This window comes from Pelophylax lessonae (genome assembly GCF_965119305.1).
Source record: "Pelophylax lessonae genome assembly, chromosome: 4".
Lineage (NCBI taxonomy): Eukaryota > Metazoa > Chordata > Amphibia > Anura > Ranidae > Pelophylax > Pelophylax lessonae.
Window position 1 is genome coordinate 485,056,941 of NC_138771.1, and position 237,180 is coordinate 485,294,120.

A 237,180-nucleotide genomic window follows, 5' to 3' on the forward strand; every position below is an offset into this window, starting at 1 on the left:
ATTGAACTTTTCAACCTTTTGCCACATTTCAGGCTTCAAACATAAAGATTTAAAACTGTAATTTTTTGTGAAGAATCAACAACATGTGGGACACAATCACGAAGTGGAACGAAATTTATTGGAAATTTATTGGATATTTCAAACTTTTTTAACAAATAAAAAACTGAAAAATTGGGCGTGCAAAATTATTCAGCCCCCTTAAGTTAATACTTTGTAGCTCCACCTTTTGCTGCTTTTACAGCTGTAAGTCGCTTGGGGTATGTCTCTATCAGTTTTGCACATCAAGAGAATTTTTGCCCATTCCTCCTTGCAAAACAGCTCGAGCTCTGTGAGGTTGGATGGAGAGCGTTTGTGAACAGCAGTTTTCAGTTCTTTCCACAGATTCTCGATTGGATTCAGGTCTGGACTTTGACTCTTGAACCATTCCATTGTAGATTTTGCTTTACGTTTTGGACCATTGTCTTGTTGGAAGACAAATCTCCGTCCCAGTCTCAGGTCTTTTGCAGACTCCTTTAGGTTTTCTTCCAGAATGGTCCTGAATTTGGCTCCATCTAACTTCCCATCAATTTTAACCATCTTTCCTGTCCCTGCTGAAGAAAAGCAGGCCCAAACCATGATGCTGCCACCACCATGTTTGACAGAGGATGGTGTGTTCAGAGGGATGAGCTGTGTTGCTTTTACGCCAAAAATAACGTTTTGCATTGTTGCCAAAAAGTTTGGTTTTGGTTTCATCTGACCAGAGCACCTTCTTCCACATGTTTGGTGTGTCTCCCAGGTGGCTTGTGGCAAACTTTAAACAACACTTTTTATGGATATCTTTAAGAAATGGCTTTCTTCTTGCCACTCTTCCATAAAGGCCAGATTTGTGCAGTATACGACTGATTGTTGTCCTATGGACAGAGTCTCCCACCTCAGCTGTAGATCTCTGCAGTTCATCCAGAGTGATCATGGGCCTCTTGGCTGCATCTCTGATCAGTCTTCTCCTTGTATGAGCTGAAAGTTTAGAGGGACGGCCAGGTCTTCGTAGATTTGCAGTGGTCTGATACTCCTTCCATTTCAATATTATCGCTTGCACAGTGCTCCTTGGGATGTTTAAAGCTTGGGAAATCTTTTTGTATCCCTATCCGGCTTCAAACTTCTCCACAACAGTATCTCGGACCTGCCTGGTGTTATCCTTGTTCTTCATGATGCTCTCTGCGCTTTAAAGGGACCTCTGAGACTATCACAGTGCAGGTGCATTTATACGGAGACTTGATTACACACAGGTGGATTCTATTTATCATCATTAGGCATTTAGGTCAACATTGGATCATTCAGAGATCCTCACTGAACTTCTGGAGAGAGTTTGCTGCACTGAAAGTAAAGGGGCTGAATAATTTTGCACGCCCAATTTTTCAGTTTTTTATTTGTTAACAAAGTTTGAAATATCCAATAAATTTCGTTCCACTTTATGATTGTGTCCCACTTGTTGTTGATTCTTCACAAAAAATTAGTTTTATATCTTTATGTTTGAAGCCTGAAATGTGGCAAAAGGTCGCAAAGTTCAAGGGGGCCAAATACTTTCGCAAGGCACTGTATCAGTGCATTACTGTACATTTACCGCAGTACATATCAGTGCATTACTGCACATATACAGCAGTATAAATCAGTGTGATACTGCACGTTTAACGCAGTATATATCAGTGCGTTACTGTACATTTAACGCTGTACATATCAGTGCGTTACTGCACATTTAATTCAGTATATATCAGTGTGATACTGCATGTTTAACGCAGTATATATCAGTGTGTTACTGCACATTTAACATAGTATATTTGAGTGTGTTACTGAAAGTTTAATTCAGTACATTTGAGTGCATTACTGCAGGTTTAACGCAGTACATATCAGTGCATTACTGTACGTTAAATGCAGTATATTTGAGTGCATTACTGTTCGTTTAACCCAGTATATATTAGTTAGTTACTGTGCATTAAATGCAGTATATATCAGTGCGTTACTGTATGTTTAACGCAGTATATATATATATCAGTGTGTTACTGCATGTTTAGCACAGTATATAACGATGCATTACTGTACGTTTAACCCAGTATATTTGAGTGCAATACTGCACATTTAAAGCAGTATGTTTCAGTGCGTTATTGCACATTTACCACAGTTAATTGTAGTGTGTCAGTGCAATTTAACTGCAGTATATTGTAGTGTGTCTGTGTAGTGAGTACTCAAGTTAAAGTGTACAAAACACCACTTTCCATTGATAAAAGTGCATCCACGTACACATTTTTCACATCTTTATTACATTTGGTTAATAGGCCAAAAAAGGAGAGGCAGATGTTTCCATGGCACTGTGGCACAGCAGCTAATGTGTCCACAGGCAAAGGTGGACTTGGTTGGTCCTCAGGCAGGGGATCATTTCCTCTGTTTAGTGATGCTGCCGTGCCATCCAGTCACAGCATGCAGAGGAGGTGGTGGACTGGCTTACTAAATTATCATTATCCTCCTCATCCTCCGTCACCCAAGCAGAGACTAGTGCATAGTCCACTGCAGCTGCCAGAGTAGCCTATTCTGCCTCCTTGTCCACAGCTATTCCTGCCATAGCCCCAGCATCAAAATGACAGTCCTGTTTCCCCAGCAACAGCGTATTGCCAAGTTGTCTCCAGTGATAATGAGGATGGAGGGGATGATGATGAGGTCACTGACGCAACTTAGGAGCAGAGGAGGAAAGTGAGGGTGAGGCAGAACCCCAAAGAGTCAGCCATCATGGAAGTGTAGGGAGCAGCCACCCTATTCCACCAGATTGTGGAGCTGTTATCTCCCAGCCCGCTTCCCACAGCTCAGCTGTTTAGGCCTTTTTTAGCACATGCGCAGCCGATCGCACTGTTGCAATTTGCAAACTTTGCCTCAAACACATCAAGCGTGGCAAAAACACCAGCCATTTGGGTATTACATGCTTGACAACGCATTTATCTTCCCACCACCCGTTGGCAAGAGCACCTGAAAGCCACACAAAAGGGACGTAATTCTGCTCTTCCTCACTCCTCACCTTTCAGGTCTACCCCCTCTATAGCTAACGACCTCTCAGCAGCCTCCACTGACAGGGATGATGGTATAACGCAGAGTGTCCCAGGTCCTTGCAGCATGTCTGCCAGTAGCACACCACCAGCTTTAGACTAGAGCAAGCAAATTTCTCTGCCCCATCTCCTGCAACAGAAAAAAAATACACCCACATGCCCAGCAACTAAATTCAAGCTTGTCAAAGCTGCTGGCTTTACAACTTTTTCCTGTTCACCTGGTGGATTCTGCCCCCTTCTGTGAATTTGCAGAATGTGCTGTACCACAATGGCAGGTTCCCAGTCACAATTTATTTTCATTTAAGACTATTCCAGCTCTCTACATCACGTGAAAGGCAATGTTATGGCATTGTTGGGCAAGGCAATCAGCTGCAAGGTCCACGTTACTGCTGACCCCTGGTCCAGCAAGCATGGTCAGGGACGATAAATTTGTTCACAGCACACTGGGTAACTTGGAGGGATGTAAGACTGTCAGCCTCACCCCCTCCTCCTTCTCCTCCTCCATGCCCTCCTCTGCTGAATTGTCCCATAAACCACAAGTACCCCCTAAACATTCAAGCAGCTATTAAAAGAGTCAGGCTAAAAGGTGTCATGCAGTGCTTCAGCTGGTCTGTCTAGGATACAGGAGCCACACTAGAGCAGAGATTCTGTCAGCTCTGCAACGGCAGGCCCAGAGGTGGTTCACGGCATGCCAGCTGGAGCATGGATTGGAGATATGCGAAAATGGCACAAACCTCCTGTCCACCCTTGGACAGGGAAAGTTGACACATGTGCCATTCCTGGCACATGTACTCAATTTGGTTGTGCAGCATTTTTTAAGTAGGTACCCAGGGTTGGAAGATCTGCTGAAGCAGGCAAGAAGAGTCTGTAGCCATTTCAGGCAGTCATACACAGCCATTGCTCAGTTAGCTGAAATTCAGCGGGAATTCCACCTGCCCGTAACCCTGCCTGATTTGTGACATGCCCACCAGGTGGAACTTAACTTTGCCAATGCTGCAGCAGCTGCACATGCATTAGAGGGCCGTCAACAAAGTACCTGTGTGATTATGGCACAATGACAGGCTCAGACCGGCTCAGCTTTTTTTCCCACTCCAATGGCTGCCGATAAAGGATGCATGCATCACTGACATAATCCCTGTTGTGTTCCTTCTGGAGAAGACTCTGCATGGCATTAGGGACAGGGCACTTGAGGCAGAGCAGGGAGAGGAAAGGGAGGGCTTTCTTTCCTATTAAGGCCCACTTTATGCAGAAACCATTTTTCCTATGCCACAGAACACACATGAGGAGAGGGAGGAGGAAGATTCTGGCAGTTTTGGAGGCATTAAAGCAGAGCAAGACATACGTCAACAGATGGTTTTCCATCCCCAGTACCTTTTGGAGTAGTACGTGGCTACGAGGAGGCAGTTCCAGATACTATAATCCTCAGTGACCTCTAGGAGTCTGCATCTCATGCCTCTGCAAATTTGCGGTGCATAGGCTCCCTCATTCTTCAAAGCCTGCCAAAGGACCTGAGAATACATGGCATCAAGGAGAAGGATCACTATTGGTTGGCAATCCTCCTTGACCACCGGAGGGAGAGTCTCAGAACTCATCCCGTCCCCACAGAGGGAGCAGAAGATGAAATCTCTTGAGGATACCCTAAGTAGAGGTTTATGTAACACCTTTCCCGACTCTGGCAGGTTACAGTCTGATCAAAAACGTAGTTTTGAGGCTTCTGTTGGTCAAGAGAGGAGTGATAGAGAAAGTGGCTGCCTCAGTGATGCCTTTCAAATTTGTTTTAGTTCTTAGCCCCCAGGTCTGTCAGCTTCCACATCTCGTCAGCAGCATCTTCATCATATGGTGGGAGATTATCTAGGAGCAAAAACAGATATGGATAGCTTTCCAGTTGACGATTCCCTGGTTTACTGGGTCATGCTGCACTTAACTAGAAGAATCTAATGACAGGTCAACTTTAATGCTAATTCATTCTTGCGTTAACTTAACATCGGGGGGGGAGGGGAGTAATCTCCATGGACTAAATATTGCTGAATTTGTTTTACAACTCAACAATTAAAAGCCTAAATCAGATTAATCTCAGATTTCCTCATCCAAATCGTATCAACTGACATAAGTCCTATATAACAAAACTTGTCAGATAACATTCCAGACACAACGGGGACCCATATTGGAGAACAACCCACACGGCCGAAGATGATAGGACCATCACTGTGTAAGGCTGTGTCTTCATTACTATAGGGGGGAATATAAATATTAATTAACATCTGTTCATGATTTCTATTTGTAACGTCATTTGAATTTAATTTCTTCTATAAAGGAGATGCTAATACCTGATGTCATGAATTCTCAGGGGAGTCATGATGTTAAAGTACAGTATGTAAAGCGCCGAGTAGTTCCCCTTTGGGTGGGACTTTTTAGGCACTATTATATCAAAGATTACACATGGGTATAGATAAAAAAGATATAACTTTATTGAAAATAATTACACAAAATGGTAAAAACAAGGGCAAGCAAATTCATACGTCACATTACACAGTTGAACATCCACCATAAAGCCCCCAGATATACACCCGATGCGTTTCGGAGTAAAGATACACTCCTTCTTCAGGGGTGCCCTGGGAGGGTGGTCTGTAAGTAATTGGTATATATACAAATGTTATAGATAATGAATGTCAAATCTAGTTGAGATATTTGAACAAAAAAATAAATCGAAAAAAACACACTTACATGGTTCACTGTAATGGTTGAGGAAAGAATGCCTGCCTGCTAGGCTAAAAACAGGACATCAACAATGCCGATGTAGACCTATGGGGTGCCGTCTGGAAGTTGTAGATTTTACTTTTCACAAGGTAAGTAGAGATTTATAGAGTTGAATTTGGTCGAGATTGCTTGCTCACCAGGCTCATACAAGAGGCTGGGTGGGAGTAGCTGAAACCCCGGGTGTGGCAATCCTGCTGGGCAAAAGCCAGAAAAAGGGGGTTCATGATATATGTCATATGTAGAGGTAGGAGGACAAAGAGAGGTGAAGGGGTTTTCCCTATAGAGGATCCCCAGCAATGGGCAGTGATGGGTTCTCCAGGGTGAAAAAGATGATCCTGATGGCTCAGGTGTTCTCACAATTGATAGAGAATAAAGAAAAAGGGAAAAAGAAAGAGAAAAACCCCTCTATGCACAATGTCTCTAATTGTAATACAATGTGAAGTCAAGCTCCAATGAGTGACTGTCAAAATAGGTGATGTAAATGAGCATAAAAAACTTGGCAATGGGTAGGTAAATGTAGGCCAAACTCGCCCCCAGCCGGACATGATCCGGCGGAAGTGATGTTGAGTCACTTCCGCCGGAAATGATCCGGCGGAACCGACGTTGGCCTATGCGTCCCACCGACACGGTCTAGACTTCCGCCAGCGTAGGATGCTGGGTGGAGTCTGCTGGGCATGCGCCGAGGGGCTCAACCAGTGAGCCAGATGGTATGGGCTGCTGCCACATGTTGCGGGCGCCACTAGGTGGTGTCCGCTTGCCGTGCCGGGCTATTCTCAGAGCGAAAACAGAGAATTGTCTTTCTCTGTAAAGCAAGCTCGACATGAATACAAAACTATATGGAAAAGTGATCTCTTTGTTGTGTGGCTGGGAACCAGAGGTTGTATATCTTGAAAAAACAAATGTAATTTGGAAAAAAGGAATTAAAGCATAAATTGATTGATTCAAGACAAATCTCTGTATTTGGAGCCTGGCCACAAACCATTAAAACGGACATTGAGACCCATAGTTATGCTAAAAAGGCAGGTTGATGTTCCTGTGTACAAAAGCAAGGCACAAAATTAGTACAATGGTATAATCACATATATATACGGGGGGAGAACTGAAAAAGGGAAGAAAAAGAGGAAGGATAAAGGACAAATGAAGTATAAAAAATAAAAAATAAAAAGATGGGTAAAAATTGGAGTTGGAGAAGGGGAAAGGAAATGGAAGAAATGACAGACACATATGCATCAAATATGTATTATAAATATTGTATGCTTAGAACGAAACAGGAAAGCCCCCCCACAATATAAAGGGGACCAATATGTAACCAACAGGGGGCATGAAAGGGATTGGCTATCTCTCCATGCCTCCTGAAGTGAATCCCTCAAGAAATGGCTTGAACGATATCATATCGTTCAAGCCTGGTGGTTCTGTTGCCTTAAGGCGGTAAATCCACCACAGCTCAAGTTGGAGGAGGGTCTTATTCCAATCCCCTCCTCTTGAGCTGGGGTGGACTCTGTCTAAAATCAAAAATTTGATTTTTGGAAAAATGCCTGCGTGAACTAGACTAGTATGTCGGCCCAACGGGAGATCCGGATCGCAGGTTCTCATGCTTTTAATGTGCCTGCAGGCCCATTTAGTGAAGTCTAGCTTGGTTTTGCCAACGTAAAAACAGCCGCACTCACAGAGGAGTAAATATACCACCCCGTGAGTGCGGCAGTTGGCGAAATGCTGGGGTTTAAAGATTTGCCCATTCGGTAGCATGGGTTTTTTTTTGGTGTGCATGAACCTGCAATATTTGCAGGCCCCACACATGAAGGTGCCTTTGGCCTTGCAGGGGTCTCTACCATTTTGGGCTGTGAATTCACTGCGTACCAATTGATCTTTTAAGGCAGGAACTTTTTTGAATGTAATTTGAGGAAAAGTGGGAACATGCTTGCCCACAATGGGGTCGAGGGAAAGCATGTGCCAGTATTTACTCACAATCCTTTTTATGTCGACATTGTGAGGGATTAGCTCGGTGGTAGGCGTGGATGACCCCTTGGGGGGGTGCATTTACACATTAAGATAGCCGAGAAGTGGTTGCAAAAACAGTGTATGAGGTTTATTCTTGCAATTTTTCTTCATACCAGTGCAAGCATCAAAACAGCCAAAATAAAATAAATCCTTGCCACGGTGGGCGGCTACCTTCACACACTGGAACCTACCTAAGAGTCTGTCTCCAACCTACTGTTGGGCAGACTTTCTTGTCCTACAGCGGACACTCAATAGTCCATTTATAATCTCTTCACACAGCACAAATGTCCATTGAACATGTCGCTTAACTCATCACAATGAGAATGTCTCTTGGCTTGTCTCTCCACATGGCAAACATTTCTTTATTTCTTTCACATAGAAATAGTTCGTTTTCTCACCTTTGAGACGTCTTCACACTTGGTTACCCTCCTTAGCACACATCACTTCAGGGGGTCTTCTCCCATGGCCACACAGCTTGTCGGGAGGCACTCAGCTGACTGTCCTCCTTCTCCTAGCCCACACGGCGACAGGAGGCAGCAATCCATTAGACTTCCTTTGGACAAATTATAGAGGCCTTAATTTCCTCATTCTGAACAGCTGAAGGCCTTTCAACTTCCTTAGACAGTTCTGACTACCTCTGCAGCCGACACCCTATAGTAATTGGTGATTTGTCTAACCCAGGTGGAAGTGTAACTCCTGTCTGTGACTACATTCACAGATTTACCTGACTTCCTGTCACAACATGTATTATATATAAATGACACAGTGACATCACTACTTTTCTTATATGAATTATATATTATACAGTAATATATAACACAAAGGTGTTGTCTCCAGATACTATTACTTATCCCTGGCCACATGGTCAGCTTTCTATACACTGGGAGTGATAACATGACCTAAAAAAAATGGAGTTTATGGGAAAAAGTAAGTGATGATTTATGATATGTATTGAGTGGAATATAAGACAACCTGAAACCGTCAAGTGCTCTGTAACGTTTTGTCCTGTATCTACATATATATGACCGTTTTTTTTATTAAGTTGTATTAACCATTTTCAGACCGGAAGATTTGGCTGCTCAAAGACCAGGCCCCTTTTTTCAACTTGGCACTGTGTGATTTTAACTGACATTTGCGCGGTCATGCAATGCTGTACCCAAACGAAATTTACCTCCTTTTTTCCCACAAACAGAGCTTTCTTTTGGTGGTATTTGATCACCTCTGCATTTTTTATTTTTTGCGATATTAATAAAAAAAGAGCGAACATTTTGAGAAAAAAATACATTTTCAACTTTGTCTTTTAAAAAATATCCAATATACTCAATTTATGTCATATATTTTGGCAAAAATGTATTTAGCTACATGTCTTTGACAAAAAAAACCTCAATGAGCGTATTTTTATTGGTTTGAGCAAAAGTTATAGCGTCTACAAACTATGGTGTAAATACTGGAATTTATGCAGCTTTTACTTTCTGACTGCCTATCTCATTTCATGAAGTGCTAAAATGGCAGGGAAGTACAGCCCCCCCCCCCAAATTACCACTTTTTGGAAAGTAGACATCCCAAGGAATGTCCTGAGAGGCATGTTGAGCTCATTTAATTTTTTTTTTTTTGTTACAGGTGTTTGAAAAATTACTAAAAAAAAAAATCTTTTTTTTTTTTACACAAAGTTGTCATTGAAATGATATATTGCTCATGCATGCCATGGGTATATGTGTAATTACACCCCAAAATATATTCTGCTGCTTCTCCTGAGTACAGGGATACCACATGTGTGAGACTTTTTGGGAGCCTAGCTGTGTACGGGACCCCGAAAACCAATCACCACCTGCAGCTGTAGTGGGAAACACCAAAAAGAAAATGCAAAGGAGGAGCCGCGCTAAATTGAGGTGTTGATGGTAAATCAAACTTATATAAAACAATACCAGTGAATTGTAATTAAAATCAACCAATAACGTGTAAACATTGAATAATCAGTGATGAATGTTCCAATAGGATAACACAAATTTGTATTAGATATATTAAATGAATAAATAAGTAATGTCCAAAAAGAACAGCAAAAGTCCAATGTAGGGTGCTGAGTGCAGGAAAAAGAATCCACCACCAATTACTGTGACTTCATCCACGGTTAGTGCTGCATGCTACAAGCACACTAAATGCTTACCAGATCCCAGATGTATATAGGCATCCAGCAAAAGATAAGAGCACCAATGGAATCCTGCGGGTGACGTGGTACCTCTCTCTGGGTGATCTATACAATCAGCAAGGAGCCACGATACACACCAATCACCATACTAAATGGTCCAAAGCCCAGTCAGGGATCTTGCCTTCCTGTTGGCAGCCATTTGGGGGTTTTTTTGTGCTATCTTGGCATTTCATGGCCTTCAAAACTGTGATAGGTAGTAAGGAGTGAAATCAACAATTTACGCCCTTAGAAAGCCTGAAGGTGGTGATTGGTTTTTGGGGTCCTGTACGCGGCTAGACTGCCAAAAAGTCTCACACATGGGGTGTTCCTGTACTCAGGAGAAGCAGCAGAGTGTATTTTGGGGTGTCATTTTTACATATACCCATGGCATGTGTGAGCAATATATAATTTACTGACAACTTTGTGTAAAAAAACAAAAATAATAATTTTCCCGAAACATGTGGCAAAATATTTAAAATATTCCATGGACTCACCATGCCTCTCAGCAAATAGCTTGGAGTGTCTACTTTACAAAATGGGGTCATTTGGGGGGTCCGGGTTGTGCTATCTTGAAATTTCAGTGCCTCCGAAACTGTGACAGGTAGTGCGGAGGTGAAATGCACAATTTACGTCATTAGAAAATCTGAAGGTGGTGATTCGCTTTCGGGGTCCCGTACACAGCTAGGCTCCCAAAAAGTCTCACACATGTGGTATCCCTGTACTCAGGAGAAGCAGCAGAATGTATTTTGGGGTGTCATTTCATATATACCCATGGACTCAATATGCCTCTCAGCAAATAGCAAATATTTTCCAAACGCAATTTCTGTGAAAAAAATACATTTTTTTTAAATTTAATGCAAAATTCCACGTATACCCAATGGCATTTTAACTGCAGTGGTGAAATCACCTACCACAGCGCTGCCATCAGAGGTATCCATATATGCTGAGCGCAAATGCTGTTTGTGTCAGAATATATAAAATCAGTGGCAGCCGATGACTGTACCTGCAAGGCAAATTGGTTAACAGTACAATGAAAAAAGTACAGTAAAAGTACAGTAAGAAGAGTAGAAGAACAGAAAAATAACTCAAACGACAACTGTTTTTTATTTTATATATTTTTTTAAATTTTTTTTGTAACTTTTTATATTTTTTTGTAACTTTTTAAAAAAAATTGTATTTTTTGTTTTTTTACACTTTTTTTTCTTCAACTTGAACTTTCCAGGTTAGGGTCTCTCAAAATGTCGATAGCCACCAAACATCTTTCGAGACCCTGTGTTAGTGTGCCCTACACTGTGTCGTGCTGTACCCTACACTAAAACTCACTAGTGTGTGGTAGCGACGGAAACAGTCCCCGATGCAGAGACCAGGTTGGTAAGGACATTCGGGACAATAAAAACGGGTGTCATGCCTAAATCCCCGCCTACTACAGACACGGCATCTTCTTTGGGGGTTTCTTCTGGTAGGGGTACGTGGGAGGAGCAGCCGGCTCACTGCATCTGAAAGGGGAAGTTGGGCAGGAGCACCTCCTGGATACAGGTAGGCTCCGATGATCTCTTCCTGGAAGTCTTGGAAGGATCCAGTTCGTCCTGATGCTCTGTATAGTACAAAGGTGTTCAGCATAGCCAATTGGAATAAATAAACAGACACCCCAGCGTCTGGCTTTACGGGCAACTAAGTAAGGCGCCAAAAGCTGGTCGTTGAGGCCCACCCCTCCCATATTAAGGTTATATTTGTGGACACAGAGGGGTTTCTCCATAACGCCAGTTGCCGTAGTAATTAGGACTGTCGTGTCTGCGTGAAGGGAGGACAGAACGAAAACATTCAATGTATCCCTCCACTTCACTGCAAGCAATTTGTCCATTTTCAAGCAGGCTCTCTCCCCCCGACTAAGACGGGAATCTACAAGCCATTGGGGGAACCCCCGGCGATTAGGTCGCACGGTGTCACATGCGCCAATTTGAAATTCGAGCAGGTGACTAAATAGTGGCACGCTTGAATAAAAATTGTCCACGTACAAATGGTACCCCTTTCCGAATAAGGGTGACAGCAAGTCCCAAACTATCTTGCCGCTGCTCCCTATGTGGTCTGGGCAGTTGGGGGGCTCCACAGTGCTATCCTTTCCCTCTCGTAGACCCGGAAACTAACTGTATAGCCTGTGGCCCTGTCACACAGCTTATACAGCTTGACCCGTATCTGGCACGCTTGCTGGGGAGATACTGTTTCATAGCAAGGCGGCCAGTAAACTTAATCAGGGACTCATCAACGCAGACGACTTGTTGGGGGGTAAACAAGGCTTCAAACCGCAGATTGAAGTGGTCTATGAGGGGCCAAATTTTGTGGAGCCGGTCATATTCAGGGTCTACCCGAGGATGACAGATTTCATTGTTGTTAAAGTGCATGAACCGCAGAATTTGCTCGTATCTCACCCTAAACATGGAAGCAGAGTACACGCGCATAAGGTGAATTGGGCTAGTGGACCAATATAACCGCAATTCACTCTTTTTGTTTATACCCATGTTGAGGGAAAGGCCCAGAAAAGTCTTAAACTCGGAAACCGTTATAGGTTTCCAGCCAAATTGTCTGGCAAGGGGCGAATTTGGGTTGGCGGCGATGAATTGACCAGCATATAAATTTGATTGGTCCACAATACATCTGAAAATATCTTCTGTGAAAAACAGCTCATAAAAATTCAGGGGAGTAAAATTGGCAGTTTCCACGTGGATTCCAGGTTGGGCAGTGAATGGGGGAAGTACGGCCCCGCTGTAGTATCAGTGGGTAGCCAATTAGGATTTGCCAGCGCATCAGGGAGGACACTATGGGCTCTACAGGCCTGTCTTCGAATATGTGGTGGCTGCGGGCCACTACTTGTGCTAGCCACCGCATCAGCTTCAACTGCACTTATGGGACTCGCCACGTCACCAAGTGTTACTGCAGTGCTGGTTGTTTCTAAGTCCAGGGTGTACTAGGCTGCTGGTGCTCGCCAGATCACCAGAAGGCTGAGCGGTACTATTACTGGCGCTCTGCTCCATACGAGCACCCTGCGATTCCTGCACCTCAGCAACTCCAGAATGGGGTCGGGTATGCCTGGTTCTAACAGGGACTTACCTGTCGTCAGAGCTGTCTGTCAGGGAGCCACTGCTCTCTTGAGGTTTGTATACTGACCCTGATTCTGCCAGTGAGGCTTACCCATTGCTCTCATCTGTCATGGTCAGTATACTGTAGGCCTCTTCACTAGTGTACAAACGTTTGGTCATTTTAGCAACTAAATTTAGAAGTACACTAGTGTGACTCACAGGTAAAAAAGCACCTGGTTGTCAAGGACTATTTGGTCGCTACAAAAAACTACTAATGCTAGCAGGGATCAGGCCTGACTCGGCTAACACATCGGTTTTGTGTGTTTTTGGAAGTGACAGTAATCTATTGATTATTGCACTTGCCTGGGTGGGGTGGGCTGGGCGGAGGGGCTAAACGCAGGTGCTGGCAGGAATCAGTGCTGATCGTGCAAACACAGCGTTTTGAGAACCCTAAACTATTGGGGACGCTAGTATGGTTCTGATCAGATCAGATATTGATCTGTTCAAACACTATACTAGTAATGGAAGTGTATGTGTGTGTATGTGTGTGTATGTGGTTATCAAGGGGTTGACTAATATTTCTAACTATGCGCTGGGGATCTGCGCTGTCCTAGACTGACGCAAACACTAACTAATGTCACCTGTGACACTAATAATACTGATCAGAAAAAAAACTGTAAAAGTGACACTGTGACAGGTCAATGAAGGGGTTAACTGGTGGTCATCAGGGGGGGATCAGGGGGTTAAATCTATATTGGGGGGGTGTCGGGGATCCTAAACCTACTTGGGACAGAAATGTATTTGCTAGCGCTAACTGCAGTCACAATCACACTATAAAAGATATACAGAAAAACACGATATTACCTGTGTATAGTGTGCAATGGGACAGGGGGGAAGGGGTTAACTGGGGGTGATCAGGGGGGATCAGGGGGTTAAATCTTTATTGGGGGGGTGGCAGGTATCCTAACCCTAAAAGGAACGGCCGCAAGCGCTAACCCAGGTCACAAGTCACACTAATACAGGTATATAGGAAACTGCTATATACTGTATACAGTGTGTTTTGTGACAGGGGTGTAGGGGTTAACTGGGGGTGATCAGGGGGTTAAATCTTTATTGGGGGGGGTAGCAGGGACCCTAAACCTACTTGGGACAGAAAATAATTTGTTAGTCCTAACTCAAGTCACAATTACACTAATACAAAAATACAGTAAACCACTATATTACCTGTATACAGTGGGGATCGAAAGTTTGGGCACCCCAGGTAAAGATTTGTATTAATGTGCATAAAGAAGCCAAGGAAAGATGGAAAAATCTCCAAAAGGCATCAAATTACAGATTAGACATTCCTATAATATATCAACAAAAGTTAGATTTTATTTCCATCATTTACACTTTCAAAATGACAGAAAACAAAAAAATGGCACCTGCAAAAGTTTGGGCACCCTGCAGAGTTAATATCTTGTACTGCCCCCTTTGGCAAGTATCACAGCTTGTAAACGCTTTTTGTAGCCAGCCAAGAGGCTTTCAATTCTTGTTTGAGTTATCTTTGCCCATTCTTCCTTACAAAAGTCTTCCAGTTCTTTGAGATTTCTGGGCTGTCTGTCACGCACTGCTCTTTTAAGGTCTATCCATAGATTTTCAATTATGTTGAGGTCAGGAGATTGTAAAGGCCATGGCAAAACCTTCAGTTTACGCCTCTTGATGTAATCCCCCGTGGATTTCGAGGTGTGTTTAGGATCATTATCCATTTGTAGAAGCCATCCTCTCTTTAACTTCAGCTTTTTCACAGATGGCATCAAGTTACCATCCAAAATTTGCTGAAATTTTATTGAATCCATTTTTCCTTCTACTCAGAATTTCACCTGCTGACTTTTCCAGTGCCCTGCCTGTGCTTTTTCAGTTCTTTGTGCCTGGAAAATTGACCATGGCATCCAAAAAGCGTTCTTTTTGTGTAAAAGCGCTTTTAGACGAACTGGAAAACAGCGACAGCAAAACTGAGTTACTTGAGGTACTAAGCGATAGCAATTCGTGGGAAAATTCATCATCAGGTACGGAAAGTTACGACGACAGCGTCAATTTTGCGACTGAGCTCAGCGATGTGCGGACTTGGTGCTCTATTGACTCTGGTACAGATCAGGCAGCACCCCCAAGATTCCCATTTACAGGAGCATCTGGTATAAAAGTTGATTTTGACCATGACAACCCCTTGGCGTACCTCCAATTTTTTTGACCGATGAGGTTATTGACAAAATTGTTACCGAGACCAACCGGTACAATGCGCTACGCACTGGAGGTTTGGAAGATGCAGAAAGTGGGAACCAGTGACCAAAGATGACCTTTGGAAATTTCTGGGCCTAATAATTCTTCAGGAAGTGGTGGTAAAACCCCTGCAGAAGTGGTATTGGGCAACCAATTCATTATTCGCCATTCTTTGGCACGGTCTTGACAGAATACCGATTTTCCCTCATAATGAAATATCTGCACTTTGAAAATAACGAAGAATTTGATGAAACTACTCATCCTGCACCAAAATAAAAAAAAAAATTGGGAAGTATATCAAATGATTATTCAAAAATTTCCAACAGAGCTATGTGCCAGAAAGAGACATTAGCATAGCATGAGAGTCCAATGGCCTACAAGGGAAGGCTCAGCTGGGTGCAATACATTGTATCAAAGAGGGCATGATTTGGAGTGAAATCCTACATGATCAACTGGCTACATTTGGAATTCAGGAATATACACTGGAAAAAGAACAGAACTTGATGAGAAATACAGTAATTATGGAGTGGCAACATCTTTTTTTCTTTCACTAATTGAGCCATTGCTAAATCAGGGCTATTGTGTAACAATGGGCAACGTTTATACATCTCCTGAATTTTATGAGGTTCTACTGCACAACAAAACTGATGCCTATGGAACAGTAAGGGCTAACCGGCGTGATATGCCGCCAATGTTTGGCAAAAAGAAGCTGAACAAAGGAGAAATGGTTGGCTGGCAGAAAGGCAAAATGATGGCACTGCGATGGAAGGACAAGAAAGATGTGTGCCTAATGAGTACAGTGCGTAACACCTCCACTGTTATGGTACGCATGAAAGGTGGGAAAGAAGTCATGAAGCCACAAGTAGTGACCAAGCAATGACATTCTACCCAGCTATGAGGAAACAGCAAAAAAAAATACTATAAAAAGATATTCAGACATCTTCTTGTGCAATGCTTGTCGAATGCATACATTCTGTTAAAAAAAAAGAGTGACAGGCCCTTGATTCATGCGGACTTTATTTGGAAAGTTGCCGAGAAAATCTTTCAGAGTCACCAAACACCATTAACCACTTTACCACCGGAGGATTTTGCTGTCTTCCGTCCAGGCCACTTTTTGTGATTCGGCGCTGTGCGACTTTAACTGACAATTGCGCGGTCGTGCGACGCCGTACCAAAACTAAATTTACGTCCTTTTTTTCCCACAAACAGAGCTTTCTTTTGGTGGTATTTGATCACCTGTGCGATTTTTACTTTTTGCGCTATAAACAAAAAAAGAGCGTTTATTTTGAAAAAATAACAATATTTTTAACATTTTTCTATATGAAATTCCCCCCCCAAAAAATGTAAAAATCAATTTTTTTTTTAATTTTTGGCCAATTTGTTTTCTGCTACCTATGTTTGGTAAAAAAAATCGCAATAAGCGTATTTTGATTGGTTTGCGCAAAAGGTATTGCGTTTACTAACTAAGGGAAAGATTTCTGTCATTTTTGGTGTTTTTTTTTAACGCGTAATGGCGGTGATCTGCGATTTTTTTTGCAGGACTGCGACATTGCGGCAGACAGATCGGACCCTTGACTGACATTTTTGACACTTTTGGGGGTACCAGTGACATTTCTACAGTAATCAGTGCTATACATATGCACTGTTACTGTAAAAATGACACTGGCAGTGAAGGGGTTAATTTTATTGGAGAGGGAGGGGTTAATGTATGCCTGGTGCTTACTGACGTGTGGGGGGGGAGGTGACTTTGTGAGACAGGGACAGATCGGATGTGAATCTATGCTGAACAGTCCGATCTGTCACTCCCTGTCACTATGGAGATCCGCCCGCTCTGTTTACACAGGCGGGCGGATCTCCTCACTCGATTCCCCGACGATCGGGGCAGAGCAGCGGCGATCGCCGCTGCTCCTCCCCTGGCTCGACTCCCGCTGTGAATGAAAACAGCGGGAGCGCGCCTCCGGCGGCGCGCGAGCGCCGCCTACAGGGGGAGGAGTCCAGCGACGTAGGTCTACGTCGCTGGACGGGATCGTGCCACTTTGCCGCAGTACGCTCCATGTGAGCGGTGGGCAAGTGGTTAATGGCTGTGAACAGATCTGGACGTCATGCTGTTGGCATTGTCAACCCGGAACGCCTGACTGGTCGTCACTTTATGGACTACATCCCTCCAACTGAGAAAAAGTCGACACCTACAAGGATGTGCGTGGTTTGTTGCTCGAAAAGAGATGACAGTGGACGGGAAATCAGAAAAGAAACCAGATACTATTGTCCCGATTGTGACGTCGGACTTTTGTGCAGTCCCATGTTTCAAAATATTTCATACCTGAGATGTTTACTGAACCTTTATTACAGTGACTTGTAATATCGCACCCCTTGTTTGTACATGTTTTTGGTTTGATTATATTATTGAATAAAATGTATTATTATTATTATATTATAATTTAGGATTTCGTGTTTCAAACTTTATCATAACCGGGATGTCTACTAGACTCTTGTTTGGACAGATTTAAGTGGGTTATTCCTAAGAATTACAGGCCTAAAATATAAAACAACATATTTCCATGCAAAACAATGTACCGCTTTTAGCAAAAAAATTCTGACATAATCAGACCGCCAGGGAGGTTAATAGGCTATTTTTTCATTTTTGATTGGAGTCATTCTTTAATTGGAATTCTAGCCAAGTGCACTTTTTACATTTTTAATAAAGTAGAAAAAGAAAAGATATAAAGCCAATAAACCAATGCGCTACTAAATGAAATAGAGGTAAGGCATATAATAGAAAAATGAAAAATATAAATAATAATCACTATATCTGGAATATAGCAGCCAATCCCAGTAGTGTCACCACATACAATATGAATAATATCAAAGCAATATGGAGCGGCCCTATAACAGTGAAAAAAGCAATAACAAATGCATATATGATACAGTATAAAAATATAAAGTGCAATAGAGCTTCAACAAATATAAGTGCATGTGCAAATGATCATAATACAACTAATAAACAATAATAAAGTGAATGTGCAAAAAATGCATGAATAATAGTGCACACCATCCAACAAGTGAAATGATAAATCAAGGTCCCAAGAAATTAGGTACTGAAACCAAAAACTGTAAACGAATGTCCAAAATGTAATGTGCAATTGTGATGAAAGAAGTAAGTTTACTCTGTGAATACAGTGATCCAAAATTATAATGACAACAGTGCAAGTCTCCCAACAATTGGTATCCAACTGGTTGGAAAGAACCTTTTTCCAACAATTATAGAGAGATTATCTTTTACTTCCTGTGTGGTCAGCAGAAAAGGAATTGTGGGGAGATATACAGAACATTATGGTGACACCGGAATAAAAACATGAACAAATTTCAAAATCTAAAAAAAAACAAAAAAAAAAACAAAGGGCAAATTGTGCGAAGTTCCACTTTTTTGAATGCAGTTAATGTTTCTAAAGGCAGTTCACCATTTTTTGCTTCTTTTCTGTATTCCAAATGTATTCAGATAGAGCTTTGGAGGTATTTTGGTTTTCTGGGCTACGTGGGGTTAAAAGTGACCCAAATCTCCCATTAATCTTCCGAATGTTGCCCATTAATTCCCCAGTCACGTGTTCCCAACACGATAGCGAGCAGTGAGGTTACGTCACACTATTGTGTCACATGTGCCCGGAATGGAGTTGTACTCAAGTTTTTAGAGAATGCTCTCGGAGGGGAGTCGCACGTCAGAGCGGAATGTCAGAAATGTTCCCTTTTCATTGGGAGAGAAAGCTGCATTATTCTGGGATCAACAGCTTCGGCCACACCGATATAAAGCGTGAGCTCCTCGTCTGACCCTACAATACTTATCCCTGGTGCTGCCAGAACTCCGCCATCCCTCACTTGGCACAGGTAAGCGCAGAAAGATCTCTGAGTAGCTCTGAAATCTGCAATGACACAAAAATGTGTACTTTGATAATCTGATGGCGCCTAAAAGTAGTATTTCATTTACATGATTCTGCTGGATATTTATTTTTCTTAGGGATTTCAGTAGTGAAATTTCCCCACCATAGTTCCTGACTCTGTTCCCCACAAGCTTAGAATTGTGGGTGATCCTTCCTACTTTGGGGAGTTCCAATCAACCTTACTGTCCCCATTAAGTTACATTTCCCTCAATATAAAACCCATTGTAGGGATGGTGAGAATCCCTCATAATGGGCACAGCAGGTGTGCAGAGATGGGAACTCAGCACAGGGGTGGTGGGAACCCCTCATATTGGGCACAGCAGGTGTGCAGAGCTGGGAACTTTGCATGGGAATGGTGGTAACCCCTCATAATGGGCGCAGAAGGTGTTCAAAGCTGGGAATTTAGCGAGAGGGTGGTGGGAACCATTCCTAATTGGCACATATTCAACCTTTGTTGAATAGATTGTTAAACTCAAATTCCCAGTGTGGCAATGGTTGGGGAAAAACCACACTGTATAAAAAGAAAAAGACATTGGGCACTCCTCTAGTGCATTAAACATTATCATTATTTATTGGGTATAAAACTCAATTGCACTAGGGTTGTGCCCCATGTCCTTTTCTTTTTGTTGGTTTTTATATAACAGATGAGCAGACCAAAAAAAAAAGTGCAGGGATGGTGGGCACCCAGCATAATGGGCACAGCAGGCATACAGTCTGGGAAACCCAGCAAAGGGATGGTGGGAACCCCTCATAATGGGCACAGCAGGTGTGCAGACCCAAAGACACAGCACAGGGTTGATGTGAGCCCCTCATAATAGGCACAACAGGTGTACAGAGCTGGAAACACCTCATAATGGACACAGCATATGTGCAGAGCCAGAAATTAGCACAGGGATAGTGGGAGCCGTGGTAAGGGGTAAAGCAGCTGTGCAGGTCTGGTAAATGTATACAAGGTTGGTGGGAACCCCTCAGAATGGGCACTCTAGGTGTGCAGACCCGGGAACTCAGCACAGGGATGATTGGAACTTCTCATATTGGGCACAGCAGGTGTTCAAAGCTGGGAATTTAGTGCGGGGATGCTGGGAACCCCTCATAGTCGGCACGTATCAAACTTTGTTGAATAGACTGTTAAGCTCAAATTCCCAGTGTGGCTAGAACAAATGTCACAGCGAACCAAGATATGTGTGTGAGCTGTTCAGACTGTATGGCAATGAAGTCCTGTGCCCACCGCTGTGAGTGCTGGCCGGGAAGAGAGCTCATCTGTGCTCCAGGCAATGTTAGAGTGTGATGGGTGTCCTGGGAGCGGTGCATCAAGTCAAAGCCTGCTGTGTGATAGTAAACAGCAGTCTCAGCCTGGGGATCCCCATGAGTAAGCTCCAGTGAGTGGAGTAAACCACGTTGGGGGTGTTGGCTGGCGGGAGTCCAGGCTGAGACTGCCATTTACTATCACACAGCAGGCTTTGACATGATATGTGGCTCCCAGGGAACCGCATCACTCTCTACCAAGAACAAATGTCACAAATGGTCAGTGGCGGCTGGTGCTCCATGGGCCAGGGGGGGGTGGCAGACGGACCGCACCATACACCCCCCAACCCCCGGACCACATCAGGCCGCACACCCCCGGACCAAAGCAGGACTGGACAGGACCCCCAGGACAGGACAGGATCACTCACCCTGCCTGGACATCTGCAACAGCGGCGGCAGTGGTGTCTTCTTACCCCTGTCTTCTGCATCTCAGAGCCCGCTTCCTGATTGGCCAGGAGGAGGATCCGTGTGACAATAGCAAATTTTTATTCGCTATTGTCACACAACTGGGTGGGCTCGGGGCCCTGAGCCCACCCTTTTTTTCAGCCTGTGAGAGCCTCTGGCTCTAATCACATGGTTAAAAATAAAGCCCCATTGAACTCCATGCATCCAGCGCCCCGCATGTAGATTAGGGGGCCGGATGCATGGATGGGGGGCGGCGCCCCTGCGCCCCATATTCACCAGCCGCCACTGCAAATGGTTGGAAAAAAACACACTGTATAAAAAAGGAAAAGGAGACTAAAAACCAGTGCATGGATGGTGGGCACCTAGCATAATGGGCACATCAGGCGTACAGTCTGGGAAACTCCATGTAGGGATGCTGGGAACCCCTCATAATGGGAACAGCAGTTGAGGAGAGCCAGGAACTCAGTACATTGATGATGGAAACCTCACATAATCGGCACAGAAAGTAAGTCCCTGAGAGTTAGAAGAGACCTTCAGGTTGACTGGTGGAGTGAAGGGACTCGGCTACGGGTGTGTAACACTAAATATATAAAGGGGGATAATAGCATTACAGATATGCTCCTTATTCAACCAAGGAGTAATGTATGGACAAATGTTGATAATTTAGAAACAAAATTTGCTTGGGGATCGAAGGAATTGGAACCCCCTTCAGACTCTCTAACAAGATCCGTTAGGCTTATGGTTATTGTAGATAAAAGTGGATAACTGTCACTTTCTTGGGGAGGCAGCTCATCAGTGGAATCCTCTAGACTTGACAATTGTGGGTCAGAAGGGAGGAGGGAGTCATTCCACATTGGGGCATCACAATGTCTGAAATCATTACGCTGGGCACAACACCGTCAGGGAGAAGAGTTTTTACTTTGATAGTACAACGAGCTATGAGCAGCATTCAGATACAAAATAGTATGTCTTGGCTTTATAGAATAACCTGGAGACCAACTAAGAGCTAAATGGACACTTTCTTCAGCACTCATGTTGTGTTTGGAAATGCTAACTTCAACCTAGTCCTCAGAACCTGTTGTTCCATATAACCTATGGCCACTTCAGTGGGAAGAACCTTCCTCACACCAGGCAAGGTACCATTATAAATGAATTAGCTTAAAAATTAACATTTTATTTTGTCTGGAACTTGTTCTGAACAACTTGTTCTGTTACTGGATTTCCATGGTGTACCTCCCCCCACCAACAGGACAAAACATCCTGGGGCCAAATGGTAAAGTTCATGTCTGTTTTTCACCCAGTTTAAAGTTTATAGCAAATCTCTGCATGAAATATTCTTTCTTGTTGATTTTATAGATTTTTATGTACTGCCTGCTTAGGGATAGAAATTTTTAAAACAAAACAGTGTCCTTTCGTGTACCAAGCTATGTATTCATAACTCCCAGAGAGATGGTTGCATTATATTACTAGTGCCTGTATGCTTGGTTGTAAATGCTGCTTATCTGTATGAGTATCCTTTGTGCAGCTGCACCCTCAAGCTTTCTGTATTTGCAATGGATGGTTTACAGAGAAAAAGGCAGTCGATCTGATTGCATGCAGATTAATGTCAGTGTGTGTGGAAGCCATCATATCTGCAATAAACACAGAAAGATCTCAGTGCCAGTGTGTGTGTATGGTTGTCTAGCAGTAGACTGTTAGTCAGCTGACAAGCTGCAGGTGGTGGCATCAACTTTGATATTAGTGTGAATATTAGTGTGAATGCTGATTATGGTTGTTTCCTGTGTCCAGACTTGGGTATTTTTTCTTCTCATGATAATTTGCCAATGCATGCTGGTCAATTTCCAAGGTCATATGATGCCTTGATATTTACTGGTGGCGGTGGTGGGGGAGGTGATGCAAGGATATTAGCTCACAGGATTGCCTATATATTCTATCACCTAGCTGCTACACAAACATTAGAGTGCATCAGATTGCATGCAAAATTTGTATTTGCCTGTGTGTACAATCAGATAGATTTTAGTAGAGTGTTCCTCTCCTGGGAGCTGGTGGTATTAAAGCCTTTGTAAATTGTTTCACAGCCTTGTTTTACCTTTCCAGAGTAGCTGTTTCCGTATCCTCCCCCACAAACTGGGATCTCTACCCAGTTAGCAAGTTGCTGCGTGAGTGATCTCTTGACAAATTGAGAGCTTTAGGTCCCTGGTTCAAAGTTCTATAATCTAGAACACATATGTCAAACACAAGGCCTGCGGACTAAATCCGGTCCTCCAGGCCTTGTCATATGGCCCTTGCACCCAGTTTTGCAGCTGGAATGTACAGGAACTCCTTTCCGCCACCTCCAGCTCTCACCTTCTGCTCCCACTCCCTGCAAGGTGAGACAGAGCCGCCTGCACAGGGAGGTTATGGAGCCAGGCAAGGTAGGAGAGAGAGATGCGGGGAGGCTTCGGGGGGGGGGGGGGGGGTTGGGGCTGCACACTGTGTATAGCTTACCCCTAAACCCTGCACTCTGCACACAGCACACACCTGAACTCTATACATAAAACACTGACATAAAACCCTGTAGTTTATGCATAGCACATTCCTGAACCTTGCACTCTGTACACACTGCAGTTCTGAACTCTGCACCCTGTACGTATCATATGTCTGAGCTCTGCACGTTATTCACTCCTAAACCCTGCACTCTATACGTAGCATAATCCTGAGCTCTGCACGGAATGCACTCCTAAACCCTGGACTCTGTATGTAGCATAATCCTGAGCTCTGCAATGTATAGCACTCCTGAACCCTTCACTCTTTAAATAGTGCACCCAAGACACAACTGGGCATTTGAGGGCAACCATACTGTTGATGCAGCTCCCCTGGTCTAGAAGAAGGTACAAAATGGGATTTTAAAGTCCCACATCATACAATAATTAAAAAAATGATCACAGAAAATGATTTAGAGTAAAATCACAAATTACTATTTTTATTCAGAATAGATTATTAATTAACAATTTTCTGGCTAGTGTAACAGCTTGATCACCTTAAAACCAACATATATTAATGCACAATGTTGTACACTTACTGTTTGCTTCATGAAAGCTGAACCGTGATTATTGCACACAGAATTACCTGACGCATCTTAGAGATGGGATCTTTCTTCGGGGGTGTATATCATTAGAACATATTCACTTATGTCATTGAGGGTGAATGTATTTGTACAGTATGTAAAAAAAAATTCCTCAGTCTTACGCCTATACTGTGAATTAGTCTCCGCGCTCCAGGAAGCACCAGCACACCGGCTGGTAAAAGTTAAAACCAATGTAGCAGCTACTTAAACAAATAAGCAATATATTTGGTGATAAATAAACAAAGAATAATAGTAGCGCTTGAAACAGTGTTAAAAAAGACTCTAAAATAAACCATAAAGAGTCCCCCTAGATGTCACTCTGGTAAGTGTTGAACTCCTCCCAGCATATGGAGAATAGTCCTATAAAGTTATTCACTGTTGGTGTATCAAAACATCCATCCCCTGAGAATCCGAAACTCCAACAATTCACAAGCCGCAAATCATTCGTGTAGTTCAACAGGGTCACCAGTATTCCACCACCAAGTGCAGGGGGGCAATAAGAAATGGCCACTCACCAGATCACGTTGCTCACTTACTCTCATAAGTGAGCACACCTCGCATATAATCAATGCCCACGAGTAGAGATCAGCAAGGGTTAAATCCAAGATTGGTTCAGTGGTTCTCTTCCTCTCATGCTGTGTTTGGTAGACACAGCCAGTTACAGATTGCACACCTCAGGGGGCAGGTACAAGGTGCAGTTCAGGGAGGATTGTACCGGGTATGGCCTCCTGGAACAATAGAGCACCCGGCCGGCCCTTTATTTACATTGCCTGGGAGGGAATCAGGTAAAGGAAAGAAAGCCTGCCAAAGGATTGGTTTCTCCAGTCCTAAGATTTACACATCCCTGCCACATGGAACAGCCTTGTCGGGCAGGGTCCAATGAAAAAAGGGCATCCAAGAGGCGCTGGGACTTTGATACGAGTTTAAACAAAGAGCTGAGAGGGCAAAAAACATTTGAAGAGCCTACTGGCTCCGGTTAGACTTCCCACAACGGACAAGGCTACCATCTAATGGGTACTCCAGCAGGTTACCAGAAAAAGAGTCCAAAATAATTTATTGACATTTTGCGAAAAGACAGCCAACACTTTTCGGGGTCAAAAAGGAACTCCCCCTTCATCAGGGCAGATCATACTGACTCCTTGTGAACGTCAAGAAAGTCAAAATGTGCCTCTTTAAGCCAAATGTTTCACAAACTGGATCATGATGTGCTCAGTCTTTCCTGTAAACACCAAAACCGGATCCGTCATCACACCAGGAATTATTCCACTGTTTCTTTAAATCCTCCTAAACCACCATGCAATATCCAGTATACCTGATTACAATATCACATTGTTGACTCATCAAAAGGTTGACATTCTTCACTTCTCAAAAGTTGATCGGGGGAAACTTCACCCTTTGTACAGTAGCCAACATTAATTAAAAACAAGCAGTGACATCCATCATAGCAGCAGTGGACAACAAAACCGGAATGCTCCATATAGGGAGATCAAAACAAGGACCGCTAGGGATCACACCACAGGTAGCCATAAAGCAAACCCAGCAGTCAACAAAAGATTAACCTAGCATGGGCACAGAGTACAGGGGCTGAAGCGGCCTCCCTTGTGTGTATCCTAGATGGATCGTTTATGCCCCCGATCATGTCACATTTGACGAAATGTGTTGGGCCGAGCTAACGGACGTGACGTCACCACACCTACTTGGTCTGGTAACTTTTGTGAAGCATTGTTTGGAACGTCTATCATGCCTGTTGGGATTTTTATGCATTCAAAGCGCGTATTGTTTTTATTCATGTGACTAGTATTCATACTTTGAAGTGCAATAAAACTTTTTAGACAGTTTTACACTATGTGGATTCTTCCGTTTTAATTTTATGTAGCATTTCATGCATTTATGGTTGCTATTGATGTTACCATTGATTGGATTCATGAGATATACTGCTGAACTGCAGCCAAACAATATGATCTGAATCTCTGTTTGATGGGATTGTCATATTTATGCTGATTTAACTCTGTAGTGGAGTCTTCATGTTCTGGTAAGAGTCCATTGTTTGTGGTTGTTAACCCCTTCCGTACCGCGTCATGTAGAAAGACGTCGGCACAAATCCTTTCTCCATCCGGGCGGACGTCATATGACGGCGCCCGGATCTCCCCGCTACTGCGCGCCCCCGGGGGCGCGCAGCGCGGCGATCGGGGGTGAGGCTCGTCCCTCGGACTGAGCCCAACCCCGATCAAGGTAAACAGCCAATGGCTGTTTACCACGTGATCGGCTGTGTCAATCACAGCCGATCACATGAGCGGCTCCAGCGCGAGCCGCTCGATCTTTCCTTAATACGCGCCCCCCGGGGGCGCGCAGCGCGGCGATCGGGGACGAGGCTCGTCCCTCGGACAGAGCCCATCCCCGATCTAGGTAAAGAGCCAATTAAATTGGCTCTTTACCACGTGACCGGCTGTGTCCAATCACAGCCGATCACAAATGTCATCAGAGAACACGGTAACTAGCTGTCACCGTGTTCTCCTCCTCACACACTGATCCTGTGTGAGGAAGAGAGTGCGGTAACAGCTAGTTACCAAGTACAGTGCACCCCAACCACACTGATTGCCCCCCCCCCCCAATAAAGAGCACCTGTCACTAGCCCATCAAAGTACCCGAGTACCTGTCACCAGCCCATCAGGTACTCTGATGACAGGTACTCGGGTACTCTGATGGGCTGATGACAGGTACTCTGATGGGCTGGTGACAGGTACTCGGGTACTCTGATGACAGGTACTCGGGTACTCTGATGGGCTGATGACAGGTACTCGGGTACTCTGGTGACAGGTACTCGGGTACTCTGATGACAGGTACTCGGGTACTCTGATGACAGGTACTCGGGTACTCTGATGACAGGTACTCAGGTACTTTGATGACAGGTACTCGGGTACGCTGATGACGGGTACTCGGGTACTCTGATGACGGGTACTCGGGTACTCTGATGACGGGTACTCGGGTACTCTGATGACAGGTACTCGGGTACTCTGATGACAGGTACTCGGGTACTCTGATGACAGGTACTCTGGTACTTTGAGTACCCGTCACCGGAGTACCCGAGTACCCGTCATCGGAGTACCCGAGTACCTGTCACCTACCCATCAGAGTACCCAAGTACCTGTCACCTACCCAACAGAGTACCCGAGTACCTTCCACCTGCTCATCAGAGTACCTGACACCTGAAGTACCCGAGTACTTGCCACCTGCTCATCAGTACCCATCACTACTCATCAATACTCATCAGTACCCATCAGTACCTATCACCTATTAGTATCAGTACTGATCATCCGTACCCATCAGTACAGTATCAGTATCACCTATCAGTATCAGTACTACTCATCAGTACCTATCACCTGCCTGTCACCTGCCCATAAGAGTACCTGAGTACCTGTCACCTGCCTATCGGAGTACTCGAGTACCTGCCACTTGCTCATCAGTACCAGAGTACCTGTCACCTGCCCAGCAAAGTACCCGAGTACCTGTCACCCTTCATACAGCCACCATGTCTAAGTCCAAAAAGGTTTATATACGTCCTCCGTTTAAACCTAAATACCGGTGTTATGGCAGCAGATAGCTGCCATAACCCTGGTATTTTTTTAAACGGTGGACGGTTGGCTTTCCGATAAGGGTGGTCCCAGTGGCGGATTCGCCACGGGATCACCCTTCCGGGGTGGCGGAAGAGGTGCCCCCCCCTCCCGCCGCATTCTGGTCCTTTTCCCCGCTTACCGGACCCGCCGGCAGCGGGGAAAACGATCCGGTCCCAGATCCTCACAGACAGGATGTTGAGTGAGGGCAAGCTTGCCCTCACTCGACTCTATGGTCTTGGAGGACCGGAGCTACGGCAAAAGTCGTTGCCTAGCAAAGAGTTTAACCACTTAAGCCCCGGAAGATTTTACCCCCATTCCGACCAGGGGGTATTTTGCGATTCGGCACTGCGTGACTTTAACGGAGAATTGCGCGGTCGTGCGACGCTGTACCTAAACGAATTTGGCGTCCTTTTTTTCCCACAAACAGAGCTTTCTTTTGGCGGTATTTGATCACCTGTGCGATTTTTTGATCACGCGCTATAAACAAAAAAAGAGAGTCCATTTTGCAAAAATAGCAATATTTTTCCCTTTTTTTTATATGAAATTCCCCCAAAAAAAATGTAAAAATCAAAATTTTTTAAAATTTTCGGCCAATTTGTTTTATGCTACCTATGTTTGGTAAAAAAAATCGCAAAAAGCGTATTTTGATTGGTTTGCGCAAAAGTTATTGTGTTTACTAACTAAGGGAAAGATTTTTGTCATTTTTGTTGTTTTTTTTTTTAACGCGTAATGGCGGCGATCTGCGATTTTTTTTGCGGTACTGCGACATTGCGGCGGACAGATCGGACCCTTGACTGACATTTTTGACACTTTTGGGGTTACCAGTGACATTTCTACAGTAATCAGTGCTATATATATGCACTGTTACTGTAAAAATACACTGGTAGTGAAGGGGTTAACTTTATTTGAGAGGGAGGGGCTGTGTGTGTCCCTAGGGGCGTGATTCTAACTGTGATTGGCTGGGGCTTCAGCTGTATGCAGACTGATCAACGGATCTACATAGTAGATCCAGATGATCAGCTCTCATACAGCGAGGAGAATGACAGGCAGCTTGTTTACACAAGCTGCCTGACATTCTCCCTCTCCCCCGCCGATCGCAGAGTGGCCGGCGGACATCGGGTCCGCCGGTCACACGCGCGGGGGGGTCCGTGACCACTCGGGAGCGGGAGCGCGCCTCCGGGGGCGCGCGCTCGCTCCCTAGACCCTCACAAGCTAGTGACGTAGCCCTACGTCACTTTGCCTGTGAGGGGCTGACCGCCGACGTAGATAGTCGTGCGGCGGTCGGCAAGTGGTTAAAGGTCCCTTTTTTTTTTTCATTTTATTTAATTTTTTTTTTATTTTTTTTTTTATTTTTTCTATCTTTTAGTGTACTTGTGAGATCTGAGGACTTTTTGACCCCAGATTTTACAAAAAAGAGGTCCTGTCATGCCTTTTTCTATTACAAGTAATGTTTACATTTCTTGTAATAGAAATAAAAATGATCAATTTTTTTTTTAAAAAAAACAGTGTAAAAATAATAAATAAAATAAATAGTAAAAAAAAAAAAAAAAAATTAAAGCGCCCTGTCCCCGCGAGCTTGCGCGCAGAAGCGAACGCATACGGAAACCCCACCCACATATGTAAACAGTGTTCAAACTACACATGTGAGGTATTGTCGTGATCGTTAGAGCAAGAGCAATAATTTGAGCCCTAGACCTCCTCTGTAACTCTAAGATAGCAACCTGTAGAAATTTTTAAAATGTTGCCTATGGGGATTTTTAAGTACCAAAGTTTGTCACCATTCTGTGAGCGTGCGCAATTTTGAAGCATGACATGTTGGGTATCTATTTACTCGGCGTAACATTATCTTTCACATTATGGAAAACAATTGGGCTAACTTTACTGGTTTCTTATTTTTTAACCACTTCCATACAGAGCAGTTAGACCCCCTTCCTTCCCAGACCAATTTTCAGCTTTCAGCACTCTCACACTTTGAATGACAATTGCTCAGTCATGCTACACTGTAACCAAACAAAATTTTTATCATTTTTTTCACACAAATAGAGCTTTCTTTTGGTGGTATTTGATCACAACTGGGTTTTTTTTTCTTCGTGATATAAGCAAAAAAAGAGCAAAAATTTTGAAAAAAAAACACTTTTTTTTAGTTTCTATTATACAATTTTGCAAAAAATTAATTTTTCTTCATACATTTGGGCCAAAATTTATACTGCTACATATCTCTGGTAAAATTAACCCAAATTAGTGTATATTATTTAGTCTGTGTGAAAGTTATTGAGTCTAGAAGCGATGGTACCAATTACTGAAAATTGATCACACCAGATGTACTGACGGCCTATCTCCTTTCTTGAGGCCCTGAAATGTCAGGACAGTACAAATACCCCCCAAATGACCCCTTTTTGTAAAGTAGACAGTCCAAGGTATTTAGTAAGAGGCATGGTGAGTTTTTTGAAGTTATAATTTTTTCCCACAATTCTTGGGAAAATTAAGAAAAAAAATTTTTTTTCTTTTTTTTCCCAAAACGTTGTCAATTTATAAGCTATTTCTAACACATAGCATGTACACAGCAAAAATGACACCCCAAAATTCATTCTGTTACTCCTTCTGAGTATGGTGATACCACATGTGTGAGCCTTTTACACAGCCTGGCCACAAAAAGAGACTCCACGTCCAAGTAGCACCATAAGGCGTTTTAGGAGCATAAATACACATAAAACTTTCTTACTACCTATCACACTTTTCAAGGCCCTAGAGCACCAATACAATGGAAAAGTCCACAAAATGACCCCATTTTGGAAAGCAAACACTCCAACGTATATTCTATGAGGCATTATGGGTCCTTTGAACATGTCATTTTTTTCCACAAGTTTTTGGAAAATGTGGGAAAAAAATAAAAACTTTTTTTTTTTACACAAAGTTGTCAATTTATAGGATATTCCTAACACATAGCATGTACACAGCAAAAATTACACCCCAAAATACATTCTGCCACTCCTCCTGAGTATGGCAATACCACACGTGTGAGACTTTTTCACAGCCTAGCCATATAGAGGGGCCTAACATCCAAGGCGCATCATCATGCATCCTAGCCACTTGCCTAGGCCTATTTTTGACATTTGGTGTTTACAAGCTAAAATCAGTTGTTTTGCTAGAAAACTGCTTAGAACCCCCAAACATTATATATTTTTTTTTAGCAGAGACCCTAGAGATTAAAGTGGAGATTATTGCAATATTTTTTATCACACCGTATTTGCGCAGCGGTCTTCCAAACGCAATTTTTTTGGAAAAAATTCACTTTTTTTAATTAAAAAATTAGAAACCAGTAAAGTTAGCCCAATTTTTTTCCATAATGTGAAAGATAATGTTACGCCGAGTAAATAGATACCCAACATGTCATGTTTCAAAATTGCGCACGCTCACGGAATGGCGACAAACTTTGGTACTTAAAAATCCCCATAGGCGACAATTTAAAAATTTCTACAGGTTGCCATCTTTGAGTTACAGAGGAGGTCTAGGGCTCAAATTATTCCCCTTGCTCTAACGATCGCGGCAATACCTCACATGTGTGGTTTGAACACCGTTTACATATGTGGGCGGGGTTTCCATATGCGTCGCTTCTGCGCACGAGCTAACGGGGACAGGGCGTTTTAATTTTTTTTTTTTTTTTTTTTACTATTTATTTTATTTATTATTTTTTATTTTTACACCGTGTAACAAAAAAAAAAAGTTGATCATTTTTTATTTCTATTACAAGAAATGTAAACATTACTTGTAATAGAAAAAGGCACGACAGGACCTCTTTTTTGTGAGATCTGGGGTCAAAAAGTCCTCAGATCTCACAAGTACACTAAAAGATAGAAAAAAAAAAAATTATTATATAAAATGAAAAAAAAAAAAAAAAAGGACATTTAAACCGGTTGCTAGGCAACAACATTTTCCGTAGCTCCGGTCCTCCAAGACCATAGAGTCAAGTGAGGGCAAGCTTGCCCTCACTCGACATCCTGTCTGTGAGGATCCGGGACCGGATCGTTTTCCCCGCTGTCGGCGGGTCCGGTAAGCGGGGAAAAGGACCGGACGCGGCGGGAGGGGGGGGGGGCACCTCTTCCGCCATCCCGGAAGGGTGAACCCACGGCGAATCCGCCGCTGGGACCACCCTTATCGGAAAGCCAACCGTCCACCGTTTAAAAAAATACCAGGGTTATGGCAGCTATCTGCTGCCATAACACCGGTATTTAGGTTTAAACGGAGGACGTATATAAACCTTTTTGGACTTGGACATGGTGGCTGTATGAAGGGTGACAGGTACTCGGGTACTTTGTTGGGCAGGTGACAGGTACTCTGGTACTGATGAGCAGGTGGCAGGTACTCGGGTACTCCGATAGGCAGGTGACAGGTACTCGGGTACTCTGATGGGCAGGTGACAGGCAGGTGATAGGTACTGATGAGTAGTACTGATACTGATAGGTGATACTGTACTGATGGGTACTGATGATCAGTACTGATACGTGATAGGTACTGATGAGTACTGATGAGTAGTGATGGGTACTGATGAGCAGGCGGCAAGTACTCGGGTACTTCAGGCGTCAGGTACTCTGATGAGCAGGTGGAAGGTACTCGGGTACTCTGATGGGTAGGTGACAGGTACTCAGGTACTCTGATGACGGGTACTCCGTTGACAGGTAATCAAAGTATCCGAGTACCTGTCATCAGAGTACCCGAGTATCCGTCATCAGAGTACCCGAGTACCTGTCATCAGAGTACCCGAGTACCTGTCATCAGAGTACCCAAGTACCCGTCATCAGAGTACCCGAGTACCTGTCATCAGAGTACCCGAGTACCTGTCATCAGAGTACCCGAATACCTGTCATCAGAGTACCCGAGTACCTGTCACCAGCCCATCAGAGTACCCGAGTACCCGTCATCAGAGTACCCGAGTACCCGTCATCAGAGTACCCGAGTACCTGTCATCAGAGTACCCGAGTACCTGTCACCAGCCCATCAGAGTACCCGAGTACCTGTCATCAGAGTACCTGATGGGCTGGTGACAGGTACTCGGGTACTTTGATGGGCTAGTGACAGGTACTCTTTATTGGGGGGGGGGCAATCAGTGTGTTTGGGGTGCACTGTAGTTGGTAACTAGCTGTTACCACACTCTCTTCCTCACACAGGATCAGTGTGTGAGGAGGAGAACACGGTGACAGCTAGTTACCGTGTTCTCTGTTGACATTTGTGACCGGCTGTGATTGGACACAGCCGGTCACGTGGTAAAGAGCCAATTTCATTGGCTCTTTACCTAGATCGGGGATCGACTCTGTCCGAGGGACGAGCCTCGTCCCCGATCGCTGCTCTGCACGCCCCCGGGGGCGCGCATTGCAGAGAGAACGAGCGGCTCGTGCTGGAGCCGCTCATGTGATCGGCTGTGACTGACACAGCCGATCACATGGTAAACAGCCAATTTCTATTGGCTGTTTACCTTGATCAGGGATGGGCTATGTCCGAGGGACGAGCCTCACCCCCGATCGCCGCGCTGCGCGCCCCCGGGGGCGCGCAGTAGCAGCTAGAGCGGGCGGACGTCATATGACGGCCGCCCGGAACGGTAAAGCCATCCTGCCGGCGTCATATTATTATGCGCCGGTATGGATGTGGTTAATTAAAAAAAGTGAATTTTTTCCCAAAAAATTGCGTTTGGGAGACCGCTGCGCAAATACGGTGTGATAAAAAATATTGCAATAATCTCCCTTTTATTCTCTAGGGTCTCTGCTAAAAAAAAATATATAATGTTTTGGGGTTCTAAGTAGTTTTCTAGCAAAAACAACTGATTTTAGCTTGTAAACACCAAATGTCAAAAATAGGCCTAGGCAAGTGGCTAGGATGCATGATGATGCTCCTTGGATGTTGGGCCCCTCTATATGGCTAGGCTGTGAAAAAGTCTCACACATGTGGTATTGCCATACTCAGGAGGAGTGGCAGAATGTATTTTGGGGTTTCATTTTTGCTATGTACATGCTATGTGTTAGGAATATCCTATAAATTGACAACTTTGTGTAAAAAAAAAAAGTTTTTATTTTTTTCCCACATTTTCCAAAAACTTGTGGAAAAAAATGACATGCTCAAAGGACCCATAATGCCTCATAGAATATACGTTGGAGTGTTTGCTTTCCAAAATGGGGTCATTTTGTGGACTTTTCCATTGTATTGGTGCTCTAGGGCCTTGAAAAATGTGATAGGTAGTAAGAAAGTTTTATGTGTATTTATGCTCCTAAAACGCCTTATGGTGCTACTTGGACGTGGAGTCTCTTTTTGTGGCCAGGCTGTGTAAAAGTCTCACACATGTGGTATCACCATACTCAGAAGGAGTAGCAGAATGAATTTTGGGGTGTCATTTTTGCTGTGTACATGCTATGTGTTAGAAATAGCTTATAAATTGACAACGTTTTGGGAAAAAAAAAGAAAAAAAAACGTTTTCTTCATTTTCCCAAGAATTGTGGGAAAAAATTATAACTTCAAAAAACACACCATGCCTCTTACTAAATACCTTGGACTGTCTACTTTACAAAAAGGGGTCATTTGGGGGGTATTTGTACTGTCCTGACATTTCAGGGCCTCAAGAAAGGAGATAGGCCATCAGTACATCTGGTGTGATCAATTTTCAGTAATTGGTACCATAGCTTCTAGACTCAATAACTTTCACACAGACTAAATAATATACACTAATTTGGGTTAATTTTACCAGAGATATGTAGCAGTATAAATTTTGGCCCAAATGTATGAAGAAAAATTAATTTTTTGCAAAATGTTATAATAGAAATTTTTGAACACTCCCTTTATGTAAAGTGTCACTGTGGAGTTTTGGAAGCCCTAATCTGGACTTTTTTTCACTTACTGTATATATATGCACATGTGTTTGTTCTATAATAGCCTATAGACTATTTAGTCAACAGGGAAATAATATGTACAGAGTATGAAGAAACTTGTGCGAGTGGCTGAAAGAATGGGTGTCCTGCCAAGCAAATCTCCAGCTGCAGTATGAAGTGAAACATTTAGCAACAGTAGTGGTACAATGTTAATTGCGAAAGCTTCCTCCTGGCTATTAGGGAGCCAGCACAACCATTCATCCATCAGTTAACAACAATTCACCTCTCAGTTAGGGATTCCCAATGGTACATTTTAACAAATAGTGTGGATAGTGGGGAAAAAAAGGCCTGGGACTCCCCAAAATGCAAACCAGGTGCTTTAGGGTCTGGTACGTTTTTTAAAGGGGACCTTGCAAAAAAATGAAAAAACAAAATGGTGCAAGGTCCCCCCCCCCCCCCCCCAATTCTATACCAACCTCTTTGAGTCTGGTATGGATTTAAAGGGAAAACTCTGTGCATAAAGAAGCAAGAAAAATGTGTGGCCCTTTTCAAAACCCATACCGGACCCAAAAGATATTGCCCTCTGCAATGTCAATGTATAGTACCCCTACTCATTCACAAAAGATGATATCATACAGCAATGCTATTTTGCCCTTAGAATCAAATGTTAGGGAATGTTAGATGTGCCCGGCAAAAAGCAACAAAGAAACTATAACAGGTATTATTTGTTATGCTTGCACAAATTTGGAGACATTTGCAAAGGAATTTTTTTTTTATATTAGACCCCTTAGTGAAGGAGTTTTAGTAATAATGATAATATTTAACTCAGGGCTATATTTAGCATAATGCCACCTGTGGGCCAGTGCCTGGGGCCTTTTTAGTTGTACCTAGGACAGCATGGTGTCTAAATACGGTTCTGATCATAACATTATTAATGATAATAATAATATTAGTAATAGGAAAAATATTCTGTCATTGAAGCAGGCATTGGACTTCGGGCCTGCCATGGACCCCTCACACAGGGAGAGTGCGCAGTTGTGTTCAGGCTCCTCCTATGGACGGCCGTCCTCTGCGTGTCAGTGTCCAAGGCTACCAGAGAAGAAGAAGTGTTGCGCAGGACTCAAGGTGGGTCTGTCACTGTCCACCATCTCTACAGTGGATAAGAATGTATTAAAAATAACATTATGTGCACAAAAGCTTCTGGAAAGCTTGATGTGGCTGCTGGAGAAATGTAGAAGAATTTGTAAAAAAAACATTTTGATTGATTTGTTGCATTGATGTGACGTAGTAATTGCACACATGTTGTCCCTGCAGCTTGCACTCACTGGCATCCATCTCCGCAGATATTCCTGGCCGCCATGTGCTTTGTCTACTTTGCCAAGGCCTTGTCTGGCAGTTACCTAAAGAGTACCATTACCCAGATCGAGAAACGCTTTGAAATCCCCTCCTCCCTGGTTGGCATTATTGACGGGAGCTTCGAGATCGGTATGTATGGTGAATAGCACTGACCGTCTGCTGAGGGCATGCATACACAGGATGGTCACCTAGTTTACTCAACAACAGTTTTCCATCTTTTTGCGACTACTTGCTTCAAATAATTTGTATCTACCTTCCATTAGTTTATTATGCAGATGGCCTGGCTCAGCCTGCACTTCTCCTCCCCAAACTTTTTTTTTATTTTTTTAAAGTGTCACACATGATAAAAAAAAACTATCAATAAAAGGTGTAATACATGCTGTTCATACTGACTCACTATGAGATTTGTTTTCTGCATTCTGCAAAAAAACTGGTTGATCCTGCTGCTCTTTATCTCCACCTTCTGTCCATGTCCCAAATTCAGCTAGGGTTTTTGCAGCTGTGGTGGCAACTCTGCACATGCTCAGTTTTCAATGGGTTTCTATGCTGAGCATTTCCTCCCTATCACATCAGAGCAGCCCATGTTTCTATAGAGTCACACATGTGGGCGTATACACAGTGGTAAATGACAGACCACTCCCTCCCTCCTCCTCCATGATCACTAACCAGCTAAATTCAATTGGGGCAGGATATTACATGTAGATTGATGGAGGCTTCATCTCCCTCCTATTTTAAGACACAGGCTGGAGGGGTGTGACACAGCCTGTGACTGGCAGAAATCCACCCATACCATGTTATTTCTACAAAATAATAAAGATTTAATTTCAAATATATATTTATATGACAATTTAAAAGAGTTTATTGATATCATCTATTTATTTTTACTCTGTATTCCATAGGACACAACGCATCACTTATCGGGGTAAAGAGGCAATGACATCATCTATTTGCAGCCGATCACGATGTAAACACACTTGCCGGTTATCACTATTCCTTTCCCCCATGTTGTCACAGTGTAGGGAGAGAGCCAGTAACCGGCTAGTGTGAAAGGGGACATCTGCATTCATAATCAGGGCACTGATCATCAGTGTCCTGATAATCAGTGCAGCCCAACGGTGCCTATCAGTGCTGCCTATGAATGCCATCCTGTGCCCACCAGTGCTGCCAATCAGTGCCCATCAGTACTGCCAATCAGTGCCCATCAGTGCTGTCAACCAGTGCCAATCAATGCTACCAGTCAGTTGCCATCTGTGCTGCCAATCAGTGCATCCTTATCAGTGCCGGCTGTGCTCTGTACAGCTTTTGAGACATATGAAATAATCACATTATGCTGGAGGTTAGATGGACATGGCTGAGAAGCACAGAAAAAATCTAGGAAGAAGAAGCACTGCCTTTTGTAGACATATCCTGATTGCTGAGTCCTGTGCTTAGTGGCAGACTGTAGGGCCTGTTCATACAGATGATTTATTTGTCTCTTTGTAGCAATGGAATGTTACATTTTTCCTGCTCCCCTGCGGTCTCTGATTGTGGATTTCTTCCATCCCTACCAGGAAACCTTCTGGTCATAATGCTGGTGAGCTACTTTGGAGCAAAACTTCACCGGCCAAAGCTGATTGGGAGTGGCTGTCTGCTCATGTCACTGGGAACATTTCTAATTGCAGTGCCACACTTTATTATGGGTCGGTAAGTCTGGCTGGGAAGGTCACACCACAGGACATTGTAGAATTCAGAGTGGAGAGAACAAGGGAGCTACAGGTTTGGATTCCATATACTTCACCACCTGCATGCTTGTTCTATGGGTGACCACCGTGTTTCACCAAAAAAAAAAGACTGGGTCTTATATTCATTTTTTGGCTACAAAAAACACACTAGGGGCTTATTTTCAGGGGATGTCTTATTTATTTACGGTATGTACAATAATCTACATTTATTTATATACAGTTTTATCATCATAACGATCTTAAAGTGGTTGTAACCTAAAAAAAAACAAAAATATCCGGATCCTTTAAACCATGATAGACAGCACAGTGCTTGTGCTGTGTTATTTAACTCTCTCTATGTTTCAAAAAAAACCTGGAATAAAACAATAAAATGTTTTAAAAAAAAGTTCATGTGTCCCCTTCTCTCCCCCTGTCAGCTCAGGAGTCAGCATAATGATATTCTGTAATCCCAAAAATAAACCGTGATTAACGCATTGTAAAATTATTTAATCCGTTTTGTAAAAAAAGATTATATAATGTCCCATGTGTCTCCTTTTGTAACTTTATAGTGGAAAATACCTTATTTACATCACCGCTGGGCACTCACATGACCCGCTGGTGCTCTTCTTCCTCACTCCAAGCACTGCAGAGGGATGGGCTGCTGACGTCAGCCGGGAGGGGGGGTAAAAGATCACCTGCAGGTCAAGTGAGCACCCAGCGGTGCTGTAAATAAGGTATTTTCCACAATAAAGTTGCAAAAGGAGACACACTGCATATTATATAATCATTTTACAAAACGGATTACATGTTTTTACAACGACTTTAACTAGGGCTTTTTTTTGGGGTAGGGCTTACATTGCAGCCATCCCCAAAAATAACGCTAGGTCTTATTTTAGGGGTAGGGCTTATTTTCAGGGAAACAGGGTATGTACTAACATGAGGATGACAGTCACTGCTGGAACTTCACCTTTGGGAATAGAAGACTGGGTATAGTGGTGTGACGGGTGTATGTAATATGTGACTGATGATATTTCTCTATATTATACAGCTATACATATGAGGGGACTCCAGTTCATCCCTCCAATTCTACTATTGCTGTATCTCCATGTCTGCAAGATTTTAAGAACCAAAAATTATATTCAGAAATTGAAAAATCACGCATGAATGCAGACCATGGTAAGAAACTTGCAGCAATTATATAGGGGGGGGGGGGGGGTCAGAACAATTACATACTGACATATGGATGGTACCAGACACTTTGGGGTCCCAGGGCAATGGAACACTAGTACTTGGGGATGGGGTGGGGATAACATGCCACTTGGAAGGTCCCAAATTACTGACACTTGGGGGGGGGGGGTCCCAAAACAATGACATACTGATACATGGGGGAGCCAGAAAACTGACACACTTTCGCTTGGGGGGTCCCAGAACAAGGACATATTGATATGTGGGGGGATTACATGCTGACACTTGGAAGGTCCCAATGTGCTGACACTTGGGGGGTCCCCGAACAAGGACTTATTGATACTTGGGGTGGGGGGGATTACATGCTGACACTTGGAAGGTCCCAAAGTACTGACACTTGGGGGTCTCAAAACAATGACACACTGATACTTTGGGGTCATAGAGCAATGACGTATTGGCAAATGGGAGACCCAAAATGTTGGCACTATGACACGGAGGTTCCAGAACAATGACACACTGGTACTTGGGGTCCCAGAACATTGACACACTTATATTTGGGGTCCCGAAACATTGACATCATGACACTTGGGGTACACAAAACAATTACACACTGACATTTGGGTGCTGGTTAAGCCAGACTGGGTACTGTGCCAGGTGTTTTCCCAAAAACCTAAGATTGAAACAGGGCAGATTTTATGCTAGAGTATCCCACAGACTGGCTGATCACAGGAAGGTCAGGAAGGTATGTGATCCCCCATCTTTAAGCTACAGGGCAAGAGGGGGGCATGCAACCAAGCACATAGTACCAATACTTTAAACCAGAATAATATTACACTGATAAACAAACTGTTATATACAGAACACTACAACTTTCCCTATCTTTGTCTGTCTCATATCATATCTTTGGTGAAATGTTTCTTGTGTTTGCCCTCAGGCTGTGATAGCGACCTTGCAAGCACCATGTGGCTGTGGGTATTGTTGGGGAACCTGTTACGTGGAGTGGGAGAGGCGCCAATCCAACCCCTGGGGATCTCTTACATTGATGACTATGCCAGAGAGGATAACGCGGCTTTCTATATTGGTAAGTCAAAATAGGCTCAGTTCACAAAGTTTTAACTCAAGGAGAATGTTCTCTAAATTAGTCAAGCGATCATAATTGTCAAATCACATCAATCTCAGCTGAAGATAACTCACTTTTTTTTTAAATAAGTGTAGCACCCTACAGGTAGGTGCTAGGTAAAAGTATAGTGGGCCTTGGCTGCCTAACAGCAGGGTTATAATTTCAGCTGGACTGTCATGTCTCCCAGGTGTGGTTACTGAGAGGGGAGTCTCCCCACTGGCTCTGTGAGAGGATTCTCATTGGGCAGTGGAGGAAACCCAATCAGTAGCCCATTCAGGCTTGTATCTACCCCAGAAGGCAGATTCTGCCACAGAGGCTAGCTGTAAAGTGGGTGCCTATTCAGAGGACCCTGAAGTGTTCAGAGGACCCTGAAGTGTTAGAGGGGGTGCCTAGTCAGAGGACCCTGAAGTGTTAGAGGGGTACCTAGTCAGAGGACCCTGAAGTGTTAAAGGAAGCGCCAACAGTTGGGCCCTGAAGAGTCAGTGTACAGTGTGAAGTGTACAGTAGTTAAGAGTTGCAGCAGCACAAGTATTTACAAGGAGCTACCTCAGTCAATGAAGGGCTGAAGGTAGCTGCTCAGTGACTTTTGAGCTAAAGCAGTGTCAGGAGTCAAGAGGTCTACAGTCCTGGATCTTCTGAGTTAACAGGCAAGTTAAAGTCGAGGGTTCAGCACAAGTTCAGTATCACAGCATCTGTAAGTGCCAGGAAGCGCTGGCCGGCATTCAGCTGGCATCAAGACAGCGCCAACGGGCATTTTTCTGCATAGTGTCCCAGACAAACCTAGTTGAGCCAGAGAAGTATCCCACTCATTCCCTTCTCCCATCCCCAAAATACAATAAACAAACTAACCAAAGATGCCGGAATAGTCATTGTCTCAGTTCTCACACTTGAGTTCACAACTCAAATGTGTTGGAAGTGTCACCGGTAACAATGGCAGACAAATATTGCTAAATAAGGATTCTTTACTAGTGTGTTAGCATTGTGAATTGAGCCTAATGTCTCTGTGGTTTCACTGTGTTACTGCTTACCCAACTCCTGAGTGTTTTCATGTTTAACCCCCTGCAGCTGCAGGCATCATCCCGATACAGATTTTTAGAGCCAGCGGTCAGCTCTCTTGAAAAAGAAATTCTAGCAACTAACCAGCCACTGGACTGCTTTTACAAGCAGCGGGATGTCCCTCCCCTCCTGCCGCCTTCTGCGGTTCGCTCGGGCTCTTCTGTCCCACTGGGAGACCTGTGCGACCAGCCCCCTCATCCGCCACCTGGACGGACAACCGATCAAAACCGGCTTTGATCCGCTCTCCACTATGGTAACCTAGAAGTGATGACCTGACACCACTTCCAGGTTTTCCCAGATGTCAATGGTGTAATTTTAAAAAAATCTACAGCTTTCAAAAACACCAGTCTTGCAGTTTTCAAGTCTTTTAAGGGCACATGAGGGATTTGGGGTCATATAGATCCCAGATCTTTCCATAAAGAGTACCTGTCACATGCCTTTTTCTGTCACAAGAATGTTTACATTCCTTGTGACAGCAATAAAACTGATAAAAAAAAATGAAAGCAACAGTGTAAAAAATAAAAAAAATAATTATAATTTTTTTTTTATAGTGCCCCTGTCTCCCCATGCTCACACACTAAGGCAAATGTGCGCGGCGGTCCTGCACGTACGCTAACAGCGATCGCCTCACACATGTGTGGTATCACTGCATATGTCAGATCATGGGCAGTAATTCTAGCACTAGACTTCCTCTGTAAATCTAATTGCCTATCAATAGTAAAATTTTTGCCTTTGCATGGGCGTGCGCAATTTTAAAGCTTGACATGTTTGGTATATATTTACTCAGCGTAACACCATCTTTTATATTTTACAAAAAAATTGGTTTATGTATTTTATTTTACATTACAATTAAAAAGGGGTATTTTTTCTCTAAAAAAATCTTGTTTAAAAAAAATCGCTGCACAAGTAACGTGTGACATAAAAAAATTGCTCTTTATTCTCTAGGGCATCTGCTATAAAAACTATATAATGTCTGGGTTCTAACTAATTTTCTAGAAAAAATTACATATTTTTTACCTGTAAAGTTTCACAAAAAGGCCTGGAGATCAAATGGTCAGTGAATAAAAGTCACAATGATGTGAACAAGCCCCAGTGCAGCACATAGGGGATTTTTGTACAGAATTACTAGAATACTCACAAGAAAATGTGCTTTGAAAAACATTTTGCTATGTAAAATCCAGGTTATACACAGCATCTGCTAGTTGACCAGTTTGTAAAGTGTCATTTTTAGTATAATTTTGAGGAAATCCATGGTATTAAATTGAGTGAGGCATGTGGGATTTATGCTGTGATCTCTAAATTCTTGCCTGGCTATCTTGTGTAGTTGTTGATTTTTATTTTTTGTCAAATAATATAATTATTAGTGTATTATAATATATTGCACAATCTGATCTTCAGGCTGCATCCAGACAGCGGCTGTGATTGGACCAATATTTGGGTTCCTTCTTGGATCGCTCTGTGCATCTCTATTTGTAGACATTGGATTTGTGGATTTAAGTAAGTTTACATATTTTTTATACTCAATGTATGTATATAACACCAGAAAACACTTTTTTTTTTTAAATGTTTTGCTTTCTAAAAAACGTTATGATAGAGCCCTTCAACCTGAACACAAATACAATTTCTGAATGACACAGAAAGAACCATGAAAAATATGAAATTCATTTTTAGTGACTATAATAAATTTATTTGCATATTGTTTTTGACCTGCATGAGTTCAATGGGGCTAACAGTGTTTTGCTGCTGATTTTCATCTGTACTCAGTGTCTGGTACATTTCACTGCAGTGCTCAACAATAGTCAGCAAGCATTGATGGATTTCAGTGGCCCTGATACTGTTTTTTCATTGTGCCATTGTTCTGGTGAAACCTTTCACCATGTTCGTCACTGACTGTGCCTAGATTTTCGAGAAAGAGTGAATTCACAAAACTAATCTTCAGTGACGTGTTGTACTTCAAGGTCTCATATGCTGTAAGGAGTTTGTCAACCAGTTGAATGTAAGTTGGTGCTCTGTAGTTGTCAACAAGATTCTCAATGACATTCTTGAATGTTTTCCAGGCGATTTTCTCTAGTCCTAATTGTGCCTTCCTTAATCTTGGCATCAGGTGTTCTACATCTGAAATAAGGAAAACTTTCTCCTTTCTTGTTCATTGCTTTCACAATTTTTCATTTTTCATCAGAGTTTTATGTGAAACAGAGGCCAACATATCTTTGTTGGGCCACCAATTGGTTCATGTGCCACATTTTACTTTCCGGGAAACAAATTTTTTCGGAGTGGCCATTTCTTTTTAAAGTGATATGATCCGCACTTGTGCGGCTGCCCCATTTCCATATGTAACAGCAGTACTTGGTATATCCGAGCTGCATTCCAAGCAGGGCCACTACCTTTAGATTTCCACTGATATTCCAGTTGAGCTTGGTGTACCTGATGTGCTTCAACAAGAGTTCCATATTTTTGTACATTTCTTTCATGTGTGCTGAGTAGCCAAGAGGTAATGCAAATTGCAAATTGCAAATTGCACAGACAGAAGATTGTTATAAAATAGTACATAAGAGGTTAAATTACAGGTTATGTTTGAGATTAGCAGTCAAAATTCTAAAAGATAACCAAAGAGTGTTCAAGAAGCAAAATCTTTGTTGTCCAGTGTAATGTGGAAGCTTCAGAAGATTTAAATTTGATAGTTTTATTGGAATTTTTCTTAAAAAGGGTTACATTACAAAAAGGCAAGATGATGTGTAATGATATCACCCAGGAAGAAAAGGAGGAAATATGAAAATTCTTAGCAAATTGAATTGTAACCTGGGGTACTAGAATAATAGAAACCCAAGCTATGAGAAGTATTGATGGCTGATCTGATCCTTATTGTTAAGCTCTCCCAAGCCCTGCTCTGTATACTGTAGTATACACTGTTCCAGCATCATAGGTGTGCACAGCCTATTGCATTTGGGTGTGCACCCCAAAGCTGCGGTGAATGGTGGATGTGGCCAAATTGTGTTTACAGTGGAAGGGGCTCAAAGGGGCATGGTTATAGTGAAATAAAACAAAAGCCCTCCTGTACCCAAAAAATATGCTTTTTGGTCTGCCCTTCCCCTAGTAGGGTGCATTCACAATGATGCCGAATGGTTTATATGGTTACAGCGCATTGTACCTGCAGTTTCCGTATGGGTTAGTTGCACTTTGCCATAGACTTCTAGTACATATTTGGTGCACTTTCTAAAAAGAAAAACTGAAAGGGTGGTTTTGGTGCACTTTCAGAAAGTACATGAAAACCGTGGGACATAATAGAAGCTAATGGCAAAGTGCAGCTAACCCACATGAAAACCACGGGAACACTGCATTGCACACACAGTGTGGGAACACTGCACTAGCAAACCAGCAAACTGCAACAGCATTAGTCTGAAAGCCAGACTGATTGTTTATTATTACTGATCTCTGAATTCTGCCTCACTACTGACTCCTTAAATCTGCCTCACTTACTACTGACCTCTGAACTCTGCCACACGTACTACTGACCCCTGAACTCTGCCTTACTACTGACCCCTGAACTCTGCCTCACATACTACTGACCCCTGAACTCTGCCTCACTTACTACTGAACCCTGAACTCTGCCTTACCTGCTACAGACCCCTAAACTCTGCCTTACCTGCTACTGACCCTGAAACTCCACCGCACTTACTTCTGACCCCTGAACTCTGCCTCACTTACTACTGACCCCTGAAATCTGCCTCACCTACTACTGACCCCTGAAATCTGCCTCACCTACTACTGACCCCTGAAATCTGCCTCACCTACTACTGACCCCTGAAATCTGCCTCACCTACTACTGACCCCTGAAATCTGCCTCACCTACTACTGACCCCTGAACATCTCTCTTACCTACTGCTGACCCCTGAACCCTGCCTCACTTACTACTGACCCCTGAACTCCGCCTCACTTACTACTGACCCCTGAACTCTGCCTTACTTACTACTGAACCCTGAACTCCACCTCACTTACTACTGACCTCTGAACTCTGCCTCACTTACTACTGACCCCTGAAGTCTGCTTTACTTACTACTAAACTCTGAACTTCGCCTAACTCACTACTTGAATCCTGAACTGCACCCCCCTTACTGCTGACCTCTGAACTCTACTTCACTTACTAATGACCTCTGATTCACTTCTGAACTCTGTGTCACTTACTACAGAGTACAGAGGTCAATAGTGGCACAGAGAACAGAGTGCGGTAGTAGGTGACCCTCTCTCTCTCATTTCTGCAGTACTCACCTGTGTTCTCCTTCTCCCTGGACTCTTTCTAGTACTCAGGGATCTGCAGCTCTGGCTCTACTCCTCCTTCTCCTATTCGCGGGTCCTGTAGGCGGTGCTAAATTACAGCTATGCCTAGGCCCACCTACTGGACCTGGGAATAGGAGAAGGGGGGGGGGGGTAGGAGAGCTGGACTTTCAGTATCCTAAATAATGTGGAAGTCCACAGAGCAGAATAAAAGTCAGTCCTCTTTCGGTGTCCCCCCTATAGCTGCACTTATCACAAGCAGCTATATGGGAAACGCTGTTTGTTTATGTTGGGGAGGGGCGGGTACTAAAGGACAGCATGGAGAGTAGGTGGCGGGGCTATGATTGACTGTGATTGACTTATAGACCTGCCTCCACTGCACTGCCTTAGCAACCACCCCATCCCTATATAAAGCCAATCACAATTATAGCCCCGCCTCCTTACTGCTTGTGCCGACCTCATGTACACACCCCGTCCCTTAAGCAAACAACATTTCCTCTGTAGCTGCCTATGAGGAGCACAGCTGCAGGGGAGACACAGTGTTTCACCATGGAGCATGTCCCGCCCCTGGGAGGTGGCAGTTGATTAGGGTATGCCCAGGCACCCCTGTCACACTCCATGCACACGCCTATGTCAAGCATGTATATGGAGTGGGAATACATTTTGTCTTCCACAGTTGGCTCTTGTGTATATAGAATTAGAGTCCTGCATGCAGTGAGATGATTCAGCTCACCTAAAACCTGTAATACAAAACAGGTGACAGAAATGAGCCCCAGGCTGAGGAAAATCCCCGGAGGTTTAGCTAGTAAAGTTCATTCAAATCTCAAATTCGATTTTTCTGCAAATAACAGTGTTACTGGTGATGCGGCAGTAAACACAGAGAGTCCAGTGGCAGTAACAGAACTGTATTGGAGTTGAAGTTCAATAAAGCACAACTACCTGGCGGAAAGAAAACCCGACCGGGCGCACTCACAGGATATTGCAGCAAAGAGTACAACAGTACGTTTCTGGTACACTGACAGCATCCGACTTAAGGGGCAGAATGCAACCTGGCCGGTTCAATCCCAAACGGGGAGGCTTCCAGGAAGAATGACGTGTCCCTGTTCTTTCCCTACTCCTCTAGAACCTCTCCCTGCCACTAATTACTGTCCATGACAGATGGGTGACCTGTTTTTACTACCCACACATGAAATGCGGCAAGCCCAAGAGCCAGGGCTTAAATACACCAACCCAAGATGGTCACCAGAGTCACATGGGGCAGCAGTATCCCATCGAATAGCTGTCCTAGTGACCCAGGAAACCATAGAGGAACCATGTTCCTCCTAACTTCCTCCCCCTCTGCAATGCCACCTGTCATAGAGAAATTAGACTGCACTTGCCTACATATATGCTATTAAATGTATATAGGTTTATTGAAAATAAGTCATCCATGCACTGGGACACGTTGACCCCTGAGGATATGCTTGTGCAGATTTGTATTGCAAAAATCTGTATAAAAAATCCAATCATTCTCCAACTTTGACTAACACTTTTTTATTTGCTTCCTAAATAATCCAGAAAATAGTCTTAAACCGTTCAGAAAATGTGATTTGTAAGCTGGTAATTAGAGATGGCCTTGCGGTTCGCCTGGCGGTCGGTTCGTGGCTCGTTCGCTGTCCGCCGATCATGTGAACATATGGCGATGTTTGCGGCCGCCATATTCTTTTACATTGTGAAGAACTTTGACCCATGACACATTCATCAGGTGGTACAGGACAGCCAATTGAGACATTTCAGCACATGGACATACCCCCTACCTTATAAATAGACCTGATCTGGCTGCCATTTTACATTCTGCCTTTTGTCAGTGTAGGGAGAGGTTTGCTGTGTGGAGCAGGGACAGATAGTCAGTGACACAAATCGCTCGGTAATAGGTCCACAAAAGTCCTTTTAAGGACTGGTGTAGGTGTACTGTCTATATTCTGTCTTTTGTCAGTGTAGGTAGAGGTTGCTGTGGGGAGCAGGGACAGACTGTCAGTGACAGATCGCTCGGTAATAGGTCCACAAAAGTCCTTTTAAGGATTGGTACAGTATAGGTGTACTGTCTATATTCTGTCTTTTGTCAGTGTAGGGAGAGGTTTGCTGTGGGGAGCAGGGACAGACTGTCAGTGCCGGTTCACACTGATGCGATACGGGAACACTGTGAATATATCTGCGTGTTCCCGCATCGCATCCGCAGCACAGGCAGTTCACACTGCCATATGCGATACACTGGGGGGTGTCAATTAAAAGTTAATGACACCCCCAGATCAGATCACATATCGCAGTGCGATCTGACAGTTCGCACAGAATCGGATCGCACTGGTGTGAACCACCATGCAATCTGATTCTGCTGCGGACCAAAAAAAAGGGTCCTGTGCGTGTTCACTGCGATTGCAGTGCGAATTCAGCCATACAAACTGTATGTCTGAATTTGCACCGCACAGACATCGCATGTCATTTTAGGAGCAGTGCGCTCTAAATTACATGCGATCTCTGTGATCACATCAGTGTGAACCAACACTTATCACAAGACATTTACGATGCACAGCCATTCTTGGCATCGGATCAGGAAGAGGAGGTAGCAACAGCCGCCACTCAGCACTCTGACGACAGTACCCAGATCAGCCAAAGGAGGTTGGTCCCCGCTGTTGCTGCCTACTCTGAGATCTCTAATGTTAGTGGTGGGGAAGGTGACGTCGATGATGCAGAGGCAACATTTCTGCAGTACCCAAATACACTATTATGAAAGTATATTGTTATATAACAACCCGCTTCAATCTGTTGTTTTGGGGGGCCACTGGTCTATCACACCAGTTATAATACTTTTTTCTAATTGCGTTTGTCACTCTTTGTAGTTGTAGTATCGCTGCAGAACCGCTCACCAGTCACAATGCTGCATAATACAAATCCACTATAATATAATATTTCTATATTCATCCAGCAATGCGACTTCCTCATCTTCCTGCTCCTGCTCCTCGACGGCTTGATCAATGACACAACGCAATGCACGCTCCAGAAAGAATGCATAAGGTACGATGTCACTGATGGCACCCTGGCTGCGACTGACCAGTTTGGTGATCTCATCAAATGGCCGCAGAAGTCTGCATGCGTCGCGCATGAGCAGCCACTGGCGCGGTGAAAAAAACTGAAGCTCCCCATAACCTGTCCTGCCGCAGAGTTTGTATAGGTAGTCGTTAACTGCACGTTTCTGCTGGAGCAGCCTATCAAGCATATACAAGACGTTTGAATGTCAGCAAGGCGAGCTGTGGCTGTGTAAGATTTTCTGAAATGGGCCGAGATTTTCCTGGCCTGCCGCAAGACGTCCTGGACACCAGGGTATTTGACAATGAATCGCCGCACGACCAAGTTCAGGACGTGTGCCATGCATGGCATGTGTGTAATTTTGCCCTGTTTCAGCGCGCTCAGCAGATTGGCACCGTTGTCGCACACCACTTTACCAACTATCAAATTGAGCGGTGTTAGCCACTGATCTGCTTGTGAACGCAAAGCTGAAAGGAGTGCAGGACCAGTGTGGCTCTTGGCTTCCAGGCACAACAGACGCAGCACAGCATGGCAAAGTCTCACCTGGCATGCCGAATAGGTTCTGGGGATCTTGGGCGGTGCAGCGGAAGAGACCGTAGCAGCAGAAAAGGAGGAGTCAGTCGAGGAGGAGAGGGAGGATGGAGTAGGAGGAGGAGAAGAAGTGGCAGGCCTGCATGCAATCCGTGGTGGTAAAACCAGGGCCGCCATCAGGGGGGTACAGGCAGTACACCTGTAAGGGGCCCCAAGCTTCCAAAGGGGCCCGGCCCACACCCCCTACAGAATTTGAAAATGTCAGCACTGACCCGCTGTTATTCATTTCACCAGCAGCATGCCTCCCCGGCGCGTGAGCAGGGGGGGGAGATGGTTTGCTGGCAAAAATAGAGATGACCCGTCACCCCCCATTATTCCTTTCACTAGATCGCACACCAACCCCCCCGCCAGCTCGCTCCACTTCATCTGCTGCTGCAAAGATAGTTACTATCATCTAATTGGGCAGCACTCGGGCAGGGGGTGTGGTCAGCTGGCCAATGGGAGAAGTGGCACCGAGCCCTCTCAGCATGTTCACCGACCCCATATCACGGAGCTTATCCCGGGAGCCAAAGGAGGAGGTGGGGAGTGGTGTCCTGGGGAGGGATCAGAGGTGATTGGCAGCAAGAGTTCTACCTGACACGCCCCTCCAGACAGTCATCAACATGCACTTACAGAGCTCCCTTCTGCCTCTTTTCTGCATGGATGTCCTGGCTCCTCCCCCCTGCAGTTGCTGGTGAGTGGCTATGACTGTAGGCACATGTACTAAGTGGAAGTTTATGTTACAGGTAGTGGCTGGATTACTTTGATATCTCTCAATTAATGTCTCCCCCACCCCCCCAAGTAATTTTACATGTGGGTCTGCTAATTATAAAATCTGTCCAGTCATTGCTTTTGTTTGTGGTCTTCATGCTCCCATCTACTGTAATCTCCATTCACTATGCTTGCTGCTATGCTTATAATCTATGTAAGCATTTTTCAGTCTTTTGGTCACTACAGAGTGCTGCACAAATATTCAATCAAGGATACAGAATCCCTAATATCAAGTCTGGATGATATCACTGTGATTGCCTCCTGTCTAGTGGAGGGACTGTGACTCTTAGAATTACATAGAAAATTGGTAAAATGCAGCAATCTATGTCACTCTGGATATCAGCTTTTGCTACTATAACTTTCTGATAATTTATCACTTCTAACTACTGACACCGTTCACTGCTCTACGACATGGGATGGAGGAGGTCATGGGGTGAAGGGGGAGGAGAACATGGGATGGAGGAAGAGGGGAACATGGGATGGAGGAGGAGGAGGACACGGAATAGGAAGATGGGACTGATGGAGGAGATGAGACTGGAGGAGGATGAGGACGTGGGATAGAGAAGGAGGAGGACATGGGATGGGGGAGATGGGACTGAAGTAGGAGGACATGTGAAGGAGGAGGACATCGGATGCAGGAGATGGGACTGGAGGAGGATGAGGACATGGGATGGAGGAGGAGTAGGATATGGGATGGAAGAGATGGGACTGGAGGAGGACGGGGACATAGGATGGAGGAAGAGGGGGACATGGGATGCAGGAGATGGGACTGGAGGAGGACGAGGACATGGGATGGAGGAGGAGTAGGATATGGGATGGAAGAGATGGGACTGGAGGAGGACGGGGACATAGGATGGAGGAGGAGGGGGACATGGGATGCAGGAGATGGGACTGGAGGAGGACAAGGACATGGGATGCAGGAGGAGTAGTAAATGGGATGGAGGAGGAGGAAGAGGACATAAGATGGGACTGAAGAGTAAGGAGTATATGGGATGGAGGAGATGGGACTGGAGGGGGAAGAGGACATGGGATAGAGAAGGTGGGGGACATGGGATGCAGGAGATGGGACTGGAGGAGGACGAGGACATGGAATGGAGGAGGACATGGGATGGAGGAGGAGTAGTAAATGGCACGGAGGAGGAGGACATAAGATGGGGAGATGGGACTGAAGGGGAAGGAGTATATGGGATGGAGGAGATGGGACTGGAGGGGGAAGAGGACATGGGATAGAGAAGGAGAGGGACATGGGATGGGGGAGATGGGACTGGAGGAGGAGGAGGACATGGGATGGAGGAGGAGGCAAACATGGGATGTCGTACATGAGAATGCAAGAGGAGCACATGCGATGGGAAGATGGGACTGAATGAATCCCATATACTCCTTCCCCTTCATGGAAAGGAGGAGGGGGGACTCATTGGGATGGTCATTGAGCAGATTCGGGGGAACAGTCTGTGGGCAGGCCCTAGAGAATGTTGGTTGTCTGGCCCGGGGGGGGGGGGGGTAGGGGGGCCCTGGCCTAAAGCTGTGTAAGGGGCCCCAAAATTTCTGATGGCTGCCCTGGGTAAAACCAAATCTACACGGGTTACATGCTTGACGGCCATCAGAAGGTTGACCCAGTGGGCAGTAAAAGTTATATACCTTCCCTGCCCGTGTTTGCTAGACCACGTGTCTGTGGTCAGATGTATCTTGGCACCGACACTGTTGCCAGAGATACATTCACTTGCCACTGAACATGGCCATATAGCTCTGGGATGCTCTTCTGCGAGAAATATTTCCTTCCTGGGACCTTCCATAGTGGTGTTCCAATGGCCACAAATCTTTGAAAGGCCTCCAGTTTATATGGCAGTAGTTGGCTGGCTATCAGTTCCGACAAGCCAGCGGTCAACCGTTGTGCAAGAGGGTTATCCGGCGTCATCATTTTTTTACGCTCGAACATTAGGGCCACGGAAGCCTGCCTTTTTCTAGAAAAAGGGTGAGGACAGCATGATGGAAGGTGGAGTGGAGGACAATTGTGAGGAGAGAGGAGAAGGAGAAGAGGCTGGACGGTGAGAGCCTGGAGTGAGGCTTTGTGGGTTCTGACAGCATTGCTCCCACTGGGCTCGGTGATGGGAGTCCAGGTGCCTTCTTAGGCCCCTTTCACACAGGCAGACCATTCAGATCCGCCTGTCTGTTTTTTTTTGGCGGATCTGAACGGTCATGTCTATGGGGCATCGTATGTCAGCGGAGACATGTCCGCTGACATCCGATCCGTCAAATCTGGACGGATGGAAAAACTATTTTCCATCTGTCCAGCGGATCATCCCTAGGTGAGCGTTGGGCTTACCGCGACTTATGCGTTGACTACAAAGGCTCTAGCATCAGGGAACACATAAACCAACAGGTGTCCGTCTACATCGGGTTAACGGCTGATGTGGACGCTCTAAGAAGTGATGAACCCCTGGACTACTGGGTGGGCAGGCAATTTGCAATGGAACTGTTGGCTTGCCCTTCGTCCAGTGTCCTGTCCGAAAGGACGTTTAGCGCAGCAGGGGGGATCGTGACCGATAAGCTCACTCGCCTAGCTCACGACAGTGTTGACTACCTCACATTTCTAAAAATGAATGAGGCATGGATCTCGGAGGAATTCAACACATGTGACCAGTAGACCAAGTTTGATTCAAATTCCTCATGACAGGCCACAAATATCCGCCACCACCCATACAATTCATGGTCCCTGTCTTAGGTAAATACATCGGCATAAAAGGCCTTTTATGTCCGTTGAATGCCTAATTGCTACAGTCTGTCCCAGCTTCACACAGTAACCTCTCCCTACACTGACAAAAGACTTTTGAGGACCTATTAGCTAGCGACTTGTGTCACTATACAGTGTGTCCCTGCTCCACACAGCAACCTCCAGCACAGAATACAAAGTTCTTTGCTGTCAGGTGAACGCCTGTGGGCTAATTTTTGGGGCCTGTACTGGCGGATACTTACTTCTTTATCCTAATTTTTCAGACTGGCATTGAAAATCAATGGGTCTGTAAATATTCCGCTAAATTGTGGAACGGATGCGGACCCATTTTACAGACATGTGAATGGACCCTATATGTATTTGACATGTATTTACCGGCTGCTGTCAGTTCTGGCTGATTTAGAAAAAAAAATAAAATTATTTTTGGGCTGAAAAAAAAAATACATTTTTCATGGCCAACTTTTCCAATAGCAATACTTTTGGTATGTCAGTGTCCATGTTGTGGGACTATGTGTGCACAGCTAGTAAGTATTTTGTGGCTGCAAATATGACCTTAATGTTCGCATGCCATTAAAGTGAATAGAGTCCGTCGCGAACTTGCGGTTCGCGAACATTTGGGAAAGTTCGCGGATCGTGTTCACGAACCGCCCCATCCAATGTTCGTCCATCACTACTGGTAATGATCTGAATTTAGGAAGGAACTGGCAGATTATAGTTGTAATTTAAATGGGTGTTACATAAAGCTCACTTATCCATCGTGTGTTTTGTCCAGACCAGGTGGCAATCACTCCTCAGGATTCCCGCTGGGTTGGCGCCTGGTGGCTTGGATACTTAGTAGCCGGTACCATTAGTCTGTTTGCCACTATACCATTTTGGTTTTTACCAAAAGAGCAACCACTGCCTGACCTTCGCAAGAATTCCAGTACACCCTCTGAACAGTCCAAATTCATTCTAGAAGATCTGAAAGACCCCAAAAATGAGGGTCCTCTCCTAAGAATGAGCAAAGGTAAGAGAAGATAAAGAAAGTCCTACTGAGTATGCCAGAATAATTACACTGAGACACCATGGGATTCCAGAACAATGACACACTTGCAGGGCTGGAACAATGACACAGGGGGTCCCAGAACAATGACACACTGACACTTAAGAGTTCCATTTCAGTGACACACTGACACCTAGGGATCTCAAAACAAAACACACTGACACTGTTGATTTACTAAAACTAGAGAGTGCAAAATCTGGTGCATCTCTGCATGGAAGCCAACCAGCTACCAGGTTTTTTTTTTTTTTTTGTCAAAGCTTAACCACTTGCCGACCAGTCACGTTGACTGTACTGCGGCAAAGTGGCTCGATTCCGTCCAGCGACGTAGACCTACGTCGCTGGACTCCTCCCCTTGTGGGCGGCGCTCGCGCGCCGCCGGAGGCTCGCTCACGCTGTTTTCAGTCACAGCGGGAGTCGGGCCAGGGGAGGAGCAGCGGCGATCACCGCTCCTCTTCCCCGATCGTCGGGGAATCGAGTTTGGAGATCCGCCCGCTTGTGTAAACAAAGCGGGCGGATCTCCTAAGTGACAAACAGTGACAGATTGCAGGGTTTAGCATAGCTGAACATGCGATCTGTCCCTGTGTCACTCAGTCACCTCCCCCCACACACGTTAGTAAGCACCAGGCATACATTGACCCCTCCCTCCCCAATAAAATTAACCCCTTCCCTGCCAGTGTCATTTTTACAGTAACAGTGCATATTTATAGCACTGATTACTGTAGTAATGTCACTGGTACCCCCAAAAGTGTCAAAAATGTCAGTTAAGGGTCCGATCTGTCCGCCGCAATGTCGCAGTCCCGCAAAAAAAATCTCAGATTGCCGCCATTACTCGTTAAAAAAAAAAAAACACCAAAAATGACAGAAATCTTTCCCTTAGTTAGTAAACGCAATAACTTTTGCGCAAACGCATCAAAATACACTTATTGTGATTTGTTTTACCAAACATAGGTAGCAGAAAACAAATTGGCCAAAAATGTAAAAAAATTTTGATTTTTACATTTTTTTGGGGGGAATTTCATATAAAAAAATTTGAAAAATATTGTTATTTTTTCAAAATTTACGCTCTTTTTTTGTTTATAACGCAAAAAGTAAAAATCGAACAGGTGATTAAAAACCACCAAAAGTTTGGGTATGGCGTCGCACGACTGCGCAATTGTCAGTTAAATTCGCACAGTGCCGAATCACAAAAAGTGGCCCAGACGTAAGACAGCAAAATCCTCCGGTGGTAAAGTGGTTAACTAAACAAGCTGAGGTTAGAAGCTGATTGGCTACCATCCATAGCTGCCCCAGATTTTGCACTCTCCAGTTTTGGTAAATCAACCCAGAACAAGGGAACACTGACACTTGTGGGTTCCAGTACAGTGACACACTGACACTTGGGGGTCCCAGTACAAGGACACATTAAAATGTGAATAAATACTATATGTATCTTAAATAGGTATAAATATATAACAGGAAACAACATTGCTTAGCTCCCAGTCCTTGGTACATTATTTCCCCCTGGAGCACAATTTCACTTCAGGGCTGTGATAAAACAATTAGGATAAGACCTCCTTGATCTATACTTGGATTCGTTTAATTAGATCTGTAGAGAACATATCAAAGACATATACATATCCACCTGTACCTTTCCATTACCCTCAGAGGGTTGTCTGAGAATTATGCCAGAAAGTGACACTTGGCTGCTATGTTATCTCTGAAAGAGATTAAGATGGTACCTGCTGCACAACTACACAGAAAACTCTGAAAGGGAAAATACTTTTTTAAAATTGTTTTAGATATCAAAAATGTGTTTAATAAAAAATTAAGTTCCCCATGTTTAATAATGACCCAATAGCACATGGAGACTTCTCTGTACAATTTCCTTGTTTTTTTTCCACCTCTTTCAGATTTCTTGCCATCCCTGAAGGACCTTCTGGGTAATCCTGTGTTCCTCCTTTACCTGTGTGGCAGTGTCTTCCAGTTCAACTCCCTGGTTGGGATGGTGACTTACAAACCAAAATACATTGAGCTGCAGTATGGGCAGACCTCCATCCAGACAAACTTTATCATCGGTCAGTCTATCACTGTACCAAACGTACACTAAAACCACACTCTTAACTGCAACCCTCGGCTTGTATTTAACCCTTGGAGGGACACTGTTCCTGTAATTGACACCAATGAAGAGGCGCTATTCCTCCCAATGACACAATTGATTGGGCATTATTCTTCCCACTGACACCATTGGTGGGGCACTTTTTCCTCGCCGCCCCAATAAAAGCAGTGATGGGGCACTATTTCTCCCACTGACACTAATGATAGGGCACTATTCCTCCCACTGACATTAAGGAAGAGGCACTTTTCATTCTACTGAGCCCAACGATTGGGTGACTGTTCTTCCCACTGGCATCAAAGATGGAGCACTATTCTTCCCACTGACACTAATAATGGGGCACTATTCCTCTCACTGACACCAATAATGGAGCACTGATCTTCCCATTGACACCAATGATGGGCAGTATTCCTTCCTTCGACATCATGATGGTGAACTATTCTTCCCACTGACGCCATTAATGGGGCATTATTCATCCTACTGACACCCTTGACTGGGCACTATTCCTTCCTCTGACACCAATGATGGAACACTATTCCTCACACTATTCCTCCCACTGACACCAATAATGGGGAACTATTCTTCCCACTGACACTAATAATGGGGCACTATTACTCCCATTGGCACGAATAATGGAGAACTATTCTTTCCACTGACACCAATAAGGGGGCATAAATACTTCCACTATCACCAATGATGGGGTATTATCTCTCACACTCACATGGATACCATTGATGGGGTACTATTTCTCACACTAACACTATTAATGGGGCACAATTCTTCCCACTGACACAAATGATGGGGCACTATTGCTTCAACTGACACCAAGGATGGGGCATTTTTACACCCTCATCTGACTATAGGTGCTAGATATTTATTTACCATTGACCATGAATGTAGGGGAATTCGTACTGCCACAGGCCTGCCTCCCTCAAAGTCTGAAGGGCATTGTTTCATTGCTTAGAAAATTTGATGAGCCAGCACTAAATCCATCTGCTCTCCTCTACAGTCCAACATAATTTAATATTTTGATTTATATATAATTGTCCTTCTGTCAACCTTTTCATAGCATACACGTCATAAAGCCCCAGCTCTCCCTACTCATTCTTGTCTGTCACATTCTAATCTAAATTGACAACAATAATTACAGGGAATTAAAAAAATGAAAGATCCATTGCTATGGTATGTTCACATTGCAGACTCTGGCGAGTGTGCAGATATATACATACATAGCAGATACAACCTCTGATCTGTTAGTTGATATACGGTTGGGTGCTGCAGCTTACAATTCATAGCAAGCCAACCTTCAGTTCTGCTTTTTTACATGGTAGACTATGTTCTCATGTCCAAGTGTAGCACATGCACATAGTAAATCCAATGAGGACATGATTTAGTTGTCTGCACATAATCAGGAAACTGGTGAACTCCTTTATGTTTTAGTAAATCTGTCCTCCTGTGTAATTATACATGTAGTATATGCTATAATTTGAAGACGAGATGACAGCACCCAAACCATTCTACTTTTTATATACAATGCAGCAATCAAAAGACAATAGACCTACAGTGGAAGTCAGAAAAAAAGGTATGTAAGGGTAATATAAAAAAATACATATTTATTGAATAAATCGTTTAAAATATCAAAAAAATTGAGACATGGTAGCAAAACAACACAAAAAAAAAAGAACAATCTGGTTATTGACATGGCAAAGTTATGGTACAAATACACAATCCATGTATAGAATACAGTGGCTCACAAATGGATAAATGTAAGACAAGGCGAAGAAAAACCCAACGAGTTTCGGAATGAATGATATTCCTTCTTCAGGGGTAGCATACGTCTTGTAATCACCTAATTATTGCAATTCAAACAAATGATAAATATATGTTATTAAAGGCTTAAATAAATGAAACAAAAAACTGCGCTTGGGTCTATTAAATAAAAAACAGCTGCTGCACATATGCTGGATAAAACATAAAAACAGTATAAAATTGAAAAGCAGCGCTATATAAAAAGTCCAGGTATAGGTAGAGTCCAGCTGATTGGTCTCCTTGAAGTGCCACCACCACCAGAGAGAGAGAGCAACCCCAATCACACTGCCGCTTACCGTCCCACTAATAAAAGAAGGCTCAAAGGTTCCACCAAACTGCTCCTCCAGAAATCCTCAGCGATTTCAGGATCAAGCCAATTAGGTGCGACTCCATACAGATGGTACAAGGCAGACTGATCACTCATATATACCAGAAAAAAGCAAAAAAGAAAACCATAGTGCAACACCTAATGAACCACCATTTAATTTCCTTATGCCAAATAAATGCTTACAGGTAATAAGAGTAAAAAGAGCTTATCTGCCAGAAATGTTTGACCGCCAACAAGATGAACCGCTGCTTCACTCCGTAGTGATGTCCCACATCACCTGTGCAGGGTGATGTCGGACTGTCATTGCAGGGATTTTGACAAACGTTATTGCGGATTCCTCCCTTTTGTTATTCTGAAGAATTCCCTGTGTGTTTGTCTGTGCCCATGTCCTGAGTGAGTCTAATGGGAGTGGTTTCATAATTATCAATCAGTTGCTTCACCTGCTAGGCTCTAATGAGGGAAATTGCAAGGTCTGCATCCCTTTAGGTGTGATATCCTTTTAAAGTATCTCACCAAAAATGATTTTTGCAGAGGATGCCTGAAATCTGACTTGTGTCTTAGTGTAGACTTCTGGTAAAATCTGTGAGACAATCACACAAGCCGGAAATTACATATCTGGGGGGGGGGGGGCGTTCTGTACACATTCTGCGTACAGAACACCTCCAGGTAGCCATATTGCATTGCATTTTACATGCATTGTCATTTTTAACCACTTGCCGACCGCCGCAAGTACATATGCTGTGGCGGTCTGCCCCGTGCAGGCAAAGTGACGTATGGGTACGTCTAAAATATAAAACTGTGTTGCGCAGAATAAAAATCTATTAAATATGATAAATATCTTCAATAAATAAACTGGTGCATATAAAATTCAAATGGATGAATCCCTAATACTCCTCATAAATAAAAATATCTGGTATATATAAATAATGATCAATATAAAATGTGCAAAGTGACCAGTGAATGATTCAGTAAAATGGTATAATAAAATCGAATATACTCTCAATATATCTAGTAAAATCCTCATGTAAGTGCGTAGTGCAAATGCTGTGCAAAGTACATCAATATACAAACCAAAGTGCTAAACAAGTCCTAATATAGTACAACATGAATTATTCAATATTCAAGTGCAAAGTAAATAGATAAAAAATAAATTGATATATAATTAGTGTCCAAAAATAGAAAATTCAAGTCCTTGTGAATCAGTGCAAATAACAATTCCTTGCAGTGCTCAAAACCACCTAAGGGTGGCAGGTGCTCCCCGAGATAGTGAGTGACCAGAGTGTCACGGATCCTTGAGTACGTCACTCGCCTGCGAGCCAATAGGGGGCGAGCGTGCGCCGCCGGAGGCAAGCTCCCGCCCCCGCTCATTCACTGTGATCCCCGCGCGTGTGACCGGTGGACCCAAATCAAAATACGCTTATTGCGATTTTTTTTTACCGAACATATGTAGCAGAAAACAAATTGGCCTAAAATGTTAAAAAATTTGGATTTTTAAATTTTTTGGGGGGGAATTTCATATAAAAAAATGTGAAAAATATTGTTATTTTTGCAAAATTGTTTTTTTTGTTTTGTTTATAGCGCATGATCAAAAAATCGCACAGGTGATCAAATACCAGCAAAAGAAAGCTCTGTTTGTGGGAAAAAAGGACGTCAAATTTGTTTAGGTACAGCGTCGCACGACCGCGCAATTGTCCGTTAAAGTCACACAGTGCCGAATCGCAAAATAGGGCCTGGTTAGGAGGGGGTAAAATCTTCCGGGGCTTAAGTGGTTAATAACATTCAATTAAAATATGATTTGTGTCTCAATTGTATACGCTATATTATTTTTATTTATTTGCTATTTTTTTTCCATGAGAGTTAAGTTACCCTTTAATTACTATGAGACACAAGCTGGGATATTGCACAATGGCAGAGATCCCAGGATGCAGCTTTTTTCTATTATATCACTGCAGCTGATCATGTGATTGTAGCAGGCTATCTCCCCCCTCCCCCCCCTTTCCCCTTCCCCCCTTTCCCCTTCCCCACCAGGTAGCAGTCAATTTGAGTAGGTTAATATCATAACCTCAGTATTGGCAGGCCAGATAATGGATAAGAAACTGCAATTAAGTTTGCCAAATTTTTTTTTAACATTGGAATTTCACTCAATTTTATGTAGCACTTGCGGTGTCATAACACAGCCACTAGAAGGCAGCACTGTGTCATGAAATAATTTGTGTTCAGTCCTGATACTGGCATTTACTGTTATGAAAGGGATCTGTCAAAGGGTTGTGCAGATATGCCCCTGAGGGTTATCCTTTATTAAGGCGGAACTCCAGGAAAACTGCCAAACTCTTAGGTGACATTGACATACATACATACATGATTACCGTTTTACCTGCCTGATGATTTGTTATTATGGCTGGCCAGTCCTGTGACACACAACTCTGACAGTCATCCTTCTGCTCTTTCATAGTTTGGCTGTCTGCTCATTGGACGTAGGTGTGCACAGCCTATTGCATTAGGGTGTGCACCCCAAAACTCAAACACACGTTTGTGAATGTGTATACAGTTGTGCTCATAAGTTTACATACCCTGGCAGAATTTATCGTTTCTTGGCCATTTTTCAGAGAATATGAATGATAACACAAAAACTTTTCTTTCACTCATGGTTAGTGTTTGGCTGAAGCCATTTATTATCAATCAACTGTGTTTACTCTTTTTAAATCATAATGACAACAGAAACTATCCAAATGACCCTGATCAAAAGTTTACATACTCCAGTTCTTAATACCGTGTATTGCCCCCTTTACCATCAATGACAGCTTGAAGTCTTTTGTGGTATTTGTGGATGAGGCACTTTATTTTCTCAGATGGTAAAGCTGCCCATTCTTCCTGGCAAAAAGCCTCCAGTTCCTGTAAATTATTGGGCTGTCTTGCATGAATTGCACATTTGAGATCTCCCCAGAGTGGCTCAATGATATTGAGGTCAGGAGACTGAGATGGCCACTCCAGAACCTTCACTTTATTCTGCTGTAGCCAATGACAGGTGGACTTGGCCTTGTGTTTAGGATCATTGTCATGTTGGAATGTCCAACAACGTCCCATGCGCAGCTTCCAGGCTGATAAATGCAAATTTTCCTTCAGTATTTTTTGATAACATACTGCATTCATCTTGCCATCAGTTCTAACCAAATTTCCTGTGCCTTTGTAGCTCACACATCCCCCAAAACATCAGCGATCCACCTCCATGTTTCACAGTAGAAATGGTGAACCTTTCATCATAGGCCTTGTTGACTCCTCTCCAAATGTAGCATTTATGGTTGAGTGAGTGAAAGAAAAGTTTTTGTGTTATCATTCATATTCTTGGAAAAATGGCCAAGAAATCATAAATTCTGCCAGGGTATATAAACTTAATAGAACAACTGTATATACTGACGGTGTCATTAGGGCAATGATTGGTGTCAGTAGGGCAGTGGACGGCGTCAACAGTTTTTATTTTATTTTTACATTCTTTTAAGGCCCCTTTCACACATACGGTCATTCAGTTCATCAGTTCAGTCACGTCAAAATGTATCAGTTTTTGCATCCGTGTTTCACCCGTTTTCATCCGTTTTTCATCTGTTTTTGCATCCATTTTTCATCCGTTTTCTCATTCGTTTTTTCACCGGCGTTTTTCATCCGTTTTTTTTACATCCACTACCAATGCAAAAACGGATGAAAAACGGACCGTTTGTCTGTTTACATCTGTTTTTCATCCAATCCGTTTTTTTTTGACAGATGAAAAATAGGGCATTCAACCATTCCAAAAAACGGACATTGAAAGAAGTGGATGAAAACGGATGTTAACTGATGATCATTCGATGTCATCCACAGAGATGTATAGTAACTAAGTAGAACTACTTCACTACTGTACTTAAGTACCGAAAGGCGGTATCTGTACTTTCCTAGACTAGAATATTTTTCTCCTACTTCCACTTTTACTTCTCTACATTTTTTCGATGATTTCAATACTTCTACTCCGATATTTTTTTTTTGTGCTGCATAGTTACTCGTTACAATTATAAAAATTACCACTGCCAGAACAGTAGATGGCAGATTTCATGAAGCTCAAAACATGCGTATTATCAGCGCATACGAAAATAAATGCTACTGTATGTATAAACAAAAGCTGCATTTGAAAAAATAAAAACCAATATGATGTTCAAACTTTTGACTTCTTTCTTTAATAACTACATAACACAGTACTTGTACTTTTACTTTCAGTACTTGAGTAGCAATTTTTTTTTCAAAACTACTGGTACTTTTACTTTCAGTACTTGAGTAGCAAAATTTTTTAAAAAACTACTTGCAATACTTAAGTACAAAAAATGTTGAATACTTTAGTACTTCTACTCAAGTCACTTTTTGATTGAGCACTTCCACTTCTACTCAAGTCACTTTTTGATCGAGCACTTGTACTTTTACTCAAGTATGGGTTTCGAGTACTTTATACAACTCTGGTCATCCATTTCTACATAGAGATACATTGATGTCCGTTTTTCATCTGTCAACGGATAGATGAAAAACGGACAAACGGACCGTATGTGTGAAAGGGGTCTTAGGAGCCTCAAAACAGGGGGAATACGCACCACACAGCATGATTAGGGTGGGCCAAGGCACACCTGGCACATCGTGTGCGCACACCTATGTCATTGGACAATAGGAAGGCGGAGCAGTTAAAATGAAAAATGAATTGCTAAAGGATGACTGAAGGATGATGTGGTCATTAGTACCTTCCCTGCTAACCGAAAACTCAGCAAGAGGATTTGTATGAAAAATAAAGACTACGCCATGAGCAGTGTACCTCGTCTCTCTCTGCTGAAAATGATGTGTTACAGCCGCTTTAGAATACAGTCAATTATCAGCAACATTTTAGAAAGTCTTTATAAATTGGTGTGATTTTTCTGCAGATCGATTTTTTTTTTTCCAGTTATTTTCACTTTGGTTGGAATTTCCAGACCAGTCTTTCTCAATCTTTTTAACACTGGGGGATCTTTGAAATAATTTAAGGTCTCGCGGAAACGCTGCTAATACTTACTTTATTAACAGCTCATGATACATTGACATGATTACTAAACTGGAGCTTACAAAATCTGGTGCAGCTCTGCACAGAAACCAATCAGCTTCCAGGTTTTATTGTCACAGCTTAACTGCTTGCCGACCGCCACAAGTAGATTTACTGCGGCGGTCAGCCCCTGCCAGGCAGAGTGACGTTAATTAACGTCACTAGCCTGGGAGGGTCTGGGGAGCGAGCGCGCGCCCGCGGAGGCGCGCTCCCGCGCGGTCACGCACCCCCCCGCGCGTGTGACCAGCGGACCCGATGTCCGCCGGCCACTCGGTGATCGTCGGGGGAAGAGGGAGAATGTCAGGCAGCTTGTGTAAACAAGCTGCCTGTCATTCTCCTCGCTGTAAAGACACTGATTACACGGATCTAGTATGTAGATCCGTTGATCAGTGTCCTTACAGCTAGAGCCACAGCCAATCACAGTAAGAATCACGCCCCTAGGGACACACACAGCCCCTCCCTCCCAAATAAAGTTAACCCCTTCACTACCAGTGTATTTTTACAGTAACAGTGCATATGTATAGCACTGATTACTGTAGAAATGTCACTGGTAACCCCAAAAGTGTCAAAAATGTCAGTCAAGGGTCCGATCTGTCCGCCGCAATGTCGCAGTACCGCAAAAAAAATCGCAGTTCGCCGCCATTACGCGTTAAAAAAAAAAACAACAAAAATGACAAAAATCTTTCCCTTTGTTAGTAAACGCGATAACTTTTGCGCAAACCAATCAAAATACGCTTTTTGCGATTTTTTTTACCAAACATAGGTAGCATAAAACAAATTGGCCGAAAATGTTAAAAAATTTTGATTTTTACATTTTTTTTGGGGAATTTCATATAAAAAAATGTGAAAAATATTGCTATTTTTGCAAAATTGTCGCTCTTTTTTTGTTTATAGCGCATGATCAAAAAATCGCACAGGCGATCAAATACCACCAAAAGAAAGCTCTGTTTGTGGGAAAAAAAGGACGTCAAATTCGTTTAGGTACAGCGTCGCACGACCGCACAATTGTCCGTTAAACTCACGCAGTGCCGAATCGCAAAATACCCCCTGGTCTTTTAGCAGGAAAATCCTCCGGGGCTTAAGTGGTTAATTAACCACTTCTGGACCCTTAATGACCAGGCCATATTTTGCGATTCGGCACTGCGTTATTTTAATGGACAATTGCGCGGTCGTGCGACGCTGTACCCAAATAAAATTGACATCCTTTTTACCCCCACAAATAGAGCTTCCTTTTGGTGGTATTTGATCACCTCTGCGATTTTTTATTTTTTGCACTATAAACATAAAATTCTGAACAATTCTGAAAAAAAAAAAAAAAAAACAATATTTTTCACATTCTTCTATATAACATTCGCAAAAAAAAAAAAATAAAAAATCAAAATTTAACATTTTAGGCCAATTTGTTTTCTGCTACATATTTTTGGTAAAAAAAAAAAAAATCGCAATAAGCTCATTTTGATTGGTTTGTGCAAAAATTATCGTGTCTACTAAATATGGGAAAGATTTATGTCATTTTTATTGTTTTATTTTTTTACTAGTAATGGCGGCAATCTGCGATTTTTTTGCGTGATTGCGGCAGACAGATCGGACCCCTAACTGACATTTTTGACACTTTTGGGGGGACCAGTGACATTACTACAGTAATCAGTGCGAAAAATATGCACTGTTACTGTAATAATGACACTGGCAGGGAAGAGGTTAACATTGTGGGTGATCAAGGGGTTAAATGTGAGCCTAGGGGAGTGATTCTAACTGTGGGGGGCGTGGCTTGTCAAATGACCATAGAGACCTGCGATCCTATATAGCAGGATCACAAGGGCTCTATGATCATTCCAGGGAGAAGAACGGTCAGCTGTGTTTACAACAGCCGACCGCCCTTCTCTCTCAGCGGGGAACGATCGCGGGTGTCAGGCGGCAATTGGAGCCTCCTTCCCCGTGCATCGGCTTCCCCGCTGACGAGCGGGGGTTGGGAGCATGCCCCCAGCGGCGCGCGCTCGCCCCCTAGCTACCTGCGCGTGACCAATGTATACCTACGGCGGTTTGCGCAGGAGCGGCTGCCTGCCGCAGTACAACTGCGGCGGGTGGTCGTAAAGTGGTTAAACAGACCGAAGTTAGAAGCTGATTGGTTATCCTGCACAGCTGTATTAGAGTCTGACTGTTCCACTTGTAATAAATCTCCCCCTAAGTTACAACATTGCTACATAAGAAAAATAAAAGAATAGGAAATGTGGTATGTTCAGCATATTTGAAATCCAGGGCTGCTCTATACAACAAAATTATTATTAGTAATATTCATGGAACAGAATAAATAATTATCATTGCCAGAAAATAAACTCACTAAAATTGTAGTGTTCCCTTTAATTGGTGATCAGTGGGAGGAGTATCCCCCTAATGTTGGTGGGAAGGGTCCTCCTTACATTATTGGTCAATGGGAAGAATGCTTCTTATATTTGTGGTCAATGGTCAGTGGTAAAAAATGCTTCTTACATTGGTGGTTGGTGGAAAGAAGACTCCTTAAGGGCCAGTTCACACCACATGCAGTCCAGTGCGTTTTTTTTTTTTGTTCATCAAAAACGCATGGAACGTAGGTTATATGGTTTCTAATGGCATAGTTCATACCAGTGCTTGCAGTTCCAGTGTGTTCCAGTTCCAGAAAAAAAAGTTAAACCTGCTGCATTTCTTCTGCACTGGACGCTGTAAAACGCATCAGAAACACACTGGAACGCACCTAAATGCACCAAAAAATGCACTGGAACACACATGTCCTTATTTAAGTTATGAAAAAAGGGACAAATGCACTGGCCTGCATCAAAAATGCACCAAAGATGCAAAAAAACACACTGGAACACATCAGAAACATGTAAAAAACGCACTGGAATGCACCAAAAACACGTAAAAAACGCACATGTAGAAAAGCATCTGGAACGCATTAACAAGATCCCTAAAGGCCGGTTCACACCATAGAAACGCAGTCTGGATGTGTTCCGAATGCTTTTCTGCATGCATGTTTTTGATGTGTTCCAGTGTGTTTTTGGTGCGTTTTTTGGGTGTTTAGGTGCGTTCTGGTGCATTTTTGGTGCGTTTTACCACATTACAGTACAGTCCAGTGCAGCATGTTCTACTTTTTTTCTGGAACTGGAATGCACTGGAACTGACCTGTGTGCACTGTGCCATTGAAAAACCATATACAGTGGTGATCGAAAGTTTGGGCACCCCAGGTAAAAATTTGTATTAATGTGCATAAAGAAGCCAAGGAAAGATGGAAAAATCTCCAAAAGGCATCAAATTACAGATTAGACATTCTTATAATATGTCCACAAAAGTTAGATTTTATTTCCATCATTTATACTTTCAAAATAACAGAAAACAAAAAAATGGTGTCTGCAAAAGTTTGGGCACCCTGCAGAGTTAATATCTTGCCCTTTGGCAAGTATCACAGCTTGTAAACGCTTTTTGTAGCCAGCCAAGAGTCTTTCAATTCTCGTTTGAGGTATCTTTGCCCATTCTTCCTTACAAAAATCTTCCAGTTCTTTGAGATTTCTGGGCTGTCTGTCACGCACTGCTCTTTTAAGGTCTATCATTAGATTTTCAATTATGGTGAGGTCAGGAGACTGTGAAGGCCATGGCAAAACCTTCGGTTTACGCCTCTTGATGTAATCCCCTGTGGATTTCGAGGTGTGTTTAGGATCATTATCCATTTGTAGAAGCCATCCTCTCTTTAACTTCAGCTTTTTCACAGATGGCATCAAGTTACCATCCAGAATTTGCTGAAATTTTATTGAATCCATTTTTCCTTCTACTCGTGAGATGTTCCCTGTGCCACTGGCTGCAATACAACCCCAAAGCATGATTGATCCACCCCCATGCTTAACAGTTGGACAGAGGTTCTTTTCATTAAATTCTGTGCCCCTTCTTCTTCAAACGTACCTTTGCTTATTTCGGCCAAAAAGTTAAATTTTAACCTCATTGGTCCACAGAACTTGTTTCCAAAATGCATCAGGCTTGTACATATGTTCATTTGCAAAGTTCAAACGCTGATTTTTGTGGTGATGACTCTTCCATGAAGACCATATTTGTACAAGTATCTCTTTATAGTGGAATAGTGTACCACAACTCCAGTGTCTGCCAGATCTTTCTGAAGGGATCGTGCAGTCAAACATGGGTTTTGAATTGTTTTTCTCACAATCCTGCGAGCTGTTCTGTCTGATATTTTTCTTGGTCTTCCAGATCTTGCTTTAACTTCCACTGTTCCTGATGACTGCCATTTCTTAATTACATTCCGAACAGAGGATATTGACATCTGAAAACACTTTGCTATCTTCTTATAGCCTTCTCCAGCTTTGTGAGCGTCAACTATTTTCAGTTTCAGTTTTCTAGACAACTTCTTAGAAGTTCCCATGGTGCTGATTGTTGGGGCAAGGTCAGATGAGTCTGGGCATTTAAAACCTTTGAGATTGACATCACCTGGTCTTCCCAGACGATGATTGAGAACAATCCATGACACTGGCAGGTCTCAGCCTTGCAAAGGGGGCAGTGCATGCTATAAATTCTGCAGGGTGCCCAAACTTTTGCAGACGCCATTTTTTTGCTTTCTGTAATTTTGAAAGTGTCAATGATGGAAATAAAATCTGACTTTTGTTGCCATATTATAAGAATGTCTAATCTGTAATTTGATGCCTTTTGGAGATTTTTCCATCTTTCCTTGGCTTCTTTATGCACATTAATACAAATTTTTACCTGGGGTGCCCAAACTTTCGATCACCACTGTAACCTACTAACCATGTGTTTTTGATACAGAAAAAAAAAACCACACTGGACGTAATGTGGTGTGAACTGGCCCTAAATCTTTGGCCAGTGGAAAGAATGTCCTTTAGGCCAGGGATTCCCCAACCAGAGGTCCGCGGGCCTGTTGATGACCAGGCCGCACAGGGCTTTCACAGTCTGCGGTCGCCGTTCACCTCCTGCTGTGCGGCAATGCCTGTGTGTCCTCTCCCGGCTCCTCTGTCTGTCGGGCCGACAATGTTCTCCTATCAGTAGGGTAGGGGGTGGGAGAAGATGCAGATAGGAATGAAGAGCTCCTCCCGTCCCCTGTCCTGCTGATAGAGAGGACACACGGACTGATCACAGCCTCTGTCCTGCCAAAGGTAGGAGTCCTGCGCAGGGAAGGCAGAGATTAGTAATGTGTGATGTTGGAGAGGAAAAGGGAGGAGGGGGGCAGACTGCAGGGGCACTGTGATGGAGGAGGCTGTGATTGCTAGGGGCACTGTAATATGAAGGGGGTTGCACTGTAAAGGGGCAGTGTCTTTTTGATCACAGTGTCCCCTTTAAAGTGCAATCCCCTTTAAGTCACAGCCCGGCTTTACATTACAGTGCCCCCTTTACAGTGCAGTCCCTTTTACATCACAGTGCCCCCTTTACATTACAGCACCCCTTTTACATTGCAGTGCCCCCTTTACAGTACAGTGCAGTCCCTTTTACATTACAGTGCCCCCTTTACAGTGCAATCCCTTTTATATTACAGTGCCCCTTTACAGTGCAGTCCCTTTTACATAACAGTACCCCCTTTACAGTGCAGTCCCTTTTACATTACAGTGCCCCTTTTACATTACAGTGCCCCCTTTACATTACAGTGCCCCTTTTACAGTGAAGTCCCTTTTACATTACAGTGCCCCCTTTACATCACAGCACCCCTTTTACATTACAGTGCTCCCTTTACAGTGCAGTCCCTTTTACATTACAGTCCCCCCTTTACATTACAGTGCTCCTTTACAGTGCAGTCCCTTTTACATCACAGTGCCCCCTTTACAGAGCAGATCCGTTACATTGATGTAACGGGGCACTGTAATGTAAAGGGGGGTTGTGATGTGAGGAGTAACTAAGGACTCTGATATAAAGGGGGGGCTGTGCTGTAAAGGGGGGCTGGGGACAGACTCCATGACTATCCCATCCCCCTGGTCCCTGGGAAAATTGGCTTCCATAAAACCAGTCCCTGGTTACAAAAAGATTAAGGACCACTGCCTTAGGCTCCATGCACACCAGTGTTGCCAACCTACCAGATTGAAATTTACCAAAAGTTACAAAATTACAGTTTTTACAGAGGAAGTAAAGCTCCCTCTGTAACTTGTACTTATAGGTAAGCCTATAATAAGGCTTACCTATAGTACTGCAAATATCTTCTAAACATGTACCATGGAAGTGATATTTACATTGTATTCAGCCAGTGACAGCACTGGTGCATTCACTCTGAAGGAACAGCCGTCTGTGCCATTCCTTCAGAGCCCTGTCCTATGTCTCCCGCGTTAGCGGTGTACAGGCGCCGCTGCAGGGGCTTCGTGTCTGGTATGGATTTTGAGGGGAAATTACATTTTTTTTAAAGAAAATGTTAAAAACAAAATGGCATAGGGTCCCCCCCCAAAATTTATATCAAACCCTTATCTGAGCATGCAGCCCAGCAGGTCAGGAAAGGGGGACAGGGACGGGCAAACCATACCAGGTCACATGCCCTCAACATGGGGGAGGGGGTGTTTTGGGGCGGGGGGGGGGGGGGGGTCGGTGGTTTTAGGGGTCTGCGAAGCTTATTGGAAATCTAGGAGCGCCCTTTTTTAAGGGGGCCCCTAGAACCCGCCCCCCCATATGAATGAGCATGGGGTACTAAGTATTGCTATTCGTTCAACAAAAAAAAGGCACAATCAAAACAAATCTGAAATTCACTGCAACACTTCACCTTTCTTGTTCCTTCATTCATGAAGGATCAAAAAAGGTTAAGCCCTCGTTAACATCAGGCCGATTTGACATGCGATTTGACATGTCAAATCGGAGCCTATTGCCGGCAACGGCGCGGTCCGAATTGTTGCGATGCCGACTTTACTGTGCTGCACTGATTCCCAAAAGAAGTTCCTGCACTACTTTTGGCAACTTCGGAGGGGATTTCAATAGATATCTGTGCATGAACCCACACAGATGTCTGTCAAATCGCCACCCCGAAGTCGGACTTAAGTGGGGGTTTGAAATCGTGCAAGTTCAGCTTAACTCGCACGATTTCAAACACACCCTTTTGATTGTGTATCTGCAGACGAGCTGTGCTAGCACCTTCGCCTAAACTCTGGATATGCTGTTGATAGATGAATAATGTGCTCACCTGGAGAAGCTTTTGCTTCAGCTGTCCAAAACACAGGAGGCAGATTTTGACAAGTTCTTTATTTAAAAAGCAAAAAGGTAAACTGTACTGTACTGCAGAACAACCTTCAGGGCCCTTCCTGGCACCCCCTTTGTTCCTATTCTTCAGGGTCAACTACACGGCACCCCCTTTACTGATACACTTCTTGTGTGAGCTGGCTCTTTGTTCCCCCTGACTTCTCTAGAGTGGTCCCCTCTCCTAGGCAGACCCTGTGGCAAATCCCCGAGTACTCACGACACTGTGTTTCCTGAGAGACTCTGCCACCAACTCCACTGTCAGCACTCTGAATCCTATGCAGCTCAGCTCCCTACCCGGTTCACTAGGCCGACTGCCTGAACTACTTTCCTCACACCTGCAGGAGGAGAGACAGCCGTCCACCTCCTCCTGGGACTCTGCTTCCTGCCAAAGACCCCCTGTCACATTTCCCCTCCATATTTATGGTCAATCCCAGGATGCATTGCAGGAATGCCCTCCCACTGGGACTGCCATGAAACACGATGTGCCACTGGCTGGGTTTCCTCCACTGTCCAACAAGCTCCCTCATTGCATACAGTGGGGACACTCCCTCAGACCCAGTGAATCACACCTGGAAACATGTGAACGGCAAACGAATAGATCAGGCTCCTCTGATAAGCAGCAGGAGCAACAGATGCTTTTACCTAGCACCTACCTAACTAGGAGGGTGCTACATAAGTGATCACATTCCTTCTGTTCTCAGCTGCATAAGAGCTGGGAGAGGAGCAGCAACAGCACACTGAGCTTCCCAGTGAAAGGCTGTACAGGGGGGAGGTGTCAGGACAAGTCTGATCATTGGAGGAAAGCAGGCTGAGTTTCCAGCATAACTAGAGAACTTACCACGCTGTGTTCTCCTGCTTAGTGTGGTCAGTTTTTAATAGGAAAGCAGAGGGACTGGCAGGAACACCAGGGATTTCACACAAACAAACCAGCACAAAGAGATTAGGATCCCTTTTCCTACAAGTACGTGGTCCAGCAGGCACATATCAGGAATATGAAATGTTGGAGTAACAAACACTTTAAATTGGTAAACACTGGGCAAAATATCCCTTACATTGATGGTCGGTGGGAAGAATACTCCTTACTTTGCTGGCCATTGGGAAGAATGTTCCCTACTTTAGGGGTAAGTGGGAAGAATGATTCATATATTGGTGGTTGTTCTGTTATACAGGTACCCTTGTCCCTCTGGCAGACTCTAATGTGATTTTCTCTCCTCCCCTAGGTCTCATTAATATTCCGGCTGTGGCTCTTGGGATCTTCTCTGGGGGGCTCATCATGAAGAAATTCCGCATTAATATTTTGGGAGCAGCAAAACTGTTACTAATATCTGCTGTGATTGGATACTTGATGTTAATGACTTTGTTTGCGCTGGGCTGTGAGAGATCCACAGTGGCTGGTCTGACTTTCTCCTATCAGGGGTAAGATCACTTTGATTGGGTGGTAAGAAGAAGTTCCACCATAGGGAGGGGTAAGCACACAATGTGGGTAGATTTATGCAATCTGAATCAATGCAATGTCTGTTTAGATCTACACAGATCTCCTCTCAGGAAAGCCCCAACTCACAATGTAATCTTCAGTGTTTGTGTCCGAAGAATCACTGGGATCCGGTCTGCGGAGACGATGGGGTCACCTATTACTCTGCGTGCTATGCGGGGTGCCGAATGTCCAATGGGACTGGCAACACTGCAGTAAGTGACCCATTAATATACAGGACTGTTTGCTGAAAGGTACCAATGTAATACTAGTGAAAATTAAAATTGGAAAATGCAGAGACCTAAAATGTACAGTCGTAATTCGCCTCTCACTGGAATGTCAACAGTAAGCTGAAATTTAATTGAATGATCCAGGCATCACTGTGCATTCTATCTTACAGGTGTACTATAACTGCAGTTGTGTGATGCAGCCATTATTGGGTTCAAGTGGTGGCTCTGCCACAGCTGGTCCATGCTCAAAAGGAAGACATTGTTCTAGAATGTTCCTGTATTTTATGGCGATATCTGTGGTCACATCTTTCACGCTATCTCTTGGAGGGACTCCTGGATACATCCTGCTATTGAGGTGACCCCCACCCCCTGTGCTCACCCCTCTGGAGGTCTATCACAATGCTTAGTACCCAGAGTTGTATAAAGTACTCGAAACCCATACTTCAGTAAAAGTACAAATGCTCGATCAAAAAGTGACTTGAGTAGAAGTGGAAGTGCTCCATCAAAAAGAGACTTGAGTAGAAGTGCTAAAGTATTCAACATTTTTTGTACTTAAGTATTGCAAGTAGTTTTTTTTTTTTATTTTGCTACTCAAGTACTGAAAGTAAAAGTACCAGTAGTTTTGAAAAAAAAATTGCTACTTAAGTACTGAAAGTAAAAGTACAAGTACTGTGTTATGTAGTTATTAAAGAAAGAAGTCAAAAGTTTGAACATCATATTGGTTTTTAATATTTCAAATGCAGCTTTTATTTATACATACAGTAGCATTTATTTTCGTATGCGGTGATAATACACATGTTTTTAGCTTCATGAAACCTGCCATCTACTGTTCTGGCAGTGGTAATTTTTATAATTGTAACGAGTAACTATGCAGCACAAAAAAAATATCGGAGTAGAAGTATTGAAATCATTGGAAAAATGTAGTGAAGTAAAAGTGGAAGTAGGAGAAAAAAATTCTACTCTAGGAAAGTACAGATACCGCCTTTCGGTACTTAAGTACAGTAGTGAAGTAGTTCTACTTAGTTACTATACATCTCTGTTAGTACCATACAGTAGCTCATGGAAAACTCTAGGAACAATTTTTGGGCTTAAAGAGCCCTTGTTTCTACTATGGGTTAGGATAGGAGACAATGTAATATCATGGGATACAGGAAAAGCCAAAATTATATGGACTGATGAGTTTAGGTGTTTCCAGTGAAGGCTACAATTAAAATTACAGCATACAAAGACATTTTTGGAAATGTTGTACTTCCAACCTTCTGAAGTTTGGGGAAGGCTCTTTTCTGTTCTAGTTTTTGGTACTGCTGTGTATAAAGGCAGCTCCATAAAGACATGATGTGACCAGTCTAGTGTTGACAATCTTGAGTAACCTGCACAGAGCCCTGACCTGAACCCTACTGAATGGCTTTGGGATGCATTGGAACTCTTATGAGCCAGATCTTCTCATCCAAAATCAGTACCTAACCTTACAATTGGGTACAGCAGACACACATCAAAACCTTCCCAGAATAGCCTGTCCATTGTTTTGGCGATAAAAGCATAACAAACTCTGTATACAATGACAACAAAAAAAAGAAGAAGAAGACCGCCTCTAAGTGCAGACTGCTGGGTAGATTTATTTAAAAAAGCCAAACAATTGGTGACTCACATTTGGTTATTAAAGGAAAGGCTTGTGTCACATGCTCCGAAATGCGTCGCTTTCTGGTATCCCAGTGAGATCATTACGCACATGTTGTGGACTACACCATCTTGGGCACTGTTGGCTTCCTGGTTCCCTCTTCCAAGTGGCAGCAGACCCTGGCGGCCCCCCTCCTGATGTTTTATGCTGAGCCTTTCCTTGATCAACCAAATGTGTGTGGCCAATTGTTTGGCTTTTTTAATAAATCTACCCAGCAGTCTGCACTTAGAGATGCTCTTCTTTTTTTTTATGTCAATGACTTTTGGTGGTAGCTCAAATAGGTGTGATGGTCAGAGATTCACAAACATTAAGCCATAAAGGGCAAAGTGTTTGTTACTTTCAGTGTTTGGTTCTTGTAACCAGTAATACCAGTTCAGAAGATCACTAGATAGGAACTGAGTTGTTTGATACAATTATTTTTTTTATTCTGGTTGGATGAGTAGATATGATGCTTCCTCTAGTTCCATAGCAAAAGGTCTGTACAGTGGTACACACTGCAAGAGCCTATGAATTGCACCCACAATGCACTGATCACAGGTGCAATTCTCTGCAGGCTTCAGTGTAGTATATGTAGTAAAAAAGTAAATGCAAGGTCGGTGTTGCTGCATTTACTATTTTTTGCAAAAGGCTGCTTAAGTCCCCGTTCACACTAAGGCGACCTGTGAGGCGACCTGGTCGCCTCACAGGTCGCCGTAGGTCGCCTCCCATAGGGAAGCTGCGGACCCGTTCTAATAGGAGCAACACAAGTCGCTCCGACTTAGAAAAAGGGTCCGGAGCTTCTTTGGGGCGACCAGGAGGCGACCGCCATAGACTTCAATGTTATGAAGTCCGTGGCGGTGCGAAGTAGCGTCGCCCCTATGTGAACGGGGCCTAAAAGAAATACTTTAGAATAAGCATTATATACATTTTACATATAACCTCCTCCAGCACAGTTCACTGATTAGGCTCTGATCACATCTAGGCGTTTTTGGGCGTTTTTCTGCTCTAAGCCTCAGCTCTAAAAACGCCCAACAAGACAAATATCATTCATTTTTTTTGGAAGATTACACGCGTTTTACTGCTTTTCATTGGTCACTTGTCAAACCAAAATACCTGTACAAAAATGATGCAATAACGCCCCAAGAAAAAAAATGTCTGTAAAAATAGCAACGCCTAGATGTGAACGGTACTTTATTAAAGTATGTTTATGTTGGTGGTCAGATTAATGTTACAATGTAATACTAACTTAATTAAGAGCAACTGCAGTCTAATGTATCAAGCTACTGAGCCTCTAATTGATGCGTATTTCTACTTTTCAAGTTAGTGGTTTAAAAGATCGATACATATTACACAGAGGGCACTAAGGCTTTGTTTTTCCAGTGCTTGTCACTCAATATTGGCTGTAGAGATATAGATTAGACATGAATTCTACATTGCATTGGTCTACTCTGCAATGCTGCAATCTTGTCTTAAAAATGATGGGAAAGTTGTAGGGTATTGTGTTGTCTAATTATCCATATCAGGAGTCAGGACATATGGCAATTACTCCATTGTCTGATGACTCTGTGATGCCACTTTATGCCCCATACACACGTGCAGATTATCTGCAGACTTTTGTCTGCAGACTTACCTTTTCTATGTAGTGCAAGGGCCTGCCGGATTGCATACAAATTGAAAGTGTTTAGGTTTGACCTCATATTATATGGTTTTGGTAAGCCTGCAGACAAAAGTCTGCAGATAATCTGCACGTGTGTATGGGGCTTTAGTCAGTATGAATGTTGGGATGGGCTATGGACCCACAATGCAGTATTACATAGATTCATTTTTGATACGTACTGAGCCCACACAGACAAACTGACAAATATTTGTCCTTTCAGATGTATTAAACCTGAGCTGAAGTCTCTGGCTTTAGGGATCTACACAATGGCCATCAGGGTTCTCGGTAAGAACAAATTAGACACTGTGATTATATATTCATTATATAAAGATCCTGTATCAGTCCACTGCCATGTCCCTGGAGCCTCATGGGAAATTTCCATTTAAATAAGATACATGTGCCCTGTGTTTATGATCCTATATTAAGAATGAGAGCAAATAGGAGTTTTTAAGCAACAATGTTTCAGAGATGATCAGATTTTGCCCAAATTTTACTATTTTAGTGAAATATATTGGCGCTAAAGGGAAGAAATAATTTAGGGTAGTTTTTAGCGATTTTACGAATATAGTGGCTTTTTAGGGATCGACCAATATCGGTTTTTCGTTGCCGATACCGATATTTTGGCTATTGCATATCGGTATCGGCCGATATTTTGTACATTAAAAGTTTTGAAGAATAAAGACAATGTGGGGTAGGTCTTTTAGCTGTAATGTGCAGTCTTCCCTGCCTGCCAGGATTCCCGTGTGTACCTAGTTTAATGTCATTAAAATCCTAGAATCCACTTTATTAGTGTTTTATATAATGTCCAGTGTGTGTTTTAAGGGCCAAGTGGCGATGTAATGAAGGTATTTCACACTTTTTGATTACAAAAGCACACACTGGACTTTATATAAAACACTAATAAATTGGATGCTAGAATTCTACATACACTAATATTACATACAGTAATATCGGCAATATCGGTAACCTCCGGGGCCGATACAGATATATCGGAGAAAGTGCATATCGGCCCTTGATATATCAGCCTTGCCGATAATCGGTCGATCCCTAGTGGCTTTTAAATGTCTCCTGAGGGTTACAGAAAATCTTTTTGTCCTATCCCGGACCTGTTCTTGTCTCAAAAATGGCCCCTTGACGTTCAATACAGAGGAATCCAGGAAATCTAAACCCTTCAACAAAGTAGTGTGATCATCAGCACTGAAACTATCATCACATGGCTTTGTTTATAAACAAATAGTTATGATTACGGTAGAGGGTTGCCTTACTCCCGGTTCAATCTACCGCAACTTGTCAGGCGACTTGGCCGCCTGACAAGTCGCGGTTCATTCAGTGCTATGGGAACCGTTCTAATAGGAGCGACTCAAGTCACTCCGACTTAGAAAATAGTTCCTGCACTACTTTTGACCGAAGTCGGAGCGACTTGCATTGACTTCCATTATGTGAAGTCCGTGCAAGTCGCGCCAAAGTCGCGGTGCACGGCGACTTCACTAGTCGCCCCCGAAGTCGGATCGCCATAGTGTGAACCGACACTTAGAGTTCGGGCTAACTTTAGTGTTCATTTTAGCTTCATCAACAAACCATTTATAATCAGGTGGCTAATGGTGGTGGGTAATTCTGGTAATTTGGCTGTCGGAAAACAAACCTCCCTTTTTGTGAGCATTCCATATGGTGGAATTTGAGGCCAATATCGCAATGAAACCATTTCAGTAAAATCACTTCTCTCATTCCTATTTTCTAACTTTATCTACAGTCATTCAGACTTCATAGCTTGGCAGGTTAGAAAACAAAGAATGATCTAATAGATGTAGAGGGATCTGCCACCTTCTAGAGGAATTAATATCTGTTTGTTTATCCTCTCCAGCGGGGGTCCCAGCTCCTGTGTACCTTGGGGCTCTCATTGACAGCACCTGCCTAAAGTGGGGGAGCCGGAGCTGCAATAGGAGAGGTTTCTGCCGCCTCTACAACACTGACCGCTTCCGGTAGGATTTAAAAGTTAAACATTTTCTGCCAGATAAATAAACCACCCCACACCCATTATTTCACATATATTTGCTGAACAATTATGAACTGAAGGGAAGGGACATCCAGGAAGCAGATTTGTGACACAGAGAAAGTCACACCAAGCTCTTCAGTCCTAATCATGTAATTTCATGTTAGAGGTTCCTAATCTTGTGATCATATTAGCTATAACATCAACTTTATCAGTGGTTCTCAACCTTAAGGACCGTCCACACGGGCCGAAAGTCAGGTGGCATCGGAAGGTTAAATATAAACCGGCTGACATTAAGCCTGTGTGTATTGTGGCCAGTGCGCCAATACACTGACTGGTGTGTTCTGGCGGGGGGGGGGGGGGGGAGGCATCCTGCTTTTAGAACACAATAGCTCAGTGGGGGAGATCGCTGTACTAACATCAGATAGCTAGTACATGCTCTTCGGTGTTTTTTCATTCAGCCCACTCTGGTGAACGAAAAAAGAAAAACTGTTAGTGTTTACCGGGCTTTAGTTAGAGCAGAAGAAAAATAATAGAAGAAAAATAATAAAAGAGAGCTGAGAATTATATTAGGTACCAAAATGTATTGACTGGTTACTTACCCACTCAGAAAAATATAATTAAAGTGGGGCTCTATGGCCAAATAGAAACCATATGAAAAAACAACAGAGCCACAAGACTTCACGGTCAAGGACCATAATAAAGAGTCTCTGGGGGTTTTAGTAAACCAGCACAAAAATTTAATAATACACAAAATAAGAAAATGCAAAAGCTTTTATTAATCTCAAAAATGGGCACAACAATAACACAAACAGAAACCACCCTTCATTCCAATAAAAAAGATAACTAAAAAAACCTCTAAAAAGTCTAAAAAACCTAGTCTAAAAAAGAAATTACCACGTCACCACACTTACATCCTAACAATCATACTTTACATATTTCGTACACAAAGTACAGTATAAATTACTGTAAATTAATATTTTTTTTTTTTTAGAGCAGGACCTTGCAAATTCTTTCAAGACCTTCCATGCCCATTTAAAAAAAAAAAAGTTTACATTCATACAACTGCAATTATATTAGTTAGTAAGAGTCTAAAGCGGAACTAAACTCTCTCAATCAATACTAACAATTTATAATCCGTATGCTGTAAGCATATGTAAGTAGATAGGAATGTACAAACCCGATTCTAAAAAAGTTGGGACATTGTACAAATTGTGAGTAAAAAAAGGAATGGACTAATTTACAAATCTCATAATCTTATATTTTATTCACAATATAATATAGATAACATATCAAATGTTGAAAGTAAGACATTTTGAAATTTCATGCCAAATATTGGCTCATTTTGGATTTCATGAGAGCTACACATTCCCAAAAAGTTGGGACAGGTAGCAATAAGAGGCCGGAAAAGTTAAATGTACATATAAGGAACAGCTGGAGGACCAATTTGCAACTTATTAGGTCAATTGGCAACATTATTGGGTATAAAAAGAGCCTCTCAGAGTGGCAGTGTCTCTTAGAAGTAAAGATGGGCAGAGGATCACCAATTTCCCCAATGCTGCGGCGAAAAATAGTGGAGCAATATCAGAAAGGAGTTTCTCAGAGAAAAATTGCAAAGAGTTTGAAGTTATTATCATCTACAGTGCATAATATCATCCAAAGATTCAGAGAATCTGGAACAATCTCTGTGCGTAAGGGTCAAGGCCGGAAAACTATACTGGATGGCGGTGATCTACGGGCCCTTAGACGGCACTGCATCACATACAGGAATGCTGCTGTAATGGAAATCACAACATGGGCTCAGGAATACTTCCAGAAAACATTGTGAGTGAACACAATCCACCGTGCTATTCGCCGTTGCCGGCTAAAACTCTATAGGCCAAAAAAGAAGCCATATCTAAACATGATCCAGAAGCACAGACGTTTTCTCTGGGCAAAGGCTCACTTAAAATGGACTGTGGCAAAGTGGTAAACTGTTCTGTGGTCAGACAAATAAAAATTTAAAGTGCTTTATGGAAAACTGTGACGCCATGTCATCCGGACTAAAGAGGACAAGGACAACCAAAGTTGTTATCAGCTCTCAGTTCAGAAGCCTGCATCTCTGATGGTATGGGGTTGCATTAATGTGTGTGGCATGGGGAGCTTACACATCTGGAATGGCACCATCAATGCTGAAAGGTATATCCAAGTTCTAGAACATCATATGCTCCCATTCAGATGTCGTCTCTTTCCAACATGGCATGGCCAGATCACATACTGCATCAATTACAACATCATGGCTGCGTAGAAGAAGGATCTGGGTACTGAAATGGCCAGCCTGCAATCCAGATCTTCCACCCATAGAAAACATTTGGCGCATCATAAAGAGGAAGATGTGACAAAGAAGACCTAAGACAGTTGAGCAACTAGAAGCCTGTATTAGACAAGAATGGGACAACATTCCTATTCCTAAACTTGAGCAAGTTGTCTCCTCAGTCCACAGACGTTTGCAGACTGTTATAAAAAGAAGAGGGGATGCCACACAGTGGTAAACATGGCCTTGTCCCAACTTTTTTTTAATGTGTTGATGCCATGAAATTTAAAATCAACGTATTTTTCCCTTAAAATTATACATTTTCTTACTTTAAGACCGCATTCACACTGAAGTGGCAAGTCGCGGTAGTGTGAATGGAGACTAAACATTTAATATGTCATCTATGTTGTATTCTGAATAAAATATTGAAGTTTGAAACTTCCACATCATTGGATTCTGTTTTTATTCACAATTTGTTTGTGTTCCAACTTTTTTGGAATCAGGTTTGTATATTATAGTTACTTGTTTTACAATTTTTGGGTTGTTTTACATTTCTTGCCTAGGCCAAAATGATCTCATACATCTCAGGGGGCTTTACAGGCTTTTTTTTTTTTTTTTTTCATCTGGAGCAGGCTTTCTCAGCTTAGCACACCCTAATGCCTGCGTGCCTGAGCCAAGGGCAGATGATTTCCAGGAAGTAAATGCTACATGAATCATCTGTGCTTACTTTAAATGGCCACAGCTAGAAATGCTAGGGGGTGTTTTTCAAAGTGATTTCTCAGGTATTTTTCAACAAAATAAAGCATGGAGACATGAATGGATAGATGTGTAGCACGCTACAGGTAGGTGCTTGCTAGGTAAAGTATAGTGGGCCTTGGCTGCTTAAAAGCAGGGCCATGATTTCAGCTGGACTGTTATGTCTCCCAGGTGAGGTTACTGAGAGGGGAGTCTCCCCACTGGCTCTGTGATAGGATTCTCATAGGGCAGTGGAGGAAACCTAATCAGTGGCTCAGTCAGGCTTGTATCTACCCCAGAAGGCAGATTCTGCCGCAGAGGATTCTGGGAGTGGGTGTAAGTTTGAAGGAAATGCATGACGCAGTGTCTTTGGTGGGAAGCAGAGTCCCAGGAGGGAGAGTACGGCTGTCTCTCCTCCTGTCAGAGGAAGCGGGTGTCCCGGGTGGGGGCCTGGGAATCCAGAGAGTGTGAAGCTGAGCTGCAGAGGGGATGTGGTGTGCCGAGAACCAGCGGAGAGAGAGAGGGGTCCAGTTTAAGGAAAGCCTACAAAGGCCGTGAGTACTGTGGACTGCCCCTTGGGGTCTGCCCAGAGTCAGAGGGGACCACTCCGGAGAAGGTTCTAGGGATCCAGGAGTCAGCTAGCTGTTAAAGGGGGTGCCTGGTCAGAGGACCCTGAAGTATTAGAGGGGGTACCTAGGTAGAGGACCCTAAAGTGTTAAAGGGGGCGCCTGCAGTTTGGGCCCTGAAGAGTCAGTGTACAGTGGGAAGTGTACAAGGTTAAGAGATGCAGCAGCACAAGTATCTACTCAGAGCTACTTAAGCCAGTGCAGGGCTGGAGGGAGTTGTTCAGTGACTTTTGAGCTAAAACAGTGTCAGGAGTCAAGTGTTTTACAGTCCTGGATCTTCTGAGTTAAAGTCGAGGTTCCAGCACAGTTTCAGTACTACAGTATCTTTAGGCGTCAGGAAGCGCTGGTCGGCATTCAGCTGGCGTCAAGACAGCGCCAACAGGCATTTTTATTCAAGTGTCCCAAAGTGTACCTAATTGAGCCAGAGGAAAATCCCACTCATTCCCTTCTCCCATCCCCAAATACAATAAAACAAAACAAACCAAAGATGCCGGAATGGTCAATGTCTCAGTTCTCACACCTGGGTTCACAACTCAAAAGTGTTGGAGATGTCACCGGTAACAATGGCAGACCCACATCAGGCATAAGGCCTGAAAAAACTGCTACAGGTAAATTTGCTTTAAATATTAAAAATTAAATACAAAACATTTACAGTTTGTGGTGCTCAGATACAGTTTAGTTACACCCTAAAAAACTGCAACAACATAATTAACAATGTTGCCATGGCTGTGGTAAATCATGATAATATGGACAATGGACACATTAGTGCAAAGATAAAACGTGGCCCGCACAGTGGTGAAAAAAGGACAAAGTGCTGTATAGTTTGCATTGCCTAAAGAGATGTGGTTAAAAAGGTGCTGCTCTGTACTACCCTTTAGCTGGGTCCCCTGCTAGAAAGCACCATCCCTGAGTCAGCAACTAAACACCCAAGACTCATCTCAGTGTCTGGGGAGCCCCTCCTCCTGTGCACACCTCCTTCCAGGCGCGATTCCTTACCCAGTACCAAGGCTCACTGCACTATGCTGTATGGACACCTTCAGTTTGCCATACACTGGGCACCCCCTTCTAATAGGGCCGAGTAACATTAGCAAGCAGCAGTGTATACAAACATGTATGCTGCTTCTGTAACATACAGCAGTGCAAGCAGACAACCTGCACTAACACCACTTTCTGCTTCTGTAAGGAATAGCATCTTGTCAAAAGGGAGTTCACAGCCTGGCTCTGGGTCTTGGCTCTGTGGTTGAGAATTACTGATGTAAATCACATGCGAGAAAAATTATGTGAAAACAATGGTTTCTACTTTGAGAGGCCACTGATGGCCTTTAGGTGGCATTAAGTCTCTGTTTAATACTGTCATTGTTTGACACAATTACAATAAGTAAGAAAAAAATCAACCACTTGACGACCGCCCACCGCAGATTTACTGCGGCAGGTGTCCGCTCCTGGGCAAACCAACGTAGTACTACGTCGCTCGCTCAGGAGACTCTAGAGGTGAGCACGTGCAGCCGGCAGCGCGCTCCCACCCCCGCTCGTCAGCCGGGGAGCCAGTGCGTGTGACAGGCAGCTCCGATGGCCGCCAGCAACTTGCAATCTCCCCCCGCTGACAGAGAAGGACGGACGGCTGATGTAAACACAGCCGTCTGTCATTCTCCCTGAAGTGATCACATAGGATCACATGTCTCTGTGATGATCTCACAAGCCCAACCCCCCCACAGTTAGAATCACTCCATTAGGCTTGCAATTAACTCCTTGATCACTAATAGTATTAACCCCTTCCCTGCCAAAGGCATTATTACAATAACAGTGCATATTTTTAGCACTGATTACTGTAGTAATGTTACTGGTACCTGATCTGTCCTCCGCAATGTCGCAGTCCCAAAAAAAATCGCAGATCGCCGCCATTACTAGTAAAAAAAAAAAAAAACAATAAAAATGACATAAATATTTTTAGTAGTTAGTAGACACAGTAACTTTTGCGCAAACCAATCAAAATATGCTTATTGCGATTTCTTTTTAACCAAACATATGTAGCAGAAAACAAATTGGCCTAAAATGTTAAAAAATTTTGATTTTTCAATTTTTTTTGGGAATGTTATAGAGCAGAATGTAAAAAATATATATATTTTTTTCAAAATTGTCGCTCTTTTATTGTTTAAAACGCAAAAAATAAAAATCGCACAGGTGATTAAATACCCCCAAAAGAAAGCTCTATTTGTGGGAAAAAAAGGACATCAATTTTATTTGGGTACAGTGTCGCAGACCGCACAATTGTCCGTTAAACTAATGCAGTGCCGAATCGCAAAATAGGGCCTGGTCATTAAGCAGCAAAATCCTCCGGGGCTAACATGGTTAATTAATGAAAAGGTGTTACTTTTTTTTCTTTTTAGCTTTTTTGCCCATTTGCCAGCCTATAATGAATAAACCCAAAAAACAGAGCACATTTTTTAATTAAAACACAATTAAATCATTGTATGTCCTTAAAAAATTCAAGATTATTTAGATGGGCAAATTGGTCATGGTTATAGCCCAGTTAACATACTGATGCTACTAAATGTGGCCTGGATATGCAGCCTTTAAATTACCCCATAGGTATACAAGGGTTAAAGGTGCATTCCAAAAAGATATATTTGGCTCACTTCACAAATTTCTCCTGCTGAGATGATGATCATTATATTAAACAAATGTGAACATTTTTTGCAGCTCGGTCCAATGCAATTTACTGTCACATAGTAAAAATATAGAATCCTTATGATTGTGTAGCAAGGTTTCCAGGCCTGTGGCCTGATGTGGGTCTGCCATTGGTACCGGAATCCTCTCCAGCCCATGTGAGCTGTGACCCTGGGTGTGACAACTGAAGCAGCGACAACTCCGGCATCTTTGTTTGTAGTTTTTTTTGGAATAAAGGGGATGGGAGAGGGGAATGAGTGGGATACTCCTTGAGGCTTAAACTAATTACAATTGAGACTTTTCTCCTAAAATGCCCGTTGGCGCTTTTTTGACACCATCCGGCACCTGCCAATGCTCACTGACTCTGAGAACACTGTATAACAGAAAAAGTGTTGAATCCCCGACTTATAGTACAGTAGATCCAAGACTGAGAACTGTAAAACTCCTGACACTGTTGTACTGTGAAAGTCACTGAATACTTTCCCCCGCCTGGCACAGCTTGAGGTAGTATATTGTAGAACTCTGTATAACTGTCACTGTAACTGGCACGCTCTGTACAATTCAGGGCCCAGACTGCAGGTGCCCCCTTTAACCTTGAACTCTTCAAAGTCCACTGACTATGTACCCCCTTTGCAACTTCAGGGTCCTCAACCTAGGTACCCCCTTTTACAGCTAGCTGACACTGGATCCCAGAACCTCTCCCCGAGTGGTCCCCTCTGACTCTAGGTAGACCCCCATGGGCAATCCGCAGTGCTCACGACCTGTGTAGGCTTTCCTGGGACTGGACCTCTCTCTCTCCGCAGGCTCTTGGCACGCCGGATCCCGTCAGCTCAACTCAGCACTCTCTGGACACTCAGGCAACGCCCTCCGACATCTGCCTTCCCCAGGCAGGAGGAGAGACAGCCGCACTCTCCCTCCTGGGACTCTGCTCCTGCAAAAGACACCGTGCCACGCACTTCCCCCCAAACTTATACCCACTCCCAGAATCCTTTGCAGCCTAATCTGCATTCTGGGGTAGTTACAAGCTGGGATGTGTCCCCTGATTGGGCTTCCCAAAATGCCCTATGAGACGCCTCTCACAGGAGCCAGTGGGGATACTTCTCCCCTCAGCAGGCACATCTGGAAGCCCTGACACCCAATCTAACAAATCACAGCCCTGCTGTTAGGCAGACAAGGCCCACTATACATTTACCTAGCACCTACCTGTAGGTGCTACAATTGTGTTAAAGCTTTATGAACTGAGCCTTTAGGGGTATTTGAAGGATGAATCTCTTTGTGGATTTGACAATGATAACTAACACTTTTGCCTTTTCCAGGTTCATCTATCTGGGGATGACAGTGGCGCTGGGTGCTGCCTTCATCTTCTTCTGTTCTGCCATACTCTTTATGCTGCGGAAACGATGCCTGTCAGAGGAAAGCCAAGCCCCCTGTGCAGGGTGTAAGAGCTTGGCCACACCCACTAATCTTGGCGGTAATGGTCACCTTATACAGAGTTCCTGTTGGGCACAGAAGGAGACTCGCCTGTAATTCAGGCATGACAAAACCAAAACTGTGTACATAAGAAATCTGTAGAATAGTTGAAGCGGCTTGCCAAAGTCCAACTGATGAGGAAATACAAACTTTATACTAAGGTATGCTGGAAAACAAAAAATCCCAAACCCTTTTTAAATTGTTACAGCTGATGATACTCTTTATGCACGGAAGGCGGCCGTGACAGCAGCGCTGTATCTGAAGGATGAAGGATGAAGGATGAAGAAATTCATTATTGTGGGACGAAATCAGAAAGATATGGAAATATGCAGAACTTGACACATCAACATAATAGGCCACACCTCCATGGAACCCTAGCCAAAGATGACAAATATTATTGAGGTTATTTTCTATAAAATAAGCATGAAAAATCCCATAAAAAAAAATAGATTTATTTTGTACACGTGTAGGGAATGAGCTGTTTATAATGTAACCTGTGTGCAACCTCTACATGCAGTGTCCCAGGACATGGCCCAGGACACAGCATTGATTGGCGGGACAGAGGCAATTGGGAACAGTGTGCATCTATGACATAGTCTGGATGGGTTGTTCGGTAGCCAGCAGAGGAGAACTGAGAACCACATAATAACAGTCAGCACAGGCTGAAAAATTATCAGCTTACAAGATTCCTGGCCGGATAAATAGATATTTTTTGCTCCTAATGAACAGATGTAACAAGATCCTTTCAATAGGCCAAAAGCAAGAACATAAATCAGGCCATAGATTGCTATACCTGCTAGCAATATTCACTGCGTTCTCCCAGCAGGAACAGTACCCCCCCCCCCCCTAGGAGAGCACAATAGCTCCACAGGAGGGTTTCCCGCATCAACACTGACTGTGGAATGAAAGAAAACAAACTGTATCATCTATGGCCTTCTTAAGAGGAGTTTACCTTTAGAATACACATACACTCTAACCCACAATGATAGCTAACAATGGCAGATATTCAACGATCTGAATTAATCTAAAGATCTGTGGAATGCATTAGCAGCTCTCATGCATATAGCACCCTGACCATGATAAGAATATGAAACACTGTGCTAACAACAAATGGTCAAACTGTACGGAAAGCTATGTTTTTTTTTTTTTTTGGGTGGGGGTTGGGAAGGGTCAAATCCCCCTATCATTTTTTTTTGTCTGTGTCTTTTTGGGGAGTTGTCACCAGGACACTACCAGACTAGGTGCCCCCATTAGAAGATTTCCCCTCTATTCCTGTTCCAGTGAGTGTAATGTTGGATTTTCCATTATTCTCTTTTCTGGTGACACCAGGACGAATGGAGAGGGTGAATCGCCCCAGCGGGAATACCAACAGCAATAAACACCTGATAGCGGGGCTAACCCGGTGCTCAACCTGAGGCCCTTTGTCACTTATTGCGCAACCCTCAGGGCTCGTAAACATAGTATTCTAGTAGTTAAATTGTTTGGTTAATTTCTTTTACACTATCCTACTTTTTATGTGCTGTCCATCTCTTTTTTAGTTAATCAGATCATCATTACATGCAGAGGTATAGAAAGTTATTAGTGGCATTTCTGCACAATGTGTTACACACACACTCAAAAGATATAACAGATCACTTATCAGGTTACAGAGGGCATAATCAGCAAGTTGTCACCGGAACACCACTAGAACAGGTGTCCCCAGCAAAATTTTCCCCTTTATACCTGTTCTGGAAAGAGTCACATAGATATGCTTTGGAATATTTCCCTTTTTTTTAAAAAAAAAAAAAAAGATTGAAGAGGGGGCAAAAGTTGCCTAACAATTCTACTGCACCTGTTCAAAGAAACTCAAAAAAAGTTTCACCTTTATTCTTGTGCCAGGACTACATGTGACAAAGTTAAAAAGACAAAAAAGCAAAATGCTTCCTTCCAGGTACAGGATGGGATAAGATAGGACACAAGTGGTCCCCATGGCTGCCCTCTATACCTGAAAGTAATCACATAGACCATGACTGTGCAAAATGCCTGCATTCCCATCCCCCCAACAACAACACTAAATGACCAGCACTTTTAAACTTTCGAACAGTTTGCTGATTTCATCACTTTGTTTTGTTTGCTCACTTTGAAGTAGATTGACATATTTCAACTTTCCCTTGGAGTGATGTTTGTCTTCTGCTTGTTTTCTGATCAGCCAAGTCCTGGCACAACCAATGCTGTAAAAAAAGCCCAAAAGCCTTTTTTATATAACACACAAGATGATACTATCTGAACGATGAAAAAGTATTCATTATTGTGGAACAAAACCAGAAGGATATGGAAACATACAGTACAGGGCACATAATAGGCCACTCCATAAAACCCAAGTAAAAAATAACTGATATTTTACAGGAGGCTATTTTCTATTAAAAAAAAAACCTGAAAAATTCCACCATAAAAATAGATTTGTTTTGTACATGTATAGTGAACGAGATGTTTATAATGTATGCTGTGTTTTGTCATTATAATCAGTTCAATGAGATTCGCATATGTAAAAATCTGATTGTACAATCTCCTTTACATCTACCAACAGCTATGTAGTGCAACTCCCGCCAGATTTGATGCAAATTGATTGTATAGCCTAGGTAGGTCTTCAAATTACCTAGTTTTGGATGTGAATAGGGGCAAAAATTGCCTACATTTACCAATTCTACTGTACCTGTCCAAAAAATCATAATTTTGCCTATGTATTGTACTTGTGCCATGACCACATGTGAAAATGATAAATAGACAAAATCGCAAAATGCTTCCTTTCAGGTACAGGTTGGCATATAATGGGAAACATGTTGTCCCCATGGCCGTCCCCTATACCTGAAAGCAATCATATAAACCAAGGGTCTTCAAACTATGACCCTCCAGTTGTTCAGGAACTACAATTCCTATCATGCCTAGTCATGTCTGTGAATGTCAGAGTTTTACAAAGCCTCATGGGATGTATAATTTCGCAACAGCTGGAGGGCCTTGGTTTGGGGATCCCTGATATAGACAATGACTCTGCAAAATACCTGCATTTCCATCCCCCCAACAACAACACAAAATGACCAACATTTTTAAACTTTCAAAGAGATTTTTTTCAGAGAGCTGATTTCATCAATTTGTTTTGTTTGCTTACTTTGCTACAGATTGACATTTCCCCCAGGAGTAATGTTTGTCTTCTGTTTGTTTTCTGATAAATCAGTTCCTAGTACAACCAATGCTGTAAAAAAAAGCCCAAAAGCCTTTTTTTTTTTGTTTAAAAACCTCTACAAGATTATACCAGATAAGTTGGATGCATGTTCAGGGTCTAATGATAGAATTGTATGAAATCAGGTACATTCCTTTAGTAGAAAGAATCATCATCTCAGAGCAAAGCTCTGCAGTGCTTTTCATATTTATATATTTCATGTTTTTTATTCTATTTTATAGAAGGCTCAATTCAGAGAGCTAACACTACAAGGTAAAGATTCTTATTATCAAAAAAGTGACATTTGTTATCAGCTCCATGAGTCCAAGAAGATTTGACAGTCACATGGCTGCAATAAAGATCCCTTAGCTTTGTGAATTAAGCCTTCTGCGTAATATTGTCCTAAAGAGACCCTGTTACCAGACCATCCATATTAACAAAAATCTTTCCATAAAATTATATAAACATTTAAAATATGATGGGCATATTATTTTCCTGTAAAAAAAAAAAAAAAAACATCCAAAAGGCCTTCTGGGACTGCTGCTGGATGTTGTCATCTTGCAGTAGACTTAAAGCTATCATTCAAGTGACACGCTATTGTTTCCCCTTTTAATCCTCCCCTAGCAGCTACATAACAGGTAGAAAGGTGAGGGGAGTGGCTGAGGAGTTGGGCCAGCACAGATAGTAATTAGACACTCCCAGAATAGGAGAGGGCCATGATGGGCAAGGAGAGAGGGGCTGTGCTAGGGAATTGATTCTTTTTGAAGTTGTCAAATCTTCTAGCAACTTCAGAAGCACTTTTCAAGTGAATAAAAAATGTATTGAAAAAATAAAAACTTCCCCAATAATCTCTATGTTCTAAGAAACTGGACGGGATGAGGATGTTGGCACTTCCGGTTTTGCTCATTTGTAAACAAGCCGTTACTGGCTTGTAAAAGCATCTGGTCAAACTGATCTTGGTTCAATCAGATGCTTTTAAGGAAGAGGAGAGATCTGGGGTCTAAAAGACCCCAGATGTCTCACTGCCCATACTATCACAAAGGATGTTCTTCCTTTGTGATAGCAATAAAAGTGATAAAAAAAGAGAGAGTAAAAATAAAAAAATATAAAATAAAAAAATGTAATAACATTTTTTTTTTTTACGTGCCCTCACCCCCCTGTGCTCAAGTGCAAAGGTGAACATCATTTATGTAGGTTTTGCACGCATATGTAAACGGTATTCACACCACACATGTGAAGTATTGTCGCAAACGTTATAGATAGAGTAGAAATTATAGCACCAGGCCTCCTATGTAACTCTAAACTGTAAACCTGTAAAAGCTTTTAAAGCATCGCCTATGGAGTTTTTGGATCACTATAGTTTGTTGCCATTCCAAAGACATACACAATTTTTAAAGTGTGCAAGGTTATGAATCTATTTACTTGGCATAACATGTTCTTTTATAAATGTACCAATTTGGTATTCTATTGTGTTTTTGTGCAATAAAATTCATGAAAGTGTATTTTGTCCAAAAAAATTCCATTAAAAAAAAAAAAAAAGCTGCGCAAATAACGTGTGATATAAAAAAATTGCAATACTCAAAATTTTATTCTCTAGGGCCTCTGCTTAAACATTGATAAGGTTTGGGGGTTCTAAGTAATTTTCTAGCAAAAAAAAAATACAGATTTTTACATGGAGAAGAGGAATGTCAGAATTGGCCCAATGGGCAAGTGGTTAAAATACTTACATTTTCCCTGCTTTAAAGGTAGGATAGGGTCTCTTTAATTTAAAAATTATTATCGCAATGTGATAATATTTTATAAATGTTATTTTCTTACAATTTAATAGCCACAATGATGCTGCGGAGCAGACCACGCAATGCTGCTTAGTGACTGTTCTCTACAATCTGTAAGACCCCGTTCAGACAGGGGCGACGCGACTTGCGGGGGGCGACCTGTGAAGCTCAGCGCGACATGCACGGACTTCATATCATTGAAGTCAATGCAAGTCGCCTCCAGGTTGCCCCAAAGTAGTACAGGACCCTTTTTCTAAGTCGGAGCGACTTGTGTCGCTCCTATTAGAAGGGGTCCTGTACTATTCAATGACGAGCGACCCACCGCGACTTGTCAGGCGACCAAGTCGCCTGACAGGTCGCGCTAGTGTGAATGGGGTCTTAAGGAAATCCTACCAATGTCTGTATGAAAAATAACTGTGGAAATAAAAAGTAGGCACAGCAGCAAAATACTCTAAGACTGACTCTAAAACTTTAAGACTGGCTCCACAGTCCTATGCTTTGGGCATTACCATATACATTAATCTGCATTTTAAGGTTACTCGTATTCATTTCTAATGGGCCCCCCAAAGCAATCTGGCACAGTAAGCAATGCATGGGAAGCTTCAAGACACCACAATGCATTCAAATCAAGAGACATATGTACTGTGTTGGGGTGATTTGACTTAAAGGGCACCAGGTATGTTTGGTGGTGTTGTTAAGCTTATAGCTTATTGAGGGATCATAGGAAATAAATAGGCAACATAGCTCACGTCTAAAGGCCCGTACACACGTACCGATCGTCGGCATACAAACGTCGGCGGACGAAAGATCTGCCGATTGTACGCTTGTTAGTATGGTGCCTCCGACAGCTGTCTGCGCACATTCTGCGGACAAGAGTCTTTCTTGCAAGCATTTAAATTTTTGTATGCCGACACCAGAACGGACGATTGTTCGCCAGTCAGTACAGAATTCTGCCGACAGACCGCAGATTTGCAAGACTGGGCATGCTCAGAAAAGAAAAAACACAGGGAAAGTTAACCATTACATGACATCACTTCTGCAGTCGGCTGTAGTCGACGGACAAAATTCTTGGGCAGTCTTTGCACTTTTCAACAGACACCGACATCCCGGGGAGAAAAGACGAACGTTTGTATGCCGACGATCGGTACGTGTGTTAGTGCATAAATGTGTGTCAAGTTCCCATCAACAATGTTAAGGTGCATTAACACAGGCCTGTTAACATGCTTTTTTTAAAATCTATTTTGACAATAAGTAGTCAATGCACATCAGTGCAATATAAAATGTACCTTCACTGTTCTTGGCAATGCAGTGCGCTGCACAGCGTATTCATATCTATGGCACAGATATGTTTTTTGGACTTTATATTTGTCATTCAGCATTATAAGCTGAACACTCTAACGTACCAATATACATGTAATAATGCGCATTGCAGTAATGTACAATAAATGTGCATTTCACCATACATTATTTCAATCCAATCATGTACTAAAATAACACACCCACAGGAGTATATGGGCTCCAAAGGAATTCTGTGATGATAGGAACATTGACGCCACCATTTGTGATCCCTTCTAGTAGCCTGGTTGGTAATTTGATCCTCTGGCCTATATCATTTTAATCAGTGACCCAGAACCTTGATGTGGGTCAGTGAACTATAGAGTACTGAAACCAAAGGATCAGCATGAAAGGCAGTAAGCAGTGTTGGGGACCCGTATTTTACTAAAGGGTGATTTTCACATAATTTTTAACTCGGAACACTGAGAAGGAAGGATGGTTTTTACTTAACAGCCAGACTTTACACTTCTCACTCCAGCTTCATTCTGGCAATACAATCCCAAGAAAGGAATTATGGGCAAAAATAAAAAAAATGGCACAATAACCTGCTTAAACCTCCTTCCAAACCAGGTCACCCCAGACCCCATGCAAAGTGACAGGAAACTGTTTTAGCCGACTAGCATACAACCCCAGAAAAGAGTTATGGCCAAACATAAATAAATTGTCCCAGGCACAATAACCTGCTTGACCTCCCTCCAAACAAGGTCACCCCAGACCCCATTAAAAATTACAGGAAACTCTCTTAGCAGACTAGCATACAATCCCAAAAAAGGTAATTATTGCCAAAAATAAAAAAAATTGCCAAAGGCACAATAACCTGCTTGACCTCCCTTCAAACAAGGTCACCCCAGACCCCATTCAAAATTACGGGAAACCGTTTTAGCAGACTAGGGAGTCTTTGCCATTGCAGACTTTGGAGTCCTGTGCTTGTTCAGTGACGTCTTCTTTTTTTTAATTGCATAATCGCCTACAAATAAAGTCAGAATATTTGTAATGATTTTCAAATCATTGAAGAAAAAAGGGAAAGCCAGTGCAGAGAATTTAGTCAGAGACTTAAAATGAATCTATATTGAGATATATTAGCAAATCTTTCTGGTTCATCAATGGTTTATTTAGGCTTGGTGGTGTTTGACCTCCTTTTAACTTGTAGCAAACAGGTTATTACCTGCCAGACTGATAATAATTTTGCTGAACGCTTTCGATCAGGTGTGTTATCTCGCATGGGGTAGTGTAGAGTGTAAACTGACCAAAGGGAGGGGGGTATAGGGGAAGAATAGCAGCTAATTTTGGACAACAACTGGATAAGGAAGAGGTGGTCATAAAGGCTGCGTTGAGGCTGCTCATGGCAGAAAGTGGAAGGGTTCAATTGAGCTATTCTTCTGATTTAGCATAAAGATTGTAACTGGACCCCCATAATATCTACTTGGCCCCTAGGCTCCTGTATAGGTTTCCTTGTGTTTTCTTTAGGTCTGGGAGGAAGTAACATTTCATATATACTGTATATCGATCTAAACTCATGCGTTGCTACCACTAAATTATATTATATAGCAAAGTGAACCTACAAAGTGTATTCAATCACTCTAATATCAAAAATTGAGTATGAAAATAAGGGTATGCTGTTCCTTTAAATATAGATGTGAAATTGTTTTTGATTTTTTGTGAAGTACACAAACATTTTAGGCATAGAATTTGTTCTTAATATTTAGATGTGACCATGTTTGAGCATCTTTGTTAAGTGGTTTATGTATACAGTATGTATTTACCAATATAATGTAATTTATGTTAGTGATGGGTTCTACTTGCTCAAGCATACATTAAAACATATGTCTTTTTGATTTGTTTAGTTCACATCTATATTTAAAGAAACAGTGCACCATTATTTTCATACACAACATTTCATACCTGGAAATTTGCCTAATTTATTGCAAAGGACAGAGTTCAGAGACAACATACTGCAGAAGGAACAGCATTAAAGAGAATGGAAAATGACAGAGACACTGAAACATGAAAGCAGTGACAAAGCAGAAACACAGGGCTCAGAGTCAAGAAAAAAAAAAAAAGCTCAGGAGACTGGAGAATGGGCTGCTCTAAATACAGCAATTATGGAAGTTTACAGTGGAGAGCGGCATGAACAGGTGACAGGTGCACACATAATTTGGCTGTAGTGTGAACAATGTAAAGGGGGAGGAAAAGAAGGGGTGGGGGGGCTACAGTGCATAACGAGGGGAGAGCTGTTAAAGAATGCAGTATGGGCAGTATTGGAGAGAGCTGCAGGAAAATGTAGCATGGAAGTTGTTAGGGAGAGCTAGAGTGGATGGTGGAGTAGAGAGCTGTCACATGATGTTATGTGAATAGAGGGGGGAGAGCTGCCAGAGAATGTAGTGTGGATGGTGGGGGGGAGAGTAGACTGGGAATTTAATGTGGATGGTCAGGGCCGGCTGGACTGGGAATAAAATTCAGCCCTAGAAATATTTTCATACCAGCCCCACAGCATAACGTCATTATTTTCTTGTTCATAAAAGGGAAAACCATTCATTTTAAAGTACATCTGAAGAGCGTATTATATATAGATAAGACAGATATGAACGTATATAGGGCTTTATATATATAAGAGCAAATTCCGGTTAAAAATGGTAAAAGTGCGGACATGGTACAGGAGGTGGTCATAGGTGTAGTATGGTAAGCAACGGGTTAAGTTGCTGTCTGCAAAATGTTACAATTATGTATATGTCTGGGAGCTGGGTGTGGCTGAAGTTAGTTGCATGCTGATGTGCAGTGAATAAAGAAGCAACCTGTACAGCTTGTCTGGGTTAATACACAACATTTTGGCGACGAGGATGGCTAGCTTTCTGGATTTACCGGCTATCGGACCGTTTGATGTGTCTGGAGACCACACTAGTCTCTCACAGCGCTGGGACAAGTGGAAGAAGGGATTTCAGCTCTATGTTATAGCCACAGGAGTGACTGCACCTGCTCAGAAGAGAGCCATGCTGCTGCATCTAGCTGGACCTCAAGTTCAGGACATTTTTGAAACCCTGGGAGCAACAGGGGAAGATTCAGACTATGAGACAGCCATGAATAGACTGAGTGAGTACTTTGAGCCAAAGAAAAATATTCCCTATGAAAGATATAAGTTTAGACAGGCTGTGCAAGAACTGGGAGAAACCACAGACAGTTATGTGACTAGGCTGAAATATCTGGCAAAGTCTTGTGATTTTGGGACTGTAACTGAGGAGATAATCAGAGATCAGGTCATAGAGAAATGCACATCTGTGCACCTCAGGAGGAGATTATTGAGAGAACCTAGTCTCACACTTACTAGTCTGCAGGAGATTGCAAGAGCCATTGAACTGTCTGAGCTCCAGGCTCTGCATATTGAAACCAAGAACACTGCATCTGTCAATACAGTCTCCAAACCTACCTATAATAATAGGAATATCTGGAGTAGGAAAGAGAGTTTTCCAAAGAGGACTTTACATATCACCTGCAATAAATGTGGCAGGGCGGGACACACAAGTCAGGACTGCACTGTGGTACAGAATAAAATGTGCTATGCTTGTGGAAAGACAGGTCATTTTGCAGCTGTGTGTAGAAGTACAACCAGAGATAACAAAACCAAAGGACAATCTGCACAAGTAAATGTTATAGCTGAGGATAAAGAGAGTGCTCCTGACTGTGAATTTATATTCTCCCTGTGTTCTCTGAAAGCTGGGACATTAACCATTAAGATTGGAAATACAGATGTGTCAGTGTTGATTGACTCTGGAGCTACATGCAATGTTATGGACTTGGCTTCTTGGCACAGTCTTAATGGCAGAGAAAATCACCTTAAATTGTGTAACACCACTAAACAGATTTATACTTATGGCTCCAGTACACCACTGCAACTTAAAGGCAAATTTTATACCTCTGTTCAAACACATGAGACTGGTCCTCCATTGCAGACCGAATTCTATGTTGTAGATGGCACAGGGTCGCCTCTGCTTGGTCGTCAAACCGCAATGGCACTAGGGGTGTTACAGATTGGCCGTGATGTAGGCAGCGCAAGAGTGAATATGGTGTCTCCTGCTATTTCTGCATTGAAAGAGGAATTTAAAGATTGCTTCTCTGGGTTTGGAAAATTAAAGGATTTTCAGTTGGAGCTTCACATTGATCCACATGTAAAGCCTATTGCACAGCCAGTACGCAGACTTCCTTATAGCCTGAGATTACCTGTTGAGCACAAACTGGCAGAGCTGCTAGACCTTGACATTATTGAACCTGTGGAAGGGCCCACTCCGTGGGTATCGCCGTTAGTTGTTGTACCAAAGGGCACAGATATTCGGATTTGTGTGGACATGAGATGTGCTAACCAAGCTGTGCAGAGAGAGAGACATCCAATTCCCACTATTGAAGATGTTCTGCATGCAATGAATGGGGCAAGTGTCTTCAGTAAACTGGATTTGAAATGGGGTTATCATCAGATTGAATTGACCCCAGCATCTAGAGTCATCACTACATTTGCAAGCCATAAAGGTCTTTTTAGATACAAGAGGTTGATGTTTGGCGTATCGTCCGCACCGGAGGCCTATCAACATGTGATTCAGCAAGTGCTACATGGTTGTGAAGGCACGCATAACATTTCTGATGATATAATTGTGTGGGGAACAAACACACAGGAGCACGACGAACGTCTCCGTGCAGTGCTAAATCGCTTGAAGGAGAAAGGGTTAACATTAAATGAGAAGAAATGCACATTTCAAATGAATAAAATGACTTTTATGGGCCATGTCCTGTCTGACAGGGGCATTGGTCCGGAGGACTGTAAAATTAAAGCTGTGTCTGATGCCAGAAATCCTGAAAACCCTGCAGAAGTATGCAGTTTTCTTGGGCTAGTGAATTACTGTGCCAAGTTTATTCCAGATATGGCGACTGTCAGTGAACCTTTGAGAGTGTTGACTCGCAAAGCAGTCCCGTGGAAGAGGGGCTTTTTGGAACAAGGTGCATTTGATGAACTTAAGAGACGGCTGACTTGCGCCACAACTTTGGCTTATTTCAATCCTACTGCACACACCCAAGTTATTGTCGATGCTAGCCCTGTGGGGTTAGGCGCCATCTTGGTTCAGAGACAATGCACAGGCGATTACAGGCCTATTCAGTATGCAAGCAGATCCCTCACTGATGTAGAGAGACGTTATTCTCAGACCGAGAAAGAAGCTTTGGCTGTTGTTTGGGGATGTGAAAGGTTTCACACCTATCTCTACGGCCTTGATTTTGAAATCATCACAGACCACAAGCCTCTGGAAGTGATATATTCGCCACGCTCAAAACCATCCGCCAGAATTGAGAGATGGGTTCTCAGATTGCTACCATATCGCTTTACAGTGCGGTACAGACCTGGACCGACTAATGCGGCAGATGCACTTTCCAGATTGCCTCAGTCTTCTGCACCTGTTCATAACCTGGCAGAAGAGTACATTCGTTTTGTGGCTACTAACGCCATGCCTCAGGCATTGACACCGCGGGAGGTTGAAGAATTGTCATCTGTGGATCCGGAAATTGCTCGGTTGAGAAAATGTGTAAGACAAGGGGTTTGGGTGGATTGTGACCCAAGCTATCACAGAATCAAACAAGAGCTGAGTATTGCAGGACAACTAGTTCTACGTGGCAATCGTATTGTGATGCCTAAAGATTTACGGAAACGTACATTACATTTAGCCCATGAGGGCCATCAAGGCATTGTACGCACCAAACAAAGATTACGTGAGAAAGTCTGGTGGCCAGGAATTGACAAGGATGTGGAACGTTTGGTTTCTTCATGTCGAGCATGTCAGTTGGTGGGCAGCAAACCTAAACCAGAACCAGTAACTCCCACTGTTCTACCTGAGGGACCATGGGAAGATTTAGCCATTGATCTGTGCGACATTCCATCTGGACACCATCTTTTAGTTGTTGTGGACTATTATTCAAGGTGGCAAGAGGTGGTAGTTCTCACTAAAGCTACATCATCAACTGTAATTGAGGGGTTGGAGAGCATTTTTGCATCTCATGGGTTGCCTAAACGGATTGTGAGTGATAATGGTGCCCAATTTACTTCTCAGGAATTTCAGGATTATCTGAAATCAAATGCTATTGAACATCATCGTACAACTCCATACTGGCCACAGGCTAACGGGGAAGTGGAACGCCAGAATCGAACCTTGCTGAAAGCTTTGCGGATTGCTCATTTAGAGAGAAGAGACTGGAAAAAGGAACTGTGGCGTTTTCTTTTGGCTTATCGCACAACTCCGCATACTGTCACTGGCGTTAGTCCTGCGGAACTTCTTTGTGGTCGCAAATTCAGGACAAAATTGCCAGACATTGGGGGTCCTCCTACAAGTCAGAAACCTTTTCGGCATATTGATGAGGAAAGGAAGATCCGGGCTGAACAGTATGCAAACCACCGCCGCCATTGTCAACCTAGTGGCCTTCAACAGGGTGATAAGGTGTTGCTTCAAAGTGATCGGTTTAACAAACTGGCTCCGTCCTTTGAACCTGAGCCTTATGTTGTAAAGGAGAAAAGAGGTACTCAAGTGGTTTTAGAGGATTTAAATGGACACACAAAAGTGCGTAATTCCTCATTTGTGAAGAAATTTATTGAGTCAGAAGGTCAAGTATCGGAAGATGGCGAACAGGCAAAGAGTAGTGATGATACTGCCAGTGATCCAGACTTCAATCCACAACCATCCACATCGGAATGGCCAAGAGAAAAACGAGCAACAAATCCACCGGCCTACCTTAAGGACTATGTGTATAGTCAGGAGTTTATAGGTTAAATTTTTAGTTGTTCATCCATGCATTTTGTTAATCTTATTAATACGTTGTGCATGTTATGTTTTATTCAAAGAGAGGAGGGAATGTAGTATGGTAAGCAACGGGTTAAGTTGCTGTCTGCAAAATGTTACAATTATGTATATGTCTGGGAGCTGGGTGTGGCTGAAGTTAGTTGCATGCTGATGTGCAGTGAATAAAGAAGCAACCTGTACAGCTTGTCTGGGTTAATACACTACAATAGGCTGTGTGGATATTGTACATGTGAAGATGTCAGAGGCTGCAGACATGGTACAGGAGATACAGGGGCAGCGAACATGGTACAGGAGATGCAGGGGCTGCGGATGTAGTACAGGAGATGCAGGGGCTGCGGACATGGTACAAGAGATGCAGAGGCTGCAGGCATGGTACAAGAGATGCAGAGACTGCAGGCATGGTACAGAAGTTGCAGAGGCTGCCGGCATGGTACAGGAGATGCAGAGGATGCCGGCATGGTACAGGAGATGCAGAGGCTGTGGGCATGGTGCATGAGATGCAGTGCTGCGGACATGGTGCAGGAGATGCAGAGGCTGCAGGCATTGTGCAGGAGATGCAGGGGCAGCAGGCATGGTGTAGGAGATGCAGGGGCTGCGGACATGGTACAGGAGATACAGGAGATGCAGGAGCGGCAGGCATGGTACAGGAGATGCAGAGACTGCGAACATGGTGCAGGAGATGCAGAGGCTGTGGGCATGGTGCAGGAGATGCAGTGCTGCGGACATGGTGCAGGAGATGCAGAGGCTACGGGCATGGTGCAGGAGATGCAAGGGCTGCGGGCATGGTGCAAGAGATGCAGGGGCTGCGGACATGGTACAGGAGATGAAGGGGCTGCGGGCATGGTGCAGGAGATGCAGGGGCTGCCGACATGGTGCAGGAGATGCAGAGGTGGCGGGCATGGTGTAGGAGATGCAGTGCTGCGGACATGGTGCAGGAGATGCAGGGGCTGCGGACACGGTGCAGGAAATGCAGGAGCTGCTTGCATGGTACAGGAGATGCAGGGGCTTTGGAGGGGTCTTACTTACCCATTGGTAAGGTGCTTTACATTTAAAAATGGCGCCACACAGCGCAATCACATCACTGTGCATGCACTGTCTGCCTGAAAATGGCTGAGCATGTACGGCTTTCCTGAGCGGTGGCCACAGCCATTTTTTTACGGGTTACACTGCCCTTCAGCCAGCCCCAGGGCAGGGGGACTTGCCGGCCTACTGGGAAATTTCCCGGTATCCCGGTAGGCCACTCTGGCCCTGTGGATGGTAATTGAGAGCTGCCAGAGAATGTAGGGCAGTAGTAGGGATAGCTGAAGAAAGTGTTGTGTGGATGTGGGTGGTGGGGGAGAGCTTCCAGAGAAGGTAGCGTGGACAGTGGGGGGAAAGCTGCCAGAAAATGTAGTCTGGATGGTGTTGGGAGAGCTACTTAAGAATGCAGTGTGGACAGTGGGGAAGAGCTGCCAGAGAATTCAGTGTGGACAGTGAGGGGAGAACTGCCAGAGAAGGTAGTGTGGACAGTGGGTGGGCGAGATGCCAGAGAAGGTAGTGTGGACAGTGGGTGGGCGAGATGCCAGAGAAGGTAGTGGGGACAGTGGGTGGGCGAGATGCCAGAGAAGGTAGTGTGGACAGTGGGGGGGGAGAGCTGCCAGGGAACGTAGTGTGGACAGTGGGGGAGAGAGCTGCCAGAGAAGGTAGTGTGGACAGTGGGGGGGGGGGAGAGCTGCCAGAGAAGGTAGTGTGTACAGTGGGGGAGAGTTGCCAGAGAAGGTAGTGTGGACAGTGGGGGAGAGCTGCCAGAGAAGGTAGTGTGGACAGTGGGGGAGAGCTGCCAGAGAAGGTAGTGTGGACAGTGAGGAAGAGCTACCAGAGAAGGTAGTGTGGACAGTGAGGAAGAGCTACCAGAGAAGGTAGTGTGGACAGTGAGGAAGAGCTACCAGAGAAGGTAGTGTGGACAGTGGGGGAGAGCTGCCAGAGAAGGTAGTGTGGACAGTGGGGGAGAGCTGCCAGAGAAGGTAGTGTGGACAGTGAGGAAGAGCTACCAGAGAAGGTAGTGTGGACAGTAAGGAAGAGCTACCAGAGAAGGTAGTGTGGACAGTAAGGAAGAGCTACCAGAGAAGGTAGTGTGGACAGTGAGGAAGAGCTACCAGAGAAGGTAGTGTGGACAGTAAGGAAGAGCTACCAGAGAAGGTAGTGTGGACAGTAAGGAAGAGCTACCAGAGAAGGTAGTGTGGACAGTGGGGGGGGGGGGGGGAGAGCTAGCAAAGAAGGTAGTGTGGACAGTGGGGGAGTGCTACCAGAGAAGGTAGTGTGGACAGTAAGGAAGAGCTACCAGAGAAGGTAGTGTGGACAGTGGGGGGGAGAGCTAGCAAAGAAGGTAATGTGGACAGTGGGGGAGTGCTACCAGAGAAGGTAGTGTGGACAGTGGGGGAGAGCTGCCAGAGAAGGTAGTGTGGACAGTGGGGGAGAGAGCTGCCAGAGAAGGTAGTGTGGACAGTGGGGGAGAGCTGCCAGAGAAGGTAGTGTGGACAGTGAGGAAGAGCTACCAGAGAAGGTAGTGTGGACAGTGGGGGAGAGCTGCCAGAGAAGGTAGTGTGGACACTGGGGAAGAGCTACCAGAGAAGGTAGTGTGGACAGTGGGGGAGAGCTACCAGAGAAGGTAGTGTGGACAGTGGGGGAGAGCTGCCAGAGAAGGTAGTGTGGACAGTGGGGGAGAGCTGCCAGAGAAGGTAGTGTGGACAGTGTGGAAGAGCTGCCAGAGAAGGTAGTGTGGACAGTGAGGAAGAGCTACCAGAGAAGGTAGTGTGGACAGTAAGGAAGAGCTACTAGAGAAGGTAGTGTGGACAGTGGGGGAGAGCTACCAGAGAAGGTAGTGTGGGCAGTGAGGAAGAGCTACCAGAGAAGGTAGTGTGGACAGTGAGGAAGAGCTACCAGAGAAGGTAGTGTGGACAGTGGGGGAGAGCTGCCAGAGAAGGTAGTGTGGACACTGGGGGAGAGCTAGGTAGTGGAAGAGCTACCAGAGAAGGTAGTGTGGACAATGGGGGAGAGCTGCCAGAGAAGGTAGTGTGGACACTGGGGGAGAGCTACCAGAGAAGGTAGTGTGGACACTGGGGGAGAGCTACCAGAGAAGGTAGTGTGGACAGTGGGGGAGAGCTACCAGAGAAGGTAGTGTGGACAGTGGGGGAGAGCTACCAGAGAAGGTAGTGTGGACAGTGAGGAAGAGCTACCAGAGAAGGTAGTGTGGAAGTGAGGAAGAGCTATCAGAGAAGGTAGTGTGGACAGTGGGGGAGAGCTGGCAGAGAAGGTAGTGTGGACACTGGGGGAGAGAAGGTAGTGTGGACAGTGGGGGAGAGCTACCAGAGAAGGTAGTGTGGACAGTGAGGAAGAGCTACCAGAGAAGGTAGTGTGGACAGTGGGGGAGAGCTGCCAGAGAAGGTAGTGTGGACACTGGGGGAGAGCTACCAGAGAAGGTAGTGTGGACAGTGGGGGAAAGCTACCAGAGAAGGTAGTGTGGACAGTGGGGGAGAGCTACCAGAGAAGGTAGTGTGGACAGTGAGGAAGAGCTACCAGAGAAGGTAGTGTGGACAGTGGGATAGAGCTGCCAGAGAAGGTAGTGTGGACAGTGTGGAAGAGCTGCCAGAGAAGGTAGTGTGGACAGAGAGGAAGAGCTACCAGAGAAGGTAGTGTGGACAGTGGGGGAGAGCTGCCAGAGAAGGTAGTGTGGACAGTGAGGAAGAGCTACTAGAGAAGGTAGTGTGGACAGTAAGGAAGAGCTACCAGAGAAGGTAGTGTGGACAGTGGGGGGGGGGGGGGGGAGAGCTAGCAAAGAAGGTAGTGTGGACAGTGGGGGAGAGCTGCCAGAGAAGGTAGTGTGGACAGTGGGGGAGTGCTACCAGAGAAGGTAGTGTGGACAGTGGGGGAGAGCTGCCAGAGAAGGTAGTGTGGACAGCGGGAGAAGAGCTGCCAAGAATGTAGTATAGATTATGCGGGAAAAGCTGCCAGAGAATGTAATGTGGACATTGGGTGGGAGAGTTATGGTAGTGGAGGAAAGCTGCCAGGAAATGCAGAGTGGACAGTGGGGAATGGGGGGACATGGGATAGCTGCCACAGAATCAGGTATTTATAGTGGAGGAATAGCTGTCAGAGAATGTACGGTCACCTCTTTTGCGTACCCCTTTGGCCAAGCCATGGCTACAAAAGAAGAGAGTGAGAACAGTAGGTAATGTGGTAGGACACAGCAGGATATAAAGTGTGCAGTGATATGGACACCGATGAGGGAACAGCAAACGGTGCAAGCATGGACATTGTTGTGAGCGAAGTATGTTTCTCATGGGGGTTTGGGCATGAAGCCATGTGTGCAGAGGGAACCTGTTGGCATTTCATTGCAAAACTGTAGAAAGGGTCAGACCTGAGATATGATTCATGCTGCTTTCTACAATAATCACTCCTCAAATCTGGAAACTGCCATCTATTGATAAGGATTCACTCAGGGCTTTTTTCCCCCAGAGAATAGGTGCTGGAACTCCCCCCCTTGTCTCCGCCCCTACCCACCTCTGAGCACTGTCCTTTGGTTCCACCCCCTACCCACCTCCCAGTACCACCCCTTTTAGGGTATACACAACCAAATATCATTTTGTAGTGCTAAAAAATGTGTATGGAATTTGTTAATGATAACAAGAAAAGCAGTAAAATAGATCCCCTGCAGCCTGAAACAATAGAACCACCAGCAACAATAGAGCCCCCAAACAACAATAGGCTCCCACAGCAACAATTGATTCAACACCAGCAGGTATCATTTTGTAGTGCCATATAATTTGTATGGAATTTGTTATTGATAACAAGAAAATCAGTAAAATAGATCCCCTGCAGCCAGAAACAATAGCCCCTAGCAACAATGGATCCCCCAAATAACAATAGACTCCCACAGCAACAATGGACTCCACACCAGCAACAATAGATCCACTGCAGCAATAATTGACTCTCCCTGCAGCAACAATAGATCCCTCGCAGCAACAAAAAATCCCACCCAACAACAATAGATCCCACACAACAATAGACCCCACCCACACAGCAAGAATGGACCACCCACAACAAAACTCCACACTCAGGAACAAAAGATCCACCCCAGCAAAATTAGAACCCCCCAGCAGCAACAACAGATCTCCCAGCAACCAGCATCAATAAACCCTTCAGTATCCAGCAACATTAGACCTCTCCCTCAACAGTAGATCCCTACCAGCAATATAAGACCCCCCCCAGAAATGATCAATCCCCAACAACAAAAATAGACCCTAACACAAAAACAGATCCCCACCAGTGACGTGACAATAGACCCCACAGCAGCCAGCATCAATAGACCCTCCAGCACACCCCCACTCCCCTTGCTATTACATACATTCAGTGCAGTCCCGCTGAAAAAAAGCCCTGGATGCTGCAAACAGCATCTCAAGGCTGATTATTCAGATCTTCAATCTGCTGTATGCACTGGGCACTCACAGGAAACAGAATGTAAGCGTCACAAGGGGCAAAATCCTTCAATTAAAAGAGGAAGTTGCAAACTCTTTTGATAATACATAGGATGACAAAAAATATTATCATCAGTAGTGATGAGCCGAACGTACCTGTGTTTGGTTAAGGGCAGGTTCAACAAACTTTACTGAAGTTCAGATGCCAAATGCAAATCCCATTGAAGTCGATAAGAGCCAAATCTCATAAATCTGTAGGGCCCATTTTCTAGAATAATAGGTAATGGATTGTGAAACAAATGGCATAGGGGACTGAATCTTCTCCTAGATAAGGATCTGGTAGTCTCTTTCCCTCAACAATGGCCTAGTGATTGTGGGGGTCTAAGGGTGGAGGGCTTACGTGAATCCGGAAAAAAAAATTTTTTAAAAAAAGGAGGCCCCAAAATACTGCCCCCCTCCCCTGTGAATGAGTAAGGGGTACATAGTACAGAATAGGTACAAGTAACCACTAAATAAACACACAGATATCCCTTTATTTAAATAAATCTATGCAGAGCCTTATCAAATATGATGAACAACATCTGCTGACCCACGAACACATCCGATCCCATTGCTCATTTGCAGCAAATGACAACTCCTAGTAACTCCAATAAGATGTTTAAAAAGGTGCGGAGTATCCCAGGTGACATCAGTCACCAAATATGGACATGACCATATTTGGTCAATGTTGTTGCCAAGGATATTTTTTTAAATAAAGGACTTGTCAAAAAGTGCACCTGTGTATTTACTTATTGTTTACTTATTTTTTTGTGAATGAGTACGGATACATGTCCAATCACATGGAGGGGGGACATCTGGGGGCCTCTTGTTTTTTAAGGGGGCTTTCAGATTCCGATTACCCCCTTGGCCAGAGCCCCCCTTGACCAGAGGGCTAATGTTGTGGGGGAGAGGCCCTTGTCCTCATCAACATGGGAACAAGCAGTGCTGTATCTTGGCCTAGGCCGACAAGGCCCATACCTAGGGCAGCACTTTGCAGGGGGGAAGCAAAAAAGCTGCACCCTGCACGAAAAATAAAACAGGCTCCTCCCGACTCCCGCACAAAAAAGGGTCCCCACTGGCTTGTGCTACACTTTTAGTATAGTGCCAGTTTTATGGGGCGAATTGGGCAGGGTCCAGGAGGCAAATCAGTCTGGCACCCACATAAGGCGGTCCCAATGCTACCTGCCGCTATGATAATACAGATGAGTGAGGACATTCGGTCAGACCGCAGGCCACCAACGACACTTACTACAACTGGTCCAACGACCGCCAATGCTAATAAGTGTGGCACTGCAGCATAATGCTCCGCCTACCCTCCTCTGCCCCCAGGTATGGCAGGCACCATGTCAATAATATAATTTAATTTCTTTAAACATCCTTGTCCTTGAGCGAGCATATTGAATTGCATCATATACAATTAACACTTTTAATTGTATATGATGGCAATAATATTTTGGACCTGCTCACCTCATGTGTACTATCGCAATATGTCACTGGGTTATTAAGATTACTCCTATCTTATAAAAAATGTAACTTGTGTTTGCTGCCACTGATTATTTTGCTTAATTGTATAATGACTATGGACGTCCTAGTCATTATACAAATAAGTGAAATATTCCTATAATTACAATCAGTGGCAGCAAACACAAGTCCAAATATCTTAGGCTGCACTAATGGGCACTGATAGGTTGAACTGTTGGCCACTGATGGGGCCGTACTGATATGCTGCACTGATGAGGTTGCACTGATTGGCACTGTAATGAGGCTGCGCTGATGGGCACTGATGAGGCTACGCTGATGGGCACTGATACACTGTGGTTTTGGTCTGTGGTTTACAGATAACAGAACGGGTCATAAACAGGAAGGGGTGTGGCCTTTTACAGGAAGGGGTGGGTCATATTTAAATTAGGGGGTGCACAAGTTTAGTCAGGCCTAGGGCAGCACAAAACCTAAATACACCACTGGGAACAAGGTGCTTTTCCAGGGGGTTCCCCATGTTGAGGGCATGTGTTCTGGTAAGGTTCCTTTCCCCCCTTTCCTGACATTTTACCTGGTTGTTGGGATGCCAACGCCTGCCTACACCCTAACAACCAACCTGATCGGGAAGCATGTAGCAGTGGTAGTAGTAAAATTGCTGCTAAAAGTAGCACTTCCCACTGCATCAGGAGTTTTAGCTTGGCCAATTACTTTGACCATTCGAACAAGCCAAATTTAAACCGAACATGGGTTTGGACCAAACCAGCGGCTTATCTCTAGTTATCAGTACAATTCAGTGGAAAATTAGAAAGTTTTTAAACTATGCCAGATAGTGGGCAATATGTTGGAACAGTTTCCAGTATACTGATCTGCTATATCTCATCAGTCACACATTACTGGATTGGGCACACCAGTACTGTTCTTGCTTTGTCTGCACTAACCCAATTCGTTTTTATGATACATTCTGCCATGTAATTCCAGTCCAGGCTTCTGATAAAATCATTTAAGTGGAAAAAAACAAAGATAATAATTATTTTGACCAGGCAGATTTCTTTGGAAGTTTGTCAAACTTACATAACAAGGACATTTCTGGTTCAAATCAGCAGCCATCCCTGGACCCACTGTGATATGGGAAGGTGGGTTCCATGCAGCTCGTTGTGCAGATTATCCCCCTCCTCGCACTCTCTAGACTCCAAGGAAACAGTGTGCAGGCCTGCCTGACTGGCCCCCCATTGTTTGGAGATTAGTTTGCTTTCTTGTCACAACCAGCTGAGACCAGGAACGCCGTGTCTGCCCAAATGTTCTGTTCCCGTTTGCTGACATCTGTAGCTGCCACTATTACTGGAACCTCTCCATTATAAAGTGAAAAAGGTGAATGTATTTCTGTTCTCTCTGACTCTGTTGTTCTTCCACCACAGAAATGAAAGTGAATGATATTTTTAGTTTTCGATAAAGTAGGACATGGTTAGGATCACAATCAAACTTTTTTGTTGTGTCCTGTTGGGGGAATTTGCCTTTGTTTCCTGTCCCAGAGACACAGTAGGATGTAAGGGCAAGTCTCTTCAAAAGGAGGGCATATTAGATCTTAGAAAAATGTCACTGGAACAGGTGTCCTCAATCAAAGATCATCTCACTGTTACAGTAACAGAAAGACTACATGATCTGCTTCAACTTGGTGTGCCACATCCATTTAGAATAAATATAGAGGACTTTTTTAGGCACCCAACATGCTTGAGGTCATTGTAGCCGTATTAGTGCACTTGCCACAGAGACCATTGAGTACTGTCCGTGATACTTTTTTTATTTGCACTAACATACAATTTTTCAAGACAAGCTTTTGGGGTATGTCACCTTCATCAAGAGTACTGCTTGGATCTTGATGAAGGGGACGTACCCCGAAAGCTTGTCCTGAAAAATTGTTTGTTAGTGCAAATAAAAAAAGTATCACGGACAGTACTCAATTGTCTCTTAGGCACCCCAGAAAGACACAAGAAAAATAACTATAAAATATTTTTATGCTCTTTGCAATAAAGTTTGTAATTTATCATTTTTTATTTTCGTCTTTCCTGTGTGCCGTAAATAAAGTCCTCTATATTTACTCTAAAATAAAGTTTATGTAATTCTAAAATGTTTCCTTTCCTATCACTCTCCTATATGTTTTACGGACAATGATCACAAGAACAAATAGAAAATCTTCCAGCAGGGGCACTGAAAATCGTAAAACCACAAAGGGGGTCTTACACATTTCCAAATTGTAAAAAAAAAAGAAAAAAAAAAAAAGTCTGGCCTTTAATATACTTTAAGTTAAGACTTTCCTTATGTTCCATGTATTTAATGGGAAGTAGACTGTAAAATCACTATATACTGTAATATCACTAATACAAACATAAAATAATTAACCCAAGTCTTCTAGTCTTGTTCGGATAAACCATTCTGGACAACATACTAGCCATCACACACAGTGCAATCTGAATCACAGTGTAAACCCCCCCCCCCCCCCCAGTCCACTGTTAAGGTGTTTTTTTCTAGTACTGGCTCTGCTGCAACATCAGAAAAGTAAGTTCACACGGCCTGATAATAAGCATGCTGATTGGAGAATTATGCAGTGACTAGGGGGTAAACATTATCTACATATTATTGCTATCACAGTCTTGTCTCTATAGTAAGCCCAAGGGAGAGGGGACATATTTGTACTTTGCATAGACAGGCTCTGCTTCTTTATTATTGATGCTGAACAGTGATTGCACCTTACTGTTCTTTTATGCACGGATGTGGACTGAGCACTGCTAATGGATTTCCACTGAAAAATATGGACTGTGTAGGTCAGCAGTTGTCAGTGTATGTAGTATAGGGAGCCTCAGCTGTGGCCCCAGAAAGTTACAAAGGGCTTCCCATATTATCCAGTATATGCTACAAAAGACTGTCAGAGACTGCAGACATACTACAGGAGAGGGATAGAGACTGTGGACATACTACAGGAGAGGGATAGAGACTGTGGACATACTACAGGAGAGGGATAGAGACTGCGGACATACTACAGGAGAGGGATAGAGACTGCGGACATACTACAGGAGATGGATAGAGACTGCAGACATACTACAGGAGATGGTCAGAGACTGTGGACAAACTACAGGAGAGGGATAGAGACTGTGGACATACTACAGGAGAGGGATAGAGACTGTGGACATACTACAGGAGAGGGATAGAGACTGTGGACATACTACAAGAGAGGGATAGAGACTGTGGACATACTACAGGTGATGGCCAGAGACTGCAGACATACTACAGGAGAGGGATAGAGACTGCGGACATACTACAGGAGAGGGATAGAGACTGCGGACATACTACAGGAGATGGATAGAGACTGCAGGCATACTACAGGAGATGGTCAGAGACTGTAGAAATATTACAGAAGATGGTGATAGACTGCAGGCATGCTACAGGAGATGGTCACAGACTGCAGACATACTACAAGAGATGGTTATAACCTGCAGATATACTACAGGAGATGGTCAGAAACTGCAGATATACTACAGAAGATGGTCAGAGACTTCAGACATATTACAGAAGATGGTTATAGATAGACTGCAGGCATACTACAAGAGATGGTCATAGACTGCAGATATATTACAGGAGATGATCAGAGAGACTGCAGATATACTAAAGGAGATGGTCAGAGACTGCAGATATACTACAGGAGGTGGCCAGAGACTGCAGGCATGGTATTGAAGATGGGCATAGACTGAAGACATATTACAGGAGATGGTCAAAAACTGCAGATAGATTGGAGGAGATGGTTTGTTTTAGGTGTTGTTGGAGACTGGAAACCTGCTACAGAAGACTGTCAAAGACCGGGGATATGTATCTATACATCACAAAAGCAAAAATGTAATATATTGAAGCATTGAAGCATACCAATCCTTAACCACTTAAGCCCCGGAGGATTTGGCTGCTAAACGACCAGGGGGTATTTTGCGATTCGGTACTGCGTGACTTTAACGGACAATTGCGTGGTCGTCGGACGCTGTACCTAAACGAATTTGGCGTCCTTTTTTTCCCCACAAACAGAGCTTTCTTTTGGTGGTATTTGATCACCTGTGCGCTTTTTACTTTTTGCGCTATAAACAAAAAAAGAGCGTAAATTTTGCAAAAATAACAATATTTTTCACATTTTTTTATATGAAATTCCCCCCCAAAAAAATGTAAAAATCAAAATTTTTTTAACATTTTCGGCCAATTTGTTTTATCCTACCTATGTTTGGTAAAAAAAATCGCAAAAAGCGTATTTATATTGGTTTGCGCAAAAGTTATCGCGTTTATTAACAAAGGGAAAGATTTTTGTCATTTTTGTTGTTTTTTTTTTTAACGCGTAATGGCGTCGATCTGCGATTTTTTTTTGCGGTACTGCGACATTGTGGCGGACAGATCGGACCCTTGACTGACATTTTTGACACTTTTGGGGTTACCAGTGACATTTCTACAGTAATCAGTGCTATACATATGCACTGTTACTGTAAAAATACACTGGTAGTGAAGGGGTTAACTTTATTTAGGAGGGAGGGGCTGTGTGTGTCCCTAGGGGCGTGCTTTCTACTGTGATTGGCTGTGGCTTGAGGTGTAAGGACACTGATCAACGGTTCTACATAGTAGATCCGTCTGATCAGTGTTTTTACACCGAGGAGAATGACAGGTGGCTTGTTTACACAAGCCGCCTGACTTTCTCCCTCTCCCCCGACGATCGCCGAGTGACCGGCGGACATCGGGTCCGCCAGTCACACGCGCGGGGGGGTCCGTGACCGCGCGGGAGCGGGAGCGCGCCTCCACGGGCGCTCGCTCCCCAGACCCTGCCAGGCTAGTGACGTTAATTAACGTCACTCTGCCTGGCCGGGGCTGACCGCCGCAGTAAATTTACTTGCGGCAGTCGGCAAGCGGTTAAGTGTCATGGCTGCATTCGTTTTCTGTTTTAAGTCTGTGATGCAGTCAGTAACACTTCCTGTCTTAGAGTGTTTTTTCTGTAGCGCTACCCCCTCAGGAGCCGCTTAAGTAAAACGGGTCCCTTGCTCCGCCTTTCAACCCCCAAGATCAAGCTCCGCCCCCTGGTACACCTGGTGTTTTTCTTGTGAGTGTATGCGCCTTTAAAAATCACTTTGACACAATGAAGCACCAGTTTAACTGTTTACTGGAACAATTAAAGTGTAACAGATACAAATCAACACACCCCAATATGCAATGAAGGAATATGACAGGACTTTGGTTATTATGTGCCAAATGTGAATATGGGACCTGAGACACAAAGAACAATAGTAACAATACAACACGTTATGATTAGATAAATGAATATATATATATATATATATATATATATATATATATATATATCTGTTATTAAAGGACTTGTGAGAGTGACTTTTAGACAATCCTATCTAATCTGGCTGTATATAACCCGAACTACTGATATAACTCAGCAATGTCAGTTCACCTATTTAAATGTGTTTCAAACATTCAATCTAGCAACTGAAGTAATCCACTTTGACACCTGTAGGGGGTTAGCAATGAACCACTAGAGTCACTGTCCTAGCAAGGCCTTGCGATTCTTCACCGGCAGTTGGAGCTCTGGTTACTTAAGTAAGTGACATTTGTAATCCAAAGAAAAGAGGTATAAGTATATCCAAAGGCTGTTTAAAATGTGAACGGTGTGTATAACTTTAAGTATACTTGCGTTTCTCTCAAGATCACCAGGCACCTCACTGCGGCATCAGTGCCCCGTAGTAATCTTCTTATCCTCCTGAAAGGCCGCTCCTTTCTTGTGCTGTGTCATAGACAAGAACCTCATGTGCTCTGCTGTCTCAGTCAGTCAGCTCGGCTCAGAGTCCGCCGTTCTCCATTCAGCTTCACTGGCTCTGACACCGCGGTGCAATCACCAGCATCCGCGCTGCTGAGGATGGGCTCCGCGGTCTCTCTAGGCTACATGCACTAGGCCTCAAACACAGCCAGCACACCTCTCAGGCTGGTCTATCCTCGTTGAGTGCAGAAAGCAAGAGAGAGAGGTGCTGTGAAGCAGATAAGTCTAAAGGCTCTGACCTGGTACTTCCCTTCCCCCATTGCATCCTGGGAGTGTAGTTTCATCTCTAATCCAGATAACAGTCTGCTCACACTTCAGAACTACATTTCCCACAATCCTGTTCTTCTACTTCCTGTGGGAGGATGATCTCCTCTGCAAGAAGTCTTAAAGGTACACAGAAACAGCCTGAATGATCAGAAGGTAAATCTGCATTATCAAGGAATGACAGTCCGCTACATTTATTTCCATGAAGAAGCAATGGAGACACCCTTGGACAGCAGCATGGTCTGGGGAAGGTAGTGTTAGATGGGTTAATACATTTAGATGGACTTTACAAAAGGGCCTTACTAATGAAAGACAAACTTCAGCTTGTACACCAGTGCTTCCAAACAGCTTGTTGTATTGTGTGTTTTCGGTTTCTAAATATGTAATGACTGTTACACTGTTTGGTTTAGGTTGCTCTGTTGAGGTGGGCTTCCTGGAAGTCAACATTGCTGCTCAGGTTTTCCCAGGCTTTTTGGTGGTACCACCCTTTGCTGTGGCAAAGGCAACCACCTCTAATTGGGTCGGTCCCAGGTTGTTCCATGCATGAGAAGAGAGTAGCTTATTATGTAAATGATACTCTGCTGATAGATTACCCCTTGTCTGGAACCCAGTCGGGGTTTGTCACCCAAAAGAAGTTCTTGCTCCTTCCTGCCTGCCATTCCAAATTGTCTAATGTGAACAGAGCCTAAATACCGCAATAGGAATTGGGCACCATGAGCACTAAGAAAGCATTTGTAATTTTAATTGATGTCTGTGAACAAGCAAGCTGTAATGTTTTTTTCATACTCAAAAACCTTAGTAAAAAAGTTTGATGTTACATATCCCTGCCTGGTTTAAATTACTTGAGGACACACATGAAAGGGGTGCATGCAAGGCAGAACACATATATGGTTCACGCCAAGGGACAAGATGATATAAGAAGAGATGCTGTACCAATGTCTGATTAGCAGTCAAGCTAACCTTTGAGAGGTTGAGATCTACCTGAACAACATGAAAAACATCAAAGATCACTGGGATTGAGCACCATTTTTTTTTAAAGAAATTAACTAGCCAGGCCTAATTAAATAGTAGGGAAAACCTATAAAAATATAAAAAAACAAATGTCACTGTAAAAATACAAACTTAGCCTAACTTAAAAGTGTATGGTGTCAGTGCGTAGGGCAGTGGATGGTGTCAGTTAGTAGGGCCATGAATGGTGTCAGTAGGGTAGGGCAGAGGTTGGTGTCAGTAGGGCACTAGACTTTGTCAGTACAGTGGACAGTGTCTGTAGTTTTTATTCTTTACAATTTTTGTTAGGACCCCTTTTGGGGGGCTTTGGTGAAAGGGGAGCACATGGGGGGCCGGGAAGCAGAAAAAAAGAGGAACAAGTACAGGAAGGGCAGTGGGAGAGGCATTTACTTGAACCAATCCACTGGATTTTCCTCTTGCAGCAGCTGTACGCTGGTGGGAGGGGAAGGTGGGGAAGCTGGCTTTCAGCTGCTGCAGGAGGAAAATAAAGGGGATCGTTGGAAGACAGGTATTTTAACCGCTTGCCGACCAGCCGCCGTAGTTTTACAGCGGCAGGTCGGCTCTGTCCCGCAAAACGATGCACCTGTACTTCGCTTCGCGGGACTGCGCACGCACACGCTGATTGGCCACAGAGGGAGCAGTGGGGCTTAGTCAGGGAGGATTGGGGGTCCTGATGCTTAGTGGGAAGAGATGGGAAGTCCTGGTGTTTAATGGGGAAAGATGAGGGGTCCTGTAACTTTGTGGGGAGAGATGGGGGGTCCTGGTACTTCATGGGGAGAGATGGGGGTCCTGGTGCTTAGTGGGGAGAGGGGTGTCTTGGTGCTTAGTGGGGAGAGATTGGACGTTTTGATGCTCAGTGGGGGGGATATGCGGGGTCTTGGTGCTTAGTGGAGTGAGATGGGGGTTTTTGTTCTTAGTGGGGAGAGATAGGGGTCTTGGAGCTTAGTGGGGAGAGATGGGGGTCTTGGTGCTTAGTGGAGAGAGAGGGGGGTCTTGGTGCTTAGTGGGGAGAGATGAGACGTTTTGGTGCTCAGTGGGGGGATACGGGGGGTCTTGGTGCTTAGTGGGGAGAGATGGGGGGTGCGAAGTGTATGGCGGTGGGTAGTATGTGCAGTATAGTGTCAGTAGGGCAGTGGACGGTGTCAGTGGTTCTTATATTATTATTTTGCTCATTTATTTTTTTTCCAATTACATTTTCTAGGATTTTTTTTTTTTTTTTTCATTTTTTCAATTTGCTTTTTGGGGGGCAGTGAATGGTATCAGTAGGGAAGTGGACTGTTAGTAAAGCAATGCACAGTGTCATAAAAGAAGGAAATAGGGGGCCGGAGGAGGACATGGGGGGCCGGAGGAGGATACAGAGGGGCAAGAGAAGGAAACACAAGGTCCAGAGGAGGACACAGGGGACAGTGGATGGTCACCGGTGCAGTGGGTAGGGGGCAGTTACAGCGGGACTCCTCTTAGAAATCATGGGGCCCCCTACAGCCTACCTGATGGAGCCCCTAGCCCTGCCCCTGACCTCACATACCTGCCTAAAAGAATATAGCCTTGTCTTCAAGGGGGGTAAAAGGAAGCACTAGTGTTTACTCAGGGGAGCTGGGATTCTTGATACTTAGTTCAGAGAGATGGGGGGTCCTGGTACTTTGTGGGGAGATATGGGGGGTCCTGGTGCTTAATGGGGATAGATGGGGGTCTAGGAGCTTAGTAGGGAGAGATGGGGGGTCTTGGTGCTTAGTGGGGAGAGATGGGGTCCTGGTGCTTACTGGGGAGAGATAGGGTGTCTTGGTGCTTAGTGGGGAGAGAGCAGGGTCTTGGTGCTTAGTGGGGAGAGATTGGTGGTCTTTGTGCTTAGTGGGGAAGGATAGGGGGTCTTGGTGCTAAGTGGGGATAGAGGGGGGGTCTTGGTGCTTACTGCGGGAGATTGGGTCTTGGTTCTTAGTAGGGAGAGATGAGGGGTCTAGATACTTAGTGGGGGGAGATGGGGGATCCTGGTGCTTAGTGGGGAGATATGGGGGTCAAGGTTCTCTGTGGGGAGAGATGGAGGGTATTGGTGCTTAGTGGGCGGATTTGGGTGGTCTAGGTGCTTAGTGGGGGGAGATAGGGGGTCCTGGTGCTTAGTGAGGAGAGATGGGGGGTCTCGGTGCTTAGTGGAGGGAGATAGAAGGTCTTGGTGCTAAGTGGGTGGAGATGGGGGTCTTGGTGCTTAGTGGGGAGATATGAGGGTCTTGGTGCTTAGTGGGGAGAAATGGGGGACTAGGTGCTTAGTGGGGGGGGGGGTGGTTGGGGGATCCTGGTGCTTAGTGTGGGGAGATGGGGGGTCTTGGTGCTTAGTGGGGAGAAATGGGGGTCTTGGTGTTTAATAGAAAAAGATGGGGGTCTAGGTGCTTAATGGGGGGAGACAGGAGGTCCTGGTGCTTAGTGGGGAGAGATGGAGAGTCTTAATGCTTAATGGGGGGGGGGGATGGGGGGTTTTGTTTTTTAGTGGGGAAAGATGGGGGTCTTTGTGCTTAGTGGGAGGATATGGAGAGTCTTGGTGCTTAGTGGGTAGAGAGGGGGGTCTTGGTGCTTAGTGGGGAGAGATGGGGGTCTTGGAGCATACTGGGGAGAGATAGGGGGTCTTGGTGCTTAGTGGGAAGACAGGGGGTCTTGGTGCTTAGTGGGGAGAGATGGGGGCCTTGGATCCCAGTGGCGGGAGATGAGGGGTCTTGGTGCTTATTGGGGAGAGATGGGAGTCTTGGTTCTTAGTAGGGAGAGATAGGGGGTCTAGATGCTTATTGAGGGGAAGTTGAGGGATCCTGGTGCTTAGTAGGGAGATATGGGGGCCGTGGTTCTTAGTGGGGAGAGATGGGGGTCTTGGTGCTTAGTGGGGGAATATGGGGGGTCTTGGTGCTAAGTGGGGGGGGGGGAGATGGGGGGTCTCGGTGCTTAGTGGGGAGAGATGTGGGTCTTGCTGCTTAGTAGGAAGAGATTGGGGATCTAGATAAGTAGTGGGGGCAGATGGGGTGTCTAGGTGCTTAGTGGGGGGAGATGGGGGTCCTGGTGCTTAGTGGAGGGAGATGGGGGTCTTGGTGCGAAGTGGGGGAGATGGGGGTCTTGGTGCTTAGTGGGGAGATATGAGGGTCTTGGTGCTTAGTGGGGAAAGATGGGGGTCTAGGTGCTTAGTGGGGGGGGAGGGTCCCGGTGCTTAGTGGGGGGAGATGGGGGGGTCTTGGTGCTTAGTGGGAAGAGATGGGGACTTGGTGCTTAGTGGAGAGAGAGATGGGTGTCTAGTTTCTTAGTGGGGGGAGATGGGGGTCCCGGTGCTTAGTGGGGAGAGATGGGGGTCTAGGTGCTTAGTGGGGGGAGATGGGGGTCCTGGTGTTTAGTGGGGGGAGATGGAGGGTCTTGGTGCTTAGTGGGGAGAGATGGGGGGTCTAGGTGCTTAATGGGGGAGATGGGGGGTCCTGGTGCTTAGTGGGGAGAGATGGGGGGTCTAGGTGCTTAATGGGGGAGATGGGGGGTCCTGGTGCTTAGTGGGGAGAGATGGGGGGTCTTGGTGTTTAGTGGGAAGAGACGGGGGTCTTGGTGCTTAGTGGAGATAGATGGGGGTCTAGTTTCTTAGTGGGGGGAGATGGGTGGTCTCGGTGCTTATTGGGGAGAGATGATGGGTCTTGGTATTTACTGGGGGAAGATGGGTGTTTGAGCAGCGCTTTACACTGGTAGGGTAGACACTACAGTTACAATAGAATTCAATACAGGAGGAATCAGAGGACCCTACTCGCTAGAGCTTACAATGTAAGAGGGAGGGTTAAGTGATACAAAAGGTAATAACTGTGGGGGATGACGAGAATAAAAGAAAAGTTGTCAGGTGGGGGCAGGATAGGCTTCTCTGAAGAGAAAAGTTTTCAGGGATCGCCTAAAAGTGGATAGAGTTGGAGATAGATGGATAGAATGGGGTAGGGAATTCCAAAGGATGGGAGAGGCTCTAGAGAAGTCCTGGAGGCGAGTATGGGAGGAGGTGACGAGGGAGCTAGAGAGCAGGAGGTCTTGGGAGGAGTGAAGAGGACGATTTGGTTGGAATTTTGAGACTAGATTATTGATGTAGCTTTACAACCACTTTAATTCCACGGGGCTTACATACTTTTTCTTGCCACAGTACTATTTTTATGCACCACGCACGTGACCTCCGAGATCGTATGCCGGACGGAGTGGTATCACCCGGGTGTCACTTACAGCAAGTGGGTGAGAGTCGGTATCGGGTGGGTGGTAGCAGTATTGAGTGGATGCCGAACGGAGCGGTATCACCCGGGTATCACTTACGGCAAGTGGGTGAGAGATACCGATCTGCCCGCAGATCTGCCAATGTGGAATTGCTTATATCTTTAATGTGTACATATGTGAGTGGCATATTCAATAACATTTGTAAACGGAGTTATGCTATGTGACATCATTTTACCCTTACATGAGCAATATTTGGAATATCAGCAATATCGGGCAGATCCGGGGCTGATACAGATATATCGGCAAAACTCAATATCGGCCATCCAATAATCATCTTTGCCGATAATCGGTCGATCCCTACCTCAAACCACCAGTTCCTATTTCAGCACATATTTATTTATTTTAAAGGAGCCTTCAACTCTTGTATTTAGAATTCTGTATATACTTCTCCGAAGCTTCCAAAAGGTCCCCAGGTGACTCTGAGCCCATAGGTAAACAGTGCCGAACTCTTTGATGTAGTTAATCATTTCCGCCAGCTGGCCAGCTCAGATGCCCTCCCATCCCCTCTGGCTTCAGTGGATGGAGACTCCTCAGCCAGGCAGGTACAGTTCCAATATTTCTCTGGATTTGCAGAAACTGATTTATGTATGTAGCCTTGTTTGTCTTTTTTGTGCAGCTTGAAAACTTTGTTGTAAGGTGTGATTGGTGTAATTTTTTGGCATTTATGTCACCTCCTTAAAATATCTTCTATCCTTCTAATAGGTGCAAAGTGGCAGCAATGAAAGCACCTTGATTTACTAAAAAGTACCTAAAGTGTATCAACAATCAAAGCTGAAATGTGATTTATTATAGCTCACCAGTACTTAGATGTAGTGGCTGCATTAGTTTTACTTTTTTAAGACTTTTTTCTTTTTATTTTGGCCTGGTGATCTTGCCAGTAACAAACTTCCTGTGAAAGGGTGACAATATTTACTAATTGTGCAGTATCTGTCAAGGGGCAACATTGTCACCCTACGGCAGGACAACAGAGAGGTTAAACCGTTAAAGCGAAGTTCCAGCCATTTTATGTTTATTAAAGGCAGCAGCTACAAAAAGTGTATCTGCTGACTTTTAATAAAAACACACTAAAGCTGGATACACACTATACAACTTTTGTTGGTAGATTTTCTTTAGATTTACCTTCAACTATGTAGTGCAAGGGCCTGCCTGATTGCATACAAATTGAAAGTGTTTAGGTTTGACCTCATATTATATGGTTTTGGTAAATCTAAAGGAAAAAATCTAAAGAAAATTGTATAGTGTGTATCCAGCTTTACCTGTCCCAGGATCTAGTGATGCGGCCGGTGGGAGCCTCGGTTCTCTCCCTCTTCTCCCCACGGCGCCAGCATCACAAGCGTTGGCACCCGGCTATGACAGCTTGCGGCTTCACAGCCGGGTGCGCACTGTGCATGCACGAGTCGCGCTGTGCTTCCTTAGTGGCTAGGCAAACTTCTGGGACCTGTGACATGTCCCAGAAGATTGCAGGGAGGGAGGGGGAGAGGAGAGCTTCCGCTCGAGCCGCCTAGGTGGCCTGAACGGAAGTGGGAGCGGGTAGCTGTCAAACTAGGTATCCGCTCCCCCCCTTAAAAAAAATGACATGCCAAATGTGGCTGTTAGGGGGTCAGGAGCACTTAAAGCTGAAGTTCCACTTTTGGGTGGAACCCTGCTTTAACCCCTCTCATCTTCTCTATAACATAGGAGCAAATGGTTTTGTAGTTCACAGACACGGATGGGAGCTACAATTGTAACAATGCAGCACAGGCAGAACAGTTATCAGCTCACTGGATTTCTGGAAGGGTCAACTGGAATTTTTTTTTTTGCACTTAACAAACAGATGCAACAAAACACTTTCAAAAGCATATTTAACAGACCAAATAGACCAAATAGGAGAAGACGATTGTTAAGCCTTACATGGCCTTTAAATCTGAAAAAAAATTGTCCATAGCTGTTTGTGTTAGCTTGGTGCACTTGTGATCTTGCAGTTTGTGATGCTGGGTCAGGGAAAATCACATTGAGAATTCTTCTAAAACTGAAAAATGCTCTGGAGGTAATCCTATGACCGCAGGATGGAAGTCAATAGAAAACATTTTGATATTGAAACACAACTGTACTGATGAGAGAGAAACACGCAGTTCCCCCGCAGATATGTAATTCTGCATCAGCTCAGCCAGAAAATTGCAGAAAACTCTTTAAAAAAAATTTCAGAAAATTTTTATTTCTGCCAGATTTGACTATTTAGAAAGTAATCTGCAATGATATAGTATTTCAACAAAGACAAAATGACTCCAGCCAATTCTATTCTGTAGATAGATACTGACAGTTTATAAAGACAGTCTGATTTTTTTCTGGGGGAAGGGGGGCTAAACATGTAACCGGTAATTTACTCCACTCTAACTCCGGCAAAAATCATACTTTTTAGTGGAGACAATGCAAAAGAGGAACTTCCGCAGATATTGTGTACTGATTTCCTTTTTGTTTAAACATCTTTTATTGATTGTTTTCATAAAAAAAAAAAAAAAAAAATGTTTGTAATTTGAGAAAAAATGGTCACTGAAAACAGGGGGAGCGTCACTTTTACAAATTACCACTTTAGCCCCAAACCTTATTTTGACACTTTTTGTTTACAATTTAAAATCAGTATTTTTTGCTAGAAAATTACTTAAAACCCCCACACATTATATATATATATATATATATTTTTTTTTAGCTAAGACTCTGGAGAATAAAATGGCGGTCATTGCAATATTTTTTGTCAGGCGGTATTTGTGCAGCGGTCTTTCAAATGCCAAAAAATTACAAAAAATCACATTTCACTGCATTTAAAAAAAAACTAACCAGTAAAGTTAGCCCATTTTTTTTGTATATTGTGAAAGATGATGTCACGCCGAGTAAATAGATACCCGACATGTTACGGTTTAAAAATGCGCACACCCGCGGAATGGCGACAAACTACGGTCAATAAAAATCTCCATAGGCGACGCTTTAAAAAATGTTAACGGTTACCAGTTTAGAGTTAGAGTGTAGCTCTTTTTTTTAAATTATTTTAATTATTTCTCAAGCTCTGGTGATCACGGCGATACCTCACATGTGTGGTTTGAACAGCGGTTTCATTTGCGGCGCGACTTCAGTATACGCTTTCTGTTGTGCGCGAGCTAACGGCGACGGGGCAGCTAAAAAATTTTTTTTCCTATTTATTTATTTATTTTTTTAATTTTAACACAGGTTTTTAAAAAAAAAAAAAAATCTGATCACTTTTATTGCTGTCACAAGCAATGTAAACATCCCTTGTGACAGCAATATGCAGTGACAGGTACTCCTTATGGAGGGATCGAGGGTCTAAAAGACCCTAGACCCCTCCACTACACTTCCATGTATTCAAAACGTCGAAAACAGCATTTTTGAATACATTCACTTTTTAAAACTGTCCCCTTTAGCAGCCGAGTAACCCGGATGTGACGTCATGGATTCCGGCTTTGATCGGGACTCCATCCAGCAGGCGGACGTGTCGGCTATTTGCTTGGGTCTTCTGGTGGGACGGGAGACCCGGGCAGAAGGCGGCGGGAGGGGGGGGACACCCCCTTCTGCTCGCCGGGGTAACGATCGAGCGATTCCCAAGCCGCATCGGTCATTACTGCCGGAAACATGACCACCGGCTCTAAAATACGGTACCGGGATGATGCCTCTAGCTAGAGGCATCACTCCGGTACAACCACGAAAAGTCAGCCGACGTAGGTCTACATGGCTAGACGTAAAGTGGTTAAAAATAAATACCTATGCCCTTGACAACCCCCATGGGGCATCCCCCTCTTTCATTCCACCCCCCTATCTCTCCCATGGGACATCACCCTGCTCCCATTGGACATTGCCCTATTTAATTCGGCTCCTTCCCATCTCCTCCAATAGCACATTTCATTCCACTCTTCTATTGCAACCGTGTAGGGTTGCCACCTCATCCCTTTAATCCAGGACACATATTAATTACACAGGTTCTGAGGCTAATATAATGCAGATAAGGCAGCAAGTGAGTTTAATGACCACCTTAATCAGCCACAGAACCTGTGTAATTAATGTGTGTCCTGGTTTAGAGGGATGAGGTGGCAACCCTACCCCCGTGGGACATAACCTTATTTTAGTCCAACCCCCATCTCTTCCATGTGACATTGCCCTATTTCCACTCCCCCAAAAGGCACATCCCCACTTTTAGTCCAACCTGCTTCCACTATTTCTCCTACAGGATATTGCCCTATGACCTCAAATTAGCGGATTACTAGCAAGTTCAAGTCTAACCTTAGAAAGTTTCATTTTACAGAAAGAGTAGTTGATGCTTGGAACAGGCTTTCAGCAGAGGTAGTGAGTCGGTCAACGGTAGTTGAATTTACACATGCTTGGGACAAACAAAGAGCTATACTAAAAGGTAAAAGTTTAAAAAAAAAAAAAAAAAAACAATAAATCAAACCCAATGGACCACTTGTTTTTTTTTTTTTTTTTTTTTTCTGCCATCACTTGTATGCTTTTGGGTTTCTATTTAAGTCCACCATCTTCTTTCCAAGTGACATTGCCCTATTTCATCTACCCTGATGGTAGATCTCCTTATTTCAGTGTACATCCCCCATCACCCCCATAGGAAACACCCTATTTTATTTCACATATATATATATTACCTCCCATGTGATATGTCCCTATTTTAGTTCAAAATCCCCACCTCTCTATGAATGGTATATAGCCCAATTTCAGTGCAAATCCCACCCACTCCCCTTCACCTATTACTTTCATGCAACATCACCCACTTTTAATCCACTTTCCAAAAGTGTTAATTTCGTAGACAAAAAATTTTAGTCTACTAAAATATGACCTAAACTAAAGCAATTCAGATGACTAAAATAGGATTAAAACTAAAATGGCATTTAAGTCAAAAACTGTGACGTAAACTAAATCGAAATTTGATGTCAAAATAACACAACACTACCTCATAAGAATAAGTAGGGGGCATTTACTAAGCTGCTGAAAGAAAAACAAAATTAAGAAAAAAGGCTTTTCTTTTTTTCCTTATTTAATGTTGGTAATATGTTCAGGTAATATGTGCAATGACATTACAGACAATAGAGCTTGCAGTTTTTTGGGTGTTTTTATCATTTAAAGTTGCACTTCTGTTTGCCAAAAAGCACATTTTTGTTTGTTTATGAAACTTGGCTTTTATTTATAAAGAAGTTATTTATCACAACGGCTAAATCTGTGTCTGTAGTGCATGTTAAGCCCCCGTTCACATAGAGGCGACCTGTGAGGCGACCTGGTCGCCTCACAGGTCGCCGCAGGTCGCCTTCCATAGGGAAGCTGCGGACCCGTTCTAATAGGAGCGACACAAGTTGCTCCGACCTAGAAAAAGGGTCCGGAGCTTCTTTGGGGCGACCAGGAGGCGACCGCCATAGACTTCAATGTTATGAAGTCCGTGGCGGCCGCTCGGAGGTCGCCACCCAAAGTCGGATCGCCCCTACGTGAACGGGGGCTTAAACCTTACTATCATAAGTAATAAAGTTATTTGATTTTTACTCCAGGGGTATATAATAAGTTTGGTAAATAATGCATTACAATTAAAATTTAACAAAACTCATTAGATTTTAATTGACTAAAATGTAGGAGATTTTAGTCGACTAAAATATGCTGAAGATTTTAGTCGAATAAAATATGATCGAGATTTTAGTCGACTAAAATTAAAAACATTCAGATGACTAAAATGCGACTAAAACTATTTTAGTAAAAAGACTATGACTAAAACTAAATTGAAATTTGCCGTCAAAATGAACACTGCTCCCCATTCTCTCCAATGTGACTACCACAATTCAGTTCATACATTTTTTTCTTCCATTACTTGTGTTCCGTTTGCTGCAAGGCTAACCAATGAAAATAATGTTCATTCCTGAGTGTTTAACAAACAACATTTTTTTTTGTGGAAGTTTTCCTGAAAAGTCCAGAGAGGTTAATCAGGGACTCTTATCTGATGAATAAAGAGACAGCTAGGAGAGCATTGTTTGAACCATGGTGTAGCCACACAGTCTTCAATATGATGTTTAACCACATAAGCCCCAGAAGATTTTACCCCCTTCCTGACCAGGGGGTATTTTGCGATTCGGCACTGCGTGAATTTAATGGACAATTGCGCGGTTGTGCGACGCTGTACCTAAACGAATTTGACGTCCTTTTTTCCCCACAAACAGAGCTTTCTTTTGGTGGTATTTGATCACCAGTGCGATTTTTTGATCATGCGCTAAAAACAAAAAAAGAGCGTCAATTTTGCAAAAATAACAATATTTTTATATGAAATTCCCAATTTGTTTTATGCTACATATGTTTGGTAAAAAAAATTGCAAAAAGCGTATTTTGATTGGTTTGCGCAAAAGTTATCACGTTTACTAACAAAGGGAAAGATTTTTGTCATTTTTGTTGTTTTTTTTAAACGCGTAATGGCGGCGATCTGCGATTTTTTTGCTGGACTGCGACATTGGGGCGGACAGATCGGACCCTTGACTGACATTTTTGACACTTTTGGGGTTACCAGTGACATTACTACAGTAATCAGTGCTATACATATGCACTGTTACTGTAAAATGACACGGGTAGTGAAGGGGTTAACTTTTTTTGAGATGGAGGGGTGGTGTGTGTCCCTAAGGGCGTGATTCTAACTGTGATTGGCTGTGGCTTGAGGTGTAGGAACAGTGATCGACGGTCCTACATAGTAGTTGTTTACATCAGCCGCCTGCCTTTCTCCCGCTGTCACGGACGATCGTGAGTGAGCGGCGGACATCGGGTCCGCCGCTCACACGTGCAGGGGGGCCCGTGACCGCGCGGGAGCGCGCCTCTGGCGGCGCGCGCTCGCTCCCCAGAGCCTCACAGGCTAGTGACGTACCGGTATGTCACTTTGCCTGTGAGGGGTTGATCGCCGCAGTATGTGTACTTGCAGCGGTCGGCAAGTGGTTAATAAAAGTGACAGAAAAAAGGGACGCTATTTCTTCTTAAAAGTGAGTATAGCTGGTGGCGCTGATTGAACAGGGAAAATCTGACAGGCTGTTTGAACAGAAGTTGATCGATGGATCACCCTCTGTACAACCAGTCTGCCCATACATGGATTGAAATTCAGTCTATTCCTGCTGAACAACCTGATTTTTGATTCATGTATGGCAGGCTTTAGTCTCCTTTATGTACCCATTATACCATACGGCAGTCCCGGGGCTGTTGTCAGGTTTTGGAATGGTGGTAAAATGTCGCTGTGGCCAGTATTTCCATCCTCCAGGTGTGACCACCCATCCTCCCAAGTTGATATTTGTTTTAGGAGGTTGTGTAATTTTAGACTTTTTAGTCTCCATTCAATGTAGAGGAGAATACTGGGCTGGTTTATTGACTCAGACAGCTTCATTGTTCAAAACTGAATGCCGAGATAAACAAATGTTGTCTAAATAGAGGTGTTATGTGTATTCTTACTTGTGTAGCCTCTGTTCTTTGCCCAGACCTTCTCAAGAACTTCAGCTCCTCTGACACACCAAGTCGAGTGCACAAAATCAGTGGCGAAGCTAGGCATTCTTTCAGCTAAGGGCCGGGGCTAAAGCTCAGCCAAACTTCAGCACCCCCCCCCCCCCCCCAACCCAGAGAGAAGCTCTCCACACACACACTCCCAGCCCCCTGCCCAGAGAGGGGAGTGTAATATATAAATAGAAAAGCAATGTAATGGTATTAATAATATACAGTATAAATTAGTCATGTTTTGGTAATAGTGATTACAAATCTCACTTCTGTAGAAGATTAGGAGGGGCACCACCAGGAACTCAAGGAGTGGGTCTTTGTCTGTTCTTCCTTCCTGGTGGTACCCCTCCCAATACGCCTGGGGTGAGGCTTGAAATCTCCAGATAAAGCGTCGCTGCTTTCTTCTGGCAGTGGCATGGCATCTAGGGTTGCCACCATTTCTTCAAGCCAATTTATTTTTTTTGCAGTATACACTATAGGATTGTAAAAGACTTGGGACGCCTTTGGCTGCCCCAAGGAGAGCAGCAATGTGGCACACATAGCAAGCCACAGTGAACAGTGGGTGTGGACAAATTGCATTAACAGTTGGAGGGGCTTAAAGGAGCATGGTTATATAAAGCAAAACAAGTATTTTTGTTCCCATAAAATATACTATAACAAAAACGAATGTCACTGTAAAAATATGAACTTGGCCTACCTTATAAGTTGACAGTGTCAGTCAGTAGGTCACTGGACGGTGTGTGGACAGTGTGTGGACAGTGTCAGTAGGGCTGAGATTGGTGTCAGTAGGGCAGTGGATGGTATCAGTAGAGCAGTGGATGGTGTCAGTAGAGCAGTGGAAAGGGTCGTAAGGGCAGAGGTTGGTGTCAGTAGATCAGTGGACCGTGTCAGTAGGGCAGCGGAAGGGGTCATTAGGGGAGATGTTGGTGTCAGTAGAGCAATGGATAGTGTCAGTATATCAGTGGACGGTGTCAGTAGGGGAGAGGTTGGTGTCAGTAGGGCAATGTACGGTGTCAGTAGGGGAGAGTTTTGTGTCAGTAGGGCTGTGGTCAGTGTCAGTAGGGCAGAGGTTGGTGTCAGTTGGGCAGTGGACAGTGTCAGTTGGGGAGAGGTTGGTGTCAGTAGGGCTGTGGTTAGTGTCAGTAGGGCAGAGGTTAGTGTCAGTTGGGCAGAGGACAGTGTCAGTAGGGGAGAAGTTGGTGTCAGTTGGGTAGTGGACAGTGTCAGTAGGGGAGAGGTTGATGTCAGTTGGGCAGTGCACAGTGTCAGTAGAGAAGAGGTTGGTGTCAGTAGGGTGGTGGATTGTGTCAGTAAGGCAGTGGATTTTGTCAGTAGGGCAGAAGATGGTGTCAGTAGGGCAGTTGATGGTGTCAGTAGTTTTTTATTGTTATTTACAATAATTTTTTAAAATATTTTTTTACAATATTAATTTTTATTTATTTTATTTACAATTTTTTAAGAGCCTGTCGGGGGGCTCTGGCGAAATATCTGTTTAGACCCCTCATGTCCCACTTTTGAGACAAAGAAAGGAATTGAGGACACAATTTATTTGAGGAATAAGGATTTTTCAATTCCTTTCTCTGCAGCTTCAGCTGCATTAGACAATAAATGAATGTGCTGTGCAGCTTCCCATTCATTGCCAAACTGAACCATAGTAAACACAGTTTACTATGCTTTAGTTATTAGTGAACAGAGTGAGTGATCAGTACCGATCATTCACACTGTTCATTCAGAAAAGGAAGGGGACTGTGCATGACATATTTACCGCCCTGTTCCCCCACTTTTCCTCCTGACACATCTCAGCAGCCGGGGGGAAGGTGAGAGGGTGTAGCTGACAGTGCTGCATAGGGGGAGTGAAAGGACAGGGGGACCCAGGCAGCACAAAGAGAGGAGAGGAGGGGCGGACAGGGTGGCATTTACTAGAACCGATCACTATTGGCTGTATTTTCCTCCTGCAGCTGCTGACTCTGGTTTTCAGCGGCTGAGGGAGGAAAACACAGCCAATTGGTTCTAGCAAATGCCTCCCCCGCCGCCCTTTATATCCAGGTCTGACTTTAAGCCAGCAAGGTAGCAGGCTGAATGTTCGGGGTCCGGATCCTGGCTCTCCTGCGATTAGCGGCAGTGCAGGCTCGCAGAGCAACCAGTGGTGTGTGAGCTTGGCTCTCTGTATATGCAGCTCAGTGGCTCAGCCGGGTCAGTGCAGCCCAATCCAACCAAATCCCAGCTAGTGTCAGCACTGCAGACATTGGACCCTCTTAAGCTGGTACCCTCTAAATTTGGTGCTCAGGGCATGTGCCCCCCTGCCCCCCCCCCCCCCCCAGTTTCAGCCCTGACAAACATACAATATAACAGGGATAATAATGCCATATCAAAGGGAACAGACACCAAACTAGGAAGTAAAAGCAAACTTAATATACTATCACCCAATATGGTTGGTTGCTAGGCAAGCATAAAATGGATTAATATTGATAATAATACAATTTAGCATACAAAGTGATAAACAGTAGGCTCTAGGCATAAGATGACATTTGGCATCCAGATCAGCATAAACAGTAGCAAGACCACCTCAAGTGCAGCTGTGAACAGTAGTAAAAGTTTAATCTGCCGAGTGCTGGAACTATACTGCCAGGGCACATCTATGGTGGTGATGCTAGACCAAGACTGACTGTGTAAGCACTGTCGGGGGGGGGGTAGTCCTTTGAGATGTCCTTCTGCTGGCTATCATTGGGGCTCTTTAAGAGTGCTGCTACACTTATCAACAGTTTTAGTTGACCTGCATGAAGTATAGGTTCAGTATAGGTATGGTATAGTCTCAACACTGGTGTAAGGTAGATGTGATCCAGATGTGGTAAAGGTTTGGTATAATGCTGTATAAGGTTGGTATAGGAGCAGTATAGGTTTGGAATAAGTACAGTAGAGAGTGCAGTATTGATGTGGTATAGAGGGGGAACTCTCTGCAAAAGCCTTCAGTGATCAGCGCTGGGAAGCAGATTGGACGTCCCAGTCACCCTGTGGTAGCAGTGCGGGTGTTGCGATGTAGGCGGTGCTACGCAGCCCCCACATGTCCCCACTCCCTGTCTCAAGCTTAGATCTCTGTTGGTATGGTCTCCCTCTGGCAGGCCAATATCCAGACAGAGGTGCTCTCTCTCTTTCTCTCTCTCTCTCACTTGTTGCCAATAGGAAGAACTTTCCCTGGGCAGTTTAATAAAAAATCATCTCTGCTCCCCGCCTACTGCTCAGTGACTATTAGGCTCTATAGCAGTGGTTCTTAACCTTGTTGGAGGTACTGAACCCCACCAGTTTCATATGCGCATTCACCGAACCCTTCTTAATTAGAAAAATAAAATATGATTTTTTTCAAATTAAAAACATAGGTATATATTATTTTAGGTATATATTTATACATAGGTGCACAAAATGAACAAAACCATTAAAGAACAAAACCATTAAGAACAAAGAACAAAACCATTAAAACATGATTTCAATGCACAGTGACCAGCGTGCCCCCTTTCAATTCACAGTGACCAGTGTGCCCCCTTTCAATGCAGAGAGACTAGCGTGCCCCCTTTCAATGCAGAGTGACCAGCGCGCCCCCCTTTCAATGCACAGTGACCAGCGTGCCCCCTTTCAATGCACAGTGAACAGCCTGCCCCCCTTTCAATGCACAGTGACCAGCGTGCCCCCCTTTCAATGCACAGTGACCTGCGTGCCCACCTTTCAATGCACAGTGACCAGCGTGCCCACCTTTCAATGCACAGTGACCAGCGTGACCCCCTTTCAATGCACAGTGACCAGCGTGACCCCCTTTCAATGCACAGTGACCAGTGTGCCCCCTTTCAATGCAGAGAGACCAGCGTGCCCCCTTTCAATGCAGAGTGACCAGCGCGCCACCCTTTCAATGCACAGTGACCAGCATGCCCCCCTTTCAATGCACAGTGACCAGCGTGCCCACCTTTCAATGCACAGTGACCAGCGTGCCCACCTTTCAATGCACAGTGACCAGCGTGACCCCCTTTCAATGCACAGTGACCAGCGTGCCCCCTTTCAATGCACAGTGACCAGTGTGCCCCCTTTCAATGCACAGTGACCAGCTTGCCCCCTTTCAATGCACAGTGACCAGCGTGCCCCCCTTTCAATGCACAGTGACCAGCGTGCCCCCTTTCAATGCAGAGATCATCGTGCCCCCTTTCAATGCAGAGACTAGCGTGGGGCGTGCCCCCTTCAATGTTGAGATCATCATTCGTGCCTCCTTCAATGCAGAGATCATCATTCATGCCTCTTTCAATGCAGAGATCATCATTCGTGCCCCCTTTCAATGCAGAGGCCAGCGTGCTGCGTGCCCCCTTCAATGCAGAGATCATCGTGCCCCCTTCAATGCAGAGATCATCATTCGTGCCCCCTTTCAATGCAGAGATCATCATTCGTGCCCCCTTTCAATGCAGAGACCAACGTGCTGCGTGCCCCCTTCAATGCAGAGATCATCGTGCCCCCTTCAATGCAGAGTGAACAGCATGCCAACTTGCCAAGCCCCCCCCCCCGGACCAGTGCACTTGACTTACCTGTTGTAGCGGCGGCTTCTTCTCTTCAGTCCCCGCGTCTCCTCGAGTCCTCCCACCTCCTCCTCGGCCAATGGCATTGGAGGAGGAGGATCCGTGTGATAATAGCGGATTTTCATTCGCTATTGTCACACAATGGGTGGGCTCGGGGCGCACTGCTCTGCGCCCCGGGTCCACCCTTTCCTACTAGAGCCAAATTGTAATAGGCGGGGAGTCAGGGACTGTCTGGGAGGCGGCGGCCTGGAGGAGAAAGGGGTGACGTCTCTGGTTGCTAGACGTTAAGCGGCTTTAGCCTAGCAACCAGTGCAGTGTGTGGGCTCTGGTCGCCTCTCTGCAGAGAGAGAGCGCCGACAGAGGACAGAGAGAGCAGCAGAGCGGTCAGCGGATCAGGAGGATGATATACAGATGGTCACAACTCACTAGGCGGTTCTGTGAACTTCCAAATATTTAGTAACCGGTTCTGTGGAACCGGTGCGAACCGGCTGAATCCCACCACTTAACCCAGGTTAAGAACCACTGCTCTATAGTGTAAGGAGTCTATTCGTTCCATTATATGGGTTATGTCTCAAATTACAACTCCCAGGATTTTCAGTGCTCTGCAGAGAAGTCTATGGGCTTACTTAGCTTTAGCTCTCCCCCTGATGTCTGAAGAAGAATGATGCAGCATAACATCAGTATCTCAGTAGAAGGGAAAAAGAGGGGAAAAAAGGAATAAAAGGCGATGTCTCCTTCCCCATATTCTGCACCCAAGGACCTGGCTGCAGTTGAATCTCGACGTGCTTTGTATATTTCTTCTAGATCTGTGCAGTGATCCAGTATGAAGCTTTGCTTCTATGCAGGAGCTTCCTGTAATAAAGACCGGTCACAGTGAGTGACAGGCCTTGTCTCCGTTATCTCCTGTGGTTTTATACAGGCAGCCTGAAGTGGAGGGGGGGGGGTGGACCTCCTGGGCCCCTGCTATAGCTCTGCTCTCTGCGGGTTATGTTCAGTACAGTGATGATATCACTGCTATTTGTACATAGGTAAATTAACTGGGTTCAGTGCACAAAAGTGGATTTATAATCCTTTTGGCTATTTAGGAATATATTTAAATTACATTTTTTATGCATAGTGTCACTTGGCTCTAATGTACACCATAGGTGTGCGCAGCCTATTGCATTAGGGTGTGCACCCCCAAAGCTGAAACACACATGCCTTTCTCTGCAGCTTCAACTGCAGGGGACAGTGAATGAATGGGAAGTGTTCTGTGCTGATCGGCTTATTGTTCATTTGCAAACTGAAGCATAGTATACACAGTTTACAATGCTTCAGTCATGAATGAACACAGTAAGTGTGTTCACTGTGTTCATTTAGAAAAGGAAGGCACTGGTAAATGACATATTTACTAACCCTTTCTCCACTCTCCATCCTGAAACATCCCTGCAGCAGCTAGGGGGAGAGGAAGCCCAGGCAATAGGGGGAATTTGCGCCACACCTAGTGATTAAGGTGAGCCCAGGCACACCTGGCACACCCCCTGTGCACGTCTATGCTGTACACCAATATTGTCCTATAATCTGATCTCTGATACAATGTTTCCGGCCGACCCACAATATGAAGAGTATAGATGAGAGAAAAGAGGAGTTTACATTTTTCCTAAAAGTTGACAATAAAGTGCCATATTGGTGAAATGCCATGGAATCAAGGAAAAATGAAGGAATCAGTTTGCAAAGGCTTTAAATGTCTCCTACAGGGATGGGGAAGCTGCTTTCACTAACCTTGGACCTGTTCTTTTTCCAAACAACAGCCCTTAACCACTTGCCGACCGCCCTATAGCAGTTTTACTGCTACAGGGCAGCCACGCTGTGTAGGATCACGTGTATATATACATAATCCTGCTCTTCTGGATATCGAGCGTGCACTGCCAGCGGCTCGTTCCCACTGTGATTCTACACAGTGGGAGCTGATCAGCGGTGTCCACAGACGCGGCGATGTCCCCCGGCACCCGCTGATCATTTGGTACACAGGCAGAATGCGATTTGCCTATGTAACCAAGGCAGATTGCCATTCTGTCAGTAGGGAAGGCATTGATCCTTTGTTCCTTTGCAGGAACATGAATCAATGCCTTCCCCAAGTAAAAGCACCTCCCACGCTGTTAGAAAACACAGGCTAGGCACACAGTTAACCCTTTGATCACTCCTGATGTTTAATCACTTCCCAACCAGTGTTGTTAGTACAGTAACAGTGCATATTGTTAAGCACTGATCACTGCGTTAGTGTCACTGGTCCCCAAAAAGTGTCAGTTAGTGTCCCGACTGTCCCCCCGCAATGTCGCAAGTCCCGCTATAAGTCGCTGATCACCACCATTACAAGTAAAAATAAATACATTTAAAAAAATAAATAAATAAAAATATCCAATAGTTTGTTGACGCTATAACTTTTGTGAAAACGAATCAATATTCACTTATAGGGGTTTTTTTTTACCAAAAATAAGTAGCAGGATACATGTTGACCTAAATTGATGAAGAAATTAGATGTTTTCATTTTTTATTGGATACAGTATGTTTTATAGCAGAAAGTAAAACATTTTTTTTTTTTTTTTCTAAATTGTCAGATTTTTTTGTTTATAGCGATAAAAATAAAAACTGCAGAGCTGATGAAATACCACCAAACGAAAGGTCTATTTGTGGGGAAAAAAGGACATTGATTTTGTTTGGGTACAAAGTCGCACAACCGTGCAATTGTCAGTCAAAGTAATGCAGTGCCATATTCCAAAACAATGGCCTGGTCATGACGAAGGATAAATCTTCTGGAGGTCAAGTGGTTAATTAGCTGGGAACATGACATTAGATATTGTATACTTTCCAACTTTGTGGGAGGGGAAAGTGGGAAACTAAGTATGTGGGTACTAAGTATGTAAGCAATGAACACAACCTCTGACGCACCTCAGTTACGCAGAATGTGTAGAATTATAATGCAAAATTGATTGGCTAAACCTGCAAGTGCCCTTAATTCTTTATTTTTTCAATAAGAAATGTTTACAAAAGAACAAAGGGTAATACAACATGTCATCATAAAGAAGTATAAGGTAAAAACTTGACAAATTCAGGTTTGGGTGAGACATGTTAATCAACCAGAATGATTCCTATTGTTTCAAATACGTTATAACAGTTGAAGACCTGACTTGGGGTATATGGGGATGACCCATAGAGTAAGGTCAGTGGGTAAACAAGAAATAAGGGAAGTTATCTTGGCAAGAAGGAAGGGAGAGGTCTACAAACTATTGGCCATACTGTAGAAGAACATATACAGATGACCAAAGTCTTTTAATCACCATTGTAGGGAATAGATGTAATAAATGTAAATGTGTGCCATCCAAAACTACTCTCAGTGCCACTGATACTCAACACTCTAAGAACATATAGAAATCACAAAGTCCTTTCATACTCATAGGCTGTGGCTGGTAAATTATTATTATTATACAGGATTTATATAGCGCCAACAGTTTGCGCAGCGCTTTACAGTGTGGGGAAGACACTACAGTTACAGTACAATTCAATACAGGAGGAATCAGAGGGCCCTGCTCGTTAGAGCTTACAATCTAGAAGGGAGGGTCAAGTGAAACCAAAGGCAGTAACCAAGGGGGATGGATAAAATGGAGGTAGAGTTGTTAGGTGTGGTTATGATAGGCTTCACTGAAGAGGATGGTTTTCAGAGATCGCATAAAGCTAATAGAGTAGGAGATAATCGGACAGATTGGGGTAAGGAGTTCCATAGGATTGGAGAGGCTCTGGCAAAGTCCTGGAGACGAGCATGGGAGGAGGTGACAAGGGAGCTAGAGAGCAGGAGGTTTTGAGAGGAACGAAGAGAGCGATTAGGTTGGTATTTTGAGACTAGGCTAGTGATGTAGTTGGGGGCTAAGTTGTGGATGGCTTTGTAAGATGTTGTTAGTATTTTGAATTTGATTCGTTGGGTGAGCGGAAGCCAGTGGTAAATTAGATGTCCATAACAACTATGCGGTCACCAGGTGTGCCAGAGGTCCTCTTGCAACTTCGTTGAAAATGCTCAGCCTTCAGCTGACAAAAACAAGTGTGGCCATTATTATGGCTAAGAAGCTGTTGATTCTATGTCAACTAACTCATTCCATTCTATTGTATGTTAAAAATTGAATGGTTGGTACAAGGCTATGCCGAACCAGCCCAAAATCCCTTCCCCACTGAATTCATGAAAGAAACAACTATAGGTGTCCCTGGGGAATTTGAGTGGAAGGGCTGGAGATGGTAAGTGTAGTAATGAAAGGTATAGAAAGGAATATATAAAATTTCAACATTTATTTATTTATATTAAAATTCAACAAAATACAAGAAATAACATATTTAGACTTTAAAATAACATTCCATATACATATCCTGATAGGGATAATACATTAGGGGTTCATGAAGCAGGGAAGTGTATCCTCCAACATGTTTCGGAATTTTTGTTCATCTAATTCCTTCTTCAGGGAAGTTTATATACACATAACCGTGCATTCACCACCTGTGTATCTACGGATGTATAGAATGTAAGCAATATTATTTAGAACAAATACATGAGCATAGAGGCAAACAATATATCTCATCATCCATGAGGGATCCCCAAGTCCCATAAGGGTAGGGAATACCCATAATAGGTATGTGTCTGTATACACAAGTATATCCTTAAGAGTAAACAGTAACTATGAAGATATCAACTTACCCCTAGAGGGAGTATGGAGCAAAAAGCATCCTTTTAGTTGTCTCCTCACAGAAGGTATACTACAAACGTGGCTGTTTGTATGGCAAAGGATACCTTATATTCATGCAGTCTGACTGTGCAGCTCTGTAGTTTGAATGTGCAACAAGTATATGGACTTGAGAGAATACAAGTCCCTCCACACGTTGTCAGGGTATTAATGTTAGTACCGGCGGTTCACTCAAATCCCCAATGGCCATATGCACATTGTGTTCACGAGGAGCACATAGGGCGGATGAGTCCACACCTATCAAAATGCACAAGTGGGGGAAGAAAATATTTAGCCATAATGACTGATTTCCCATATATAAAAGTGTGATTAGGAAAGGGGAATTCAAAATCCACATACCTTGTCAGAAATCCTATGTGAAATGCAGATAACCGATCTCTCTGTGGTGACCCAAAGGTACTGAGTCCCACTAAGCTTGAAGCATTTATATGCTCCACCTGAGAGTTCTTACCTGAATTAGGAGGAGTGTATACACCTGGTTGGATGATGAGGGGCGGGTAAAGAGCAGGTGGGTGGTTCTGAGCTAGTTGTCCCCATATGTTGGATTTCAAGTTTTCCTTTTATTAGGTGTCTCCACTGATGGTATATTATCCCTCTCTATCCTACCATTCCAAGCAGGAAGGGAGATCGAGAGGAAGAGGAAGGGCGTGGGTGACATCCAGGGCTGCGCTCCCCCGGTCTAAGCGGCGCCGAGGGCCGCCGCGTACCTGTGACGCGGCGGCGTCCGGCGTCACATGACCGCCGGCACGTTGATGCGCAGCTCTCGCGAGATGATCGATGGATCTCGCAGACGGGGTGTCAGTGAAGGATACATGGCGTCCAGAGGCGCCATGATACCGACACCTCCCCTGTATCGCTGCGCAAACTACAGGCCCCAGCATGCATTGCAGGGGCCTGGGCGTGCCGTGGAACACCAATGGGAACAGGCCAAAGCGAGGAGGGAAGGCCGTATCAAGTGACATTTCAGCATAGCTGGTATGCCGTGGAGCATAAAAAGAAAAAGGAGATAAAGACACATAAACAACATGAATAATGCAAATGCATAGGGCTGCACAGTGAGCTGCATGAGAGGTACAGATTGTCCAATCATACCCATACGTGAGATAGGGATCCCTAATGATTGACGAGCAGACAGAGGCCCCCCTGCAGTGATATAAATAATATTAGATTTAATACATAAAGTAACAATATTGCATAATATTACATAATTAACGATTTCTTTGATTTCCACATTGTAACTGAGAACATCTTAGGCATATAATGCGACCATTTAAGCATGTATGATCATACAAATACATAAGCAGAGACATTTCATGAAAAATATATATTTTTATATATTTGATGACAAAACAAAAAACGAGAAATGGAAATAGGGAAGCAGAGATGGATACGAGAGAAGAGAATGTGTATTGGGATTCAAATATCTTTAGTATTATTATATTTTATTTGACAGAATCTGGGTGTTACTCCAGAGAATTAGTATATTTTCCCGCACATCTCTATTCCCAACCATTACAAGAGTTAAAGATTCCATTCAACATTTTCCCACACACACCCCCTCCCCCCTCTCTCCCCTTTCCATCCATAAAAGGGGCTAGAAATCCCATTCAAAACCCCCTGAACTAAAGCCAGGGAGAAACGGCTTAAAATTAAAGGCTTCATTCAATCCCGGTGGAGAAGTGGCATTTAGGTCCGAAATCCAACGAAGCTCGCGCTGGAGGAGAAACTTGTTAAGATCTCCTCCGCGGGAGCTGGGGTGGATTCGATCCAAAGCCAAGAATTTTATATGTGGAATGTTGGCACCATTTACCAAAGCTGAGTGTCTACCTAGCGGTACTTCTGGATCTTTCTTTTTAATACTTGCTATGTGTTGGCCAATACGTTTGCCAAATTTTTGGATAGTTTTGCCAATATAATAGCAGCCGCAATCACAAGACAGTAGATATACGACTGCCATAGTCTGGCAGTTCACATAATGTTTTGGACGAAAGTTTTTACCATTAGGCAGTATAACATTTTTCTTGGTGTTAATATATCGACATTGGGCACATGACCCACAGGGGAATGTGCCCAAATGTGTACAAGGGTCCTTCCTTGACCGGCCCTTGTATTCACTACTAACAAGGGCATCCGACAAGGAAGGAGCTCCTTTAAATGTTATCTGCGGTGTTTCTGAGATAAAGGGACTGATCGACGAATCAGACATTAACACATGCCAGTACTTTTTTAAGATCTTTCTAACCTTATGGTGTCCTCGGGAGTATTTTGTTATAACTCTCGTAGTGGTATCACTTGAGTCTTCAGCTTCTTTTTTGTTTTTGTATGAAAGAAGATCCCGACGGGATTGAGTTTTTGCCTTTTTAAAAGCTCGTTTCAAACATTTTGGGGTATATCCCCTTGCTGATAGTCTTTTCTGTATGATTTTAGCTTCTACCTCAAACGCCTCCTCTGTGGTACATATTCGTCTAGCCCTCAAGTATTGAGAATATGGGATGGAGTCTACTAACGGCTTAGGGTGCGAGCTCGAGGCATGCAAGATAGTATTGCCTGAGGTTGATTTTCTAAAGAGCTCACAGTGTAGCATGTCATTATCCCCCCTGACTATCCTGAGATCAAGGAAAGTCACTGAGGAGGTGCTATGCTCAACCGTGAATTTTAGATTTAAATCATTACAATTGATGTAATCCATACACTCCAAAAGAAGGGAAGGAGGTCCATCCCATATCATAAGAATGTCATCGATGTAGCGGTACCACATAGGTATGTGGTCCGCATACATCGTGAATTCTTCAGATAGGAAGAGATTTTGCTCCCACTCCCCCAGGTACAGGTTGGCGTATGCCGGAGCACAGCAAGTGCCCATGGCAACGCCCTGTACCTGGAGGTAGTGGGAGCCAGCAAAACAAAAGACATTATGTCTTAGGATAAAGTCCAAGGCAGATAGAATGAAATTTTTAAATATTCCATCAATCTCATTGGTTCTCATCATGGCCTTCCGGATAGCTGCCAGTCCCAAGGAATGGGGTATTGAGCTATAGAGTGATTCCACATCTATAGTAACTAAACTAGCATTTGGTGGTATGTGAATATTTTCTAGAATGCGTAGCATATGGATTGTATCTTGGATGTATGATGGGAGGTCAGCTACCATGGGCCTAAGATGTTGGTCAATGAGCTTGCTGAGATTTTCGGTAATTGCCCCATTTCCTGATATAATGGGTCTTCCTGTAGGGTCTGATATGCTTTTATGGACTTTTGGGAGGGCATAGAAGGTGGGGATACGTGGGTGAGTGGTTCTCACGAAATCCCAAGTTGTTTTTGGGATGACGTTGTTATAGTATGCTTCATCTACAAGATTGTAGAAATCCTTATTGAATCTCTCGATTATAATTTTGTTTATGGGACGGTACCACTCGGTGTTTTTTAAAATGCGAAGGCACATGTTGGTGTATTGGCTGTTATCCATGAGGACAACATTGCCACCCTTGTCGGATAGCTTTATTGTCAACTCATGGTTGTTACGTAAATTATACAGGGCTTTTTTCTCCTCCATGGTGATGTTACTTTGGACTTCTATATCGTCCATTCTCAGGGCTTTGATCTCTCTTGTGGTAAGTTTTAGAAAGGAAGCTACAGCCTGGTTAGAGCTGGGTGACGGGTAGATGTTAGATGACTTTTTTAGAAGTTTTTGTTCAGACGACATTGGAGGCGCTGGAGGGTCGGGATCCTCTACCTGGGATAACAGCATTTCAATATCAAGGCGGTCAATTAAATCTAGAGGTTCATTCTCCTCGAGGAGAGCCTCTAAATTGGTCAGAGCTTGTCGTTCTTTTAGGGTGTGTGTAGTGTCACAGATTTTTTTGGAATACATACTTTTTAACAAGAGTTTACGGGTGAAGAGGTGTATATCTTTTATGGTCTCAAATTTGTCGAGACTGGCGTCTGGGCAAAAAGTGAGACCTTTGTGCAAAAGTTGTGTTTCAATATCTGTGAGAATGTGCGAAGAAAGATTAATGATACTAAGTTGGTCAGTGCATTTGGGATTTAAAGTGTTGGGGATCATTGGGTTTGGGAATTGGGAGGAGGCACTTTGCCTAAAAAAATCTGGGGGATTTTGGGGGTGGTGGTGAGTGGGGTATTACTTGGAATGACAAGCTCCGGGGCCTCATTTGAAACGTTTGGTTGTTCACCTGTAGAGGCAATTGCTCCTTCCTGGGTGAACCCAGGTGGAAACATTTTGGTAGTTTTGTTCTTAGGAGTTTTTGGATATTTTGTAGGGGGACCCTCACCTTGTTGGCGTCTCTTTTGTCGTCTGTTACTTGTGGTGGACTTAGATGAGCTAGAAGAAACAGAGGAGTTATCAGAGGTATATGACAATTTACGTGGTTCATTATTCCTAAGAGCATCTCTAGGGATATGATACTGAGTTTGTTTCCATTTATAAGCTTTACCCTCCTTAAACGCACGTCTGTCACGCAGGTACTTTGCTTCTTTCTTTTTGAGTATTTCTCTATTGAAAAACTCTAGGTGTTTTGTAAGTTTTGTATTAAGTTCCTCGTACAGATGGTGCGTTTTAAAGGGGGCAAGCTCTAAGTATATTTTTTCAATATTGGCATTAACCTCTATTGATTGTCTCCTATATTCCCCTATTAATAGTTCCATCATCTTGTTGGAACATTGTTGTAGGTTATCCTCCCAATCTTTCTTAAAAGCAGGGTTTATATCCTCAAAAGAGGGAAAGATTTGGATGCGTAAGCCTAGGGGATTAAGTTTGTCTTCTCTATATTGCTCAAAGGTTTTTACATGCCAATGAATGGCTGATTTTTTCTCAAGCCATTTTGTAAGGCCTGAAAATATAAAGGTCAACTCTGAGACTACAGATTCCTGTTGACCAAAATCTTTTTGAAGGCCAGAGACAAAGTCCTCCCATACTTTACCCTGAAACTCAGCCATTTTGGAGAAAAAAGGGGGGACAGGAGGTGAGGGAAAGATGAAAGGAAAAATATTGGAGTATCAAGGCCTAGATGGACAATCAAAAGATGAAATCAAGAAACAAAGAATCAAAGAAAATCAGAGATGGCAATGCATTGTACCAAGAGTGGGACGCGGGTATTTACTACCCAAATTTATGAGACAAATTGAATGGTTGGTACAAGGCTATGCCGAACCAGCCCAAAATCCCTTCCCCACTGAATTCATGAAAGAAACAACTATAGGTGTCCCTGGGGAATTTGAGTGGAAGGGCTGGAGATGGTAAGTGTAGTAATGAAAGGTATAGAAAGGAATATATAAAATTTCAACATTTATTTATTTATATTAAAATTCAACAAAATACAAGAAATAACATATTTAGACTTTAAAATAACATTCCATATACATATCCTGATAGGGATAATACATTAGGGGTTCATGAAGCAGGGAAGTGTATCCTCCAACATGTTTCGGAATTTTTGTTCATCTAATTCCTTCTTCAGGGAAGTTTATATACACATAACCGTGCATTCACCACCTGTGTATCTACGGATGTATAGAATGTAAGCAATATTATTTAGAACAAATACATGAGCATAGAGGCAAACAATATATCTCATCATCCATGAGGGATCCCCAAGTCCCATAAGGGTAGGGAATACCCATAATAGGTATGTGTCTGTATACACAAGTATATCCTTAAGAGTAAACAGTAACTATGAAGATATCAACTTACCCCTAGAGGGAGTATGGAGCAAAAAGCATCCTTTTAGTTGTCTCCTCACAGAAGGTATACTACAAACGTGGCTGTTTGTATGGCAAAGGATACCTTATATTCATGCAGTCTGACTGTGCAGCTCTGTAGTTTGAATGTGCAACAAGTATATGGACTTGAGAGAATACAAGTCCCTCCACACGTTGTCAGGGTATTAATGTTAGTACCGGCGGTTCACTCAAATCCCCAATGGCCATATGCACATTGTGTTCACGAGGAGCACATAGGGCGGATGAGTCCACACCTATCAAAATGCACAAGTGGGGGAAGAAAAATTGTATGTTAAACTCCTGCAGACCGACCATTTAGGGTAATGATGATGATAGTAAAAATAGTAATAATACTAATTATCTTTATCGTTTCACTAATTACTTGAGAAGGTGACTTGTTTATCTGTGCTTAGAACTTGAGCAATCTTTTCTTCCATTTTGTTTTTCTAACACAGAATATTTGACAGTAAATTTCCAGTAACTGTTTGATTTGCCTGGGATGTTTTTTACTATTTTTTATAATTTGTCACTTTCAGACAATTTAGACAAGATGGCAGCAGAGAAAGACGACAATGAACAAAATAACCTGAACACCAACCCCACCTCCATGGAGCAAAATGTACTGCCAGACAGTCAGAAAAGCTTGTGTTGCGGCACGCTAAAGGTAATGCTGTATCTAGAGAAACACATTTAAATCACACAGCAGTAAAACCAGCATTGTTTGTCCTCAGAAAATTTGGCACAGCTTCACAGACGACAGCCTCCTAGCAACCAGTGACACTGTGTTGGGCAGAGCCTGATGGGGCTTCACAGACATTAGTTCCTTATCAAATCTGCTCTCGCCTTGTAAATGACAGCAGAGAGTGGGCAGATTCTATAGCCAATAACAGGTTGTCTATTGGCTAAGGATATGCCCACTTCCTACTGTCAGTCACAAGGGGAGTGGACCTGTTGGTGAACTAATGTCTTTGAATCCACACCAAAATCCAACTCCCAGGCACAAAACTCTCCGCCAATGTGCAGTCAGACAGGTGCAGCGGCGGAGAGGAAACACAGTGGCACTGAATCTGGAGTGTCCATATGGACATTACGACCCCAGTGCGCCTCCATGCTTGGTGTGTGAATGACGAGTTCATTAATGGCTGTGTGTTGAGGTATTTGCGGGGACAGTAAATTTACACTGTTATACAAGCTGTACACTCACTAATTTACATTGTAGCAAAGTGTCATTTCTTCAGTGTTGTCAGATGAAAAGATATAATAAAATATTTACAAAATTGTGAGAGGTGTACTTACATTTGTGAGATACTGTATATACTGTGTGTGGTATATATATATATATATATATATATATATATATATACACGCACACTTTTTTTTTTTTTTTGTAATGCCGTCTCATCCACCTTTGTACATTGTTCTGTGTTCTTTACACATCAGACCGACACATGTATTGGAATGGAGCTCAGAGGTCGGAGGTTTGGGAGTTTGTTTGACTTAGATAGGATGAAGAGGTCGGATGTGGATCAGGATAATATTTAATTTGTCAGAGGGCAGATGATGTGTAATTTTCAACTAAATAAAGGCAATTGATTACTTCAATAATCTGCCCTCTGCCATAATGCTGCTAATAGAGGAAATAAAGGACCAACTCCACCACTTGATGTACTGTGGGGTAACTACAGGTTGCAACTGTCCAGGGGCTCAGGAGGGCCAGGCATGACTGCAGGAAGAGAAGTGAGTCTACTCATATGTTGCTTTTAAGTAGTTGGAGTGGGAATGGTCCACCTCCACCTATCAGCCAAAACAAGACTAAAGGCCCGTACACACGATAAGAAAATCTGAAGGGAAATTTCGTCTGACGACGATCTGCCGATTTTCGGATTGTTAGTATGGTGCTTTCGACAGCCGACTCCGACTTTTTGGCCGAAAAAATCCTGATGTACAGGCTATAAAATTTTTGTTGTCTGTCAACACAACGTCCGATTTTCATCTCATTAGTACAGATTTAGACGGAAAAAAATCTTAAGAGCAAGACTAGGCATGCTCAGAGACGAAAGAACACATAGAAATCAATCCAACACATGACCACTTCTGAAGTAGAATTTTGTCGTACGGGAAAATTTGTATGAAAATAACCTCTTCACTTTCCACATCAGACTAGCATGTCATAAAAAAGTATGACAGATCGTTTGATAATCTGATTGTGTGTACGGGGCTTTAAGCTTTAAGCCCCGTACACGCGATCAGATTATCGAACAATCTGTCGTCCGTTTTTTGGCAGTTGGAGTTTGGCACTATAAGCAAATGTTTCAAAAAATGTCTCCCTACACTCCCTCACCCCTGAACTTAACCTCACCCCTAGGATGACCCTAATACTTAACCCTTTGCCAAACTTGAACCCTAAAATGTAACAGTAACCTTATCTCAATCTTTGCTTAAAAACAACCTTGTACACTAATTGGTAAAATGTAACCCAAAGAACAAAAATGTGAGGGTCAAACACACACTTTCACTTTGGTGCATCAAGGCTTCGCCCATTAAAACTCATTGTGGTACCATTAATATAGACTCTCAAACTCTGAACAAACTATTATCTTCCCCCTAGCCACACCTTCAAGGCACCCCCTCCCAAGGATTGGCTAAGATCAGATAAATATTCAAAGCCCCAAAGATCGATCCTCTTACTCTATTTCTGGAAACTTCTTCCAGAGGCAGACAGGAACAATCAAGCTCTAGGCTTAGGGTTAGACCTGACCAGACCTATAAAACAAATTGCAGCTCAGCTAAGTACAGCAGAGGCAAAAAACAGATTTATCTAGCGCAGGGTGCTACATAAAATACACAGAATTAAAAAAAAAAAAAAACTTCATTGCAAAGGAAATTGTTTTGTTTTTGTTTTTTTTTGTTCAAGCAAATATGGGGAAATTAGAGGCTATTTTGTCAAAATTGCTGCAAATCTGAAATCCAACATTTTGCTGTGAATTAAGTTTGGTTGTAATCACTGGGCTCCTTCCAAATGTCTGGCAGCGATTGTAATACTTACCAACTTGATGGCCATTTTTTATTCACAACTCCTATTGGAAGATAAATGTCCCATCGTCTCTTTCATATTTCAGATGTTTCTGGCCGCCCTTTCCTTCGCATACTTTGCAAAAGCATTTTCGGGGAGTTACATGAAAAGTTCCATTACGCAGATTGAGCGCCGCTTTGACCTCTCCTCTTCCACCGTTGGAATAGTGGATGGAAGTTTTGAAATAGGTAAATATCTGATTGTGGTGTCTTTCTAAGGTTTTGCTCTTTAGCGCTGTGCTAATCCCTCCTGTCTTCTGCAATCAGGAAATTTACTGATGATTGCCATTGTCAGCTATTTCGGGGCCAAACTTCACCGACCGCGGATCATCGCAGCAGGCTGTCTTGTGATGTCACTGGGGAGTTTCCTTACAGCCATGCCGCACTTCTTCATGGGACTGTATGTGATAAGCAATATAGGTCTGTGTGTGATAGGGGTCATTTTCTTCAGGAAGGGGGTAACAGATATTTCTATGGTTTTACAGGTATAAATATGAATCAGCAAGGGTTTATCCCTCTTCGTCGCTCAACAATCTCACTGGAAGCGTTTCCCCATGTATGGCCAATCAGATGCCTCCCTCACCTCCGCACATAGGTAAGAGATCTAAGGATTGGTTTATGCCTATGCATTTTTTGGTGCTTTTGCAGAAACGCACTACAGTCCATTTAACATAGTTTCCTATAGGACACATTCACGTCTATGCTTTTTAGGGAAAGTCAGTGAGGTACCTCCCTAAATGTACCACATCCCTAATAGATAATCCATGAACAAAATTCCCCTTTGGGTGGAACTTTGAAGGCACTAAGTACTAAATAATGTAAATAAAAATCAGTTTTATTTAAACTAGCATAAAAACACCAATGCTATATGGACATGATTGAAAATAGAATACATATACATTTTACTCCAATATTAATAGGCGAAAAAGGATTGACGTCCTCCACCCCATGCGTTTCAGGGCTTTCACAACTCCTTCAGGGGTGTGCTTGTCATCAACCTTATAGAATCTATTGGTGTATACAACATTGTCATGTCAGCATTTAAAAACAAGATCTCAGGAGAGCTGCCACTTTGTCTAAGGATATGATTAGTACCCAATGTATATACAAGGCAAAGGCGTAACTAGAGCCTTCAGGGCCCCGATGCAAGAAACCATTAAGGGCCCCCCCAGATCCCTGGCCGGGCCCTTCCCTTCAAGCCCAGGGCTCTTCCCACTAATCCTGGGGCTCTTTACTCTCGTTTCATGGCCTTTTATTACGGTCCCGCAGCAGGATCCTTTCACAAGTTCTGCAGTGGGCTCCCTTCCTGCAATCTTGGGGCCTCCCCACAGTGGTGCAATGCCAGGGCCCAGTCACAAGTGTGACTTTTGCAATCCTGGAAGTTCACCCACTGGTTTGCTACTGGGCCCCCTGGAGCATGGGGCCCGGTAGCAATCGCAACCCCTGCAACCCCTGTAGTTACGCCCCTGATACAAGGCTGTGAGGTTAGTAAGCAATACTTAGCCTGACCAGTGTGATTCTTGGCTACTAAGGCCTGGCAGACAGGTTCTAGTATCAGTGAGCATATAATGTGACCTGTTTCTCCTGAGGTTTGAAGATGTTGTGTTTTTGGAAAGGTTCAGGGACTTTTTTTTAAATGCAAAACGGTGTGTTTCTTTTTTTGTTCAACAGACTGCAATAGAAACACTGCAGAAAAAGCATGTAGTGCATTTTTGACAATGTTTTTAATTTGCAAAACAACAAATTAGCCCAAAAAAAGAGCATAAAACACAAAACGCATTAAAAAAAACAAATGTAAAACACGTAAGAACGCGTGTGCAAAACCGCTAAGCGCACCACAAAAAGCACTGTCAAAACGGATGAAAAACTGCATAGTTATGATCCAGGCCTAACCATAAAGTCTGGACCACTAAGGGCTCTTTCCCGCAGACGTTCCGTATATCCGTATATCACCCCATTCGTTTGCGGGTGATATACGGACATAATGCTTGTCAATGGGATTGCGGATGTCAGCGGATGACCATCCGCTGACATCCGATTTGTGTCCTTTCAGTTCTGCTCCGTTTTTTGGAGGTACTGCACCTCCTCCTCCAAAAAAATAAATAAAATCACGCTTGCCAAAAGGCCCCCACATTTATTATTTTATATCATGAGAGGGTGAGAAAGAGAAGGGGGTGAGAGAGAGAAGTGGGAGTAAGAGAAAGGGGGGGGTGAGAGGTGGGAGTGAGAGAGATAGGAAGACTGAGGGACAGTAAGAGAGAGAGCGAGGGAGTGAGAAAGAGGGGTGAGTAAGAGAGAGTGGGAGGGAAAGAGAGGGGGAGTGAGAGAGAAGGGGGAGTAAGAGAAAAGGGGGAGTGAGAAAGAGGGGGGTGAGAGAGAAGGGGGAGTGAGAGGGGGAAGTGAGAGGGGGGTTGAGAGAGAGGGGGTGAGAGAGAGAGGGGGGTGAGTGTAAGAGAGAGGATGTGAGTGAGATAGAGGGAGTGTGAGGGGGCTGAAAGACGGTAGGGCTTAGAGATGGATGAGCTGAGAGACGGGTGGCTGAGAGATGGGGGGAGTGAGAGAGAGAGGGGTGGAATGTGAGCGGTGGAATGTGAGAGGAGGGGGGTGAGAGAGAGAGGGGGTGGGTGAGAGAGGGGGTGAGTGTAATATAGAGGGAGTGAGTGGGAGAGAGGGGGTGAGAGAGAGGGGGTGGGAGACATCGAAGGCTCAGACACAGGGTCGCTGAGAGAGACGGGGACTGAAAGACGAGAGAGAGAGGGTTGGAGTGTGAGAGAAGGGGGTGAGAGAGAGGGGGGACTGAGAAAGGGGGTGGGTGAGAGAGGGGGCGAGTGTAAGTGAGAGGGGTTGAGAGAGAGGGGTTGAGACACATGGAGGGCTGAGAGACAGGGTCCCTAACAGAGGGGGGCTAAGAGACGGGGGAGTGAGAGAGAGAGGGATGGAGTGTGAGAGAGGAGGGTGGAGTGTGAGAGGGGTGGGGTGTGAGAGGTAGGGGAGGCTTGGAGACAGAGGGGGGCTGAAAGCCAGAGGGGGGCCTGAGAGAAAGAGAGGGCTGAGAGACAGGGGGGGCTGAGAAACGGGGGGGGGGTGAGAGAGAGCGGGGTAGAATGTAAGAGAGAGGGGATAAGAGACACCACATAGCCCTATCCGCAGTCCCTCATTTTCCTCCACCCCCTGTGCAGGCTCTGTGTGCGGGTAGGTATGTGTTGGATGTCCAGTACCTGATGGCAGGTAGTGGGCAGCACCCAATCTCCTTCTTGTCCTGGAAGTGCTCTCATTGCTCTGCTCTTTCCAGCAGCTCCTTGGCAGCCTCTTCCTTCTGCCCGTCCTCTTCCTCCAGCCCCCAGTCAGCATGTCCTACGTTCCCTGTTGATCTTGGAGCAGAGAGGAGGCTGGAAGAATCCAGGTCCTGGGAGCACCGGGGAGATTGCGTCCGCTCCTGCTCGCTTCTTCGGTGGTCAAGAAAGGGGTAGAGCTCTTCTCCCTCCTAGACTCTCACAGGTCTAACTACCCTTCTCACTGGCCACCTTTGTTGAAACATGTGGCCTCGCCACTGTTTGCTGCCATGCTGCCGCTGCCACCGAATTGTGCATGAAAAAAAATTGCTCAAAGGGCAGCGTGTTAAGCACTCTGCCGCCTCTCTCAAAATTCCACCTGGGTCCAATGCACCCAGTGGGACCCATGGTAGGGCCAGCCCTGGTGCAGACATTGATGCCCCCTGGTGGCATCTGTTATTGTTACTGGCTGTGATTTGGAAGGAATCATTTGGCCATTTTGTCTTATTACAGTTATCCTAAGTATATCTGCATTATATTAATTTTTTTACACCAGAAGAGTTTACATTGAGCTGTGCACAATAAAGTGGAACTTTAGTCAGAAAATTAAATCCTGCTAGATCACTTCAGGCTGGTCCATATTGCAGGTATAGCTATGTAAAACATACTACCCTAGCCTGTCCATATACTACCTTAGCCTGTCCATATGCTACCCTAGCCTGTCTATACACTACTCTAGCCTGTCCATATATCACCGTAGCCTGTCCATATACTACCCTAGTCTGTCTATATATACAGTACTCCCCTAGCCTGTCCCTATACTACCCTAGCCTGTTTATATACTACCCTAGCCTGTCTATATATAGCACTACCCTAGCCTGTCCATATACCACCCTAGCCTGTCCATATACTACCCTAGCCGGTCTATATACAGTACTACCCTAGCCTGTCCATATACTACCCTAGCCTGTTTATATACTACCCTAGCCTGTCTATATATAGCACTACCCTAGCCTGTCCCTATACCATCCTAGCCTGTCCATATACTACCCTAGCCTGTCTATATACAGTACTACCCTAGCCTGTCCATATACTACCCTAGCCTGTCTATATTCTACCCTAGCCTGTCCATATACTACCCTAGCCTGTCCATATGCTACCCTAGCCTGTCTATACACTACTCTAGCCTGTCCATATATCACCGTAGCCTGTCCATATACTAACCTAGTCTGTCTATATATACAGTACTCCCCTAGCCTGTCCCTATACTACCCTAGCCTGTTTATATACTACCCTAGCCTGTCTATATATAGCACTACCCTAGCCTGTCCATATACCACCCTAGCCTGTCCATATACTACCCTAGCCTGTCTATATACAGTACTACCCTAGCCTGTCCATATACTATCCTAGCCTGTTTATATACTACCCTAGCCTGTCTATATATAGCACTACCCTAGCCTGTCCCTATACCACCCTAGCCTGTCCATATACTACCCTAGCCTGTCTATATACAGTACTACCCTAGCCTGTCCATATACTACCCTAGCCTGTCTATATTCTACCCTAGCCTGTCCATATACTACCCTAGCCTGTCTATATACAGTACTACCCTAGCCTGTCCCTATACTACCCTAGTATGTTTATATACTACCCTAGCCTGTCTATATACTACCCTAGCCTTTCCATACACTACCCTAGCCTGCCTATATACAGTACTACCCCAGCCTGTCCCTATACTACCCTAGCCTGTCTATATACTGCCCTAGCCTGTCCATATACTACCCTAGCCTGTTTATATACAGAACTACCCTAGCCTGTCTATATACAGTACTACCCTAGCCTGTCTATATACAACCCTAGCCTGTCCATATACTACCCTAGCCTGTCCATATGCTAACCTAGCCTGTCTAAATAGAGTACTACCCTAGCCTGTCTATATACTATCCTAGCCTGTCTTTATACTACCCTAGCCTGTCTATACACTACCTTAGCCTGTTCATATACTACCCTAGCCTGTCTATATACAGTACTACCCTAGCCTGTCCCTATACTACCTTAGCCTGTTTTTCTACTACCCTAGCCTGTCTATATACTACCCTAGCCTGTCCATATTGCTGCGGACCACAGCTGGCTTGAGGAAGCGAGCTGGTGCCGCGACAGCTGGTGTCTTCAGGCTGGGTCCAGAGGTGCAGGTGCAGGCCTGAAGACCACGGCTGAAGAAATAGGTGGAGAAGTGCCGCAAAAATCTCCACCCCTGCCACCTCCACCGTAAGCATGGACAGGGTAAAGGGGGTGGACTCGGACAGAGCTGGGGGGGGGGGGGAGCGGCAAAATGAGGTTTCGCCTAGGTTATCAAAAATCCTTGCACCAGCCCTGGATCAGTGTATTTTGTTTGAGGGAAGTCCCCCTGTCAGTATACAATAGCACAATGGCAGAGATCACTGCACCAATATCACTTGTGTTGGTATAGCAATCTGTAAGTTTTTTTTCGTTGTTTAACTCAGCAGGTTAAATGAAAAAATACTTACAGTGTGTACTGGGCTTAAAGTGGTTGTAATTCTAAAAAACAAAAAAAAACATGCTTCTCTTCCTTTAAGGCAGGAGATATAGCACAGTGCTTTTGCTATAACAATTGTCCCTTTCTATGTTGTACAATACCTGGTTGATCCTGCCTGTTCCTGTCTTCCCCTCTGTAAAATTACCATGTTTATCATGGCGCTAATCTCTGATAGGTCAGTGTACATGCCTCCATCATCCAGCTCCTCAGCGTCTCTGCATCTCCCCTCCCCTGTCTCTTCCGAAGTCTGTGTGGGAGTGCTTTATGATCCTGTTTATTAATTTATTCCTTGGACACTTATTTCACATGCATTTTTGCACTTTATGATCATGTTTTTCAAATTATTAGCGCTGCACTTTATTTGTATAAATAGAGCAATGCTATTCCCCTGCAGCTAGTCCTCTCCTTCTTACGATCTATCCTTCCTTCGATCGACTGACCGATCCTTCCCGTGATTGACCAACCGATCCCTCCTATGATCCACCGACCGATCCTTCCTGCGATCGAGTGACCGATCCTTCCTATGATCCTTCCTATGAGCGATCGACTGATCCTTCCTGCGTTCATTTGACCAATCCTTCCTGCAATCAATTGACCGACCCTTTCTTATATTGAGCCTTGCTGTGCTTGAAAGACTGATCCTTTCTGCGCTCGACAGACCGATCCTTCCTTTGACCTATCCTTTCTTGGATTAATCGATCCTTCCTTCTTATCTTTGATCCTTCCTTCCTTAATTATTTTTGTGCTTTTATTTTTTGCAATGTTATTTATTCTTTTCCATATAGTATAATCCTTGGGTGATCCTGCCTGTTCCTGTCAGTAAACTGACTTTGCATCATCCTGCTCTCTCTGCAGCATCTTTATCTCCCTCTCTCCCTCCCTTCCTGTCATTTCCATGGTTTGTGTGAAGCCCCTGCCCTCCCCTCCCCTCCTGAAACTGAAACTAAACCAGCAAAGGAATGTGAGCCCCTCCCACTGGAGTCACTCTGGGAAAAGGTATTTAGAGATTATATTGCTAAAAAAAACACACTGCCAATACTATTTCCCCATAAGAGAACCTATCATGGGATTTTATTGTGAAGAGTTTACAAACAATTTAAGACCAGATATCCTGGTTTCAGATATAAACCAAAGACAACAGGAAAGAGGTGATGAAGAGGTGAGAGTTTGGAAAAGGTAGAAGTAGGGAAAGAAAAGCAGATAAGTGGAGGGAGGTGGGGGAAGGAAGTCCCCGCAAACTCAGGAAAGTCTTAGATATCAAACTTTAAATGGCCCAGCCTGGCCGGATGGAAGGAGGGTAGGCAATAGTTGAACCAGGGTTCCTATATTTTAACCACTTACCCACTGGGCACTTAAACCCCCTTCCTAACCAGACCAATTTTCAGCTTTCAGTGCTCTCACATTTTGAATGACAATTACTCAGTCATGCAACACTGTCCCCATATAAAATTTTCATCCTTTTTTTTACACAAACAGAGCTTTCTTTTGGTGGTATTTAATCATAATTGGGTTTTTTATTTTTTGCACTATAAATGAAAAAAGACAGAAAATTTTGTAAAAAAATGCATTTTTCTTCGTTTTGGTTTTAAATTTTTCAAATTTAGTCATTTTTCTTCATAAATTTTGACTAAAATTTATACTGCTACATATCTTTAGTAAAAATAACCCAAATAAGTATACATTTTTTGGTCTTTGTGAAGGTTATAGAGTCTACAAGCTAAGGTGCCAATCATTGAAAATTGATCACACCTAAAGTACTGATGGCCTATCTCATTTCTTGAGACCCTAACAATTCAGGACAGTACAAATACCCCCCAAATGACCCCTTTTTGGAAAGTAGACATACATAGGCATGGTGAGTTTTTTGAAGTTGTAAATTTTTCCCACAATTCTTTGCAAAATGAAGATTTTTTTTAAAATTATTTTTCACAAAATGGTCATATTACGAAGCTATTTCTTATACACTGTATAGGCATACTTGCAACTACACCCCAAAATACATTCTGCTACTCCTCCTGAGTATGGCGATACCACATGTGTGACACTTTTCCACAGCCTGACCAAATACAGAGGCCCAACATGCAAGGAGCACCGTCAGGTGTTCTAGAAGCAAAAATTGCACATATAATTTTCTGACGACCTATCACACTTTTGAAAGTCCTGGAGCACCTGGACAATGGAATTACCCACAAAATGACCCCATTTTGGAAAGAAAACACCCCAACACATGATCTAGGAGGCATAATGAGTCTTTTGAACATGTCATTTTTTTCCACAAGTTTTTGGAAAATGTGGAAAGAAAACCAAAACGCATTTTTTTTTACACAAAGTTTTCCATGTATTAGACATTTCTAACACATAGCATGTATATAGCAAAAATGACACCCCAAAATACATTCTGCCACTCCTCCTGAGTATGGCAATACCACATATGTGACACTTTTCCACAGCCTGACCACATACAGAGGCCCAACATTCAGGGAGCACCATCATTTCCCAACTTCCCATTACAATTTTTTGAGACACTGTAGGGCACTGATAAGCATTGTAGTGGCACTGATGTGGCATGGATGTGGCTCGGATGAGCACTGACGTGGCATGGATGTGGCACTGATGAGCACTGACGTGGAATGGATGTGGCACTGATGAGCACTGATGTGGCATGGATGCGGCACTGATGAGCACTGACGTGGCATGGATGTGGCACTGATGAGCACTGATGTGGCACGGATGAGCACTGACGTGGCATGGATGTGGCACTGATGAGCACTGATGTGGCATTGATGTGGCAAGGATGAGTACTGACGTGGCATGGATGAGGCACAGATGAGCACCCTGACGTGGCATGGATGAGGCACAGATGAGCACCCTGACGTGGCATGGATGTGACACAGATGAGCAGTGACATGGCATGGATGTGGCATTGATGTGGCACGGATGAGCACTGACGTGGCATGGATGTGGCACGGATGAGCACTGATGTGGCATGGATGTGGCACAGATGAGCACTGACGTGGCATGGATGTGGCACGGATGAGCACTGATGTGGCATTGATGTGGCACGGATGAGCACTGACGTGGCATGGATGAGCACTGATGTGGCACGGATGAGCACTGAAGTGGCATGGGTGTGGCACGGATGAGCACTGACGTGGCATGGATGTGGCATGGATGAGCACTGACGTGGCATTGATGTGGCATGGATGTGGCACTGACGTGGCATGGATGTGGCACGGATGAGCACTGACGTGGCATTGATGTGGCATGGATGAGCACTGATGTGGCACGGATGAGCACTGACATGGCATGGATGAGCACTGACGTGACACGGATGAGCACTGAAGTGGCATGGATGTGGCACGGATGACCACTGATGTGGCATGGATGTGGCACAGATGAGCACTGACGTGGCTTTGATGTGGCACGGATGTGCACTGATGTGGCATGGATGAGCACTGACATGGCATGGGTGAGCACTGACATGGCATTGATGTGGCACGGATGACCACTGACGTGGTACGGATGAGCACTGAGGTGGCATGGATGTGGCACGAATGAGCACTGACGTGGCATGGATGAGCACAGATGTGGGATGGATGAGCATGGATGTGGCATGGATGAGCACAGATGTGGGATGGATGAGCATGGATGTGGCATGGATGAGCACTGAGGTGGCATGAGCGGGCACAGATGTGGGATGGATGAGCATGGATGTGGCATGGATGAGCACTGAGACAGCATGGGCAGGCACAGATGTCGCACAGATGAGGCACGGGTGAGGCATGGATGAGCACGGATGAGGCATGGATGAGCACGGATGTGGCACGGATGAGCATGGATGTGGCATGGATGAGCACTGAGGTGGCATGGGTGGGCATGGATGTGGCATTGATGAGCACTGAGGTGGCATGGGTGGGCACGGATGTGACACGGATGAGGCACGGATAATGCATGGATGAGGCATAGATGATGCATAGATGGGGCACGGCTGAGGCACTGATAGGGCACGAATGAGGCACTGATGGGGCACTAATGGGGCACAGTTGAGGCAGAGGAGGCGTGCAGCTGCAGTTTCTCTCCTCTCCTCGCACGCTGTACCGATTGCTGTGTACAGCGTCCGAGGAGAGGAGATAAATGAACCGGACATGCGCCGGTTTGTTGTGACGTGATCGCTCCGTCATTGGACGGAGCGATCACGTGGTAAAGGACCGCTCTCATTGGCCATTTACCACGATCCGTGATGCGTCGGGTCCCGGCGAGCATGAACACTCCCGTGTGCGCGCCCCAGGGAGCGCGCGGGAGCGCGATTCTGGGATGCCGTTCAGGAACGGCGTCTCAGAACTATGCAACCACTTTGCGGTCGTATTTTTACAACGGCCGGTCGGAAAGTGGTTAATGAACTTAGGATGGGAGTCATTTGAAATACTGGATATCTATTTGTTAATCATTAAGGTGGTCATACAACATTTTACTTCTTGGAAAGAAACAGAAGATTTCTTCCAGGCCTAAAAGAGGAATTAAGCTTCCATCTAAATTTTAATTATGGGTAAGCCTATAATAAGGATTACCTATAGGTAGTATAAATATCTCCTAAACATGCACCGTTTAGGAGACATTTACTGTACATGCAGCTAGTGACATCACTGGTGCATGTGCCGGAGTGATGTCATCGCAGCTCTGGCCAGTCACAGAGCCTGAGTCTGCAAACCCGGAAGCAAGAAGGGTGAAGATGGAAGCTGTTTCTATAAATGACATTGCAACGCTGAAGGGCTTTGTTTTCAGGTAAGTTTCACATAATGTTCAGCCCAGTGGGCACAATGAACCAAAACGAAAGAGCTCGGGAGGAGATGCTGTACTAACTATCCAAAGTTAGTACAGTGATCTCCCCGCTGAAGTGTTCTGACAGGGTGGGACGCCCCGCCAGAATACACCGATCAGCACTCTCAGCCATTATCCTCAGAACCTGTGTAATTAATATATGTTTGGTTTTAAAGGTGTGAGGTGGCAACTCTTGTCTCAATCCACCTGCCCGATCCCGCCAGGAACCCGACACTGCCAATCAGAGGCGTTGAGACATTTCCCAGTCTGTGCACCTGCAAACCGGGAAATGTCTCACTGCCTGTGATTGGCGGTGTGCAGTGTCAGCTTGTTGGAGGGGTCAGGCAGGTGGGTAGGGACTAGAATCCTGAACACGCCTGTGCCCATCTCTATTTACAGCACTTTTTTTTATTATTTATAGCCAAAAATGAAAGCACCTTTCCCTTCCCAATCCCAATAAATACTGAAACTGTTTATGTTGGGAGGTCAAGGCCATGGCTTTATTGATTTTACACAGCATGCTTAGTAATGTATATCAAGCATAATAACAAACAACAAGGAATTTACAGCTGATAACAAAACCTCCACCAGTCACAGCTGAGCTGCATGTTCCCAGAGGCCATCCTAACCAAACGCTGTAAGATATCTGACTGCCCAAATCTCACTGATGGGATCAATATGAACTCATTTGATCCCTAACAAGATAAAACTCGCCACAAAAATGACAATAGCAAGAAATTAGGGTGGGAGAATGGGAACATGGAAGAAATGACCCCTTGTACAAACTGAATTGGCCCCTTTACCACTCATAACCTATACATGATTGCAAATTCAGATAGCATGGCACAGTAAGCATCCAATAACCCTTTACTATGCTTCCAGCAGTCAAGAGATCTTTTCACTAGGGTTCATGGCTCATTTAATCTTGTGGTTCCATTGTATTTCAGATTGCGGCAAGGAAACCAACTACATGTGGGTGTATGTTCTAATTGGGAACATGCTACGTGGAATTGGAGAGACTCCCATCACCCCGCTGGGTATTTCATACATTGATGATTTCGCCGGAGCTGAAAACACAGCTCTCTATTTAGGTAAAATCCTTTGTTGCCTCTATACATGACATAAATATAGCACATACATAACCCAACAATACACTACATAAATAATCCCAAACCTTAGAAGAAAACTATAATGGTTTTGGCCCCGGTGGGCGTGGCCGAGCAGGGCATGTGAGCGGACACGCTGCACGGAGCTTCATCTTGCAATCCTCTCATCGATCCTTACTCCGCTTGTGACAGCCACCATTCGCTTCCTTGTGCCCTGGGGAGTCGCTGGATACCTTTGTTCCTGCACTGTACGCCATGATGGCCCGGAAAGGTCGGGAAGACGGCACGGCCTCGGAGGCCCAAAATGGCGCCGCGGCGGGCCTGCAGAGGGGAACGTCGTGCGGTGCGGATAAACTTAAGGAGCAGAGCGGTAAGGCTGGCAAGAACACCCGCAGGGATGGCCCTAAGGACATCCTATACTACGCCCAGGAGCTTACTTATGCTCAGATCAATAGTGCCCAGGATGGCGGAGAGGCAGGGGCTGACATGCTGCTGAATATAGACACTGACACAGCTGCAGAGCCAGCTCCTTCCACCTCTGCGGCTGATACCCTCCATGATGCCCTGGAGGATATGCAGGAGGGGGATCCTCAGCCCACCCTGAGCCAGATTCTTGCGGCGGTTCAGCAATGCACTGCCTCGGTGAGTAATGTGAAGGAGAGACTGGGGGGGCTAACGGAGGAGGTTTCCCTGTTGCGACATGATGTACAAAAAATGCGGGAACACACAACTGCAGTGGAGGAGCGCATTAGTGAGGTGGAAGACAGGCTGCCCTCTCTTATCGGTGACACCCAGGCTACATCTGCACTGACGCGGGCCCTACAGGACAAGGCAGATGACATGGAAAACCGCCTTAGGCGAACAACATCGGAATAGTGGGGATCCCTGAGAAGGTGGAGGGCAGGGACCGTACAGAGTTTGTGGAGCGATGGCTGATTGATATTTTTGGTACAGAAATGTTCTCCCCCATCTTCGCTGTGGAAAGAGCCCACCGTACCCCTACAAGGGCCGTTCCTGGCAATGCCCCTAGGCTGGTCCTAGCCCGCTTGCTGCACTACCGAGACCGGGAAAAGGTGCTCCGGCTGGCCAGGGAAAAGGCCGTGATTAAGTTCAATGGGGTGCGGGTGTCCATATACCCGGACTTCTCAGCGGAGGTCCAGAAGAAAAGAGCCAAATTTCATGAGGTCAAGCAATGCTTACAAAAGGTTCAACTACCATACGCCATGCTATACCCAGCCCGCTTGCGAGTCACTGCGTGGGGTCAAACCCACTTTTTCAACACAGCTAGAGCAGCTGCTGACTGGCTGGATGTCAACGAGCCATCTCTGCGTGCCCGACAGCGTAGGAGCAGGATCCTTGAAGCAGAATACTACCTCAGATGCCTGGACTCCAGACAGCTGTACACCTCATGGTGTCGGGGTGCCTATTGATTGCCCGGAGACGTTTAATGTTTTCTTACTGAGACCGATAGGCTTCCGACAGGAATGCTATGATTCTTTCTAAAGTTACACAGCAGCACCTCCAGTGTTGCTATATGCTGTCCACTCATGTGGTGGCGGTACTGTGGATTATTTCCTTGCCCCGTTGGCAAAACAGTTTTTTTCTTTTTGAGGTTGCACTTTGTTGGCCCGGAAGTATAAATTCTGGGGCCCCCTGTTTCTACCTTTTTCTCTACACAGACTTCCCATTCCCTGAACGAGCCATTTTTGCCCCGAGGAGACCTGCTTCATGCTGCTACCCTGTACTGCCATGTCCCATTCCCTTGCCCCATCTAGGGGAGCTGTACCTGCCACCCTGCTCTTTCTTTGATGGAGAACTTCCTGTACCATGACTAATGTCCCTTTAGTCTCGTGGAATGTCAGGGGGTTGGGAGATCCCCTGAAAAGGGCCATGGTGAACTCTGTATTACGCAAATACCACCCGGCTATTATAGGGCTTCAGGAGACCCATCTCACTGCTGAGACTATGTGTTGTGTGAAATATGCATGGGCACAACAGATTTACCATTCTATCCATACCTCCTACTCCAGGGGGGTATGTGTCCTAACTCATAAGTCTCTGGACTACCAGGAGCTGTCTAAACTGTGTGACCCAGAGGGTAGATTTGTGTTTTTGCACTGCAAAATGTATTTGCACATCCATGTACTAGCGGTGATATATGTTCCTCCTCCCTTCCTCACTGGACGTGCTACGGGAGTTGGTACGCTTTGTTTTGGATAATGGTTTTGGCCCCAATTATAATCATACGGTATGTTCACACCTACTGCTGTGTTACAATGCAGTAGCTGGTGGTGTGCTCTGCCGTCTGGCATGAGCAGCGCAGTGCTGATCCACTGATCTTGGTGCATTGCTCTGTTCACTTTTTATACTTTTTAACAAATTTTTATTAAAATGTCACAGGGATATTTCATAAAGGCAGTGCGTTGCGCTGAAAAAATGTACTACATACAGTACTTTTTTTTCAGCTCACACTGCATGCATACCACTGCGACACAGTGGTGTGAACCGGAAGATAAGGAGACAAGGCATTTTGCCTTACCATGCGGTGAGACTGCGCTAGAATAGCCACCCAATGCAGTCCCACCACATCTGGTGTTAAAATCCCCTCATCCGTTTGTCAAGGTTTATCTTTTTTAGAGTTGTTTACTATTTATATGAAATAACCTTTTAATACAGAGAACAGCTATAACACAGGATTCCCAGAACTCAGTGGGTTTTCTAATGAGAGGGTACAGCAATAGGTGTCTCCTTTTAGGCGCTATGTCTCTGATTGAAAACTCTAGCCGTTATATATGGAAAAAAGGGGTGTAGTTACTGTTTGGCTCTTAACTATTAATCTTTATTAACCAGGGACAACAACCTGTAGGCTAAAAATTACAATAGTATCGCTATCCCCCGCAAGGGCCGCTGGATTTTGGGTCTCACTATTTCTTCACAGCCAGGCAAAACACATTTTCAACTCTCCATTCAAAGACAAGGAAACAGTCCTGTTTGTGTTGTTTTATTGGGGAACAACTTGAAAAGGTATGGGATTTATGGGATGCCCAATTTGACTTAAAGAACAATGATGAGGACAACTTCCTTCTGTATGTGATCCAGAAAAATTAACATACACTTGACTGTATTTCCACCAAAACAGCAACAGTCTTTATGAACTTGGCAAAGACATCCCAGAGCAGAATTTTAGCGAAATTTCCACTGGCATGTCCCCTTTCTTGAAAAATACCAGCCCACCTGGCTGCTTAGTGAAATGTCCCAGGACAAGGGATTGGGTCACTACTTGTTGGCACATTTCCAGAAAGCTTGCTCGATATTACATCCGGTAATTTTAACCCTTTTTGGCCCTGGGGATGTTGAGGTACTCACACTATCCCTGGAAATCCTGCTGCCTCAGAAGAGATGGCTGTTCTGACCTCCTGCTGTACAAGTCCTTCTTCGAAAGCCAGGGTGTCTCCCAACAAAGACCGTGGGATAGTAGAGATTCCTCTGCCCTTCTTCCTTTCTCAGCTCCCAGCCTGGAGGCTGAGCCCCCTTGAAAGCAAGGTGGTGCACAAAGCAAGGTCTATAAAGACATGGATGAGCGAGTTTGGGGTGAGGAGCTTGACTGGCCTGCATAGAGTCCTGACCTCAACCTGACAGAATACCTTTAGATCGAATTAGAGCGGAGACTGTGAGCGAGGCCTTTTTGTCCAACATCAGCACCTGACCTCACAAATGCGCTTCTGGGAGAATGGTCAAACTTTCTCATAGACACACTCCTAAACCTCGTGGACAGTCTTTCCAGCAAAGGGTAATCCAACTCAATATTGAACCCTACGGACTAAGACTGGGATGCCATTAACGTTCATGTGTGCGAAAAGGCAGGTGTCCCAATACTTTTGGTAATATAGTATATATCTGATTAGATTTTTGATCTTAATAAATGCATCTTCTATGAGAGACATACACTTTCTTTTTAAGAAATTGATTTTAGATGTTCGACTCTATTTGGACACCATGGCTAGATCACATGAGTAGGGTATCGAGCTAAGGTTTAGAATTGTTCAGATATAGATGTGTGGTTAAAGATAGGGCTGTTGATTGATATAATAGTGCTGTTTTTCTTTTTTTTTTGTGGTGGAGGGTTTGTGGATGTCTCTGCTTTAATATGATTACTCGTTTTATGATCTTTATGTCCTTTGTATATGTTGTGTTTATAAAAAATGTAAGATAAAATCTAATAAAAAAAAAATTGTAAGCGGGTAGGTTCTTTTTGTAGAAGAGGCGTGCACAATAAACCTACCTGCCTGTCTTCTGTAGAATGTACACTGGACTGCGCAGATGCAGCTCAGTTTACATTCCAGCATGTGTGCTGGGATGACTGCACACCTGCACAATCATCCTTTACAGGCCAATCAAGATGCCTGAAGACCAGCGCCCAGAGGAAGCCAGGGAGAAGATGCCAGCGCACCATTGAAAGAGAGGTAACCATTGTGGATTTTATATCCATTTTAATCTTAATCCCTTCAAGGTTGTAAAAAAAGAAAAAGGACCTAAAGTATGTGTTTTATTTATTTGCCTGCTTATCATGATTTTTGAATAGTTATATTTTATATTTTGCTGCGGACAGTGTTTACTGATTTTCTATTTCTACCCTGTAGCTGTTCTTCATGCGGTGGGCCTGTTTGGGCCGATGATCGGGTTTACGTTGGGTTCCTTCTTTGCCAAACTCTATGTTGATGTTGGCTTTGTGAATATGGGTGAGTTTATAGTATCACAGAATCTATATATAGAATCACAGAATAGTAACATCCTAACTTATTACTACTTTGGAACAAATGTGTTATAATTTTACCCTTATATAGAGCAATTTTGGGGTCAGAATTTAAAAAGAAAACACTTTCTACAAAAGTGTTTTTGTGTTAGGTAAATATATGTAATTTATAATTTACAAGACATTAATTCATGTTTTAAAGGTGTTTATTTCTTTTCTTTTCACATTATTTAAAAGCATAACACACTTTTGCAAAGAAGAGTAAATAATAAAATTAACAATTAGCATAAGAGGCCAACCAGTTAACAGGCCAACCAAAAACTGTGACATAACACAAATGTTTTCCAATAGGGAGAGATAGGACATAGAATAACAAAGCTATCATGGCTGGACTACAATGAACCCAATATATACCTCAGCTATCTCAATGCAGTGAAAAAAGTCCAAGAAAAACAACAACAGCAACAACAACCAGCCACCCAAACACACACATACAACACTCATCCCCCCCCCTACTTCCTACCACGCCCTCTAGCAGCATAGCCAAGAAGCCCACAGCTTGGAGTTTACCAAGTTGTCAATATAGGTATTGAATTATATTTACCCTTTTACAAATGTTGAGATAATGGGGTATCTTTCCAGAAGGAGTCTGCAATATTGAGCCAAGGCTGACAAATTTTAAAGAACATATTATGCCAAGTCCTACTCTTATATATCAACTTGTAAACAGGTAAATATTTACCAAACTATAAAAGTGTTTGTACCAGGGGTGTAGCAACATTCTTCATTCTTCATTCTCAACAGAATCAGCTGCCTAGCATAGAACAGTGTGACAGAATCGATCCACAATGTGCTTGTGTGCTTTCGTGACAATGCGGCTTTCTTCAGTCTTGAACATAAATATCAGATATTCTAGCCGCCCCTACACAAAACTAGCCGAGAATAGCTCATATAAGATCTGGAACATTTATTGAACAAACTGAATATATACCCCACCAGGTAAGGTGCGTGGATACATTATCATGTGCAGATTAAATTGTGTACAGAAATATAATTAACATATCTAAGGAACAACCAACACAAACAGTATTCTACTTTCCCACTAGCAACTAAAAGATGACAGTGATTTATTTAACTTGAGCTAATTAACTAGCAGACTTGTCGTCATCGAGCTCCTGAAGTACAATATACGTTATTATAAGTGTAAACACGTCCCCACAGTAGGCAATAGGTGAGTTAATCAGCACAATCAACAATGTGTGGAAGACAGGTGGTTGAGCTGATGACATTAGCATTTGCCATGAGTCTGGCTGTGCGGAGTAATCCCCTATTGGCAATAGGCAACTAAGCCTTTAACATGGATCCTAGGCCTAGAGTCCCAGAGCCTGTGTGTCTTGGGGAGATGTGGACTTGAATCCAAAATAACATTACTCCAAGAGTCCCCCCAGCATACACCCCACAAAGAGCAGTGTTCCCTCACAAGCCAGGGCCCATAGTCAGTAGGCAAGAGGCTAGCCTGCAGTCCCCTCCAAAAGCCCCTGTCCTGAGTGAGGTTGTGACAAACAGTAACGCATGAACCAGAGTCCGAGTGTGTATCCAGTGTATAAAGTAATTTAGAATATCAAGCAGTCCAACCTCAGGGGTATGAGGCACAGGCAAATGGAGGGTATTATCAAAAAAAGAGAAAATATAATTCCAATACCCTGAAATATTAGAGCAAATCCAGAACATGTTTATAAGATCTGCTCCCATTGAACAGCAGCGGGAGCAAGGAGCAGAAAAGTCAAAGCCCATACAAGCTAATTTACTAGGAGTATAATGCAGATGATGTAAAAACTTAAATTAAGTAAAGCAATTATTAGAACTGATGAGATCCTGAAAACAGACCTCTGAGGCCTCCTCTCATCCCTCCTCAGACAGCCCAGGGATCAGCACCTCCCCCTTCTGCTGTGTAAAATGGAAGTGGTTGCTCCCAGCCGACTGGAACCCTGAATAAACAGTTTATTGATATTGGGGTATGATAGTAGCACCTCAATTGATGATTCTGAGAGCTCTTGGGTCAGAACCCCAATCTGCGCCTGAACGGCTTGACGTAGCAATAGGTACTTAAAAAATAATTAGTTTGTCACTCTATTCCAAGCCTTTAATTCATCAAATGAAATAAAAAGATTGGCAACAAAAATGTGCGAGGTGTGGGTTACCCTAAGTCGGGTCCACCACAGAGAGTCCGGGTGACCAAAGAGCTCTGGGAAATTTGGATTACGCCACAGTAGGGCATTAGGAGACACACTAACAATCTGTGATAACACTTTACTGCCCTTGTGCCAGGCCAGCCAGTTACAGTGCCTTGCGAAAGTATTTGGCCCCTTGAACTTTGCGACCTTATGCCACATTTCAGGCTTCAAACATGAGCATATAAAACTGTAATTTTTTGTGAAGAATCAACAACAAATGGGACACAATCGTGAAGTGGAACGAAATTTATTGGATATTTCAAACTTTGTTAACCACTTTACCACCGGAGGATTTTGCTGTCTTACGTCTGGGCCACTTTTTGCGATTCGGCACTGTGCGACTTTAACTGACAATTGCGCGGTCATGCAACGCCGTACCCAAACGAAATTTGCGTCCTTTTTTCCCACAAATAGAGATTTCTTTTGGTGGTATTTGATCACCTGTGCGATTTTTACTTTTTGCGCTATAAACAAAAAAAGAGCGACAATTTTGAAAAAATAACAATATTTTTCACATTTTTTATATGAAATTCCCCCCCAAAAAAGTGTAAAAATCAAAATTTTTTTATCATTTTAGGCCAATTTGTTTTCTGCTACATATTTTTGGTAAAAAAAATGCAATAAGCGTATTTTGATTGGTTTGCGCAAAGGTTATTGCGTTTACTAACTAAGGGAAAAGATTTCTGTCTCTGTATAAATGCACCTGCACTGTGATAGTCTCAGAGGTCCGTTTAAAGTGCAGAGAGCATCATGAAGAACAAGGAACACACCAGGCAGGTCCAAGATACTGTTGTGGAAAAGTTTAAAGCTGTATTTGGATACAAAAAGATTTCCAAAGCTTTAAACATCCCAAGGAGCACTGTGCAAGCGATAATATTGAAATGGAAGTAATATCAGACCACTGCAAATCTACAAAGACCTGGCCGTCCCTCAAACTTTCAGCTCATACAAGGAGAAAACTGATCAGAGATGCAGCCAAGAGGCCCATGATCACTCTGGATGAACTGCAGAGATCTACAGCTGAGGTGGGAGACTCTGTCCATAGGACAACAATCAGTCGTATACTGCACAAATCTGGCCTTTATGGAAGAGTGGCAAGAAGAAAGCCATTTCTTAAAGATATCCATAAAAAGTGTCGTTTAAAGTTTGCCACAAGCCACCTTGGAGACACACCAAACATGTGGAAGAAGGTGCTCTGGTCAGATGAAACCAAAATCAAACTTTTTGGCAACAATGCAAAACGTTATGTTTGGCGTAAAAGCAACACAGCTCATCACCCTGAACACACTATCCCCACTGTAAAACATGGTGGTGGCAGCATCATGGTTCGGGCCTGCTTTTCTTCAGCAGGGATAGGGAAGGTGGCTAAAATTGATGGGAAGGTGGATGGAGCCAAATACAGGACCATTCTGGAATTAAAGATGGAGTCTGCAAAAGACCTGAGACTGGGACGGAGATTTGTCTTCCAACAAGATAATGATCCAAAACATAAAGCAAAATCTACAATGGAATGGTTCACAAATAAACATATCCAGGTGTTAGAATGGCCAAGTCAAAGTCCAGACCTGAATCCAATCGAGAATCTGTGAAAAGAACTGAAAACTGTTGTTCACAAACGCTCTCCATCCAACCTCACTGAGCTCGAGCTGTTTTGCAAGGAGAAATGGGCAAAAATTTCAGTCTCTCGATGTGCAAAACTGATAGAGACATACCCCAAGCGACTTACAGCTGTAATCGCAGCAAAAGGTGGCGCTACAAAGTATTAACTTAAGGGGGCTGAATAATTTTGAACGCCCAATTTTTCCGTTTTTTATTTGTTAAAAAAGTTTGAAATATCCAATAAATTTCGCTCCACTTCGTGATTGTGTCCCACTTGTTGTTGATTTTACACAAAAAATTAAAGTTTTATATCTTTATGTTTGAAGCCTAAAATGTGGCAAAAGGTTGCAAAGTTCAATGGGGACGAATACTTTTGCAAGGCACTGTAACATCAATGGGAGAGTTGCGTGAGCATCAAGTAACAGTGGGTCTATGTAGTGCGTCAATAACATTGGGCTTAGACCCATAAAATGCAGATATTAGAGTGGTGGAGGAATTCGAGGAAAACTCATGAAGCCAGTCATAAATAAAGGTAAGTTGTGATACCAAGAAATAGTTCAGTAAGACAGACTGCGGAAATGGAAGAAATGATCAGTATTGCCTATGACAACTCCGCCAAATTTACAAAAACATGGGGTTGCTGGATCCATTTCCAAGGCACCCTGACAACATCAAAACAAAATCCCAAACGATAACCTGACACCAATCATTGTCTACCTTTAATAATATCTCTGAATAACTTTTATTGACCAATAAAATGCGGAAGCGATGTGTCACCCTGATTCCCCAATCCCCCTCCTATATATAAATGCAAAATCTTTCACACGCATTCTCCTCTTTACCCTCTGCATGCTAATCTCTTTCCCCTCCCTCTTCACTTTTTAGTTGCTTTCTCATACTCCCTACACCCTATTTAGCTATGCTAACCCAAAGCCTAGCTTATTAACAAATGGTAACATTTAAAGTGTTTGTTACGCCCCCAAAAAAATATATCCTGTACCTTTAAAGCATGTTATACAGCACATTGCTTGTGCTGTGTAATTTGGCACCCCGTATCACCTGAAAACCTGCCTGATCCTGCCAGTTTCTACCCTCCCCTCTGTACACTTACCATGGTATATCATGATTGCTGAGCCCTGACACCAAAGTCAGTGTACTTGCCTCTCCGCCATCTGCAGGTATCTGTCCTCCTCTCTGCTCACCCCTCCCCTTCCTGCCTGTCTGCTCCTGTGTCAGTGCCCACCCCCCCCCCCCCTCTTGCTGCATTTAAAACTTTTCTTGTCCTATGTAATCCTCTGTGTAGCCTGATTACTAATGCTCCTGTCTCTGTGTTTTGTAAAAAAAAAATGGCAGCTTTTCTGTATTTCAGAGTGGCTCCCGGCGATCACATGACCAGCCAGCTCTCTCTCTCCTCTCCTCCTCTCACCCTGCCTGACGTCAGCAAGGGAATCTCGGCCCTGCCCCCTGGATCTGTCAGATGGAGAGAGGAGAGAGCCGGCCGATCACGTGATCGCCGGGAGCTGCTCTGAAACACGGGAAAGGCTGCATTTTTTAAAATAAAACACAGACAGGAGCATTAATAGCTACACAGAGAATTATGTAAAGTTGTATAAGTTGGTTAACAACCACTTTAAGTTTTCCCACTTTCCACATGGCTCAACAGAATAAATTACCAGACACAATACTGACCTGGGCCCTGGCCAGTACTTCAACTGCTCGTAATCTTATCCTCCCACCTTAAGTTCACCATGTTTTACTCTGAACGTTTGCGTTCACATGTTTTTATGTTGCCTATTGTAAGAAGCAGGAATCAGGATGTTTCAAAATACTCATTATAATATTTATTCTAATGTACTACTGGAAGTTGTGTATGTGCCTCTCTAAACCTTGCTGTATTGTTTTATTTCTCTGTAAAACTCAATAAAAGTCTTGAAAAAGAAAAAAAAAAAAAGAAAGAAATAGTTCAGAAGATTCGGACAGGCCAATCCATCATTAGATTTGGAAACTTGGAGAGATGTTTTAGCGATACGTGGGTGAACCCCCTGCCAAAGAAAAGAGGTCAAAATGGAGTCAAGTTTTTGAAATAAATTCTTTGGCAAGAAAACTGGGGATGCCCGAAAAACTTAAAAAAAATTAGGTAGGTAAATCATTTTAAAGATATTTACTCGGACAATCAAATTGAGAGGCAAGGAGACAAGGTATGTAAACCTAGTCTCCATATGCTATATAATTGGTGCTATATTTAGAGACTCAAAAGCGGATAAATCAGAGGTAACTTGGATCCCTAAATACCTGAAGGTGGGCCGAATTGCCAGATTTGACTAAAGCAGATAATCATATTAAGATTGGGCCAATTGGAAAAGCCCCAGATTTGTCCCATCCAACTCATAGGCCAGAGACCACCCCAAACTCTTCCACCACCCTCATCAAAGAAATAAATGACGTATCCCAACCTTCTAGGTATATCAGCGAATCATCTGCATAGAGTGAGATTTTCTCAGACAAACCACAATAGCAAATTCCCCCCACCGTCGCCGTCTGCCACACCACCAGAGCAAGGGACTAGATGGCAAGGGCGAATAGAAGCAGCAAGAGAGGGCAACTTTGTCTTGTGCTTCTTTGCAGGGAGAACATAGCTGATATATCCTTATACGTGCATACCCTGGCCCTCGGTTTGGTGTAGAGCAAGCGGACCCATTTAATGTATCGAGACATGGTCTCCCAAAGTAAAGACCACCTGACAGTGTTAAAGGCCTTTACGACATCTAACAAAAGCACCAAACCACTTTTTTGGTCTGTGGCTGCTTTATATATGTGTAGATAAAGGCGACGAATGCTATCATAAGTGCTCTTTCTAGGTGCACCAAATGTAGGAACAACAACATTTATAATGAAGGTATACTGGACAGCCACTGAAGTATCTAGTGAATATTTAAAATGTACAGACTCACCAAGAGCAGTTTTGATAAAAAGCATAAAACAAAACTTTACTGGACATCAAAATACATAAAGCTTCTTACACATAAAAGTTACCATAAACATTACACAAAATACCACGACTTAAGCATATACTGCTATTCCGAATATCCCAAAATATCAAATAATACTTAGCTCTGGTAGTTAAATGTCAACAGCTTACACTGGATAGCTGGAGGAACATGACAATAGGAAATCCTGGCTGCGTGCTCGGTCTTTCCACATCTCCAAAAAACTGCCTATTCCTCATGCTATTTTTTTAGACTCTTTTTATAGTGCTGTCTACCAGAGACCACCCACAGGATGCAATCATTCCTCTTGACCACTCACAGGTTATTTTGTGAGTGAGGTTATCAACACATGGTTGCACTTCCTCCCACAACCACATGGTCAATTGGATATGCGGCAGCCATCTTTAAATACACAACATCAAAAGCTCACTAAACCACCTGTGGGTGAGAGATATTATTACACATATATGGGAACATTTGTCATAAATCAGTTAAAAATATCCACAACTGATTCGCTAGGCACGAAACCCATTTGATCCGGGTGTACAAGGTGGGGGATGACCTTTTGCAGTTGCATAGCTAAGAGCTTAGGAAGTACTTTCACATCATTATTTAACAATGAGATGGGACGGTAAGATCCGCATTGTAATTTGTCTTTCTCAGGTTTGGGCAATACCACTATCAATGCCTCTTACATGGAAGAGGGAAGCTCACCCTCCTCCAGTGCCGTTCCAAAAAGCGCATGTAGCCTTTTAGCTAGGTCATCTACATAGTTTTGGTACTATTCGGCAGGTAGAGCCTCAAACCCCGGAGTCTTGTTCGAAGGAAGGGAGTAAATAGTTTCTGTAATTTTCTCCATCATCAGGGGCTTATCTAGTATGAAACTGTGAGAGTCATCTAACTCTGGAAAGTGAGGCAGGCAACCCTTACTCAGAGTACAGGTTTTCATAGAAGAACTGAAACTCCTGGTTAATAATCAGCAGATCAGAAGAAACCGATCCATCAGGTAGTTGTATCCGTGGTATTGATCAGTCAGTGTATTCAGTGTGAGAAAGGTAAGCCAGCAGCTTCCCATTTTTCCCACCGTGTTCATGTAATCTAGCTGATAAATAAAGCTGTTGTTTCCATGTCATATCTACCATATGGAGTTATAGAGCTTTTTGTGCCCCGACTAACACTCACTGGGAGTCTAGAGTAGGATGTGCTGTATACTGGGCCCTAGCTGCATCTAAAGAGGTCTCTAAGGCCTGTAGAGTAGCACGATTTGTCTGTCGATGATGAGCTATATTAGAGATATAGGAACCCCGGTCAGTTGCTTTGAAGGCATCCCACGTGGGGTATGTAAAGAAAGAGTGGTCATTTGTCTCCCAATACTGAGTCATGTCCATGCGAATGGGGTTTTGGAATTCAGATGTGGAGATCCAAAGAGGGCTGAGTCTCCACATTCGAAAAGATGATTAGTGCCCCAATGTAAGATCGACTTGACAGGCAGAATGTTCAGATATCATTTGAGCTATATAGGAAACTGTTTGAATACATGGCTAAAGTCTGCAGTAGCTAATGCATTGTCCAGCCTGGAAAGAGCGTGATAAGTCTGAGATTTAAGTAAATAGACTCTGTTCCTAGGGTATTTCCATCGCCATAGATCTTCATATCCAAATAAGGCACACCACTGACTGATTCAGAGTGGAGAGGTTTCAATTGGTCCAAAGTTGGGTCAGGCATCAAAATAAAGTCCCCCCAAATAATAGTACCTACTGTTGGTAAATCAGAGAAATGAACACTCAATTCCTCAAAGATTACAGCTGTGACCGGGGGAGGGACATATACCACCACCGGTAGCAATGGCATGGCATAAACAGTGCATAGTAGAAAAACATATTGCCCTTTAGGATCAGAAATAACCCGGCCACAGGAAAAGGGAAGACCCTTTCAGAATAAAATGGACACTCCCCGGGCATAGTTGGAATAGGTGGAATGATATCCATACATTACCCAATGCTTTTGAAATGTAAGAACCTTGGACCCAATCAAATGGGTCTCCTGCAAACATAGGATATGTGGTTATTGATATTTAAAAAATTCAAATAAAGAAGCCCTCCTAAATTTAGAATTGAGCTCCCTTACATTCCAGGAGATACAGGTGACAGTGGATATTTAAATACTAAGGCAGGCAGGGTAAAAAATGGGCACAAGGCCCCGTGGACCAGCAATATGCCCCTTTACGCCTGCAAACCCAGAGGGAGGAGGCACGACAAAAACTTAAGGTCTCAGGGAGAGGCCTGCCAGGGACTCTATGACAGTGTCCTCTCGATGACTGATGCTCTGCTCAGTAGCATAAAAATGGCCTCAAATATTATGCAAGTCCTGGCGCTTTATAGTGATATCCAGTTTAAGTTCCTCCACCTTACCTAAGCGATCAGAATGGTTTACCTTAATTGTTCTGAGGACATCCAGCACCGAGCCTATCCTTGCTCTGAGAGGTTTGGGAGAGTGCACCAGTGGCGCTGATGCCCCTGGGGAGAGCAGTGGAAATGGCCCATGTGAAGAATTCTGGATTAGATGTCATAGAAGATTGATGAGTGGTGGAGCGGTGGCCATCTTAGCAGGAGCGCATGGTGATACTTATCTTGGCCGGGTGCCTTATTCTTTCGCCCTCTCATCCACCAAACCACACACCAAGAGTGCCGTATCCCACTCTAGGGATCCAGAAGAGAAAAAAGCGGAATTAGGGGATCAGGTAAGCAGGATTACTTAGGATTATACAGAGGAGAGCCTAGAGCTGCCAAGAAGAGCGTCTGTTCACATGCGGTGTTACATTAATTAATGTTAATAAAAGTATCACATGGGTAGCTCCTGTTCAGAAATACTTGGCGGAAATAAAATGGCAGTCTTAAAGTGTAATCACAGTAATAATTAAATGGTAGTATCAGGTTGTACAAACACATCTATCAGTCAATGTTATTTTTTGCAGATGATGTGACTATCTCCCCGAAGGACACACGCTGGGTGGGTGCCTGGTGGATGGGATTCCTGGTTGCGGGAATGATTAATCTGCTGTCAGCCATTCCTTTCTGTTTTGTGCCAAAGAATATGAAGAGGCCAGAGGTACAGAAATCTCCTGACTCCCTGACATTTAAAGAGAAAGAAAAGCTAGAGCCTCAGAAAAAGGCGACAATAAAAGGTGAGCAAAACACTTTTTTATTTAGCCTTTTCTGATGTCTGCTGGGTGGTTATGTGACCCTCTTTGTTCACTTTTTTCTTGGCCTTCTCCCAGCAGTATGAGGTCCAGTATGATGCAGAGAGCACCATTGCATCTACCATTACATGAACACACTGTGGTTGATTTACTAAAGGCAAATAGACTTTGCACTTTGTAAAGTGCAGTTGCACCCCACAAGAGCAGTTGCTCCAGAGCTTAATAAATGAGCAGAAGCTCTGCTGACTTCCATCATCCAGTCACGTGCAAGCAAAAATGCATTTTTTTTTTAATTTTCCTTGCATGTGATTGGGTATTCTTTGCAAAGTGAAGCTGTACCTCATTTACTAAGCTCTGGAGCAAATGCATTTGCAGAGTGCAATTGCACTTTGCAAAGTGAACAGTCTGTTTGCCTTTAGCAAATCAACTTCCTTGTAGTCATAAAATGTTTTGGTTGCACAAGATTTTACTCATGCCTTTATGACATGATCTTTGTAATGTATCCCTGCACGGGTGATCAGTTGTCATGTTATTTTGCTTACTACAATAAAAATCATTGTGCCAGAATCATCTAGACTGCACGGGGCATACTTAAAGAAGTTGTAAAGTCAGAAGGTTCTTTATCTTAATGCATTCTATGGCGATTGGCTGAGACACAGCTGTGGCACCATTGGCTCCTGTGGTTTTCAATCAAAGTCAGTTAGCCAATCAGGAGAGAGAGGGAGCGGAGCCGAACAGCAGCTCCATGTCTGAATGGACACACAGAGCTGCAGCTCGGCTCTGATGCCCCCATAGAAAGTTGCTTGCTGTGGGGGTACTCAACCAGAGGGAGGGGCCAGGAGCAGGAACGAGGGACCTGCAAAGAGGAGGATCCAGGCTGCCTTGCGCAAAACCAACTGCACAGAGGAGGTAAGTATAACATATCTGTTATTTAAAAAAGAAAAGACTTTACAATCACTTTAATATACTCAAAATATACTCCCTATCAGATCTAGTACTCAAAGGTATCAAGGAGAGGTTTAGTGATACTGTTTCGGTGTTACCTAATTGATAACTTACTCTAATACTCACAACTGTGTACCCATTAGGATGCTCATACAATACCCGAAGGTCTGCATAAGTTATTCAAGCCCAAGGGCCTGAGGAGTCAATTTTTCAGGTGCAGTAGGTTGTATTAATGAATTCACATAAGCAGATCAACTTGACACCCATGCAGGGGGATCAGAGTGTGAGGGGGGAAATTAGTGATATTAATAAGTACATTTTTGTGTGACAACTTTGTGGGGGGAAACGCCCAAAACTTTGATCTTGTAGCACTAGCAGCTTGTGTGCAGAGCTGCCCTAAGTCCGGGGACTTGGGGGCATACTGTGGAGAGGTAAGGATAAGGCAGATCTATGCACACTATTAGTAAAAAAATTAAGAAAGGAAAAAAAGGAGGAAGGAGCAGAGAAAAAATGAAGGGGGGGGGGGAAGGGTGAGAGAGGAAGGAGGAATCCCACAGGCTGGGGTTGTTATATAAAATCAATTAGGATAGGCCCAAGTTGTTTGGATGCAGAGAGGGGAAAGCATAAGACCACAAAAGTGACCATACTTTGTAAAATTTGGTTTGAGAGTAGCAATGGGCTTGGGTGTGTCTTGATTTAGTTCACCAGAAAGCCAGCACTGCACACCGCCGAACATAGGCAGCGTATGTATGTGCAGCTGTAGGTCAGAAAATGCCTCACTGCCTATGATTGGTGGTGTGCAGTGACAGCTTCCTGGTGAGCTTGATCCGAACACGCCTGAGCCCATCACCTATTGAGAGTCATGTAAGATACTAGACATTTTTTAATGCTCTTCACCACAGCAAATGAAACAGAGGGTTTCTAACAGGCTCTGGCAATTGCACGATTAGCAGCAATAAAAAAATAGGTTGCCAGCTTTTGTTGGTATGAGAACAGGCCCTGGATCGGACAATGTAGCAAGGACACTTAAGCATCCTTGCAAATTGGCATATGAAACAAGGAATAGAGGAGCCCAAACACCCTGGACCAGAACCCCGTTAGACAGGGGCAGGACCACAAGTATCAATAACGTCCCTTTGTTGGCCGCAGGCCCCTAAAGCACCTGTCACTATACTATGGGTTCAATCTCGCTATCTGGGCTGGGATCCAATAACATCTTAGGAGGACCTTGTATGTAGCCTTTAAGGGTGCAGTGTTGAAGGAACACTTTACAATAGAGGACCAGGCTTTGCTCCACTCCTCGGGGTCAATGGATGTCGCCAAGTAATGTTCCCACTGGGATTTAAAAGAAGCTGCAGCAGAAGGGTCTATGGCATTAAGGGAGGAGTAAATACTTTAGATGGTGCCTGGGGAGCTGGGGGAATTAAGGCAGGTGTGTTCGAAGGCTGTTTTTTGTAAGGGCTAAGAAGATTTGGGAGTACAGAAAAAATTCCACCGGCGGTGCCTCGTGGGCTCCCTGAAATGAAGGTTAGGAGGGGTCAGGAAATGATAGAAAGTGTCTGACCTCTGTGAACCCGTTGGATGACCACCTGGAAAAAGATCCTGGTTGTTCGAAGCCAGGCAAAAATAGAGGGTTATTGAAAAGAGTGAGGAGCAGAAGGAAGGGAGACATAAGATTACCAGAATAGCAGACCTAGTCCCAGAGATTCAAGCTGTGGAGGCTGAGGGGGTTTAGGGCAGGGGGGGGGGCAGAGCCTCTGGAAAAGCCACAAGAAAGAAGAAGAAACAGGAGCTGGAGCGCAGTTGGGGAGTTCCAAGAGTAGACACAATGGGCGCAGTAGGAAACCGGCAGTTTCCCTTAGTCAGGCCATCCCATTGATGTCATTTGGGATGTGGTTTCTGCATAAACACAGCGGTTGCTCCAAAAATTTACATCCATGTGGGTCTGAGTGCATGTCCTCATGTATGAGCTCATACTGTCTGTGTTCGGGGTCGTGCACCCACACAGATGTCAGACTGTGAGCTGCGGCTGTGCCCATGCAACCACTGCATCCCAATTGACATGAATAGGACAGCCTGCATGGGGATGCATGCAACAACTGGGCACCCCCATATGGATAAACACAGCCCTCCATGGGCATACACTTTAGTACACCCTAGAAATTTTGCAAAAATTATGTAAGTTATATTGTGTTTGTGTACACCAATAATGATTTTAGTGTTTTTTGTGTGAAAATATCGGTTTGCTAAACATTTGCACAACTATTGCAGGGCCTAAAAAATCAGTAGCACATTTTTTCATTCTTCAGGTCATGTGCTTTCAGAAAATATATGGTTTGGGGGGGTCTTTTACAAACTCCGAAAAGCTGTATGTGAAAAATGATGACCTTCGATTTTTAGAGTAAATTCTTTTATTTTTTTTACAGTTTTGCGCACCATGCCTTTTTACCATTTCAAAAAATGGTGCAATTTAAAATTTACAAATATTTGATATCTATTAACTCAATACAGATTAAGCTTTTATATTTAGTAGGAATTTGTCAGGAATGTTGTAAGTTTTGCTATGTTTGTACCTGCTAATAATGATTTTAGTTTATTTTTAGCAAAAATATTGCTTTGATAAACATTTGTGCAAATATCGCAGGAGCCCTAAAATCAATAGCAGCTTATTTTTATTCTACTGGTCATGTGCTTTCAGAAAATAAATGGTTTAGAGGGGTCTTTTACAAACCCTGAAAGCTGTAAGTGAAAAAAAAAAAGACCTCCAGATTTTTAGAGAAATTTTTGGGTATGTTCGATTTTCACCATTTTGCAAAAAGAAGCAAGTTAAAATGTAAAAATATTAGTTATTTTCTTAATTCAATATACAGGTTTAGCTTTTATTTTTGGCAGGAATTTAGTATAATTTGCTGTGTTTGTATCTGCTAATAATGATTAGTATTTTTAGCAACAATATTGTGCTGATAAACATTTGCGCAAATATCCCAGGGTCTTAAAAATCTGTAGCACCTTATATTTACAAACTCTGAAAGTAAAAAATGAAAACCTCCAAACTTTTTGAGAAATTTGGATATTTACATTTTTATGTTTGTTTTTCACTATTTTGCAAAACGGTGCAATTGATAAATAAAATTGATAAATATTTGTTATTTATTAACTCAACACGGGTTCAGCTTCTATGTTTAGTAGGAGTTTAGGAGAGATTTAGTAAAATGTGCCGTGTTTTTATCTCCTAATAATGATTTTAGTGTATTTTTAGTTAAAATATTGTTTTGATAAACATTTGCGCAAATATTGCGGGGTCTTACAAATCAGTAGCATCTTCTTTTATTCTACAGGTCATGTGCTTTCAGAAAATATATGGTTTGGGGGGTCTTTTATAAACCCTCAAAGCTGTAAGTGAAAAATGAAAACCTCCAAATTTTTAGAGAAATTGGATATTGGCATTTTTTTGTACGTTCAAACTTCACCATTTTGCAAAAGGGCGCAATGTAAAATTTACAAATAGTTGTTATTTATTAACTTAATACAGGTTAGCTTTTATATTTTGTAGTAATTTTGTAAAATGTGATGTGCTTTTATCTGCTAATAATGATTTCAGTGTAATTGTAGCATGTTTTTCAGGCATTGGGCCTGATTTGGGTCTGCCATTGTTACCGGTTACCTCTCCAGCCTATGTGAGCTGCGACCCTGGGTGTGAGAACTGAGACATTGACAACTCTGGCATCTTTGTTTGGTTGTTTTATTGTATTTTTAGCGGATGGGAGAAGGGAATGAGTGGGATACTCCTTTGGCTCGACTATGTACAATTCTGGGACTTTTATAGCAAAAATGCCCATTAGCGCTGTCTTGACTGGCAAGCGAAAGCTTACTGGCGCTTTGAACACACGGTATCTCTGAAAGCTGTGCTGGAACTCCGACTTAAGTCCAGAATATCCAGGACTGTAGAATATTGAACTTCTGACACTGCTGGCACTCACAAGTCACTGACTACTCCCTCCAGCCTTGCACTGGCTTGAGGTAGCTTGTTGTGAATTTCTGTTTGGCTGCAACTCTTAACTGATTCACTGCACACTGTGCACTGACTCTTCAGGGTCCAAACTGCAGGCGCCCCCTTTAACTCTTCAGGGTCCCCTGACTAGGTACCCCCTCTATCACTTCAGGGTCCTTTACCTTGATTACCCCTTTACAGCTAGCTGACATTTGGATCCTAGAGCCTTCTCCAGAGTGGTCCCCACTGAGATTGGCAGACCCCCAGGGGCAATCCTCAGTACTCAAGACCTGTGTAGGCTTTCCTGGGACTGGACCCCTCTTTCCCTTCACTGGTTCTCGGCACACCGGATCCCCGCAGCTCAACTCTGCATCCTCTAGATTCTCAGACAGCACCCCGAGACATCCACTTCCTCAAACAGGAGGAGAGACAGCCGTTCTCTCCCTCCTGAGAATCTGCTCCTGCCAAAGACGCTGAGTCACGCGCTCCCCTCAGACTTATACCCACTCCCAGAATCCTTTGCAGCAGAATCTGCCTTCTGGGGTAGTGACAAGCCGGAATGTGTCCCTGATTGGGTTTCCTCCACTGCCATATGAGAAGCCTCTCACAGAGCCAGTGGGGAGACTCCCCTCTCAGCAGACACACCTGGAAGCCATGACACCCTAACCAAAAAGCAATCATGGCCCTGCTGTTGGGCAGATAAGGCCCACCATGGATTTACCTGGCACCTACCTGTAGGGTGCTACATAATTTTAGCGGAAATATTGTTGATAAACATTTGCGCAAATATCGCAGTGCCTTAGAAATCAGTAGCACTTTGTTTTTATTCTACTGGTCATGTGCTTTCAGAAAATATATGGTTGGGGGGGGGGGGGAATGGGGTATTTTTGAAACTCTAAAAGGCGTGAGGGAAAAACAAAAAAGCAATGGAAAAATTGCAAAATGGGTCCGGCCAGCTACGTTTAAAAGTGGAGCGCAGGGCCTGGCAGCGAAAAGGGTTAAACTACTTGCTAGGGGACATTAAAAAAATATATTGAAGTTGGGCATTAACCCTTTATGTGTCTTCCTTCCAGGATTCATCCTAGCACTGAAAAAGCTGGCCTGTAACCGTCTGTATATCTTGCTGATGGGCATGACATTGCTGCAAGTAAACAGCTTCATTGGCTTCATAACATACAAACCGAAATACATGGAGCAGCAGTATGGACAGTCCATCTCCAGGTCTAATTTCATCACCGGTGAGTCCCAAACTATGCAATCACATCATGCCCCATAATATGATACCAATACATTAAGGATATGGAACTAAGGGAAGTCACATGGTATAATATTGATTGAATGCAAACGATAATGATGAATTATGTTAAATATCACGTTGAAAGTATTTTGCTATATCTGTTCGCTAAGTGCAAAAAATACCTGCTGACCGGCTGAAAATAAACGCTTTGTTCTTTCTACCCGTGCTAACCGTTTTTAGTTATATTGTTCACAGCTTTCTCTGTGAACTCTAAAACACCTCTATACTATGTTATGAAAATGAGGAAAAGGGAGGTGTTCTGTAATCCTCTCCTAGGATGACAACGTTGCTCCTCCATAGATACAGTACAGGGAGTGAGAGTTGTCACTCTAAGACAGGAAGTGTGTCACTGGCAGGATAACCTGGGGAAGATGAAGGAAAAATGTCTAAAAAAAGAAAATGAATGCAGCCACCACATCCATGTAGTGGTAAACCTAAATACACTTCTCAAAAAAAAAATTAAAGGAACACTTTGAAAACACATCAGATCTCAAAGAGGAAAAATATAATTCAGGATATCTATACTGATATGGACATGAGTGACATTGTCGAGGGGCCGGACTCTCCTCAGTTGGCCACTGTCCCCTCCCCCTCTAATGCTCAAGCAGGGTCCATGGATAAATGGCTTTTTCTGGGGGAGCTGTGTTGGCCCTTCTGTTGCCTACTATTCCTGAGCTGCATCACCTTCCTCTCCCCGGAGCGCACCTACAAAAGGCTGGACAGGTCGGCAGGGGGAGGTCAGGCCTCAGTGGAGGGGGACCCCGGCAGCCTGTATGCCCCTCCATGGCCCCTCTATGGTTTGGTAATATCGATCCCCAGCAAAGTCCCTGTTGCCTGTACCCTACTGCAAACTGTCAATTCCTGGAAACAGAAGCAGACAGGAAAGAAGGGGTTAATAGACTCCCATTGCCCCTTCTCCAAATTACCTGCCCACAGAAACAGGAAACCAAGCAGGGATCAATGCTACATGGTAAGTTGTACAATAATATAAGTCAATGATGTTCTGTTCTCAGAATCCTGAAATTCTATCTGCAGAGGACACCTAGACCCCACTGCTGCACCAACACATGTCCTAAAAATTAGGGGGTGGGGGCTGTAGCCAATCACCATATCATTCCTCCCCAATCCTGTTGGAGGAAAATGACAGCTGGAATCTGATAGGCCGCTGCGGTAAGACCTCCTCAGTTCATTTTCTCTGCTATAAAAAAGGGGGTGAATTACCAAAGGAGTATGAAAATGCATCTTGCAGAGAAAACAATCTTTGTCCCTTTAGAAAATGAATCCCACTGAAACAGATCCATTACAGCCACACCTAGCTATAGTCCACAACCTCTGGGGTTTACTCGGTATATGGATTTCTGGCTGAAAAGGAATCCATATCTGTATACTGTACTAGGTACATTTTTCAAAAATAAATGCATATATGATTTAGCATATCAGTAAAAATGCAAAGCAAGATGCCCTTCAAAAATGAGAGGGTCCTTTTGGTTTCATTTAGGCATAACGTGATCATTGATCAACATTGGATGGTCGTCCAAGATAGCAATATCTATCGATATATCAATATAGCTATATATATATATATATATATATATACAGTGCATTGCGAAAGTATTTGACCCCCTTGAACTTTTCAAACTTTTGCCACATTTCAGGCTTCAAACATAAAGATATAAAACTGTAATTTTTTTTGAAGAATCAACAACAAGTGGGACACAGTCATGAAGTGGAACGAAATTTATTGGATATTTCAAACTTTTTTAACAAATAGAAAACTGAAAAATTGGGCGTGCAAAATGATTCAGCCCCTTTACTTTCAGTGCAACAAACTCTCTCCAGAAGTTCAGTGAGGATCTCTGAATGATCCAATGTTGACCTAAATAACTAATGATGATAAATAGAATCCACCTGTGTGTAATCAAGTCTCCGTATAAATGCACCTGCACTGTGATTGTCTCAGAGGTTCGTTTAAAGCGCAGAGAGCATCATGAAGAACAAGGAACACACCAGGCAGGTCCGAGATACTGTTGTGGAGAAGTTTAAAGAGGGATTTTGATACAAAAAGATTTCCCAAGCTTTAAACATCCCAAGGAGCACTGTGCAAGCGATAATATTGAAATGGAAGGAGTATCAGACCATTGCAAATCTACGAAGACCTGGCCGTCCCTCTAAACTTTCAGCTCATACAAGGAGAAGACTGATCAGAGATGCAGCCAAGAGGCCCATGATCACTCTGGATGAACTGCAGAGATCTACAGCTGAGGTGGGAGACTCTGTCCATAGGACAACAATCAGTCGTATACTGCACAAATCTGGCCTTTATGGAAGAGTGGCAAGAAGAAAGCCAGTTCTTAAAGATATCCATAAAAAGTGTTGTTTAAAGTTTGCCACAAGCCACCTGGGAGACACACCACACATGTGGAAGAAGGTGCTCTGGTCAGATTAAACCAAAATCAAACTTTTTGGCAACAATGCAAAACGGTATGTTTGGCGTAAAAACAACACAGCTCATCACCCTGAACACACCATCCCCACTGTCAAACATGGTGGGGACAGCATTATGGTTTGGGCCTGCTTTTCTTCAGCAGGGACAGGGAAGGTGGTTAAAATTGATGGGAAGATGGTTGGAGCCAAATACAGGACCATTCTGGAAGAAAACCCGATGGAGTCTGCAAAAGACCTGAGACTGGGACGGAGATTTGTCTTCCAACAAGACAATGATCCAAAACATTAAGCAAAATCTACAATGGAATGGTTCACAAATAAACATATCCAGGTGTTAGAATGGCCAAGTCAAAGTCCAGACCTGAATCCAACTGAGAATCTGTGGAAATAACTGAAAACTGCTGTTCACAAACGCTCTCCATCCAACCTCACTGAGCTCGAGCTGTTTTGCAAGGAGGAATGGGCAAAAATTTCAGTCTCTCAATGTGCAAAACTGATAGACATACCCCAAGCGACTTACAGCTGTAATCGCAGCAAAAGGTGGCGATACAAAGTATTAACTTAAGGGGGCTGAATAATTTTGCACGCCCAATTTTTCAGTTTTTTATTTGTTAAAAAAAGTTTGAAATATCCAATAAATTTCGTTCCACTTCATTCATGATTGTGTCCCACTTGTTGTTGATTCTTCAAAAAAAAATTACAGTTTTATATTTTTATGTTTGAAGCTTGAAATGTGGCAAAAGGTTGAAAAGTTCAAGGGGGCCGAATACTTTCGCAATGCACTGTATATATATATATATATATATATATATAATATATAGCGGTGTCTGTCACATTCATTGTTTTATAAATATGTCAAATGCACTGTATTATTTATTATAAAATTGTATTATTGTTAATATTATTTATTATTAATATTATTATTAGTATTAACAATATTAAAAAGCATTAATCAGGTAGATATTAAGGTGTGTGTTAGTTTCTATTTAGGGTAAATGTTAGGTATAAGGTTATCAGTGAATTCATATATACACACAATAACTTATTGATCTTTGCATAAAAATATCTAACAGACATAGGGTTTATTTATAAAAGTTTCCCTCCCAAGATTCTGGAAAGGTTAACATTTTTCCCATTGAATCCAGTTAAAATATATGTAATTCATGGGTCAAAATTGTGTGAATCCCTTATGCTTATGATCTTTGTAATAATAACGTTTTATCAGAAGTAATCCTCTCCTATATTGGCAGTAGCCCTCTTCCTTCCATTGGCAGTAGCCCACTTCCTTTAAGAAGTACCCATCTCCTATATCAGAAGTAGGCATCTCCTTTATTAGAAGTACCAATCTACTTTATTGGAAGTTGTCCTCTCCCTTATTAGAAACAGTCCTCGAGGGCGTGGCTTGTAGATGATGTAGACGGACGTGCTGTGCGCTCTCTCCGCCACTGATCCTGACATTTATCCTGCTCCCTGCAGAATCCGATACCATCCATCGTTTCTACTTACCTCCCCGATCTCCTGTACCTTCTACCTATCTGCTGGCTGTGTTTCCCAGCTTGGAGAGATGACTCGGAGGGGTAAAGACACGCCGGTACTTGCGGACCCTGCGCTCCAAGATGGCACCCGACCGCCCCGCTCCGCCAGGGAGGCCGCGATGAAGCTCTTCAGCAAACCTTCTTCTAAGGAGACCCCACAGAAGTCTCCCCCTGGCCCTGAGGATCCCGGCACTCTGTCGGTGGGGATGGATGACCCTTGGCCTGCGGATGCGGCCTCCAACGCCTCCTGGTATACAGTGAGTACGGCCCGCCCTACTAGGCCTGAGTCGGACCGGGGTGTGATAGTTGAGGACTCCCCGGAACCTACTCTGTGGGATATCTTTGCGGTTGTCACATCCAATAATAAGGCCATTGCTACTCTTACATCGGAGCTTAAGGGGGTGAAAATGGAGGTGAATCTAGTGATGCAGGATATGCAAAAGTTGCGGGACCGAGCGGCTGCTGTTGAGGACAGGTTGGGCACTGTAGAGGATGAAATGGCGCCATTACAGCGGGATGTTCATCATATGCAACTCCTCACATCAGGACATTCCTCTCGCCTGGAAAACATGGAAAACAGGCTCCGCCGTAATAATATCAGGGCGGTGGGCATACCTGAAAAGGCGGAGGGGAAAGACCCAGTCACTTTTATGGAAAACTGGCTCCTCAACTCATTTGGCAGGGATGCCTTTACTCATATGTTTGCTATTGAAAGGGCCCATAGAGTACCTGCTAAGCCACCGCGACCTGGAGAGCCTCCACGCCCGTTTCTGTTTAAGCTTCTTAACTATAAGGATAGAGATGCCTGTCTATTCCTTGCCCGCACTAAAGGGGACCTTATCAAGATGGATAATACTCGCATTTCTTTTTACCCGGATTTTTCGGCTGAGGTGCAACGCCGCAGGGCCAAATTTATTGATGTAAAGAAACGCTTGCGGAAGTTCAAGGTTAACTATGCTATGTTATACCCAGCCCGCCTGCGGGTGGTGGCGAATCATGAAACCCACTTTTTTGATAATCCACTTGCTGCATCTACTTGGCTGGACAGGGTGGAACCTACCCTGGATCGGGCTCGTGTTGCCCCGGCTTAAAGGACTGCCTTTATGTCCCCTATACTCTGGGAGGAAGTATGTGCTTGTCAAGTTACCTGTAAAATTCTGCACCATTGCTCCCTTTTTTTTTTTTATGGCAGAGAGTGTGAAGTGATGGTTCCAGTTGTTCTTCTTACTTTGCACGGCACTGTAGGTACTGTAAGTTCCTTCGGATCCAGTTTTGCTGAGGCGTTGGGGCCCCCTCATTGCTCTGTCCTATGTGGACGCTTGCTATTGGGTTTGACCCCCTTTTTTTCTATTTTTCTGTGATTACGGACTGCACCCTATTTTTGAATGCTATCACAAGTGTTTTTTTTGCTGACTACCTCACCTGTTGTGAGTACTTGGCTGTTGTTCTATTTGCTCTTTTTTTGCTGCTGCCAACCGTTTTAAACCTATATGTGGACATTGTACATGCCAACACTTTCTTTTGTACCACCTACATGCTGCTCATGTTGCTTTTTGTGCTATTGTGGTTTTCCACCTGGGTTCTATGGGAGACTCTGTCTGTCCCTAATACGTATGCCATGGTTTTCCCATTTGCTCTGTCTCAGGCTAGTCCCCATTATGCTGTGAGGTGCTTCCCCTGGTTTTCTGTTGTCTATCTCGAGCATGGCTAATCACTGTACTGTGGTCTCCTGAAATGTTAGTGGACTGGGTGATAGTGTGAAACGGGTGGCGCTGTTTTCTACTTTAAAACGATATACTCCTGCTGTGGTGTGTCTCCAGGAGACTCACCTGCAGCCTTCCACTCTTCCTCTGTTGCGCCGCCGTAATTACGGTACCCAATTTCACTCCACCCATTCTGCCTACTCTAGGGGGGTCAGTATTTTGATTTCTGACACTGCACCCTTTCAATTGTTGTCTTCTAAAATTGATGACCAGGGTAGATATATTTTTCTATTATGTAAGCTGTTTTATTTTCAATGTATACTGGCTTGTATTTATGTGCCCCTGCCCTTCTCTCCAGTGGTGCTCCAGGTCTTGGCTCAATTTATGAGTCCCTACTCTGCTATAGTCCTGGGGGATTTCAATAATGTGCTGGACAGGGGCTTGGACATGTTTCGCTCGGGGACCGGCTCCCTGGGCGCCTCGGGTCCTACCCCCTTCTCCCGTTTGTTGGCGGAACTGGGCTTGCAAGATGTGTGGAGGAGTAAGAATCCAACAGCACGTTGTTACTCCTGTTACTCATCCTCCTATAATGGTCTGTCTCGCATTGACTTTTGTCTGGGTAATGCTGCTTGCTCTGTGACTCAGTCTGTACTTTATGCCCCTAGAAATATTTCGGATCACTCCCCGCTCGTGGTTCGGCTGGGGGGTCTCCAACCGGCCGGCCCCCGACTGTGGAAGGTCAGCCCCTTCTGGCTCCCGCTCCTCCCTGCTAGCGATCCTAATTCGCCGGCCTTGCGAGATTTTCTCTTACATAATGAGGCCTCCGCATCGCCCTTGGTGGTGTGGGACGCCTTGAAGGCACAACTTAGGGGGATCCTTATTACTCAAATTTCAATGATTAAATCTAGGACTAAGGACTGGGAGAATCAGATTCTCGCTAGGGCGGGAGATGCAGAGCAGGCATTTGTGTCGGACCCCACACCTGTTAATGAACGGCGTTGGCTGGAGGCCCAGGCCCTATATAGACAGATTTCTATTACTACTGCGCAAAATAAACGTTTCTTTATACAGCAATGTTATTGGCTGTATTGCTAAGGCTCAACAGGGTATCTCCCACATTGCAGCGGTTCAGGCTCCTGATGGCGCGCTGGCTCAGGACCCTGTCCAGGTTGCCTCTGTGTTTACTGGATACTTTAGGGCCCTATATTCCTCTCGGGTCTGTCCTTCCGAGTCAGACCTGGAGGACTTTCTAGTCGATTGTGAATTCCCTCAAATTTCGCGGTCTCAGAGGCGGGAGTTGGGTAAACCTCTGACTGTTGAGGAGCTGTCTGTGGCTGTCTCCCAGATGGCGAACAATAAGTCGCCCAGGGCTGATGGCTTCCCTACTGAGTTATATAAAATGTACGGGGATACCTTCCTCCCGGCCTTGCTGACTACCCAGAATGAGGCTCACAGGGTGGGAGAATTGCCAGACTCTATGCGGGAGGCGATAGTGGTCGTTTTCCCCAAACCCGGAAAGGATCCATTGCTCCCGGACTCCTATAGGCCTATCTCCTTGCTTAACATGGATGTCAAGCTGTTGGCTAGAGTGCTGGCAAAACAGATTGGGGAAGGTTGTCTCCGGGTTGGTACATGTTGATCAGTCGGGTTTTATCCCTGCCAGGTCGACTTCTTTGAATCTTCGCAGGCTGTTTTTAAACCTTCAGCTCCCGGTTGATAATCCGGGGGGCAGGGCTATTCTTTCGCTTGACGCTGCCAAGGCTTTTGACAGCGTCGAGTGGCGGTACTTGTGGGTGGTGCTGCGCCGGTGCGGACTCGGTGCTGCATTCATTTCATGGGTTCAATTGCTCTATACTGGGCCTAAGGCACGTATTAGGATTAATGGATCTCTTTCTGACCCTTTTTCTCTATACCGGGGTACCAGACAGGGTTCGGTGAGTCAGTCTCGCGGGTTCGGCAGAGGTCAAGACACACACCCGACTCATATGATTTGCGATGACACGCCCCGCTCATTGGCTGCAGGTGATCATGCAACATCGCTTGGCCTATCTGTGCTGCAGGGAATTTGGCGCGCCCAGTAGTCGAATTGTAACTGTCGTGATGGTACGTCGTGTGATTTCTTTCTTAATATTAATCCCTTCATACTAACTATGTGGAGCAAAAAAAGAAAGTGGTCACACGAATATGTACAATATGGATTCACTTGTATAACGGAACGTGATGGGAGTCAGCGTCCTAACTGAATGATTTGCAATGCCAAGTTGAGCAATTCTAGTCTAGCACCGGCAAAACTAAGAGAACACTTCCTTAAGCTGCATGGAGATGGAAAATACAAGAACACAACGCTCGCTGAGTTCAAGGTGAGGAGAGCCAGATTCGATGAAAAGGCTAGTCTGCCTTGTTCTTTAAGGCTGCATTCACATGTCAGCGTATGGATCGCGGGCAGAATCGCCGTGATTCTGCCCGCGATCCGGAAATCATTGCAAATTGCGGGACGCCTGTGCGTTGCCGTGATTTGCAATAGCACCCCAAACGCTGATCGATGTTGCCGCGATTTCCACCTGCCGAATCGCGGTAACATCGCGCAAAAAAAAATCGCGGGACGCATTACGTCCAAAAAAGTACAAGAGCTTCTTTGGAGCGTAATGCGTCCCGCGATTTTTTTTTGCGCGATGTTACCGCAATTTGGCAGGCGGAAATCGCGGCAACATCGCTCAGCGTTTGGCATTTCTGCCCGCGATCCATACGCTGACATGTGAATGCAGCCTAATGGTTTTGTTCATTTTGTGCACCTATGTATAAATATATACCTATGTTTTGGAATTTGAAAAAATCATATTTTATTTTTTCAATTAAGAAGGGTTCAGTGAATGCGCATATGAAACTGGTGGGGTTCAGTACCTCCAACAAGGTTAAGAACCACTGCTCTATGCGGACGATGCTCTACTGTATCTGGGGGACTTGGGAGGCTCTCTGCAGGAGGTCATGTCCCTTATCACCAGATTTGGTACATTTTCTGGCTTTGCCATTAATTGGGACAAGTCGGTACTGCTCCCCCTGGACCCCCTCCCGGGGGCGCTGCCGTCTGTTGCCTCACAACTGCAGGTGGTCTCTACTTTTAAGTACTTGGGCATCGTGATATCCGCTAACCCTAAAGATTATAGCACTTTGAATCTCAAACCCCTGCTCACTCGATTTCGTGCTAAATGTGCTAGTTGGAGTAAGCTTCCTCTTACGGTTACGGGTCGGGTGAATTTAATTAAAATGATATGGGCACCTCAGCTACTCTATATTCTGCATAATTCCCTGATGTGGATACCTAAATACTGGTTTGATAGGGTGGACTCCCAGTTTCGGGCACTTATATGGAAGGGTGGTGTGGCACGTCTGAAACTTGAAATTCTGCAATACCCTATGGACAGGGGTGGACTAGCCCTCCCCCATACACAGATGTATTTTTTTGCGTCTCAGCTGCAGCACTTCACGGGATGGGACCTCCCTGACTGCGCGGACCCCTCCCGGGCTTTGCTTGCGCTGTCTGACTTGGGTTTTACTTCCTTCTCTCTGATGGAGATGGGGTTCCCTGAACTGCCCCTACACTGCCCCACTGCATACCTTTTTATTCGATTTTGGAAGGCGGTTAAACTAAACTTGGGTCTCTCTGGCTTCTTTGCTCGTACCCCCTGTGGAATAACCGTCTATACGGGGAGGTTGCTAGATTGGGAGCCTTCCCTGGGTGAGTCTGGGCAGGGGTTAAATATTTTTCCCAGCTGTATGACCGTATTTTTACGCCTCTGGCCCAACTGCAAGCGGAATACCCGCAGCTTGGAAATTGCCGCTACCAATACTTACGTTTGTCTCATGCACTTCGGAGCCAGGGTCGCCATACGCCTCTGCGACTGATTGAATCTCCATTTTTAGAATCCATCTTTTGGGATAGTGAGAAAAAGGGTATTATCTCTAGAATATATACCACTCTCCTGGCCTCCCTCCAGGACTCTTCCCTGCTCCCCTGTAGGGCTAAATTGGAAAGGGATCTTGGCCCCATTGACGGTGATAAATGGGAACAAATCCTTGAGGCGGGCCCCCTGGTTTCTGTATCTGCTAGCCATAAATTGTTCCACTTGTTTGTGCTACATCGTATATATAGAACCCCGAGACAGCTTCACGCATGGGGCAGACGATCTTCGCCCCTGTGTCCTAAATGTAAACTGCCCACCGGTGATTTTATCCATATGCTCTGGAAATGCCCTAAATTGGTACGCTACTGGCGATTTGTAATATCCACTATCAATGACGTATATCAGGTTCAACTTCAATTGGATGCGCTGGTGTGCCTACTGGGGGGGTTGGATGAGACGCTTTATCATCCACATATATTTGTGGCTCTACTTCGACTGTTGTATTTGGCTAAGAAGCTTATTGCTAGATTGTGGATGTCTTCTAGCCCCCCCACTGGTGCGCAGTGTATCCATTCTGTTAATTCTATTTTGACACGTGAGAAACACACCTATTACTATAGAAAAACTCCTTCAAAATTCGAGAGCATATGGGGCTCCTGGTTGCCTTCTTCTGGAGTAGCTCCCCCTCAACTCATCTTAAATCAATTGCTTATGTAGGTGATGGTGAATTGTTGGCAGTTGAGACAATTGCAGCACACTATGTTCGGTTTGTTGTTATAAACCCTTTTTTTTCTTTTTTTAGTTTTATTTTCCCATACTGCATATGACATGGCATTGTTATTCCCTTGTGGTTATGCTCTTTGCACTGGACAGCATTGTCTTCTGTGATCCTTTATGGTTGTATGTACATCTGCACTGATTTTTATATCTTCTGTACAGTGTTTTTTCTGTTCTATGCCATTTCTCAATAAAAGTTTTTTCTGATTTAAAAAAAAAAGAAACAGTCCTCTCTTTTATTAGAAATACCCCTCTTTTTATTGGCAGTAGTCCTCTCCTATCTTAGAAGTAGTCCTCTCCTACATCAGAAGTAGTCCTCACCTTCATTAGAAGTTGTCCTCTCACTTATTAGAACTAGTCCTCTCTTTTATCAGAAGTAAGCCTCTCCTTTATTGGCAGTTGCACTCTCCTTTAAGAAGTACCCCTTCTCCTCTATCAGAAGTAAGCATCTCTTTTATTAGAAGTAACCATCTCCTTTAAGTCCTTGGAAGTAGTCCTCCCCCCTTTTAGAAATAGTCCTCTCTATTATCAGAAATAATCCTCTTTTTGCCAGTAGTCCTCTCCTTTATTAAAAGTAGACCTCTCTCATCCTAGAAGTAGTCCTTTATCAGATGTAGTCCTTTCCTTTATCAGAAATAATCAACTTCTTTATGATGTAGTCTTTTCACTTATCAGAAGTAGTCCTTTCTTTCATTAATGGCAGTTCTCTTGCTTAACTGAATTAACCCTCTTCTTTATTAGAAATAGTCCTGTTATGTAGAGGTATTGGCCAAATGATAGGCTAAACTGCAATGTTCAGCTTGATGTTACATGGATGAATGTAGGTAAATTAAAAAAAAGCAATAGTATAGGTAAAAGGGTAAGCAATAAGCATAGAATAAGTCTAATATGACCACCTAGGGGTAGTTTCCCCTTGGGGGTCACTAGGTGGAAGCACAGTACAGACCACAGATAATCAGATACTGTGCATTCCTGACCTACAAATGAGCAGACTAATGGGGATGCCATTAATTCTTACGTCTTGGAAAACTATGCTATAGTTCCTGGGCCTGGCCAGGCGGCACTAAAACAAGAAAGGGTAGCCTTAAGGTTAAGTTCATTTTTTTTTTTCTAAATTCCAGCTGCCCTATGTACCAATATACCATTACTGTTCCTCTGTTGCAGAAAAGAAAAAGCTTTTTTTATATTCTAGGACAGGCTTTACCTCAAGCTCTGGACTCCTATAGAAAATGCCTCCATTACTAGTTTTTTTCAGGCGGACCTGATCGGATGCTCCATGTACCTCTATGGAGCAGCGGATGTCAGCGGTGATATGTCCCCTGACACCCGCTGCTCTCCGATCCAATGTGGTCTGTGAAATCCAGACAGATGGGAACCCTATTTTCCATCTGTCTAGAGGATCGGATCAGATGAAAACGGACAGGCGGTCCATTTTTCATCTGATCTCCCATAGAGGAGAGTGGGGATCTGGCAGCTCCATCTCTGCAAAGTAAGCGGAGATGTCATCCGCCTGCTCAGCGGGGATCGGCGGATCGATCCCCACATGTGAAATGACCCTTAGTGAACTAAGGACGTAGTTCAACAGCTGGCCTCATTAACACACACCCCGCTGCAATCAGTTGTTTTGTACCTAAACTTCTTATTGCACAGATCATTCATTTGGCAGAAGCTGAGTGTGGAAAACAGTGGAATTTATATCTCCTTAAGCCTTCTACACACTAGTCATTTTTTTTTTGGTTCAACCCAGTGGCCAGAATGAAAAAAAAAACTGAAGAGCTCAGGAGGAGCCACTGTACTAACAATCCAATATTAGTGCAGTGATCTCCCTCACTGAGCTATTGTGTTCTCTAGAACACATCGGTGATCGGATGGCAATCGGTAGACCTTTTTTGGTCATGCCTCTTCGACAGAAGCCAGCTGAACGGCCGGCTTCTGTCGGACCGGCTGCCGCACACAAGGGTGAATGTCAGCCGGTTTCTATTGAACCGCCCGCTGCCGCCCCATGCTGCCATGTGTACGCCCCTTAAGTGTGTCAGGGAATACTGGGGATTGTGGAATTTGCCTGTGTGGGCTGGCAATTAAAGGGATTTGCTGAAAAGGGGAATCCACTACAATCTACTCTTTTATTAGAAGTAGTTCCCTCCTTTATTAGACAAAATCTTCTTAGATTGTGATTTTAGAAGTGATCCCCTTCTTTATTATAATTAATCATCTCCTTTATTAGATGTTGTTCTTTCCTTTATCAGATGTAGTCCCCTCCTTTATTAGAAGTAGTCCTCTCATTTATTGGAAGTAGTCATCTCCTTTATTATGTGTATGCATGTACACAGGAGTCATGACTCTCGTGATGGACAACATGCCATGCATGTCAAAGGGTTGGTTGTGCGCTAGGAGTGCACTATGTACAGAGTGCAGGGTTTAGAGGTGCTTTGTATACAGAATGAAGAGTTCAGGATTATGCTATGTACAGAGTTAATGCGTAAGCTACATACATAGCGCAAAGTTCAGGAGTACGCGGTAATGATAGTGCACAGTTCAGGGCTCCACTGTATACAGGTTGTAGAGGTCAGGGGTGCGCTGCATACACAGTGCAGGAATCAGGGGTGCGCTATATACAGAAGGCAACATCTCATTTACACCCCTAGACCTCTGCATACATCTCCCTTCATACCTCCACTCCATACTAGCTTTCATTGAAAAACACAGAAGGTTACAGTGACAGTGGGAGTGGGAAGCAGAGGGTGAGAATTCAACACTCTTCAGTGAAGAAGAGGTTAATGCTCACAATGCCACAGGACAGCTATGCACCCTTCAGCTTCCACCAGACACTCTTCAGTGTGTTAACCAGACCATATCTTTAACTCCAGAGGGATGGAGAGATAGGCCCTTCCCAGCCATGCCACAGCAGGGTCCTTAGTGAAAATCAGCTTGAATAAGTAGAACTGCTGCAGGTGGAATCCCTTCAATGGAAAGAACCTGCTGTTCTAAAGCTCAGACTATTTATATGACTTTCCAGCTACCTGCTGGGCACACATCCCCAGGGATTGGCTAAAGCACAATAAATATTCAGGCTGCACATTTGACTTTCCAGGCCACTATGTTCTAGAAACATCTAGAATGCAGAATGAGATCCAGAAAAGCCCAAAGCAATCAATAACTGCACCAATGATTAGAGAGGAGCCAAAAACAACTTAAATTACCTAACATCCCAGAAACCTATCTAGGGAGGTGCTACATAGGCAAGGAATAAAAGATAAAGACGCTGCAGCTCAGTAAGTGATTAAATTGGCTGAAGAAAGAGCTTAAAAAATGGAGGGTTTGAATTTAGGTTAAAAAATGGTGAAATGCGCATTATGCACAGACATAACACAACTGAAGATATTGATTAGTAGGCGATAGAAGATAATTACTAGTCGAAGACTATTTTGCCTGCACTTAGGTGCTGATAATTTCTTTCATCTGAATTGATGTGCTTCTAACAACTGGATTTTCTCACTTGCAGGAGTATCCACTTTACCAGCAGCCGCTACTGGCGTGTTCTTGGGAGGGTTGATCATGAAAAAGTACAAATTCGGTTTACTGTCAGCATCTAAAATGGCGTTTATCGCATCATTTGTCGCCTTCATCATGTCTCTCTCTGTGTTTATCATTGGCTGTGAGAACCATGATGTTGCTGGGATCACTGTTACTTATAATGGGCAAGTCGATTAATAATTTCTCTTGGAAGATAATGCATGGTTATTGTGGTTTAAAATGCATCATGTCCCAATCTCCATATATTACTCGAAAGTATAGTTTCCAGGCATCTAAACTCTTTGTTAATTTTCTGGGAAAAAAAAAAATATTTTCCTAATCTTTGGGACTCCAGACCTTGGATGGGTTAATTCACATTTGTGTGTCTAGTTAGGTTAAATCCCAAACTACCTATACACAGGGAGAAGCATAGAATTGCTCTGAGGGTTTATCCAGTGCTTGAACAAGGTCCTCCCACACTAGGGATGTAACAATATCAAAATCTCACGGTACGATACAATTTCGATATTGACCTCATGGTACGATATTTATTGTGATATTGTGGAAAAGCTCACGGTATTGTTAAATAGCTCATGATAGTGTTTGTGATGATAATAGCGAAAAAATACCGACATTTATTCTGCTTTTGCCAGTCAACAGGTAATTTATTGTTGTATTTATGGATCCATGACAACATAAAACACTGATCACATAGTGCTTTTAAAGTGCAAGTTGTAGTCAGGAACATCAATATTCTGTATAGTAATATTTGGTTGCATAACTGATTCTTCTGTGCAATGTTCAAGTTAAGAAGCAGCTAGAACAATTGTAAACAAACAATAGGCAATTGCCTTTAAGTGCAAACAAAGATCAAGTTAAGTCAGGTTTAAATGTGCAAGGCAAATAAAGGCAGCCTTTTAAAACTGGTATTTAGGAACATAACTTAAACTTAAATAAAATAGTCAGTCAAAAAGCCTTTAAAAAAAACACTGAACTATCATTTAGCTTATGTTCACGTTTTTCATCAGAAAGATCAAAATATCTACATTGCAAGAAAAAAAAATAAAAAAAAAAAACAGTAAAAAAAATCCTTAAACTCTGGTCTATGTAGTTAACAATGATTTGTTCCGCGGGACTGTGTTTATTCCTCTTGCTTTTTGACGGACACCTGTCCTTTTAATATTGTAACCCAACCACGACGATATCAAGACACGACCACGACGATATCGAGACACGTTTCCCACCGCGATATCGCGATATCATCAATATCGTTACATCCCTATCCCACACCCAAGGCAAAAAGTGTATCTCCTTCCTCATGAGTTGGGAGGATGGTCCTTGCATAACAATACAGAATGTGCCCGACACACTTTCCTGTGCTTTCACTATACCAGTAAGGAGGAGGGTGTTGTAAGGATGCTTCTTACATTTCTGTATGTACAGTGGCTGGACTGACACAGTATTTAGAAATGACATGGTGTTACCACTAACTGGTCAATAAAAAAACGGAATAGGATGGGAACCAGTGTTAATATACAGTAATATGGTTGAACCATTGAGCTTTCGTTTTTATTAGTTTGGGTACATGTAGCGAGGACTTTATTAACTAAAGAAAGAAATGTCCAAGAAAATATTCAGTCCACCGGCAACTCTGGAAGGAAGCGCTAGACTGCGAGCAGCGCCACCAGGAAAAAATTATCCCATCCATCCAGGAAAGGTACTGGTTGCAGTACAAAGCACGGGTGCTGCTATTGGAAAAACAAACACTGAAGGAGTGGACAGTTGAGTTAAGCAGGCTGGTTCCAGCAGAGATGTGGTTGGTTGAGAGCTACAGAGCCCCCTGCTGGTATGTAGTTCAAGTGTGTAATTGGACAGCAGACAACAGCCCGATGGAAGACTCTCTATGGCAACTTGGGGCTGTTGTACTGGTCCCTGACTTCGGGAGCTATATGGAGTGTAGTTTGGAGGAAATTATGAATTATAGAGACCGGATGTTGAACATCCCAGAAGTGCTCAGCGCACAGGAAGAGTTGGAATTTCTAGCTGTTCAGAAATGGGAGCTGGAGATCGCCTAAAGGTGACCGCTAGACTCTGCTCGGCACCTTTGCCTGGGACTGTTGGGAAGTACCAGCCAACAACTTTGAAATCCTGGCTGAAGTGTCAGCAATGGGACAGAGTAACAGTGTACTTTGCCCCTCTCCACCTGCATCTATGGAACTGGAGCTCTTATGGCAGATGCAGCAAGTGTTGACTCACCTTGATGAACCTGTTTCTGCACAGGACAAACTTGGACAGAGGAATGCGTCTGTCCAGCAGCCGGCTGAGGGTTGCGGTAGATGGAGCAGCTGGCTCATCTCCCCAGTGGCAGTTCCACAGTCTGGGGGAGGAGGTGGTTTTCCTACCTCCCCAGCGGCAGATCCTCAGTCTGGGAGCGGAGGAAGTCGTCCTCCCTCTCTAACAGTCAGCTAGAGTGTAGGAAACAGTCTTCCCCTCCCAGCAAGAATCTGTGCACCTGGGAGACAGTACCAGAGAAATAACTTCCCAGCAGCTTGATAAGAGTACGGGAGAATCAGCAGGTAGCTCATTTGCCCAGCAGCAGTTCAAGGACTGGGGAGAGGAGGAAGCCATCCTCACTCCCCAGCGGCAGATCCACAGTCTGCAAAAGAAGGTGGTCGTCCTCCCTCCTTGGCGGCAGATCCACAGTCTGGGAGTGGAGTAAGCCGTCATCCCTCCCCAACAGTCAGCCAGAGTGGAGGATGTGCATTCCCCAACTGAGGCACTGGCAACAGGGCAGAGTGTCCCTGGCCTCTGCCCAGCACCTAACATGTCTTCACGGCTGCAGATAGTCAGAGCATTCAGCCCCACTCTCCATCGGCAGACCTGGAACAGTAAAGACCTCCCAGCTAAAGTACTGGCAGCCGGATAGAGGGTCCATGACCTCTGCCCCACATCTACCGATGCCAACTCTTCCCTGGGGCAAAGAATAGAAATTATCTGGATTGACTATGCGGGTTCACTATGCCCGACTAATGCAGATCCAGACCAGGTGGAGGTCTGGGACCTGGTTGCTCTACCTTTGATGGTGGAGAAATGTGACAGACCCAACCGACACAGAGGCTTTTGGAGGGGACTGCAGGGTGGACTTTTGCCTACTGACTATAGGCCCTGACATTTGAGGAAGCTGTATCTTGGCAGAGGCACCCAGGCAGGGTACCAGGCAGTCCATAACATGCGGGAAATAGAAAAGTTTATATTTCATTTAAAGTGCAAATTTTATTTTAATTCGTCCCTTTATTAAAAGTATCAAAAACATGTTTTTGGTACAAATAATTTTTTAAAGCAGCTGTACAAAAAATAATAAATCCTCCCTTTAAACATTTTTGAAGAGATGGTAAAAAAATTTAAAATATAAAACAAATTGAAGAGAATGATAGATGTAGTAAAAACAAATTAGCAATTAACTAAGGGTAATAAGAGGTCAACAATTAGTTTAACCCCCTGACTATCTTAATTTAATTTACAGTTTACACAAAACACTACCTTATGAATGAAGGATACAACTGCCCAGTCACATTCATAAATTAATGAAGAACAGGATGCTTTCACTGTGATCACCGGTCCTCTGTCCTCTGTGTATTTGGAGCTGTTGTTAGCATTGTTGATACAAGCGGGGCACATGTAACATTGACAGAGGGGCGCTGCTGATTACATCAGTGAGAAGAGAAACAGGCGCCATGTAGTAAGCCATAAAATTTATTGCACAACGAATTACATAGTATCTTACACTGTGGTAAGCTTCAGTCCGTGTCTCAGCGAATCCGGCCGCACGATCCGGCCGTCCACCGGCCCGGAGGTGACGTCACAGGAAGCTGGTCTGGAGGGTTGAACGAGGAGCGAAAGATGTTGACCCCCAATACCATACGGCAAGGGGAGTCAAAGCAGGCTTATAGGATAATATCCAGATAGATAGTGTCATGGCTTCTATCGTCAGGAAGATTATCTGCAGGCACAGAGCTCCGGCTGCTATAGGGCCGTACAGCAACTAGGACCATCCAGGACCACCCGGGGCACGAAGGAGGGGACACCTATCTGGATATTATCCTATAAGCTTGCTTTGACTCCCCTTGCCGTATGGTATTGGGGGTCAACATCTTTCGCTCCTCGTTCAACCCTCCGGACCAGCTTCCTGTGACGTCACCTCCGGGCCGGTGGACGGCCGGATCGTGCGGCTGGATTCGCTGAGACACGGACTGAAGCTTACCACAGTGTAAGATACTATGTAATTCGTTGTGCAATAAATTTTATGGCTTACTACATGGCGCCTGTTTCTCTTCTCATTTTCACTAGCGGATTCCTCTGAGTTTCTCCCGCCAGCGCAGCCTAGTATTCAGCCTTTTGGGACAGTTCCTAACAAGACTTTGGAGACATCCCCTGCATCCCTCTTACAGCGGTGAATCCCTTTTTTCTCCTCTCTTGCTTGGTCGGAAGCGCCCAACACCCTCTTCTTTTGCTGATTACATCAGTGGAACAGCTCTGCAAAGCTGTGCCTGTGCATACCTCCCAACTTTTTGAGATGGGAATGAGGGACACCTATAAGAAAAAGTATGTAGGCATAGGAAACACATCCCTGCCACACACCCTTAAAGGAGCATTATACAAAAAAACAAATAGTTAAACCCACAAGCACATATTTTTTTACCACTACTGGTCCTTTATATTGGCTTTTGAAATTTACAAATGCAGCAATTTAGAAATTGTATGAAAGGTTTAGCACTGGGAAACACTTGTTGAAAGATAAATAGTGCATTTTATTTACAACTATATAGATCAGACCAAACTGAGGGACAAATGAGGAGGAACAAGAGACAGAGGGATTTTGTTCCAAATCAGGGACAGTTGGGAGCTATGCCTGTGGTGTCAGTGTGACAACCAGGTCCGGTAGAGTGCTAGAGACAGTGGGCTGGTGCAAAGGCAGGAAAGGCTCCCTCTCCAACTTTAATTATCCCAGCAGCAAAAGGCAGCAATATCTTCTATCTCTGCTTTGGTTTAGCTCTAGGATCAGACTCACCATAATTAAAACTACTGCTTTGTGCAGTTTAGCTTCATTTACCTTACTCCATAAGGTAAACAGTACAGTCTTGCATGTATCTTATTGCATAGGCAAAAAATACCCTAGGTTCCCCTGAAAAGCGGATGTTAATGCACATGCAAAAATGCAGAGGAAAAAACATATACAGGTGCATCTCATAAAATTAGAATATCATCAAAAAGTTAATTTATTTCAGTAATTCAATTAAAAAAGTGAAACTCATAGATGCGTTACACACAGAGTGATATATTTCAATAATTTCTTTCTTTTAATTCTGATGATTATAGCTTACAACTAGGGAAAACCCAAAATTCAGTATCTCAGAAATGTTGAATATTAAAAAAGACCAATAAAAAAAAGGATTTTTAATACAGAATGTTGGCTGACTGAAAAGTATGTCTGTATATAATATAGTATGCACTCAATACTCAAGGCTCCTTTTGCATGAATTACTGCATCAATGCGGCGTGGCATGGAGGCGATCAGCCTGTGGCACTGCTGAGGTGTTATGGAAGCCCAGGTTGCGCGGATAATGGCCTTCAGCTCATCTGCATTGTTGGGTCTTGTGTCTCTCATCTTCCTCTTGACAATACCCCACAGATTCTCTATGGTGTTTACTGTAGGTCAGATGAGTTTGCTGGCCAATCAAGCACAGTGATACCATGTTCATTAATTCAGGTATTGGTACTTTTGGCAGTGTGGGCAGGTGCCAAGTCCTGCTGGAAAATGAAATCAGCATCTCCATGAAGCTGGTCAGCATGAAGGGAGGGAAGTAGTTTAGAATTTCCTGGTAGAGGGCTGCGCTGACTTTGGACTTGATAAAACACAGTGGACCAACACCAGAAGATGACATGGGTTCCCAAATCATAACTGTTGGAAATACACCAACATTTCTGTATTAAAAGTCCTTTTTTATTGGTCTTATCTAAAATTCTAATTTTCTGAGATACTGAGATACTGAATTTGGGGTTTTCATTAGCTGTAAGCCATAATAATCCAAATTAAAATAAAGAAATGCTTGAAAAATATCACTCTGTGTGCAAAGCATCTATATAAAATATATGAGTTTCATTTTGTGGACACAGTTTGTGCCCATTCGGGGTGTCTGGGGCGGGGCCCTCTGCTGGGCGGTCCATTAATGGAGCTTGGTGAGTCCTCTGGACTCTTGATGTACCTCCTATTGAGGAGACTAAGTTTTGGGATTTAATGTATTTTGCTGTTTACCTTTTATAACTGACTTCCTAGTTGCCAATACTGTTTTAAGCCATGTTTTGATATGCACTGTTCTGGTACAGGATGCCTTATCGCATGCTACCCCCTTTCTTTTTTTATATTTCTTATATTTTCTATTTTATGTTTTACTATTGTAATGTGTTGTTCAAAATCAATAAAAAAACTATTGAATACTAAAATATATGAGTTTCACTTTTTGAATTGAATTACTGAAATAAATGAACTTTTTGATGATATTCTAATTTTATGAGATGCACCTGTATTAAAGGGACCCTGTTACCGCTTGTGGTTTGGTAAACTGCTTCAAGTATGAAGTGCAGCACACCTGATAAGGCTTTGTTAGGAAGAGGTGTGAAAACCTCGACACACCCAGAAAGTGTTAAACTTTTGTGTTTGAACAGTCTGGAATGTTGGGAAGGTTTGAGAGGTGCTGCAAGTATGTGCCCCTCTAGACTTCTGCACTTAATGCCTGCAGCTGTTCCCCTCCTCCCAGTGACAGGTTCTCTTTAATGCCACAGACTTTTTTAGTGTAAAATTGTGTATGGGGCTTGGAGTTTTAATACATTGTTTTCTCATTTCATTCCAGGAGTAAATTGGATGCATTTCGTGAGAGCAGCTTTTTCTCTTCTTGTAACTCGGAGTGCCACTGTTCGTCCAGCCAGTGGGATCCGGTGTGTGGGGAGAATAAAGTAACGTACATGTCAGCATGTTTGGCTGGTTGCAAATCGTCCTCGGGGGCAGGCAAGGCCGTTGTAAGTTTAATTCTCATAATCCTCTGCTCTGGAGGTATACTGTAGAGCAGGGGTGTCAAACTCAATTTCATTGCGGGCCGCATCAACATTATGGTTTCCCTCAAAGGGCCGGTTATATCTGTAGGATTAGATATCCAAAGCACCCCCCCCCCCCCTTACACGAGATGTCAAGAGCCCCCCCCCCCACCATCAGAAGTCAAGAGTCCCCCACCCTTCCTTACATCACAATGCACCCCCTTACCTTGTGCTACTGCCAGGAAGAAGATGCGGATGGAGGACCAGAGGAGGGCTGGAGTCAGCTTACAGAGTCTGCTGAATGCTGAGACCAGGGGAGGCAGAGACAAGGTGGTGTTGTGACTGCAAAGAGATGTGCAGGATCTGTAGGAGGAGCTCTGCCCTCCCTGCTGCGGACTACTGAGACAAGGTGGGGGCAGAGATAAGGGGGGTGCCACAGCTGCAGGAGAGGTGTGAGGGCCACATGAAATGACCTGGGGGGCTGCATTTGGCCCGCAGGCCTTGTGTTTGACACCTGTGCTGTAGAGGGTTCTATTATCATTTTATCTGCTTTGTGTCCATGTAGGTTTACCATAACTGCTCGTGTATCGAATCTATGGGTTTCCCATCAGCCAACTCATCAGTCAGGCTGGGGGTGTGTCCACCCACTGACAACTGCGCCAGTATGTTTTTAAACTACATCATCTTACAGATCTTTACCACCTTTATATTTGCAGTCGGTGGATCTTCATCCTTTGTCCTTATCCTCTGGTGAGTCCATATTGCTGCCTATTGGTACTTTAGAATTCAATATTTTAACAGAGAAATTCAATTTTTGGAAGAAAATAATCCACTCCGGGTCATACAGGACATTTCTGTTCAGAGGTCATCTGTAATCTGACCACACATTCCTTCATATGTTCAGCGTATACAATACACTGACCTATCTCAATTCCTTTGGTACAGGTCAGTGAGTCCAGAGCTTAAATCACTGGCAACAGGAGTCCATATGTTACTGGTGAGAGCACTCGGTGGGTATGAATGCCATGATTGATTCCTTGTTTTCTAGATTAGGCTCAGAAGTCGGTTGTGGTAATCTGTGTTTTTTTTTCTCCCTATTACAGCTGGAATTCCTGCTCCTATTTATTTTGGAGCCCTATTAGACAAAACCTGCCTGAAATGGGGGACGAAGTTCTGTGGTGGAAAAGGGGCCTGTCGAATGTATGATACCGAATCCTTCCGGTGAGCTCTTTAATTTAACCTGCATGCTCTTCTTTAAATCAAAAAATGTTTTTTGATCTCCATCCTTCACTATGGAAACTTTACTGAAGACATGCAATTCTTTTCAGCAATATAACAATAAGTGCAGCGGTAATATAGAACAGAGCTTTCTTTTGGTGGGATTTTTACTTTTTGCACTATAAACAAAAAAAGAGCGACAATTTTGAAAAAATAACAATATTTTTCACATTTTTTTTATGAAATTCCCAAAAAAAAAAAAATGTAAAAATCTAAATTTTTTATCATTTTAGGCCAATTTGTTTTCTGCTACATATGTTTGGTAAAAAAAAAAATCGCAATAAGTGTATTTTTATTGGTTTGCGCGAAAGTTATTGCGTTTACTAACTAAGGGAAAGATTTTTGTCATTTTTATTTTTTTTTTTTTAACGAGTAATAGCGGCGATCTGCGATTTTTTTTGCGGGACTGCAACATTGCGGCGGACAGATCGGACCCTTGACTGACATTTTTGACACTTTTGGGGGTACCAGTGACATTACTACAGTAATCAGTGCTATACATATGCACTGTTACTGTAAAAATGACACTGGCAGGGAAGGGGATAACTTTATTGGTGATGCAGGTGTTAAGTGTGTCCCTAGGGGCATGCTTCTAACTGGAAAGCTGGAAAGGGGTGTGGCTAATGATGTAACCACAGAGACATACGATCCTACATAGCAGGATCGTATGATCTCTGCAGTTAGATCAGGGAGAATGACAGGCGGCTTTGTTTACATCAGCCGCCTGCCTTTCTACCTCTCCACCACATCGGGTCCGCCGGTCACACGCGCGGACATGTTAGGGAACGAGCGGGGTCGGGAGCGCGCCTCCGACGGCGTGAGCTCACCCCTAGAGGCTCTCAGGCTAGCGACGTAGTACTACGTCATTTTGCCTGTACGGGGCTGACTGCCGCAGTAAATATACTGTGGGCGGTCGGCAAGTGGTTAATAGAATACACCATATGTGACAAAAAATGTGATCACATATTAAACAATTGTGTCCAAGTAAAAAAAAACCAACAGAATCCAATCCAGTGATAAACAAGAGGAATATTTGGAAGAGGAACCATAAGTCCCAGCATGCATAGAGATCCAAACTTCCTGGCTTTTGATAGCAAAGGAACACCAATGTGTAAGACAAGAAGACTGGCCACTTACCAGATGCGTATGGCTTCTAAATTAATGGATAAGCCTCAAAGAGCCTTTGAAGGGTAAACCTCATAAAATATTCCTTGGAGCTGAACGTCATCGATCCCAGGAATCAATGCGCCTACATCGGCCCCGCTCGTCACTTCTGGTGCAGGTGCGTAATTCCCTGCTAAACAGCTTCTGGGCATGCCCCGGAAGTGACGTTAGGGCCGGTGCAGTGCATTGTGGGACCGGAGAGAACACGGAAGAGGACGCAGAAGAGGACGCGCTGGCTTCAGCTGCCCACATCCGAGATGGCAGCGCTGGAGAAGAAATTTTCAAGGTAAGTATTTCTTCTAAAAGGTAGTTCAGAGGTTATCCATTGTGGAATGTACTAGCCCTGACTGTCCCGGGGGTATTTTTATCTAAATTTCACCCCTGAGGCCAGAACTCCGCTTTAAGCACTCCTTGCTGAGGTAGCTACATGTATACTCTGCTGCACTGCTGAACACTTCAGGGCCCACACCGGTGCCCCCTTTCCTCTCTCTTATCTTCAGGGCTTAGACACTGGCACCCCCTTTCCTAAGCCTCCTCTACTGGTTAGCTGGCTCCCGAATCCCTTTGACCTTCTGGAGTGATCCCCTCTCCTAGGCAGACCCCTGGGCGGTTTCAAATAATCACGACACTGTTTTCCCCCAAAACTTCTGCCCAGCAGCTCCGCTCGGTCCACAGCACTCTGGATCCCTCTCTGCAGCCCAGCTCAACCTTCGTCCTCTAGGCCGACTGCCCAGGACACGTTCACTAGTGCTGACAGGAGGGGAGACAGCCGTCACCCTCCTCCTGGAACTCTGCTTCCCGCCAAAGACACCCTGTCACATGCTCCCCTCAGACTTATAACTCATCCCAGGGTACATTTCGGCAAACTCCGCCCGCTGAGATAGCCATAAGCCCTGGTGTGCTATTGGCAGGGTTTCCTCCACTGTCCAGTAAGAACCCTCATTGGAAACAGTGGGGTGACTCCCTAGGCTCAACGGGTCACACCTGGAAACATGTGACAGCCTAACTAAATGATCAGGCCCCCCTGATATGCAGACAGGGCCACCTATATGCTTTTTCCTAGCACCTACTTAGGAGGGTGCTACATTGGCATACAAATTTAAAAAATGGATCAATCCAGATGTACTGACTGCCTCATTTTTGAGACCCTAAAGAGGATTCTCATTGGGCAGTGGAAGAAACCAAATCGGAGGCACTTTCAGGCCTGGATCTACCCCAGAAGGCAGATTCTGCCGCAGAGGATTCTGGGAGTGGGTATAAGTTTGAGAGGAGAGCATGACGCAGTGTCTTTAGTGGGAAGCAGAGTCCCAGGAGGGAGAGAATGGCTGTCTCTCCTCCTGTCAAAAGGACCAGGTGTCTAGGGTGGCTTGCTTTAGAGTACAGAGAGAATGAGCGAGCTGAGCTGCAGAGAGGATGCGGTGACCTGAGGACCAGCGAATAAAGAGGGTTTCAGTTGCAGGAAAGCATTCCAAGTTCGTGAGTACTGTGAACTACCCCTAGGGGACTGCCCAGCTTAAAGGGGACCACTCCGGTGAAGGTCTCTGGGATCCAGGAGCTAGCTAGCGGTAAAGGGGGTGCCTAGTCAGAGGACCCTGAAGTGTTAGAGGGGGTGCCTAGTCAGAGGACCCTGAAGTGTAAAGGGGGCACCAGTGGTTGGGCCCTGAAGAGTTAAGTGTACAGCATGCAGTGTGCAACGTACAGTGTTGAGAGTTGCAGCAGCACAAGCAGTTACAAGGAGCTACCTCAGTCAGTGAAGGGCTGGAGGGGGATGTTCACCAGACACTAAAACAGAGTGTCAAGTGGTATTACAGTCCTGGATCTTCTGAGTTAACCAGAATGTTAAAGTCAAAGTTCTAGCACAATTCAGCAAAACAGTATTTTCAAGCGCCAGGAAGCGTTGGTCGGCATTCAGCTGGCGCCAAGACAGCGCTAACAGGCATTTTTCTGTAAGGAGTCCCAGTTAAACCTAGTTGAGCCAGAGGAGTATCCCACTCATTCCCTTCTCACATCCCCATTACAAAATAAACAAGACAAACCAAAGGTGCCGGAATGGTCATTGTCTCCAATCTCACACTTGGGTATTCAACTTAAATGTGTTGGAAGTGTTATCGGTAACAACGACAGACCCATATCAGGCCCAATACCCGGCAATTGTGCCGACTTCATTGTTCGACATATGCCGCGCGGTATGTCAGGTCATTTTGAGTGACTTATCTATTAGCTGGTCTTAGACCTATACCACCCCTTGGGTGTATCTACTATTTCAGCTAATTCATTGGTTTATTCTCATGCTATATTTGACATGCTCCAGTCCTATTTTCATATGTGTGTAGTGCCACTTTTTATTTCATGGTTTTAAACAGTGTCATTGCAGTGTGTCTCTCCATTGCCCTGCATTGTGTCTTATTTTTACTTTCATAGGCACACGTGCCTCAATAAAATTTACTTTTTTCACCCCTTTATTGCTTGAATATCCTTAGTTGGTTTTCTGTGGGGGGCTCCCTTCTGGACCACCCCCACAATTTTCGTTTTTTCAATTTTATATCCCTACCCAACGGCTACTCAATGCCTCTTTCTAGCCCACAAGTCGTGCCAATATACACAGTACTGTGTGGCTAGGCATATCATCTGCTTCAGCAATTTTGAGGCCCATTACGGATTACCACCAATCCCGTTTATTTTTTTTCCATATCAGGCCCAATGCCTGGAAAAACTGCTACATGTAATTTTTTGTCACAATTTTTTGGAATATTAAGACATTAAAAAAATTAGATTTTTCACAAAGTTGTCATTTTAACAAGTTATTTCTCACACACAACATAAGCATGCCTAGAATTACCATATTTTTCGCCGTATAAGACGCACCGGCATATAAGACGCACCCAATTTTAAAGGAGGAAAATCTAGAAAAAAAAGATTCTGAACCAAATACTGCAGTAAAATATTTTATATCAACAGGTGATGGTATAGGCATGGCACAGGTGTGGGTACAGGCATGGCACAGGTGAGGGTACAGGCATGGCACAGGTGAGGGTATAGGCATGGCACAGGTGGTGGTTTAGGCATGGCACAGGTGGTGGTTTAGGCTTGGCACAGGTGGTGGTTTAGGCATGGCACAGGTGGTGGTTTAGGCTTGGCACAGGTGATGGTTTAGGCATGGCACAGGTGGTGGTTTAGGCATGGCACAGGTGGTGGTTTAAGCATGGCACGGGTGGCATGGCACAGGTGGTGGTTTAGGCATGGCACAGGTGGTGGTTTAAGCATGGCACAGGTGGTGGTTTAGGCATGGCACAGGTGGTGGTACAGGCATGGCACAGGTGGTGGTACAGGCATGGCACAGGTCGACTCACTTACCTGTTCTCCTGGGCTGCCTGCGCTGCTCCTCTCGTCCTCTTCTTCTGACGGCGGCAGGATTCCTGGAACCGTCCACGGCGCTGCTCCTCTCGTCCTCTTCTGTCTTCGTTCTTTGACGGCGGCTCTCTCGGTGGCTCTTTCGGCGGCTCTCTCGGTCTGGCGGGAAGGAGATCGGGCGGTGACAGTGCATGACTGACGCACGCACCGGCACCGCCCCCATTGGCACCGCCCCAACAGGACTCAGCACAGGCAGCAGGAAAAATGTTAATTTGCCGTATAAGACGCACCAACTTTTCCCCCCCAGTTTTGGGGAAGAAAAAGTGCGTCTTATACGGCGAAAAATACGGTACAACCCCAAAACACATTTTGTTAAGCCTCCCCAGTATGGAGATATCTCATGAGTGTGAGTTGTTCCCAGCTTAAATGTATAGAGGAGCCCAAAAATCCAAAATGCACTTTTAGGTGTTCCAGGAGCATAGAGTACTCATCTAATTTCCGGACTACCTATCCCATTTTTGGAGGACCAGGAATGCCATGACCAGGAAGTACAGGAGTCTGAAGAGACTAAGAACAAAAGAGCTCCCCTTGGTTCCAGGAGTGCATTTGTCCACAGGGGATGGCTGAGACTGATGTCTTACAGGAACGTCATCAGTTGGACATGCAAATGAGCCAGTTCAATGACAGGCAGAGACATGGTCAGCAAACAGGCAGATGATTAACAATGGCAGAAATGTGGTCAATAAATAGGCCAGGGTCAGTAGAAGCAGCCGTCAAAGGCAACACTGCACTGGTGTTATGATGATCAGGAACACTGTTGACTACACTGGTCTGGTGACAGTGGGACCTATGTAGCTACGATCAGGAACACTGTTACCGGCTTACACTAGTCTGATGATACCGAGGACTAGTGTGGCAGCAATCAGGAATACTGCTGCTGACTTACACTGATGTGGTGACACTGCGACTGGTGTAGCAGTGATAAGGAAAACTGTTGTCTGCATGCACTGGTTTTGGTGACACTGGAGCTGATGTGGCGGTGATCAGGAAAACTGTTGCTTTCTACATTGGTCTGTTGTGGTGGCAAACAGGAACACTGATTCTAGCTACACTGATGTGGCGACACTGTGGCTGGTGTGGTGGTGATTGGAGAACTGTAACTGACTGCACTATTACAGTAGTTGTCACGATAAGGGGTCAAGCTTGAATGCCAGTTGCTATAGCAGTGGAGAGGCTCCCACTGACCAGCTCGATAAGTGCAGCAGCAGGTCATCCTGGTGTATGACACAGGCTCATCTGAGGTGTGGAGTCTAAGCAATAACTGGTGTCCACAAGAGCTCCTGATGGTGGAGATGGGTTTTGTTGCTTGCTAGTACCAGGTTGTGGTCCTCAGGATTGCCCCACCAGGAGGTGAGCAAGCCAGGGGTCCAGTAGCAGATATAGCATGTAGGGATCAAGCAGAAGCATAGTCGGGGAACAAGCCAAAGGTCAGTAGCAAGTTGTCGCAGGTTGGGATTAACCACTTTACCACCGGAGGATTTTCCTGCTTAAAGACCAGGGGTTATTTTGCGATTTTTTACTGCGTGACTTTAACGGACAATTGCGCGGTCGTGCGACGCTGTACCTAAACGAATTTCACGTCCTTTTTTTCCCACAAACAGAGCTTTCTTTTGGTGGTATTTGATCACCTGTGCGATTTTTTGATCACGCGCTATAAACAAAAAAAGAGCGTAATTTTTGCAAAAACAACAATATTTTTCACTTTTTTTTATATGAAATTCCCCCCAAAAAAAATGTAAAAATCAAAATTTTTTAAAATTTTCGGCCAATTTGTTTTACGCTACCTATGTTTGGTAAAAAAAATCGCAAAAAGCGTATTTTGATTGGTTTGCGCAAAAGTTATCGCATTTACTAACAAAGGGAAAGATTTTTGTCATTTTTGGTGTTTTTTTTTTTAACGAGTAATGGCGGCGATCTGCGATTTTTTTTGCGGTACTGCGACATTGCGGCGGACAGATCGGACCCTTGACTGACATTTTTGACACTTTTGGGGGTACCAGTGACATTACTGCAGTAATCAGTGCTATATATATGCACTGTTACTGCAAAAATGACACTGGCAGGGAAGGGGTTAACAGTATTGGACAGGGAGGGGTTAAGTGTGTCCTAGGGGCGTGATTCTAACTGTGTAGGGACAGGTCTACTAGTGTAAAAACAAAGATCAACAGTTCTACATAGTAGAACTGTTTGATCTTCACTTTTACACAGGGAGAACTGACAGGTGGCTTGTTTACACAAGCCGCTCTGTCTTTCTCCCGCTGTAGCGGCGATCGTAGTGTGACCGGCGGACATCGGGTCCGCCAGTCACACTCCCGCACTCCTCCGTGAACGAGCCGAGGCGGGCGCGCGCCTCAGCGGGCGCGCGCCCGCCCGCTATTGGCTCTGGAAGGAGTGACAGGCGAGCGACGTAGACCTACGTCACTCTGCCTGGCCGGGGCCGACTGCCGCAGTAAATATACTGTGCGCAGTCGGCAAGCGGTTAAGCAAGAGCATAGCCAAGGAACAAACAAAAAGTTGGTAATGTGTTGGAATGGAGATACGAACGGTAGCAGGAGTAACAAGAGCGAGATATTGGCTGGAGAGAGCACAATAATCTGGCAAACAGGAAGTGCAAGGGCATGGCTTATATTGGAAGTTCATGGAAGGAGCAAGAAGTTCCAGGTTCAGCAGAAACAAACAATATTAAAATTAGTTGGGTTATGGCGCTGCTCTAGATTAATGATTGGTATCCCTGCACCTTATTATGATTGATCCATGCCATGCTGTAAGTGCATTTACTATTTAACAAAATAATGATCTCTGTGTGTTAAATATTCCCAAGAATCCTTAATAGTGAAAAAGTGACCTTGTGCTCAAAAAGTGCTGTACTTACTAGTGGTTACTATTTAAAATAACAGTGTTCTGTATTCTCGCCAATAGAGGGTCCATCAACCATAAAGTGACAAGTGTTTTCCACAGTGACTCCAACTCAATCCCGGAATTCCAGTAGCAGAATGTCAATCAGTATAATTAGATGTAATAGCAATTCTTCCTAAATTTGGCAATATAAAGTGACCGGTGCTCTTCAAGGGACATTCAGTGTTTCCCAGTGCTCAAAAAGTGCTCCCCCGATGGTCCTGCACTCACCAAAAAGCAGTTCCCTTAGAGGGGTCTCAGGCCTTTCAACAGCACGGTGATGTCCAGATCTCCCACTCAGCTCCTGATGGTGGCAGGTTGTGGTCCTCAGGTTTGCCCCACTAGGAGGTGAGCAAGCGGGGGGTCCAGTAGCAGATATAGCATGTAGGGATCAAGCAGAAGCATAGTAAATGCACAAGCCAAAGGTCAGTAACAAGTTGTCGCAGGTTGGGATTAAGCAAGAGCGTAGCCAAGGAACAAACAAAAAGTTGGTAATGTGTTGGAGTGAAGATATGAACGGCAGCAGGAGGGACAAGAGTGAGATATTGGCTGGAGAGAGCACAATAATCTGGCAAACAGGAAGTGCAAAGGGATGGCTTATATAGGAATTTCATGGGAGGAGTAAGAAGTTCAAGGTTCAGCAGAAACAAGGCACAAGGCAGGATTGTCCAGTGGGTTAGACAGGATGCTGCCCAGCATTTCAGGTAGCTTATCAAGAAGAGACATTGCCAGACACAGAAGAGGTCACAGGTTCAGACCCAGGTCATGACATTAAGGCTCATTGACACGTGAGGTTGAGGGAAGAGGTAAAATCTTGCAGTTGAGCCATGGCCTTACTGCATTTCAACTTCTCCCATCTTTAGCCGCAGAAGCGGTGGACAGCGGTGTACACATGCTGTGACCATAATGCTTTGCATTGCAGCTGTGGCAGGAATTATACCCCCTGTATGCCCACCAATCGCTACCTATACAAAAGAATGGTGGTGCTTGTGCGGGGGTCCAAGTAGTTAAAGCAGGTGGTGAGGACGCAATACAACGCCTTCTAACTACCTGTCAAATTCTCTCTGAAGCATGACCTGAACATGGTTGGCTCTTCAGAGAGCATCGCACATGTGAACAAGTCCTTATGGTGAAAATATGAGTGGCATGGCATTCTTCAGTTACATTGGTACTGGTGTGGCAGTCATTAGGATCAATATGACTGATATGGCAGTGATCAGGGACACTGTGATTGGTGCAGTGGTGATTAGGGACACTGTGAGTGGGCAGTGGTGATTTGGGACACTGACTGGATACACTGTTCAGCAATCCTGGCTGGTGGCACTGTCTATCACATACTGCATAGTGATATCAGAGCAGCCAGCCATTGTACGTATTGTGTTCAACTGCATTTCTGCCATTGAATACTACTGTGACATCTGTGATTGGCAAGAGCAGCTATGTTGGGCCCTGTACATTGTGATTGCTGTGACCAATCTCAGAGATCACAGCTGTAAACAATAGCGCCATTATTGACAGCCTTGTTTACCACTGGTAATGTGATTGATCAGTGCCAATCATAGCGGCCTTGTGCCCCGATGTGTGATCCACTGTGTGATCGGTCACAGATCAAGCCACTGCAGGCCTCCAAGGGTGAGCATGCTTATGGGATGATGTACCTATACGTCTGTAGCAGTATTTCCAGGTCTTATGCCTGATGTGGGTCTGCCATTGTTACCGGTGACACCTCCAACACATTTGAGTTGTGACCCCAGGTGTGAGAACTGAGACAATGACCATTCCAGCACCTTTGGTTTCTTTTGTTTTATTGTATTTGGGGATAGGAGAAGGGAATGAGTGGGATACTCCTCTGGCTCAACTAGGTACAATTTTGGGACACTTGAAGAAAAATGCCTGTTGGCGCTGTCTTGACACCAGCTGAATGCCGGCCAATGCTTCCTGGTGCTTTACAGTTACTATGGCACTGAACTTGTGCTGGAACCTCGACTTTAACCTGACTCTTAACTGAGAAGATCCAGGACTATAGATTACTTGACTCCTGACACTGCTTTAGCTCAAAAGTTACTGAACAGCTCCCTCCAGCCCTTCACTGGCTGAGGTAGCTTCTTGTAAATACTCATGCTGCTGCAACTCTTAACTTTATACACTTCCCACGGTACACTGACTCTTCAGGGCCCAAACTGCAGGTGCCCCCTCTAATACTTCAGGGTCCTCTGACTAGGTACCCCCTCTAATACTTCAGGGTCCTCTGACCAGGCACACCCTTTAACAGCTAGCTGGCTCCTGGATCCCTAGAACCTTCTCCGGAGTGGTCCCCTCTGACACTTGGCAGACCCCCAGGGGCAATCCACAGTACTCATGACCTTTGTAGGCTTTCCTGGAACTGGACCCCTCTCTCTCTCCGCTGGTTCTTGGCACACCTGATCCCCTCTACAGCTCAGCTCAACACTTTCTGGATTCTCAGGCAGCCACCCGAGACACCCGCTTCCTCTGACAGGAGTACTCTCCCTCCTGGGACTCTGCTTCCCACCAAAGACACTGCGTCATGCGCCCCCTTCAGACTTATACCCACTCCCAGAATCCTCTGCGGCAGAATCTGCCTTCTGGGGTAGTTACAAGCCTGAATGTGTCCCTGATTGGGTTTCCTCCACTGCCCAATGAGAAGCCTCTCATAGAGCCAGTGGGGAGGCTCCCCTCTCAGCAGACACACCTGAGGACCGAGAACCATGACAACCTACTGAAATCATGGCTCTGCTGTTAGGTAGCCAAAGCCCACTATACTTTAACTAGCACCTACCTGTAGGGTGCTACATGTCCTACCAGAACAATGCTTGTCCCACCGGGCCACTGCACATATACGGTTAATTTATAGCAAGCAAATATTTCCCATACTTGTGTTTATAATATTGTTTTTACTTGTTTGGAGATCCTATTTAACTCTTTTTATTCCCCTCCACAGAAATACCTTTGTCGGTCTCACAGCTGGGATCAGAGGCCCATCGTTCATCCTATTTATTTGGTATATATTTATGGTGAAGAAGCGAATTTCCAAAAAATCCCCAGAAAATGAGGCACCGCAGGAAAATGGCAGCAGCAAGAAGGAGGAACACACAGAAGACGCCACTAAAGAAGAATGTACAGCACTTGAGGTGGAGAAGGAATCCTGCATGTGATACATCACCACAATGACTTGACTTCCATCCCTGTTCCCCAGACATATTACAACTTCCAAACTTTCAGTATGGGTGTCCCAATTAGTGAGCACAATCTCCCTCCCTTGGCCTGCATGTATTAATGGCACATGATAAAAACTTTACTTTTTTGGGGGGGGGCTAAACTTAAGATAATTGCGCCCCATAGTAAAATGTTGATCTTCCTACATTTTTTGATTCAAACAAAGTATGTTTAAATCAGAGACACGTAACAGGATGAATGCTAGCAGATAGTACTATACTAGGGACCATTGCTGTGGACAGACGTTGTCAGTAAAGAGGGAGGCATTAGTGCAGGGAGTTAACTTTTAACTTTCATTTTCCAGCGAACCTCTCTATTTCCAGGAGCTCACCTGTCTTTTTTAGCATCTCAGGTATCATGGCCTCAAATAGGGGGTGTAGTTGTCAGTAAAAAGAAAAATGGGTAATGGCAAAAATGATGGCCATCAAAATATTATATATTTAATTATATATATACTAATAATTATGTCATAATTATTAGTATTTCTGCACACAATTGCTATGTAACTCCAATATAAACTTCCTAGAATTGTGGATGTTTTTTTTTTTTTTCACAGAGCTACAAGCAGCTGTCATTCTTTAGCTGGAGACAATCTAGGATTTTTAAAACTTTGGGAAGACTGCATTAGGCAGGGCATAAACATGCGGGTTGAACGAAAAAAACTCACAGGTCTCCGCATCCCATCATTTTGTATTCTGACAGTGGGCACTCCCACCCTTCTGTCAAAACTATGAACACACACATTAGCGCTACAGCCATTGTTTGCACGCACTGATCGAATACTGTTTTCCTACAGGATCATTCAACAGAAGCTGGTCTAACGACTGGCTTCTGTTAAATCAACAGGACTACACATGTATTGAAATTTGGCTGGTTCCTGCTGAACTGGTCGAATATCGATACATGTATATCTAGCTTAAAAGAAGTTTTGAAGTCAGAAGGTTTTTTATCTTAATGCATTCTTTGCATTAAGATAAAAAGCCTTCTGTGTGTAGCAGCCTCCCCAGCACCCCCTAATACTTACCTGAGCCACATCCATCGATGTCCACAAGCCCCTTGACCCTCGTGATTGACTGAGACACAGCATTGGCACCAGTGGCTGTAAATCAAAATCAGTTAGCTAATCAGGAGAGAGAGGGGGCGGGGCCGAATGGCAGCTCCATGTCTGAATGGACACACAGAGCTGTAGCTCGGCTCGGGTGCCTTCATAGCAAGCTGCTTGCTGTGTGTGGGCACTCGACAGGAGGTAGGTGCCAGAAGAGCCAAAGAAGGACCTGAGAAGAGGAGGATCCCAGCTGCCCTGTGCAAAATCATTTCACAGGGCAGGTAAGTTTGTTAATTAAAAAAAAAAAAAAAAAAAAGACTTTAGAATCACTTTAAGACATACAGGGTTAAAGAGGAGCTCTAGGCTCCCCTCAAAAAAATTAACAGTCAGCAGCTACAATGCTGTGGCTGCTGACTTTTAATATTAGGGCACTTACCTGTCCAGGAATCCAGCGCTGTCCTCACCGAGCCGATTCTTCAATTAGCTATCAGGTGCTGGCTCTGCCTCCAAAGGGAAACCGGCAGTGAAGCCTTATGGCTCTACTTCCGACTCAGTCAAAACTAGGTACCCGCTCCCCCCACCTCCCCAAAAGGTGACAAATGTGGCATCGGGGGGATAGGTAGACAAGCGGAGCTTCCCCTTGTGGGTGGAGCCCCGCTTTAATTTCAATGCTGGCCAGGATGACTGGAATGAAGCAATAAATCTACACTACTGAGAAAGCTTCCCCTTACTGCAAAGCCTGCAAAGGAGGATCTGTCACTAGAGACAACCATTCTGATGTCTTCTCCTGTACCTCTGACATCCATCCAATCTTTTTTGTTGGAAAAAATCATAGATTGCAGGGTCAATATGAACAGCAACCTCGGATACAGTACTGGTTTTGTATTATCTTCACATGCACACAGATTTCTATTTAAGTTTTGCTTCAATAATTCCCCTAATGGGCCCCGCTTCCCATTGCAGCCATATAGGTTGCTATAGCCATTCTTCAGTGGATGGATTTCAGTTTTAGGGGGATTTTTAAGCCTTACTATTGCAATAACAATCTTTTCAAATGTCTGAATTTAGACTTCTGCACCTTTACAAGTCAGGAATGCTGCAGTGGATGCTGGGAAATGTAAAAGCCTTACTCGTCCACATTAAACCAACTGTTATTATCTGTTGTGTAAATTATGGATATGAAATGTCACAGAATGTGCTGTGTATTAATATCTAAGAGCTAAAAATGGATGTGTTTGACTTAGGAGTAAGGGATGCTATGGGGAAAGCAAAACGCTATGTGTGGCAGAAAACTAACACTGCACATCACCCTGAAAATACCATCCCCACCGTGAAACATGGTGGTGGCAGCATCATGTTGTTGGGATGCTTTTCTTCAGTAGGGACAGGGAAGTTGGTCAGAGTTGATGGGAAGATGGATGGAGCCAAATATAGGGCAATCTTAGCAGAAAACCTGTTAGAGTCTGCAAAAGACTTGAAATGTGGCAGAGGTTCACCTTTCAGCAGGACAATGACCCTAAAGATACAGCCAGAGCATGTGTTAAAATTGCCCAGTCAAAATCCAGACCTAGATCCAATCAAAAATGTATGGCAAGACTTGGAAATTGCTGTTTGCAGATGCTCTCCATCCAATCTAACAGAGCTTGAGTTATTTTGCAAAGAAGAATGGGCATACGTTTCACACATACGTTATATCCAAAAGACTTGCAGCTGTAATTGCAGTGAAAGGTGGTTCTACAAAGTATTTGAAAACTATTTATCATTTTCCTTCCAATTCACAATTATGTACCACTTTGTGTTGGTCTATCACATAAAATCCCAATAAAATACATTTACATTTTTGGTTGTAACATGACGAAATGTGGAAACTTTCAAGAGGTATGAATACTTTTTCAGGGCACTGTAGTACAAGGGCCTGCCTACCTGGATACAAAACAAGCTGGCAAAGCTTTATAAACAAAACCAGTGGTAATACCAACCCCAATGCTAACTTTCCCCATTCAGGTGTACAAGATAAGCTGTGTCCTCCCCCTCAAACAAAATACAGACATATCAGAAAGTTAGATCTCATGGACTTGACTATTCGTACTTTGGTATGTCAGTCCTGTGGATCATCTGCATTTTCATCAGTTAATCACAACAGCACACCTAAGGACGATAATGGTGTTCACAAAAAGTGGTTACATGCAACTCTGTAACTACAGATAACTTAAGAATTGTTCTATAAAGTGTAATAAACATGAAAAAAAATGCACAAAAACTTTTAAAATTGTACCAAAAACAAGAATTGTTCTATAAAGTGTAATAAACATGAAAAAACTACACAAAAGTTTTAAAATTGTGCCAAAAACAATTAGTAGCCACAAAGCCTCACGCTTTCAAAATGGAATTACATCTCTCACACAAGCTCTGCTTAACATGTTTCAGCCAATATGGCTTATTTGGGGTCCCTGATGAAGACCTATTGGGCGAAACAGGTCGGGCAGAGATCTAAATTCGTAGTAAGTCTATAAATAGTATAAGGTGGAGGACACCTGGGTCCTGTACACCTTGATGGAGAGTGCACAGACAAAGAAGCACGGCAAGTTTTTGTACATGATCTTATTGTAGATGTGTATATTAATCTCGAATTGCAAGCACCTATTGTGGTTTTCTACTGACAATACTGATATAACCACCATGACAATGCTGACAAGGTGATCACATGCCTTTTTTAAAAACAAAATGTCAGTGCTGGGGTTAAAGTGGTCGTTAGGCCACTATCTAATCTTTATACCATCCCCCCTGTTAGATAACAACCTGTGTCCTAGTGCCTGTACTTTGTAAAAAAAAAAAAAAGCAGATTTCTACCTTTTTTACAGCAACTTCCAGCGCTCACATGACTCCCGCCTCTCTCCTCTCCCAGTCTGATCGAGAACTCCCAATGAGGTCAGGCAGGAGAGGAGGTGAGAGAAGGAGGAAAGAGACGGGAGTCACGTGAGCGCCAGGAGGTGCTGTGAAAACAGGTAGAAATCTGCTTTTTTTGTTTTTTTTTTATAAAGCACAGGCACTAAGACACAGGTTGTAATCTAATAATGGAGTGTGAGAGAAATCCACATTAGACCTCACTCAGGATCAAGAAGTTTATTTACTCGTACGAGGAGACAAGATACAGCAAAAGTATTAGCTTGTCTGATTTTTGTCCTCCCCCTGGCTTAGCTTAAAATACACATGTTATATGATTGGTTGATTCAAATATATGGGCTTAACCTTTATTCATGGTCCTCCTTAGAAAGAAAGTCTTGCCTTACATTTTTTTTCTAGAAACGAAACTAGCTTGTGGTTACATATAATTTCAGGAAATTAAACTACATCTACAGCTAGGTATATTTCAGGAAATGAAACTACATCTACAGCTACGTATATTTCAGGACATGATACTACATCTACAGTTACATATCTTTTGTAAAAAGGCATAAATAAGCATATGCTAAGTATTTAATTTCTTCAACATTTCCCCCCTGTTTATACTCTTTTATGACAGTTTTTTCAGCACCTCAGCTTTCAAGATCTCACCAAGGTCCATCATATAGTTCATACATGAGAGTCTGGGGTATAGTTTTTGTGTACTCGTCCTCATCTGGTTCAGAATGAAGTCCTGAATATGGTTTATTTAAATCCTTTTGGAGAAATATAGTTTTTGTCAAAGATGAATGAATGAATCGCTAAATGAGTCCTAAATGAGACACAGGGAATGCAACAGCAACCACAAAGTGTTAGAACAGTGGCGGCCATTACTTTAGAAATCAACATATTCCTTATTAGCTCCCCCCACTTACCGAACCATGTCTCAAAGGGTCCAGTCAGGGGGTTTTCCACACCTGAATTTTCCTCCAATTCTTCAGAGAGCATCTGCAATCCTTGCAGGGCCTTCGTTATGCTACCATCGGGGGCTGTATTGTTTGGAATGAAGATGCAACAAAATGCTCCGAACATCTTGCACACACCTCCCTTCTCTTCCAACAGCATATCGAGAGCAATACGATTCTGCCAGGCTGTCAACGAGGTTGCATCCAGTTGGTTGTCCATTCCCTTAAGGGCATCTCTGGTGTAGTTCACAAACCTTTGCTGGTTATAGTAGATATAGTTTTTCCAATCAACATTCTTGTTAGATTGAACCCACAAGAAGATGGAGGTGAATATGGCTGATATTTGGTCCTGTGCTTTGAATTCATCAGGGACTCCACGTGGTACTCCGAGAGACTCAATGTAGACTCGATTGTCAAATGATCCTTGTGGTGTGCCTCTGTTTATTCAAAAATATTGTTTCAACTGTGGCATCTTTATCTCAGCACCTGTAGGTATCATATTGTTGTGCGTTACACGATTGAGAATATTATTCTGTACTAAGTATAACAAGTTCTTTTTAATGTATTAATTTCTTTTTAACAGCATATACCAATCATAGTGAATACAGACTAAAATAGAGAATATATAGGAATATTTATTCACAAGACATGTATTCACAATAAATAGTTAGATTTGGGGTGACACAAAAATATAATTTCACATAAAATACAAACTTAAACGATAAATGCGAATGGGATATATTTGGTTCAGTAATATGATTAAAAAGAAAACAGGATTACGTTTTCCCAGGAATAGTAAAAACCATAGATCAAGTGTTCTAAATATCAGAGAAAAATTGTCTGCGAATTGCGTAGTCAACAGTCACTTCGCTGCAGTTGGAGTGACAATAGGCTATGCAAAACGGGAGACTAATTCGCTAATATAGTGCTAAACCGGTAATAATAAAAAAAACGTAGAAAAACAAAAATGAGTTTTTAGAGAAAAATCTACTATGGTTAATATGACTGGGAAGGTAATCTATTTACCCTGAGCAAATGATTTAAAGCATATAAGGAAACAACAATCAAATAATCGACAATGTATAATTTACCACTTCAAAATGGCTGCTGGCTCAAAATGGTCGTTACCAGAGTTCTAATGGTTTAACAGATAGTTGTATATGTATAAATGCAAACAAAACCATAAATACATTACTATCTGTCTAACCCTGGTTTTATACCTGGACCCTGTTGGTCTAAGTCTAAGAGCTAGATGTAAGCAAATTGAGTAACTTAATAAATATATCACTGCCATGTAAGAAACTAATAATACACTCTCTGCAGCAAAACGGGACCCTGCAGTGAAAGTAAGGCTCCCTGTGACAGTGGGCACCGCTGCGGTCAGGCTGAAAATGGAGGTATAGAGGGATGGGGGCGGCAAAATTCAACTCCAATCTGGGGACCAGGAGCGGCTACAGTCCCAAAATTTTAGGGGTGCTATGTCGGTGCTGGAAGTACGAGTGGGGTACTAATGCAGTGCGCAAAGCGTGCCGCCTACCATGCGCCTCTGGGCGTGGTTAGCGAGAGTGTGTGGCCAGCAAGTGAATTTTTCTTCATGGTCTATGGCTTGTAGTGTAACAGTTTTCTCCCTTTGTATAGACCAAATAAGGGCAGGAAGTGAACTAAGGAGACCAGAGGGCCAGAAATGATAACTCCCAGCTTGTGTCAAGATCAGCGATAACTCCAAAGCAAAATAAATAACTTCCAAGACACCACAATATCTAATCCACAGTGGGACCCAGAAATTAACCTAGCACAGTAATTAAACAGGGCATGGTTAAATACTTAACCCTCTGCATTGCACAGTAATTAACCCCAGCATTGCACAATAATTAACAGGGGCGCGCCATGTACAGAGTTCAGAGTTTAGGGGTGCGCCATGTACAGAGTGTAGAGTTCAGGGGTGCGGCATGTACAGAGTGCAGAGTTTAGGGGTGCACCATGTACAGAGTGCAGAGTTGAGGGGTGCGCCATGTACAGAGTGCAGAGTTGAGGGGTGCGCCATGTACAGAGTGCAGAGTTCAGGGGGGCGCCATGTACAGAGTTCAGGCGTGTGCAACATTAAGAGTGCAGAGTTTATGGGTGCACTATATACAGAGATAAGGAATGCACTATGTACACAGTGCAGAGATCAGGAGTAGGGATGATTGAACGGTTCGGGTCGACCATCGGTTCAACCCGAACATTGGGTGTTCGAAATTCGGCCGAATTCCAAACTGTTTGCGGTAAAAGTTTGGAATTCGGTCACCCGAACCGCCCAAAATGCAATGGGACAGGAAGTGGGCTTTAAAAGCCTGTGATTGGCCCAGAAACGTCAGTAAAAGCCAATGAGGGGGCAGGAGTCTGCTAGGAACGTGATTGGAGTGACTACGGGGACCAGAGGCCAATCAGGAGTGAATAAGCCCCCCCAGTATATAACATAGCCCCGCCTAACCTCTGTAATACAGAGGCTGTGGAAGAGAGTGGAAGCATTTGTGTTTCTCCTGCTGTGTTAAACAACGTTTGCTGCATAGCCGATTGCTTGTAAAGCTCCAGATCAGCAGAAGAGCAGTCAGCTTACAGAAAGATTGTCAGTGTAGTTAGAAATACAGCGATTGTGCTGTTTGAGTTAGAAAATAAAATAAAAATTTAAAGGGACAGTGTCAGTTAGAAATTATCTTCTGCTGTATGGAGCTGTTCTTTTAGTGTGAGGAAAGGGATATTCAGTGTAGTTAGGGTACTGTATACCACTATAGTTAGATTCAATAATCTAGTTTTTGTAGGGATAGTTTTAAGTGTCAGGGTTCCGTCTAGTGAGCACGTTGCACTGCTGATATATCTACAGCAGGTATACGTGCTTGCTAGTCAGCTATTGTGCAAAATACATTTCAGCGATACACACATCTGCTGTATTTAGCGACAACTTTGGGTCGCATAGCAGTGTGCGTTTTGCAAAGCCTCAGAGATAACTTAACGGCTATTCAAAGTTGTCGCTAAATAAAGCAGAAGTGCATCTACATACATCTTTTGACTTCTTGAAAACATTTGGTAATAATACGTGTAATTGGTGGTGCGCTATATCTAAAATAGTGTGCAAAAATGCAAATGATGTGCAACCTCAAATATAAACAATATAGGTGCAAAACTCTGACATATAAATATATGTGAGCAAAAGTCCCAAGACACTAATGTGTCTGTGTTGAAACAATTTTCGGTGATGTAACTGGTGACAGATGGTGTTCAAAAGCAATAAGTGACTTGAATTCCCTCCACCTGTTAGAATTCCTTCTTACCGGACGGAATAAATAAGTGCTCTCCTTAAAGGAAACAAAACAATCCCAGGTGCTCCCAAATCAAAAGGTGCTCCCCACCGTGCGTATAAAGTAGCCTGCTGGGCTTCTTACCAGATGGATATAGATGACATGCGTAATTGCATCCCTCTTGGACAGGTATGTCTCTGTATCCAATTGGTCCTTATCAGCCTCTGGTGGATATGGACACCGAAGAGCTGAGGAGAATCTGAGGCTGGAACGATACGATCCACCCCATCGCTTATTATAAGCGGCTACCAGTGCCATCGGAATACAGGATCTTATCTGCCCGTGAGCAGCGCAATAGTATTCGGTGTCCATATCCACCAGAGGCTGATAAGGACCAATTGGATACAGAGACATACCTGTCCAAGAGGGATGCAATTACGCATGTCATCTATATCCATCTGGTAAGAAGCCCAGCAGGCTACTTTATACGCACGGTGGGGAGCACCTTTTGATTTGGGAGCACCTGGGATTGTTTTGTTTCCTTTAAGGAGAGCACTTATTTATTCCGTCCGGTAAGAAGGAATTCTAACAGGTGGAGGGAATTCAAGTCACTTATTGCTTTTGAACACCATCTGTCACCAGTTACATCACCGAAAATTGTTTCAACACAGACACATTAGTGTCTTGGGACTTTTGCTCACATATATTTATATGTCAGAGTTTTGCACCTATATTGTTTATATTTGAGGTTGCACATCATTTGCATTTTTGCACACTATTTTAGATATAGCGCACCACCAATTACACGCATTTACTTATTTTCATCTGGGAGCAGCATATCACGGATCAGCGCACTTTTCTTTTTCACATTTGGTAATAATAGCCCCATTGTGAAAATACACCCGTTAATTATATTCACATTTAAAGAGACAGCACCTTTTTCCAAAAAAAACTCTAATCTTGTTCCCAGTGCACTGCATTATGTCCCCATCATACACATTGGTAGTGCAGTTGATTAGGAGCAAAAGAAAGGCGCGGTTAAGCAAAGAAGTCATTTTTGAAGGTTTGGCATGCTATAATTATGGTTCTGGACTTGCTACAGAACTGAAACTTCACAGGTACACTTAGACCCCCCAGACACTAAATCCAAAGAAATCTCATTTTTTTTTTTAAATAATTTTTTAAATAATTGGCTCTCTATCAAAAACGACAATTTTTAAGAACTTTTTTTTGCCTGATTCATAGTCCCTGGGGCATGGCCCAGAACCCTAGGCACTTTTTAGGGGCATTTATTAGGTTTTAGGGCTTCAAAATGGTGTTTTATGATTCCCAAAGTTCGGGTCCCTTGATTTCAATGGGGTTCGGGAATCCAAACCAAACGTTCGGGAAATTCGGGTGTTCTGGTCGAACCGAACTTTTCAAAAGTTCGATCATCCCTAATCAGGAGTGTGCTGCGGACAGTGCAGAGATCAGGAGTGTGTTACATACAGAATTCAGGCGCAAGCTATGTACACAGTGCAGGGTTCAGGAGCATGCTACAGTCAGGTCCATAAATATTGGGATATCGACACAATTCTAATCTTTTTGGCTCTATACACAACCACAATGGATTTGAAATGAAACAAGATGTGCTTCAACTGCAGACTTTCAGCTTTAATTTGAGGGTATTTACATCCAAATAAGGTGAAAGGTGTAGGAATTACAACAGTTTGTATACGTGCCTCACACTTTTTAAGGGACCAAAAGTAATGGGACATTTGGCTGCTCAGCTGTTCAATGGCCAGGTGTGTGTTATCCCTTCATTATCACATTTACAAGGAGCAGATAAAAGGTCCAGAGTTCATTTCAAGTGTGCTATTTGCATTTGTAATCTGTTGCTGTCAACTCTCAATATGAGATCCAAAGAGCTGTCACTATCAGTAAAGCAAGCCATCATTAGGCTGAAAAAACAAAACAAACCCATCAGAGAGATAGCAAAAACATTAGGTGTGGCCAAATCAACTGTTTGGAACATCCTTAAAACACCAGCAGCAACATCAGCAACACCAAAAGACCAGGAAGACCGCGGAAAATAACTGTGGTGGATGATCGAATAATTATTTCCCTGGTGAACAAAACATCCTTCAAATAGTTGGCCAGATCAAGAACACTCTCCAGGAGGTATGTGTATGTGTGTCAAAGTCAACAATCAAGAGAAGACTTCACCAGAGTGAATACAGAGGGTTCACCACAAGATGTAAACCATTGGTGAGCCTCAAAAACAGGAAGGCCAGATTAGAGTTTGCCAAACAACATCTAAAAAATCCTTCACAGTTCTGGAACAACATCCTATGGACAGATGAGACCAAGATCAACTTGTATCAGAGTGATGGGAAGAGAAGAGTATGGAGAAGGAAAGGAACTGCTCATGATCCAAAGCATACCACCTCATTAATGAAGCATGGTGGTGGTAGTGTCATGGTGTGGGCATGTATGGCTGCCAATGGAACTGGTTCTCTTGTATTTATTGATGATGTCACTGCTGACAAAAGCAGCAGGATGAATTCTGAAGTGTTTCGGGCAATATTATCTGCTCATATTCAGCCAAATGCTTCAGAACTCATTGGACGGCGCTTCACAGTGCAGATGGACAATGACCCGAAGCATACCTCGAAAGCAACCAAAGAGTTTTTTTAAGGGAAAGAAGTGTCATGTTATACAATGGCCAAGTCAATCACCTGACCTGAATCTGATTGAGCATGCATTTCACTTGCTGAAGACAAAACTGAAGGGAAAATGCCCCAAGAACAAGCAGGAACTGAAGACAGTTGCAGTAGAGGCCTGGCAGAGCATCACCAGGGATGAAACCCAGCGTCTGGTGATGTCTATGCATTCCAGACTTCAGGCTGTAATCGACTGCAAACGATTTGCAACCAAGTATTAAAAAGTGAAAGTTTGATTTATGATTGTTAATCTGTTCCATTACTTTTGGTCCCTTAACTACCTGCCGACCGCCGCACGACTATCTACATCGGCAGTCAGCCCCTCACAGGAAAAGTGACGTAGATCTACGTTTCTAGCCTGTGAGCCTCTAGGGGGTGAGCGCGCGCCGCAGGAGGCGCACTCCTGCCCCCGCTCCTTCCCTAACATGTCCGCGCGAGTGACAGACGGACTCGATGTCCGCCGGTCACTCGTGATCTCCCCGTGGAGAGGGAGAAAGGCAGGCGGCTAATGTAATCACAGCCACCTGTCATTCTCCCCTGTGTAAGAGCAGAGATCATACAGTCCTGCTATGCAGGATCGTATTTCTCTGTTGTTACACAACAAGCCATATCCCTTTACAGTTAGAAGCTTGCCCCTAGGGACACACTTAACACCTCCTTCTCCAATAAAGTTAACCCCTTCCCTGCCAGTGTCATTTTTACAGTAACAGTGCATATGTATAGCACTGATTACTGTAGTAATGTCACTGGTAACCCCAAAAGTGTCAAAAATGTCAGTCAAGGGTCCGATCTGTCCGCCGCAATGTCGCAGTCCCGCAAAAAAATCGCAGATCGCCGCCATTACTCGTTAAAGAAAAAAACAACAAAAATGACAAAAATCTTTCCCTTAGTTAGTAAACACAATAACTTTTGCACAAACCAATCAAAATACGCTTATTGTGATTTTTTTTACCAAACATATGTAGCAGAAAACAAACTGGACAAAAATGTTAAAAAATTTAGATTTTTACATTTTTGTTGGGGAATTTCATATAAAAAATGTGAAAAATGTTGTTTTTTCAAAATTGAAGCTCTTTTTTTGTTTATAGCGCAAAAAGTAAAAATCGCACAGGTGATCAAATACCACCAAAAGAAAGCTCTGTTTGTGGGAAAAAAAGGACGTCAATTTCATTTGGGTACAGCGTCGCACGACCGCGCAATTGTCTGTTAAATTTATGCAGTGCCGAATCGCAAAATAGGGCCTGGTCAGGAAGGGGGTAAAATCTTCCGGGGCTTAAGGGGTTAAAAAGTGTGAGGCACATATACAAACTGTTGTAATTCCTACACCATTCACCTGATTTGGATGTAAATACCCTCAAATTAAAGCTGAAAGTCTGCAGTTAAAGCACATCTTGTTTGTTTCATTTCAAATCCATTGTGGATGTGTCCCAATATTTATGGACCTGACTGTATGTACAGAGTGTAGCATTCAGGCATGCACTACATAGAGTGCGGAGTTGCAATTGAGCTGATTCTCTTGAAAAGATTGCATTTGGTGATGGTACTGACCACCAAACTCAAATTGGGATATACTGTTATTTACACTAACATGAGAAGAAAGAGATAGTATAGTGAGAAAGTTCACATTACTTTTATTAAAATGCAGGACACTTGCACCCAGCTGGCTGAGCCTATTCAGTGTAATTGCAGCCCAGGTGCAATGTACAGCCCGTTACTAACATGAATAGTTTACGCTGCTGTACTCATATTTATGATCACTGTATAAAGTAATACAGCAGCACACAACTATTCATGTCAGTGACGGGCTGTACACTGCACCTGGGCTGCAATTACACTGAATGGGCTCAGCCACCTGTGTGCAAGAGCCCTGGCCTGATAGCTTGGATGGTGGGAGGGATGGTTGGATAGAGGGAGGGATGGAGGATAGAGGAAGGGATGAATGGAGGATGGAGGGAGGGATGGTTAGATTGAGGGAGGGATGGATGGATAGAGGGATGGATAGAGGGAGGGAGGGATGGATGGATGGAGGGAAGGATGAATGGATGGAAGGAAGGAGGGATCGATGGATGGCTGGCTGGAGGGAGGGGTGAAGGGAAGAATGAAAGGAGGGATAGGTGGGGAATGGTTTGGAGAGAGGGATGGATGGAAGGAGGGAGGGAGGGAGGGATGGATGAGGGGTGGATGGAGGGAGGGATGGATAGAGGGATGGATGGATGGATGGAAGGAGGGATGAATAGTTTGAGAGAGGGTTGGATGGAGAGAGGAATGGATGGAGGGAGGGATAGAACACACAGACATCCTGTTCTGGTGCTGCTCTTCTAACTTTCTGTATCACACACTGTGAAAACAGCCTCTGCTATCTCATTGCTGGCAGAAGCTGTTTCTTTAGACTCACAGGCTTACTGCAAAGGCTGAGAAATGATCCGTCTGCCTCTTGTAATCCATCCTCTATAGCAGGCTGTGTTCTCTCCACTCCTCTCCTGTCCCCCTCATATTGATCTGCCAGCACCTCCTGATACAGCTTAGTTTAGAAGTCAAATCAGGTGGGCTGAGGAAGGGGGCGGGTACAATGCTTGGCTGAGGAAGCAGCAGAGAGGCTGTATATCAATCGGCCCTAGAAATCAGGCTCCCAAGTCTAACCAAAGATTATCGGCTTATGCGGCCGGTGCAGCTGTATCCCTCCACAAAAAAAAAAAAAGAAGAGTCCCCAGCCTTCTGGCATCAATAGAAAATGTGCAGGTACAAAAAAAAAACTGTGACATATGCAAATAGTGGCATCTGAATTTTGGGGGTGCTATGAGGGTGCTTAAAGATTTTTTGGGGAGTCTTAAGCACACTCAAGCACCCACCTATCGCCGCCCCTGCCGGGGACAAAATCGGGGACAGGCTTGGTCCAGGGACAGTGTCCTCAGTCTGGGGACTGTCCCCGGAAACCGGGGATCTCTGGTCACGCTTATGTTTAGTATAAACCTAAAATCACTCTTGCAAGCATAGAGCAGCAATCTGATCATTCTGACATTTGCTAAAAGGCCAGGCATGTGTAATGGGTGAATGGCTGGTAATGAGTAAAAGTTACATAGATGTAAAATTTCTCAATTTCTGTACTTCTGTGAAAACAAACACAGCTGTTACCAGGAGTTAAGCTCTTTCCCATAATGGGAAATTATTTACTAAAGGGTCACTCATACCCTGGCCTGTGTACACTGCAAATACTCAGTGAGGGTAAAGGGGAACTAGAGAAAATAGGAATGTTCCCTGAACCCGATTGGGTAATTGGTGGACAAAAGCCAGGAAAAAAAGGTTTTTAGGAAATCAAACTTCTTTCTGTTAGACTTAGTAACCCTTTAAAGTAGAACTCTAAGTCAAGTTTTTATTTTAGCTTTAGATGGAGTGCAGAAGAGCTAGAATTGCTGCCTGTGTCCCCACTGGAGAGATGCCCCCTCACTTCCTGACCTTGTGACTGACCCCAGCAGGATAACACTCTGTAATAAAAACAATACAATACAATACAATACAATACAATACAATACAATACAATATAAAATAGGAATGTTTGAAGCAGCCTTCTATGGCCTTAACCTTAAAAATGTTAACAGTAAGCAAAATTATTTGCTGACACATACCTTCCCCACACCACCACACTGCTGTTTTTTTCTTACAAAGTCCATGGAAATTTCCAGTACTTCTAGGTATATTAGGACATTTGACCCTCTCCCCTTCTTCCCAGAATGGTGTGCTAGAGGGAGGTACTGTATAAAGAGTCTTGCTCATGGCCTACTGTGCCAATTCTGACACTTCAATACAAAAATTATCACAGAACCCCAAACATTACATATATTTTTTGAACAGGGGCCCTAGAGAAAAAAATAGCAGTCGGTGCGATTTTTTATGTCACATGGTATTTGCACATTGATTTTTAACCACTTCACGCCCTCCCTATAGGCAATTGACGGTGGGAAGGTGGTTACATTATCCTTACCGGACAGCATATGGCCAGGGGGGGGGGCTCACAGAGCGGCGATCGGTGATGCGGCGTGTCACTCTGACACACCGCATTTCCTATCTCGGTAAAGAGCCTACTAGGCTCTTTACCATGTGACCAGCTGTGTCCAATCACAGCTGGTCACATACGGTAGTAAATAGGAAGTGCAGTTGATCGGCTTTCCGGCTTTCGGCTTTCAGTTCGTGCCTGACAGACACGAGTAGAGGAGAGCTTATCTGCGGCTCTCTTGATAGGGGGGGGTCTGCACTGGTAATCAGAGCATTGATTACCAGTGCAGATCCTTAGAGGGGTGCCACTATAACCACCAGGGATGCCCACCCATGACCCCAGGGATGCCCACCATGGCCACCAGGGATTGCAATCAGGGCTCAGGGAGCCCACCAGTGCCCTCCCCATCAGTGCTCCCGCCAGTGCCCTCCTTATCAGTGCTGCCCACCAGTGCCCATTATTGCCATCTATCAGTGCCGCCCACCAGTGCCGCCTATCAGTGCCCATCAGTGCCCATCAGTGCCACCTATCAGTGCCCATCAGTGCCGCCTATCATTGCCCATCAATGCTGCCTATCAGTGACCAGCAGTGCCGCCTATCAGTGCCAACTAATGCTGCATATCAGTGCTACCTATCAGTGCCACATATCAGTGACCAGCAGTGCTGCATATCAGTACTGCCTATCAGTGCCGCATATTAGTGCCACCCCATCAGTGCCACCCCATCAGTGCCTCCTCACCAGTGCCTGTCAGTGCGGGCCTCATCAGTGCTCATCAGTGCAGGAAAAAACTTATCTATTTACAAAATTTTATAACAAAAACAAAAAAACTTTTTTTTTTTCAAACTTTTCGGTCGGTTTTTATTTGTTTAGCAAAAAAGAAAAAACCTTGCAGTGATCAAATACCAGCAAAAGAAAGCTCTATTTGTGGGGAAAAAATGACATAAATTTGGTTTAGGCATAGTGTTGCATGACCGCGCAATTGTCATTCAAAATGCAACAGCAAGCTATAAATTGGCCTGGGCGGGAAGGGGGAAAAGTGACTGGTATTGAAGTGGTTAAAATGCTATTTTTTGGGGGGAAAATACACTTTAATGAATTATTAAAAAATAAAACACAACATATAACCCAATTTCTTTGTAAAATATGTAAGATGATGTTATGCCAAGTAAAGATACCCAACATGCCATGCTTTAAAATTGCACACAGTCTTGGAATGGCGCCAAACTATAGTACTTAAAAATCTCCATAGGCAAAGTTTTAAAAATGTCTACAGGTCACCAGTTTACAATTACAGAGGAGGTCTAGTTTCTTAGAATTATTGCTCTCACTCTGACATTTACGGCAATACCTCACATATGTGGATTGAACACTGTTTACACATGTGGGTGTGATCTACGTATATGTTCACCATTGCGTGCAAGCACAGGGGGATGGGGAGCGCTTTAAAAAACTTGTTATCATTATTTATTTTATTTTACACTGTTTCTTTAACATTTTTTGATCACTTTTATTTCTATCATAAGGAATGTAAACATCTCCTGTTTGATAGAAATAAGAAGTGACAGGTCCTCATTATGGAAAGATGTGGGGTCAATAAGACCCCACATCTCTCCTTTACAATGTAAAACATTAGATAAAAAAAAATAACAATCGAATGCATCTAAAAAAAAAAAAAAAAAGGCATTGTTAACATGCTGGAACCAGAAGTGACGTCATCATGACATTACTCTTGTCCTCCTAGACCATAGAGATGAGCGGAGGCCATCTTTCCTAGTGGGACTAGCCGCTGAAACCGCCGGATCGGTTCCTGGGGCTACCGATCATCCAGGTACGTTCGGGAACCACAGGGAAGCAGCGGGGGGGGGGGGGGGGGGAATTGTAAAAACAATACTGGGGTTATGGCAAATAACTGCAGCCAAAACCCCGGTATTCCACTTCCAACTGAAGACGTAATTTGACTATGGCCCATTTGGAAACAGGTTAAATCTAATAGGGACATAGGTGTGTGCAGCCTATTGCATTAGGATGTGCACCCCAAAGCTCAAACACACATGTGGCAAAGCTGGAATCAGTCATCATATTAGGGGACTTCAATTATCCCGGCATTGACTAGGGAGAGGGGACTACTCACTCAATGAAGGCCCGTCTCTTCATGGAAACCTTACAGGACAACTACATGTCTCAGTTGGTGGATTCTCCTACTAGAGAAAATGCAGTGCTGGATCTAGTAATCACTAATGACCCAGTCCTAATCTCGGAGGTAGGAGTCCAGGAGTACCTGGGCTCTAGCGATCATAGGATGATCACATTTAGTGTAAAAAACAATAAAACAAGGCAAGAGGGGAACATAAGAACCCTAAACTTCAGAAGGGCAAACTTTCCCAAAATGTGCTCAATGATGGAGAAGGTAAACTAGGACCAAACCCTAGGAACACTGGTCACAGAGGAAAAATGGGAATGTTTTAGGAACATATTAAACAAATGCATCTCGCAGTGCATTCCTATGGGAAATAAATTTAGAAGAGACAAAACCAAACCAGGCTGGCTAACCCGTATTGTAAAAAAATGTATTAGGGAAAAAAAATGGCCTTCAAGAAATATAAATCAGAGGGCACAGTATTGGCTTTCCAGCAATACAAGGAAGCAAATAAGAAATGTAAATACGAAATCAAAATGGCTAAAATCAACTTCGAGAGACAAATGGCGGAGGATAGTAAAAAGAACCCTAAGAAATTCTTTAAATATATCAACAGCAAAAAAACGAGGTCCGAGCATGTTGCAAATGCAAACATAATTAAGGATGAGGGGAGGATGGTTACAGAGGACACTGAGAAGGCAACCGTGCTTAATGCTATTTTCTCCTCAGTCTTTACACAGGAAAAGGAGGGAAATACTGACCACGACTCTATGGTTAGCAGTACTTCACAGGACTTGCCGCTATAGCTAACAGAAGGAGAAATCAGTGAAAGGGTGGATAAAATGAACACAAATAAATCACCAGGCCCGGATGGCGTGCATCCTAGAGTACTCAAAAAACGTAGTAAAACTATATCTAGACCACTGTTCCTGATCTTTGCTGACAGTATAATGACAGGAAATGTACCAGGGGATTGGAGGAAAGCTAACGTGATACCGATATTCAAAAAAGGGCAGAGGCATGTCCCGGAAATTATTGGCCGGTCAGCCTGATGTCAATAGTATGTAAACTTCTGGAGGGGATGATAAGGGATTATATCCAGGAGTTTGCTAAAGACCACAACATCATCAGCAGTAATCTGCATGGGTTTAAAAAAGGGCGTTCTTGTCAAACCAATCTGTTGACATTCTACGAGGAGGTGAGCTATGAGCTAGACAGTGGGAGACCTGTGGATGTGGTGTACTTGGATTTTGCTAAGGCGTTTGATACAGTTCCCCACAAGCGCTTAATTTATAAAATAAGGTCTGCAGGTATCGACCGCAAGGTTTGCCCTTGGATACGGAACTGGTTAAAAGGGCGTGTCCAAAGGGTGGTAATAAATAATGTGTAATCAGACTGGTCTGGGGTGGTAAGTGGGGTCCCCCAAGGATCAGTCCTGGGACCAACCTTGTTCAATTTATTCATAAACAGCATTGAGGATGGTACAGGAGCTCGATCTCAGTTTTTGCAGATGACACAAAATTGGGCAGGGCAATAACTTCACAACATGAGGCAGATATCTTACAGAATGACCTGAACAAAATAACAGAGTGGGCAGCTACATGGCAAATGAGGTTTAATGTGGAGAAGTGTAAGGTTTTGCACTTGGGGACTAAAAGCATTAAAGCACAATACACGTTAGGGGGGGAACCTTTGGGGGAATAAAAAATGGAGAAAGATCTGGGAGTCTTAGTAGAGGGAAGACTAGGCAATAGCATGCAATGTCAAGCGGCAGCTGCCAAAACCGGCAGAATATTAGCATGCATAAAGAAGGGGATGTATTCCAGAGATAAAACTATAATCCTACCACTTTATAAAACTCTGGTCCGACCACATCTGGAGTATTCTGTCCAGTTCTGGTCGCCAGTCCTCAGGAGGGATGTGTTGGAGCTGGATAGAGTCTAGAGAAGGGCAACTAAACTAATTAGGGGATTGGAGGACCTTAATTATGAAGAGCGTTTACAATCGCTTGATTTATTCTCCCTGGAGAAGAGACGCCTGAGAGGGGACATGATAGCAATTTACAAATACCTCAACAGTGATCTCAGCATAGGAAAAAACTATTCAGTCGCAAGGATTGCATTAGGATGCGAGGTCATACAAAGTGATTAGAGGAGAAGCGTTTTAACCTCAGGCAACGAAGGGGGTTCTTTACTGTTAGGGCTACAAGATTGTGGAATTCTCTACCACAAGAGGTGGTTTCTGCGGGAAGTATGGTTGCTTTCAAAAGACTCTTGGACATACATCTCAAGGATCAGAACATTAAGGGGTATGAGAAATGATTACGGCCACACACACCTACACAGGTTGAACTGGATGGACTATAGTCTTTATTCAACCTCAACTACTATGTAACTATGTAATATGTAACATGCATGTGTGTGTGTATACATGTATATGGCCCTGATACATTAATCTACCTGCCAGCACAATGAAAGAGAAGTGCATAAGCTTCTCCCTGCCGGCACACAGAGTGATAATATTAAAGCGCACTAGGTGATTAGGGTGTGTCCTGGCACATCGGGTGCGCATGCCTATGAATAGGGAGCAGGAGGTATGAGGGTCTTGCTCCTTACAGCTTACTTTTTCTTGCACCCTGGTAACTGCAACTGGTATGCATGTTGGCAGGGTCATCTTCGCACGTGCGGCTGCCTTTAGTTAAACTTTAACAATATTTTACAGATTTGATAACCTAGGCGATAATAGTTGTGATCTGAATTGGGTGCAACCCAGGAATCTATACAATAGTAACTGTGTAAACTAAGCTGGTCCATCCAGTACAGATTTTTATTTAACCAGATCATTGTTATTGAAGAGGTTTTAATGTTTTTTTTTTTTAATAATAATTAAAAAAAATGAAAACAGAGACAAAATAAGCAAATAAAGCAAGAAGAAGAAGAAGAACAAAACCATACTGCATCCACCATATAAACAGCATAAAGATTAAATGAGTACAGTGGACATGGGGACACTGAGGGACAATATACCAGTAGAGCATGGGGGAGTGTTGTCCAGTGGAGGAGGGCAGGATTAGGTAAGTAAAATACTTTTCGTTCTCCTAGACATTAACAAGCAGTTAATGCTTTCAGTTCAACCCCACTGCAAGGGAGGAGTTTAAGTTTCAATGGAGTTGGGTTTTAAGTTAAGTCTGATGTTGCAAAAGTCGCTGGCCCTTTGTAAAATGACTCTTAGTAATCCTTATTGGTTTTCTTGGAAGAAATGACAGCCACTGCTGCTTGTGCAGTAACTATTTCATATCCTCTGAGCAAGGTAAAGTGTAGCTTCCCCACTCAATCAAAAGGTCTAAAGGCCTGTACACACGATAAGAAAATCTGAACGGAAATTTAGTCCGACGACCGATCTGTCGATTTTCGGATTGTTAGTATGGTGCTTTCGACAGCCGACTCCGACTTTTTGGCTGACAAAATCCTGATGTGCAGGCTATAAAATTTTTGTCCTCATTACCCTAACATCCGATTTTCGTCTCATTAGTACAGATTTAGACGGAAAAAAATCTTAAGAGCAAGACTAGGCATGCTCAGAGACGAAAGAACACATACAAATCAATCCAACACATGATATCACTTCTGAAGTAGAATTCTGTCATACAGGAAAATTCGTATGAAAATAACCTCTTCAAATTCCACATCAGACTAGCATGCCACAAAAAAAGGTCGACAGATGTTTCGATTATCTGATTGTGTGTACGGGGTTTAAGAGTTTGTTGCAGCCATCTTGGAGTGTTATAATGCCCAGTAAAAAAAACACCCTTAACCACTTGCCTACTAAGCACTTTTACCCCCTTTCCTGCCCAGACCAATTTTCAGGTTTCAATGATGTCACAATTTGCACGGTTATGCAACACTGTACCCTTAATACATTTTTATGATTTTTTCACACAAATAGAGCTTTCTTATGGTGGTATTTAATTACCACTGTTTTTTTTTTTTGCTAAGTAAACAACAAAAAAAATAAAAGACTAAACATTTTGAAAAAACAAAAACGTTTTCATAGTCTGTTAGAACATTTTGCAAACAGGTAATTATTTTCTTTACTAATGTGTGCTGGTGATGTTGCACTTGTAGCACCCTCCTAGTCAGGTGCTAGGTAACAGAGTGTAATTTTTGGCTCTCTCTGCTTAGTAGAAGAGCGGCAGGTAAAACATTTGTGCACTCTGCTTATCAGGGAGAAGGATTGATAGTTAGGTCTGCTCAGTGTGACCAGTGTGTGATTTATCTGGTCTCAGGGAGTGTCCCCAGCAGATCCAATGGGGAGGCACGTTGGATGCTGGAGGAAACCTGACCAATGACACACAGGCTTTTGGTACTGTCCCAGGGGTTGGCACAGACAATGGTGCATTAAGGGACAGGGTATAAAAAGCCACGGGCACATGAGGTAGAGGTATTTGGGCGGGAAGCCAGGTCCCAGAAGGAGGTTGGCGGCTGCCTCCTCTTCTGCAACAGTTGGTGGTGGAAACAGGCAGTCGGCCTGGTGTACCAAGGGCATGAGACTGAACCCAGAGGTCCAGGAGAAGCTGACTACAGGAGTTGGGGCACAGCAGAATCTGTCCGTGAGTACAGAGGATCTTGCCCAGGGGTCTGCCCAGGAAGGGGACCACTCTGGAGTGTAGAGTCAGTGGATGGTTGTCAGTTAGCCCAGTGAGCAAGGGAGTACTAGGGGAGTACCCTGAAGAGAAATGTAATAGCGATACTTACCTCATCTTCATTCAAGTGGCAGGATGAAGCAGCGGCCTTGCCGCATTCTCAAGTCAGAAGTCCCCAGCATTGTGAATAGTTAACAGTTGGAGTATCCCACTCATCCCTTCTCCCATCCCAATTTAAATAAAACCACAAAAAAAAACAACCCCTAGACTGATCATTGACTGAGCCAAGAACTTAAAGTGATACGTTTCTACAACCAGCTGCTACGGGTAACCCGGGGGAATCCTTAAAGTGTAATACTCTGCAGTCCTCTAGGGGGCAGTGCTACACACTGATGGGCATTGATAGGCTGTACTGATGGGCACTGTTAAGCATTGATGGGCACTGATAGGCTGCACTGATAGGAAACACTGATGGGCACTGATAAGTGGCACTGATAGGCTGCACTGATGGGCACTGATAAGGCAGCACTGATGAGAATTAATGGGCACTGATAGGCTTCACTGATAGGAAACACTGATGGGCACTGATAAGTGGCACTGATAGGCTGCACTGATGGGCACTGATAAGGCAGCACTGATGAGCATTAATGGGCACTGATAGGCTGCATTGATAAGCACCAATGAGGCTGCACTGATAGGAAATACTGATGGGCACGGATGTGCACTGATAGGCAACACTGATAGGCACTGATAGGTGGCACAGATGGGCAGTACTGATAGGCAGAACTGATACAGTATGTGGCAAAGTGACATTGATGAAGAGGCACTGGTGGGCACTGATTGGCAGCACTGGTGGGCACAGGTTGGCAGCACTGGTGAGCACTGTTGGTACTGCACTGAATATCAGGACACTGATAATCAGTGCCCTGATTATCAGTGTACATGTCCCTTTTACATAAGCTGGTTATTGGTTCTCCTCTCCTCACACTGTCAGTGTGAGGGAGGAAAGGTGTGCTGATAACCGGCTTCTGTTTACATTGGTTGGACACAGCTGATCACATGGTAAAGAGTCACTGATCGGCTCTTTACCTCAATCTCTAATCGGCTGTGTCTGGAGGACATCATGACCGCCTTCCAGAACTGGCCGGCAGCGCTGTAGCTGTCATTCGGCTATAGAGCGGTTGGCAGGTGGTTAATAAAAATTTTCCTGGGTAAGTCTATATTTCCATAGGACAAGGATTCACTGTACATATACCTGCATAATATTTATCTAAAGACTTTCCTTAGCTTTTCTGGGGGTCCACTAGCTACTGTTTAATACATTCAGGACTGTATTGAGGGATTCCTGTTTTTTTACAGTTCTTCTATACAATTCAAAGAGGATGCCTAAGTTCACCCTGAAGTCTTAGTACAGAGTTAAGTCCTCATTTTCAATGAAAAATGTCCTCATACTGGAGTATCCCTAGGCTCACCCTTACCCTAACAAGTTCTAACCAAAAAAAAAAGCGATGTGGATGGAGGAATCCTCCTTACTGTGCTATTGTATTCTGACAGCGGGGACTCGTCTGGTGTCAGAAAACACTTGATCAGCGCTGCAGCTGATTGGCAGGCGTTAATCAAATGATTGTTTTCCAACATTTCCACAGCCCAACATTAGATTGACTTCTCTTGAGCAGGAACAGCCATAGATGGATCATAAACTGAGCTGGTCCTATCTTGAACTAGCCAAGCTTCAATCCATGTATGGTCAGCTTTGGGGTTATTGTTGTATCAGCATTTCTGCTAAACTTGTTTAATGTGCTGGCTCTGTGACAGCTTAAGCACAAACAGGACATTTATTATTACCTTCTGGTTACCACTTTTTGAAATATTGAGGAAAAGAAGAATGTCCAGCATTAATCCCCGATTCTCCCCACACAGTCTGGGGTTCTTCTCACCTCCCTATTATCACGTGAGGTCTCCATTTATTGTTGTGTGTAGCCACCCTGCCAAAAACAGACTCTTTAATACTAGGTTTGCTTGTTGTAATCAGCCTAAGTTGGTTTGATAGTTCTGTATTCATTTGGTCCTACTTAAGCCTAGTATTACTGTTTGCTTCTGCCTGCTGCCAAGGTGTGTCCCTTGAAATAGTGCAAGAGGATCCAATAATGCTAGGTTATGAAAATGTGTATCCCCTTGGCCAACCACTAAGAGGTTTATTACCAGTGGTGCCAGCTGGAATAGGCAATATACATTTGGCTGTGACCTGGTGAAGCCTCTCTCCTTCCCTCCCTGGTGAAGCCTCGCTCCTCCTCTCCCTGGTTAAGCCTCTCTCCTCCCCCCTAGGTGAAGCCTCGCTCCTGCTTAGAGGAAAGTGTGTGCTTATCTTCCTGTGACTGCTGCCTAGAGAGGGCACCCTGTGCTTGAGACACAATATCAGAATCTGGGGCCTAGGTAGGGTTGCCACCTTTTCTTCAAGCCAAACCCGAACACTAGCGGCTAAGGGACAATTTTTATTTTTTAATTTGTAGTATACACTATATAATTATAAAAGACCGGGGACACCTTTAGGGGCAGTGAACAGTGGGTGTGGCCAAACTGCTTTTGCTGACACCATCGCTCTGCCCCAGAGTGATGCCCAACCTGCCCCCAGACAGCCACCTGCAGCACCCAGACAGTAACAGATTTGTGTGTGACTATCTCAGTTACTTGGGGAGCAACAGCCCTGTCTGAATAATGTGTCCGGGTCTCAGGCAGACTGCAACCTGGACACATGATTCAAAACTTGGACTGTCTGAGTGAATCCTGGACAGGTGGCAACCCTAAGCTTGGCTCACACTTACCAGCTGGAGGTAATTTTTCCCAGCAGGAATGAGCCAATTCTGTGAAGGAACTTCATCTCAAGGTACTAAAAAGCTGGAATTTGGCTGGACCTAACAGGAAATCTGATGCCTTGCCCAGGGAATTTACTGCTACTTCATCTACTCTCCAGCCAGGAGCCGAAGTTTACAAGAGGCAGGGCTGGATTAAAGGGCATAGCAGATTCTAGTAGCTGTCAAAAAAAGTTTACAGGAAGCTAGACTGCGTCAAAGGGCATGGAAGACTCCAGTAGTTGTCAAATGCTTACTTATAAAATATAAGCACATTGTATAATGCCAATAAGGGGCAGACATACACAGATAGGGGAGCACAGACATCTCTAGATTTCTAATGCATAGTGCAGGTTATTGACCAGACCTGAGCCGGTAACTCCCCTCTTCTCCATATGGGCACTTTATGTCCATTAGGGTATGCTATAAGCAAGTAGGTATTTGGCATTTTGCACAGTAGACTAGGAAGTGGCCAGAGAAGGATCACTTTGCCGTTGCTGGTCAAATTGAACATGTATTGCAATATATGTAAACCAAGAATCCGATCATACCCCTTAAGCACCATATTTTGTATGATTCTAGGACAATATCCCCCCCGGACAATATCCCCCTGACATTATCCCCCCGAACAATATCCCCCCTGGACAACATCCCCCCAGACAATATCTTCCCTGGACAATATCCCCCCAGACAATATCCACCCTCTAACCCTAACCCTATGTCCAGGGGCATGTTTTCTGGAGGGATATTGCCCGGGGGATGTTGTCCCGGGGGGATATTTTCCGGGGGGATGTTGTCCAGGGGGGATATTGTCCAGGGGGATGTTTTCCGGGGGGATTTTGCCCGGGGGGATATTGTCCTGATACCGTAAGGATTCTAGGACTATATCTCTAGCCCTATGTCCAGGGGGATGTTATCTGGGGGGATATTGCCCGGGGAATGTTGTCCCGGGGGGGGATATTATCCGGGGGGATGTTGTCCAGGGGGGATATTGTCCAGAGGGATTTTTCCGGGGGGATATTGTCCCGGGGGATATTGCCCGGGGGGATATTGTCCAGGGGGATATTGTCCTGATACCATTTGGTATATGCTGTATACATTCAAGCTATTTGGAATTGAGCAGCTGCCCACTAGGTATTATCATTATTATTATACAGGATTTATATGGCGCCACCAACAGTTTACGCAGCAATTTTCAAAATGAGTGCAGACAGTACAGTTATAATACAATTCAATACAGGAGGGATCAGTTATAGTGACAGTACAGACTTCATAGTACTATGCAATCATTAAAATGATAAATAACTTCAAGTCATGGAAATATCATCTATTCTGTGCTTTGTTGCACAAAGAAGAACACTGTCTCTAAACAGGAAAAGGTTTAGAACTTCAAGACCAAAGCGTAACATGACAGGTGAGCTTTCTGCCATTACACATCCAGTAAACTGGAATTTTAATCCCGAGGTTGCCAGGCACAGCCGTCCATCAGGAAAATCTTACCATTATGTAATACAATCAGCTCTTGGGCAGTTTTAGGTTTTAACAGAAAATATAGCCTTCGAAGCTTAATTTCCGGCAGCTTTTCCAAGTTAATTATCAAAAGCTGAGTCAAAGTCCATTGCAGATCTCTATTGCCAATCTCACGTGTCCGGCCGATCCAAGGTTGTAAGTACCTGCTGCGTTCAGCTCATCTGTGTTTTTATTTTTGTGTTTTATAAATTGGAAAAAGTTGAGTATTTTTATTGTTAGGATATTCATTCTATAGCAATGTCATGTATACCTGTTGTGTTACCAAGTGATGCACATTGAGCTGTGAACAGGACCACAAAGGTATCTATTGTGTCACCTGCTGAATGTAATGTGAACTCACTTCTCGACAACCATCTAAGATTGTCCTCAGATGCCCCCACCTAAGGCAGCGCAACCTATGTGAGAAGACTCAGCTGGAAGCTTTTCCCCTCAAGTCCTGGGACATGTGCCAGTTCCAGTCCTGGAACTAATAAGTAGCCCTGGAAGCAGAGGATTGCAACTTCCAGCTGAGGCTTCTTCTCGGACAAGTATTTAATTTTTTGACTGATTTGTTTTTTTTTAAAAGTTACATAACTTATTTCAAAAAATGTGTTTTGTTATACCTTTTATATATATCAACAATTCATCATGGATAATTTTTCTTTTCATTCTACTATGTTAATATTGTCCAACAATGGACAATGTAATATGTATTAAAACAGCCACTTTCAATCTCATTTGAAAGCCAGTGTTGAGAGGGGCACAATCGGGAGACCGCAGCGCGGTTAGATGGCGGGACAAGGAACTTCATTGCAGGACCACCTGGCATTATTTTATTGAGAGATGCAGATTCAAAAAGATTAAAAATTAATTTTAGAATTTAATTAACATGTTACAGTTTCTATGAGACTTTAGTGGTTGGGTTTGCAGTAAAGTACTGGTGAAAAATAGTTAATATACTGTCTGTCTAACCGTTCAAAAGCTGGATACACACTATACAACTTTTATTGTCAGATTTCCTTTAGATTTACCTTCAACTATGTAGTGCAAGGACCTGCCAGATTGCATACAAATTGAAAGTGTTTAGGTTTGACCTCATATTATATGGTTTTGGTAAATCTAAAGGAAAAAATCTAAAGACAATTGTATAGTGTGTAAGGCCCATAACTCTTGGTAGACTTTATGGGGTTGATTTACAAATGTGTGTGCACTTTTCAAGTGCATTTGACCTAAAGCTTGAGTTCCATCATCCAATCATGTTCAAGCAGAACTGCTGTTTTTTTTCTTTTTTATTTCCTTGCGCGTGATTGGTTATTCTATGCAAAGTGAAGCTTTACCTCATTTCCTAGGCTCTGGAGCAACTGTACTTTGCAAAGTGCACAGTTTATTTGCCTTTAGTAAATCAACCCCTATACATTCACTTGACTTCTTCCATTTTTCTACTGTTTTGAGGTTTTCATTTCACTTTGTAACTTCTGTTATGTTGCAGTGTTTCCATCTCTGTTTGAATTTTGATTATTTGTATTGCATTGAATTTCTGTTTTCCTTTTATCATTTTGAGTTATTTGTGTTTTTGAAGCACAAACAACAAGAATAAATCTATCATAGTGCAGCATTGCTTGAAAAAGCTCAATCTCAAATGTGAACCTAACCTTGGTTTTCTCAAGGTGCATGACTAGATAACAAGTGACAAAAAAAAAACAACGTATAATTGCGCTCACTTCGCAGAATACGCAGGAGCTGGACTCAAACTGGTCAATCACACACTTTTTTGGTGAGAGAATTGCGGAATCTAACAAGGATTTAAGAGTAGGTTCACTTTTTCAGGAAAAATGATTCCAAAAGTCCTGACTCCAAAAATCCTAGCTGTCTCTCTGCACATAGCAGCCATGGCGCCTCATCCTGCCAGCAATGCTGTCCATACACTGTAACTCACAGCACTGGAGTGAGTATCCATCGGAAGCTCTCATTGGTTGGTGAGATTATGTGAATGCACTCACCATCAAGAAGCACTTCTCTCCTCTGGGACATCTTACCAGAAGAAGAAGAAGCCTTAGATGGATAAAAATCAATGATTTTTTAACAAAAGTTTTTTTTTAAATCAGATTTTTATTTTTATCAAATTTATTTTAATAAAATGATTATGGAGTAAAAATCTATCCAAAGATAGTATTCTCTTTAAGATATATTAAAGCGGAAGTACAGCCTAAAACTTTAAATTCTCCCCTGCAATCATTGATGTAAGTTCAGCCTTATGTGTCAAAATGAAAAAATCCCAGTTTCTCTCCCTTTATTTTGCAGTTTTCAGTGCTGTCACATGACTTCAATTCCTCTTCCTGCTGAGTCCAAGAGCAGCAAGTGGGTGTGGTTACTGAACGCTAGTGACATCACTTCCAGGGAGGGACCCTGTTCCTGTGTAGCCAATGGGTGTATACAGAATGGGAGGAGCTGATCATAGGTTCCCGCCCAGTGTTCTCTCATCAGTAAGGATGCATTATACATCCTCATTCATTACAAAATGTAGAAATAATTCACACAGGACTGCAATGATTGCACTCACATGTATGACAACCAGTTCTGGGCATATCAGTATCCTTCTCTCTTGTATGGCCTCTTCAAGTTTAACATGAAGCCCGATCGATGCTCCTGTGTTATAACAATGAAGATCCCCCCCTGCTCTCCTATGCGAGCGGTCCGCTTCGGCGTCATACATGTGAGTGCAATCATTGCCATACATGTGAGTGCAATCATTTTTATAACTGACAGCTTTTTAATAAAACTGTATTACACTAGGTCGGATGTGCGCCTTGTCTTGTTTTGTTTTTGTATAGATTTAAATCAAGCCTTTTAGTGATTTCAATCATGATTTAACCACTGTCTGCATAGAAACCGATCAGCTTCCAGTTTATTTTGACAAAGCTTAAAGTAATTGTAAAGTCTCGTTTTTTTATATTTAAAAATAACAAACATGTAATATTTACCTGTGCAGATGGTTTTGCACAGAGCAGCCCAGATCCTCCTCTTCTTTGGTCCCGGCCCCTCCCTCTTGTTGAGTGCCCCCACAGCAACCAGCTATGGGGGCATCCAACCTGAGTCGCAGCTCCTGTATCCATTCAGACACGGAGCCATGGTTCGGCCCCGCTCCCTCTCTCCTTATTGGGTAACTGACTTTGATTGACAGCAGCAGCCAATGGTGCTGTGTCTTAACCAATCAGGAGAGAGAGTCCCGAACAGCCGAGTCTCTTCTGCAACATTGCTGAACAGAGATGAGTTCAGGTAAGTATTAGGGTGGCTGGGAGGGGATGCTGCACACAGAAGGCTGACTTTACAACCACTTTAATTGAACAAGCTGAAGTTAGAAGCCGATTGGCCAAAATAAAAAATAAAAATATATGAAAATGTAAATTGTCCTACACATGTGATACAGTATATGAGCACTCATGCCAAAATGAGAGCAATAATTTTAACACCATTGCACCTGCATAATTTTATACTGATGACCTGTAGAAGCTTTTAAAATGTTGCAGGCACACGCATTTTTAAGGTTTGACATGGGTATCTACTGTATTTACTCAGCACAACCTCATCTTTTATATTTAACCAAAAATATTAGGTAATAAATTGCATTTATGTGTCCGGAAATGAACTTTAACGTACTTTTTACTGAA

At 43.8% G+C, this 237,180-nt stretch overlaps 1 protein-coding gene across 1 annotated transcript; it reads left to right on the forward strand.

Annotated features, from left to right (window-relative positions):
• Nucleotides 1-19,123: 19,123 nt before the first annotated feature.
• Nucleotides 19,124-207,613, forward strand: LOC309554634 (uncharacterized protein). The gene is made up of 33 exons (XM_082256352.1): nt 19,124-19,220; nt 35,539-35,679; nt 35,898-36,039; nt 37,461-37,593; nt 38,659-38,786; nt 39,730-39,876; nt 42,370-42,468; nt 53,151-53,384; nt 55,310-55,474; nt 71,147-71,342; nt 71,450-71,612; nt 71,798-71,982; nt 75,162-75,226; nt 76,803-76,920; nt 84,569-84,775; nt 112,357-112,442; nt 116,668-116,733; nt 139,268-139,395; nt 141,851-141,992; nt 142,071-142,203; nt 142,289-142,398; nt 153,401-153,544; nt 158,200-158,298; nt 168,107-168,316; nt 174,341-174,505; nt 188,429-188,624; nt 190,720-190,828; nt 190,937-191,154; nt 195,348-195,513; nt 196,094-196,278; nt 196,474-196,538; nt 196,632-196,749; nt 207,236-207,613. Exons 2-33 carry the CDS (start codon nt 35,560-35,562, stop codon nt 207,447-207,449), a joined length of 4,656 nt encoding a protein of 1,551 aa, XP_082112478.1. The 5' UTR covers nt 19,124-19,220; nt 35,539-35,559; the 3' UTR covers nt 207,450-207,613.
• The last annotated feature ends 29,567 nt before the right edge of the window (nt 207,614-237,180 follow it).

Excerpts from the sequence above, each read along its gene's own strand:
- LOC309554634 (XM_082256352.1), top strand. The coding sequence starts at position 35,560 with ATGGACCCCTCACACAGGGAGAGTGCGCAGTTGTGTTCAGGCTCCTCC. Across the intron at positions 42,469-53,150 it reads CATTGGATTTGTGGATTTAA|ACCAGGTGGCAATCACTCCT; the intron begins GTAAGTTTACAT and ends TGTTTTGTCCAG. Across the intron at positions 116,734-139,267 it reads GAGACTCCTCAGCCAGGCAG|ACAATTTAGACAAGATGGCA; the intron begins GTACAGTTCCAA and ends TGTCACTTTCAG.